This window comes from Helicoverpa zea, chromosome 19 (genome assembly GCF_022581195.2).
Source record: "Helicoverpa zea isolate HzStark_Cry1AcR chromosome 19, ilHelZeax1.1, whole genome shotgun sequence".
Classification (NCBI taxonomy): domain Eukaryota; kingdom Metazoa; phylum Arthropoda; class Insecta; order Lepidoptera; family Noctuidae; genus Helicoverpa; species Helicoverpa zea.
Window position 1 is genome coordinate 9,593,024 of NC_061470.1, and position 288,358 is coordinate 9,881,381.

Sequence of the window (288,358 nt, forward strand, 5' to 3'; positions counted from 1 at the left end):
AACCAGTTCACAAATTTGTAATATAAGTTCATAACAACAGCCTATGTTCGCGTACCTAATCGTCTTACACCAGCATGAACCCTGGTCCATACATAGGCACGATTACATTTACAATACCGCCGAGCAAAATGATAGACCCCAGTGAATCAGCGGCCGCTTATATCATACGTAAGTCAGACAAGATGCATGCAACAAACAAAAATACACCTTATGATGTACAATAAAAAGACACAATTCCAACAAACCAACTCCAATCTACTAAATAACTAACGAATCAAGACGAAGAAGGTCAAAACTGCGACGGAAATTAGAAGAATAGGTCTTTATTGCCAGCGAGAGGAGTATGCAGACGCGTTGCATCGGGGGGTTGAAACAACCCTCCGAGTTCCTCCGAAAATTGTTCAGTCTACGCCAGTCCGGGGGGCAGGACGGACGCTACGCGCGCGCTTACGAATTTCCCGAACTTTACATTCCATATTTGAATCAGTGTTTTTTTATTTTTACTTTTTTATTCGGAGGACAATCGACACCGGCTCTGAGGTAAGTGCAGTTAAATATTCATAATTCCCGAAGGATAAATGTGTTCGGCTAATTAAACGATTCGGTTTTTTGTGTTTTACGATTAAACTTCGGTAGTTAATCCAAAGGTTTTCCGCCGGGAGAGCTTATTAAAAAAGTTGAAGTTTAGGCGGCGTGTTTAAAAAGTCATCGGAGAGTATTTAAAACGTTTTGGGCAGGAGAATTCTTAATTTTATGGTTTTGCTACATTAAACATTCAGGGGATCTAATTTGGCAGTATTGTTTTACGTTTGACTTTCTTTATAATTAATAGCTTTTCATTTGTCTTGTTAGACAAATTAAAAGTTCGTTTCATTAATTTATTTTCTACTTTAACATATAAATGTGCTTAAAGTACATGAAATTTTATATTTCAAACTGTTTGTATTTTAAGCACATTCCCAAAAGGAAGGCATAAAATATTGTTTGTGATTTTTAGTCATGTTGCAATCGGTAGGTAACATTGAAAAAAAAAAACGCAAACTTTAAATTTTAATACAAAGGTTATTACTACTAAAATAAACGTTATAAACTTTATATCGGTAACGTAAATATTACCCCAGCAAATTAAATAACGGGCCTTAAATGGGCACGCGGTAATTGTGTATCGCACCCTAATAACGTGGAAATCTGACGGCACACAGCAGCCTGAAATATTGCCTGCAGATAAGCCTGAAATTAACACCTCTAGCTCACAAACATACGTACATATTATATCTGTTTGAGAACTAAATTGTGGTATCTATAATTAGTTTTGTCTGTACTAAGATGATTTTGTTACTTTGAATACTAGACGTATTCAAAGTATGTATGTAGGTACCAAAGTAATTTTGTCTCATCATCATCATCATCATCTCAGCCATAGGACGTCCACTGCTGAACATAGGCCTCCCCCTTTGATCTCCACAGATACCTGTTGGAAGCGACCTGCATCCAGCGTCCATTTTGTCTCACCTACGTAAAATAATAGTTCATTATTTATGTAGGTATTTGATAGTGTGTACAAGATATTAATGGCAATTAGTAGATACTAGCTGTTGCCCGCAACTTCGTCTGCGTGGGCAATATAGAATCGTCAAAATACTATTTATCCCGTAGGTGCATTCTTTCACGTGACAGTATAATTAGGATTAGCACTTAGCAGTCGCATAGATTCATTGATCAAGGTTGTGTTGTGGATGTGACCATTTATCTAAACAAAAGAAGTAAAGTTTGTGTCGTTGTTCAGCCAATTTGGAAAATTATTACGTATGTTGCGTAAGTAATTTTCACAGGAAACAGCTATAATCTATGTCTACATGCTTTGAGTCTGACAAAGCTGTCATTTGTACATTTTCTGCAGCTGCTGCGACTATTCAGAAGCCAGAAAGTCTGTCAGTCTTACCATAATATGGATATCGTCTTGTGTAGTTGACTGGATTGTAGATAGGTAGTCGCTCCAAGCAAAATATTGGTACTCAAACAGATTCGGTGACTGGAAGCCAACACCAACATAGTTGGGGAATAGCTGGATGGATGATAAAATGAGTCATCATCATCAGCAGGCGCATAGGGTAGGATAGTTTCACTTACTTACTCATGGTAAGGCTGACCCCACATTAGGCGTGCGCGATCCTCGGGCGTGTGAGTAGCGCGGGCGTCGCGAGCGCGCTGCGTGAACGTCGCGTTTTGCTGCCCTGCGGCATGTGTGAAGAGTGCAAGCGACGCGCTCGCGGCGAGCACGCGGCGCTCGAGTTGCGTTCTTACCCCTTCGCCTGCTATCCCCGCCGCCCGCTAAACGCCTTAGCAGTTAAACGTCAAGGAGAGCGGCGCGTGCGCGCCGCGAGCGCACTGCAAATGCCGCAGGGCAGCAAAACGCGACGCTCACGCAACGCGCTCGCGACGCACGCGCTGCGCCCGCGCTACTCACACGCCCGAAGATCGCGCACGCCTAATGTGGGGGAGGCCTAAGCCGGGACTCCAGCGAAATGTTTGCATTAGTTCACGAATAGGCAAAATGTACGTATCTGTGAGAGTCCACTTCATGTGTTCGTACTTGAAACCTGTAGTTTTGCCAAGATTTTCAGAATGTACGCTCGCAATTTGTCATTTCTTGGTGGAGCCAGCAAATCAAAAGAAACATAAGTGTTGTATACTGTGCGTCACTACCGCACACCGGGAAAATTTCGCTCTTGCGGAGGACGTTTATATACCATATTTTGTGTCACACGTAAACAGGACGACAGTAAGTATCCACCGAAACACTTTCAAAGATCTGATGAACGAACAAATCAGACCTGACTTGGTCACCTGGGGCCAATCAGAGCTCTATGAAGCGATAATACGCTTTGGCTCCTACTGTTATTGTGGTTTCTGAAAATTGATTCACCTCATTCAACGATGAATGTAATTCTGATGGTACTATTAAGAACACTTGATTAGCGCAGAAGCTGACGTTGGCAGGTCAACTCTTTTGACTTCTCGAATAGGATACCATTGGTTTTTGTGCAATGCATTCTGGATTAAGATAGGATATAGGTGGATAGGATTTGCAACAGAGAACAATTCTGTCTTTGTGATTAAATGACATCAAACGTAGTTTTATATAAAAGGTGTTTTTTAGGGTTTTTAGACTTGGCTCGGGTCTTACTGAGACTGTTCGTAATCGTGAACAGTGTATTTGCGATCAGAAGTTGAAAGTAAGCATGTCTCTGGTATGCGGCGCGTAATTTGTACGTTTTCAGACGCATAAAGCATTTTACGTGTGTATGGTATTAAATAGAGAGAGCTCCCATTTCTTATCTGCACTTTGTATCTGGGCTTGTTTTTAAAGCTACAGAATCCTACATTACCTTCCTCACGCTTAGCAGCGCTTGCGAGAGATAGATCCTCATTTCTTCTAGGATTAAGTTTACATATTTTGCATCAGAAAAAATAATTAAGGTCTACTTAATACTACTCACTCAAAGTAATTTGTTTTAAGGCCACCACATTAGTGGAAGATAAGCTAAACTATGTTTATGAAAAAATCCTGATATGAACTCCATCTGTAACTTTAAATGATAATTAATTGTTCCACTAAAGTAATCATTTTTGACATAATGTTCAAAAAATAATTTAGATGGCACCGTTTTAAATTTGGCTGAGAACTATTAATTTTCTTTTCATCAAGGTAATAATTATTAGTTGGATTTTGATGTGGCACGGCAAACTGACAAACACTATTGAAATGTCTATTGAAAAATTACACTACGTGTTAAAATATGGTGAATTACGGAAAATACACAACTCCATCTGTTGAAATAATATTCCTTTATAAAGAAAATATTGTCATTTACCACCTCGCTCCTTTGACAAATTGGATGTATTTTATTTACCACAGATGGAGCTACTTTAAGCTTGGCTAAACAAAATTTTCATTTTTTTTTCTTCCGAAGTTACTTATAAAGGTGTGATTTTCTGTGTAAAGATTGATAATAATAGGCCGATCAACTAATATAAGTACAACATTCAAATGTACAGTTTTGACAAATAGATTGCGTGTCGTAATATTTTACATCTTGAATTCACAAAATTAATCATATCTTTTGATAGAGTGAATCGATTTCGATGAAACAAAAACTAAGTAATACCCCAAGTTACGTAGAATTTTTGTATATAAGCATTGTCTGCATTTAATTCGTAGATTTAACGTGAATCCCGAACAAACAAACAGATAAACAGACAAACAGACAAAAATAACAAAAATGATGGAAATGGGTTCTGTTAGTTATCCTTTAACATGCTGGCTATTTTTTTTGTCAATTTCTTCAATGTACAAAAATTACTTTTCTACAGATTTATTATATGTATAGATTAGGTAAGAAAGTTATACTGTCCACCTTGCTGTTATATTTTTTATGTAACAGCTGAATCGATTAGATGAAGTATGGTATACTAATAGATCAAGTTTTTGTGTATTATATCCCAAGTTACTTAAGTAAAAAAAATTGAGTATAGGTACTATAAATGGGTACTATAAAAATACACCTAGATTCTATGCCTTCGTTTTTTATTGTAGAGCAAAAATCAGGTTTAGTCGATCCATTCAAGGCGACTTTGTCATAAAAACTTGATTTTACTATATCCTACTAGTTTGTGACAGCGGATTTACTCAGGTAGATTTCAGGAATTTTATGTCGAAAAAATCGGCATGATTTTCTAAACGGCTCAGGCCTAACTTTATTTGCAAAGAATTGTGAGACCGGCTCGATGATGTCATAGTACTTGTAATGATGACATGCCTTTCAAATATAATGAAAATAATAAGATCAATTGAATAACATAAATTACATTTTGTAGTTTATGTATTGCATTTTACACAGGTTTTTAATCCAAAACAAGTCTATTCTTTCGAATAGTTTTGTATACTTTAAACTATTCAAATCAAAATTTAATATCTTTATTTTCAGGCATCAATGGCCCATAGATAAATACCTTAAAAACTAGCATGATATGTTATATACAAAATCTGTTAGTAAATAAAGAACTAAAACCAACAGGTATCTGTGGAGATCTAAGGGGGAGGTCTATGTTCAGCAGTGGACGTCCTATGGCTGAGATGATGATGATGATGATGATGAAATAAAAAACTTAATCTATGTTAGTAGCACTTCACTATGCACTATGTAACTATTACATAAAGACTCTTAGCTTACCGTAGGTATCATTTTTACCCAAAAACGGTGTTTTTTTAACGCAGTTTTTTTTCAAACATCTGTATGATTCTGCCAGTTAGCCTCACAGCTTCTCATCTGTCAGTCTCAAATGGCGCAAAATACTGTAATTGGTAATTCACGAGTCGCCTGAGGTCGAATCGCTCGGGTCACTGAGTTCGTGTGTGTATCATATGCAAGGAAATTGTAAAGACCGGCAGACATATTATAGGGATATATATATAGGGAGAATAACTTTATGTGAAGGGTTTTGAGAGAAAATGGCTTTGGAAGTACTGAAATGATGGAGTATGTATTTCGAATTAAAAATATGTATAGGAGGTATTTATTTGTATTGTTTAAATTATAGTGAGGTCCTCGTTAGTTCTAATACTTAACACTAACGATAAGAAAGGAAAGTAATGGCTGAAAACAGCTATATCTTTCGATGATAGTAAAACAAATGGTCAGAGAAATTAGGAATTAGCGTATGTATAGGTAAAGTTACATTGCCTTATTTTTTAACACGCTTATATTAGCTTCTCTTGTAATTACCTATATATGTAAGAAAATCTTGGTATCTTAATTTTTAAATGTGTATGTTACCGAATACCTGTTGCAAGAATGTAGCAAATCCGTTTTTGCTCTCACCAAAACATTGATTTTCTTCGTTAGTAGGGGTGCTCTGAATAGAATCAAATGCTATCCCGGTTGCAGAATACTAACGATACGATATGCATACCAAATCGTTCTGGGCTTTAGACATTTTAGATGGAATACGGTAACTGGTACACATGAATTTGCATTTTGCATTATGAAACCCTTGGGGGGCTCCAATGGTATGTATAAGCTTTAATTTGGGATGTGATGAGTATGTATCATAGATACTGTTTGCAGAAAATAGCATATGTGATTAAACACAATAAAAATTATGAACTCATTACTGAATATTTCCACCAATTTTACTAGCATCCTTATTGAACTGCATTAAATCAGACAGAATTATAAGTTTCACGCTGAGTTGCGCCATTAAAAGAACCATGTTCGCTTGTTCGACAGATAAACTATAACTTTTCTTTCGAGTCTCGGATAGCAATGTCCGGCAGAAATTATAAGCAGCCTTTATCTGGTAGATAGCATTAACTTTCATTTAATTAAACCGGATCTTAGTATTCTGTTTTCTCGTAGCAGACAGATTAAATAACGAAATAACAAAGACTTTTACAAGAAAAATCTACAAAACAGCATGTATTACACCTTCAAAGTCAAAAATAGGTCAGACCATCGCTACCTGAGGCAGATCATGAGGGTTATTTAATCGCGGGTAGTCGATCGGACCAAAGGAATCCTTCGCGTGGAAACCCTTAAGGAACAGGTTAATTCCCTTTCTTTTTAACTTAAAGGGTGTGCCTGGTAGATAGATATCGAGATTTTGGCTTTACGATAATTAGGTAACAAAATATAATATTTTTTTTTATTATTATTTGAAACCAAACGTGAACATCATAAATACTAAAAAATATCTAAACTCTAAAATAAGATCATACACTAGCTACCGCCAGCGGTTTTACCGTCATGTTGTGGAATTACTTTCCGTAGATCTCGTTTTCCCTGGATGGGAAAAACTATCCTTCTAGTTCTAAGCTACTTCCTCACCAATTTTCAGCGAAATCGGTTCAGCTGTTCTTGCAATGTAATTATGTAACTAACACGTCTTTTATATTTAAGAACTTGACTCGCAATGTATAACTTTCATATTTAGCTGCGCTCCCTCCTACCTATTATCTAAAGACTAAAGGGTCCAAATTGAACCTACCTACATAAACACACGATACATAAAAGGACATCCCAGTTTATCAGGTGGTCTCTCAGCAAATTGCGAGTGTAGTTATCTGGTGAGCAATTTGTCAATATTCTAGCTCTCGGTGCAGACACACTAGACTTACCGGCCAGTTATCGTAAATAGGGACAGTCGTTTATCGACTGAGTTTATCGATATTAACGTGTCCCATGTCTAGCATGTGGTCTTATTTTGTCATATAAATGATATTTGTAAAATACGAAATAATTATTCGAAGACAACAAACAGACGCGAATTCTAACCTATGTTGCAAAAAGTAGGTAGACAGTCAACTAAGCACTAAATACCAATAGACATAAATAAGGATCTTTGGCGGTTTTTCGTAGCCAGTGGATACTTAAATACACTTTACAATTTATGCATTTTTGGGTAAGAATATTTACGGGCTGAAAAGTAAATTCTCATAGACGAAGTTATACCTACGTATGCCTAATTGACACAGAATTCTAAAGGTAGGTAATTCTAATTCTACACACGATTACGGCTTGGAGAATAAATATAATACATTCAAAAGGTATGGACGCAAATAGAACTCAAACACACCCACCAAACGCAAATTAAAACAACAAACAAACACACAAAATAAACATACCTCATTATATTTAAGGTACATCTGAGGCTGTTGTACTAGGAGCGCAGAAACGTAAGCTAGTCTTTAGCCTTGTCTGTATTCCCTGTCACGCTTGGTGGATATCCCCAAAGGAGGTCTTGTTAGGCGGAGACCAGCTGGCTGTTTATGCGGCCTTTGTAGTGCAATGGTGAGTCATACGTCGCATGTGCATTATTAATGTTGACAATGGTATAATATCTAAAGACTTTAGTATAAAGTGGATAAATAAGTTTTATGAACAATGAATGAATTTTAACTCAAAATACTGGTAAAGAATAAAAATCTTCACATCGACTCTCTAATGTAGTTCAATAGTACGAGTATGTACGGAGCAACTATTTTTAAACAGTCTTCATCCAAAGGGGGGTTCTTATTTTTTTTTTTACCTTTTTAAGATTTTGTTTTGTATAGATAGATATAATACCTTTTTTTTTAACGACGTCAAAAATCATCAAATGTCCCCTCCCGCTGTGGGTTAGCAGCGGTGAGGGAGTGTCAGACTCTTACTGACTAAAAACCGTCGTGTTCCGTCGTAGGCCTTTTATGTACCAGGGCCGCGGTATCTCTTTCGAACAACCCGCAGATATAATACCTTCAGGCAAGACTCTAAAAACTCCTTACTTTTACCTGCTTTCCGCCATCATAAAACTACTTCAGTATCAAAATTCCAATATCACAGGACCAGGCTGATTACACGAAAATCAAGATCTTTCAGGACATTTTTTGCGCCAAAAAGCAAGATATAAGTTAGTTAAGGATGACAGCTAGACAGATAAACCGGTTATCCGCTATTACGCTCTCCCTTCCTCAGATTTACGTGATATTTATGATAAAGACGTTATTCGTGGAACACAGGAATCTAGCTCCTGATTTTGTCAGTAAAAAGTGTCTAATGAACTGACAATGGAATGAGTATTATGTCATTTTTTCGACACGATTTCCGTTAAAAACTATTTCTTTCTATGTTTTATACTTGTATTATCAAAATATTAACTTCTGTCGTAGAAAAGTAAAAACAGTTTTTTTTCTTTTGTAATTTTTTTTTGTCACAAGATTACTTTTATGAATTCTTATCTTCGTACAATATCCTAAGCAATGAAATAATTTTCTTTAAAATTGCTCCATGTATATGTAGTAGGAGAATCAACAACGTATTTGGTATTCACATCAGCACTTTTAGGAACTCCTATAATACGTGATTATAATTAAATAATTATAAATTCAACTTTTATCTATCCTCTATTTTATCCGGAGGTCGGGTAAGCTCCTGAATATTAAACGTGCAACGTTCCGCTTATTAAATACAATATCGATTTAAATTACGTATCTCCATTATGTTTAAAATTAAAGGTACCTAAAAGTTTAGTTGTTTGTTTATAGAGATTTTCTATCTATCTAGAACTGATTTTTTTCGGATTCAAAAGTTCACTACGTCCAAAATTATGTATGTTTAAGTGTGCCTACCTGACAATGTCGGAAGAATGGTTATGTTTTGAACTCAAAAATAAGGGTCCTAAATAAGTTATCTTACGTGTATCACCAAAAAATTACATAATTTGAAGATATCTTGAAAATTGTTTGTCTCTGACCATTTTCTCGAAGGAGCTGGCACCAATTAGCACACGTGTTATTCCGCTCTGAATTGTACGAACTGAGCACCTTCGAGCTAACAAGTTTCATAATTACTATAACTGTTGCACCTGTATTCTGACAAAGAATAGGTGCAATTGTATAGTAAAAAATGCAATGAAATTCTTAACAGCTGGAATTAAGGTTTTTGCCGGGGTAAAAGCAAAAGCTTAAAGAATTTCCAAAACTTTTAAGTAAACAAATAGTTTAAACAGCTTGACAATTTTAATTTATGTCTCACTATATTGTTTTTCACAAGATATAGAACTTTGAATAAACTCTTGAATTCGAGAATAATTATTTAATTTTGGAATAAATTGTAAGAAAATCTTTGCAAACAAAAGTTAAATAGATGGCCACTAAATAAATAAATGATGAAGCAACAATATAACCATAAACCCCCATGTACCAGGGAATCAGAAACAATAGAAGGTATCAGCTGTTTATCTTCCATAGGTCGTAACAATAAGTGATAAGGGTCGGGGCAGACGGGTTGGCAAAACGCCGGTACTTAATGTCTTCGAAGGGAACGATGTATGGAGGTTGGGGATGTTTTCACGTTGTGCAGGAATGTATGGTGGCTAATCAGTGCGGCTGAATAGGGGCTTTAGTCATTAGCGCGTGTGCCGTAAAGGTATTTTGGTTAGGGGTAATGTGTAAACTGTTTTATTGCTAATTTTATTGAACGGATTCGCAAAGATTTGTGTTTAACCTGATTTGTTGTGAAACTTCCACTTCAAGAAGAAAATATGAAAGTGGTATGCCAGACGTTTCACATATAAAGGCTATACTTACATACGAGCATGCGGGTATTTTTTTTAGTTCTATATTCAAATCCAGTATTTCAAATACAAAGTAAGCATTCTATTTGTTCAAAGCCATACGATGTGAATCGAATGCCCACTCGAAAGTTCAACAATTGCCTCTCTGCGTACGTTTGCGCGATTTTTCGTGCATAAAGTCTCTGTAACAAAGGACTGCACTCCCCGTATATAATAGTGTTTTTACCCGACTGCCAAGAAGAGTTTTAATGCTTATGTGAACGACCAGGAAAGCAGAAATAAGTAGGTGTATCGACCATTGTCGAATGATATCATTTTAGGAAAGGGAATGTTATCGGTATCCAATATTTGGTCTAATTGCTTGCAGAGTTATGTTATCCTGGTAGGTAGTGTAAAAAGTACCAGAACAATAAAACATTTATATTCATAGTTTTATGTTAAAAAAGAAAATGATCATGTTACCATTGGTAATAGTTACATCAAACCACGATAGAAAACGACAAGTTTTGATATTTTTTTATAGTCTAGAAAAAAACCTCAATAAATCCAGCCAGACCAACCAAAACTCAACCTTAAAACTACTTTCCTAACACTTAAATTACAACAATTAAAAAACCTCCCAAGTTAAAAGGCATATTTTCTCAGCCACCGTCCTCAGCGTCCAGTCTCGTGGAGACATCATTAACCCGGCTTCATTAATGACTACAATGTCCTGTAGGTGAACAAAGTGTACATTGTACAATGTACCGCTCGTTATCTCATTGCCGTCGGTCATTTGTTCATTACAACGTAGCTGACATCTTGTTCGAGAATCTTTCGCATTTTGAAGGATTTTTTTTGTAAATGTTGCTATAAGTTTTTCTGGTTTCTTGGAAAAACTTTGTGCATTTTATTTATTTGAAGCGCACTAACAGCAATACATAACGTAGCAAAGTTATACAAAAATAAGCTATTAGGTACAATATTAGGTATCTATCAGTATTATGTCCATTAAAGGCCCCATGTACTCTCTCCAATATCGTCAGTTTGATTTTCTGGAAGACTCCTTGCCGTTCCAACAAATTATCTTTACGTCCGATTATATCTTAACTCTTAACGCTTTAAGACAATCTTTTTGGCCATACCATACTAATAGCCCTTGGAGACACAAAATGTAGTCCGATATTTTTTTTAAAAAAAGATACGTTCAATTTATTGTAGATCGCAAGATATGGCGGCCGGATTCACAGCTATATCGAAGATTCGCCGACTCGTTTACCGGGAAGATATCGGCTTCGGTCGTATCAGACACTTTAATAGTCACTTTTATTCAGTGATAAACAGTTATGGACCATTTTAGGGTTTCCCTCGCTTTGAACTACGTGAATTTGAATAATTAGCTCCTTTATACTGCTAAGGTTTATGTTCTCCTGGTACTTCTTGAATTTAATTCAATAAATTAAATGTGTTTTTGATAAACCTAATGCTGTCTCATCATCATCATCATCATCCTCCTGCCCTTATCCCAATTTTATTTGGGGTCAAACCTAATGCTGTCTGTCAAGTGAAAATAAACTAAAGATTATGATTTACGATAGTTTATTAACGGCCAGTTTCTTCATCAAAAGTAAAAGTTAAAGTAATGTCTAAAGTAAAAGTAACAGTCAAATTCGTTTTTTCAAGGCTAAAGTGACAGTAAAACTAATAGAAAAATTGAATTTGACCGTTACTTTTGCTTTGGACATTACTTTGACTTTTACTTTGGCTTTAACTTTTGATGAAGAAACTGGCTGTAAAACACTAAAATTGAGAATACAAAACCAAAGTTGATAATTTATTGGTAAAATATTATTGGCATTATCTGCATAGGCAATTTCATAAGCTGTATTGATTAATTGTTTTCAACGTAAATTGAAATTCGATATACAATTTAATGATTTATTGACAGCTCAGTCCTACAAATTCGCGTATTTTAATAATATAGGACATGGAATATGTTGTATTAAATGAAAGCTTAAACGGAACGCTTAAACTCAAAGCAAATTGCACCCGAGCGTTAAATGGTTCCGTAGCATCGCATTTTCACAAGAAAAATATTTTTTACAAAACGCCCGTCGCAGTTTTTTCTAAAGAATAATCTCTACTAGACGGATACAGATTCTTTTGAATGTTTATTCTTTTATAGTGGCACGAAGTTGAGACTCGTTTCTGTAAAACAAGTTTAACTTACGACTTCGCATGTGCTAGTTCGCAACTGCGATAACGTTACATTATTCTGAAATATCGTGAAAACTCTTTGTTGTAGCTTTTACCCAAAAACTAGATGGATTTCGTGGGCTGCAAATAAAATACAGTATACTATTACCTATGAACATGAGCACAAACAACCCACCAGTAGGGTCAGGAAAAATACGATATTATGTCACATTGAAACCCGAAAACCTTATTTCCCTTCTCGTACGTGTTAACTACAATCTATGTTAGGGATCGCCGAAAATAATATTTTCAAAGCAAACACAATGAGGCTTTTGTACGAGGATGTGGTCTTTGTACGAGGAGTGTATTCGTGGAGATGTTGAGCGAAAATACTTGTGTGGTCGTGCCATGCCCCAATTCCATTAATAGAACGGTCCTATTCTGTTATATGGTCCTGGTACCTGAGCACTGTGATGGATAGGAAGTCTCGCATTTAATTACGTGACACAGCGAGGTAGACTCAGCTGCTTGTAGCCGCGCACCGTTTCTTTAATTGATACCGGTCCCAGGTGTTTGAATAAAACTGAAATGTAATAAATGGATCTGTGTCTAACTGTCTACGTTTGTGTACCAAGTTGTCTCGCTCGAACAATGGTTGAATACGTATTCAGACCGGTATGAAACTCTCATTGTTAGTCAATCCGTACTTTGCTGAATCAATAATGTAGTAAGTTCCGTGGCTCTCAAGTAATTTTGGTTTGCTTGTAGATGACTGAACATTACGCCGTTCAATATAGAAGATGGTTTGAGAACACGAGAGATATTGAAAAAAGTAATCAGTTGTTGTATTTTGTACTTATATGAAAAGTAAAAATAAAGCTAAATTTAATTTCCAACAACACAGGGTTGGATAAACCCAATTTATAAAAAGAATAAAAATGTTTAGAAACTAAACAAATTAATCAGAATACATAATTGGAAATTGTAAAAAAGTGGTTATGAAAAAAGGATCAATCGAAAGTTGATCGACAGCAGTTGTTTCTTTTCTATTAATAAACTGTCAAAATCTATATCTATACATATAATAAAATGATAGGAAAGTCAAAACTGTACACTGAATATTTTTTTAAAAGAATACTTGGGGGTGATCCATAATGGATTCTGAATCCAAATATGTAGTTTTTAGAATTTTTGTCTGTATGTTTGTCCTGAATAAACTCAAAAAGTACTGCATGGATTTAAATCAAATTTTGCATGACTATTACCTGGGGGCCGGTTCAACACATAGGCTATATGTCGTAGCCATATCGTAGAATTGACCACTTCATGAAAAGCTTGAGCATTTCATGAAATGGTTGCGTTTCATGAAATGTTCATGTTAATTTGACCAGATCGTTAAATCGTCAACATTTCTCGATTTTGTCATCCATGTCTGGCCGTATGGTATAATAGGGTATCCATAAAATATTTAATATAAATCCACAATATTTTGGGTAAGGGGGAAACTCGCGTAGCATAGGTAATTCGACCCATTGGAGTTTAATTTCATAAAATCTGGTAGTTGTGAAATTTTTCACAGCTCAAAATTGTCAGGAGGCAAAAACACTTAGGTTTTTTTCATAACTTCGATTGCAAATATAAAGAGTAAGAACTTGTTCCTGTCCTTTAAGTCCGACATACATAATAATTTAAATAAAATAGGAACTTTAGTAACATTTTAGGAATCTTAAAATAGAACACACTTAATCTTAAATGACGTAACCTGTAGGTTCACTGCCTCGTTGGTCTAGCTGTCGCAAGCGCAGCTGTCGAGCACGAGGTCTTGATTCCCGGGTCGAGCCGAAATCGCTTTGTGGGTTTTAGAGACTTTCACGAAACAGCCCGCAGCTTGGAAGTTGGTATTTGTGCATCGGAGAGCACGTAAATGTCGGTCCTGCGCCTGATCTCTCTCCGATCGTGTTGGATTGCCGTCCCATCGGGCTATGGAAGTGAAGGAATAGTGAGTGCAGCTGTGTCTGTGTGTCACCTCGCAAATTCTTGTGCACTATAATATGTCTCGCGCAGTTGGCTAATCTCCTTACATGAGAACAGCCGCCGTAGCCGATAATTGGCTAAGAGGACATTATTGTTGCATACTATGTTGCAGACTATAGGGGTAGACGAGTTTCCCCACCTTACCTAGGTCTGCGCTCAGCTGGCTCGTTTGGGATGCGTTCTGAGAGCGGTGGGTTCTTGTATCTGGTGGATGTTACACTCGCTACTACTCGCAAGAAGTTATAAGGGTTACATCGCTGGTAAATAATTCCATGGGGTTTGGAGTAAGCAAATTAAACAGAAAAGTATGTTCCTGTCATATATATTATTATTAATAACACAATAATAGTCAATAAATAGCTCAATGGGTTTCTTTGGGATATAAACCTATTTTTAATGTATTGAATCATTTTTAGTCGTCCACCTTATCCAACAGTTTTATGAACTTCCTTTAATATTTCAAAATACTTCTCCATCGGAATTATACGCATAGTAGGATCGTCGACGCATTTTTTATTAAATATAAGATATTACTCATCTGCAGTTTCCATAACGTCATATTTTGACAGCCAGTAATAGTCCATGGACGTCTTTGGCGTGGTCACCCTACTGTTCTTGATTTGTTTTATAACCTTATAATTAAAAACGTTGTTATAATTCACCAACGTAGAATTATTTAATATTATTATTATTTTCGTCGTACACTCTTTTGTCACTTTCTTCCTCAAACGAATTATTCAATTTTTCGCTGCGGGAATTTTCAATGCAGTCAACGGCCGCCATCTTCAAACGTAAATAAAGCGCTGGCAGCGCCCCTAGGGGCAATTTACATAACTATTTTACGATGTGATCAATTAATTTTGATAATTTCATGAAGAAGCCGAGCTTTTAGTTGCACATATCGAGAAACGATTTCTCATCATTGATTTGCCCAAGTCACATCATGATGTGGCCAATAAACAGTGAAACATTTCATGAAACGGGACCATTTCATGAAATGGTCGAGTCATTTCATGAAGTGGTCAAGTCTACGATAAGGCCACCACATATATATTATCACGCTATCATCTACGGGGGTTGAGCAATGAACGATTAAATAAACGAAAATTCTATATTGCCCACGCAGACGAAGTCGCGGGCAACAGCTAGTATATTACAAATGCGAAAATACCTCTGTCTGTCTGTCTGTTATGCTTTCACGTCTAAACCACTGAACTGATTTTAATATAATTTGGTACAGAGATAGAGTTGACCTTGAGAAAGAACATATGATAGTTTTTATGACGGACTTGTATATAACCGAACCCTACGCGAGCGAAGCCGCGGGCGGAAGCTAGTGATGAATTAATTAAGTTTGAAGCCTATTTAAAACTGTGAACTTTGATATTCATAGCGTTTTATACCATTACCGAATTTTTGGTGTTCAGGGAATTAAAGTTACTTCCATAAATGCTATGCTTATAAAGAATACGCTTTATATTTGCGATTCTATGTATAATTATCTAGCTAGCGTAATACTCTGGGTTCTAGATTTGGTTAAGGTTTGAATACCAAGACAAATAGGACAGCAAACAAACTTAGACCCTTTTAATATTTCCAAAAGCGTTTCTATACATGTAAATAATTCAAGTGTATCAAATAGAGATGGGCTGGAAGCTATTTGGAATCGCGTGACACCACTATACGGACTAGCGACCACAATCATATGTGATTTATGACTATATCCAATATGTTATACAGATATCAAAGGAAACTTGTCTCGCAAACCATAAATATTCGTAATCAAACGAGTTTGAAATACTATCGTGTTCGCGTGAAAAATAGTTTTATTGGGGATATGATTTTCAAGTTCTAGATTCATATAGTTAGTAGTATAATAAAATAACATGTAAAAGTACGTAGTTTCTTGTATGTTTTTATTCATATCGAATTTGATTAAAAAAATACTTTAAAAATGAGCTAGATTCCGAAGGATTTCGGTTGATTATTCTTATTTTGAGAGATCCTATGAAAACAAAGGAATGTTTTAATTAGACTCATAGAGAGAAAAAGTTCTCGACGTATTCATTACGCAATTATTTCTTTTCGTGTTCGTTTATTCTTTCTAACAATCGACATGAATACAAAAAAGTTTCACCCGTCTCTATCGAGGTACCAGGGAAATATAAGTGAGAAGAGAAAATCCGATAATATCGAGGCGTATTGTCTACCGCTTATTGTCTTTGGGCCCGCATCGAGCCTTCGTTATTCTTCTCTGCAGTTCGCTAAGCTCACTGTAATCAAAATTTGAGGTTTTTCGGATAAAAGTTTAATTTTGATATTTTTTGTTATTAAATTGAATGGTTTAGAACGTAGCTATGTAGAATGTAGCGATTCTTTCTGATTTTTTAAAATGTTGAATATTTTGTAAGTTGTGCTTGCGACTAATTCAACGTAGTATATTTTATGGTTTTGTAATTCATGCTGAAAAACACGATGTAAAATATAATAAAAAAATACCAAAAAAACTGTTGTAGGCGTATAATAAATCTCACAACAGCACGTTTAACACTCTCTGTACTAGGCGCACATGCTTTCAGAGGCATTTTTCATGTAAACGGGTGAGTATTACCCGTATAAAGGTGCCGAGTTGAGTGTTTTTTTGCTCAGGACAATAGTGTAAAAAGATAAAACCCCGCAAACGGCCGGCACATGTTTATTATTATGTTAAAAGGATTTTTTTAATACACCCACGAAAAACTCGTCCACGGATCTACGGCTCGTGTTCATATTTTGTGTTGAATGAGGTTTATGAATGTTCATATTTAATTCTTTGAAATTCGCGTGCCTTTGACCGGGATAACAGCTTCATGAATTATTTTGAATGAATCCTAAATTCTTTCCCTTTTTTTGCTGGCTTCCATATAAAATACGTTACCTACTTTAGTAGGCGTATTTTACCTCCTAGGAGCTTTTCATGCACGAAAATAATAAGTAGGTTCTGACAAAGAAAATCTGTTCGTAGAAACATGCGTAACCCATAGATGTAATATACTAAACAAGATTGCGCACGCTCAAAATATATATTTACGAAAATGAACTCTATTCCAACGCAATAAGGTACTAAATTGGTTGCATAATACACAGAGGCAAATCCGAGCCGAGAGGGATAGTTAGAACGGAGGCCGTTTGTCTCTTTCTAACACCTTGCCAGCATAAAAAAATGTTGTGATCAACAGTTTTGTCTTCCCAAAAAAACAATTGAATCACTTATATTTTTATCTTATTTTAACAATTGTAAGTCAACAAATTAATAACAATCGCATTAATTTATTCGTATTTATTCTTAAAACATAAACAATATAAATTTTTATTTTCCTTTTTTAAATTTTCTAGCGGTAACCCTGAACATTCATGGCGCGTAATCAGCATTTAAAATTTTGTTTATATTTTTTGTATTAAATCAATTTAAACTATTAAAATGGTGAAAAAGTGTTGCGTTTATACTTGAAAACTGAATCCTATGGTGGTTGCAATATATCGTTCCACAGGTTAGCTAATAATAACATTTTCGTAAATCAAACAACTAGGGTGCCCATGAATTCTTGTATTGAGTCAAAATATGGGTGATGGATTTTAAAACTGTTGTACTATTGTTATAGCTTTCCAAAAAATGAAGAAAGGCGACATGAACGGCTCAGCAGTCTATATGTGAAGCAAAAATACAAAAAAAAACAGTCTTCACTTCGAATCTCCCTGCTTTTATACTGCTAATTCCCGCTAATTATTAAAAGCCTATATTAGTATTTTAAGGTTACAAACTGCGTAAGTTAAAATTTCAATACCAATCTGTGTTTGATAATCTTAGCAAATTCGGATTTGTCTGACATAGCTGTACCCCTTCATATCATATTTAATAAATGTATATCGGAGGGCACATTTCCAGAGATATGGAAAAAAGCACATATAACACCTGTTCATAAATCAGGTTCCAAAAGCGACATTGAAAACTACCGTCCTATCTCTATTTTGCCTGCCTTATCGAAGCTTTTTGAAAGGCTTGTCCATAACGAAATCAGTCCAATATTAAATAATGTAATAATAAAACAACAGCACGGATTTGTTAAAAAAAGGTCCACTATAACAAATTTATTGACCTTCACTGATTTCCTGTTTAACAGTATGGACAAACAAATACAAGTTGATGCTGTCTACACAGATTTTCGGAAAGCTTTCGATAAGGTAGATCATGAACTTCTTTTGACAAAGATAGCCTACAATGGAATACGAGGTGACTTGCTTCGCTGGTTCGCATCCTATGTCTCAAACAGAACTCAAAAGGTAGTTATCAAAGGTCATGAGTCGACGTCCATTAGGGTTACCTCCGGCGTGCCCCAGGGATTTATACTGGGTCCCCTCTTGTTCATCTTATTTATTAACGACATAGACGATTGTTTTAAAAATTCTAAATTTCTTCTTTATGCTGATGATCTGAAAATCTTCAAAAACATACAGACTATTGATGACTGCCATAAGTTTCAGGAAGATTTAAACAGATTCTCTATGTACTGCTTAAGAAACAAGATCCAACTCAGTTTTTCAAAATGTTTGGCAGTCACATTCACCAAAAAGAAAAATGTATTTCAGACGACATATAACCTAGACAATGTGCCACTACAAAAGGTAACTTCAGTTAGGGATCTTGGAGTACTACTAGATAGCAAGCTACATCTTGATCAACACATCAATAAAATTATAAGTAACGCATTTCGAATGTTCGGATTTGTTATGAGGTGTATGATTGATTTTAAACGCTGTAATACTTATATTCACTTGTTCAAATCACTCGTAAGATCACAGTTAGAGTATGGTGTACAGATATGGAACCCTTATTACAAAATATATATTGAAAATCTTGAAGCTGTACAACACAAATTTCTTAAAGCTACTCATTATCGGTGCTACCGCAAAATTATGTCCTATGAAAATTTATTAGATTTCTATAAACTTCCTACCCTACAGGCAAGACGTACGTTCCTAGAAACAATACTACTATATGATTTGTGTAACAACAAGTATGATTGCTCAGATATAACTAATCAATTATGTTATATAGTTCCCCGTACCGTCAATAGGCGCGGGGTGCGCGCTCGTCCACTGTTTGCTGTTTCTTCCAGCCGTACTAACGCTGGACAGCGCGCGCCTCTGTGTCGCATGGTAAAAAATTATAATACTACTTTGTCCTCGGATCTGGATTTAGACTTTTCTTTTACACATAGTCAATTTAGAAATGTTCTCACTAAAACTATAAAAAGATAGTGTCAATCATTGCTTTAGATATACATATATACATTTTTTTCTTTTTATGTTTTACTTCGCTTCACTTGTTTAAAATTGTCTGTTTCTCATAGTCTGTAATTTTAGTTTTAACTACTCGTGCATGATGTACATTACTATTTGTTTCAGCTGTGGATAACGTCGTGAGTTGCACACTGATGTATACTACTTAACCATTTTGTTAGATTTTTAATAAGTGTGTAATTGTTTGTTATCCCTAATAAATAAAATAAAATAAAAAAATAAAAATAGCTTAATCTCATAGTCACCCTATTAGAAAGGGACAGACGGCCTCGGTACTAACTGTTTCACTCGGCTCGTTTTTTGGGTAAAGGTGCGCAGTCCTGTTTACTAATATTATGTCTATGGCGTAACCTTAGCGTGACAGCCTAAAAACCAATATTTACGATCGTGATATTTCCAGTGCGGTTGAGTTCTATTCAAAATTATATAATATTCCCAAGTTTCTTAAAGTTACATAAATGCTTAAATATGTAGGTCCTAAGCATTTGCGTGACAAAGCGATACTAGGCACACATAATGTTCAGTAGGTATTCGTTTCTTTAGCATATTCTGCCTTTTTGCAGAATATTCTTGAGATCATTATCTTTCAGTGAAGTATGTTTATTCTTACTAATGCGAACTTTTCTCTGTTATTTCACTTATATTGGTATAAGAATTGAAATGCTGATGGTTAACGATGTCTGTGAGCTACATTTACCGAACTTAGATACTTTATTTATGTAAAATGAGAACTCAATATTTCGGATTTATAAAGTCGTAAAAATCAAGAAATATCTTTAAAATTCAATGGAAAATCAATATATTTAGAACACACACTTAATTTCAGTTTTCAGCCCGTTTTCCCCGTTTTCGGATATCAGCAAATATCTTTTGTCCCTTTTGGTTTTCTTTCTCCTGAATACTGATGCGAGCCGTCAGTTCTGTTTACCCTTTGGATTGTAATCTCCTCGTTCATTATGTTATCCTACTACATTCTATCCGTATATCCGACCCATATGGCCCTTCCGTTTTACTTCTGACCTTTTCTTTAGACCGCGCGTGACGACGCGCATTTTTCTGAGTGCTCGTTTTTCGAACGCGTTAATTTTACTTTTTTTATTACCTCTTGTTTACCCATGTCTGCCTGGTACGGGTAGAGACAGAGATGTTAGGTACTTCGTAAATTCAGATTATAAAAAAAAATGCAGGAACTTTGTTCTTTGGTTCAGATGTTTACAAATTCCGTGGCTGCGAAGAACCTATTTTTACTTCTAATTAGAATTTAGTTGCAAGCCACCATTGTGTTTGGAGCATAGGTTTGGAGTGAACTATACCTTTACAAAGACATGTGTGAGCAAGTGAGCATAAGTAGTAGATATGTACATATATTCAACCAAACCAAAATGCCTCCAAAATACCAAAATCTGATCCAAATACAACATCCAGATTAAACCTCAACAGTCTCGGTAAATCATCACAGCTTACATTGGCTGGATCGAGGTCTACAAACGATGCAAATTACCTCATTGTCACTTATTTACCTGCACACTAAGATAACAATAGTGGCGTGTCGGAGATTCGGTTTCAGCCGAGCGACTGACAAACTGTCGCTCACTAACGATCAGACGTGATTATGTAGTACGTAGCCCAGTCTTTGGCTGCGACTGTGCGTCATAAAAGTGATGTCGGGGTAAAAAGTCGTAGCATTTACAACCAGCCTTAATGTCGCACGGAATATATGGCGTGTTTAATTCGCGCGAACGTATGGCAACGCACGGCTGTTGTAAATGTTCGTTTATGCTGCGTGTTTTATTTTACACTATGAGACATTTTCTAGGTTCCCGGACAAATCTAGGCTTTTAAAGAGGCTAGGCCTTTATATTAATCCATACTTATGGAGGAATTCGTATCGTATAGTTTTATGACAGTTCTTAAAAATAAAAACTGATTGATTCAATTTTCAGTTTAGTAAAATGTTTTCAAAAAAAAAAAAATCCCATATTCTATCCCTGTCTCCCCTAAAATCCAAGCCAGATTATCTACCCAAACTACAATACAATCTAACCAGTTCCAAAAAAGCATCTAAAGCCCTCAAAATAAAGTCCAAAATACAACAAAATAAAACATAACGCGTGCTCAAACAGTGCCACGAATAAACCGCACGAACAAAGTAAAGTCGGTATTCAAAAATGGCGAATAAAAATATAAAGTATATAAGTGCCTACATACATACGCAAGCCAAAGTTTTCCCTTTTCAGCGCATTAAAATTCGCGTAGGTATTCATTTCGTGGTGAGCTGGTGAGCTAAATCGAGCATAAAATTGTTATGCGAATTTATAAGCTATTGCCAACGACATACGGTTCAATTCTTTGATTATATCGCCTATTCTTTGCAAGGCTTTTTATTTGGGGTTGCTGTCAAAATATTTTAGGATTTTTATTCGTCGTTTTTCTTAAGTATCTTGTGAGTCTAGTACATTCACTAACACGTGTAATACATGTGTGAGGAGTGCTTTTTTTAATATGCCATTTTTTATTACACGAGATGGGGTTATTTATTATTCCAAATTTTTGACTACAGCAGAGATTAGCTAACACTACGCAATAGTTTTCCTCGATTAACCTTAGGATGCTGAATATCTTCAAAACCACGAAGGTAGCAATTGGTAGCAACTAATGGTTGCTGGTAGCAATTAAGTAGCAACTCTCTATACATATGCATTTCGAGAGGATTGGTGATTTGTCACGGCGGTCCTGATGCAGACAGTTTGGTACTACATTTCACTTAATAGTTTCTAGTCCATTTAAACCAATCTTATCTTGCCTGTACAGCAAAAAATCAAGAAAAGAAAAACACTTTAACATTTAGAAAGGCCACCATTCTTTTATCTCTAAGAAAAAGATAGGATCTGAACCCTCCAATAAAAATACACCTTGAATACATACAACGAGGTTTATTTAAATAATTTAATCTATCAGAAGAAACTACTTCTCCCTCCAAAACAATCTAGCAGACAAATAGAAACTAATATAAATTCAGCTTCGAAATGTTTCAGGGCGGAACCGTTTCTTAATCCCAAGCCCGAATAACTTTGCCAGTCGGCAGATTTAAGGATTAATAAAAAAGTAAATATACTAGAGTCTGTTTCAATTTTACTAAATTAAGTCTGCGAGATAGAGATCTAGGCTTTACTCTGGCAACACTCGGTGTTGCCAGTACGACTTGTTTAATTATTAAACCTCTTTTAATTAAATGTGGATTGGCAGACTATGATTGCATCTTAATAGTTTTAAATGGCTGGAATATTTATGTAGTTCGACGATGTTTGTTTTGGGAGAGTTGAAATTGTTATGGTAATGCGGTAAGTGGATTGGTTATTAATTTGAGAGAAAGTTTTTTCACTTACAGGGAAGCTGTTTAGGTACTTATTATTATTAAAAAAAGAGCATGGCATCTCTACATATTTTGCATTACCTTAGACAAAATAAAACTTTTCCCATGGTTATCTTAGACAATTTATCTTGCACTTCATTCCCCCATCTCACTACCAGGGCGCCATAGCTAGGTAGGGCGTATGAAGCAAGGTGCATGCAAGCAACAACCTTATAAGCCAAACATGACGTCTAGTCGGAATTTTTGGTCCGAAGAATGAACCTAACTCACACATATCAGTTCTCAATATTCATCGAGTGGTCTGCAATAATATTATCAAATATCTTCGATCGTAGGTCATCAGACGGGGTCAGCCACCGCTGGCCCGACTCCAATTGTTAAGACCCTCAGACTTCTTCTACCAGGGCCCTATACATTGCGCAGAGCATGAAACATTAAGTGTTGTGTGTATGAAGCGAGGACCAAGCCTTACAAAACAAATACGTCTAGTCAGACCAACTCACACATATCAGTTCTCAATATTCATCGAGTGGTCTGCAATAACATTGTCAAATATCTTCGGTCGTCGGTCATCAGACGGGGTCAGAAACCGCTGGCCCGACTCCAATTGTTAAGACCCTCAGACTTCTTTCGTTGTGTGCAGACTTATTACGGCAGTCGCATTAGACGCTGGTTTATTGCGGCATTTTAAACGTCATTTGGCAAGTGAACCGTAGTATTAGGTTTTGTAGTTTTTTAATTGTGCAGAGAAATTGGACTGGAATGGGTGACCGTTTAACAAAACTACAGCATAATGAAGCCAATCATAAAAGAAATTAAAAGACTTATCAGTTGTGTTGTCGAGTTAGTTCTTATTTTTTTACCAAAAATCCAATCGTCTGTTCATCTCATTTTAAAATTATTAAATTCAATACATCTATTAATGTTTGAGCTCGAAACCTTTTCTTAGCTGCGTAGGCGAATGAAAAGTCAAAAGGTTTAGACTTTCTTAAGAAATCTAATAAACACCACAATTTAAATGTTTCAAACGATAAAACTAATCCACTAAATAACACTGTAGCCTAAGTTAATTAAGAAAGTTAATACAAACTTGTTTGTATTGTCCATCAAATTGCCAGACTGTATTTTAAAATAAATTCTCCGAGAATTTTAATAAATTAAAACTACAGTTAACACCGCAGGCTGTATTGCAGAGAGTAATATCATTCTAAAATAAATATTTGTTTAAAACGCAATGCAATATATCACCGTATTACGGCAAATAAAGCTCTGAATAAACAAATCCAATGTCCACAAAATCCTAGTTTAAAATGCAATAGTCATTAATTCGACAAAACTCATAAAATTTGACGCGCAGTTTAATGTTATTCGCTATAAAACAGTTTGGTGTCGTATGCAGTGACGGTACAGGGAATATTGGGAAGAGACACGGCGCTCAATGGTTGGCAGTGGTTCATTATGTCTCAGACATGCAAAAAAAATATTATTTACTTGACTATTTGAAGTTATTTTGAGGTCTTCGCAGGCTCTATTTTACGGCATTTACCATTTTATTACATTTGAATGAATATGGCAATCGTTTATAATAGCGTTTGAATGCTGAAAATGTGGTTGAAAACAATGAATTCATTTGTAATATTGGACTCTAGTCCGTTTATTGTGTTCATGCCTTTCGCTACGAGACTAGATCTTGCTTTGAGTATCACAAGAGCACACTGCAAGCTTTTAGTCCGCCGATAGTTTGTATAGGCTCTTATATCAGTATGAAGATGAAGGTAGTACGCACATTACAAACATCAGTGGCCTTACTACAAAAACTTTAACCCCTGTTTTACACTTGTCTAATAAAATTTTGGCTGCAAAATGAACCGTATGTCAACTTCATAATTTGACATTTTTTTAGACAAGGCATAAACTGACGTTTAAAAGTTTTTGTGGTAAGACGGCAGGTGTTTAGCTGTATCAGACCTATTTAAAACTTTTTTTGGAATCAAGATTTATATAAGTGAAAAATAATGAGACCACAAATAAAGCATAACTATTGTATAGTAGACTAAATAAATTGATTTTCGTGGTAGAATGTTAAAATTACTCCCCTATTTCCGTAATAGTGTAGCACTTACTAACTTTTTTCCTTTTGTTAGAGCGAAGAGTTGGCGCGATGCGGTTCGTGTAATCGTTTTGCACCTCACCATGTTCTCGTTTTATTCTATTCTGCTTTTTCTATTAGATGTGTGCAATTATTTTTACGTTTTTTTTTTTCAGCTTAAAATCTAGTAAGAAAACGTACGTAAATGTGTGAGGTTCACATTAATGTGTAAGGAAACGTAACTCCGAACTACATATAAATGAGGGAAAAAATGGTAAACAATTTACATGGCAGAATCCTCTCCCTCTTTGAGCTTTTCATTCTTAACTTTTCTTTTGTAAAATGAATGTAGTTCTTACAGAATTATTTAAAACAGCAGGAAAACGAAAAAATGAAATTTAAATAATTCCACGAAGAATATCATGATGACTCTTTGACTTTGACTGTATTCACCACCACATTAATACGGGTAACTGTGCACCAGTTACCAGGCGCTCATAGCTCAACGAAGTTTATTATAAACAGAACTTCCCCGTAGCTTCTTAGGAAGCGGATATTGCGCCCTCTAGCGGGTGGCATCCTGTTTGAAACCGGTACACCACTTCCAACCGGTACTTTGTACCCTCACTACCGGGAGATCAGAGATTATGAATTATGCACTTTCTTTGTTTACGGATGTTTTGTGGCTGTAAATGGGAAAAGCATGCTGAAAATGAGTGAGAGTTAAAAAGTTATGAGGTTTCGCTGCTAACTGGGAAAGCATATACATATTTTCGCCATGCTGTCTAAATTTTAAGTCGTCACGGGTAGTCAGATGTCAGTTAAGGGCTTATTACACTTTACTAAATTCAGTCGTCTAAATGATTCAGTCACTAAATTCAGTCAAATGTAATCGCATTTAGGAAGGTAGTTTTCATTAAATCATTTAGAAACCTAATTAGACAAACCTATTTAGACGACTGAATTTAGTCAAATGTAATAAGCCCTTTAGTCTGACAACCAATCTTACAATTACAACTTATTGGGTTCCCCGGGCAAGTCGGTTGAGGAGGTCAGATAGGCAGTCGCTCTTACAGCCAGTTTCTTCATCAAAAGTTAAAGCCAAAGTAAAAGTCAAAGTAATGTCTAAAGTTAAAGTAACGGTCAAATTCAATTTTTCTATTAGTTTTGCTGTCACTTTAGCCTTGAAAAAACGAATTTGACCGTTAATTTTACTTTAGACATTACTTTAACTTTAACTTTTGATGAAGAAACTGGCCGTTAGACTGGTTAGACTGAAAGCCGACCCCAACATACTTAGGAAAAGGCTAGGCAGATGATGTATGTATGTAAAATAAATAACATTAATCACCGTAAAAATAAGGATTACCTAAGTGGAATAGAAAGCGCCTAGCTGATCTACCATCATATTTTATTTTGTTCGCTCATCAAATAAAAAAGCTTTTAAAGTATTAAACATCCATTTTGTGATAAAAGCGCGTATAAGTGAGTTGTCAGCCTATATGATAACCGCTGTTTCGGTTTAGTGGTTGTAATCGCTTGCTGATCGATTGCTCGCGGTGTTCGATTGCTGGTTGATGCATTTGTATTTTTCGTTTTAAAATATAGAAATGGAATATACATAGATTTTCTACGTTATTAATTAATTTAAAGAGGTTAGGTCAATTTGCTAACAATCTTACAAAGGGTTTATTTACTTAAAGACTTACGTAAACAAGTTTTTCGCATACCAGGGAAGCAGTGTACATAAGAGTGTCTCTACGCAACTGAAAGATGACGATAGCTTTTTTTAACTCAATTACTTTCACTTAAATTCGCTAGGAAGGATGTTAATATTGCGATGAATCGCAAAACGTAAATTTTATTATCACTTAGTTCTGTCGTACTGCCATTTATATATTGCTAGCTTCTGCCAGCGGTTTCACCCGCATCCCGTGGAAACCTCTGCACGAACCCGGATAAAAAGTAGCCTATAGCCTTCCTCGATAAATGGGCTATCTAACACTGAAAGATTTTTTCAAATCAGACCAGTAGTTCCTGAGATTAGCGCGTTCAAACAAACAAACTCTTCAGCTTTATAATATTAGTATAGACGACACACACGAATCTCAAAAACAAGAACACATAAACCAGCATCATTTACAAACAAACAACACGAATTACCGAAAATAAAGTACCTACTTGTAACAATAATTTATCAATCTCGTCTTGTAGACGGTATATACTAATAGATGGTCGGGGGCTCAGTCATTCGTCTTCCATGGCTTGACCGATTATTGGGGACTTGTGATCGGCTACGTTAGAGATGGTCAGTGATTTACCGATTTACGTAGGTAATTGATCGTGCGTAATTTTGTTGATTGCGTTTTTTTAGGATGTTGGAGAATTGTGTTACAGTGTGGGTGTGATGCTGGGTGCTTTTTGCGTGTTTTGATTTGGGCAATATTTTTTAGAATTATAAGCATTTCAATATTGGATATGCAACAAATTCCCTAGAGTGGCCAGTGGTTCAAATGCACTAAAACATGTACATATTTTGAAACAAAACATATATCATTGCAAAGCGGACTGTATTCAGTTACTCAAGGCCCAAGTTTATGAATTTTCACGTTCAATTTTCAAAGTTATCAGTTGTTTAAAAAAACACGGCCATTTATAGTGTCGGTAAATTAAGGCATTTGTGTGTATGTATTTAAGGAAACTCTGGTACCTCATTTAAATCGCAACAGAGACTGTAAAGTCTAAAGACAGTATTCCAAACCGACCATGTTCCATGCAGTTGGCACGCAAGCGCAAATCGTGAATCACGCGGTTCCCCAGCGACGGCACATTAGTCCAACACATTACCTTATATTCTTTGCGAGTGCACTTGATAGCTATTATGTGTCCACCCACGACGAATGGTTATTGTTACTAGCGTGATTTGTCAGCCTTCCTCTTGAATTTTATGTTAGCCTGGTAGCGGGGGATTTATTTTTTGGATTTTTCTACGTGTTTTCGAGAATTTTCGCGTCCCAAATAAAAAACGCGTTGATAATTTAGTAATATTGTTTTTTATTTTGTTACTTGCAAGGTAATCAATAAAACTCGCGTAAACCAAGTATAAAATCATGGAAGTAAAATCACGGATTTTGTATAAATAGCGTCTGTTTATTTATGGCTTCTCCTTTTCTTAAAAAATCCGAATATTTACTTAAGTGCTATATTTTTTTTTTTTTCAAAATCCATAATTTTATTTACATAGATATTTACAATAAATATCAAAAACTATCCTAGTAGAACAAACAACTAAAAAGCGTCAAAAAATTCGTCCCCATCGCTGTCAACTGGGAGCGTGCCCAAGAGGCTGGCAGCATTACCTCGTTGGATCGCCATGCTGATTCTTTGTCCGAGGTAATAGTCAGCCTTCTGGTCACGAGAAGCGTCAACCATCCGCCTAGAGAGATCTTTAAATAGAATGTGGGCATTCGGACCTATATACAGTGCTGTATATTATAATCTTTATTACTTTTAGATACCTATGTACAATATGCATAACAAAATACGTTGCAACCGTCTGTATGTCCCAGCCACGTCCCAGTTAATATGGCACTCCGTCCTCCCGAGAGGGTTACCACACTCTAGGGATTAGAGGCGGATAAACAACATCACAGTATTGATCTCACGTTGCTATATCTCATACACGTTATGGGAAACCCATATGTATCTCATAGGTAAGATTATATGGTGAATCCATGCGATACTGTCTCCCTAACTACAATTTAATTGTTCACTGACATGCTAAAATCTCTCACTGCTGATTTAGCTCTATATGTGAATTACAATATGTCATGAAAATCAATTCTTACTCACGTTCCATTACAAAAAAATTACCTACCTACCTAGAAGAGCCGAAATATAGTTAATTTATTGAGCCATATCAAGACTCCGACAACTACAAGTTGAAATTAAAATCTTTAGCTTACTTCCAGGGTGAGAGTGTTCAGAAATTATGAACAAAGTTACAATGAAATCGACAGTTTTTGATACTTAAATAAAATACAAAATTGGTGTAGATGATTTAAAATAGTAAATAGTACAGTTTTCGACTTATAACTCAATTGAAAAGCTAACTACAAATTTTAATCATGGTAATATTCAGCAACCCTAGTGATTAGTATAAAATATTCGTAATTTGACTCAGATTAATGAATGTGTAATGGCATTAGCTAGTGTGGTATGATGCCCTGGTACTATTAATCGGGCAATTATTATTAATGCATTCAACGTGTGGACTCTAAATATTTTGACTGTTTGCATTTCTGATAACATACAGGTAAGCTCTACGGATGGACTCGGTCTAAAAGGTTTTTAGATTAAAACAAAATTATAAAGAAATTCTCATAGAACACGTTCGCTTGAGCAATTTTAATGAGGCATCACTGTGCTAGTATTTGCGTTCTAAAAATGTTTCAATTCTTTTATTGTTTCAAAATACTTCCCAAACAGTCCCATTTATCTTCAAATTCAGGATCTGATGATGAAACTCTGAGAAATCGAGAACAACTGTCAAAAATTATTGGCTCACATCATGTAAAACTTGACATTCAGGTGCGACTTTTGACACCGTTTTATTCGAAATTGGCATAATATTAGGTTATGCGTAAATAAAATTGCTTACACCAGTTTGCGTCGAATCTGATCAAAGCACGTCATTTGAACGTAGCTCGAGGCACCCTTAATGTGTTTATATGAAAGACGAGTTTGTTTTTAAAGGAGAAACAATATTATTGATGAAACGAGTTATTTAGATAGACGTGTTAATATATTGCAAGTAGAGAAGCAAGGTATTCTTCTGTAAGTTGAAAAGTCCGGGTTTTTCCACTTATTTCTTTCTATCTTTTACATATTATTTGTCATAAGAGTACATAAATAGCCTCTCAGGTACTGTGATCAGGTCACAAAAGCGTAAAGTGTACATAGGTACTCTCAGATTTCAACCGTCTTACCACAAAAACTTTTAAACGTCAGTTTATGCCTTGTCTAAAAAAATGTCAAATTATGACGTTGACATACGGTTCATTTTGCAGCCAAATTTTTTTTAGACAAGTGTAAAACAGGGGTTTAAGTTTTTGTAGTAAGGCCACAAACGTTTAAATTAAAAACCGCAGCGGCCACCGACAAAATATAATCCCGTGAAGCGCACTATTCATGAGATTAACCATTTATCTGACCCTGCCCTCAGTCGTTACAAATTATGTATTATTCAATTTGCTATGCGAATTTCAACCTAATTACATCTTAATAAGAGCGGCGGAGGAATTTGGAAAACATTAGATTACGTCTCGTCTTAATCCAATCCTTGTTTACTATTTAAGTTGTATGATGCCCTGGTAGCATTAATTGACGTTTTAACATGGACATGCATGAGCTGGGTTGTGTCAGTAATAAATGTCTTATGAATGAGGGAGATAACATTTATTATGTGTAAGCCTTTGCAGGGTTAAGCTGTACACTGATAGCACGTGACGGGTTGTATTTAATTACGTTTTACATAATGTAATCGCGTTTCAAAATGTTGAGGCTTTTACACGATTAGGCTACGTTAGGTTTAGGTATTTAGGTGTAATTTGTGAAAGGACCTGCCTTCTGTATACCGGCTTAGACAAATTAGGCTTGTTTTTTTTTTAATCTTTACATGATTTATTTCTATGTAATATGTATGTACTGTAACCGTATTGAAAACGTCTCCGGAGAGCGAAGATTAATTAGCTGACATTTAGAACAATTTCTGAAAAATAGAACCTATGGTAAGATATGAAATGGACTGGAACTGAATAGTGCGACTTTTTGCGAACATTCATTTTAATTTAACTTGGTCATCCTCTCAGCTAGACTATGTAAGTAGATATATACATAGTTCTTCTCTTTGTAATTTTTTAACATAAATTCCATTCCAGTTGACGGTACTCTGGGATCGCTTTGTACAAAAAAGGAGGTATTCCTCTAATTAAATTATACACGTTGGCTTTACTTTGGTGACGTTAACGGTGGGTTCCATTAAAAATTGTTTGCGCATTAAAATAGTGCACGGTAAATGAGACTTCGTCGCCACAGTAGGTAATAGCTACAGACCGTTCCTGTTATCCTAGTACCTACTACAAATGGCACTTCAGTCTTATTTAATTATTTCATCGTATCAGGAATAAAGCAAACCTAATTAATATACGTACGGTTTCGAGTAGTAAGTACATTTACAAAAAAAGCATCTTTTCAGTTTATTTGTATACGCGAAATTATTTAACTCAGATTATTAAACAAAAAGTTGATAATAATTTTAGAAAATATCTCATGCCTTGTATTTTCTGACGCCTTTTTATTAAAATAGCTAAAACATTGTTAATTAAATGCGTTATCTTGGGTCGCTCGTTATACATTTTCTTTTACAAAATGTGTTGTTAAATACAAAATAGAATTTAGCGAATACTTTTTTTAATTTAGAAAATAATAATAATACAAAGATCCAAGAAAAACATATACATAGCTTACATAGATTATAAAAAGGCGTTCGATAGTGTCCCGCATTCATGGTTACTAGAAGTATTAAAAATCTATAAAATTCACCCAACTATAATAAATTTTCTTAAGACTACCATGCAAACCTGGAGAACTACGCTTAAATTACAAACAAATACCACAAACATAATTATAGACGAAATAGCAATAAAAAAAGGCATATTCCAAGGTGACTCCTTAAGTCCCTTATGGTTTTGTCTGGCCCTCAATCCACTCTCAAGGTTATTAATTGAATCCAAATTAGGTTTTGATATTAAAATAAATAGATTACAAGTACACCAACTGACACATTTATTATATATGGATGACTTAAAATTATATGCCAACAAAAGCGCAGATTTAAATAGTTTATTATATAAAACAACAACATTTTCTAAAGACATTGGAATGGATTTTGGGCTAGACAAATGCCGTAAACTAAATATAGAAAAGGGTAGGATTGTAGAAGGAAATTATTTAACTAATACAGAAGAAGTAATAGAAGCTATGAAAGATGATGAATTATACAAATACTTAGGTTATAACCAAGCGCGACTTTTAGAACATAAAACTATTAAAGAAAAATTAAAAAAAGAATACTATAGTAGAGTTCATTCCCTATGCAAAATGAGGTTAGCTAGTAAACATTTATTCAAATCCATAAATACATACGCGATTCCTATTTTAACTTACTCATTCGGTGTAATTAAATGGACAAAAACGGAACTGCATGCTCTAGAAGTGAAAACCAGAACCATACTAACACAACATAGATACCACCATCCTAAGTCTGCAATAGAAAGAGTCATTTTATCTAGAAAAGATGGAGGGAGAGGGTTAATTGAAATAAGCTATCTTCACAAACGACAAATTATAAATCTTAAGCAATTCTTCAGACGGAAACAAAACAATAGTACATTACACAAAGCTATAAGCGATTTAGATGAACAATACACACCACTAAATTTAAGCAACGACGATAACATAGAAACAGAAAATAAAACACAACATATAGAAGACATACACAGAAAATGGAAGCAAAAAGAACTACACGGTAGGCACCCGAACGATCTACAGCAGATATTCATAGATAAAGATGCTTCTAATAAATGGTTAGAATTAAGTGGATTGTTCCCAGAAACCGAGGGATTTATGCTGGCGATACAAGACCAGGTTATCAATACGAAAAACTATAGGAAATATATAATCAGAGACAGCACGATGAGAAACGACCTATGCAGAAAATGTCACAGTAAGCCGGAGACCATTCAACATATCACAGGAGCATGTAGCACACTTACACAAAACGATTACACACACAGACACAACCAACTCGTCAATATCATACACCAAAAACTAGCAGACAAACACAAACTCACGCAAGAACCATACGCACCATATTATAAATATTCACCAAAATCGGTTTTAGAGAATCAGCGATATAAGATGTACTACGACCGCACTATCATCACAGATCACACCATATACAATAATAGACCCGATATAACACTTATAGATAAGCAAAGTAAACACACATACATAATAGATATAGCAGTACCAAATACAAACAACATACAAAAAACGATTACAGAGAAGATCAGGAAATACACAGAACTACAAGAAGAAATAACTAGAGTCTGGAAAATGAACCGCGTAACAATAGTCCCAATAGTTATTTCAACTACAGGCGTCATCCCAAAACAAATTTTCAATAGCCTGAATGCCCTCAATCTATCTAAATTTACTTACCTCACATTACAAAAAGCAGCTATATTAAACACATGTCGTATAGTAAGAAAATTTCTACAGCTAGATCTGGACAATAATTTCAGTGCAGTACCAAATTCATCATCTCAAATTATCACATCAATAAATTAGTATCTCACTTTGGCTTAGGCCCGTAAGATACTACAAATACCAGGTTTCAATAAACCTGAGCAAATTAAATTTGAAAAACAAAATAATAATAATAAGTCGTTTATTTCGGAGACTTGCTCCATAGTTTGTTAGTAATACAACTTACGTAACTATGTTAGTAACTTTAATTATAATTATAAAACAAACAAACAAAATAAAAATAAAACCTACAACTAATTCAATTCATGTATTTTCCTGCAGTATCAGACCCGTAGGTATGCATACGGGTCCAATACTCCAGAAAAACACCGTCCAGCCTATCCCCGATCACCCTCAGGATGCCATTGGCACTCCCACGAATCCTGCGTAACAATGATGCCGTTCTTTTCCTCATGATTGCTGAAAAACTATCTGTAGTAGATTCAGCAAACATTGCTGACGCGCTACAGAATCGCGGCAGCCCCAACAGCACCCGGAAGGCGTTGTTGTACTGAACACGAAGAGCGTTGTAGGCCCTCTGCGTATGCCTGACCCATAGGCTGCATGTATAAAATGTTTGAATAATGCGATCGCATCGTCCCTTTTTGAATCTTAATAATGAGGTTTTAGAGATAATAATTTAAAATGATTATAGTGCCGGTTAGTTAGAGTTCTAAGTTGAATAAAAATAATATTCATTTATTTATTTAGAACATATAATTTACATTTTTAAATATTAACTATAAAAATAAAAAACATTTAAAAATATAAAAAATAGGTTGCCACCGATATCGGGCACAGGGTCCAAGGTACCGGTGGTTAGGGTCCCAGAGACAGAAACCTCCTCACAATACGTGCCGTATCAAGGAGTACTGCCTTCTGAATCAGTCCCTTGATCCAGCCGCCCAACGAGAGCCTCCTGAGGTGTTCGTCGAGGCTCTTGGCTATTAAACCATTGGCCGTAACGACAATCGGCACAACAACAGCCGTGTCGACACTCCACATGGCGACAACCTCGTGCGCTAAGTCGAGATACTTTAAATAATATAATATAATATAATATAATATAAAATAATATAAAATAATATAATAATAGTCAGTGAATTTTAAGTAAATGTGAATATAATACATAAATCAACATAAAAATTATCAGGAAATACTTTTCGACGTTAGATCGATTTTGGCTTAGTAATGGCCAACGTAAACTATAAGACCGCTGGTCCTCCGTGTTTACCCGTCCAGATAATCACCTAATCCCACTAAAGCGGCGTTAAACCGCTGACTCTGTGTGAACATGCTACAACTTTCTGCGAACCTGGTAGTTGGCAGGCAAGAATTTTACTTGTCACACCAAAACTTTCACTTCAGGACTCTACCTATCGTCTTACTTAAAATATTTCCTGAGTCGTTCCACTAACTACTTTTTATCAAATTATACTTTTTTCAAAATTAGAGGTATAATAATCTATTTTGGCCCTTTTTTTTAACGACGTCAAAAATCATCAATTTTTTTTTCCTTTTATTTATCATATTTACAGTAAATACATGATTATACATTTAAAACAGCAACCAAAAACCACTAAGGTTTAAACTTGTGCTATCACGAATCCATCTCAAAAGCGAAGTTTTATAAAATGAGGTTTTACAAATATATACTACGTTAATGTCGCTAACAATATAAACAATTTAAGATAAACACATTCATGACTCCCGCTGTGGGTTAGCATCGTTGAGGGAGTGTCAGATTCTTACTGACTAAAAACCGTCGTGTTCCCTCGTAGGCCTTTTATGTACCAGGACCAGAACCAGGACCAGGCCTTTTATGTAACTCTATTTATTTTGGCCCTTGAATAGCACCTCCTGACATAATTGAGTAAGAGCGAAACCGATCAATGTGCAAGTGCGTATTCTTAAACAATTCGTGATCTGATCAAACTCAATTAACCACCAAATCTCTCTGCTACCCTAGTACAAAGTAGAGAACTGCAGCTAGATTGCAACAAAGCTGACAATAACGAGCTCATCATAGGGCAGCATTTACTGCCGGCAGCTCACGCCGGATTAGCTGTTTATCTCACCGGCACTACGCCATTGTCCACTGCGCTTGTCGACCATGCAATTTGTGAACTTATAGCGGGTAAATGCAATAAATAAATGGTAAAATTCGGGTTTCTGTCCATATCTATTTTATAGTCACCAACAAGTAACTTTGCAAAAAATCAACAAACTATACAGACATCCGAATTGAAAACCTCCACCTTTTAGTCGGTTAAAAATAAGTCCTTCCTTTTTGAAATCACTAACCTCCCCACTCAGAGACATTTAATGATTACTTAAGTTACTCCTTAGTGACGGAATTTCATACAAATCCTTCACTCTCCCCACTCAGAGTGGGGAGGTAAGTTCCTAATGTGTTTAACTGTCTACTAAATCCTTGTCAAGTGATTTGCAAGAGACTGTAACCAACTTATTTTTATTTGACGTAATCTCTGATCAAACTCAATTAACCACCTACTCCCTCTGCTACCCTAGTACAAAGTAGAGGAACTGCAGCTAGACTGCAACAAAGCTGACAATAACGAGCTCATCATAGGGCAGCATTACTGCCGGCAGCTCACGCCGGATTAGCTGTTTATCTCACCGGCACTACGCCATTGTCCACTGCGCTCGTCGACCATGAACTTATAGCGGATAAATGCATTTATGTTAAAATTCAGGTCTGTTTCTGTCCATGTCTATTTTATAGTCATCGGTATGAAAACATAAAGTCCGAATGAAGAACCTTCTCTTTTTGGGAAGTCGGTTAAAAAATAAGTCCTTTCTTTTTGGTGTCCCTAATACCATAATGCACGAACTAAGTGATGTGCAAGCAACTGTAACTACTAACGTTTTAAATTGCGAGTTCTACCACATGTATCGAGTGCTTGATTAAATTGGTAAAAAAATAACTACCAAGTACTAAAATCTTCGTCTATTGTTTAGAGTAGACGTTACCGGTGGCATAAACTTAATATTTCACAGACAATAATCGATAGTTAATTAATTTAATTCCAGAACGCCGCCGCTCCTATTTTGCATCCGATGCCAGTCGCCTACAGGGAATCTTAGTTACGGCTGCAATGGCTTTGTAAAATTATACGCGATACTCCATTCATTTGCTCCAGGCTCCACTTTGAGAACATTATGCAACTTAGCCAACTTATTCACCGCTAAATTAACTTAATAACTCTATGAATTATTATTTCCCAACTTTCTAGTGGTAGAGAAATGCAATTTGCAAGCATATTCAAACTTCAAGTCCAAGTGTCATGTAAGTAAACGAAGAAGCAATTACGGAGAATTTTCTTAAATTGTTAAATTAATTATAGGAGGAAAATGCGCAAGGTACAACCACCATCGTTATCCCAAATAATACGTACGAAGCTAAAAATAATTATAATTAAAAAAAATACCCGCCCACCGCCTTCGCGACTACAAAACATCCAATTTGCATTAAAAACAGTTCACGTCCACGAAAAATGTTAACAGGCGACCAAAGACACGGACAACCCTGTCCAACTTTTTTAATTTTTCCGTTTCGAAACGCTAAAATAACTACGATATTTCAAACTTTCGAAATAAAAGTTTTCAGGTCGCTATTTTAAAGGTTGGTTAACTTGTACGGGAGAAATGGGTGTGTTTAAAATATTATAAATATTTGAGCGGTATTGAATAAAGATGGCGGAGTTTAGAAGTCGTTTCGTGCCGCGCAGCGCTTATTGTGAACAATCCATTGTTTAAACCACTCCAGACGTACTCCGTGTGGGTACAGATAGAAGAAAACCTTTGTTACATACATTTGTAATAACGAGTTCGATATAGCACAACACACCTATACAGGTAACAGTTGCCAAATACCTATAAGTTCGGGAAACTCGAAGTTTTAATTACATGTTAATTAAATCGGCTTGTCAAAATTTTACCCACGTGGCCTACTGTTCAGCAGAGTAGGCTAAAGTTAGAAATTCATTAAGGTCGGAGTTACCTACTGTCAATCATTTTAAGGGTTAAGATCAAATAATCGAAAGTTACTGGGAATTTATCAAATAGCCATAATACTTAAGGGAACCTATTGTAGTTGTGTGAAAGTTTCAGATGTCCAACTTTCAACCTACTACTTAGTAGATGATTGCACTAAGTCAATCCTATAATCCACGATAGAAGACTAAGATTTAGTGTCTATAGGTATTAAGGTATTGTGACAGAGTCTGTCTACTAGCATTACGCAGCTTAATCCTATCTGCCACTAAAGAGAATCACAGCGTGACGTTGCACTAATCTGCGCCAGTCCAGTACACAAGGTGGAAGGTATATCCCGCTGTCATTTAAGTCCATTTGCAGGTAATCAGCAACATTAAGTGAGTTAGAGTGCGCCCGTAATTGAGTAAGGCTCTATATGTCTGTTGCCGCGGCCATTAATCGACGCTGCGGTTAGACGCCGCTGTCCGAATCACACAGATTCTATTAAACTTTACATCATTGAAAAGTACCACCGAGGCTCAAAAATAGATTTTAGGTCCATTTTACCTTATCCCAAAATTATTAAGCTAAAGCCACGTTTTCATTTAATTTTCACTGGAACCACAATATTTAGATTGGACAGCGAATTTTTGACCTTAATTAATTTAGTTTCTTTAATTTCATACGCAACCTTTTCGAAATAATTAAATATGATTCTGGCTATCACACCCTTTAAACGTAGCTTGGGACTCGAAAAAGGTTACCATATCGATTTACTCAACTGTGGTACAATGGGTCAATAGCCTGCTGACCTAACTGCATGCAGTTTAGTTATAAACCTACATGGGTTTATGTGGTTTCCAGTGAAGTTCGACCTAGGTTAGTTAGGAATGGAAAGCACCAATAAATTAGTTTGAAAAATACTACAGCATTAAATAAATAATAAGTCGACATTGTATCCACATTAACTGAGTACTAGGAGAGCATAACACAATAGAACGTCTATTGTGTTATTGACTCAGTAAATAAAGGTCTGCTCCAACATTCAATAATTCAAGAACATGATTACTATTGCTTTAGTAAATAACAATGGCAGTACAAAAGCCAATTTGTCCTTAAATAAAAAACTAAATACGCTCGTTGAGGATATACGTGATTTTAGCAGCGCGGCGCAATGGAGCTCACGAGACGCCAATTGTGTCGAGCGGCAAAATCGTCCCCGCCGCCATCTTACCGGCAATTTTACCCTGTTACCGCAAATTCACCTTTTTGTCTCACTCGTTAGTATGCTACTGGTACCTGAAGATTGTTTTATTAATAAGTTTCATAGAAATCTTCGCGAATTGAATGTTTATGAAGCATTTGGAGCCTAATTTTCCTCACATCCTGAGGAAGTACTGGTAGGCAATTTTCCATTTTCAATGCTTCTAAAAAGGTTTTTTTTTCTACCAACGCTACCTGTTTAGTCACCCCATGAATGCATAAGTCGCTGGCATTGTGCCAAGCGTTCCGTATCTCTGATTCGCTAATAGATAAATCGCTACTCCGTCTGTCGGTTGCACTACATACTACATACAACTACAGCTACTGCACTCTCGCGGGAATATCGTTTGTTTACATTTTACTTTCATATTCTCTGCTGTTTTATTAATCGCGTGCTCTTCAGGGGCCATGGTTGCCTGGTACTTTCTAAATCTCACGTACCCGTAGGTAAATTTGAAATCAGTTAAAAATACTGACAACTAATATATTACGTTTATTTGAACTTAATCAGGCTTTAGAAAACCCTATAAAACCACTTTCACGAAATAATATTCAAAAGCAAACTCGAAACGAACCCAAAGTATTCAGGTAAATAAGTTTTATGCTAAATCCAATAACGCCTTATAAAAACTTTTATACTCCCAATCAAAGTCTAGCAAAAGTAACTCTATATTCGTAACAAGGCCAAAGGTTATTTGTTTTTGTTCAAAACTAGAGGGATATCAAACCTCTAAGAAGATTAGGGGCAATACATAATACAGACAGCACGGGCCCGGATTTTACGGAAATAAGCACAACAAAGGGTCACAGGGTCACTGGCTAAGTCTATTTAAATTTTACAAAGCCTTATTTAGATATTAAAATATCTCTATTTCGCTCGTACATTTTATCTTAAATTCCATTTTGACGTTCAAAATACTATTGAGTTAATATGGAGATGGGATGCGGCAAAATGTGTACAAATTATTGGCTGCCTCGAAGCCTCGTTACACGGTTGATTGGAGCCACGTATCATACGTCAAATATTTGAATTTAGAATGTGGTTATCTTGACTGACGTTTATTTCAAATTTGCTGTTGGATATTTCGTATTTAGAATAGATACAAATGATGGCAGGCTTTGTAATTCAATGTTCAATTTTGATATTTATTTAGAGAAGATATTCTGACGTTAGTTATTATAGTAATAGTCTCATCCTAAGATATTATTACCTAAGACATACGCACAGACTGTAGAATATTACCTACCTAAAATATAGCCTATCAAGTTTGCTTTTATCAGGTCCCTCTTTTTAAAATGACTAAAACTCCTTCAACGTACGTAACACCACACCCTGATCATTCCTTTTAAAATATTAGAGCTAAGGAACACTGCACGAATGACGGCGACATAAATCGTACGCGGTATTGACTCTAACAAACGTGTGTAACACCGCCCTTACCTCTTTTTTTACGGTACATTTTATATTCTATTTTCGTAGGTTCGGGCATTTCGAGTTTTAAGTGTGAGGGGAAATATCGACAGGTAGGTGGGTCTTGCTTGTTTTATGTCGAAATGATCGGGTTTCGGGCGCTTTAATGAATAGCAATTAATTAGGCAAGTCAGACTGGGCCGTTATCGATATATGTTAGGAGTCGCGATAGCCTAAATCCCTATATCCTATTTCAAAGGGAATATTTGATGGGTTCTGTGTTGTTCTACGGACGGGTAACGTCCCAAGGGTAGGGAAACTGCTTTTCGATCGATTTCTTGTGTCTTGGACATACTAGTTATCGTTATGAAGCTATTTTGATAGTGAACATACACTTAAGTATACTCTGATGGATAAAAACTACATAAGGGCTTATGTTTCGACTTATTTAATCAATGTTGTAGTTAACTTTACACAAAATTTAGTGTCGTTCTCTGCAAAAATGTTAAGTCTAAAATACTTAGGCATTTCTAATATTACTTACTAAGGGTTTTACAAATAAAATTCCGAAGCAAATATCCATACTTGTGATCCTTTGACCAATCGAATATTTGAAACACTCGATAATGTGGGAGGGCTCTTTAAATTCTCAGGTAAAGTCTTCAAGAGTTGGAGTAGACGGGTGAAGAGACACCAAGTGTTGACGTAAGCGAAGTAGAAAGGTATTTAATACCGCTCAAACCCTTGGCTGTTGGGAATCTAAGTTTGTCAGTCTTTGTACTAAAGGAAAACCTTTTGGAAAGAAACCACGGATAAAAATAGCCTTAGAGACTTGTTGATACTCGTACGTGTAAAAATGTTTCGGCTTTCAGTACTAAAGGGGTACCGAATGTTTTGTGCATAAGACAGCTGTCAATTTTCAAGGAAAAATTGCGTTTTACTGACTGACAGAATAGTCAACTGCACTAAAAAACGGTCAGCCCATTAATATTATGAGATAAACTCACAGAATATGAAAAAAAACAAAAACGCACCGCTCATCTATTTAAATCTGTGGTTAGAACTCATTTTATTTTCACAAACCATTCTACATGAGCTTTGCAAAACAATGTCGGCCTGTCAAGTCATCATCATAAATTCACGGAACAAAATATTTAAACGAGAAGCGAGAATAAAAACATAACTTTTCGCTTGTCAGCCATCAGAACAGTACAACTTTCTTTGTTATATAACAAATAAACGAGTGTGAGAATAATATTTATGATAGTTTCTGTCGCGCCCGCTGACGATTTCGCTGTGAAATTCATATTTAGATTTTTGTTTGCACAATGTATGAACTATTTTGGTATTTTCATTGTATGTGCTGGCTGATACCAAATCAAGTTTTAATCGAATTACCTGGATTATTTTCCAACGTTATAATCCTCCCATAGCGTGTAATAGAATTTAGTAGACTGATATTCTGGCAAAATCACTGATTATGTATTGCAATTTAGTCCAGTTTGATATTTAGTTAAGTACAGAGTCCCAACTAACAAAGTTGTGTTTTAGATAAAAAATCATGGCGAATAATGAATAGGACCTTCCCTACTTCATTAGGAAAGAAAAGATTCCGACTAAGTACTTAAGAACCTCTTTTTGGGAAGTCGGTTAAAAACGATTTTAAACAGCGAATACCTTTAACACTCGTAAAAAACCACGATACTTTAACATTCATAGTACCAGGGGGGCATAAGACCGCTAGAGTTACATCACTAAACGTCAGAGCAGCATGTTGTCCGAACGGAACTGCGTTATCAATATTTATTGCGGCGCGCGCGTGTGACGTCATTAATTGAGAAAAGGTGACACACACGAGCTCGTAAGTCAGGAAACATTCATTGTGTTTAATTCAATTTGTCACACACAAAAAGTAGGTAAAAATAGTTTGTAATAATTTCTGTACCGTGAGACAGTTCCGATGATAGAAACGTAATAGATTCTAACAAATTAAAATTGGTCGCAACCTCTTTGAAACCAATACTCGCATTAATTGCTATTTTAACAAAACATTCCTCTCTTTATGTTAATTTTACAAAAGTTTCGTAATAATAATTTATAACAAACTTGTAACAGCAATGTAGAATTACGGTCACATATAAAAATATTCAATATAAAACGTTAATAAATATTAAATAAATCAACCCGAGCCACATAAAGCAAATAATTATGATCATTACTCGTAACATAATTGCTACGCGATGCGTTGCTACGAATTTCGTAGCAACTCCCGTAGCCGAGCTGTGTTTACGTTCCCATTCACGTTACATTAATGAAGCCTCATAATTCATAATAGATTCTGAGAATCATTTGTATCGCTTTTCAATACACGGATGTATGTAATTTAATTTAATATACCTACTGTAGGAAATGTTGAAATAAAACAAGAATATTTCTTACTCATTTTATAGAAAATCAAAATTGAATAGATGTAAGCCATGCTTATACAAAAAGGTCCGTACGCAATTCCACCAAAATTTTCACCTTTTTGTAAAGCTTTGGTTTTCTAGGAAAGCGGTGCCGTCATATAGCGGCCGTTATACAGCGGTGAATGACGTCACTAGAATGTTGTGGGACTATGTAAACGAAATGGGGCGGTTTCCTAGAGAGCGTTAACTGACACCGTAACTTCAAAAAGCGGTGCCGCCATTTGCATGACGGCCGTCTTGTCGGTGTCAGATGGTTTGGTGAACGTTTTTTTGAAAGCGGTGAAGCTTTTTTAATACGTATTTGTGTTGTTTTTTTTTGAAACAACGTAAAAAATTAGTTCCAACTCTTGGAGCAGCGAGGACGACGAAATTTTTATAGATTTCGTTCGTAACCACGGAGCAATATATAATATAATAAAAAGTAAAGATTATAGAAAAAGTTAACTAAAACAGAATTGGTGTCGTGAAATTTGAGAAATATTAAATAAAACAGGTTAGTAAGTAAATACAACTTACAAAAAGTTTATGACGGTGTGTTAAAACGGCCGTGGAACTTTCCATATGTCATCACCGTAAAGACGACCGTCTATTTGCGTCCGTAATATTACGGCCGCTATATGACGGCACCGCTTTCCTAGGAAACCCAAGCTAGTTATAAAAATTTTGTTCATAAAATAAACTCGAATCATTTTACTGGCGCACCGAACTGCTAGCTAATTTATGAAGCAGTGTGTCACACTAGAAACACATGTGAGCTTAACTAGCCAAACTGTGCGGGCATGTTCCAGCATAATTCATATTCTACCGCTTTACAACTGCGAGTTATCTACAATAGCCTTCCACCTCATTACAGAAGTAGCCATATTTTTCATGAGCACTTTATAGTAAGTTCAACTCAGTCGTGCGCGCGGCCCTATGTGTGGGTAACCCTTGTACATATACAGTGACTTTGTGTGCGTGTCAAGAGGTACAGTCGGGTACAAATACAGTTATTTAGGGGTTGTATACGGCTGTTTAAAGTACAGTTATTACGTAATTTAGTTTATTTATTTATAATGATTCTTTATCGCTACTTGAAAAATCAAATGATGTATTTTCGGATTCGCTACTTTCACCAATGTTAATTATAAATTCTGACTCCATGTCAAAATGTCTATAGTATTCTTCTTTTTTCTTTTGTACATGTCGACAAGTATTACCCAACATCCCTTCATCAATTTGACTTAAACGTTCATTTATGAGTTTCATTATTTCCGTCTTATTTTGGTCGACATTATGCGAAGCAATATAATTTTTAAAATTCCCCACACATTTTGTTTCCATTATTATACTAAATTATAGGTCTTTTACATTCTTAGTCCACACATTTATTTATTGTCCGCGTACCCCGAGCTAGAAAATATGTAAGGAGTATTTAATTCATCTTAGATATTTCACTTCATTTATTTCTTAGATACTGTCAATGTCAATTTGAAAAGCCGTATGAGAAAATAATGATAAACTGTAAAATGTAATAATAAAAAGCTTTGAATGTTGTTTCATTTTTTTGAAACGCTACCTGACTCCTTAAAACATTTTCTCCGTGAAGAACTAGACATTTTCGTAAACGACTGTACCCATAACAAAAAGCGATGAGAACACGTCATGCTCGGACGACGTCACTGTCACACGAATGAAAGTTGTATATTTACAAGCCGACGCACACATAGGGCCGCGCGCAAATCTGAGTTGAACTATCTATAACACGATTTGTTGGCACAGTCGGAAGTTTTTATTCGTAAAATATTTGATAGCAGCGGCGTATATTGTACTAGGATAGCATGAGTTATAAGATATTGTGTTTGAGAGGTCGACAACGCAAACTTACCATTCAGACCACAGGTATTGTCTTTTACATTCAGAACAAAAAGGGGTTAATGCGATCATGAATAGTATAATATTGTGTTGTGAAATGTAGGAATTCCATGTATTTGAGGTGTTTTTAGCATTCTTCAACTTATTATATCACTTGTCTTACAACGGAAATTTAAATTCACGTTCATATTCTTTTCAACTCTTCTTTTGAATATGATTAATTTTAATTAATTAATTTCCAACGTTATTTACTTACCTTCGAGGTATAGTTATTACATAAGATTTACGTAACGAAAACTTACTGATAAGATATGAAAAAAAGAGATTTTCCTGAAAACCAAGATAAGAAATCACTTTAATTCATATACTACACATACCAAGACAGCAGAACAAAGAGGAGCTTCAAGTAATATTTCACACGAGTTCGAAAATTGAAAACGTGTTGAAATTGTATTAATACTGGATGGCGAAATGTATTGTACAATTTCAGGGTTAATTTACGAACGGCGCTCGGGGATTTAAGGCTCGTGTCACGTTTATCCGCGGCTGAGAGTTGGATTAATTGTAATGTTGCTCTGGTAGAGTTTTACTCCTGGTACCGGCTGCGACGAACTGTATCTCAATTTATTAACTTAATTCGTTCCGCGACGTTCGTGATTTTGTCGGCGCCACGTTGTAAATATTTTGAGTTATAAACCCACAACGCAAAATTGTTTGAGGTAGAAGCGACGAAAATACTTTATCAATACCTGTAACCGACCCGAAATTGCTTATTTTAAGATTACATGTGCCACCAAATCCAATATGCTTTATATTTAACCTGTCTGTATTTTTTACAGAGTAATAAAACCAGTCGAGGAGGAACCGTTTCGGAAAGTAATTCCCCTCTTACCTGGGTCGTATAGGCCCCTCTTATTATACTTTATCTTATACTTCCCGGCCACAAAGTTCACGTACAAAAGACCGCGGGTACAAAATATCCCAGGTTATTAATTTTGGAAGTGTAATTACGGGAAAGAATATATTATGAGGCACCTTTTAAGGTGAGATTAAAATTTTATTGTAATATCGTAAATTTAAATTGCTATCAGGAGAATATGAAGTTAAGAAGGTGTTTTGATCCTGTTATTGAGGTGAAGATAAGTAAACTGAATGACTAAGGTTTATTTATAAAGAGTGTGAGGAAGTATAACAAAATTAATAACATTTATTATGCATCTATTATAAAAAACAAAGTTAAATGATAAATGTAAGCCACAAAATTATTTGCTGACGGACGGACGTTGACATATTTGATAATAGTCTGGTATAAATAAACATAATGTCATTAATTTTAATGTATAAAATATTTTGCTTGTATAATACGTCATTTAATATGTTTGATGTGGAAAAAGCTTTCAACCACAAATATTATAATGTGGATTTAAATTACGATTTCAATGGGAGATAAAACAATTCATACTATTAATTAAGTATTTATGCTATCAAAAAAATCTACTTTTCATAACATAACACACACATAACATGTCGCTTACACGGATATACTGGGTTGCTACATAGAAAAATAACTTCAAAAAACTTACATTCTATTTCCGCCATGACGCCACCATTGTTCTTAGAACCAACTGTCATTTATCATTTTTCTAGCCGACTGCGGCTAATTGTAAACAAACACCTGGCTAAAAAGATAAGAAGCCTTCACCACACATAGTTGCAACATGATACATCTTCCTTGGTGTTGCCAGTGCGAATGATGATAAATGTTGCCAGCAACGCGTCGAAATTACCTACGTACGTGGTAAATGCACTTTCAAGATGGCGTCTCATGAAGATTTATGTATGTGTGGTACACAAGGAAGAATATTTTAAGGTTATGGATGGCGGCGACGGTCCTTCGCCATTTTAAATTACGTTGGGCACTTTTTTATTTTTACGAGCGAAGTTTTATTTTTTAAGTTCTATTTTTATCGGGAGAAAAATGGTGTGACGCTTTATTTTTGCTTGAATTGGCTCGTAATGTATGGTGTTCGTTTCTTTGAGCTTTGTTAAGTATTCATTTTATGTAATGTATGACTGTTTTGTGACTTGCTAGGGGCACGAGAAATACTACTAAATAAAGGCAATCCTTTACTCAAATCGTCAATGCAAGCCTCACATTTTGGGAACAGCAACACTTCTTTCGAAAAATCATTCAGCATTCTGTCAGTCTAGCTCTAAAGCGTTATGCCACCCTGGTATGTGCATAAAAGTTGACTCCCGTAAAATGGCGGACGCGATTCAGACAGCCATTGTCCTGTAGTGAATTGTCATTCCTGTCAGTCCGTCTGTCTGTTATAGCATTCCGGACATGTGCGCACAAAAACGACGAAAAAACTAAAAAAAAGTTGTCCTGTCTGTTTGGATACGGACTGTTGAACGTATTTATTTGCGTGAAATACTTTTAGCCTATGTAAATAAAGTGCGGTTTCGGAGCTGGATTTCAATGCCTACATGAATGGTCTATTAAAAAATGCTTATTTATAAATGACCATACTATATAGCAAGAAACTTTGCTAATACCGAATACCGCTTATGATTAATATTTCTAACTAGCTGATCCCGCGAACTTCGTATCGTTCAAACCTTCCCTGGATCTCTACAAACATTTTAAAACCAAAATCAGCTCAATCGGCCCAGCCGTTCTCGAGTTTTAATCAGACTAACGAACAACAATTCATTTTTAGTTATATAGATAGTATCGGAATTACTCAATGACTATCTAACATAGGATGCGATCTCAACATCGGTTTTTCAAGTATGAAAATCTATCAAAGCTTACCGTTATGTAAGAACTTGTTATACCATTTAGACAAAGCTAGCTACTTATTAAATCAACTAACAAGCATTCTATTATAGTCTAACAAAAGCTCTTTTCTACTATATATTAGTTTCTTTGTTCTGCTGTGAAATCAGTGCGGAATTTAAACTACGCTGGTTCGTGTACTATTAAGTACTAGAGAGAGATGGACTTTGCTGGAATGGAGCAAGTTACAAACTCTGTAAGGTCCTTAATTAACGACTTGGAACTTATTGGGTGTGCATCATTCTAGGAGTACCTATGTAGAGGTACCTAGTTATATGCATATGCTGAGAATACTAGGAAAACACTTAACTGAATACACTTAAAAAACTGAGCATTTGTCTATGTAGAAGCAACTACACATTTACTGTCACGGTCACAGCCTTTTTATCGTCCCACTGTTGGGCACAGGCCTCCTCTCACACGGAGAAGGATTGAGCTTTAATCACCACGCTTGCTCAATGCGGGTTGGTGATTTCAGACTATATCGTCCAGGTTTTTTCAAGATATTTTCCTTCACCTTTTTGTCAGCCATTGGTGTCCAAGATATACTTAGAAAGTACATTTATATACATACCCTTTTTTTGCAAAATATTTTTTTCATTCTTTTTTAAATTGTATTTTGACAGTAGCGCCAAAAGTTCCAAATAATCATGGGCGGTTTCACAAAAAGAATATCTTGATGGTTGCCAGTTCGTTTCGTCCCAATTTTCCATTGTGGAAACTTTTTCGTCATGCCTTCGACGTCCGAAATATTTCGTTTGTAATTTTTGCACAGACCTCTCTCGGCCTACCCTTTTAGTTGAGCATGACTCCAAACATTTTTGTGAGTGCCCACAATTCGGCCGTTAATTTCATTTTTATACTCTTTGTGTTACTGTACCTATGTTGAGGTAGTATTGAGTTGTTATTTATTTTTAACTTACCATTGTATATGGTGCTTTCCTACAGATTTATCTCAATTCTCAGTGGACCTTTCATTTATTGTAATTGCAACTGATCAATAAGTTAAACAAAAAATATCAAAATATATAAAAAGCTCAGACAATAATGCTAAAAATCCACCCAGTGGTTTTTTCTTAAACAAAACTTTTTACCTCCAAATTAGTACGTTGCAAATTAGTAGGTACCAGGAATGACAAAACTGTAAGAGGTTTAAAACACCTCATTAGCATTGCCACAGAATAAATTGTTGGGGCATCAAAACGGTTTACCAAGTACCGAAGCGAAATATCCAACGAGCGGTCGAGTTAATCTATTCCTTCGTTTCTATGCCCTCCTAGTACTTTACTACTGAATTTATTTAAATTTTAAAGTTGTCCCCGTTAACTGAGTGTGACTTAATTAAACTTTTATGAATACAAATTGAACTCGGTGATTTTTTGTCACAAAATGTTTCAAAATTTTTCTGTTTTCATCTATGTAGAAATTAAATACCCAATAAAGTAACTTTATTTATATTCTATTCCAATTATATGAATGTGTTATCCTTTTAGACGCTGTAGCGCTAAAGTAATATCTGAAAGTTTGTCTTTATACCGTTGAGTAATCTACCAATAAAAGTAATAAGAAATTTAAAATGTACATTGCAGTTTTAATCCCTATATTGACAAAGTTATTACTAGATACGTTCATCATAAGATTATAATTAGTTTACTAGTGTTTTGGCACATTATGCTGTAAAATGATAACGTAATACATCCAAACACAGTGATAGTAATGGTGTTAATAAAACTCTCTGCATACCAATTAAGTCGTGACGAATTATTTTGTGTTTTTTTAGAATAAAATAGAACACCTTTAAAAATCGTTATTAACTTTATAATGATTAGCAATTACCGACAATTATTATGACCGACTATGCTTTGATAATGCTTAATGGTGTCTACACACCAAAGCCGCTGATGCCGGCGGCACAGCCCGGCGGCCCAAGCCGCCGGCCGTATTTTGTTCAATCATGCCGCATGATTGTACAAAATACGGCCGGCGGGTTGGGCCGCCGGGCTGTGCCGCCGGCATCTGCGGCTTTGGTGTGTAGACACCTTAACATTTTACAAAACAAACAAAAATTATAAATTATCAGCAGTACCTACAAAAAAATATTCCTGTTACGAATAACCTTTAACTTCTTCACCATTATCAATAGTGAAGTTGGCACCAGTGATACTCTTAGCTTTACTACTGGCTAAGAACAGAATCAGGTCAGCTACTTCCTCTGGGTACGCCACTTTCCGTAACGGGCAATCCTTAGCCCATTCCTCAAACAGGTCAGGCATTCCAGCACTTTCCAAGATATCAGTCGGGACTGGTCCAGGACTAACGATGTTCACTCGAACTCCAGAAGGCCCCAATTCCAAAGCAGCTATTTTCGAAAAGTGTTCCAATCCAGCTTTTGATGTGGAATATGCTAGCATCGATGTATCGAATATCGTTGCTGAAGTACTCGAAATATTAACGATGTTGCCTTTGGAACTTACCAGATACGGCACAGCACAGGTGGTGATATTCACAACGGCTCTTAGGTTAACATTCATCACAGCATCATAGGTCTTCATTACTTCTCCTCCAAGTAGCCCACCAGCGACTACAATACCTGCATTGTTGACCAAAACATCCAGTTTAGAATAATGATCAATGGTTTTCTTGACAATATTACTTGCTTCTTCGTCTTTAGCCACATCTGCTTTGATGACGAGGGTTTCGGCTCCATGTTTCAGGCATTCTTCTTTGACTTTGTTTAGTCTGGCTTCATTTCGGCCTACGATGGCTAGTTTTGCACCTTCCTTGGCAAATGCTATTGCAGTGGCTGCACCGATGCCTGAACTCCCGCCGGTCACCACACAACTTTGCTATCGAAACTCATTTGTGAATGGTTCTAAATACAATGTTTCTTCAGTTGTGAAGAGTGGAGTTATTTATACTTGATGTTACATAATAATCTGTTATCAAATGAAGATAACGGAGATGCATTATGACTGTTTTGTTTGATGTGTGTTTAAAAGTATATTGTCCTGTATTTAGATAGCTAGCAGTGTTTGTTGATTATGCACTCCGCGTGGCATCATCAGACGTATCTCTAGGGAAGATTTTGGTTGCATAATCCTTGCTAATAATATTATAAATGTGAGTGTATTTCACACTGTTTTTCTGTCGCACTTTCCCGTCAAAACTATTGAATCGATTAAAATTTTTGGTACACAGATTGGGATGCGGGGAGTATTTCACTGGGAAACCGGGGCGAAAACTAGTTTTATGATAATCTGTTCTTTAAGCAGAAAATAAGGGTCTTCGTTTGCGATTCATTAATATTTTTAAAGCCGTGTAAATTATTGGCTTTGAAGAAACTGAAGTTCACTTCTAACAAAATACAGCTCACAAAAAAATAAAATCTATCTAGAAAAAAGAAAGAATAACGTTTTTAATTAGTGCTCTATCTTATAACTTAAACAGACGTTTTCAAGTGGGAGAGAGGTTTTTCCCCGTTTTTCCTAGTCCAATATAGTCGGAGAGCTCATTATCGGCCAGTATAATAAAGTAGAAGAGTCGAGTGGTGAGGTTTTTTATTAGTCTTCCACGACCAACTCAACTGTACCTCTTTTAGACTGCCCTTGATTACTTTAAGTAAATTAACTGAAAATTCAAATTGTTTTTTATATGTTACGTCATCACTAAGAGTAGTTTTAAAAAGTAATGAATGAAAGTTGTGTATGTATAAGGTTGATCAAAAACAGCATTTTTTATAGTAAAATGTTGAAGATTCTACTATTTTTGAAGTTTACTTTGTTTTCATTAAATTCCAATCGAAAATCGATCGTTGACATTCAGAGCAGCTATGGTGCTCATTTGTTTTTGAATAAAATATTGTCTGACCTGATTTTTTACTGTTGGAAGAATATTCATTAAATAAGAAATGATATAGACAACTTCATTACTCTTTTCTACACAACAACGTCCTACCTAGAATCGAATAGGCGTAATAAACTTTTCAATCGATCAAATAATCGTTTTGAATTCACTCGATATTTGCTGACTGGTAACACGACTGACAAATTAATGGCTAATGGGATTGCTATTGTGATACGGCGGCCATGTTGGCTAAATAAAGGTGAATTCATATTTGAATACTGTTCGATTCAATGACCGTTACTTATTAATTAATTATTTAATGTGGTGTTGCAATTTCGATAAGCGAGTGAATTGTGTTCGGAGTATTGTTTTATGAGTTGTAGGTGCTTATTGTGATATGAAGGCTTGGTTTTAATGCGATTGGTCGTTAAAGATTTGTGGTTAGCTAAAACATCATTTTTGAGTAGTTTTGGTGTCGTCGTTAAAAGGATGCAATTCAGGAATCTTACTTAATCCCTACTAATATTATAAATGCGAAAGTAACTCTGTCTGTCTGTCTGTCTGCTACGCTTTCACGTCTAAACCACTGAACTGTTTTAATAAAATTTGGCAGAGATAGAGTTGAACTTGAGAAAGAACATAGGATATAAAAACTATCCTATGTTCGTTCCCTTACTTTTGAAGAATTCTCTTGGAAACGCGATATAACCGAACTCATACATTTTATTTTCATGTACTTAATCAATTCTTCTATAATATGAGTTCTGAGTTCTCTCAGTAGGTGACTATTGTCTATTTTCTATTCCCGTAATTTAACTCACGTCCTGAAGAAACTACTGCACTCCCCACAAAATTTATTTCTCTTTTTTGGACAATCGTTTAAAAAATAACACATATACAACTTAATAAATAAACACAAATTCCCAATAAATAATATTAGTACCGAAGAAAGCCTACATAAGGTATGAACGTAACCCCTCACAGCTGGATTTATAACTAGACGAGCCATCTGTTCGTGACAGCAAGCAAGGAGACAGACGCTGGCAGGAGACAGACTGGGGGAATTGCACGCCTTTGGATATTGCCAGGATAAGAACATCTAGTGGAGGGGAGAGGGGTGGATACTATAGGTAATGATAATGCTTAGTACTTACGGCAACAAAATATCTTAGTAATTTTTGTAGGTAAAAAAAGAAAGCATATTTTTTTATATTTTTTTAAGATATTTTAGGGTGACTCAGAGGGTCCCAAGTAGTTCATAACTGTAGAAGTCAATTCTAACGGCTTATTTTGAAAGATAATTAATTACAATATTTTGTCACTGTCTTTCATTCACAGGTATCATGTCGTTACTTAAAAGGTAACGGCTATTTCAGTAACAGGCAATTTTGTAGACTTTTATTTGCCACAAACTATATTAGATACTTAACTTACAAACTTTAACTGTCTAGTAAAACACTGTCGTAACTTTGCCATTAAGTTAGTACTGAAAACACGTCTATCCCTTAAAAGCATTTTAAAATAGTTACAGGTTAAATTGTAAACCCTTTTCAAACAGCCTGACATTACTAAATGGTTGAGAAAAGGGATAGAGCCTATTTTTCACGCGTAAACTTGTAAATAGCGAAAACACTAAGTATTTTCTCATTACTAAATATTGGCATTGACATCTAACTTCTGCTTTGAGATTAAAATAGGGTTTGAATACTGGGAAAAAAATATCCTTCCTTCTATCTGATAATACTGTTACTGTTACAGCCTTTTTATCGTCCCACTGCTGGGCACAGGCCTCTCACATGGATCTATCTGATGATGCTTATACAAAAATATCTAAAAGCAAAACTGTAGTCAAACAACTTTTTATTAATAAAATATATCAAAATCACCGTTAAACAGGAATTAACATACTTAAACGTCAATCATTATCTCACAATGTATTCCAGTCTCTTAAAACAGCCCTCCCATTAAACTGAGAACACACAAATTACACAATTAAAACATTCCTCATTCGAACATCAAATTAAACAAAAGACGAGCATATACCTATGGTATGTATGTGTAACAATGGCATTACACGATTCACAAATTACAACTGATTCACCAATATAACCGAAATATTAATTGATATCAAGACGGGCACGAATCACCCACATCGCCAGATTATTGCCAATCAACCGCACTGATTGAAATTTGCATTCGTCATGAATGCAAATGCATATCAAGCAATCTCGTTCTACCTTTATCGGTTTGCCAATTAATATCACTGATATTTGCGGATGAAAAATGTGGCCTATTTTATTTTATACGTTGTTTTGCATATGTCCGAATGTTAATATTTAAAGTGGATGTTTTAATTAGCTGAAAATACTTAACGTATTTTAAAATTAATATTTGGTTGTTAGGCTGTTGTCAGGGCTTTATCAATCTGCATTTAAGAGGTATACCTACATTTTATGATTAAATTAAATTAACTTGGTACTACATAAATTTTATATTAATATAGCTAAGTAACTCTGATAAAGTGCACCAAATTAATATAATGTGAATATAGCAAATGTTTAATAGTCTTTATCAAGATTTTAATTTACCTCCCAAAACCTTCATGTTTAAAAGAAAATTATAAAGTACCTAAACGTTACCATCTATGCTAAAACGTGTACTTATTAATACAAAAACATTACATAAAATCCACAACTTCATCATAACGAAGTCTTATACAAACTTTGCCCACAAATACAAAGTTGTAGATTTTAAATTATTCAAAGACTACGCCGTATGAAACTTTAAAAGACAAGAAGCGTTTCAGAAACACCTAAACTTCGTTGTAATACGACAACAATACGACTAACGGCGTACCCTACAAAACTGTCGTGGTATTTTTACTACCGACTTGCTCGCTTGGTCTGACTTAAAAGTACGAGTCTTGCAATTTGTAAGTCTTGCATAGCTTGTACTTAAAACTTTGTATCTGCATGGTTAAGTTAAATGATAACATGCAAGTTTGACGATGCAGCTGGGGTTTTTAAATTCCTTTTTTCGTAAATATAGCTCTTTCTTTATTCGTATTATTTTGTGTAATAAAATGCTTATCGGTGTCAGCTGAAAATGTGTACGAACATTGTTAATCTGCAAAATAAATCTAAATATCGTTTTGATGATGACGACATTTCTCTCTATAAAATGGATATGTAAATTAATATCCAATAGCTACGGATTGCAAGCTCGCGGATTTTTGATTGATGACATTTTTTCTGATTGATGATAACTTTAGCGAAGTATCGGAATCAGATTTGTTTGATTTGAATGAATATTAAAATCATTAATCTAGAATTCTAGATTTCTGCTACTCTTTTTTATAAAGTAACTTCTTATAATTTCTAACCTCAACTCAGGAGTTATCTGTCTACACGTACTAGGCTGTTAGAAATCAAAGGAGCCACTTCAATTATCCTAAAACAGCTGTCGACAGTAAGAGAAGTGACAATTTAATTACATTGATGACACGCGAATATTTGGACAAATATTTTTGTATTCCCATGTTTGCAGACCCTTTTCGGAACGCGGTCTGTCCAGGTGAGGTTATATTGGTTGGCCAGCACACCTGTGCCAATATATGTTATCCTAGTACCTACTTGGTCGGTTGATTTATTAGCTACGTTTGTGAAATTTTTTGTTATTTGTTTCTGTGACTATGACACAGGCTTAAAATGTTCTCTGAACTTGGGAAAGCTGTTAAAGGGTGTTGAATGCTAGCGTTAACAGAGCACAGGTCTCAAAAGCATTGGGGCTTTGAGTCAAACGTCAATCGGCTGTCAATTAAGTGCACGGGTGGCCTGCTTGCTGAATTCTGCCGGACAGTCTTGTCTAATATGTTAGATGGAACTAGACAATGCTAGCAACTCTACTAGCTTTGATGACGTCACTCGGCTGGCTCTGGCTTGTGATCTGAGAGTATTGAACCTTGGTGCTTCAGTTTAGGAGGACTTCGGAACATTTTTCTGGCAAATTTCAGGCCCACAATACTCTAATATGAATATAGCACTTACCATTACCTTCCAATTTCATAAAATACGGCCATTCTATATCAAAACCTTTTAATTTCCTCATTCAAACATGTACATTACCATACGCAGGGTACAAAAATAACCCGAGGTATAAAGGCATGCGCTCACCGAGCGGTTATCACGCATGAGCGCTGATCAAACGCGATTATCTGCCGGAGCGTAGACGGGACACCTCACCGAGCATACATCGTCATCGCTTTTTAATGTGCACACGCCTTTAGTTAGTGTTTTGTTTTTTTTTGCACGTAGTTTCAAAGACTGCGAAGTTTTTGTTTGAGTTACGTAATTAGCTATTAGAAAATGTATGCTCGGTTTTTCTCCTTTGAGATTTAAGGAGTATCGCTTTTCATGTCAGGAAAAATATTATGATGTGAAGCAAGTTGAATAATAATAAGAACAAAATCAGTTTCTTTACTTATAATTTTCATGGTATAAATGTCGCAGGGATATGATAAAAACGGGGATTTGATCAATTCTCTAAGGGATTTGATCAAATCACGGAGGATGTTAAAATAACAACACGATTTTATCTTTTCCCTAAACAAATCTAGTGAATAGAACAAATCCCTAAATTGGTTTAGTGAAATGACAAAAATAATTTTGCTTTGATATTTTAAAGGTTTATTTGGTAAGATAGACATAATTATGATAATCAGGTGTGTGTAATACAAGGAAATATTGATATAAAAAATCACCATTACTCAGAACAATATATTTTTTTTAAAGAATGAACAAAAATTTCTTTAAAAATTAAAAAAATTTAGTTGCGTATGATATGCCTATTTATAATAATCACTTATTAAAACATGTAGCTGATTTGTGGCATCGTGAATTACATAAAGGAATTTCTTACAGGCGCAAGACAAGAACTGATGTTTTTTGTCATTTCACTGAACCAGTTTAGGGATTTGTTCAATTCACTAGATTTGTTTAGGGAAAAGATAAAATCGTGTTGTTATTTTAACATCCTCCGTGATTTGATCAAATCCCTTAGAGAATTGATCAAATCCCCGTTTTTATCATATCCCTGCGACATAAATACCAATATTGGTCTTCGTAATACTGTGCGAAAGGCTACAAAATAGATCTGGAATTTACTTTATGCAGTCAAAGGTTTTAAAATGATTGCTTTTCGTGCTTAGCGACACTCGGCGACGCAATTTCGAATCTCATCAATTTTACATACTGTGGAGTATCTTGAAAGCAAAATAAAATATGAAGCAGAATCTTTTAAGTTGATTATTAAATATAAATAACTTATTATACATTATGTTAATTTATCCACACTTTTAATGAAACTTAATTTGCTTTATCTTCTTATCTCATTAAATCCGGGACTTTACCTACATTTCAAAAGAGCTGTATTTATGTTTTGCATACCTAGTACAAAATTAAAATTGCTATCGTAAGAAAGAAATCTAAAGCCTCTGTCAGTTCGATATGCTAATGACTTTGTTATCAATATGTGATTAAAATATTTTAAAAATTAGTATATAAATAAATGTGCATGTGATTATGGAAGATAGTGCGTGTAAACAATTGAACTAAGTGATTGTACTGTTTCTCTTGAAGTGAAGATAAATATTTTAAGTGTTCTTCTGGCTCAAAGGTATTTAATAACTTTATGAAATGTGCTGATTTTGGTAATAAGTAAACACTTGCTTACATGCCACTTACTTTTATTTGTATGATTTTTTTGGTTGTTCAATTAATAATTTTCTTAAATGTGTTAGCTGTACCCTATACTGCTTTTTTATATTTAAATGGTTGTAATGTATGTTTATTTCAATTCAATCATAAAATGCTGCCAACAAAGCTAATCTATATAGCATATCGGTAAAAATCACACATTTTTATAAAAAAAACAACGCATGTTTTTATTTTATTGTAATGGTAATTTGTTCAAAATGTACTAGGAGCGCAACAATGTGAAAGCGTGTCCGACCGTTCATGAAATTTATACGTTAGCAATGCAAATGAGTACCAGTCCGTTTTCATGTCACTCTGGTAATTCTATCATTCCGTATTACATGACACATTCTGTTACCTGGATAACAAACAATGAAAATACGACTAATTTACATTAAATTGTGTTAACAATGTTTCTTTGTTTATTCGGTAAATGATTCCTGGAATAATGAAGATTTCATAAACTATTTATAACTGACTATGAACCTATGAAACCAAACCGTTCATATTTTCTGTATGACTAACGAAAAACTTCCTTCAAAAGTTAAATCTAGTAAGCGTAAGAAATTCTCAGTGCATTGCACTTCGTTTTCAGTTGATTCATACTGCCGACCATGGCAAAACTTCACAAAGAAAAACTTTCCTGATGATGGAGCTTCTTCCGTTTTTGAAATATGGTTTTAGTATATTTTTTAAATTAGACACTTTTTTATCTTATTAATCATATTTACATTTCAATGAACAACTAGTCTATTACAAAAAAAAAGACTAAAACTAAAAAGCATGAAAAAATTCGTCCCCATCGCTGTCGACTGGGAGCGTGCCCAAGAGGCTGGCAGCATTACATATTAGATACTTATTTTTATATTATTAGGAACATAGTTTGTTAACTGTTGCAATATCAGTAACATAAAATTCATACTAATATTGTAAATGAGAAAATAAATCTGGCTGTCGCGCTTTAACGCCTACTGAACCAATTGTTTGATACTCAGATAGTTAAGAGAGCCTGAGAAAGGATATTTGTTATTACTCTCCATTCAAACTTAAAAGTGTCAGGTGTTTGAAGAACATTCCTATAAATACCAAGAACATTCCTCTAATGATATTATACATTCCCACTAACATAACAATTTCCGTGAAGTTTCTTACTACAGTCAGAGATACCTTTAAGGCGCGGCTCCACCACAGTGCACGCTGTGCACGGACACGCGGCGCATTTTAGCTGCGTGTATTCATTTGTTTGACAACGTGGGTCTACGTTTCCACTGAAGTACACGAATATGACCCACGACTATGTATAGCGTGGCACGGCGCACGGGTAGACCCACGCTGACATCGTTGAGCTACGTAACCGCTTACAACAACTGCTCTGCGATAACCGAGCTGTACATAGTCGTGGGTCTTATTCGAGTACTCCAGTGGAAACGTAGACCCACGTTGACAGCGTTGAGCTATGTAACCGCCTATTCGAGCAAGCCACGCGTGTATCAATGACGTCAATTCATGCGTAGCCTCTCCGTGGGTTGCAGTGGACACAACCACATACATTTTCTTACAAAGCGAAGCTTAATACACGTGCGTAGCCTCTCCGTGCACCGCGGTGGAGCCGCGCCTTTATTGTGCTAATATGTGCAGATTCAGAATTGCACTCGCTACCGCCTGAGAGCTTACCTATGTAACATGCAACTCAGTTTCCACTCTTCATAATTATGATTTCCTAGTACTTAAGTTTATTTGTGGATCTTGTACGACTGAAACATGTTTTACATATTATGATGTAGCAAGAAATGTTGTTTTAAGTTGATAGATTCTGCTTCTACTAATGTGTTTTTTGTTTTTACAGGTAAGAGGAGATTTAAGCTGTTTTTTGTATTGGTAAGCTGTAAAATTGATACGGCTGGAATTAAAAACTTGATTCTAACCCAAATGTATACTTTCTTCACAATGTAAAGTTTTCAAATAAAAGTCAAAAGTTTATCGTATCGATTGCAGACATTTTAATATGTTCGTCCACATGTTCGTCCACTCCATGCGATCGTCGACGCTTAGAAAGTGCTGACTGAATCTCTACTACGTCCAGCTTATATTCTTATCATGAAGGAAAAATACCAAAATTCCCTACAGTTTGACGATAATGTTGAAGTTATGTTCACAGTACCTTTATCTATTTATTGCGTGGGAGAACTTTTTTCTTTATCTTTTCATTGCAACATTATTGCAATGCAGCAAACTTCTTTGTTCTTAAAATCATTTGTTTTTTGTTAACTCAGTAAACAATTTGATTGGTCGTACAAGTTAGACAGTGCTGCTCCTTGTATGTTGTCAGTCAGACTATCGCTGTAAAGTTATGTCGCCCTGGTATACGACCGCAAATGTACACAGGTGTAATAAAAAAGTACTAAATTACACATTCGGTACAGGTACACTGGATCGAGCTAAAACCATGTATGGACGGAATACTTAAAAATATGTTTTAGGTTTCATGTCGAGTACAAATACCGTATATATTTAACAGAGCGTGCCACCGAATAAATCTGGAGTGTATGGATATTATTTTTTTGGAGAAATATCTGGAGAATAAATAAATCGCTAGCTTTTATGTAGGGTATAAAATACAGCCCGTGCTATGTTGTCCAGTTCCCGATTAAGGCTGGGGAACGGCTAGGGTCGGTAAATCTGTCCTGTACTTATAAAAAATACCTACGTAACAATTTATAGGAATCTTATGCATGTAAGAGATCGAATACGATTTAATATTAATATTAACATTTGGCAGTCGCGTGAAAAACTTTCGTTCTTAACTTTTACCTACTAAAACTAAAAGGCGATCTTCATTAATAGTACTTACGTTGTATGTATGCGCAAGACATACAAGGTACAAATATGTTTTTTTTTTATCAAATAAATATTTTCTTTTACCAAAGTACACATACATTAAACCAGTATACACACAATCAACCGCCTGTCAGTGCTACATCTATTAAATAACCTATCTGCATCTAAAACACTCCCTCACTGCAACCCCCAGTACAGCTCGTGCGTTCCCAGACAGACGCACATACATTTAACATGTAACTACAGACAGACTGGGCCCACTGGGAATCACACTACACGGACGTTGGAGTTTTTATTTATGTATCACTTGATACGGGCCGTGGTTGCACTAGCTTCAAGCAATGTAGGTGCTATGTATTTGACTTCAGATAGAGTATAAAAGAAATGTTGTTCTAACTCCAGATATCCGAATAATGACGTATATTTTAAGAGAAAATCGTTTGGTCTATGTGATATTTATAAACCAAATAAACCTTTACACATCTAAAGTACGTATTGTATTAAAAGATGAAGAAAGAAAACTACATAACTTTATTATGGAATGCCTTACATAAAGTAGGTAAGTACGGATTCAATACCTTCTACACACATCAAAAGTGTCTAGGGATCAACATATATTTTTGCAATAACTTTTCTCCTGATTGATATTAATTAAAATTTTCTTTAAGGATTCATCAAATAAAGTGTTTTCGTTTGTCACAGTAACGATAAACCAAGTCACCTTTGCACTAATAAAGAAATTTGCCATTTTCCTAATAAAGGGATTTTTGACATTTGAAACACTAACACAAAAGTTCGAAAAAAAAGACTGAAATAACAGTTTTCTTTAAAAGTTTATTGGGTAACTTAAACAATTAATAATCCGTGTTTCTACCGCGAACACTAACAACACAAGAACATCGGTTTGGCATACTCAAAATGAGTTCATCCAAATCACGATGTGGAATGGCCGCCCATGTTCGTTGCAACAACAAAAAAAGGTCTTCTTGCGACTGGATACCCTCCATATTCGGCAGAGCTCTTCTCTGTAGCATATCCCATGCATGCTCAATCGGGTTCAAGTCTGGCGACTGAGCAGGCCAGGGCAGGACATTGATGTTAGCTGCCGCGAGAGTCTGTCTTACAACTCTTGCGGTGTGCGGTCGTGCATTATCATGCATTAACTGAAATAAGGGACCGATTTGCACTTGTAGAGGAACGATGACGTCTGATACAATCGTCTCAGCATAAATTTGAGCGTTGAGGTTGCTTCTGATCCAAATCAACTCAGTTCTTCCGCCGATCCAAATACCCGCCCATACCATGATGGTTCCACCACTATAAGGATGGACTTCCTGGCAGGATTTTAATCGCTGTTGGCGTCCAGGGGTTCTCCAGTGTCGTATACGTCTTGTATCCGGTCTCATACCAAAACGAGACTCATCAGAAAAGCACACGAAACGCCATTGTTCTTCTGCCCAATTTCTGTGTTCAAGAGCCCATTGATATCGAATCCTACGATTGTGCATTGCTATAGGTGGTACCCGTAGCGGTCTTCGGGAATGAAGGTTCACTTCATGCAAGCGGTTTCTGACTGTTTGGTCGCTAATTAAGTTCCCTGAAGAGTGATGAAGCCTCACGGCTAACATCATGGCGGTTATTGTTGGAGCTCTTCGAGTTAAGATTTGAATGTATCGGTCTTGTCTCCGTGTGGTGCAGCGATACCGTCCTCCATGGCGCTCAGCTACGGTACCAGTGCTTCGGTAACGTGTCCAAAGTCGACTGATAACACTCTGACTTGTATTCAGAGCTAAAGCCACAGTACGTTGCCGGGAACCAGCTTCTATCATTCCCACGGCTCTGAGCATTTCTTCCCTGCTTAAATGACGTCGCCGCTCCATAATAACGTTGGTTTTAATCAGTAGTAGGGAAACAGTAGCACTAATAATGTCTTCAATGCGTTGTATGTGTTTATAGGGAAAATATTGACAGCTGATTTTCATCTTTTACTCGAATTTGATTCACAGTTCCTGATTCAAATTATGAAATGCACCAAAAAGGATCCATATAAATTTATAAAATCATAAATTTATTACAAAGCCACATCTCAATCTCAAGAAATCCGCATAAAAATGCTTGATCCCTAGACACTTTTGATGTGTGTATATTGGCGCCTCTGGTCTTGTTATATAAAAGTTAAAGTTCAGTAATTTTAATCGCTAATCTACAAGGTGTTGATTTGCATTTGTGCCATACGTCAGGAGGAGGACATGAAATACGTAAATAATCGATTGTAATTACAGTAGACGGGAAATAGCTAATACGCACGGCTTTTTTTGTCATTGTAATGTCGTAGCATTTCAGAAGTAATCCAATTTTATGAATGAAATTTATGAATGATCGTTACGTATGCTTTCTGTTTGGGTTTGTGTGAGGGCGCAGCACGGTTTTAAGGCCAGTAACACACGCGCCAAGTTTAAATACGGCTAGATAACATTGACGGATTTCCGAAAAAAAATTAAAATCAAAAATTTTCCTGCCGATTTTTTTGTTGATTTGGGTTGAGAATCATTAGTATAATTACGTCCTTGACTATGGCACGGATGCAAATCAACAGCTTGTATACATAATAAAGTTTATATATTTTACATTACTTTTACACCGTGACACCGTCCAAAAAATGCAGCCATCAGATAATCTCGATAAGTAGTAGAATTTATCACATTCGGCCACGTTGGCATGGATGCGATTTCCGACTCATTGGCCATAAAACGATAACGTTTTTATTCGCTTTTCATTGGTTTTTCACACATATTTTTTATATCGATTCTTACTGAGTTGATGATTTTTATATCAGTACTGCCATTAAGTCAATCATCGATCTAAATGTCATGGTGTATTTTGAATGAAACTTCAAAATATTAGATATAAAAAATGTACCTATTAGATTTAATGTTCTCATGAACAATTTAGATTAATGAGAAATAAAGTTCTTTAAACCGAAATATTTCATTTAATTATTTTTTTCATTCGCTTTTTTTATTTATTCAATCCCCTTTAAAATTGAATATAAATTATAATTTAATAGTATATTTTATCAACACATATCACTCTTTGCCATCACATATCTCAAGTGCACTGCAATTAATATGGACATAAATGACAATTACAAAATAACGCATCATACGTGCATACGTACAATAATTATCATCAGTAGTCGCAATGCGGACTGTATCGATCACAGTACTGACTGCACTTAACTGGCTAATTAACAATCAAACATGCCCAATTAGGCAAGTCAATACAACGTGCCTACCTTTTGCATTGCATTCGTTTCGTACATACCCTTAAAAATCTGCTGCCCTGGTACCATAACAGTCCAACGTGTCTGCTTGGTAAGTCATCATCACCTGCCTAGCCTTTTCCCAACTATGTTGGGGTCGGCTTCCAGTCTAGCCAGGTGCAGATGAATACCAGTGTTTTACGAGGAGCGACTGCCTATCTGACCACCAGTTACCCGGTCAACCCAATATAACTTGGTAAGATTGGATGTCAGATATACTGGCATCTGATGATCTGACTTCCGGTAACGACTGCTAAAGATATTGTGCCCTCCGAAGCACAGTCATTATAGTTCGGCCATTCAGAGAATGCGTTCCTGACACGTCGCGATTGAACTGACGACGTAACTACATTCATTGATTATTGATATAATAATGTTGTTTTAATGCTCCTCAATTGTTAAAACGGTAAACAACCAGCAAAAATATTTTTATCGTAACTGCAACGCCATTGCAAAGTTACGTCGTCAGTTCAATCGCGACGTGTCAGGAACGCATTCTCTGAATGGCCGAACTATAGTGTCCAAGATTTAATAAGAAAGTACATACAAGCTTAGAATTTTTTCTCTTGGTAAGTATGTTTTTTCATAAAGGGCAATAAGTTTTTCCAAAAATCGTTTTCGTATTGTTCCCTTTTTTCATAAAACCGGGACCCGCATACGCTTTGTAATTAGCGGTGTTTAACGAACAAACAGCAGGCGTAATTAACGGTTTAACAATCATGGGAGAACCTTTTGTATTTTTTTTCTGTTCTTTTTTCCATTTTCTACTCACATTTGTAAAAAGTGCTGGTGAAAAGTAGAATTTGATGATATATTTTTTCATTTTATTTTTGTCAAGTAAATTAAGTCTTTCAATCTTTACTGCACAATGTTTGGAGTAACTTTCTTTTTGTATCACAATTGTGTGATTAATTACGTTGGAAACTAGCTGAATGTATTTATTTAAGAGATTTGGTAGTAGTTATCTGCCTACGTAATTTTATAAGGACTACTGAATAAAATCCCAAAGGCCCCTCTACTACGGAATGTAGCACTGCTTCTTAAGTTAAACAATCATAAACTATGAAAATTATGCTCATTTTGTACTCAAATGTTCGCTGGAAGAAGTGCTTATTCTTTCTTTTATTAAAAAATCTTGAGAGACTTGTGAGTCCATTTATGTACATTTATTAAATTAAAAGTGAAACCTTATGAATAAATACCTAATCTATACATATAAAGCTTGTTAGTAAATACTCTCAAACTTCAATAAAATTAAAAGTCTGTTATCGTTACTCAGAGATATTCACCACTGGTTTTATAGCTTGATTCACATTCCGCCAGACATCAGCCGACAAGAATGATCTCCATAAAATATTATATCCAGATCTTTCGCGTATTCGAACATAAGATATAAATAAAATTGTAGCTTTTCCATCTGGGCTCATTAATCACTCAGAGTGCCTCTCTCAGTGAGCTGACTATAAGACAAATGCATACATTTTTCTCAAGTGGTCATGTTGCCTTAGTACTCAGGCCATTGTTTCCTGTGTTACCATCATAATTAATTCTGCAGTGCCAGTTCAAAGACCGTCTGTCTAATTTGCTCAGAAGTTTGTTTTGCTGTGTTTCCTCAGATTAGTTATATAGTAATGGGTAAAGGTAGGAATCATTTCTAGTGAGTTTATTGTCTTTGGGCAGACTTATGTAGGGTTCACCTTGCCCGTTACCGTAATTTAGACACTCTGTAAGTCAGGTCTACATACGTTTACACTACAGTAACTACCAAGCAAACACGCAGGATTGTCCGTATCGGCTGTTGTTTCGGCTTGGTCAACAAGCCTTATTTATGGCTCGCATGTGCTAGCGTGTATCGAACAATCCACCCGATTACGTTTCTGATTGCCTGGTAGCTGCTAATCCTTGACCGTTATAATAATTTATGGAAATTCATCGTAAAAGAATTTAAAAATAATTTATTCAAAACAAAAAAAAAGCTTAAACGACCCGTAACGAAGCACCATGTTTTTAAACAAAAAAAAGTTAATTCATAACCCTTCCACAGCGTCCGGTAACATGCAAGGTCAATGGAAGTAAAAGCTGAAACCATAAAATATTTTGGGTGTTTGTTGGGCGAATTTTTTCGTCACAAACATAATGAGAGACGAACCGGCACGCTGCTATCTCCGGCATTTCCCAGCGGAAATGAAATCGGCGGCATTGCGCGGTAACGCACCCTTTCGACGGTTAGCCAACGGGTTGGCGAAAAATACTGAGGTTTTGCTTGCTGAATAAAAAGAGTAAGCTTACTGTATATTGCTGTGTATCATGCAAATAAACATTTTAAAAGGATTTCTCCAAGGGTTTTCGAGGTTTGGTGTCAGTATTTCTTAGAAAGTATCTCCTTTACCTACAAACTTTTTAAAACTAGTTTAAGCCAATTAAGAAATATCATATTAATTATGTAGAACGGTTTTAAAAGTACAAAATTACATCAGGAAAGAAGCAAAGAAATCCTCAAAGCTTTTCACTTTTCCAACGAAAACGTTCTGTGGTGAAAATTGACGTCGCTTTCTCGTGAATTCGCCTGCACTCAACTTCGAAGTTCACTATCCCTACTTAACACATACTTGGTTTTATGTCACCCTAGTACTCAATATTACGTGGCCTCATACCCGTTACACACGCAACACTGCTTAACTAGGTAATAGTAGTTTATCAGAGGGCCACTGAGCTATCAAAGTGTACCGTTTAACGTTTACCAGATTAGGTATATGAACTGGAAATCTAGGTCGTGTAGAAAATGGCTTCGGTTCGATGTACATAAAATCCTTTAATCCATTTTTATTATGACGGATTATAAGCTAAAAAAGTAATGAAAATCGTATTTTATTTCAAGTGAGGACCAATTTATTACAATACTCCATTCTTTGTTTTGCTTACGGACGGTAACGTTTGGAACCTTAATTTTGGTTGTAATAAAATTGGCTTTCTATGAGGAAGTTATAATATTTAAATACACGTTAAATTCCTAGAACAATACGAAAACAAAATACATAAATGTCATAAGAAACAAGTTAGCTAAGTACAACCGCCGCAAGAGACATTTCAAGTAATAGCACCAGGCCTGCAGTCGTTTGAGGAAGCAAATGCGAATGTTTCTGAAACACAGTTCAAGCGTCTATATAATTTACTTGCAAGTGTACAAACATTATTGTTGAAATTGGTTTAACTTGCGAACTTTGGATGCCGTATGCAGCCGTATGTGCTTTGTAACGTAAGTTAAACTGTGATTTACTTAGCTTTCTTAACAAATGACTTGACAACGAAAAGGTTAAATGATTTAAATTAAATCTAACATGTAGTGAGGCTTTTATAAGTGGACAAAGTTAAAGGATTTACAATAATTTTACCGCTATGAAGTCCGCCATATGATACCTCTGGCATTTTCAGTGTGAGTTTTCTTCGCTCATTGTCACTCCCGAAACGGAAAGCCATTTGACGAAAACTATTAAAATGAAGCTTGTATTTACAGTTCCTAGACATAATATCAGAACTAATCACTTTTCGATAAGATTCTATCATGGGATTGAAAAATCAATGAGTAGTGGAAAATACCGTATCTTATTGAACGGATATAAATAAGTACGATCCATACCTACATGTAATATTTCAAGAAGAAATAAGATAAATGATGAAAAATATCAAATTAGTGTGGACGTCAGAAGCTGTCAGTGTTCGAACTAGCGAACAATTTATTTTAAAGTAAGATTATTTTCCATCTTGCCATCTATCATGATCAATTTTTTATCAGACTTATTTTTACGTCTGTTTTCTCATAAAACATTAAGTTGGTAGATGGTGGGTATATTCAGAGCTGAAAAATATGTTGAAAACACAAACAAAAAGTTCTTCTTTTATGTACTTTTGTGTAACTTTATTTGAAGCTTTTTAAACATTTTTATCAAAACTACATCCAAATATCACAAACAACACGGCCCCAAAATACCAGGCGAACATAAATGCTAATGCTAGCTGCAGACAATAAATAACAACCAGCCTTTAATTACAATTCCTAGTTATTTAAAAACAGAAGCAATTGAAAAATAAACTATCTGTGGACTGGCTTGCTATGCAGAACAATCGTCCATAAATTTACGAGCATTGCAGTTCTGTGTTGCATCTGTAACATTTTACCGCCATAACGAGGTGTGTTACTTATTGTCAAGAATTCGACAGAAACTCGCTTCGAAGTCAAAGAGGTGGGAATCTTATGACTTTGTAGTAATGAAAGAAGATTTTTGGCACATAATACACCTGCTTACGTAGCAAGTCTATATTATTAGGAGGTATACATTTAAATGAAATATGAAAACCACTGACTTTTATAAACTTTTATAGCAACTTCTACTAGGAAGCTGGGCACAATTGATGCTAGGTGCGTTCCTTATACGCGACTTAAACACATCTGACTTCACGTAGGTGTTCAAAACACCTCTACCGAATCCTCCTTCAGCAAATGGCTGTTAAGTGTTATGTTATAGCTACAAATGAATACGTTGAAAACCGTGCCACGTGTATATTATGCAAATTTTGAAGGAAAATGTTGTGGTGGGGTAACGCTGAAAACTTCACCCTCACGCCTTATGTTATGCAAGCAAATTATATAATTTCGCTGTTTATTTCTGCTGTAGTGCGGATGATGTTTAGAGCCACATTAATATTTTGGTACAAAAAGATCTGTGTAGGTAGGTATTTGTTATTGCAGGTTTATTTCATTATTTATTAAGGTTTTTCTACTGCACTTCATACTTACTTTTCTAGTGGAAACACTAGTCAGAAATGAGTAACATTTTAGAATTTCCTCTTTTCAGCGAGTATTCTCCGAGTCGGCTTACAATGGTAGGCCAACTGAATCTATGTCGAGTGGGCCTCCACTCGTACCGTTCCCCACCGCTCTCGAGCAGCGATACTATTCGAATGGCCGACCAAAGAGTGCGCAGCTTTGTTCCCGCGTTTTTTGCAACCGCCATATTTTTTTGAATTTTAGAACGGAGAACAAGGATGTTTTTAATTTTATATTATTTCAGGCCAGTGACTTGATTTTATGCAAAGAGGTTCCTCTTCGTTTGAGTAAACTAGCGATTTTATCCAAGTTTGAAGCTGTTTTCGTTTATTTTATTTCTCAAAAAGTATCTTAGTGTTACTCTCATATTGATGATTGAATATTACGTGCCGTATATGTAGACTTTTGGTCATGCTAACACTATTCTACCTTAACGTATCAAACTAAATAAACGAACAAATCAAACCTAACATAAAATTTAAAACAACTGCGTGCATCAAACTAAATGCAGAGGGTAGTTTCGTCCGGTCGTCCGGTCATCCGGCCAGCCCGGACATTGCTCTCAGCGGCCCAGTAGACGCTGAAATACTGAAATACACAGACCAACACTACGCCAGGAAATTGCACTTTTGCTATTACTCTGCTGTCTATGGAAAGATCTTTGCACGCTATTGTATTAGGGTTAAAAGAAAATGCATTTTTTTTTTAATGGTGCTATAGTTTATTTGAAATGTGAGAATAAGTTTTAGGACTTTTTAAAATAGTGACTACAAGTAAATAACAGTTTCAATAAATAATTATTTTTTCTAGCATAGATCTGCAGAGAAAACATGGCTCTAAAATCACTTCTAGGAAAAAGGAATTCTTAAAACTTATTTTTGGAATTTTCGTGTCTTAAAATTATAATTAAGTTTTATTTGCTATGTTAATTTCTGCCTAACTACAAATATAACTACAAATATTTTGTATTTAAGCTCGTGTGTAGGTACTAGGATTACATAAGCTTAAGACCAGTCTGGTAGCCTAAGCCCTGTGAACTATGAACAATAGGTACGGTAAATGTGTTGTTTACTGCCAAGCGCTTATTGTTTTATGTTTCTGAATAAAATACGTCAGAATTATTTCCAACATTAATTTGTAGGCCTGTAAATATGTCCAAAATTCTAGTGATAAGTTATTAATGTATACAGCTAAAAATAAACCCCAAGTGCTAAGTAGCTAATTCACTATAAAAGATTTGCTCAAGTTCATTCACAGCAGAAATAAATAGTTTAAATTCCGGACTCCCGTGAAGCATGATCAAGCCCCATTGCTAAGTAAACACTCGACTCAACCGTTGAAGTTTGAGTACTAACCACACACTAGCACACATTCAATAATGTAGGTAGTGTAGAATAACTATTAACTATTCGTTCCCCGAGTACTAGGGCAACATAGTTCGGATAGAGCTTTTTGGTAATATTATACAGAGAATTCGATAAGTTGATTAGCAGTTTGGCGCGTAAACCAACACTTGAATGAGTCTAGACATATATGGCCTTGCTACAAAAACTTTAACCACTGTTTTACACTTGTCTAAAAAAAATGTGGCTCCAAAATGAACCATATGTCAACGTCATAATTTGACATTTTTTTAGACAAGTCTTAAGCTGACATTAAAAAGTTTTTGTGGTAAGACGGTTTACCTTTACTATAGTTCGGCCATTCAGAGAATGCGTTCCTGACACGTCGCGATTGAACTGACGACGTAACTACATTCATTGATTATTGATATAATAATGTTGTTTTAATGCTCCTCAATTGTTAAAACGGTAAACAACCAGCAAAAATATTTTTATCGTAACTGCAACGCCATTGCAAAGTTACGTCGTCAGTTCAATCGCGACGTGTCAGGAACGCATTCTCTGAATGGCCGAACTATATCATTATATTACCTCTATTTACTATATTTTTTATTTACTGGGTAATATAGTAGTTTCGTGTGACCAAGTTAATATGAGATCGCTTTTAGCGATAAGACCGCCCATTGTGTCACCGACTTCAAAATTTTTGTTTGTTCTTGTTGTTTTTTTTAATTGGTGTGCATAATAAAGAATATATCTATCTATGATATTTTTTCGGCCTTTTCAGCCCATTAAGATTTTTCATGCAAGCGTATTTGTCGTCCTCGAAAAAAGGGGCCTATACTTATTCAGAACAATTTTGAACTTCAACTGTCATATTGAAAATCTACTTTTAACTCTACTAATCTACTTTTTACTTAAAACCTTATCAAATAGATAGCCAACATTATCCATATTTGAAGTCTTCACCTCAAATATTTAGTCTAGAAACCAATTCGAGCGTACTTTGGAAAAGACGGGAGGATATTTAACTCTCTGAAGGCATAAATATTAAATAACGTGTCGCAGGCTCGCCCGGGCTAGACGATTTGTGATAGAATATTGATTCTGGTCAGTCATATTTCATTGAGGAAAAGATTATTCTGGTATTTTCTCATCATAATAAATGTTCGAAGCTGTCATTCAATCTAATTTTATTCATGGGTACTAGTTGATTTTATAAGGCTTTGAAGAACATTTTCATAGATAATGTGCCTCAGTTTATTTTTCATGTTGCCTTGACCCGATCAATTGTGGTATGAATAGATTATCGGGTTAGGTATCGATTTTATCTTCATTTAGCGAACGTTAAAATTTTGTTTTTTATTTGCTTGGTACAATTTAAAAAATGCCATTCCAGTTTTTTTTAGACAGGACGTTGATATTATTCAACAAAACTACAGCAAAAGTTTCCACGCATTTCTATCAAAAATACACTAAAACACAAGAAGCATATTTTTAAAACGATCCCAATCTTGCAAAAGTCCCAAAACGCGACCGTTGAAATATTATTTCAGCCTTATTTCTCAAGAAATATCATAGAGTCATGATATTGGTACTAGGAGCACATATTCCCGAGGCGGTTTTAAATATAAACAAGCCAACTTTAGCATGTTAAAGCTCGATATGTTTATTGTACGTGCGACTGAAAATATGCGATAGTTTCATAGACAAGACTTGTTTACTTTATGCAATAATCTTGTAAAAAGTTTGCTTAGGTAAATATGATATTCATCGGTTTAAAGAAAACTATACTTAACCGATATAAAAAAAACTTGTTCAGCAATTAAGAACTTAACCGTCAAATCCGTAGCGGACCCCAATCGGGGTCCGAACATCAATGTCACCGTAAGCTCGGTTTAGACCCCAATCGGGGTCTGCGAATCAGTCATACACTTTCCTAATTATTTACGCTCATATTTATTTTCTTTCTAATCAAACCGCATTTGTGAGACTAAATAAAATAACTAAATAAATTTAAATTATTTTTACGCATTCAAACCTTTCATATTTAGCATCCCGTTAGAAATATACCTTTTTAAAATCCAATCGTAATTACCGGGAATTCTGATCGAACTCGCCATATTTACATTAGTTGTTTTTTTAAATTTGAAGATGCATAGACAAGATGGCGACGGTGACAGAAGTTTTGCATCGATTGATCCGATTCGTTAAAATAAAGAATCGATTTAATAATTTTATATTATTTGATATTATAATATTACTAAATTGCACTTTTGTATACTTACCATAATCTGAAAATAAATTAGGAAAAGTAAAATGACTTCATTTATTTTGAAAAAAATGCTAGAAAATCAGTGGTAGAAAATACGTTGTAGCCGGAATAAAAAAATCTTCGGTTTTTAGGGTTTCTGAAGACGGCAAATGAAGACTTATTTATTTCTTCGGGTGTTTTATGTGCAGAATTCCTGTAGACCTGCCAAACTTAATGGCCGAGCTATTTTACGAGAGCTGAAGTTAGGTGTAGTTATCGCAAAATTTTATGACGATTTTATTGTTTGAAAGGGCAAATAGGTTGTCGGAAGTGCTAATCGCCGCCGACTTATTTTTAACCGACTTCCCAAAAAGCGGAGGTTCTCAATTCGACCGTTTTTTTTTTGTATGTTTGTTATGCGATTACTCAGCCATTTATTTATAGATTTTGGTGATTCTTTTTTTGTTTGATAGCGTATACTTCCGAGGTAGTCCCATTATCATCAGGTCAGGATCTGATGATGGAAACCTTGAGAAATCGAGGGCGACTTTCGAAAGTTGCAGAAGTACATAGGGTGAAATCTTACCACTCAGGTGTTTGCCTGGTAGCACTATTCAACAGTGAAGGTTTTGAGCTGACCTGATGATGGAGACCAGTGAAGGTCGAGGGAACTCGACAACTGAATATGTAAACTTTCTCGTGTTTGGGCTTATATTATTCGTATTTACGAGGCCTCTGCAACAGTGAAGGTTTGGAGCTGACCTGATGATGGAGACCAGAGAAGGTCGAGGGAACTCGACAACCGAACTTCTCTCGTCTCCATCATCAGGTCAGCTCTAAAGCTTTACTGTTTCATAGTGTTATCAGACATACATCTGAGTGTCAAGTTATAACCTTATCTATGCTTACAATTTTCGAGAGTTGCTCTCGATTTCTCAAGGTTTCCATCATCAGATCCTTTACTTAATAACAAATATGGGGAATATAGGGTATTTTATATACCCTTTCGACCAAAAACAAACATCCAAATTGAGAACCACCTCCTTGTTTGGGATTCGGTTAAAAATATTTGGTGACTTTAAAATCAATCAATTATTATTATTGTTTCTCATCATCAAATAAGTACATGACTTTGGTAGTTACAAATTGCATTATATTTCAGAACGCCAGGCTTACCCTCCGCCGAAACAAAAATCTTAAAATTGTTTAGAAATAATATAAGAATAAATTAAAATTTCGTAATAGGTAATAAAAATTCAATTAAAGTTAAAAATTATTACGAATGACGCAACACCAAAATAAATAATACATATAAAAATTTAATGCTAAAAACTTTCATAAAACTTTAATATCTTTTTTCTTAACAACAAAAACAAATTGAACCTATAATTTAAAATTAATAAATAAAGTTGAAATAAGTTGTTATTAAAAAATATATATAAAATTGGTATTCGATTATTTATAATAAATATCCGATTTATTATAAATAATCGGATCTTAAAAAGTCGTGGTGGCCTAGTGGGTAAAGGACCAATCTCTCAAGTATGAGGGCGCGGGTTCGATCCCAGGTCAGGCAAGTACCAATGCAACTTTTCTAAGTCTGTATGTACTTTCTAAGTATATCTTAGACACCATTGGCTGTGTTTCGGATGGCACGTTAAACTGTAGGTCCCGGCTGTCATTGAACATCCTTGGCAGTCGTTACGGGTAGTCAGAAGCCAGTAAGTCTGACACCAGTCTAACCAAGGGGTATCGGGTTGCCCGGGTAACTGGGTTGAGGAGGTCAGATAGGCAGTCGCTTCTTGTAAAGCACTGGTACTCAGCTGAATCCGGTTAGACTGGAAGCCGACCCCAACATGATTGGGAAAAAGGCTCGGAGGATGATCTGATTTAGGTATCGAATGCACACCGCTGATTGAACTGTCTGTTGTCTGTGACTTTGATCTTGTAAATTTGTTAATTTTTATTGTATTTTATATGCTGTTTTTTTAGTTATGAAACATATATGAGTGCACGAAATGTGTTGTAACGGATTGAAAATGTTATAAATATGACGTTTATGTTGTGTTTGAGAAAGTGATGCGATTATTTATTGGTAAGTTTTCACCAAATTTGAAATGCCTTCCAAAACTTTTCGATAGACTTAGAAACACCGTAATTATTATCTATTTCTGAATTAACTGACCCCATTTGACCTTCGCACGTTGTTGTCAAATAAGTGAGCTCTAAAGTTATAGTTAAAATACTTTTGACCAGGCATTACGGACTTATAATTCATGTGTTGAAAGTTAGTACAAATTTTTGACTTCCATGTCGCGATTCAAAGTATCCCGCCGAATCAACGGTAAAGTCATATGTCAAAACCTTGTCGAGCAGAGGGGATGACTTTAAATCGACTCAGCCGATTTTAATGAAGCGTGTAGCTTACAACTATGAATACTGCATCCTAATTGGTTCATTCGTTGAGAGATACAGTGCCAAACAAACAGCCCTCTTTCCGCGTCGGGGGTTAAAAAGGTCATCCCCAAAAGAGTCCCTTCGAATCAAAATACCTTTTCAGTTCCATTTTACGTAAATCAGAACCCAAAATTAAATTAAAGATACCTGTTGTTCAATAACCCAATATAAAAAAAAATCCCCGTCACGACTTTCGTTCCTTATTCAAAACCGTGTTTAGAATTTCGAAAATAATTTCTTTACATGTCCGTCATCGATTTTTCCGCCATTTTAACATCTGAAATTGGAAATTAAATGCGTATAACGGTAATACCACGGAGTAAGGAAAGATGACTGGATATGTTATAACGCAGGTAGGCCAGGTGCCTTCATATAGGACAAATTCGTACGGTGGACATGACCAAAACGATCAGTTACTTGCGAACTGACGAGGCATTCGGGTCTTTGAGACATCTGTCAACGATTTTTGGTATAACAAAAAGTTGGGGTCCAAAGAAGGCGTATAAGAGCGAAAACAGTAACATTCCTCGTCCCCCGCTCATCCGCATTTTTCGCGCAACTTTCTTAGACGATTTTTTGTTATAGCACCTCCGCTAGTGATTTTGTTCTCCATGGATATAACGTATAAAGAGTTTGTTTTTTTTTTGACGTCCTGTTTGTCGAAGGACGTTGATTGATCGGCGCGCGAATGGATTCTTTTATAATCGGTCATGGTGAATTGATTCCTTTTTCGAATTGTCGCCCGTTAAAGAATCTTTTGAACGCATTTTTATTGCTTTCAATTTTCACAGAGTAAATATGTTAGGGATGTTTTTTGGTATTTAATTTATTATTTTTGACCATTCGCTAAAGGACGTTTTTTATAAAGAGATCGAGAGAATCGAAGAGAGATATTTGATGTTTTAACAGATTATGGTTTTGGTTACACGAATTTAATACTTCATCTGGAGTCAAACAGCTGCCAATTAATTACTCAGATAAAAGGACATAAAATGTATTTAGTAATATACTTTGTTACTATGCAAAAATTGAAATAGATACAAGAAAAAGTTATTTCTTGATATCTTTATAAAAACAATATTCTTCAATGTTTATCGATTTGAACAGATCAGTCAACTATGTTAGTTCACTCACGCGGCTGGACCATCGCGATATCACCGCAAAGACAAACACAAAAGTAATGGGAAGCATCCATCACAGTGGACAAATTGAAGGTACTTATAACCATAGATATTACAAGTGTCGCCAATGGAATAGTGTGGTGTTCCAAATTATTGTCAAAATAATCTTAAAAATAACATCATGTACGTGTAACTACCCAAAAAGCAATACCCAAATTTTATTATAGTGCAAAAAACTGAAAAAGTCATACATACAAGACAAAGTTTACGTTCTTCGTGTCTTTATAAAAAAAAAATAGTTTTCCAAGAATTGGATAGATCAGTCAACTATGTTTAGTTTGCGGCTGGACTATCGCGATATCACCGCAAAGACAAACACGCAAGTAATGGGATGTAGGCATCCATCACAGTGGACAGATTGCTATTGTTCCAAATTCAATGTTCAGCCACATGGGCTTAGTTTATTCGTGATGGCATTTTGTTTTTCCCTGATAACCGAGGCTATGGGATTGTTCGAAAGAGTTCCCGCGGCTCTGGTGAATAAAGGGCTTAAGAAGGAACATGGTGGGTTTGAGTCAGTAAGAGTTTTAAACTGCTTCAAGCTGCACCCACAGCGCGAAGGATAATCTGATGATTTCCCACAAGAAAAGCTTTCATACATGTGGCACTAGCGAAAACCTATGAGGAAGAATTAATAAAAATTTACGAGTACCTATGATTGTCGTATTATTAGGGTCGGGCAATTACCAGAATTTTATTTTTATCATAATGGTAGCTTGGGTACCTACATTGCCTCTTTTGCTGTCTAAGCACCAGGTAGGTAATACAAAATCTTCGACAACTTGATTTCCTAGTAAAACATGTGATCGTAAATCAAATGAGCACCCACTTAATACAATATTTCATAAAATATGAAAGAAAATCCACTTAAAAACGTTATTCAAACAAAACATGCAAGTTTCCGAGTTCGTAACAATTGTTTAAGGTAGGTACACACAGGTACGTAACGGGCGACATATAAACTTTTCTTAGGGAACTCCATTAAAAGTTGACTGGCTCACACACCACGGAGAAGAAAATCACTAGCGGAGATGTCATAACGCAAATTCTCCTAAGAAAATAGCGCGCCAAAATGCGGGTGTTCAGGGGACGAGGAACGTTACTAGCTCCGCCCTCACACGCCTTCTTTAGAACTGACTCGTTTTTTTAAACAAAATGACCAATTAATAAAGACAGATTGGTCTTGATTTGACAAGAAACCCGAACGCTTCGATATTTCTAGTAAGTGATCATGCCTACCGTTCATTACTTGACTTACAAGAAGGCACCTGACCTAGCTGCCTCACAGCATCTCTCATCTATCCTTCCTCAATGTCACCACACACGCACACACGTGTATACTTCTTTGTCATTCTTTGAGCTATGTGATAGTGTTTTGTTCACGTGTACATGTGTGTGTAGAATGTAGATGTAGATCCTTTTGCAGGCAACTGGCTTTTCAAGCATCTTAATTCGCTTGAACTTTGTGTGCAAAGCTTGATGGTGATGTAATCATTGCTCGTGCTCTTTGAATGTGTTTGTCTGTAAATGCGTTTACAGTTAAGTTACGTGTAGTTAAAAGGGGTTGCCTAGCTATTAATATCAACATGGTGCAAATGTATAAGCCTTGCCAGCGGTATAAGCAAATGTTAAGCTAACTTTATACACAAGCATTATAAGCATTTTATTGTCCCACTGCTGTCCACAAACCACTTCTCATACAAAGAAGAACTTGCTCAAGGGAAATACAACCCAAAAATCTTTTCGTTTCACAAAAAAAGATTATGAAAACAAATTCTTACCCAGTGCACAATTAACCCCATCTGTCTGTTACACGCCCAAAAGTACATCCCTGATCAGAGGAACGATAGATAAACCCAATAGGTACCTAACTTAAGAACCTGTTCATGAAAATGTATATTTTCCACAGGATGCAAGTGAAACCGCAGGAAACAGCTACTAAACAAAATTTCATTTTCCATCAAACAAACAAGAGAGTGTAAGTTACCATATTATTGATGTGCTAAACTTTTTACGTAGCTCACAAGTTTGTATTCGTTCGGAAAGAAACGATTTGTTTGTTCACGGTCTTGGAGCATTCAACCAATTGGAACTGCCATAACCATAAATCTCTATGCGAAAATGACGCCTAACATATGTAAGTGCGATGAGTGAGGCAACGCAATAAATAGTGATGATAGCTCACTCTTGCATTTTCGATCACACGAAAAATTGACAAACACAAGCATAAACTTGATATACATACGTACTAATGCATGAACATGCTTGTCTAATCTGAAATGACGCGAATATTAAGTGCACCCTGTACCGTAAAAGCTTAGTGTATTTCAGCTTAGGCCACACGAACGATACTTCTGTTACTTTGGAAGACGAAAGCACGGCAATGTCATCTCCGGCAGGTAAGGTGCTCTAAGTTCACGGTATTGAAGTTTTTTATTCACCTTGTTTGTTACAAAGTTGTTTTTATTATGTTTGGTCGATTTCGTGTTCAATGGTTTATGTTAGGAATAAATAAGACGAAACCATACTTTACAATATTCAAAATCATACAGTTGGTTTCCGATTGCGAATCAATAAAATCTACAAGTTTCTTTTTATCATAATTTAAATTAACTAATTAACTAATTAATAATTAACTAATTATTTAAATATTTTTATAATAATTAGTTAATTAGGTACCCATGTACTGTCACACATATCAACATCATTTCGTTCTTCTTGTAGTAACTACATATTATGTACTTAACGCACCCTTATGTAGAGACAGTAACTACAGTCAATAGCCTTCCTCGATTTTAAAAATTGGACCGAATAAGAGCGTTATAAACTATCAAACAAACTCCTGAGATTCAAAACAGTATGTGTATGACAAATGAATTTTAGAGGATCCCTGCCTCAGGTGTCCAAACTCCTTACTACATATCCAGACTATATACCATAGATTAAGAACATGAACCTTGTAGATAAGACACAACGTGAGGTATTAACGTCTCACGTAGAACCGTAAGATAATCTATTTATGAAGTTTCAGGTAAACTAGACCCCGTATTTCTAAGCTATACCTACTTGGAAGTTTGCAGTAAATAGTGAGAGAGGCCAATATGGAAGTTCTTGTCTTAGTAAATAATCGGGTTAACAGTTAATGATATTTATGTAGGTAAATCTATATTATGTTGTGTTAGTTACTCTATGTATTTTTGACACAAGAATCGCTGAACATTCCTGGTGGAAAGAAGCTTGGAATCCCTCTCCTATCTTGACCACATCAAAAATATCCAGCTATAATGCCTAAAATTCATACTCCACACGACCGCAGTAAAATATCCAACTAGCCCAAAATACATAAACAAAAGACAATAGTGTCCACTCTCAGTTGATGACATTTCATTTCGTTTCCCGCCACAATTCGTGAGGTCTCGACATACTGCAATAACAAGATAAAATACGCAAAAAATCTCGCAGGAACCCGCAGGCTTATCTCCAGATATTTTTTGCCTTTTTTGAGATAGAAGCTGTAAAATAACGCCCTTGTTTGCTTATCAAAATTGGTAGACGTAAACACTATGAATATGTAAATACGTATGCATATATAAACGCTTTTTAGAATAACGTTTGCACGAAACAATGAAAAGTGCTATCATAATCTGACAATTGAAAAATATACGTGTTGTATTACTGCACAATATTAGTGACTGTTAATCTTTTTAGCGTGCTATTCATCAATAATACAGCGTAGGTATTAAAAACTCTAGTTTACAATAACATAGAGAAATCCGGAGCCAGATCATAGCTTCCAATTTTCATACAAGCCCGATAATACATTCTCTTTCGTCTCTTTTAAAAACAGAATTTCAAAGAGAACTAATTACTGGACAGCGATACTCATCAAATGAATGCTGGATTCCAAATACAAAAAATCATGACGTCAAACACATAACCAAGGAGTTTTCAAATGAAAAGTCGTGCGGACATGCAACCTTTTTCGATTATTTTCTGTCCGAGCGGGGCGGTCTATTGGACAGGATGCCTTAACAACCCTTTTTGCGCGGGAAATTTTACGACGACAGCAGATAAGCCGGGACATCACTATTCCGCCATATTTGGAACAGGGCTGTGTTATACATTCGTATACGCATGGAATTTTATTTTTGCTGTGGATTTCTGGTTGGGATCAATTTTCTTTCCTACTTTCTTATTCCTTTATTACTACTCTATAATTGAATTCTAATTTAGTATTTGGCCTTCCACGTCGGTTTCAGACTGAAATCTTATACGTACATGAAGGCTGAAAATAAATAGAATTTTAACCCTTAATGTCAAAAGAAACTATAGGCATATTTCTTCTTCTTCTTCTTAATCATAGGCATATTAGGTACCTATAAAAAATGTATTCACTGAAAAATAACAAAATCTATTTGAACGTTCAAATATTACTGAAATAGTAATTTAACTAAAGTAATCTAAAATACGTCTGCGTCCGCTCCAATATTAATATTTTATCAATTTCCCGAAATTCAATCGAGTAGGTACAGACAGCACGAGTAATAGCCTCACTTCCAAGCGATAAATAATTCTTAGATTCACTGATCTAAAGTCGTGCATGTGGCCTAAATATAGTATAAACTTGTACATTTTAATAGATCTATCTGTAAGTTTTTAAGTATTAAATAAAGCTGACGTTTTTTGGTCGTTGAATGCGCTTATCTCAGGAACTGTTGGTCCAATTCGGGAAAATATTTCAGCGTTAGATAGACTATTTATTGAAAAAGCTACTTTATATTCGGGTACGAATTGCTTTCTACCAATTTATTAAATGTAAGCACAAACAAAATTAAAGAGGTTCTATGAAGAATATTTTAGTTTCAGGAAATGTTATCATTATACCAGTTATGCCAAAGAAGTTGAGAATATATATCTCAATTACTTTATGACACAGTCACATAGAGTTCTAGAATATCTTATAAAAATAATATTAAAACAGTACTTATTTTCAAACTTGGTCGGAATAACATGTGTGAAAGCCTTCATAAGCTGAAATACTGTTACTTATTTCAAGTAAAAAATAAAATATGTTGCATAATTTTAATTAGATTTCAACATCTTCACCCATTAAGAAAACAAACTTAAGATCAAACAATTCATTTAGCGCAGTCGGGTAAAAGAAATCTATTTTAAAACTTTCATAATCATTCTAAAATTAACTAAGTAAATATGGAAACACACACTAAACTCCACATTTACTTGAGTAATTTTCCATACCTCTTCAGTGCAGTAAGTAAAATAATTTGAATTGCAAAACAGACTTGTATCTACCAGGAACACATAAGCAATCTGCATACGTATTTTTACTCCTACAGGACGCTGCTACCCTAGTACCTACATGGTCTTTATAATGAGTCACTTGAATTCCCCTAGCGAGGTGCTAGTATGACACACGCGCCGGTTTATTGACCGCCTCGCACCTTGTTTGAGTTACATATTAGGACGTTTAAACTAAAATCTATTTTTAGTACATACCTACATGTATCTAAAGTTCTCGCAAGTAATTTGGTGGTAGGTCGCGATTTCAGATGAAATTAGATGAATAACTATGTTCCGGTTCAGTAGCGTAAAAAAGATAGCATAAATCGATTCATTTGGGTAATTATAATAAAGAAATAATGTCTAAAAAACTTCAACGCTCAATGGGTAAATAATCAACCAGATTATTTTCGAAATTACAAAAGTACTTTTGAAATACTTGTAAGCTTATAAGTACCTAAAACCCATTTTTCTGATTTTAAGCGTCTTTTTTTTTCTTTTTATATAATATTAAAAACTATTTAAAACCAACCATATTCGCACTAGCAACAGTTCCCTGTCATCGTGCAAACATAAAGCTGCGTCCACACGGGAGTAAAAAGCCAATTTTCATTAAAGGTGTCAGCGTCGAAACTCATTGTCGCTAGCTAGGCATTTCCCGCGGGCGTGCCCGCGACGTATTTCCTACGTAATATCAAGCAATACCGCAGAAGTGATACCATGCAAATTCGCACATTACTCATCTCGAGCGAGGGAAAATTTAATTTCATAAAAGCGTTTTAGTATTGATTTAATATTTTGTTAGGTAACATTTGAGTTTATATTTTTTGGAGACAAATTTATAAGGTTTGAGTGGTTTCTTTGGAAGTTGCATACATACCGGCCATTTAATTATTTTTTGACGTTCGAAAAGTGTTGATCTATCAGCTTAATTTGAGTTTGAATATGTGTATATGGTATAGGTAATTGAAAGGGGACAAATATCAGTTTAAAATCGATAAAACAGATCTAGTTTATAGTTAGTCACAGTATGTTAAAACTCATTAAATAAAATGGCCTCTTTTCCACAAGGCAATTGAGGTTTTTATCTAGTCAATGGAAACAGAACCACTTAGCATTCTAATGACGGACTTATTGAGTGCAATCTGACCGATAAAATGGCCGATAGTCCTAGTTATACCGAAAGTCGTAGTTTTTAACGGGTTAAGGGATAAAACTTGCGTTAGGACTATAGGTTGAGGACAATAGGATTTAGATAAGAACAGTTTGTGTTTTGAACAAACCCTTGCGAAATACTTGAAAATATCGGCACATCACATAAATATTATATTTAAATCGTCTCGTGCCAAATCCGTCAGTCAGTGTACCCCAGTCTTAAGTTTAATCACAAAATTCAATCTGTAGTACCACTTCATAAACCTGAACTCCTGGTACATGGTAAAGCTATTTATATTAATTCACGCAACTGTCAAATTGTTTTAGTTATGTGTGCTATTCTCAACTAATAGTTATATTGAGGACGGTCCCTGTTTAGATTAGATTATGATCGTCATATGTGTGTGTATACACATCCGTAACAATTGAATAATTGATTTATATATACTACGTATATAACTTTGCAGTCAGTCGCGCTAAGAATAATTTGATCATTGCAATTTAGATACACTTTGAGTACCTAAGTAGGTCGAAGACCAAAACTATAATCCAAAGAAAAAAGTACAAGTCCCAAGAATTTTGCGACAAAACGAGATAAACGAAGTGGTTGTTTACGGCAGTAAGTTTCTGGGTAAAATATCACATTTTTGAGACTACATAATTAATGATAATTAATTATATTTACAGTCATAAACTATTCTTTCGATAAATAAGAACACAAGTAAATACTGCAATCTTACAACCTCTTTTTACTGGTTTCTTACATTTATTCAGTTTCCCATAGTACTTTCCATACAGGATAAGCGGATTTCCCACACTTTAAAAGGAAATATGGGAAAGAGAGTTTTATATTTTCTTTCATATTACGGATTAGAGGCTCGCCATGAATGTTGCCAACAATGGTAGAAGGCGAGGTAAAAATGTAAATTGTTCCGCGCATTTGAAAGCGCGGTCGACGCAGCTCTAATGCATATTTTACATATCATATCATGTCGATAAGCATATTTGCATGTGTTAACGTCGGGGGAAATCTCTTTATCTTTATGAACGCCTGGTAGAAATTTAACGTTCGGGAAATTAGAAAAGTTATTTCTACACTTTCTTTTGTTTTAGGCGGTTAAATTAGATAAACATGCAATTTAAATAAAATCTCGTGAAATGTTTTCCAGGATTAAATATTGATAAAACAAAAAAAAAATACCTATTCAATCGTACTATGATTTCGAAAAAAGGATGGCTTTTTGAACCGTTTATTCAATAAGCCTAAATATTTAAGTTAAGCTCAACCATCCGCCCAGTGTATAGTCGCTAAGGAAAGTTGTAAATGGTACACATTTTTCATTTTAATAGCCACTTTGAGTGCTATTAGTTTTGATGAAATTCTTCCCTTAAAATCACGTAAATTAACGTTGGAAGTCTAATGGCTAGGCTATGAACTTTTGAGTGCCTGAAACAAAATTCAGGCGACGATGTTTTTAGCTTCTATCTTTACGGCTATTATAATTATTTCACCAAGTTCAAGTCAAGTGACTTGTCATGACCCTTTTATCAAGATTGATTTCAACTGTTTAGTATTGAGCTAATTAAACACAAGCGGGAGTTTTCAGGAAATAAACCACCCAAATTGAAAATTTACAAACTTCGTTAGCACTTCTGATAAAATAGTGTTAGTGAAAAGCCTTCGGGGAAAATTGTAATAATTTAAAACTTATAACTAAATCCCCTTCAATAACCGTCCCTATTACTAGGGTAGCAGACATTTCAAAGGTAACGTCACTAATAAATAATAATACAGGTGAATACCAATCCCCTGATGTAGGAAATCCCTCAGTCCATTCTTGTGACTCGTATCACGGGTAGGGTTGGGCTATTTTTAAATCGGGGACGCCACGGCTTCTTAGCTTCACGATGGATGCACGTAGATTTCGTTACCTTTTGAGCTCTGCTATTTGCTGTGACCCTAGTACTTTGTGACGTGGACGTTTTGAAAAATACATTTACGGTAAACATAATTTTCATACAAACCGAGTAAGTGGTGGTAATTAGACCATGTTAGATCTATTGCTATTGTTCAAAATAATTTCAATTTTACTCCAGTGTAGCCTATAGCGAACTATGTATATAGGTAAAGGGTCCGTAATGCCTCAAGAGGTACTAATAATACCATTATATGCTATCCAAACCTATTTACTACAAAGCCTTAAGATAGAATCTGATGAAATATAAATTCGCAACAGACCTATATGAGCTATTAAATCAACTAACAACATTATATTAATTCTACACTTCGCAGTTCATTATTTTTTACACCGCCAAGCGATGTGTTTGACAAAGCAAAAGTTTGAAAATAATTCAACAATTTTTGTGGCACCAGTGCCAACGTAAGCATTTATTATCCCTACCTCAAAGAGTCGACTAATTTGTACCTTATGAACATTTGGCCTTTATCCTAAAATCCTAAAAATTAACAAAAGCTATCCCAAATCTCGTTGATCTATATTAAATATTATTCTACGTAACATTTGCTACCGTCTTAGCGTGGGTGTTAAGTAATCGCACAATACGTGAATTTACGTGATCCATCTTTTGCAAAGTAACTGAGAAATGAGATCTGAGATTAAGTACAGAATTATACTTTCTGGGTTCACAAAGATTGCTTGTCATAAGAATTAAAAAAAATGGTACATAGCTATTATTACCTACAGTAGATATTTATTGTATTATTTCTTTAGGCCTATGCTTCGCTCTTCTAACAATCGATAAATGAAAAACTTGATTGGTTCAACTATTTTTTTTTATGATGATAGAATCAACTAATTCCGTATCACGTGGCGGATTTTGAATTTGGTGCAAGAACGGCCTTCGATTTTCCTTTGTTATTCATAAAGATCTCAGTACTCACCTTGGCACTATTCAGTCTCATCAGTATTTCGTGGAAATCTGAATAAGTAACATCAACTATTACATTTCTTACCGTGTTTACAAAAAAAGAAATCCGTCTCTTATCTTAGATCTTGTTCGTTCAGGTAAAAAATGTTATTAGAGATGTTATCGAAAATATCTGACTCAACTTCTACCTTACATTATCCACTGTTACATAATTTCCCCCGAGGAAAACGGGGGGAATCGCAAACCAAACTCCAAAACGAAAATGTGAAAAAAAAACACTAAATCGCCTAAGAGCGAGGCCCTTTAGTCGATTTTCCGCGACTTTTAACGCCGAAACGGCCGTCGAGCATAAAATTAAGCGCATAAATATAGCAACACATAGCAAGCACGTAAATGGGTGTTCCAAGCGTTTCACGGACGACTGCGTGGATGCCTCTTCAATTAGCTCAGTAGACGGAAAATTAACTCTCGTCACCTAAATGCACACCTGCGACGCTTATGCGCGACTAACCGAAATAAACAACCTTTGATATACCGACTAATAGAACAAACGAAGCACCTATTTTGTTTCCTCATAAAAAATTTAGCTCACATTTCCGACAAAGTTCTAACGCGCGCTGAAGCTCGGAGAAAATTAAGGAGCTGTCTAAGTTATACGTTAATTGTGTTACGTGAGGATGTTTCTTTTTCCTGTTTCTTAGGTAATGTAATTAGCACCCGGAGGTATTTTCTTGGGGCTCATCAATATGTATTGTTCTTCCGCTTGTCTAAACTTATTCAATTTCATCTATTGTGAAGTTGTCTGGGGATTTGTAAGCAGATGAAGTAATTATTATTTTAAACTAGAGTGTAGACTCATTCTCACTCGACACTTACATACTTTTCTTCCGTACATGTAAAAATATCTACAGTATCAATTCTTCATCTCTGAAGGTACCAGGATCGCAGCACTCCTGAAGAGCTCCATCAATCTTGCGTCAGATCAGACACGGATCGTTGCGCGCCGTAGATAAATTGTCTCAGTTACATACACAAATATTACCGAGGTGTGTTATATGAGCTTCAGCGCTTGAAACAAACGATTTCACTTTGATTCTTGATGTGTTGGGGAAGTATGAACGTTTACTTATGATATTATACGACATTTAAGACATACAAGGTATTGCTTGAAGCCTTGATTTTTAGGGCATGTTACTATAAGGAAATACATTAGGAAACTATTTTGGAACTCTCATTATGCTAAGTAAAACGCCTACGGTACAGGAAAATTCGTAGTGTGTGGGAGAGGATTACGATAATTCCTGTACCAGGATCCTACTACAAATACACATTACCTACAGAGAACAATTATAACCACTCTGAATAAATTATTTTCTAACTCCCCACGCCCCGAGACAACTACTTCCTTAACGCTGATAAAAGTAGCCTATGTCGTTTGTCGTGAGAGCGCAACAAACAGTCAGACGTTAAATCAAACATTAATTAATTTATTTACTTTACTATTTAAGAACTTTGAACTAATCAAAGTCGTTTGAATTTAACCAAATTAAATTAGAAGTAGCAGTGAGATATTTAACTTTGTTGATTGACGTATTACTTTTGTTGCAAGGAATTTAAAGATGAACTATAGCAAATTAGTAAGGCCAGTTCTTTCTAATACCGTAAGTTTAAAATTTCCCCTTGAACCAATAAAGACACAAATCGAAGACCATCCTGTAGGTCTCACATAAGAACAAGTAAATGACGTGCGTGCTCATACATATTCAGCGCTCTCACTTACGCCCGGCGACGCCATCTCAACTTTTATCTTGTTTATTTTCACACATTATATACGTGTGTATATCGTATATTTATAACACATTAATGTCAACGTGTGAATGTGAAGTAATAGGCGGACATGAATTTGTTGGAGGTGGTGTCTTAAAAACGTACGTGAAAACCGTTCTGCTATGTGCTGAAGAAATACAATGCTTCTATTACGTACTAACTTCCCTCGGTGGTTACACCCGCGTCCTGTGAGAACTACTCTGCGCACCCGGATAAAATTTTGCCTATACATATGTTATTCTGATATTACGCTACAATACTGTCAAGTTTCATTTAAAGTTCATCCTAACCTTATACAACATGTAACGTAATTAACGCACACCCTCAAACACCCCAATTTGAATATTATGTTATAATCATAATACATGCACTGAATTTTTAATTTAACATGTATATGCATTGTTATTTACTAAATTAGTTATACCAATTCTTGGAGAACTTTTTGGTCATACTACTACGCACGCAAATATCGCGCCGCGCGCCGCTCGACTCGACACAACATAAGGAAACTACGGAAAAAGCCGACAATACACGAAGTCTTATTACTTTGAGTTACGGTCTATTTGAATTTGTTTTGACTGTACAGGGTTAATATGACAATAATTTCCGTAGTTTTAATTATTTTTGGGATAAAAAATTACCTATATTAAAAATGATATAAATCGATTCAGTAAACGATTCTGAACAAACTAATTTCAAGATGTGCGTTAATTAAGTTACATGTTGTATATAGGTATCTGTATAGATTCTACCAAATTTCGTAATTACTCTTCTCTTTCGATTTGCCATACAAAACTTATTTATCTCGCCACGTTTCGACAAAGACAAGCCGTATTGATTTCATATTATCTTGGTGAAATAAGCTTTCGCGAATAAATCATGCAAGGAAATAACAATTTGTGGAACGTAGGCGGCGCCGGGGAATTTCGCACGGTCATCCGCGCCGCCGTGTTTGTGTTTCTACTTTATGTATCGAGAATCGAGACGGTATCGAGTTGCGATCGATTTTAAATATATTCGTTTAGACTGGAGAATTTTACGGTGAAGTGGAGGAAATGTTAAAAATAAAGGGAGGACAAAAAATAGTAGTATTTTTTTGCTTGCTAGATTAACCTGTTTATTTTAACGACTTCAAAAACAAAGGTGTGTTACGTTTCATCAAACGGATCATACGGTTATCAGCATAGTATTTGTCAGACTTGAAGGGTCTGTCAGAGGGGAAGGTTCAATGTGAAGTCGTTTTTTTATACCTACTTAATGATATACATAAGTGATTTTTTTGTATTTAAAATTTTTTGGTTTTATAAAACTTCATAATTTGGCTAACTAAATGCCAAGATTTGAAAAAGTAACTCCAGTTTCAAAATATACATAGTACAGCATCTGCTAAGCTATTCATTTATACAAGTTATGATTTCATAAAGTTTCTAAATTCAATAACAGCCAGCGAAACGCTAGCTCGGTCAAACCGAGCTGGACTGCCAATGTGAATTCTAATAGATCTATCGGTTTCCTTTGAAAAATCTAGAATTTACACGTGAATTTTGAGAATTTACATGTTAATATTGGAGCGTTTTCATTTACAGAAAGGTGCAAATTTTCACTTATAATACATATCAGGTGTGTCGTACCTAATCACATTAAATTAAATACGTTACGTGTACACACAACATGTACTGTTATGTTCTCTTTTTTACTCTCTTATGTACTCTCTTATGTCCTCTCTTATATACTCTCTTATTATTATTTTTTTTATATCTTTAATTCAGGCAACAAAGGCCCATAGCATATACAATACATAAATAATAGTTAACATTACAATAATTATAAACGTATATGTTACCGTAAGATTACAAACATCGTTAGATTACAATCTATCTCGAGAGATTGTAAACTGTCGAATTATTGTGAACCGTAACATCTGATTGCAATTTAACGCATTATTTTTCGCTATATTATAATCTATCGATGAGAAATTGTCAAATTGTCAACTGTCCGAAAGCTCTCTCTGATTGGTCAGTCTTTTTGTAAGATCGACCAATCACGACCAGCCGTTCTGTTCCCATGGAGTTCCCGTAGAGTTAGGAATGAAATAGAGGTGTCAGTTAAATAAAATAAATGCTCTTCAAAAATTCTTCAAGTATTAAATTTATATAAAAATAACTCTTATAAAAATACAGTTAGGTATTTTGTCTTCAAATACAAACTAATATTTAAAAATAAAATAAAAGGGGTGCTAATTAAACAGGCTTCTTTTTAATATCATTATTCGCCCCCAAAAATGTATGTTGCCTTCTAAATTACTAAGTCAGCCACAATTAATAAAGCGTCGAGCATCTAAATAATACTATCTTAGCCACGAGTTATCTTCCACTCTAAATACAACTCAGCATGATGGTTATTTTTTTGCATCTAAATTTGTAGCATGCATTCTAACAGTAAACTTCTTAAATACTATTAATGACATCATAAAAATATTTATTTACCTTCTAATTTTTTAACTCGTACCTACTGAGTTTTTTGTTTAAAATATAACACATCCCATATTAATTGACCCAGCATGGAAGTAAGCATGCAACATGCAGCAAGCATAACTTCTGTCACGGCTCCGGCGCTGCGGGGCTCCGGCGGTCCCATGCGAGCTTATCGTCGCAGATGGTTTTCACGCTCACCACCGCAGCTTCGGCTTGCTGGCCGGCGGAGCCGGCCAGCCTCAGCCGCGGCGGCGAGCGCTGAAACTACCTGCGCCTCAGCTCGCAGGCCGCCTCGCCCCTCCGCGCCTACGCGGTTTTGAATTGCACTCTAGGGGTAGGGCAGACAAGACTACGTGGAGTCGGTTTTGCAGCGATTCGTTTTCGTCACTAACTTCAATTTTTAATACAATTTTTAATTGTGTGTAATTTGAGTCTTAAAAATTAAGTACAATTTTTGATTTTATAAAAAATTAAACCGTCACTTATTTTTGCACGTCAAAGAGCTGTGACACCGGGAGTTGCAAAGAACATTGTCTTTTTTGACGTTCTACCAATCAGCGCGCAAGATGCATTCCGTTCTACGCCAGTTGACAATTTGACCGCTCTACATCGCTCTCGATCTTACAAAAAGACTGACCAATCAGGGAGAGCTTTCGGACAGTTGACAATTTGACAATTTCTCATCGATAGATTATAATATAGCGAAAAATAATGCGTTAAATTGCAATCAGGTGTTACGGTTTACAATAATTCGACAGTTTACAATCTCTCGAGATAGATTGTAATCTAACGATGTTTGTAATCTTACGGTGACATATACATACAAAAATAAAAAAACAATTAAAATCTAAGTGTTGACACGAGTAGTCGGTGTCGTGTTGCACTGCGTGGTGTCGCGTAACCTCCCGCGGAATCGCCGGAAAACTTATGTACTCTCTTATGTACTCTCTTATATACTCTCTTATGTACTCTCTTATATACTCGCTTATGTACTCTCTTATATACTCTCTTATGTACTCTCTTATGTACTCTCTTATGTACTCTCTTATGTACTCTCTGATATACTCTCTTATGTACTCTCTTATGTACTCTCTTATGTACTCTCTTATATACTCTCTTATGTACTCTCTTATGTACTCTCTTATGTACTCTCTTATATACTCTCTTATGTACTCTCTTATATACTCTCTTATGTACTCTCTTATGTACTCTCTTATGTACTCTCTTATATACTCTCTTATGTACTCTCTTATGTACTCTCTTATATACTCTCTTATGTACTCTCTTATGTACTCTCTTATATACTCTCTTATATACTCTCTTATGTACTCTCTTATGTACTCTCTTATGTACTCTCTTATGTACTCTCTTATGTACTCTCTTATATCGGGTGTGTCGTTCACAATCACATTAAATCATATCGCATATACTTTATGATATTCTATGACGAATTGTAAAAAAATAACCTAATCCATTCAGTGGTTTAACCACAGGAGTCATTTTTCGTTTTTATAATTTACAACATCATGTGTAAAGCAGAGATAAAGTTAGGAGTATCGTATATTTTGATCAGTTGACAGCTGTCAGTTTTCAAGGGAGAATTTCAGTTGTTTGTAATGACTGATTTTTATATGGTGTACTAATTTTTGCACATTTTTATTCCATTTACTTTGTTTGAAAAAAAACATTTTTTTATTTTTACGTATTTTTCTTTTATCTTTGTGTTAATCGACATATATTAACCAGTATATTAACGCATTTCATTTAATGTTATTATGAACGACACACCCGATATACTCTCTTATGTAATTTGTCGACCATCAAAAAGTTATGTACCCATGTTTGAGCAGAATTTTACTTTATATTTTTTTGTTTGTTTTAGTTTCACTTAATTTATTTTTCAGAAGTCTGTGTTCATCTTTTAGTTAATTTCATACATGCGAATTCATTTTACCTTCAGAGGTAAAATTAAAAAAAAATATTTTTAAAATTAAAAACCACTCTAAATATGTAAAAAATAAATATACATTAGTCAAAATAATCCCCCATGTTACGTGTCGGCGGCGTGTTTGTAGATTATGAGAAGCGCTCGTAGTTAAGCTTAAATCTCGTAGCGGCGCGTAGACACGTAGCGCGGCGTAGCAGGTCTACGCTTCTCTCGACATTATGCTGTCTGGGTGTCGAACCCAACACTCATAACTTTGAAATGTGTGTGTTAGACAAAGTGGGTATACTAATTAATATCATAATGTATGTTGGAATTTTGAATGGGAATTAAGTAAATAGTAGCTTACCATACTACTATTTGACTTTTTAAATTCAGTAATATTATAAAAGGTGTTGAATGCGCTAGGTAACATTATGGGCCCTGTTAGGACATAGAAAAATATATCCCTTCTTCACAGTCGGGTAAAAAGATGGCATATTTTTTTGTTACATATTATATTTAATATTTTTCATCACCTCATTTACCCATTCACCTTTAAAATCATCGAAGTGTCTCCGTAGACTGTGTTATCTATCGCTTACAGATTGACAACGTGTCATATCGGGCGACAGTGCTGCCATCTAAAGTGGCTCTCGATACTCCACTCTAAACCTATTTGCGAGTGAAGAACATTAAAGTTCTTGAGCAAAATTTTGCATGGTGTAATTTTTATTTGAAACTGCAGGTTACTTGCTAAGTTTCCCTGCAACCAAGGTAGTGGCCCAGCACCTGCACCCTATATAGTAAAAAGGTCAAATACATAAGTTTTAAGGTAGTTTTTGAGTTTTAACAAACCGAAAAGGTTTCGAAAAATTCGTCTCTATGTTTTATACTTATCCACCAGGCCTCATTAGCCCTAAATGATCAATATAAACGGACAAACACAAAGATTTACTTAGGTTATATTTACTATTTTGGTTGTTGGTTAGACTGGAAGCCGACCCCAACGTAGTTGGGAAAAAGGCTCGGAGGATGGAGGATGATAGTTATATTTGGTTGTTTGGTTAGGTCTACATAATATACATAAGTAAATTGTACCAACATTCTTCTTCTTCTTTCGTGTCGATGACATGTCATATATTGAGACTACACTATGTCAGCCCAATATGCCGCCACAGCGAGAGCACGGCCGGATGCGCTCATTAAGTCCTCCCGCGAGCAAGTTTCAGGGCACAGAGCAAGTCAGAGAGTACCAACATAATAACCGACATAGTCAGTCTGTTAGTAAGTCAATGTTACAAATAGTCATGTAACTTAGTTCATTAAGTTAATGGTGTTTTTCTCGTTGTTACAGATCTCCGCCATGGGCCAGCAATACTTAATAACTTTTTGTGCTCTGATCTTCGTCACTGCGGGCTACTGTCAGACTGGTGAGTGCACTCACTAATTCATTAATATAAGCCAAAGAATTAATTGTATGTTTTTGTGGGTCAGATGTATCGGTCCTGACAATTTGTACATTTCTATTATCAATAAGGTTAAATACTCTAACTCAAAGTAAATATTTTGTGGGTAACACAATGAAACTTCGCATTTGATGATGATTTACCATAACCAACTATAACTTCAATTTAACTACTTTCAATTTAGCCAGATACCCTGAATAAAAGCATATTGCATAGAAAATCTGACTACTGGAACTCCACAATCCTGCTTTTAGCGAATAACATTTTTACAGTTGACATTATGTGTACAGAAACGGAGCCACCAACAACGGTAACAACAAAGGCTCCAACAACAACAACGGCCGTCACCTCAACAACAACAGCCTGGGAGGAGACGCTGAACGAGGGCCAGGCCATCCAAAAGGCGCTGCAGTACCTGCTGCAGCACCGCCAGCCCGACTGGGGCTGGGGCAACGACACGCATCACGTCATGCTGACCCTGCAGGTGAGAGACGGTAGCAGCACGTGGCAGTAGCAGCACCACGCCGTACAGAAGGCGCTGCCGTACCTGCTGCAGCACCCCCAGCCCGACTGGGGCTGGGGCAACGACACGCACCACGTCATGCTGACCCTGCAGGTGAGGGACGGTAGCAGCACGTGGCAGTAGCAGCACCACGCCGTACAGAAGGCGCTGCAGTACCTGCTGCAGCACCGCCAGCCCGACTGGGGCTGGGGCAACGACACGCACCACGTCATGCTGACCCTGCAGGTGAGGGACGGTAGCAGCACGTGGCAGTTATTTTACCAATAAAGCTTCAAAATTATTGATCTACATCGCTGAAGCAACAATGTAAGTACCTCTAGAGTGAAGTAGGTATCACAAACATGATTCAAGTTAGAAACTTGTTAAACTTCAAATGTAATTTCAAACAAAGTAGCATTATCCTAACAAAATTGACTGAACATACACAGTCCAATCCAATCCAATAGGTAAATTAACCTAATCACTATCACACACCTTGAAAGATACAGAAAGAAACATTTATTTGCATAGAACATAGGTGGTACCAGTTTTTACAGAGGTTAAAAGTTCTAACTACCTATATTCTGCCTAACTTAGCATGCAAATATTTTTAATTACATACATAATAATTAAATATTATATCCTTGAGTATACCTGATAATATTTGGCATATAACCAAGTGGGGTGCAATTCTGGCAGGTTACCTGTCAGCGCCATAATTCGATATATCGCAATACGCGTATTGGCACCTCTGTTAATCTTAGGATTACACTGCCAGAACATCGCCTGTCGATATGTTCTACATGGGTGCTTGACTACGGATAATGGACTGCAGATCTGCTAATTAATTATAATGTGAATGACCAATGACCAAAGTATCTCATTAGTTAAATCTGCCTTTCAAATCACAGTTGCTGGGGAGTTTGTTTCGACCACGGAGGAGAAAAGATATTTCCAGCAAAAGCACAAGAAAATTTCAAGGTGGAGTGTGTTAAAAAATACCGTTTGAATAAAATATTTTGGGTATGAGTTCACAGCCTAAACGCAATTTGTAAGAGTAAATAATTTTAAGACGACCCACTGACCACAGACTCGGCACTTTATGTCATGATGATGGCGGCCCTATACCTAGACAAAAAATGGCGTGTATAATAATGTCTTTATTATGCTTACAGTTGGCCAACAACACGGGCAAGGAGATCGAGCAGCAAGGCCTGGAGATGCAGCTGTCTGCCAAACAGATGGAGATAGAGATACTGCTCATGATGTCCAAGTGAGTCCTATTGCTAGTAAATAACAACTGACTAGGGCTATGAAGAAGTTCTTTAGACAGCTCTACAATATTGTCAGAAACGTTGCTTAGAACATCAATACAGACAAGCATGGAAGCTCGACAATACGGAAATATTGACGAACAAAACTACTTACCTATCATTATCGTTGGTGAACTAATGTACTTCACCACTTTATATTTTAACTACAGTGTTATTCAAATTAACCTTTTATACTTTTCTATTAAATAAAAACATACAAATTCCATATATATTTTTTCCTCAGACACCACGAGTCTCCTCCCCCCCTGGGACGCCTGGCCGCGTACACGCTCGCCCTCGGCGCTCTCTGCAAGGACCCTCGCTCCTTCCATGGGCGCGACCTGGTGGCTGCACTCCTGCACCGGGAACCCCCTCATGACCTGGAGTTCGCGTACGCAACCCTGGCTGCCTGCTCCTCGGCTGCTCATGTTAGACGTCGCCATATTAGGAGACTGCTGGATATTGCTAATGCTGCCTCTGATCATAGTCTTGGTAAGCGGATTTCTACTTGTCACCTCTGAAACCCTGGTATTATTTTATACAGTTCCACTGCTAAACAAATTGCGTTACTTCTGAAGTATCTTTGCCATTGCAACGGTATCTACGAATAACAAGTTCAGCTTTGCAGCTTTGAGCTTTAAAATTGAAAAAGATACCGTTCTACTTCATTGCTATAGTGTCAGAATGAAGAACTGCAACTAGATGCTAATGACATCTTGTTACCTGATCCATTTCAAACTCTAAAATATCGGCTAGCATCCTCAATTCGGCGGATTTTTCACTGGGAAAGACCAAACCAAAGTTTGGTGCTTCGGAAAATCCACCAGGGTTAAACGCCAGTAACCCTACTGTACCTATTCCAGACACGATCTCGATGGTGATCCTGGCCCTGCGCTGCGTGGTGCAGGACCACCGGCACCGCAGCCTCATCCACTTCGTACGCCGCCCCATGGCGGGGCTCGCGCGTCAGCAGCACTCCGACGGCAGCTTCGGCACGCTCACCACCACTGCGCTGGCTATACAGGTAGAGATCTTAGGGTTGGATAGAAGGTTCAAGGAAGAGAAACTTACAGAAGGTCATTTTCAAACGAAAGACATAAACAAGAAGGACTTGTAAACAAGAAGATCATTTCATCGGTGAACGGTCGCCTAACAAAATTGTCTCACGCTGCATTGCACTGAGGACATGAAATGTCTCCCACATTCAAACACGGTTAAAATTCACAGTCCTTACTTCATATAATTCTCAGTTATTTAATGTATCTCTGTCTCAATAACCAGATACGTAACGTCCGTTTTGTGATATGTATTTAGAAATAAATCATTAACGTTCATATCCTCAGGCTCTAGAAGACTCAGAGTCAGGTCCCGGCGCGCACCAGCACTGGAGCTTCCCCGCGGCTCGCAAGTGGCTCGTGGCTCGGCAGCGCGCCGACGGGGGCTGGGGCGGAGTGGCTGACACCGCGGCCGCGGTGGCTGCCCTCACACCGGCCTCGTTGGCTGCCGTCAGACCCCCTCACTGCTCCGATAAACTGCTTGATAACCGACATGAGCCTTTAGGTAATAATATTCGTTTATTTTTTCTACACAGTTGGTGCTTTAAAAATACTTTAATAATTAGAAGTATGAATAATAAGTAGAATTTCATTAGATATGGTCGCCTTTTTCGCACGCAGACTGGTCTCGTTCTGGCGTCGATAAGTGTCCTCGAAGCTATGCACTCCTAGTTCTATGACGAATTTAACTGATTTTATACTTGTATCAAACTAGAAATAGAAAAACAAGGTTGGCAGCAAAATTGCCACTTCAAAGTCATACGATCCGATAACTATAACATAGTTACTTATCCTTACTAATCAGTATCCTCACCTTCCAGACAGCAACGGCGGCGACGGCACCCTGAAGCTAGCCTACCAGTCCGGCAGCACCAGCAACGACTCGGAGGCACGTAACGTGTCCTTCACGTACACGCTGTGGGTCGGTACCAACGTCACCGAGAACTACACGCTGCACATGGTCGCTCCGAGGTAAGGATTGGGAAGAAGTAAGACCAGTTAGTGAAACCAAGTAAAAGGGTAAAAGGGAATGGGAAGAAATTACTTCTACCTCCATCTATGTACGAATTTTGCTAGCAATGCGATGTTAGTAGTGTAACGCTTGCGCAAGAGTGACTCAACCATTGATAATGGATATTTCCATCTGGTGACCAAAAACGAAAGGTACATCTAGACTGCTCGCCAAATAAATATGTCAGCATAATCGGATGAATTGTTAGGTACAAAGTTTTCCGAAATTGCAGGATTGTTAGAAAGAGTTATCGTGACCCACACAACGGTCTCATGGATGAATAAGCCACGGCATTTACCAATGTATTTTCTTCACAGGAACGTATCATTCTTCCACGTGATGCAAATCGCAGCGGAAATGCACCCTAAGTTCAAGTTCGAGGCTAGCGAGTGGCCCAACGGTCACTACGTGCACACCATCGCTGGGCACAAGGAAGAGCCCATGGGCTACCACTACTGGCTGCTGTACCGTCTGCCCGAGATCCCCGACCCTGCCAGCCCGCCCGGCAACCAGCTCGTCGCGCCCGTCGGTAAGGAAATATTGCAGATTCTTTTTAAGCGTTTTGGCTATCAGTAGGTACATGGAAACGAACCCACACTCATACTTGAAAGCTTGGATCTTTGTCCAGTAGGCCACCAAGACCTTACATCAAAAACGATAAAAAAACCTTGAAAACAATTACGAAGGTTCTATCACCTCTCTTGCCCATTGCGTGCCTAAGAGTCTGAATGTCGTGCTGTCACTTCAAAACTTCTGAATCGATTTAAACAAAATTTGGTAACCAGCCTCTAGAAAGCATGGCTCTAGAAAGAAACTCATCTAGAAAGGCTACTATGTAGTTTCGTAAAGACATCGGTGGAACCACGAAGAAGTTAATAAGTTCTGATGTCTTCAATCCTTTGTTTCCAGGTGTGGACGACTTACTAGTGGAAGACGGGGAGCATTACCTGTTTTGGTACAAGAAGCTGTAATTCTGACACCATCAGTCACCATCACCGTTACATTTGAATTATATTCCTCCTATCATCCAGTTAATACATTTTCAAAAACCACGACTTTTATTTAAAACCCTATTTTTTCGAAAAACTTAGATATAAGGTTTTTCAGTCATGTTATCGTATGTATTTTAATAGAATTATTAGTGTAGGAACGTATTTATCAAGCAATCGTATAATAGTGAGTTAAAGTTGAATATTTCATCTTTCCTGGCGCATTATGTAGCTGTGATCAATTCTCTCGTTATACTAGAGAAAGTTTTTAACATCACAATTTGTTAGTATCAAAATGTTTGCTGTGAATGATACCAAAGATGAGAAGTTTCCATTCCGCGCTTAAAAGGCGTTTTGATGTAAATATTTATGTTGGTTTAGCATTCAATACCTGTGAACCTAAACATTTGTATCGCATTTGCTAACAATGAATTGCGTTGGTCCAATAATAGACGCCAGAAGAACACCTTTGCGAGAGTTCGTAATTTTTTTCAAAGTGCAAATTTTCAACTTCAAAAACTTGTGAAGGTTATCTATTTGAGCATTTTTTCTGAGTAAATACATAATAATTAAATATTCCGGTACATGTAATTTATCAATAAAGTCGTCAGAATATTGTAAAATCAATCGTCTACTTTCTGTTTCCTTCATATAATATGAATATGACTTTTTATCAGTGATTACCTAGCATGCATTAGTAGGCATGTAAGATAGCATTTAGATCAATGTTAAGATTCGTGTTAACGTAAGCGATTCTCAATTTAAAACCTTTTTAATAAAACATATCGAGTCTATGGAAGATAATGTTCTGGTACTTTCTACAGAAAATGAATATTTCAAAGAGCTGGCTGTTTGGCGGGTATTTTTACCAGTTAGGTTTGACAGGCAAACGGGGTGAGTTTAGAATCAATAACATACGAATTTATCCAGCATGTACAAGACATGTAAACAAGTAAACCAACGAACAAAAGATGTAAAAGTAATTTCTTATAGAAAATACTTGTTACACACAAAATTACTGTTCCCATACCGTATGTTTAAATCACCAGTACAGTACATATAGGTACATTTTGTACTAACCAATATTTCCATAAACTCGACATCTATTGTAATTCTAGTTATTATATACTTACTGTGTAATCTCGGAAACAATAGAGTTTAAAACTAATCATTTTAGACGAGACTGAACGCAGCGTTATCTGATTGAAGCGTTAGACTAACATTTTTATTGTACCTATTGAATGGTTCTTAATAAAGTATGAAAATTCAGTAAATATGATGTTTTATTTATTACTTTGTCCTTATATTTCTTTCGGCAGCGGTAAAATGAGGTATGACTATTGTCATAGAAATAGAATAGTAGATAGATCGGCAATCGAGACATTTTAGCAAAGCCAAAAATGAAATATATTATTCTCATGTAGACTATATTAAATACTGCACCTACCACTGCTATTTCCCCACCACCCAAAGGTAGACTGGGAGAAAACGCCTAAGGCGTTAAGTCCGCCATTGTACTGATTGTGCAAAAAGTATTATAAATAAATAAATAAATAAATACATCAGTTGAAACATTTTTCAAAATATTGCGGATTTAACTGAAATATAATATTGTGAAATAAACGACATAGTTAAGATCCAACATTTATTAAATTTGTACAATTTACATATAACACCAATTAGACACGTCGGCTAGGTATCGCTACCTATACAGTGCACAGAAAGCTACAAAATCTTTCATATATTGCTTACAAAATGGAAAAACAAAGTCTTCATAAAAATAGCATTTGAATATACTTTTATATTTGAAAGTGCTTATCGTAAAAAACCTTACTTTTACATAATAAGTCATTAAATAACTTAAACGCATACAACCTTCATTCACAATAATAATGTTGGAACATAAAATAATAATGCCTTCATTGAACTGAACTGTAAATCAAATCTACACGAACATAAATTCTCTCTTTTCACAGATAACATAAAAATTGAACTATTATCATTAATGATAAAATACTATTCCTAAACCAATATCGTTCGCACGTCACAATAGTGTTTTAAATTCAAATATCTCATGTACATTAATATAAGTGTATCGTCTCAAAAGAGAACGAAAGTAACGTTTTACAAAATGCTTTCTTCTAACTTAAGGTACTTTTTAAATGCCTACTGCCGACCGCACATGCCATGACTGCACTACTGGTTTGTATGTATTGACATGCACCGTTTGGAGCGAAGCGACAGCAGTAAGTGCAGTCGCCCTCAAATATTGACCAGTAGCAGTCGACAGCTAGCATTCAAAACGTACCTTTAGAGCCGATTTTTCAATCGCCGGATAACTTTTATCCGAAGATTATGTTTGACGTTTAGACCGCTTATGTATACAAAATATGTATTCAGTCCTTATATAGAAGTTCACTGATGATTGAAAAATCAGGCCTTGAACGGAATATACCCATTGCTTTTTAATTAAAAGCTAATTAACAAATACCAAAACCTAAATGAGATTTGGATATTTATTTACACGACTTTTAAGAATAATAGTAACAAGCTATTTTTGAAATAATATAAATTATTACTATTATTCCTGTATCCCACATTAAAGAAAATTCAATAACTTCTAATAGAGATAAATAAATGAGCAATATTGATATACGTAATAATTATTTTGTGCATAATTATAAATTATTGTGATAATATAATTCAATAAATGTGTGCAAACAGCTTGTCTAGCAGTTAATGTTGATGGGAACTTACACAAAGAAAGATTGAGTACAAACGCGAAGTAAAAAAGTATACTAAAATCCTGAAAATTTGAGAAAAAAAATATTTGTATTTAATTGAGAATGTTTTGTCAATATATGAGCAGAATAAAAAAGTATTTTAATACACCGGTTTATGGAAAGAATTATAAGAACATGCTACATTGAAAAAATAAATTATATTCACAGTGTAAGTGTTCTTTGTGTAAGTTTTTCAATTATTATTGGATCTAAAACGTTTTTATATAATATAGCTAGACGCTAGATAAGTAGAAAATCTTCAAGTATATGTATAAAGAGCTGTCATACATATCTTTGAATCGATTCTAAACGCATTATGCAATGAAACCACATGTTTTGACGTCAAAAGTAAAAGAAAAGTTCCAAAAACACTTTTTTTTAAATAAGTATTAATTTAAAGATCATTTCCGCATACCAAAGAGTTATGATATGGCCTCAAGGCCCGGGCCTACGGAGGTATGTCCCAAGCATAGAAAATCAATATCGGGAATTCTTATTTATCATGTTTTCAAAACTATTTGGGTACAATTTTAACTGAGGCAAAAAATAAAGGAAAAGTAGGTATTTAGAGGTTATAGTAATAAAATCATTGTTGTTTCAATGCATAACACGATTCAGTCATAAGACATTAATTCGAACATTTTCTAATTGGCAAAAATATTGCATTGTCCAATACAAAGCGGACTATTGCTTATTGAAAATACATATTTATATCAGCTTTCAGCGAATATTATTTACAAGTGGAATAGAACAAATGAAATACTTAATAAATACATATTATTTATATCACATAGTACCGAAGAGGTAATAGTTTCAGGTCAAATCACTTTATAGTTAAGGCTAGAGGGTACTGGGTCGAGGTTGTAAGAATAATCAAAGTTTAAGAATGTTTTTATTATGAAAGTGTTGTTCATTAAAAAAATAATGTTACAGAAATTTTGCAACTAATAAAATGTCTCCGCTTAAGTGGGCGGAGACGAGATGTTTCATTAACGAACTTCTATTGGTGAATCAAATTATTAGTTTAGTTTTGAGAAGACTCGACATTAAGGCATGTTATGTCAATAAAATCTGCAGCTCACTCGATAAGAAGAATACATAATCGGGTTTACCTAATCGTCAGCATTTTTACCAACCCAGTCCTTACATTGAATTCAAAATTACTTACATAAACAAACTGAAAATGTACGCTTTTACATTAAAAAAAAAACATATGAAAAAGCTATGTAATGTAAAAATGTATAAGAAATGCGAATTCAAATGATATAACTGTAATACCTAATATCACGTGAAGGTTAAAAAGAACATAGTTGAGTTACTCGCCTTAACTGCTCGATGACGTAACGGTGGTGACGTCACTAGACGGTGATGGCTATCTTGTTCATGACGGTAGTGTAGGCGAGCCCCAGCGCCCACGATACCTCGTGACCGTGCACTTTCTTGAATAGCTGTTAAAACAAATTGGGGTTATTATTGGGAAGGTGGTAAATGGTTCACTTGATTTAGAAAAGAAGAACAAAGAAACATAATAAAATAAAAAGGCTTCTAAATGTAAGGCCTTAAAGAGATCTGCAAAAAAAAAACAATCTAAGGGGTGTTCCCCTGCAGCAAATATATTTTTACTTTATATTAATGACTGCGCGAGTGTCTTTAATTTTTGGGTTTTTACTGTGACTCGGGCATTGCATGGTATACAAGCTTCCACCAACGGTTTCATCCTTGTTTTGTGGCAATCCCTCCGCGCACCCGGGTAAAAAGTAGCCCAGTCTGTCCTCGATAAATAGGCTATCTTACACTGAAATATTTTTTATACCGAACTTGTATTTCCTGACGTTTCAAACTTTTATTAGCGTGTTCAAACTAACTTCAACTTTATTTTATAAAATAGTCTAATATAAATATTTTTGTTCTCACTACTCACCGAAATAGGCTTATTATCCTCAATCTTATACGCATCCTGTAGTAAGGTGACGATATAGACCAAGTCTATGCACGCGTAAGGCTGGTCGACGTTGGCGGCGCTGCAGGCGCGGAGCGCGGCGCCGCGGTACTCCGCCACCGACACCTCGCCGCCTGACATCACGTCTGGGAAGAGAAGGGATTATTGAATAGTTGTGTAACGGTTTAAGCTATAATTTAGAGGTTGGTTAGTCTAAGAAAATATTATGGATTAAGAGTTAGGCACCCCTTCAGGAAAATATATAATAGGACGAATAAAACCGGGGCGGCTAAAATGTAACGGGACGACTTAAATATAGCGGGATGGCTACAATATTATGGGATGGCTAAAATGTAACGGGATGGCAAAAATATAACAGGACGACTAAAATATAACGGGATGACTAAAATATAACGGGATGACTAAAATATAACGGGATGGCTACAATATTATGGGATGGCTAAAATGTAACGGGATGGCAAAAATATAACAGGACGACTAAAATATAACGGGATGACTAAAATATAACGGGATGACTAAAATATAACGGGATGGCTACAATATTATGGGATGGCTAAAATGTAACGGGATGACTAAAATATAACGGGATGGCTACAATATTATGGGATGGCTAAAATGTAACGGGATGGCAAAAATATAACAGGACGACTAAAATATAACGGGATGACTAAAATATAACGGGATGACTAAAATATAACGGGATGGCTACAATATTATGGGATGGCTAAAATGTAACGGGATGGCAAAAATATAACAGGACGACTAAAATATAACGGGATGACTAAAATATAACGGGATGACTAAAATATAACGGGATGGCTACAATATTATGGGATGGCTAAAATGTAACGGGATGACTAAAATATAACGGGATGGCTACAATATTATGGGATGGCTAAAATGTAACGGGATGGCAAAAATATAACAGGACGACTAAAATATAACGGGATGGCTACAATATTATGGGATGGCTAAAATGTAACGGGATGGCAAAAATATAACAGGACGACTAAAATATAACGGGATGGCTACAATATTATGGGATGGCAAAAATATAACAGGACGACTCAAATATAACGGAATGGCTACAATATTATGGGATGGCTAAAATATAACGGGATGACTAAAATATAACGGGATGGCTACAATATTATGGGATGGCTAAAATGTAACGGGATGACTAAAATATAACGGGATGGCTACAATATTATGGGATGGCTAAAATGTAACGGGATGGCAAAAATATAACAGGACGACTAAAATATAACGGGATGGCTACAATATTATGGGATGGCAAAAATATAACAGGACGACTCAAATATAACGGAATGGCTACAATATTATGGGATGGCTAAAATATAACGGGATGACTAAAATATAACGGGATGACTAAAATATAACGGAATGGCTACAATATTATGGGATGGCTAAAATATAACGGGATGACTAAAATATAACGGGATGACTAAAATATAACGGGATGGCTACAATATTATGGGATGGCTAAAATATAACGGGATGACTAAAATATAACGGGATGGCTACAATATTATGGGATGGCTAAAATATAACGGGATGACTAAAATATAACGGGATGGCTACAATATTATGGGATGGCTAAAATATAACGGGATGACTACAATATTATGGGATGGCTAAAATATAAAGGAACGGCTAACATATAGCGGGATGGCTAAAATATAACGGGACGGCTAAAATATAACGGGATGGCTAAAATATTACGGGGCGGCTAAAATATTACGAGACCGCTGTCAAACTGACATCGCAGTATATCCGATATTGCCTGTAACACTTACCAATAATACCAGCATCAGCAGCCACGTCGTAGAAGTAGCTCATAGCGGCCACGCTGCCGAGCGGCGGCCGCTTCGGCTCCCAGTCCAGCGTCGCCAGCACGTAGCGACGTACTACCGCGTGACATGCCTCGTATGCGGCCGACCGCTTCGTGCCGTGGGCGCGGAACTCGCCACTGGGAATGAAGGGAAATAATACGGTTAATTTTACAAAAAAAAACGCATGTTTATATTTGTCAACATCAAGAAATGGGCGTTCTATGTTTAACATGATAATTTGTTACAAAGATGATTTTTGTCACCCTGTATAATTTTATCACAAAAAGAAGGATTCGTAAGGTTCGCTGACGATCGCAAATACATTAGGCACAGGTTACCAATACCATAAACCATGAGTTCCATCAATTTATATTAACATTTTAAATGCGATACCACAAGTACAACATAATATACGGAAAATAGTACACACTAAAAACCCAAATAAAACAGTTACTTACCTAATAAAATATTCCTTATTAGCGTAAGTCCATGGCTCCCGCTGTATGATAGGGTCTACACACACGGAGCGGAAATCGCGCGTGGTGTTGTCGCTCGCCTCGCTGCGGAACACGCCGTAGCGAGCCGCTAATAGTCCTAGGTTTAAGTAACTGAAACAAAAATTGTTCAGTTAATTATGGAAAAATGTTAAATAGGTAAAACCATATTTATGTGATTATTTCACTGACAGACGGTGATAGAACACTGCAAAACTGCTACGAAACGCTACGAAATTGTGACGATATACTACAAAAATGTCACGGAACGCTGCGAAATTGTGACAAGACCCTACGAAACTGCTACATTTTAATTTTTCTAATTTTTTAAATAAACTTATTTTAGTACAATACCTGTGCGTATATAGTGTGATGTTATCACCAGCGGGCACGACATACTGGTCGGCGGCAGGGTAGGCGGGCTTGTCGCCGTCACTCAGTTGGTACGTGATCTGTGTCGAACCGCCGCCTAAGTCCAGCGCTGCCATTGTGTTGCCTTCTATTAGATCTGGAAATATAATTATTGGTTAGTATAGCTTAGGCTAAATAAATAAAATAATGTTTAGAATTCAGATATAAGTTGCAATTGGACATGGATGGCAAGCCAGAGTTAGAGAAGGCATTCAAATATTTTTTTCAAGATAGAAGAAGATAGAAGTCCAAATGTTTTCGTATATTCATAGTTTATGAAAAGACCAAAATGATGACAACAGGAGGTCTTTCTCTCTGTATTTAATTTGTTGGTAACGTCTTTTTTTTTGCAAATATTCACAGGACATGTTTTTTCCAAAAAGTAGTGTGAACTTACTGTGCAGAAGATTGATGGTGTACCAGATGAAGATACCCTCGTCTGAGCCGTCCATGATCTTCACGCCATCGGAGCCTACATCATACCCTAGTCTGCAAAAAATAATTATTATTAAGTTCAAGTTCCATTCATCAGACCATCTTTCAACTATCTTGTTTATTGTTGTCTGTTTTAGAATATGGAATCCCCTAAGCACACTTCACTTAATTTCTACTTACTAAACTTTTTATATGGCAGCATTTTATGCCTTACGGGATAGAGAGTTATTTGAGCAGAAATTAATTTGTACAATGTCATAACAACTTTCCCAGTTTTCCATAAGAAATGACGTTGAATCACTCTAAAGTCTAGAAATCCCAGATCTCTAGTTGGATAAGATCAACTTACTTGGAGATAGCCTCAGAGACAGCATCTATGAGGCTCAGCGCCTTGTCAGCGGGCAGCAGCCTGAGGCCGGCGGTCGCTCGCACTATGAGCGGCGTCGCCTTGCGCTTCTCCGGCGGCGTTAGGAATTCCGCCTTTTTTATTAGCTGCACTATTGTGTCCGCGCCCTAAGATATACAAAACGATATTTTTGTAACTAGTTCTATATAAAAGTTAAATTAATATTTTAACGATGTATTTGCACCATTTACCTCTAATTATATCGATAACCAAACCGATAGTGAACTTGCAGTCTATTGGCCAAATCGGCGATTTGATAACTGAGAATGGTTCTTGCATCGTTAAAGTTAAATGGTGCAACCCACCCTAAGTCTACATTTAACTTACGAAAAAATAATCATTGATTTTATTCAATCATATATTTCTCACTGTCTTTAATACAAAACTTGTCTGAATCAGAAAATGCAATCTTTTATTTGATAAACTTACCTTCTCAGGGTCATCGGCATACGAAGACAATCCAGGCTTGGATTGCTCAAAATATTCATCTACTAAGTCCAAGTTGGCTTGGCCGAATACTGAAACAATATTATATACTTTATTAATTACATGTTTTATTACTCTTTTCATAGAGCTAGTATATTGGAAGAGTAAAAAAAACAGACCGGAGTTGTGGTATTTATATTAATATTTTAAAGCTAAACAGTTTGTTTATCTGAGACCGATTTGAATCCGGGGCTGCGGGTTGTTCCGGGGCTGCGGGTTGTTCGAAAGACATACCGCGGCCCCGGTACATAAAAGGCCTACGACGGAACACGACGGTTTTTAGTCAGTAAGAGTCTGACACTCCCTCACCGCTGCTAACCCACAGCGGGAGGGGACATTTGATGATTTTTAACGTCGTTAAAAAAAAGAAAAAAAATACCGATTTGAATATTTGTTGCAATATTACCGCTATTTACCGCTGACGGTAGTTACTAGTTAGTATTCAAATATTTATCCTTGCCAAGCACACATGTTATATTGTTGTAACATGTTGTATACATGAACGCATTGCACACAATTAAGATGGCAAGGATAATAGTTATTTGTTATACAAGAGTGCAAAGTTGCTTTTTAACCGCGGGCTCAATTTTGATGACCGAGCAAGCGATGGATTCTAAAATTGACGAGCGTAGCGAGTGTTTCAATAATTAGAATCCTGAGCGATAGCGAGGGAATCAAAAGAGCACAAGGTGAAAAATCTTTGCACTCGAGTGCAACACGTAACTTTTCATCCCACCTCATCGAGGAAATTTCTAAACTCAAAAAACAAAATGGCGCGCACATATGACTATCAATTAAAAAGAAGTAGGTACCTATTAAAGTTCATTTATTTGAAAACTCAGTTTAAAAATGAAACGAGGTTCAAAATCTATGTAAAAACAATAATAAAAATTACTTAATTAATTAATTAATTATTTTAAGCAGTGTTTTATTTGTTTAATATGTATTTGGTTGAAAAGTCTTATCAAGATTGTCACAAATGGAGTATTGAACACGATGTTCTAAATTCAAATCACTTTGCCGCTCTAGAGGATAAAAACGGCTTTTGCGCTCAGATATCAAAGGGTAAAACTACTCTTTCCGAGATGGTGGGATGAAAATATTGTTATTAGTTAACTAGCCCGCATGGCTGTAACTGTTGAGAATGACATGTACCTACCTATATGAATTTCTACCAACGGTTCATGATTGGCCTCTTTAATAGCCCATAGCTGTTGAAATGCTTCACATACAAAGAAGATACGAATCATCACTGATTACATCACTGATTATAAGATTTATTTATTTATTTATTTAAAATACTTTTTGCACATTGTACAACGGCGGACTTAACGCCTTAGGCGTTCTCTGCCAGTCTACCTTAGGGTGGTGGTGAAATAGAAGTGGTAGGTGCAACACAATTTGAGCATCATTGGAAGATAATAAAAATATATATTTATGCATATATAAATATAATATATTGTTAGCTGCCAGTAGTTACAAAGAGGGCAGCAGAGATGAGCGACCATAGACACCTCGCCATTCAGCTGTTCATCTATGCTTGGAGGATTCTTTTTTCGAACGTCATTGTGACAAGACATGATATAGTTTGACAGAATGCGATTTTGCCGCGTTCTTGACTATAGTTCGGCCGTTCAGAGAATGCGTTCCTGACACATCGCGATTGAACTGACGACGTAACTTTGTAATGGCGTTGCAGTTACGATAAAAATTTTTTGCTGATTGTTTACCGTTTTAACAATTGATGAAATAAATTTAAAACAACATTATTATATCAATAATCAATGAATGTTATAATTTTGGTCCAAACTGAGTGTCAAATAACTTGGTCAAATAACTAACTGACAGGTGTCAGGAACGCATTCTCTGAACGGCCGAACTATAATCTTAGTTGATTTTCATGTTAAAACTATTTCTTGTAATTTCCTCGTTAAACAAACCTGCTTCTGGTTTTTAAGATCAGAAGTGGGATAGTCTCACTCCCACTATAAAGTTTTTGATTTCAGTTTAGATTCATTGGCACTTTTACTAAGTACAACGCGGTGTAAGGATATCCGCCATTACCGAAGTTTTTGCCGTTCTATTTTATTTTGTAATGGATTGCAGTGCGTTGCAATCTACGCAACGGTATATTCAAGATGCTTTGAGGTCAGGTGATCTGTTCTATTGTTTTGATTACACATCGGAAGTAATTATGCTCTTAGCTGTATTTAGTGGGAAAATGTGTAATAATGTACCAACCATTGGTATTGTCACCTATGAGTATTCTGTGTAGCAAAAGCTGAAGTGAAGTTAACTACACGTAACTTATCAAACCGCAATGGTAGTTGTGTTTTCAGAGTTGCTGATACATGATTAGTAATAATGATATTTCTGAGACATAGTTTCAAAGTTATGCCTTGAATTTATTTCTTTGAGAGCGAAAAGCTTTCCAGATTTTGATGGTCAGATGTGGCCGAACGAAATGTATATCGTAAGTGCTTGTTCGCAGACTTATACACGAGAATGTGTAACGGCCGTGTCCTGGCCCAAGCGCTTCTGTGCTGGTGCTGCTGATTGCAGCACGAGCGCTGCTCTGCCGGTGCTCTTGATCCTGGCACGAGCGCTGCTGTGCTGCTGCTTCTGCTGGTTCTGTTGGCTTATGCCTTCCGAATAGTCTGAGCCTCTGGCTTATGGCTTCTGTATGGTCTGAGCCCATGGCTTATGGCTTCCGAATAGTCTGAGCCTCTGGCTTATGGCTTCCGTATAGTCTGAGCCTCTGGCTTATGGCTTCCGTATAGTCTGAGCCTCTGGCTTATGGCTTCTGTATAGTCTGAGCCTCTGGCTTATGGCTTCCGTATAGTCTGAGCCTCTGGCTTATGGCTTCCGTATAGTCTGAGCCCCTGGCTTGACTATGACTTGACTATGACTTCCGTATAGTTGAAGTATTTGTTCTTGATAACATCTTTCTTGTTAAGTGCACGCTTGCGCTCACGGTATAACTAATAAGTAAAAGTAATCGTATTTCTTCTTACAACTAATATGTTTCAGCTTTACACTCCAAACCAGGTTAATAATTTACATGATTTCTTTGTATGTTGTGTGTTTATATGTGTACAACTAATATGTTTCAGCCTTACACTCGACACACTTACACTGGGTGGTATACCAGTGTTCTGTTATTAATTTTGTATCTGTTAATTGATTTAAAGTTGACGTTATTTATTTTCGAGTCGCTAGGTGGTATACCAGTGTTCTGTTATTAATTTTGTACTTGTTATTTGATTTAAAGTTGACGTTATTTATTTGCGAGTCGTCACTGGGTGGTATACCAGTGTTCTGTTATTCATTTTGTACTTGTTATTTGATTTAAAGTTGACGTTATTTATTTGCGAGTCGTCACTGGGTGGTATACCAGTGTTCTGTTATTCATTTTGTACTTGTTATTTGATTTAAAGTTGATGTTATTTATTTTTCTTTCTTTAAATGGATTAGTACTTTGTTTGAGGTTTGTAAGTCCTCGAATAATTTTTATTCTGAAAGTGTCATTGTTCAGAAAAACGATGACGAGCACGATAACCAATCGAGATTTAAATATGACGAAATTGAGCCAGGTCCAACTCGCTTATTGCATGTGCAGGTGTTCCGAGACTCAACCAGGCTCACCCAGATCCTGCCGAGAACGTCAGGGTGTCAGGAGAGGCCGTGTTAGCTGCCAGTAGTTACAAAGAGGGCAGCAGTGACGAGCGACCATAGACACCTCGCCATTCAGCTGTTCATCTATGCTTGGAGGATTCTTTTTTCGAACGTCATTGTGACAAGACATGTTATCGTTTGACAGAATGCGATTTTCCCGCGTTCTTGACTAATCTTAGTTGATTTTCATGTTAAAACTATTTCTTGTAATTTCCTCGTTAAACAAACCTGCTTCTGGTTTTTAAGAATATATATATATATATAGTTATAGTTAAGATAAGATTATCCTTGCTCAAACTAGATTAGCGACCTTTTAAGTCCCAATATCCTGACGATGTTTTTTCATTTGTGTCAAAGACCCAAAAGACATGACTTAGCAGCGACCAATATCACATACATATTTAACCCTTAGGCCGACAAAAATCGATGGACACCGGCCTGTATGCCGTGCATTCATCAAATATTGACACGAGTTGCAAAACAAACGAATGTTTGTAGTACTTCTTGTTATAAACTCCTACGTCATCGTGGCATCGTGTAGAGAAAACGTCATTACTTATCCTACCAATATCTTACTAATCCTACTAATATTATAAATGTGAAAGTTTGTGAGAATGTATGGATGTATGTTTGTTATTTTTTCACGCAAAAACGGCTGGACCGATTTGGTTGAGATTTGGCATGTAGACATGTGATACCCTGGATTAACACAAAGGCTACTTTTTATCAACACACCACGCGGGCGAAGCCGTTAGCGGAAGCTAGTATTAAAATAAAATTATGTTGCACTATTAAAAAACATGCGTTAGATACAGAACATTATTTTTATGTTCCCACCCAAAAGGATGAAAATAGAGGGGAATTACTCTTTTTAGATTATATTCAAAGTATTCGTTATGTACGACGCAACCTACTGAGTCATTATCACCAATTTGATAAAAAAACTTGTCCAAATATTCAAATAGGTACTAGACTGAACTTAGAATTCAGTCTTTTTTATAGCCGTTCGATTTAGGCGCACGACTAAATTCATTTAAAAGACATTATCTGCATAGCCTTTTCTAAACTATGTTGGGGTCGGCTTCCAGTTTAACCGGGTGTAGCTGATGTACCAGTAGTTTACGTGGAGTGGCTGTCTATTTGACTTCCTCAACCCAGTTACCCGGGCAATCCAATACCCCTAAAGTAAGACTGGTAGACTTACTGTGTATAAATGTTAAAATAACAGCCGGGACCTACAGTGTATCGTGCTTTCCAAAGAACGGAAGAACTCATTATGACAAGATGGTCACCCATCCACGGACCGATCACGCCAAGCGTTGCTTAACCTTACGATCAATCGATCCGCGCGGCTTTGAATTAGCCACGACCACTTTTATGACTCATACGTTTTTTTGCAATTAAGTTTAGTTACTAACAGGTAAACAATACGTTAACCATAGAGAACATTTGTTGCTACACCAGTAACACGATTTATACCCGTATCGAAGAGGTTATATAACACGGTTTAATAGTTTTCCGCCACGATTGCGGTGGACTGATAAAACTCTGCAGTATAGGAAAAGGTCCGCATACAAATTAGAAATAGTAACAATTTGTCGAGCTCCAATTTTTCAAACTTTCTCGTTGCTAGGCAACAAACAACATTGTTGCTAAACAAATGCTTTTACCTTGCAGGATTTTAGCCAAAATCGTTAGGTCGAGGGAAAGATCTAGTACGTTGAGTTGTCATTTGTTTTCTGTTATGTATTTCTATTTCCCACAATGTTATCAGCAAATATTACATTAAAATAACATTTTGGTTAATCTTATCTCGTGAATATAAAACGTTATCAAAACAGATCGGCTACAACAGTTATTGTAGATACGTTTAAAACGAGTTACTTCCCGATTGACCACGCTCTAACAAAATATGCAGTCCTAGTAACCAGCTAAAATATATATTAGTTAAATTCTGTTAAATCATCATAATCATTATGATAAGCTAAAAATATTCGTGATGACTTTTGACATTTACTTTAAGTTCTCTGTGACTGAAATATTTTCAAATACCTACTGCACTGCAATGTTTTTCGGATCATACCCATGATCTTAATAAGGTCATTCTGAACACCCCTAAGGTTCTTACGTATTTCTATTAGGTAACTTAAATACTACATAAAAACAATGTAAGCAAAAACTCACCTGTAAAAGGTACTCTAAACTTATAAGCAAGCACCCTGGAGCCCGAAGAGCCGGCGTCGATGATCACCGCGTGATGGTACACGCTCTCGTAGCCCAAACTCTTCGCCAGGCCGTCCAGCCACTGCGACTGGCCCGCGAACAACCCTGCCACATAAAACCTCATGCTGAATCTGACGAACACTGACGCTACCCTTGCCAACATGGCTGGCAAGAAAAAAAAAAGAACTGCCAAATCTTCCCGCGCTTTTTACTGTCAAATACTTTTTTTGTGACACAAATGCACGGTAATAGTTGTCACTTGTCAGTCACATGAATAGGGCAGTCTCGAACTAATTAATATTTATGTTTAAACAAAGATATTTCCAGTTAAACGTTAGAGGGGATAAGTTAAACATAGTTTATTATAAGATCTGACCTGGATTGAACTTTGCACAATGAGATACTTCTAGTCTGTGTAGGTATAAACTATGATACGAGTGTAAAAATATAGTATTCTATATTACCTAGATACTGTATATTTATAATACGATTACGTATTTCTGAACTACTAAAAACTTACTAGGTACCTATATACAGGGTGGCCCATCCAAAGGCGCCCAAAAGATTAATTTAGAAGCTCTATGCTGTGGGGTATCCGAATCACCCCCATGTATGTTCAGCGATTTTTTGTAGTTTAGGAGCTAGAATTGTTTTAAATTTTTTTCCGTAATTTTCATTTCAACAGTGTTTTTTCTATTTTATCTTTTTTTTCCTAACGTATACAGATGTTTTTTTGTGTAATTAATCATCGTGATAGTAGCTAACACCTGAAAACAGCAGTTTGGCTAAACATTCTAGACAAAATTTTATCTGAAGTTCAAAAAATAATAAGGGGTTTCTAAGCAGGTTTCTACTGCTTAGAAACCCCTTATTATTTTTTTTAAGCCCTTAACATTTTTGGCTACTGAACTTCAACAGTGATTTTAAACTTTAGATAACATTTTATCTAAGTTCTAGAATGTTTAGCCAAACTGCTTTTTTCAGGTGTTACCTATTATCATGATGATTAATTACAAAAAAAAAACACCTGTAAACGTTAGGAAAAAAAGGTAAAATAGAAAAAACCATGTTTAAATGAAAATTACGGAAAAAAATTAAAAACAACTCTAGCTCCTAAACTACAAAAAAGCGCTGAACATACATGGGGGTGATTCGGATACCCCATAGCATAGAGCTTCTAATTTTTTCTTTTGGACGCCTATGGATGGGCCACCCTGTATATATAAACTGGAACATTTTAAAGTCAAATACTCAAAATTATTGGCTCTTCCTCCCAATATTTTTCACTTTTAGAATTAACCAAATCGAGTACCTATGAAATACATACATAAGTACATATTATGTACCTATTTCTTTTTTAATCACTACGTAATTTCACGATACGTGACATTTTCATTAGCGTTTAATGGGATAACATAAAATTATATCATAAGCGCATAAAAAAAATAGGTAGGTATACATACAAAATAACACCTTGAAAATATTATTATCCATGGCTCCGTTGCTTTATGCTTATAATATTTTATATAAACGATATGAAAACTGTTGAAACGCACGCGCACTAACATCGAAGTTATAAGACTAAAGCTACTTATTATAATATAAATTTTATAATAAGAGCGTGACGACGCACAGTAGATCGACGCCATACAAGCGTTGGGACATAGGATATTTAAATATCCAAATGTCAATTTTTGAAAAACGAGTTATGCCATCGTATTTGTCTTCTTATTAGCTGTTAAAAATGTTACTAGCATTTTCTGATTGGACTCTTACATCGAGAGCTATAGCGCAAAATGTGATTTAAATGTATGGGAAGTGACTTAAAAACTGATGTATCTCGAGATTCCCTTCGCCTTTCGACTTGATTTTTTTATATGGTAATAAGACATATATTTGGCACATTTTCTTCAAACAAACATGGTGCGATAAATGTGCCCGTTTTAAGATACAAGTATAGACCGATTTTTGCAATATCATCTACATATTTATTTATAAGTTTCACATATTTTATCTCTGAATCTCACTTCAGTGGTGACTCACTGATATGGTCAGGCCATAACTCATTGATGCACCGATAATATAATCTCTGGAAATAATTATATACTACTAATGAGATAATTTGTTAATTTTTGGTAATTTGTTATTACCTAAATTTTAATGAGGTGATTAGCTATTTTTTTGAAAAATTAGCTAATTACTTATAAAAGACCTTTTTATTGTTTACAATAAGAACTCGAATCGATTTTTAACATACCTACCCTCATTAGTGCCAATTTTGGAAACCATATAAATAGGTGCATTACTTGAAGAGCATTAGTTGTAATTTCATCCTCATCCGAGTGTTGTCATTATGTCTTTTCACGGTTTCGGTACTTACCTCGACCTTTACATTTCTCTACGTGAAGGTGGTGATATTCGGGACTATAATCAATTATTTACGTCTCTGAAAACCAATAGTGATTTTCAGTTAAGAGACGCAGTTGAAAAAGAACTTAAAGAATGGTGTCGTAGATTTTGTTATCGGATCTATGCTAAATGGATGAAATCTTCAAGAAATCAAGAAGCATTTATGCGGAAGTATTCCTCCTGGTTGCAAGCAGATATCAAATGGCCAGAAAATTGGAAAGAGAATGTTATTATACCCGAAGAAGAAATAGACGAGGCATCTGAAGAACCAACAGCGACAACATCCGATTCTTTCACAAATGTTGTGATGAATCCGGAATGTCGGGTTTCCGACGCATCTACATCTACTTCGATAGAAAGCCGCAAACCTTTTGAAGAATTATCGAACAAACAAAAAAGAAGACGCACAGAATCGAGTTGCAGCTCCTATAGCACGGAAGAAATCGTCTTCTCTGCTCAAACGAGCCTCAAATCATCTGGAAAAAAAGATGTGGCTGAAATCCTGCAGTACCTTTTAGAAAATCCAGAGCAAGTCTCTAAAGTAAAGCAGTTTATTCAATTTGGAGAAATGAAAGAAATATCATCCCAAAAAGCTTTGGCATTATATGTCACTTTAAGACTATCAAAGTTTCGATACATAACACTAAGAGATTTCAGTGAAAAGGAAGGAATTTGTAAATACCCTAGTTATTATAAACTTCAAGAAGAGAAGAAAAAGTGCTACCCTGACAACAGTGCTGTAACAATAACAGAAACTTCTGTTAAGATTAAACTTCAAGCTCTGTTAGATTTAACTGTAAATAGACTTATTCAGTGTTTGGACATAAGTCTTGACAAAGATGAACTCCTGCTAATAAGCAAATGGGGGTTTGATGGAGCCTCAAATCAAAGTGTACATCAACAAAAGTCGGATTGTTCAAATCAAGAACTACAAAGCGTGTTCATGGCGAGTCTTGTGCCATTGAAGCTCACAACTCAAGATGGATGTATTATTTGGCAAAACCAACGGCCTTCATCAACGTCTTTCTGCCGACCCATTATGTGGAAGTTCATGAAAGAAACGGAGTTTAATGTTAAAAACGAAATGACTAATATAGAAACAGAAATAGAAAGTTTAAATCCAACGAAATGTGAAAATGCAACTATCAAGCATAAATTGCTCTTGACAATGATAGATGGAAAAGTGGCATCCTATATCTCTGGCACTTCTACAGCAGTTTGCGATTTGTGTAAGGCGCGTCCGAAGGAAATGAACAATATAGAATTGGTTCAGAAAAAACCAGTGGACGAAGATATGTATAAATATGGATTAAGCAGTCTTCATGCATGGATCCGTGCCATGGAATGTTTGCTTCATATAGCATATAGATTAGACATTAAATCTTGGCAATCAAGAGGAGACGATGCCAAAAAATCTGTAGATGAAAGAAAAAAGAACATTCAAGACAGATTCAGAAAAGAAACTGGTTTATTATTAGACGTTGTAAAACAAGGCAGTGGGACGACAAACAACGGAAACTCAGCTAGAAGGTTCTTTCAAGATCCAGCCAAAACTGCTGATATAACTGGACTAGACGTTGCTTTAGTGCAAAGACTTGGTGTGATCCTACAATGTATTTCTTCTGGTGAAAAAATTATTGTAAACAAATTTAATGAATTATGTATAGATACTGCAAAAATGTTTACCAATCTTTATCCATGGTATTATATGCCTGTGAGTATTCATAAGTTGCTTATTCATGGAGCTCATATAATTGAGCATTTGTCTATAGTGCCAATCGGTTTTTTGTCAGAAGAAGCATCTGAAGCGAGAAACAAAGATTTTCGTAAATTTAGAGAGTCTCACTCGAGAAAAAGTAATAGTATTAATTGTAATGAAGATGTACTTCATAACCTGCTTCTCACTTCAGATCCTTTTTTGACAACCATACGACCAAAATTGGATCGTAACGTAAAGAGAAATATGTTTAAAGAAGTTTATGAAATGATAGTCACAGAAGAAAATCAAGTAGAATTTTGTGACGTTATGAATTTAATATCTGATAGCGATTCTGAAGAATCTGAAATAGAATCTGATGATGATATTTTCTGTGACTAACACTTTCTTTTAGACTATTGATTTTTATGATGCTTTATGATGCTGTTCTTCGTTTTGTTTGTTATATTGAATATTTGTTTTTACTGTTTTTATCATGTCTAAATATTAGTGTCAACCAATTTAAAATTTTGTCCTTACTTTATCATTATGAAATTAGTTATTAGTAAATTGTAGTTAAGTACTTCAATAAATATCTTAGTAATAGAATTGTAGGTATATTTTGATGTTTTTACATATTTTATTATTTGTAATTTATTATTTTTTTAGTAACTAAGCGTGACAATAAAATATTTTTTTGTTTTTCATAAAAAACGACTGCTTTTATTTAATTTAATTTCAGTCAACCATGCGCCTATTTATATGGTTACCAAAATTGGCACTTATGAGGGTAGGTATGTTAAAAATCGATTCGAGTTCTTATTGTAAACAATAAAAAGGTCTTTTATAAGTAATTAGCTAATTTTCCAAAAAAATAGCTAATCACCTCATTAAAATTTAGGTAATAACAAATTACCAAAAATTAACAAATTACCTCATTAGTAGTATATAATTATTTCCAGAGATTATATTATCGGTGCACCAATGAGTTATGGCCTGACCATATCAGTGAGTCACCACTAAAGTGAGATTCAGAGATAAAATATGTGAAACTTATAAATAAATATGTAGATGATATTGCAAAAATCGGTCTATACTTGTATCTTAAAACGGGCACATTTATCGCACCATGTTTGTTTGAAGAAAATGTGCCAAATATATGTCTTATTACCATATAAAAAAATCAAGTCGAAAGGCGAAGGGAATCTCGAGATACATCAGTTTTTAAGTCACTTCCCATACATTTAAATCACATTTTGCGCTATAGCTCTCGATGTAAGAGTCCAATCAGAAAATGCTAGTAACATTTTTAACAGCTAATAAGAAGACAAATACGATGGCATAACTCGTTTTTCAAAAATTGACATTTGGATATTTAAATATCCTGGGTCTTACTACAAAAACTTTAAACCCTGTTTTACACTTGTCTAATAAAATTTTGGCTGCAAAATGAACCATATGTCAACGTCATAATTTGACATTTTTTTAGACAAGGCATAAACTGACGTTTAAAAGTTTTTGTGGTAAGACGGCCTATGTCCCAACGCTTGTATGGCGTCGATCTACTGTGCGACGGTTCGATCTGAATAATTATAATTATTTATTCCGGTAAGAGAATTAAAGATATATTGACCGTATATAATATGCCAACGCCCCATGATGTTATAGGTAATAGAGACTAAAACAAGCCGACCTAACACGTTATGTAAAATTATCAAAATTTTGTTTTTGAATCTCTTAAAGAGGCCTTACAAAAAACTGGTATACCCCGGTCCTTTTTTGGTGCAATTGATAATCCTTTCAGTCAGTACAGAAAGAGGTATTTATCCCCTAAAAATTAACAGATGTCAACTGCACAAAACAACCGGTATATGTGAACTCGACCATAGACTACAACTACTGTTTAAGTTACATAAACTCTCTATTCTAATCTATGAGGTACCTAATATTATTTACTCCTAGATAACGTACTACAACTAAACTGGTTTATTTACTGACTAAACACATTTAACGTTGAATATTATAATTATATATTTAAAACATCATGCTGTCTCGTTCAATCGTTTTAAGTAGACAGTGACAGGACGATGCTTTTGTCATATTAAGGGTGGGTTGCACCATTTAACTATAACGATAACCAACAAGCACGTACCCAGAATTTTTTGTCGGGGGGGGTCCAGGTCCAGGCAAATGATTAAGGTATCGCGTAAATGGATGTGGATGTTGAGGTGCCCCGCCACCACCCGCCCGCCCCGCAGATCAAAACTGAGTCATATTTGGCACTGTACTTACTACTGAGGGATTTATTTTATGGGTTGCATCTATTTTCGGGAGGGGTCCGGACCCCTTGGACCCCCCCCCCCCTGGGTACGTCCTTGATAACCAAACCATAACCGGCCGTGAAATTGTAATATATAGGCACCGATTTTACGGCTGGTAAAGAACCAACCTTTGAAGTATGAGTATGGATTCGATACCAGGTGAGGCTACCAATGCAACTTTTCTAAGTTTCTGTGTTCTTTCCAAGTATATCTAGCACACCAATGACTGATTGAAAGGGGAATGAAAACATCTCGAGGAAATCTGGACTATAAAGTCCGAAATCACCCGCATTAAGCAAGCGGGATGATTAACGCTCAATCCTTCTGTGTGTGAGAGGAGGCCTATCAGCATTTCTATCGTCCCACTGCTGGGAGTGAGACGATAGAAAGGCTGATGATGATGATAGTTAAATGGTGCAACCCACCTCTTTTACGTCAAAAGTGTTTAGTAAATACGAGTAGTTAATAGACATGTAATGAAACCTAAATACGTATTAATAAATGTAAATCTGTACGCACTGATGTTATTATGCCATTCATTAATTTCCATTTTGTGAGGTTCCGCATAGATAGTTGTTATATATCTATCTGTGGAAAACATTAATGGCGGATTTCAGTAAACTATCTTAATATCTCCACAGATACCTGTTGGAAGCGACCTGCATCCAGCGTCTTCCGGCGACGTCTTCTGTGGAGATCAAAGGGGGAGGCCTATGTTCAGCAGTGGACGTCCTATGGCTGAGATGATGATGATGATGATGATCTTAGATAGATAGATAGATAGATAGATTATGCTTTATTGTACACCAAGAAAAAAGAAAATTTACAACACAGGACATCACAATACACAAAGAAGAGTACAAATGGCGGTCTTATCGCTAATCAGCAATTTCTTCCAGACAAACTTTGGATGGAGTTTATCTGGAGAATAGTTTGAAAAAAGGTAGTTTAGGGTGTACATATAATTGATAAATATACAATAAATACTAAAGATATAGAAAATAAATAGTCAATAAACGATAAAATATATAAAATACATGTAATAATAATAGAAAAAAAAAATTAAGATAAAAGAATAACAATACAGCGTCTTAATATATTACATAACCCAGTTTTCATATTACATACATGAACGAAAGGATTTTCCGTAACATGACGTTATTCATAGCATTTGTTACGCAAATTAGAAGGCAGTATCAACAAGAGACTGCATCATTGCTTGTCACGTCATACATATGCAACTTCATGTAATAAGGTCCTATATAAGTACATAGTTTCTACATGTAGGTAGAGCTGCAATCGCAAATTTCGCCAAACCCGGACATTTGGCATAATTCGCATTTTTTCGAAATAATGTGCAAAAAAAAGATGACCCAATTTTCATATTATTTTTTCATTCGACCGAAAAAAAATTAGGCGCTTCCTTGTGCAAAGTGTCCGGGTTTTCCCCTGAAACATCTTCAAACTGACGCCCGGACGGCCTTCAAACTAGGACAAATCCGGGGAACCCCGGACGGAAGGCATTTATGTAATAGGTACAGACGCCAACAGGTCAAGTTACCCGAATCTGTCAAATTTTACCAATTAACCTTCAACTAATATGATAAGGTTGAAAATCTATTGAAGAAATTTGACAGATGGAGGGAGGTTGATGTGCTGTCTTCTGTACCTAATAGACGGACATGTGTTGCTGGGGAGTTTGCTACTCCACTTGTTCCCAGTAAAGACACATGGGAAGTGATGCAGGGTGGGCGTTTAGGGAGCTATCTTTTATTCCGAGCTTCGAAAAGTGGTGTTTAGAGACTATTTTAAATTACTGATAACAAAATACTACCGATTTACTAACGGAAGCTAGATTACTAACAGGAAAAATATGCAAACATTCGTTTATCCATCGGAAGCGGCAGATTTATTTGTAATTTAATTTATCAGTTTTATTCATGTGGGTTTATTTATGTGAATAAATACTTTCTATTTAAGCTTGCTTTAGGAATCAAATAATTAATAAATTGTATCATTAAAAATGTTGGTGGTAAAATAAACACCCGTTTTCCATAATTGCTCGTTTACCTTATCGGTAAAAAAGGGCTCAAAGAGATTTTTCTTTGAGTCACAAAATTGATTGATTGCAATGATGCAACAAAAGCAAAGTCACGGTGAGATGCCACTATCACGATTATCTAAATCTTTGTTTAGATTTTAATTTTCAGTTTTGAATGATAACATTATTTATCCCTCAAGCGATAACGTCTATTTTTAGAGAATGATCCAATTAATGGTGATTAATGCCAATGAGTGGCGATCTGATGACTAAGAAAATATTTTTGACATGCTGGTACCATACCGACACAGCTGAAATAGTCCATATGCCTGTTAAAATATCTACATCCTAAGTTATGTTAAGTTTCTGCACAGATACAGATAGGTAGTATAGTAAGTAGGTCATCAATACCTCGTGGAAAATCATCTGATGACCCCTCCCATTGAGGCTGCCGCGGGAAGGACTACTCTTTCGAACGATCCCATAGACCCAGCATAGATTTCAATTTTAAAAACCTACACTCTTACCGAGTAACATATAGGCTATATTCTATTACGGTACATGCAGTAGTTCCCACGGGACGCGGGTGGACCCATTCTTACAGAATTTCCACAGCTTACATCATTTTTACCGGCTTACATTATTTTTAAGTTAAGCGCTTTCCATACAACGTGTTTCATTTACCCAGTTTTAATTAACGTGAAATGAATGGTTTTTATGTCTTCCAATCACAGATTGTTTAACATAACAACTCAATGTTTGTGTGAACGGGAACGTAACACGAGGTGTACGGTACTGGTATTTACAAGAAAAATTGGAGACCATGCTTAGTTTCCAAATAAAGTTCGCCAAACTTTTTGTCGTCGCGGAAAATTGCGCGGGTCCCTGCGCAGGCACTAATTTCAGGTATCAGCGAGTGCCGGGGCTGCGGGATTGTCCGAAATAATTACCGCGGGTTTTAGTCAGTAAGTCTCGACACTCCCTCACGCTGCTTACCCACAGCGGGAGGAGTCGTTTGATGATTTCCTACAGAAACAAAAAAAAGGTATCAGCTAGTGACGGACGTGGGCAGAATAGTATGGGAAACATGCGCGTGAAGTACTCGGAATTGAGTTTACAAGAACCGCACTACTTGTTTGGTTTGTGAGAAAAACCGTTTGCTTTCCAGAATTACGATTAGGTACTTTTAGAATAATCTCACAGCCCTTAGATTCTAGGTGGACATGACCTTTCTGCGATGAGAGGTCGCACAACGGCAGCCATTTTATTTAAGTCCTAAGTCTGGGTCTCCCAAACGAGGTGTAGTACCTATACCAACTCCTTTGAGAAAAATCGTATTGCGGACGAGAAAGAAAATGCGTTCTACCAATTCGCATCAAATTGATTTTCAAATAGGTATGACCAATTTGGACCCCTTATTAACGTTATTATTGCCTGATTAGATTGTAAATTTTTCATGATGACTAACTTTAAATTATCGATTTGTGGAACGAAAATATGATTATTGATTTAAGTTGTCTCTGTCACGTATAACTGATAAATGTAGAAGAATGAAGTGAGATGGCAATATTTGCTAATGATAAATTATTATAAGTTCAGAAAATTAGCTTAGATCACTGTAATTAATGAGAGTATGATAATTCTTTGATATTACTATAGCAGCAACATATTGAAGGTTGGTTCGTCATACCTCGACAACCCTCAATATTGCGGGGTAAATTATTTTCAACCACGTGACCCCCAATGACCCCATAGTTGGAGTCTTACCCTTTCTTTACCATAGGAGGCAACTTCCGGAATGGGTTACTAGAATCTTTATTTACATTTTTGATTGTAAAGGCCTTAATGAAGTAAAATTATTTAACTTCGACACAAAAAACTATTCCCGAATATGTTTTATGCTTTTGTGTATTATTAACTCAGTTATTAGTAGGTATCCATGCCAACATTGATGTAATAAAACATGACTTTATAGACTCATGCATGCGGTATTAAGGTTTGTCACGAAACTAACGATTATGTAAATTGTGGAGTAAAATTACACTTAAACATACATGCCTGGTAATACTTAAATATTTTACTACAGCTAGTTAAATAAATTATGGAAATGCCATGCCTTCGATGCCGTAAAAAAAAAATTTTTAGAAAAAATCATGAAATAAATACCAAAATATATACTTCTTAAGTTGGTTTAAATTAAATACCTATCATGTATTTCAAGAAATTATTCCCATATTACATTTACATATTAAATTTATACCAATTAAAGAAAATAAGTAAATGAAACAGACAACTTACGTCAAGGGAGTTTTTTTTCTCTGTATTCACAAACCATAGATGTGTATATAAAGTAGCATTGTTCAGATAATACTGTTTACCATTACAGAACAAGAAGTAAATATTTACATTGAGTAAATATGTATTCTTTCCTTGATTATGGAAGAGCGGAGTCTTCTACTACAGGTTCTTATCTGCTTAAAAGAAGGCTCCATTCACGATATTATTGTATGATTTTTTTTTACGAAATAAACATTTTTGTATTTTGTGTTTGTATTTTTGTATTACTTTTGTCTGTTTACTTGTATCTGTGCAGTGAAAAAGTAGTGGTGGCCTAGAACTGATTTTAACATTCTTAGGCCGTTGGAAAGCTACACTATCATTGAAGAACAGGGGCAATATTTTATCCAGGTACAAGCAGGTATCCCTGGGATGCGGGAAAAAGCTAGTTATTTATTCAAGATTACTGTGGATCTTACAAATAAGTACAAATCTTTGAATTCAAGCTTCGTTGTTTTAGGTTCAAGATGAAACTATATTAAACACAATACAATCTCATTATTATATTGTTTATAATAAATGTCACTAACCAAGCCACGTCAAAAGATAATTAAAAATAGAAAAGGGCCACTCAAGGTGACAGAGTACTAAATGAGCTGAGGACCAAAATAACATTTTGGACAGCCCTTCATACCCAATAGATATTGCCTATACAAAACAAACCAGTACTTTTTTGTTTAGAAACTTGTAAACAATTCATGTACATACATATTTAAAAAAACTATTCATATTTTAAAGATATAATGGCTGTTTTTCTATTGTTTTACCTGTGTTTGTGGGATTTCCCGTAACTGGACCATTAATATAGTCTACGCTACTTGGAGATAGTCTAGCTTAACAACAGTGAAACAATTATCCAAATCAGTTCAGTAGTTCTGGAGCCTTTTAAGTACAAAGAAGCAAAAAATGTTTATTATGCTTTATAGACATACTAGCTTCCGCCAGCGGCTTCGGCCGCGTGGTGTGTTGATAAAAAGCCTATGTGTTAATCCAGGGTATCACCTATCTACACACCAAATTTCAATCAAATCGGTCCAGCCGTTTTTGCGTGATTGAATAACAAACATACATCCATACATTCTCACAAACTTTCACATTTATATTATAAGTAGGATAAAATATGCAAGAGTCAATATTTACATTTGTAAAAAGACTTACTCTAATTTGACTTTTGTGTTAAAACAACTGTTAACTATAAATATCACTTTTGTTAGTTGATAAGCATCTTATCTAATTAGTTTTTTTATCATATGATTTTAATCTTTTATGTAATTAGGCTTTAGGTATGTTTGTAATAAAATCCTTTCATTCTACGTACGCCTAAGTTCATTCAGATATTAACGAGATCAAAATTACTAGCGGAGATGTCATAATGCAAAACCTCCAAAGAAGGGGATGACGAATGTTACTAGCTTTGTCCTTACTAATGGTGTCCACGGCAGCTGTTCTCATAAAAGGAGATCAGCCAGCTGCGCAGGACATATTATAGTGCACAAGCATTTGCCCTGCCCTTACAAACGTTGTATGGAACCCGCCAAATATTTTCAAAATAAAATCTAAAATCAATCTAAGAATCTTAGTCAATCTCTGACAGAGTAGCTTTGATTTGACGAGGAATCAGAATGTCTTGTTAGTTCCAGTAACTGATCACACAACTATGTACATTGCTTGACCTACAAGAACGCACCTGACCTTCCTGCCTTATGGCATCTATCTTTCCTTTCTTTGTGCATAGAACCAAAAAGTATCACATTCTGAATGTGACTGATGAAAGATATTAAAAAAAAAAATAGGTGGTCAGTGGGTCGTCTTAGGGGCGGAGTTTTCATAATAATATTAATAAATAAAGTAGGTACTCACCCAAAAAGTATGTAATACATAATGCTAATATGATGAGGAAGATAAATACTTTCTTCAATCTCCTGGGGTGCTTAATGGTCCTACTTCTAACATTGATATGTGGAGCTGAGGTATCATCTTTTAACTGTAAAACAAAACGGACCATTTTACAATACAACCTATGAAAGATGGTAGTCTTCATGTTTTTTTTTTTCCGACAAAACATAATCCTGCCTTGCCTGCCTGTTCTGCATGAAACTATAAAATATAATGAGTTTTCTTAATTAATTACGATTTCTTGTATTACGTTGTTAACTCAAAACAACGCGGAAAATTACGTTTTTTTTACATCATATTTGATGAATAATTCATTGTATTCATCAAATGTCATCATCCTCCGAGCCTTTTCCCAACTATGGGGTTTGGGTCGGCTTCCAGTCTAACCGGATTCAGCTGAGTACCAGTGCTTTACAAGAAGCGACTGCCTATCTGACCTCCTCAACCCAGTTACCCGGGCAACCCGATACCCCTTGGTTAGACTGGTGTCAGACTTACTGGCTTCTGACTACCCGTAACGACTGCCAAGGATGTTCAATGACAGCCGGGACCTACAGTTTAACGTGCCATCCGAAACACAGTCATTGGTGTCTAAGATATACTTAGAAAGTACATACAAACTTAGAAAAGTTGCATTGGTACTTGCCTGACCTGGAATCGAAACCGCGCCCTCATACTCGAGAGGTTGGTTCATCAAATGTATTCCTTGAAAATTATTTACAAATATTTATTTTCATCCAACAGGGAAAATGATTGTGGTATCGTTGAGGAAAATTCGGTTTTTAAGTTTTTCTGTATTTAAAATCTCAGGCCTACATACTACGTATCCAAACTATTATACTCTGTTACAAAAAACCATATCCATTGCCTGTGACTGCAAGTTGTTTCAAGGCAGGTGTTTATTAGCAAAAAACGTCGAATAATAAAAACAAAAACATTAATTGCATTTTTCGACATACGCACCTCTAAGTACCTGTAAGTGCTGAACTTTCCCATGTTGACTTAAAATAAACATCACAACCAATAAATAGGTTATATATTAATTCTAATTGGAATACAACAAGCGGTACGCAGACATTTTTTCAATTTATTTTTGGCGAAATGAATTCGAAACACACAACGTCACTCCACGGCAATATTTTATTTTTGGTTATTAAATTGAATGTCACGTTAATGTCAAAAAAGGCGACAGTCAAATGTCAGTTAGTGACATTGACATATAACTATAGGGACAGGAAATGTCACGAAAAAAACCTGCACACCTACAGTCTCATAGACATAATATAGTAAACAGGACTGCGCACCTTTACCCAAAAAACGAGCCGAGTGAAACAGTTAGTACGGAGGCTGTCTGTCCCTTTCTAATAGGGTGACTATGAGATTAAGCTATGTGAGACAAATCCGAATTTGCTAAGATTATTAAACACAGATTGGTATTGATATTTAAACTTATGCAGTTTTTGACCTTAAAATACTAATATAGGCTTTTAATAATTAGCGGGAATTAGCAGTATAAAAGCAGGAAGATTCGAAGTGAAGACTGTTTTATTTTGTATTTTTGCTTCACACATAGACTGCTGAGCCGTTTATGTCGCCTTTCTTCATTTTTTGGGAAGCTATAACAATAGTACAACAGTTTTAAAATCCATCACCCTTATTTTGACTCATTACAAGAATTCATGGGCACCCTAGTTGTTTGATTTACGAAAATGTTATTATTAGCTAACCTGTAGAACGATATATTGCAACCACCATAGGATTCACTTTTGCAAGTAGAAACGCAACACTTTTTCACCATTTTAATAGTTTAAATTGATTTAATACAAAAAAATATAAACAAAATTTTAAATGCTGATTACGCGCCAAGAATGTTCAGGGTTACCGCTAGAAAATAAAAAAAGCAAAATAAAAATTTATGTTGTTTATGTTTTAATAATAAATACGAATAAATTAATGCGATTGTTATTAATTTGTTGACTTACAATTGTTAAAAAAAGATAAAAATATAAGTGATTCAATTGTTTTTTGGGAAGACAAAACTTTTGATCACAACATTTTTTTATGCTGGCAAGGTGTTAGAAAGAGGCAAACAGCCTCCGTTCGAACTATCCCTCTCGGCTCGGATTTGCCTCTGTGTATTATGCAACCAATTTAGTACCTTATTGCGTTAGAATAGAGTTCATTTTCGTAAATATATATTTTGAGCGTGCGCAATCTTGTTTAGTAATATTATATCTATGTACAGTCTGCAGTAGTAACTAAAATGGCTGCCATTACTAGGGTTGTACCACTACCGGATTCAACAAATATCGATATTGTATTCTAGTTAGAAGTACGTACGAGTCTTACTGGGTGCATAAAAATAACCTAGTATAAATAATTTCTTCGTCATAGAACTAACTATCACATTAACTTCACTGATACTAATAACCTCAACAACATCAACCAAATGGGAGGAGTCATTTCAGTAGGGTGATACCTTTGAAAAAAAAAAAAACACAGGCAAAGTAATTATTTATTATTTCAAATAGCCCTATGAAAGTTCTTTCACGTCAGACTAGTTGCAGGGTGCCAAAGATTCGGTCTTATGAAGAAGAATCCGCAAGAAACGCCATAAGTAGATACTGTCTTAAAAAAAATACAATAATTTACAATCGTTTTCAAGCTATTCAACGACTCCTGGGGGCCTTCTTTGGGTGTCTGAAAAAAAGAATATTCCTTTAATAACGATTGAACGGAGAGATATACTGTACTAATAATGTAATTACATAGGATTTGTCTAACAAAAAAAAAAAAAAAAACTATCTTAAGACTTACCAAAAATAATGTGGGAACAGAGTTGTCACGTAATCTTAAGATATCCAGTGTTCTATTAAAACAACTATCTTCAAAGTGAAGCGAACAGACATACCAATATTTATGTCTGGGATTAATATTTTCCTCACCAATAGCTTCTAACCATTTTGTCCTTAAATCATTTCGTATAGGAAACCTGCAAAAAATGTTTTTTTAATTAAAGAACATCAAAACTTGAACTTATCTATACTTTGATTATTTGTTTGGATTGAATAGGCTCCGAAACAAGTTGACCGATTTGAAAGCTACACTTTACCCGGTGGGCATAGGCTATTACTGTTCGGGTACGGAATTAGATCCATCGGAACGCGAGTAATACCGCGATGAAAAGATAGTACTTAAGTAAATAACAAAATAGAGATGTTCTATTCAACATAATACACAACTCTGAGGGCTCAGTGTCTTAGGAACAGTAACTTCTGTTGTTAAAATTAGTAAAAGCTGAATTATAAAAGTGGATATTATATCGATACAGTTATGACAACTGTACAGTACTGTGCCAATATGACATGTTATTGTAAACAACATTTATTTCTAAATATAGCTTTTTATACAGAAATAAACTTAAATATTAGTACTTTCACCATCAATTCATGTTTCCGTAACATATTTTTTATCCAATGTGAATTAGTTTATGTAGAATCTAGCAAAAACTGGTTACTAACCTGTGTAAAGACAATCCAGCTTGATTTTTGTGCTTACTTGCACCACACTTCACGATACAACACGTAGGCATACTCGTTGATAAATTCACTATTGAAATAGTAGTCTTAAAAGTAAACACGAGTGATTTTCTATAAAATAGCAAAAATAAGTCACGAAGAGCACCTATTTGACAGCACAACTACCATGACATATGTACCAGATATGGCACGCACCTACAAACAGGAGGATATCAAAAGTAAATGTCACCATTTCACGCAACCACAAAAATATTGTTGTCCCTGTTTTCAAATATAATTATCTGCTTAGAAAGAGTGAGAGAGAACTATGTTGCATAGTTTGTTTCATATTTCGCCCATATTTATATAACTATAGATACGTCAATAACAACACGGCGTCTCCTTATAATTCTAAGCTCGATGGTTAGTGATGCTATCATGTGAGTTACACATTACCATCAGTTGTTCCGCGAGTTTAAAAATGGACGTTAGAAATCGACTAAATCTTTACAATGCTTAACGAATTTAACATATTTTTCTATATTTATATATTTTTTATAAATTAAAGCCACTAAATATTTAAGAAATCTTCCGGTATATTATCACAGGCCTATTTTTATGTTCAACCAAAAACATGATCAAAAGTACACAGTCCCGCCCAATCAAAAATGGTTACCGATATATATGTACCTACAAGTTGCAAGTCCCATTTATTAAAATAAGTGCATCTCCATTTGCGTTATTTATTGAATAATTACACGTATTCGAAGTAGGAGATTTTAATTTTACTTTGAATAACTAAAAACATTACATTCCACAGTATTTTTACTGTCTACTAAACAAAACTACGAAATAAAAGGTAATAAGGTAAGTTATTTCTCCAACTTATGTCATAACGCAGTATTTTTCTTGCAATATTGAAGATTAAGCTAATGAGATGTGAAAACATGAAATATTTACACTTGAGAGTTTTTTCCTAACTATAAACATAACCTCTTTGTCACAAAACACTAGAGACCTTTTTTCGGAATAGGTAAATAATGAGTATAGAATAAATAGGTAATTGTGATAAATGATATAGTTAAACACTTACCTTTCTTTGCCGTATTTGCATTTTTATTCTAATATCACTTCCTCAATTAACCACAAAATAAATACCTAACAAATAATTTCAATTTCCGAATCGGTTTCTAAATATTGTTTTCATATAAAAGGCATCTGTTTAATTTAGAAACCTTATTGAATACTTGCCGAACGTAAACTAACTTACATATTACATGTGTCAAGTAATTATCTTGGCCTTGATAATAAATTACGTAGTAGGTAGGTATTTATAATGTATTTATACAAGTATATACCGGAGTTAATAGACGTGCGCTTCAGATAGCACCACAGACTATACAACTAGACAACAAGATTTAAACAACGTTACTATTGAGACTTGTAATGATGACTGAGCATCATTGAGACCATTTTTTATCAGGAACACTTATCGTTGATTTATCGTGACTCCGTATTCTGTTACTGGTTTCGCGGTTACCACGTTGCAGTAGCCGCTTCAGTGACGTTCTGACCATGATAACGATAAGCCGTCCCGGCAGATATATGTATAAACGACTGATTGTAAAATGAATATGACCTTCCGAATCAGTTTGAGACGAATGGTTATGCACTAGGTAATATAGCTCGAATATATTTCTAGATCAGGGGGAGGCTAATAGGAGTTTCGTCATGATAAAATAGGGGCAATATGTATGTATTATAGGTACTTTATCTTTGGTAGTCGTTACGGGTAGTCAGAACATATAAAGTCTGACAACCAGCCTTACGAAGAGGTATTCATTCGGTTGCTCGGGTAACTGGATTAAGACCCCCAGATACCTAGTTGGGAAAAGGCTAGACAGATGATGTAAGTAGAGATATTATTACATCATAAAACAGAATAGGTATATATTTAAATACAGGTGTTTGGTGTAGTTTGTCACCGAATAAAATCCGGTATCTAATCAAATATTTGGCTACGGCTAACGTAACCAGTTGAGTTATAATTAGATGTTTAATTAAGTGGCTATTGAACTGATAAGCCACATCTAGAGTATGTGATCATTATGTTAATTTTCTTAGTATTTACTTTTCACTGTTCATTTTTCTAATTTGATTTCAGTTATTTTGGCTTATACATACTTTTAGGTCAGACAGTTAAGATGTTAAAGCAGTTTCCAAGGCATAATTACCACAATAGTTTACTAACATGGGTAATCAATGCTAATAAATCTTATTTCTATAGCTGATGCAATCCTAACGTTACGTATGTAAAGATATTGTAATCATAGGAGAAAAGTATCGGTACCTACTATTCAAACATTTACTTCAAATCTCAATCTGCAAATGTATATTATTAGATAAATTTCTAAATAAAAATAGTACTTACGTAGCGTTTGATAACAACACAGTCAACGTCTGCTGAAGTTGATGCAACGTTTGCAGCAGTGATTTCCAAAATTTCTAAATCAGCAGATTTCCTTCTAGACAGACCTTACCACTCTCTAAAAACGCAGTCCAACAAAAGAAATCGGAATCCTAATTTCTTCCCCCCTTCTACCCTTAATCGCGTGCAGTATGTTTGCTCACTCGATTAGAAAAAGTTATTGCACCTTATCGTTCCATTCGGTTATCCCATCTAACGGTCGCAGTCGTTAAAAGAGACATCTGGATAAACATTACATTCTTGACAATTATGATACAGTAATAAATAAAGTATTGTTGAAGATTGTTTAAATTACGAAGTACCTACAAGGACACAAAGTTATTATCAAGATAACAAACTCGTTTAAAAATGCTACGAAGTATTCATTTGTTTCTCGATAAAATGTTGTTTTAGTCATCCAGCTTGCTGCTATTCCAGTTTTTATTATACAATTTTAAGATCGTGTAGCGAAAATATCTAAGCATCTATAGAAAATAGAAAATATCAAGTCAAGCGAAACTGTCTTGCATAAGGGTTAGTTAGGTTGTTTTTGACATCGCGTAGATAGTTATTGAATTGCTATTTTACATGAAAATGCTTGATGTCCTCTTTAATATTACTTTTCAGGATGGAGTCCAGCCAAATCCTTGAAAAATTGAAATCTTACGGCGTTGGCCGTCGAAAGCTCGATGACATTCTTTTTATAAATGACAAACCGCCTCCTAGGCTCGGTGTTTACGATTTTGACGAAGAAAATCTCTGCCATGAAGTGTGAGTAATCAGTTAGAAATCCAGCTTTTCAACAAACACATTATTGCTCGTTAAATAGCTTTTAGAATTGTTACATAGATTGGCTTTGATTTCATCAATCAAGATGTTCTAGATAAATCAACTGCCTAGAGAGGTAGAGTAGGATTCAGCTGATTGTTTTCAATTGTTTTAGAATACAATCTACTTGCAACATTCCTGGATGTGATTTTACAACAGAATCTTTGCTAGAATTCGAGAATCACTATAACTCTTCACATAGATACTCCTGTGCACAGTGCAAAAAGGTTCTACCCTCGCCCCATTTGCTAGATTTGCACATTCAAGAAAATCATGACTCGTTCTTCGCAGTTTTAGCAGAAAAGAGGCCCTCGGTAAGATACTTAAACATCAAAAGTGAGTCATTTTTCAAAATACTCTATACTTATGTTTTGCGATGATCTTACAGTACAGCTGCTACATAGAAGAATGCAAACACAAGTTCATGAATGCTAATGACCGACTGCAACACTGTGTAGAGGAACACAACTTACCAAAAGAATTCAGGTTCGAAACGAAACCGAAAAAGTCAAAGAAAAAAACCAAAACCAAACAAAAAACGGATGAGAACGCGATGTGCATGGAACTTGATAACGAAAGCACAAGCGAGGTGAAAAATAAATTAGTCTTAGCTACAAGCAAACAAAAGACATTCGCGAAATACAGCGGCAGAAAATTCACGAAATCTGATGCTAACAAACCCTCTAAAGATGTTAATATGGACGAAGTGATGGCAGATTTGAAGGAGAGTTTACCGGAATAAAAAGAAGAATTTAGAATTTCCAATCAAATTTTATTCTTTATCCTCAAGCTCTCTACATAAATAAACATATTTAAACTCTTGTGGTAACATCTTCAAAGTATGTCTTGGCATACACCCAATAGAAAATCTCTCAGATATAGCAGCTAATTTTGAATATCAATCCAAACATTTTGTAGAGATTCCTTAGCCAACTTTTTGCTGTATACTACATGCTGAACGATATTTCACATTTATACATTACACTTACTTAGATCCTTTACAATAATGTCAACCGTTACAATTTCAACGACTACAATAAAATAAATTCTAGATTTGACTTAATATTTACTTGGCCTTGCCTTGGGAAGCAACGGCTTCCATCGCTTTCTTTACAGTTTCTTCGTCACCAAGGAAGACCATTGAATCGACTGGTTTCATGTCCTCATCTAACTCGTATACGAATGGAATGCCAGTTGGCAGGTTCAGTTCCATGATGGCGCTATCGCTCAGACCTGGAAATATTGGAAACTATTATTTCTATAGTTCCATTTGACCTCAAGTGTCCTTAAGTTTTAGAGAAAACATTACCTCACTGGGAATAGCATTAGCGACAAAGCGCTTAAAATTATTTTTCAAAAGAATTTATAATCGTAATCAAAGTTACGTAAACTATTTGTAATCATGATACATACCATCTAAATGCTTAACAATACCCCGAAGGCTATTGCCGTGGGCAGCGATAATAATCCTCTTTCCAGCTTTAATCTGAAACATAAATATTGTATGTATTAATAACTGCTATACGATGCTATTATCAATATTTGGTAAAATATAAAGTTCTTATCAATTCTTACTTTTATGGCAAACTTGATAAATGGTGAAACTAGTGGCGTCTAATAATTTGAAATGGAAAGGAGCCTACCTTATGAACAAGGATTATAATCATAACATAGAAATCTTTGTACGAAAGATGATATTGTATACTTGGTGAAACTCTTACCTGGGGAACAATAACATTGTTCCAGTAAGGCAGTGTCCTCTCAATAGTGAGCTTCAAGCTCTCGAACATGGGGAACTCTTCAGGTTTTGGGTCGCCAGCATAGCGGGGGTCCTTTACGATGGTTTCGTAATAAGGATGGTCCTTCTCCATCGGTGGGGGAGGAACGTCGAAGCTACGACGCCAGATTTGAACCTGCGGAAATTATTATTTTCTAATAAGCTACAGAACTAAGCAGTAATATGTGAGCCGATAGACAGATAGCGTAAATAGGTAGGTATCTAATCGAGATTACGGAAATCCAGTTAATACACAGGAACTATGTTCTATATTACTATGGAGATTATTATTAGATATTAACGCTCACATCTTTCATATGAAGGTGACTTTGAAAATTTTAAATTAAGATTTCATTCATTCCATTTTTTCAATCAAAATCGAAAAGAACATTTTGTGTGCAATAAATCTATCATACGTAATAGGTAGGTAGCTACAGTATATCTAATGAGGTCAAATAAAGGTCTGCCAAAAAGATCTGTGCTGATAGCTGACTGGAGTTATTTTGGCTTCTGATCAGACATCAGTCAGATTACGGAATGATAGCAATAGTTTATGGTTTCATCATACATAATACTAGCCGTTTTCCCGTGGGAACTACTTCCCGTATCGAGATAAAATATATGCCTATGTTACTCTGGAAAAGTGTAGCTTTTCAACAGTGAAAAAAAATATTCTAATCAGTTCAACAGTCTTAGAGCCTTTAGGTTTACAGAAAAATGTTAACTCTTTATTAATATTAGCATAGGTATTCTTTTCCACTTTAATGCAATTCTTGAATGTTGATTGATACAATAGTAAATTGGACAAAATAAGTATATTAGAAAAGCACGAAATATACATACTTGGGCTTCACCATACTTGGCAGCAGTCTCCGCTTTGTTAAGACCAGTGAGACCACCATAGTGCCTCTCGTTTAGTCGCCAGGTCTTCTCTACGGGCAGGTCAGGTTTCCCAATTTCATTCAAGATGGTGTTCAGGGTGATTTGAGCGCGTTTCAGCACTGAGGTGTGGGCGACGTCGAATTCATATCCTTCGGATTTCAAAGCCTTGCCTGCAGCAACGGCTTCCTCGCGTCCTAGAAGTAAAAAATGATATTATGTGATGACAATTATCGGGAAAGAAACCTACATCTAGCAGGTAGGTATTTTAAAACTTACCTTTATCACTTAGGTCGGCATCAAACCATCCACAGAAAAGGTTTTTCTGGTTCCACTCACTTTCGCCGTGGCGAATCATAACAATCTTGTATTTCGCAGCCATTTTCGTTAATTTTATTTACTCAACCGGCGATATTGAAGCCGATTTCTGTTCAATTTTCCTTTTGACGTAAATAACCTAAGTGACCTCTACTTGTTCTGAAGAACAGATAAATAATCGAATAAGCCATGTAATAATCGATATTTGTACTGTCAAGTTATTGTTTGTTACCAATAATCGACTAAAAATGGAAGTGTTGCCGTAAACACTAGATAATATAGCGCAACACTAAACTTAAAAAATTGAAAGTCTTCCGCGACGAAACGAAAGTGACTTAAAGCAATAACCTTAAGTTTTTGTTTGCGAAAATAAATATATTTTGAATATAAGAAATACATACTTAGATGAAAATTATATTATAATTTAGTCATAATGAATAGTCTTCAGCTCTTTGTCTGAGCGCCTGTTAACCCAATACTTTTGAAAATATTTACCTAAAATGTCGCCAAAGAAAACTGTTCAAAAACCTTCTTTAAAAAGGAAGAATGCTGAGAAGCCGATGCCGAAACAGACTATTAGGAAAAGAACATTGAAGTCAAATCAGCCTGTAAACTTCAAAGTCAGCATACCGCTTGCAGAAACTACAGGTAAGAGTTTTGCAGACTCAGTAAAAATCTTAGGTACCTATTTACTCAGTTCGGATTTCATGAACACAACTGTATTCCGAGAACATGAACGGCTTTTTCTTCAAGGATAATAAAATATTATGTTATACCAAATTCAATAACCATTCAAATAATAAGAAAATGCCAGTAGTAGTTCTCAATATATTATTATTTGTTAAAGGGTCAATCAGTTGACTTGACAAATAGATGACAGTAATTCTCACAACTTCTATGTCAAATATTTTTTTTTCAGCTACCTAAATCTAATAGCCTCAAAAATAGCTACCTCAACACTGGCAGAAGAGTAGTTTCATCCCCATCACATGAGAACTACTTCACATACCTACCCTGATAAACTAGCCTATAGCCTTCCTCAATAAATGGGCTATCTCATACTGAAATAACATTTCAAATTGAACCAGCATTACCCGAGATAAACATGTTCAACCACACAAACTCTTAACTGTGATACTTTGATACTTATAAAAAACATTAATCTATTATCTATTTACAGATGATGGAGTGTTTGTACCAGTTGTGAAAGGCCGTCGTCCTCCACAATTTAAGAAGAACTTAGACGTGAATACTAAGGTTGAACTAGCTAATTCAGGTAATGATTTCGTTATTACGAGATAGACAATTTCTATACAATCTTACCAAGATTGTTTAAGGACCCACACAATTGGGGTATAGTACCTGCACCTTTGCATAAGCAACCTTTCAATGCAACGGGACCCGATATTTTACTGTAAAAGGCTACCAGTCTAACCAGATGCAGCTGAGTACCAGTTTTTTACAAGGAGTGACTGCCTATCTGACCTCAACCTAGTTACCCGGGCAACCCAGGTGTCAGACTTACTGGCTTCTGGTGTCCAAGATATACTTAGAAAGTATATACAAACTTAGAAAAGTTGCATTGGTACTTGTCTGACATGGAGTCGTACCCACTCAGTCATACTTGAGAGGTTGGTTCTTTACCCACTAGGCCACAGGTTATGTGTCCATATATTTACTAAACATTTTTTCCAGTGGCTAGACAGCAGTTGGTAAAAAACGACGTAACTCATCCTGTTTTTGAACCGGATAATGTAGTTTATATTCAAGCTCCTAAAATAAGAAGAAGAACGTTCAAAAATAAGGTTATATCAGATTTCTTTGAAAAACGTATTGTACTGGAAAAAAAATCAGGTTGGTTGTATTTTTTATTTATGAATAAAATATAATGTATTAAAATTAATTATAAAGGACATACTTAACCTATATTCAATATACCTAGAGAAATTTTTGGTTTGTACTGTAAATGCTCCGAAACTACTGTCCGAAAATCTTTCACTTTCACTCTTTGGAAGCTAGACTGTTCCTGAGTAACATAGGGTATATTTCACCTTGGTGTAGCCAGTTGTTCCCATGTGACTCCGATAAAACCATGGGGGAAAGCTAGTTCACGATACAATGCACTACGTTCCTTAATGTTTAGCTAGTACCAACATTTTAACATTGTTGTAATAATTATATCTGTAACAAGCAGTAAATAAGTAAAGTCTTGATGTAATCATCCAATAGACTTGAGCTTTTTTCTTTTAGTTATTTTAGTTTTAGTACATAATATAGTAATGGTTTTTTAACTTACTTTGCAGAAGACACTGTTACTTCTACAGCAACCAAAACACCAGTCCAAGATGCATCAAAAGTTAGTGAAAGACCGAGAAGAATTGGTAAAAACAATAAAAATATTATTACCTTTTACATAACAATCAATAATCTATTAAACATATGAATTTTATTTACAGTTACCAGAAAAAGATTAGCCGATTCGACAGCACAGTTGGATGCGAAGCAACCTAGGGAAGACACTGATACAGAGATGGCACCTTTAAATGTCAACATAAAAGTAGAAAATATTCAAGAGGAAGTAGAACCTAACAGTCACTTTGTTATCCAACCAGCTGATGAAGAACCACTGACTTCAGAGGGAAAGACAGGACCTGTAGCTCACAATAAAAAATGTCCAATAAAGCGACCACGGCCCGCATCTAAAAAACCGCCAGCAACAAAACGCTCAGTAGGCCGTAAGAAGCAAACGCCCCAAGGTAAGCAAGAAACTGTAACAGTTGATAGTAATCCTTCAATAGTCGACCAACTGAGAAAGCCTAAAAAACCTAATGTTGAAATCAAAATAGGACCAAAACCAGACGCATCGGCACGAGTCAATTCTAATAGGTCTTCTGTTAGTAGTAATTCGAATTGGTCATGTACCACAACCTGCGTTACTGTGTCACCCACTGACTTTGTCCATTTGAATAAAAAGGTTCCTGTTCTTGTACTGACCAATATTGATAACGAAGTGAAGAAACGTCAAATAGATGCCCAAAAAAATACTGTATCTAATGATGCCCGGGAAGTTGAAGAGTCTTCAGACTCAACTGATTCTGAATCACAGTCATCTGATTCTGAAGACAGTGATGACATGTCGGAGCAAGAACTTATCAATAGAAACTCCTTAGATCTTAGTGATTCTCCAGAATTTGTTAAGGCAATTGACAAACTTATTGCGTTAATAAAGAAGTTAGACATGGAAATGATAAATTGGATCAACTCGCACAATGGCGACGTTAACTTCAACTTCGTTAAGAGGAATGGTGCAGAGTTCGATTTCTTAAATGACGAATTAGAAATGATATCTGTCTGTCAAGATATGAACGCGGTAATCAATTCAGCTAAAGTCGATGATGATGAATCTCGTGTTGTTGCAACGGTTTCGGATAAAGAAAACAATACAACGGATAATAATGAAATAGTTACAAAAGATACTAACACAGTAACAAATAAAGATAATGACGCCCCAGTTAAAGAAATTACTCAAGAAGAACAACCGGAACCGGAATTTGTGAAACCCCAACCAGTTAGGAGATTATCTAGCAGTTCTAAAGCTTCAAATACGAGCACTAGAGCTTCCAGAGACGATGATAGTTCCGATAACGAGCCCGCAGACGGTGGCGGCAACTCATATTATGATCACCACGATGACGACGACGCCCTTTCTCTCTTCGCTGAAAGTATCTCCGGCTTCGAATCTATTCGTCCGTCCGTAGTTTCGGCCCCAGTTTCACGCCCGGTCGAAGAGTACGTTCCAAGGCCGGTGAACAAAAATATCGTGTTGAACATAGAGAAACCCGTCTACTGTCCAACGAAAATAAGAGAAACTTCAGAAACTGTAACATCTAAAACCATTTGCGAGAAACAAAACGCTGATTCAACTTCCATTTATAAGCAAAGTAACAGTACCGATGGTGCCGAGAGTGACCAAGACTTTGCTGAAAATATTGATTTAGATACAAGACCAGTTGCTCCAGATATGATGAGAACACCGCGTCTAATGGAATCATTCTTTGAAGGCATGCCTAAAGCCCGAAGCGTCGTGTTTGGCAACGTATGTTTTTACAACTTGCTGAACGCTTGCCGTAAAGTATTCTATGGACAGTGTATGTTTATGCATATGATACCCAGCTGTGAACAAATTAAAGCTAAGTTAACGTTACTGGACGAAATGATGTTAATAAAGGAGTATTTGTTGGTGAGGAACTGGGTGGAACTTAGGAGAAGGTACGGCATGTGTTTCGTAGAGGAGTGTGCGCGACGAGGCCTCACTAGGATACTCGTAGAAATGGCTTACGATTTCATCGTGAAAGCGAGGTGCGATTCTGAAGAAGATACGCGATTGAGAGTCAATACGATAGAGATTACTCTGCTGCACTTGAACAATGTGGACCTGAGTATTTGTGAAGATCTGTTGAAACTAGTGGTAGCTTCTGATAAGACGAACAGGACGCTACTGTGTGACGTTTTCATGGCAACCATGTCTATAACGCAGAACTTTTCAAGGTTCAAAATAGTGTTTTTAAATCTCATCTACTTCATGGTGAACAACGACAGGACTTTCAACAAGGACGTTGTCGAACATATTTTGGAGCGAGTGTGTATATTGGCGTTTGAGGAGTCGATAGCGCGGGCCCTCATACAAATGATGCGGCTCACGAACGCTGATATATTCAACAATTCGATGATCAGACTCTTTGAGAAGCAGATATCAGTGAACAAGGATGTTTATGAGGAGTATACCTTGTTGAAGAATCGGTGCGCGTTTACAGCGATGCTCGCTTCGTCGGTAGTGGAAAGCCCTTCTTTGCTAGAGGATCTGGCGCTATCGGGGCGGTCTGACAGGGGTGATGATATGTTAGCCCATACCGATAGAGGCGATGGGCAAGTGTCAGCACTCGATAAGAGTGATGATCAAAGGGCGACACGGGTCGAGAGGGGTGACGGACAGTTTGTGGCGCCGTCTGATTTGGGTGATGGACCGCCATCAGTTCAGTCCGACAATAGTGACGGACAGCCGCCGGCGCCGTCGCCAGACACCACCAATTTGGATAAGATGGTGAGTTTTTGTAATACCGCTGTAGTAATATTGTATGCAAAATATACATTTAAATCTCATTATTTCTCGACTAAATTAAAGTTCTTACACATTTTTTTATTTATTTTACACAACATTCATGGTAGTTGTCATCTTATTTTTCAACCTTATACACCTTCCGTGCATAAGGAAATAATAGCACAGTATTTAAAATTTTGTATCTCATCAGCTTTGAAACGTGATCAATGTCGATCCAAGCCACGGCTTGTCTTGCATTCCGGTACTACTAGCTACCTTTGACTCTTTTGTAAAGTTCTCATAGCTCAAAAATGTAGAACCTAATAACGGTTTGATTTTAACAGAACAAATCACTCGACGAGCCTGCAGCGCCTATAATAACTAGAACTATAGGGATGAACCCCCCAATCGTGTTTAGCCGAGTGTCTACGAGTCCAGGGACCTCGCAAGTTCATGAGGCCTCTGACTCCACGCACGAGAGCCCCTCAAGATCGCATATGTTCACCAGTGACGACACAGTGGCAGTTAACTACGGGACGTGGAGGAACCGGTCCATATTCCCCCGACTGCCACTTCCTAGGGTAGATCAGCCCGTGATGCGAGCCCCCTCTTGGACCCCTATGAGGCCTCGTATGAGACTACCTTTCAGGAGGCCCTTTAATCAACGCCTGGTGACTTTCAGGACCCCTTCTGTATGTATAACTGATTTTGTAACTACAGGATAAATGGGAGACTTCGTTTCTACATAAAGAAAATATGTGTCTTGATAATCTTTAGAAAATTAACGTAATAGCATATTTACCTATTTATTTTTGTATAACATTTATACAGACTGTTCTAATATCTTATGATCTTGGTTCCAATATTTATGTTACTGTCTACTAATACAAATAAATCTGTTTTCAGAACTGCGTTCGGCGGCCGGGGCCAAAATACTGAAGATCTTCAAGAATTTAAGTAAGTTAGTAAGAGGCTTTCACCAAACTATGATTATTCATTTATTTAACTGAATTTCGGTTTCGTCTGCGTACCGAGGGAACTTACTGCACCACTTCAATATTTCTATGGTTCTGCGGGATTGTCCGAAAGAGTTACCGCGGCTCTGGCACAAAAATAACTTCAGAAGAAACATGGTAAGTTTTTACGTGGAAAACCATCAAGTAAACAGTGATGGTTTTCCAAGTAAAAAAGGTGCTACCTATATATGTGCAAAATTTCATCTCAATCGCTTCAGCCGTTTTATCGTGAAAGCGTAACAAACAACTTTTCTAATGGGCAACAGTAATTAAATGTTGGTGAAAGACTTTTAAATTAAACTAGTTAGTAATTGTAAAAATACCTTCAATGTTATAATTGTCGGTAAAAAGTTTAGCTTTACCTTAGTGGTATTATAACTTTATTATAGTTGACCTATATTACATAGTTGTAAAAAATCGGGTCAGTGGCTAAGGTCCCCAATTGCCGAAGCACTCGTGGCCATCGCCCCCGAGTATGCTTTTAGTTCACCGAATTGGGGGCGTCGGCCACAGCTGCTTCGACCACTGGGGGCTTAAGCCAAACTGACCCAAAAAAAAATCTCAGTCTCCTTATTATGTATGTTTCAAACATTTTCTGCAGTTGAACAACGCATTAAAGTTTAAATATTGAAGGTGTTGCTCAACTTCAGAATTTAAAAAGAATTGTTGATATTGTAAAGATTATTAACAAGGCCTTTTGGACTTGTGTGACTGTTCAAATGTTGACAGCTCACATCCAAAACTCATAAGCTTATTTAATTTTCTGTGAAGTGAAATATCCGTCCGTATTTTACACCATAGACTGTAGTAGGTAGGTAGGCAAGTCGGCAGGATTCATAGTACTTTTGTCTCTAAATATACTTTTATTAACACTAAACTATTTCAATTGGTCGCACGCAATCATCAAAGTACGGACCGGTATTGACACTAAGACCCGGTTGTACCATTTAACTATAAGAGCCCTGCCTCATTAGGACGCCAATGGCGACGTCGCCGGCTACGTATCCAAGCAGTTAGTATTGAAATGTATGGAACCTAACTCACTTGGCGACGGTTTGGCAACGTCGCCAAATTGGAGGCGTGGCCACGAGCTACAGCTCCCTACGTGGCTTCTGGCTACCGTGGCAGCTTGGCGACGTGGCCACAGTTGCCAGTATAATGAACACGGTAAAGCGCACCTCCCTCACACAGTCGCCAATGTGGTCGCCAGTCAGCGTGCAATTTCTTCAGCGACGACGTAAAGAATTGACTGTCGAGACGCCCCATGGCCACTCGACTTGGCGACATTTGGATGCCAGAAGTAGCCAGACCTGTGCCGCTGGCGACGTCGCCATGGCGTCCCAGTGAGGTAGAGCTCTAACGATAACCAAACCATAACCAACCGTATACTCGCCACCCATTGGTCAAATCGACAATGGGCGGCAATGACATCGGCGGTTTGACCAATGAGCGACAAATGATTTCAACTGTAAATGGTTCGGTTAACGTTATAGTTACGTACATGAATATATTACGCTCAAAATATTACGATTAGGTATGTCTGCTACTAAAAAAAGCTTCAGAAAGCAAATGCGTACGTAAAACTGGTATAATATAATAAATTATATTTCGTTTGACAAATAAATATACAGTAATTTCAATTTCAATTCAGAACTACTATTTAATGCAAATTTCGAATAAGACAAAAATAAAAGTATCTGTATATTAAATAGATTTCATTTCGTTTGACATATTCATTCAATCAATTGCTTATTAGCAAAAATTCTGTCATTTAAAATCATAATGCATAAAATAGACATGTCTGTCTCGGAACGTAATATGCTTTTAGAGTACCTATTATTTTAATACCTATGATATGGAGCTTTCCAATTTTATCTAAATAGTGACTCCGTAAGTTTTGCAAAGGTGCCTACGTATCTAAATCTTTCTCTAAATCAATCCTATCCCATCCCTTGTTGAAACAGCATGAAAATCCAATCAGTAGTTTGGGAGATTATTGCGTACAGATAGGCGCAGTTTAGGTCTGTTTTAATTCGTTAGACTCTTAGAAAAGCTAGCCAGTTAGTAATTAGTTTTCACAATCAATTTTCTTGATTCTTTATTGAAGTCTTAAAAAAACAATTACCTCGTTATTTTTAACAAATTTCGGAATATGTACAAGCAAAGATCGATCTTAGTTATAAAATGGTGCTGTAGTAAAAGGCAATAGCATTGCATAAGAAACAATAATTTTTTCAACTGGATCTTGAGGGATCTGCGTTGTGTACTTTCATCATTTAGGTATATTTAACTTATGACGAATATTTACTCCATAGGTAATTATGATAGGCTTAGATACTGTTTTTTTTTTCATTTACCATTATACGATGTGCCCACCTAATCGTTTATTTCTTGTTTTGTAAATAATCATAGATTTTGTTTTGATAGATCGGCGATGCGTGATAGATATTGAACTTTATGTGGTAGGTATAAGTCCAAAAACCGGACATTCTTTTAGACTGTAGCGGTTACAAACGCAAATGTTAAACAAAAAACCCTATATATTGGAAAATGTTTTTGACGTTCTATGATCAAACTGAAAAAAAATATAAACTTAATTAAAAACCTATTTTTAAATTGAGGACAGCAGAACATATTCATAAAGTCAGCTCAATAATTGACGTATTTCATTTTTGGCTTCACAAAAAATCACTATTGTCGATTTATCTTCTATTTTGTGTCTATGTAAATAATAATATAAGAACGTATAGAGGTATTATATAATAAAAACAAGCGAGTTTGCTACCATGTGATAAATGGGTTATTATTGTTTTGTTTGTTGTAATCAGAAAATATTATGTTTAATTCATATAGGTAATAAATAAGTTGCACAATTGTTGACTAAAAAACTACATCGTAAGTAGTTAAATAACTTTGTAAACTATGTAAATATGTAGTTTTACTTTGATACCCAGTTGCACATTTAACTATAACGATAACCAAACCATAACCAGCCGTTTACTTGTCGCTCATTGGTCAATTCGGCGATTTGACAACTGAAAGTGGTTCGGTTATCGTTAAAGTTAAATGGTGCAACTGATCGTAAGATTTTTATGTTTTGGCTATGTAGAAAGAAAAATTTACAAATTGTTGAATCAAAGTTAATTAATGGCCGTTTTTTCAATCATCAGTTAACTTCTATCTGAGACTTGTTTTCTTGACATACATATTCTTCAATTAAAAGTTATCTAGCGATTGTAAAAGCCTTAATAGTACAAATCCTAATTAGTCGCTGTAAACTGTAAATTCATATTTGAATAGAATTTTTGAAGATAAAAGAAGACATAAAAAATATTTTTCGTCCGAACCTATGAGTTCAACTAAAAATATATCTATACTAATATTATAAAGAGGAAAACTTTGTTTGTTTGTTTGGTTGTAATGAATAGGCTTAAAAACTACTGGACCGTTTTTAAAAATTCCTTCACCATTCGAAAGCTTCATTATCCACGAGTAACATAGGCTATATTTTATCCCGGTACGGGCAGTAGTTACCACGGGACGCGGGTGAAACCGCGGGAAAACGGCTAGTAAATTGATAAAGAAATTCAAGTTCTTATAAAAGGCAACTTTAGTGTCCACTCTGATTAAAAATAAAACTCTATTTTAATTTTTAACTGATGTTCCTAAACGGAGTATGTTTCCAATAGTTTTTTTTGTGTCATAGATCTTGTAAAGTATATTTTTGTAAGTTCAGTCTAATATTAGACATATCTTGATTAAGCTATGACATAAATACCTACATGTTGACTTGATTGTTAATCAATGTATCTTATAATATGAGAAGTACACTATCCTGTATAGTTTAGTATTACGATAGCTATCTGATTGTTATAAGTTTGAGCTGTGAAGATATTTTTATAATTAAAAAATAATAATAATCTGTGGTTTTCTTTGAAAAGATGATGCCCAAAAATTTAAAAAATGTGTACAGCAAAGTAGACTATAGCTAGAGAGGCTACAACGAACAGGCCTCTCAATTAACCCTGTAAAATTGCGGGAAACACATAGTTTGGTAAAAAAACTCAATTTTGTAGAAAACCAAATTTAATTAAATCGACACTGCAATGCATTACATACAAATGAAAATACATTAAAAATAATACTAGATACCATTGTACTAAAAATAGGTACGTTTGAGCCTCGAATAAGAAACTAAAAGTAATAAAATATACAACTAGAAGACAATCAGTCTTAACAGTACAGCCAACGTCATTAAACACTTGTCAAAAAGTTGCAAACTACTAATACTTTTCATATAATTTTCCAAAAATCACTCTCTTTCGTGACGCTGACTGTATTCGACAATAAATACTACTGAGACGCTTGGAGAAAAAAAACACAGTCTTAATCTAGGTATAAATATAAATAGGCGACTACAATATTGTCTTTGCGAAGCGTGTAAAAAACTTACGTGGTTAGACTCGAAATGGGGTAGCACTGTCCCATGCTCAGCAATGGACTTTTGCAAAACAGTTTCAAAGTAGTCCAGCTAACTATCAAATAACTTCTTTAATATCTAAACTAGTTAGTAATGTAAAGAATATTGATAGTTCTAAGATTTTACATAATGCTTATACATTCAAAGCAATCTTTTTCTGAAGTATACCATTTTACCAAACAAAATCAGGTACAGCGATTTACCCCGAAATACCGAAAAATTACTTAACTTGAAGACTTTCTGCCGTAGTAATAATATAAGTAAGTGACAGAGTGATATTTGAGCAACACTTAAAATTGAGAAAATATCAATAGTGGGCCTAAACTCATACAAAAAAGGCACAATACTATTCTAACCATTTCATTATATATTTTTTAATGCAATTTCTTTCGCACCCATGTTATTTAGTCACTTTGTTTCGCTACCCCATTCGTCCGTTAACCACACGAATTGTACTGTAAGCTATATAATTTGGCATTATAATACTGAATATGCGATAATACTCGTTTCCTAAATACAATTGGGTGTAAGTACATATTAAAATCACCGAATAGTTGCCCTACAACTAAATTCAAATGAATCGTGTAGTGATAAACTCTTAAAAATACCTACATATTTTATTGGGAAAGTTACATACAATTTTAGTTTTTTAGTTGAGTAAGTTTTTTGTTTTATTCTTTTTTTTCTCAGTCGAATTACAAAATATATAAGCCTCAGTATTAAACGAGTTTTATGTACTATTGTCAGTAACTTGCCACGAATACAAGTTATTTCGACGGGTACAAGCCAATCGCGTATGTAATACAATAATAAGAATATACTATGTATATAGCACCAATTGCATACAAAATATCGATAGGCGCCAAGAGATTGTTTAATGCAAAAGTCAATTACAACTTTTATACTTAGATGAGCATCGAAAATAATTTTCTGAATGTGAAAGTTCTTCATGGTAAGTAGTTTGAATATTGTTTCAAAGCTATAGCTTTGAATAGGAGATAGCTGCCCAAGATAAGGACAAATAGATCCTTATTTTAAAGTTCCCCAGATATTTTTATTGTTAGTTACAATATATAGAGCAACTGAGAATCCATTACTTAATTTGCATCACATTAAGCAATCTCCAAGGGCCTTAGAAGCTTGTCTTACATTAAGCGGTGGGATACATTTGTGCGTTGAGTTAATACATGTTATGTAGTAAGATATTTAATGGAAGAGCGCTCGAGGTCTCTTCTTGGCCAAGATATGCCACGAGTGGGTGACGCCCTTGCGCCGCTTCGGTGATAAACTGAAAAGTATTATGTTACAATGTGAATACACATAGTTCTGAAACCACTTGTCTAAACAAAAATTTAATATTTTAATTAAAAATGGCTAATTCTAGTTCTCTGTAATATCTGTGTGTGACTTTCTTGTCTGTTCTTCTCCATAGAAACCGAATTTTAAAATGGACAACTAGAATGAAACCTATTTATATTCTTGACATTCAGTGCTTGTTAAGGCCTGAATAAAATAAATGATATCACTTTGAATATAATAACTTGGAGATAAAAGAGAGATAGGTCAAAATACAAAAGAAAAACATTCTACACTCTCACAAAATTCTTATTCAAAAGTCAAAAAATAGGCTATACTATACTATGTCATTTACTTTTTGCCAAAAAAGTGTTGAATAGTAGAGTGAAGTTTAGGAAATGCTTCGTTTTTTGTGAACTAAATTCAAATCTTGACCCTATTTTACCGTCAGAATCATATAATTTAGTGTAATAATATTAACAAGAGTTATCTTACCCATGGTCCGGTGTGTCAGGCATGTATGGCGACATCCTGAAGTCCCGGCTGTGAGGTGTCTCAATGCCAAACGGGCTGTACAGCTTTGTAGGACTCCTACCTAGTATCTGGAAAGCGACAGAAACAATATTTATCATTAAGTTACTATGTATTTGAAAAAAAAACTAACTTTTTGAATTTATGTTTTAGACTTTAGCCGTCTTACCACAAAAACGTTTAAACGTCAGTTTAACAAAAAAAATGTCAGATTATGACGTTGAAATAAGGTCCATTTTGCAGCCACACTTTTTTTAGACAAGTGTTTGACACATGTTCAAGTTTTCATAGTAAGACCATAGAAGTTTAATCGTATTTGCACATTTATTTGTATGTTCTACATGCTTCTTGGGTAGTTGTGGCAACTAAAATATTGTACAAACTAGTTGAAGATATAAACTATTTTTTTATTTATTTATTATCTTAGTACAGTATTAGTATAAAGTTTACTGTTCCATATTGAAAAATCCTCGCAGTGTTAGATGGCTAATCTTTAAGTTCGGTTATGAGATTATTGCTCATAATCTAAAAGCTCTCACATCCTAAAGTAACTATTTCCTGCACCCAGATAAAGAGTATGCTCTGTTCTAACTTGGACCCTAATCGTGTGATTCAAATGTAAGGTCATTTTGTTTAGCCATTAGAACATGATTAAGGAACAAACATCCAAACTCACAACTCTGGCATTAATATTAGTAGGACTTGAAGTTTACCTGCTTCTTCTTCATGACGGGTGTGGTTGGTGCCCTGCACGGAGACACAGGCTCTGTCAGCCGGTGACGACGTCTGCCTCCCAATCTGAAATGCTAAAGCAAAATATTTTTTAAATCACTATTTTTTATTTTCTGGCAGAATTACTCCCCATGCCTGAACAAAATATAGCCAATGTCACCCAAGGATACTATAGCTTCCCAATACTGAATTTTTTGAGTCAGTTCAGTACTTTAGGACCTTTTGTTTGGTTTACAATAGTACATACTTGAGAAGTTTATTTTAGTGAGTAGCTATTGAATAGCTTAGCTTCTTTCTGGCATTTTTAGAATGTTTTTAATGAAAGAGATTTTCAAAAAAGTGAACACCAAAACCTATTGGTATTTGCAGAAATAAAATAGTGGAGTGCAAAAGGTCATGTTAGGGCATTGACTTGACTAGACATTTATAAAAAAGTGCAATGAAAAGTAAGGATTATTATCACGTAACTGAATTTAACTTAGATTATCATTGAAAATTAACATATATGGACTTAAAAGTAATAGAAATACATATTGATATTACATTGTTTGTTATTTTCTTTAAATATAATGGACCCATTACTAAAACTTAAGTTTTCTCTATATAAAAGAAATTCACTTTTCCTCATTTAAATTAAGGCTGCCCCAAATACAGAACATAGGTATTAGAGAATCTAGAAATTATCGATTTCGGTTGCCATGGCTTTTTTGGCCAAACCTACTGAATTTATTATAGAAGTGATATTTTATACATATTAAGTCGTATTTAATAGTATTATACTTAATTTAGAGACACTTTTCGATACAAAATAGGCTGTTTTGTGTATTTTATATCGCAAAACGTGAGACGGCAAAATTACCTGTGACAGATTCCCGAAGGTGTTTCTTACACTTCGAAATGTTCTTGATATTTTGTCTGCACCAGACTGTAACGCACGTCGAGAGTTCGCGAAAGAACTAGTCTTGAATATATTCTTATTGTAGCAGCCTTCTACATTTCTGAGACTCTCCCTAGCCGGCGAATCGATAACCGAATCCTTAACAAAAGGATCCTTCATGTTGAGTAATGTGTTGGTCGCACTAACAATACAAGTACACTAGAAAACTATTTATTAGAATATCTTCCTAGAAATATATCGAAAACTCACACTTCGATACACATTTTCAGTTAAATATCAATGTAAAAAATCAATCACGCGAAACACGACAAAGACCGTTGCTTTTGTTGTTTTTTTTTAAACGGAAACTTCTCTCTTTTGTTTCTTCGAGTAGCGGTCTTTTGAGACAGCGTTCCAGATACAACGTGCGGCAAGCACTTTTAGCATGCTACTTAGTAACTTTTTATAATATCAATACTTATTTGCAATAATTTTCTAAGCAATTTTATTACACAATTAAATGGATAACTGGCGTAATTGCACCCAGAATATGAGGATAAAAACGGTCCAGAGGCTAATCTCTCGCAAGAAGATTAGACTGCATTCTCGACTGGGCGCATCACGAATCAAACAAGATAAAAATAGGAGATTTCGCCTTTGTCCAGCAGTGGGACAGTATAGGTTAAAGATAAAAAGTTGTCGAGAAGAAATCTGTTATCTAGGAGTAGGTATCTTGCGAGCGATTTACAAAATGAAAAACCTATATAGGTATCTATTTGGTTTATTGCTAACAATTACTAATATAAATTAAATGTTGCAACTCTTTATCAACGTTGATGCATGTAATAATCAATAACTGTCGAAAATGCTGCGAAGCCCGCGGCGCCAAATATACCTGCCCTTAAACCACCTGAAACACACCAAAAAATATTAATTAAAATACATTTTACAAAGAATTCTCTGGTCACTGTTAGCTAGTCCTATAAAATGTACAAGAATTGATTTTCTGTTTCAATTTAAATAAATAAATAAATAAATAATGTCGGGACACCTTTTCACACACGGTTGGTTAGCCCCATGGTAAGTTATTATATAATTAACTTGTGTTATGGGTGCTAACACAACTGATAAACTACATATAGCTACATATATACATATTTATAAATACATATTGTAACACCCAGACCATGACCAACAAGCATGCTCATCACACAAATGTCGATCGAACCGGGAATCGAACCCGGGACCTCAGATTCGGCAGTCCGGCTTGGTGACCTTTGCGCCACAGAGGTCGTCTCAATAAGAAATAGAAGTCGAAATAATTAATGAAAGCACATTATTAGCATATTTAATAAAACAAATCATATTTTTCAACCTACATGTTGATTTGATCAATATTTATTGTCATTTTTCTCAGATTTAAAGCTTAGGAATCACTTCTATTCATACCTCTTAATCCTATTAGGCCACCAGTAACCCCACCGGCATAAGTTCCATTTTTCCAATCCGTTTTTCCTCTCGCAGACTCTATACAGCATTCCACACCGGAGAACACAGCACCGAGGATAGCAAAATTCTTTGCGTAACTTAGCATAGATGTCCTCATTTCTCGTAATATCTCTCGTGCGGATTGTGTCTGCATTGCGTTGGGGTCTGTCACTGACACGTTTGGCATTAGCGAAGATGTGAATAGACCCACTGCTGCGCCGAGACCGTAGCCTGGAATAAATGAATAAAAAGATTGTAAAATTAAGCTTCCTGTAATCATTTTTGTAGAAAGAAATTTGTGAAGAAAATCTAAACTTTATCTCATTTTCTAGAAATCAAGCCTAGTAGACCATCACTATCACAGGACTCAACTGAATGCCAAGTGAATTACAGTTGCAATTGTTTACCGTTTTTGTGGCTTCTGCTATTATATCATTTAATTATTGTCTTTTTGAATATAACTTGTAATTATGACTTGTTTTCATTAAACAATACTTTTTAAGTAACCCACCAGGGCCTACACTCGGATTTTCATTCATTATAAAAAAATAGAATGATAAAACTTACCAATAATGCAACTAGTGATGGATTTAAAGGGGCAGCTTTCGATAGTGGCTTCAATCATCTTTTCCTCATTCGTTTTAATAATCACTGGCCCAAGGATCCTCGGTATTATAATATTCTCGCGAAATCTGTAGTTGTTACCTACAAGGTACTTAGCGAGGGAGTCATAGTCGTTGTTTTCCACAAATTTAGATAAATTCGGGTCTGTCGGCGGTCGAAATATTAAAGACATTGTGAACACTGATTACTCAAGGAACCTTTTACTTGCACAGAAACATAGAACACTTATTTTAGTTGTTTATTGCCAAAAATCAATATTGAATTTTGTAACCTACAAATTATCTGCTCGTATTTATAGTGTACATATGAAGTTTTGTAACTATAAATATTTTAAATTAATAATTCGACCGAAGAAATGTGAGCTCGACATTGATAATTTGAGACTATATCACTATTATAAGTTGACACTTTCATGGCAAGTCGAAGGCGCTGCATGTTGCGACAAATTCGCCTTTTGAGTGTCAAATTCCATACATTTTGATTTAGTCTTAAAGATTTCCGCGGGTCAAGATTAGCTGGACGATCCTAACCTCTCTTGGACATTGACAATGACAACAGCTGACAGGTGATTATTTCAGTTTATGAAATCTGTTTTAAATAAAAATTATGAAATGTAATCAGATAAATCACACAAAAAAAGCAAAAACTATTTATCTCAAACCATCATTTATTTACCAATTATTTAAATCAGTTTATTCCAGAATTACAAAATTAATTCTTATCTTATAGCCGTAGCGATGACAGCATTTATCTTTATAACCCCCTGCAGCTGTCTCTGTGAACAATTATAAACAAATCGTTATCATTTTGAGGTTGCGCTTAATGCAGTAATTACTTACCTATTTTTTATTTACACCAGCATGCCAGATTCTTCGGAAGAAGAGGATCTTTCTCGATTCAGAGAAGTTGTAGACACATCTTTCACTAAACTGATAAACGAATCTCGAGGACAAAAGACAAGTCAAACACATGAGAGCAGTAAGTTTCTGGTATTTCTATGACATTTGTTTTAACTAGGTATAACAAACTTGTATGATAAGAAAAATTGCATCATCTATATTCACAAGCTGTTTCAGATTTAAGCCACAGCTCAATTCTTGTTTGTTTTTATAACTACGTAACCTCACTTTTATGTGGTACTTATTGACTTCGCTCTAAGTCCTTTCGTATCATACTTTATTGGATATAAGCTTGCCTTAATAGCTCAGCATCATTCTCTTTTTCATCTAGGCATTATAAGCATCTACTTAAGATAAACTGAAGTTCAATAAATAAAACACTTAATTGCAAAAAAATCTGCAACCAATTTTCAGAAAAAGAAAAACCGAAATCTGAAAGATATTTAGAGGAAGCGTCCCACTATAATGATGTGAAGGTTCCAGAAGAAATGCAAAAACGTATCGGTGCCAAAGTATCTGCAATTATACAGAAGAAAATTGAATTTGTTGACATGGAAAATCATATAAAGTAAGTCTATAATCTAAAAACCTTAGAAATGTTAAAATCTGCTTTGCCCACTAACATAGCGTAGAAGAAGACCAATTGCTACATATTGTTTGTCTGTCATGTACCTATGACTTTTGTGTGGCAAAATAAATGTTAAAAATAATAAAATAGAATATAATTTTTTTACTTGAAATATGGTTACAATAAGGGTCAATTCCCACTGAAAGAGCAGCGGCCGGCAGCGGCCGTAAGAGCACGGACACTATAACGGCGCGGCGCCGCGCGGCCCGCCACGCTCGCGCTCAATCACTTGCATTTACGGCCGCTGCCGGCCGCTGCTCTTTCAGTGAGGATTGACCCTAATAGGTCTTAATATCTCGCCTCATATTCAGCATGCAAAAAACATTTATTTATCTCCTAAGTAGACTTAAATTGTTCAATCATTGGGAATCAAAGTTGCTAAATTTAATAAATGGCATAGCATGATGAAATCGCGCTTACTAATATAGTGACTATACAATGCAGACTGATAAATAAAATAATGTTGCTTTTTTTAGAAAAAGGAAGATCAAAGGTGGAGTAAAACTATTCAAGGAATCAGAAGGGTTTTTAACATGTGAAGAAGCTAAGGATACCTACACAGAGGGCCACAATGAGAAATCTAAAAAAATCAAAAATAAAAGAAGACAAATTGATGCAGAAGAGAGTATAAATGAAGATGGTGAGGGTTCTTTTATGGTAACAAAGTTTTAAGAATTAAAAAGGCCTAACTTTGGTCAGGGCACGAACAAGTGCAATTTTAAGGCAATACTGCTAATTCAAATAAGCAAAACACAGAAATTGTAGTAAACAATACATTACTGATACTATTATATGCCCTCAAAAAGATTTAATAACACTTTGTTAAATAAAAATACTGGTAATACTAAAATGGATTGCCTGTGTAAAAAATATAAATACCTAATTGCAATTTTTTTTCTAGATAAAGTGAGTGCTGTTGCAGTAAGTGGTGATTATGTTTTGGCTAAAGAAGAAACAAAATTATGGAAATCTAGAAGAAAAGAGAAGCTTTTCAAATATAAAGGACAGAAGAACAGTAAAGTTTTGACAGCTGTGGTATAGTAAAACCAATACTTTTATATACTTGAAGCATTTCTTGTTATATTTTGGATTTATTTCAATAAAAAGGCCAGATTGATACTCCAAAACAGTTATTTGCTTTAATTTTCACTGCATCCTATAACTTTGCATGAAAAGTGCATCTATTGTCGTGACTTAAAAATCGAGGTTCTCAGTTTGACCGGAGTGTATGTTTGTGGGCGATTACCTCACGTTTGGTTGATCCGATTTTTATGCGATTTTCAACATAGTATCTATCATATTTGTCAGACTTAGAAAAAGGTTTTAGGCATATTATAATTACTGAGTAGCTTGTTCTTGTTGAATTTGAGAAAATAAAAACGCATATAAAACATTAAACATTTATTTACAATAATCGCATAACTACGAAATAAATATGTACAAAAGATCATTATCACGTAATAACTGCTTTCATTTTTTTATTTCTGTAGAACAATCAGTGGGTTTTTGAACTAAGAGGGGTTATGATTTGGCGCCAAAATACAGCAAAGTAATTTCACTGTTTTTTTAATCCAGAGACATGTATGTTACTTCGGCTGATCCTGGCGCCAATTTACAAAGTTGTAAGTATTTTTAGATTTCATATTTTTGAAACTTTGGTGTTTTTGTCATACAAACATGATCCTATGTTCTAGAATAAGTTTCCTACCAATGGCTAAGAAAAAAACATTTAATATTGAAAGAAATAAATGCAAATTAACTCAATAGTTCTGTGATTTTTTGTAATTAACTGTCTATTATACAGACAGAGTTTTGAAACAGTAGTTTTAAAATAAATAAAATATACACTTGGCAGCAAAAAATCAGACAAATTAATATCTTAAAGCCAAGTATTTGAAATGAAGAACTGTTTTAAGTAGTTCACATTTGTTGATACCTGCGAAGCTTATGATCCGATTTTTTGCTACCGAGTGTATTCAAATAATGACACTGAGCTTAAACTAAAAACAACTAACACTAAAACTTAACACTCAGACATATCTTATTGGTACTAACAACAATGCATATTATAAAGAATATTAATAGCCTACACATTATCTTACACAATTTGAGATTCTCACAAATACAACACAGTAATGTCATAGAGACAAAATCTATTGAAATCTATGCTTGGTTGGGTATAATCTGTAGACTACTAATTCGGGACGCAAAATCTTGATACTAGCAGGTTTGCAGTCATAAGACTTTTTTAAAACTCTGTAAGTATAAAAAATGGGTCGTTTTCTAACGCTAAAGGAACATGTTTTCGCAAGAGTCATGTTTGGGCTTTTCAATAAAGTTATAAATATTGAAATTGTTTCAAAACACAAGTCACAGCCGCTTATGAATGTTTTTTTTTGCGGTTAGGCGGACTTTTCAAATTGAAAAAATATGAAAAATACCTCCTCAGATATTTTCATAGAAGTATTAACTTAATAATGGGATATTTGATAGATATTTTTCAGGGAATAATTATTAAGAAATAAAAAACATTTTATCCTAATTATTATTAAAAATAATTATCAACTTTGGAAAGAACGCATAATTTGTCATATTTAACTTTTCCATTATCGAGTTGTCGTTAGGCCATTTCGTATCAAATATTGCACACTCATTTGTATTACGGCCTTGCTTTCCAAAAACCACATCTCTGTTATTGTCTTTACATACAAACGCCATTTTCCCATAGAAGACGCATCCTATAGAAAAAAATATTCCATACTCCTTTTGATTCATTCACATTCATAACTTGTTTTACACGCCGTTTTGGGATAAGCACCGGATGTTTGCCACTTACAAATAAAGGAGGTTGAGCTACATCGTTTTAAGCTACCCTTCTCTCACATTAGAATCTATGTAACCTTGCCTTTGCCAGCCAGACTATAGTCTCAGTATGTATATGTACAGTTATAATTGGAAAGGGTTCCAGCAAGATCTTTCTGAAAGACCTCAACTATCAGATCAGATCAGTTGACCTTCTCAGGTGTTTAAATCCCTTTTCACGATCCGTATTTCCACCCCTAAGGTGCTTAGCGCCCTGCGTTTTACCATCCATACTTCACAACATGACCGTATCACCACAGTATTGCTTTTGTAAAATTCGTTTAAAACCTATAAGACCTACAGTCTTTCACTAGCTGCGTTAGACACGGGTCTTGTTCCCCGTCTAGGCGGCAGTTCATCTTGAGTGAACGCTCTGTTGTCCAATCCACTGGGTTTGTTTGAGTCTTCTGTAACTTCTGGCTTCTCAATAGGACCGTCCATCAGGAACATTGTTAGGAAGAACATTATGCTACCTGTGGGAGAAAGGTTTTCGTTTAGTTTAGAAGTTTTTTTTCAAGTTGCTTCTGGCATATTTTAGCCCAGAGAAAAGAAAAGAGACATGATAAAATGAACTATTAGGTACATACATGAGAGACAAGTACTAGTCATTATGCAAAAAAGAAAATACTAGTACCTTCCTAATAGTCGACTTTTGATTATTGAAAAAAATATTGGTCCTAAAGTATCTTCAGGTATATTAAAGAAACTTTCAAATAGGAAATTGACTGAAACTTCGACTTGATATTAATTTTTATTGGTTTCATAAAGACCTCTATAGTCCCTATTTTTTAGTTAATCCACATCTAAATAACATAAAACTTACTGATGCCATAAAATCCTGCGTAAAAGATCATAATAGCCTCCCTGTAGCCAATGATCTTCGACACGGGGTCCACCAGGATGGGCAGGTTTCCTCCAACGTTGTTCATCACGAAGAGGAATACTCCCACAGTTGTTGACCGGACGGACAGTGGCACTATTTCCACTAAGATAGCGAATACGATGCCGAACCACATCTCAGCTGGAAAAAAGATAAATGATAGGGTTATAGTAAGGCACACAAAACGCAAAAGAGTTTGTTTGCAGGATCGTTAATATGTAAGCCTAATTTTTTAATGGCCCCTTGGGATAAAAGGGAAAAAACATGACAATTGTATTACCACGCTTGGTCATTCTTAATTCCTGGTCTCTCACAAAATTTCCTCTCCCCGTTTAGTCAGACCTCCAAAAACAGTTGAATGATGAATTTCATAAAACCACAAAGTGGTTAGTTATATCCAGGTTTCGAACCCTTTCGTATCTACTTAAGACGCTGGACACCTTAACCGATACTATTTTGTTTAAAGACATTGTACTTATACAGAGAATTTAAAAATGATAATAAGTCGTCAGCGTATTGGCTTCGGTTCCACGTTCGCCTTCCAAAAATTAGTGACTTTATAGTCCTGTTGTCTTCTGGACATGCTACATATAAGGCATTAGGTACTAGGTTCACTTACCAAAGAAATAAGAAATAGCAAGAGTGATCATGGCCCACAGAGGCCCGAACACCACTGAGCCGAACGCGGGCAGAGTAGCAATGAGCTGAGATAAAGCCAGCACCAATACGCGGGAACGAACGCCCATCTTCTCTACGTACCTGGGGAAGCAGGAAGGGAACAAAATTACATAATGTTGTTACGTAAGATTAGATTTTGAAATAGGTTAGCTTAGTTTAGCCTTTAAAATATTAATTTGACGACTTCCTAGTGCTTAAGACGATAACCTGGTTATTTACGGACAGACATATGAAAGACAAAAAGCAATGATCGCGACGAATTGAGAACCTCCTCCTTTTTTGGAAGTACATTATGTTAAAAAGAGATCCTATTCGTATTAGTTCGACATGGAACCCTAAAAACGCCAATATTAAAAATATTTAAATTGAATGTTTGTGCTGAAAAATTCATAAAATATGGGCCTTTATTGCATTTTTACGCTCGAACTCCAATTAACGAAGATAAACAAAATTTGCTCCAATTTAGGTTAAACTCACAAAATGAAATAAACACAGAAATAGCAATATTTCTCCATAACCCAGTTCAATGTGTAAACATTTTAAATATCGGAATATTATTTCGTACTTGCCTACATAGGTAGTATCTAAAGGTCTAATATAAAGTTAGAACCATAAAGTCACTATTATTTTTAAAGCATTATTTGGAATAGGTAATTGCAAAAGAACCAACACTTTTTTTTTTTGGGTAATTATCAAATGATCCCTTCTGATGTGGGTACAGTGGGGATGGAGTTTCAGACATTTACTTAACTAAAATTCATCATGTTCCCTCTAGAACCCTTACATAGTTCAAGGCCGCGATAATTCTTTCGAACAATCCCGCATACCCGGCGGGGCCCATAGAAGGAACCAGCCCTTTCAAATAACCAGCTCAACTCTTACTTGTCAGAAATAACTCCTCCAGCCACGACGCCAATGGATCCGATACCGACGGTAACAGCAAACAGCCACCAGCCTAGGTCCACGTCGGGGAAGTAGTCACGGTAGTACAGGTCTGCGTTATAAGCGAAGCACATACCACCTGGAATGTGAAGATGTGTTTGGTTGATCACCTTATATTAGTCTATTGTCCCGTTGAAGGAGCTTTAGGCATAAGGAGAAAGAAGGTGATGAATAATGCTTCTTTTATTGGTGGGCCGTAGGTAAAAAGTTAGTCTGTACGTCGTCTGCATTGTCTCGTAGATAGCAAGCGCGACTGCTGTGCATCGGTTCTCAGGTTAAATTTTCGAGTCGGGACTAAATAGCTTTTTGGGTTTCTTCGAATTTCCACGTATTGTCGGTGGCATGATGTATGCAGAGCTTTGATCAGTTCTACTCTGCATATATATATGACTATGACACTATGTATTTCGAGGAAGTATATCTATATCCTACCGATAATTTAAATCCAAATGATTAAATCAGCCATAACGATCATAACCACGAAGGTCTAACGCAAAGACGCCTATTCAAATAGTAACCATATCAAAGTAAGTCCACCCATTACGACACCAAAATCCAGTATAGTAAGTTCAACTCAGTCTTGCGCGCGGCCTTATGTGTGGGTAACCCTTGTACATACACAGTGACTTTGTGTGCGTGACAAGAGGTACAGTCGGGTACAAATACAGTTATTTAGGGGTTACGGCTGTTTAAAGAAAAACAGTTATTACGTAATTTAATGTTTATTTATTTATAATGATTCTGAATCGCTACTTGAAAAATCAAATGATGAATTTTCGGATTCGCTACTCTCACCGAGGTAAATTATAAATTTTGACTCCATGTCAAAATGTCTATAGTATTTTTCTTTTTTCTTTTGTACATGTCGACAAGTATTACCCAACATCCCTTCATCAATATGACTTAAACGTTCATTTATGAGTTTCATGATTTCCGTCTTATTTTGGTCGACATTATGCGAAGCAATATTATTTTTTAAAATTCCTCACACATTTTGTTTACATTATTATACTAGATTATACGTCTTTTTACATTCTTAGTCCACACTTTTATTTATTGTCCGCGTACCCCGAGATCTAGAAAATATGTAAGGAGTATTTAATTCATCTTAGATATTTCACCTCATTTATTTCTTAGATACTGTCAACGTCAATTTGAAAAAACTTATGAGAAAATAATGAAAAACTGTAAAATGTAATAATAAAAAGCTTTGAATGTTGTTTCATTTTTTGAAACGCTACCTGACTCCTTAAACATTTTCTCCGTGAAGAACTAGACATTTTCGTAAACGACTGTACCCATAACAAAAAGCGATAAGAACACGTCATGCTCGAACGACGTCACTGTCACACGAATGAAAGTTGTATATTTACAAGCCGACGCACACATAGGGCCGCGCGCAAATCTGAGTTGAACTATCTATAAATAGGAATCAACGCAGTACAAAATCCACCCATTTCCACTGCTTAGTAGTAATGGAAAATGGTAGTCGTCTGTATAAAAAAAATGATAGAGATAAGTATTGTAGGTATTCAAACTTCTGGTATTCTTGAAAGCCTTTATTAATAGTTAAAGAAATACAATCACATTTTGTTAGGAATTATAACATTGTTCTCACTGGTTTTTTACATCATGACAATTCACACCACAGTCATTCTTTTTCATAGACTAACAACCCTACATTTTTTAAATGTCATAGACTATAAATTCCTAACACCTTCTCCTATTTTTAATATATGAACATAAATTAAAAATACCTTATAATTACTTCAGAAACACATCAGTTTTCAAAACATTAACTTAAACAAGTTTTCAAAACATTAACTTAAACACTTCTAATTATAACTCTCAATTTACACAACAACTTTATCGCAATGAAATTTAAATTTTTCTTTATATAGTGGTTTCGTCAACATATCCGCTATCTGATAATTTGTAGGACAATATATAACATCTAAATATCCTTTCTTATAATTTTCGTGTATAAAATAAAATCTCACATCTATATGTTTAGATCTCTTGCTGAATGAACCTGTTTTAATCAATTGGATAGCACTCTGGTTATCAATATTCAAACTAATCTTAATACTGCTACCAATTAATTCACTTATAAAAGTCTTTAAGTATAAACACTCTTTAACGCAATCTGCTGCTGCTATATATTCCGCTTCAGTTGACGATAGACTTACTATCGGCTGTCTTTTGGAGCACCAAGCTATAGGTCCACCTGCCAACATTATTATGAACCCTGTTGTACTTCGTCTGGTCTCTGTACAACCTGCATAATCTGAGTCACAATATGCATGCAATCTTGTAATATCTTTCCCAGCATTATACAAAATCCCTTTATCTCTCGTTCCATTCAAGTACTTCAACACCTTCTTTACTGCTAATATGTCTTGCCTTGATGGATTTTCTACCTTTTTACTTGCTTCATTCACAGCTTGACTGATATCTGGTCTTGACCTGGTTGACAAATACAATAATCCACCAACTAGTTCTCTGTATGGGAAATTTGACGTAGCCACCTTAGATTCATTTTCCTTTCCCACAATGCATGGAGTATCTGCAGCTTTGGAATCATACATATTATATTTTCTAAGTAATTTTTCTGTATAATTCTGCTGATGCAACAAGATGCCTTGTTCTGATCTTTTTATTTCAAAACCTATATAGTTTTGAGGTTGTTCATATGTTTTTAAGATAAATTCTTTTTCCAATTGATGCAAGATCTGTAATAACTTTTCCTTGTCTTTTGATATGGCCAAACCGTCATCAACATATATAGCCAATATTATAGTTTTGTCTTCATTAAAAAACACACACTGATCCGACTTTGAAGCTCTCAGTCCAAGTTTCCTTAAAGTTTCTGTAAATCTTTTATTCCATGTCATTGGTGCCTGTTTTAGCCCATATAGTCCTTTCTTTAAATGACAAATTTTATTAGGCTGTCTTTCATATCCTTCAGGAATATACATAAATATGTCTTCCTTTAACTCGCCATACAAAAATGCTGTTTTCACATCAAAAGTTATCATTTCATATTCCTTTGAAGCAGCAATTGCTATTAATGATTTTATTGCTGATTGACTTACTACTGGACTATATATTTCTTGATAGTCAATGCTTTGCTGTTCGAAGCCTCTTGCTACAAGTCTTGCTTTGTAAGTACCATTTTCTTTTATACAAAATACCCATTTACTTGACAATATCTTGTGTCCTTTTGCTCTTCCTACATCAACTATTTCCCATGTATTGTTACTTTCCAATGATTCCTTCTCCGAATTTATGGCCTTCTCCCAATTATTCTTTTCAGCAGACTTCATGACTTCATCATACGTAAGTAATACATAATCTTGCAGGTAAGCTGGTTTTTTCCGTTGTCGTTTTGTATTTATAGTTTCTATAGTTTCTATCTCTGCAGTATTACTTTCTTTATTTTCATCATTTTCTACTTCATCAATAATATCTGGGATGTTATCTTCTATTACATTACTTTGTTGTTCTAACTCTTCTATTTCATAATAACTGTCATCACTTTCTTCTTCTTGATTTATTTCTTCTTCATTATTACCTGGTATTATTTCTGTTATCACCGAACTTCCTGTTTCTTCATATTTTTCTCCAATTTTCTTATTATTATTAATTATAACAATATCCCTTGCTATTTCAATTCTTCTTTCTTCTTTATTCCACAATCTATATCCATTATTAGTATATCCAATCATGATTAACTTTTTGCTTCTTGGATCTAGTTTCTTAATATTCGAATGTAATTGTTTAGCATATACTATTGAACCAAACTTGCATATATTAGATATATTAGGCCTTTTACCATGCCACATCTCATAAGGTGTCTTATTCTTCAAAGATTCACTTGGTAATCTATTTATAATATAAGTAGAACAGTATACAGCTTCACCCCACATTTCTTTATCTAACCCTGAATCAAATAGTAATGCTCTGGTTTTATCTAATAATGTTCGATTTAGTCTTTCTGCTTTACCATTTAGTTGTGGTGAGTATGGTACTGTATAATCTAGTTTTATTCCCTTTTCAGTACACCATTTTTTAAAATCATTGCTTGTGTATTCACCTCCATTATCGCATCTTATGGTAGATACCTTTTCTGTTCTCTCTCTTTCTGTTTCTTCTATATAATGTTTTAAATTTTCTTTAACTTCATTTTTATATTTAAGCAAGTATATTTTTGTAAAATGAGTATAATCATCCATGACGGTTAAAACATAACTATAGCCATCATACGTTTTGTTTTCGAACGGTCCACATACATCAGTATGTAATAATTGAAGTGGTCTACTGGCTCTGTTTCTTACTGTGTTAAATGGAAGTCTTGTTTGTTTAGCTTGTGTACAGATTTCACATTCGTCTATTTGCCTTAATCCATTTATTTTTATTCCATCTGCCACATCTGGTAATATATCTAGTATTTTCTTTCCTGGATGTCCAAGTCTTTGATGCCATTCTAAGGCAGTGCCATTTTCTTTCATTAACAGTGTTTTTTCTTGCATATTATTATCATCCAAATTAATTTTATATAAACCGTTTTCTTTTTTTCCTGTTAATATTAATTCTGACTCCTTATATATTTTTACATTATCTTTGGTAAATATAACCACTCCTTGATTGTTTGTAACTGCATTAACCGATAATAAATTTTGTGATAAGTCAGGAACAAGCAGGGTATTATTAAGAGTACATTTTTTTCCAATGACTTTACCAGTCCCTTTCACCTCTATTGTTTCTTCATTTGCAGTCAAAACAGATGATGGTTTGCATTCAAAAAATTTTAGTATGTCTACATTTTTGGTCATGTGTGCAATACACCCAGAGTCTACAACAAATTCTTTCAGTTTTGGTTCTTGAATTTCACCGTTTGTAAAAAATGCCTTTTCTATTCTTTTGTTACTTTTTTCTTCATTCTCATTCTTATTCTTATTTTTGAAAAAACAATTTTCTTCTCTGTGATTAATTTTTTTACAGATTGAGCACTGTTTATTTTTAAACTTACAGTCTTTATCTTCATGGTTGTCCCTTTTGCAGATACTACAGGCTCTACAGTCTTTCTTCATGTGCCCTGTTTTGTTACATTTGAAACATTTTATTGCATTAAACTTTTTCTTTGATGTAGATGAAGATGTAGCTTGAAATGCTAGCTGCTTGTCACTTTCTTTTGCTTTCAACATTCGATTTTCTTCAGCCAGAAGTCTGTTTGTTAAATTTTGAAGGGTTTTCTTATCGTCTGCCATGCATTCCCAAGAAGTTATAAAATAGTTTAAATTATTTGGTAAACAGCTTAGTATTTTGGATATGACCATTTCATCATCTATTTTTGTTCCTAGCTGACTTATACGAAATTGTAAATTTTCTATTTCACTTATTAATTGGGAAAGCGATTGACTCTCTTGTTTCTTATATGTGAAAAACTCTTGTAATAATGCATCTTTGTTTCTTTGCTCAGAACCTTCGAATATTTCACATAATTTTACGTACATTTCACGTGCACTGTTACAATTAATTATGTGACCTTTTAGTTTCTTATCAATACTGCTTATGATAATTCTTTGCACCTGAGCATCTTTGATACTGAAGTCACTTTTCTTGTCATCTTCTTTTGTTTGTGCAATTGTTTTTGCAAGATTTGCCGCTTTTAAGTGTATATTGAATTCAAATTTCCACAATAAAAATGTTTCCGCATCTTTTAATTTTTCTATCTGTATTATCTCAGGTTTTTCCATTTTTTAGTTTTTCACCGTTTTTTATTTTCTTCCTTGTTATTACTGTTTTTTAGTTTTTTTTTTTCACTTGTTTTTTATGTTGGGTTTTTCATTACCCAATCCCGGTTTTTAATTTTTTCTTCTCGGGCGTTCTGGGCCCATAACCTATTGTAGGTATTCAAACTTCTGGTATTCTTGAAAGCCTTTATTAATAGTTAAAGAAATACAATCACATTTTGTTAGGAATTATAACATTGTTCTCACTGGTTTTTTACATCATGACAATTCACACCACAGTCATTCTTTTTCATAGACTAACAACCCTACATTTTTTAAATGTCATAGACTATAAATTCCTAACAATAAGTTGGCAGTTAATGCCTTTTCCAATGGCTTTATTAAATTAATTTCCTTTTTAGCCTAGATAAGGTCAAAAGGGAGATATAAATGTGTCTGGATTATCTTACACGAGCACGCTTTACTATGAGACGTTGAGACACGGATTGGGAATAAATGGAGTGGTTAATGTGAAGTGTGTAATAAAATTATTTAGTTTGCGCTTATGAAATGGCTTCCATCTGTAAGTACTTAGCACATCCTGACTAAAATTAGCCTACTTGTAGTTTTCCGAATGAGCTGTTATGAGTACTGAACTGCTGTTTTTTTTTTTAAACCAGCAGTTCCTGGTATAAACCCCTCTGCCCCTTATAAGTTTAAATTATATTCATTCGTTCGTTTCGTCATAGGTTTAGACATTATTTATTATGACACACATTATTTAAAGGAAAGATTGTATCGGTCCACAAACGTTTTTAAATAAGAACTTAGGAACTTGTAAAAGATTTCAGTTATTCGATGGGAAAAAAAATACAAATTTTGCCTGCAGATATATAAAATGTTGTCCGAGTAAGTACTCCATTTTGAAATTAGCTTTTTCACGGTCTATCGTCGGCTTAGTATAATATTACTTTATGATTTAGACTCCGATTCGCTCTTGTGTACAAATTGTCCGTAACTCGGGGTAAATCTTGATACAGAAGCGTTTTAATTTGCTTGTGTCAATATTATCTTTTGTAAGTAAACGTACAAAGAGAATAAGAGAATTTCTATTTATTTTTTACCCAATTGCTAAGTACTGATGTATCGTTCGAGTTGTATTTGATGATATTTGATTTCATTTCTCTCTAGCTAAGATAATAGCCCTTTTGCAGACAAATTGAGATTACAACAGGTATTTTTTGGCTTCATTAGGTCATAGCTATGAAAAGTGTGTAAGTAGGTACAAACAATATCTACTTGACCAAGTTCCGTTTAAACGTTCGTTCATAAAACTTAGTAAGTTAGTACTTTTGTTCTCACATTCACATAACATAATTTAATACAATTAATGTACTTTTAACCTCTCACAAAATTGACATCTCAAAAAGCCTGTGCCCTCCACAACACAATTACGATAAAACATCAGCTTCAACGTTAAATAGAGTAACAAACAAAGACATCTTGTAACAACTAACTACAAAGGATTGGATGTGACAGTCTATTATGCGAAGTGGTTCCCTCTCGAGCCTCGTACTTGGATTACTTAACAGACTGGATCTGCCATGAGCACGAATCTCTATGCGAAAAAATCTATTCTATCTGTCAATTGACGCACAGCAACAACTTGTGGTAGTCCAGTTATCGTCTCTTACAGTTACAGTGAAACCACGAAAAATATATTTCTGCTTTTTATTAAAGCTTTTCCAGGAAGATCTCACGAGGAACTCACAGACACTGAACACTCACGAAGTTTTCTCTGTTTCATCACATAGGTATGTGCGTTTACTTACGACAAACATACGCAAGCATTTTGACGCACACGATATGTTCATACTCTCGTAAGTTTAGCAGAAGGGAAGGCACAACATTAGCCTCTCCGGTTGGTTAAATAATCTAAGTTCTAGTCCCTTGATGGGTCGGCCGTCATTTTCTAGAGACAACATTATCGTAATTTCTATTTTGTTTTACTATTTAGCTAAATTTGCTAAGCTTGTTACTGAGGTGATGGGATCGGCTTCTAATCTGACGAGATGTTTTGGAAAACTATTGGTCTTAATAGACTGGCTGGTCAGTTACCAGGTATTTACTCAGTGGCGTAGCGTGGGGGGGGGGGCAGGGGCGGCAAATTCCCCGGGCGGCAGCTTTTAGGGGGCGGCAAAATTTAGCCAATTAAAAAAAAAATTGTTCGCAACTAGTATCAGCGCCGCTACATAAAACTGTCTAACAATAACAAAACATTAAACAAGAAAGTTGAAACTTTTTAAACTTAAAATTAATTATTGTTAAAAGGAGATGGCCAAATTTTCATAGTAAAAGCATTTTAATTGTCACTTTATCCTCATTTGTCTTTGCGATTCTACATGATCTTCGCATGCTTTTACTGTATGTATCAATACATACAAATTGTAATACTATATTATTTTTAAAAAGAGTAACCATGGAGTTTCTTGCCCGTTCTTCTCCATAGGAAGCTACTTTTGGAATGGGCAACTAGAATCAAACTTAGTTATAATTTTGACGTTCATAAGTGCTTGTAAAGGCCTAAATGAAATAAATGATTTGACTTGACTTGACTTGACTTGAAAAAAACCCAGAATCGACAGCAATGAAATGCTTACCAATAGGTTCATTATGATAGACCTTTGATGGTGCCAAAAACTCCAGCCTGAAATCCATGGGGTATAGGAGCTATATCATATTTTCACAAAAATAGGTCGTTGAATTTATATTGATTTTAAAGATCATTTACATCAAGGAACATAAAAAAAAATCTATGTACACTAAGATATACTAGCCAACAGTAATATCCCCATAGTTACTGAGATTGCCTGGTGATTAAAAGGTATTATATTTAACCACTCCAAACACGAAAGCACCGACCTTACATACTTGGAGAGGTTTCGCAGTTATATGCAAACTTCACAACTGGCTATAAAACGTCTTTTTAAAAATTGTCTTTGAAAATCGCGCCATGTGACATTGTCAAATGTAACAAATGACTTATTTAGCGATGCAAAACGGTCCAATCATGAGTCTGCATTCAACTTCTAATGAACATGAAACAGTAAAAGTAAACTTTTCTGTGAACTAAAATCATGATCGAAAAAACGTTATAAAAAAAGAACCCCATGGTTTTTAGATGATATGAAATACTTTTTTTAATCCTTACATTATACTGAATCCAATCGTACATATGAAGTTTCTGTCGACTCTGGGTGTTTTTTTGGCCATCTCCTTTGGTACTTAAACACACGTAACACTACATTTTACGTAATTTTGGTTTTGAGTCTTAAATAAAAAATAATTAAAATTTCGCGCTCGCTTCGCTCGCGTAGTATTCAGAAACTGTATGCGCTAAATTTTACATCTGTCAACAAACAAACGTTAAGTACGTTTGGGCTAAATTTTACGTAATTTTTGTTTTAAATCCGGTAAAAATTTCGCGCTCACTTCGCTCGCGTATTCAAAAACGATATGCCCTTATTTTTGCATCTGTCAACAAACAAAAAGTTAAGTACGTTTGGGCAAAATTTTACGTAATTTTATAGTTTAAAGTATATTTATACAGTTTAAAGTAGCCCCGCTTTTTAAATTATTTCAATTCCATATATACTTATAGGTACCTACTTCGCTAGCCTGCGTTACCGCGGCTCTGGAACATAAAAGGCCTTCGACGGAACACGACGGTTTTTAGTCAGTAAGAGTCTGACACTCCCTCACCGCTGCTAACCCACAGCGGGAAGGGTCATTTGATGATTTTTAACGTCGATACAAAAAAAAAACCCTTTTTTTGAAGTCGGTTAAAAATGACAAACGGCCAGTAACACTTGTTAAAAAAAAACACGGGAAGGGGCGGCAAAATCGACAACTGCCTCGGGCGGCAGATACCCACGCTACGCCACTGTATTTACTTAGCTGTATTCCTCAATTTGGTTACCGGGTCATATGAAGCGTTATCTCTGGTAAGTCTGGTTATTTTTCAGTAGTTTTCTATCATTATCAATGTTAAAATTAAATTAGGTGTGCTAGGTATATCAATTACATTATAGGAAAACAGCAATATCGGAGTTATTTAGGTACCTATCTGCAATTTATCAAAAGCGGTTCAGAAATTGCTACGCACTACAGCGGCGGACTAACTCACACAGTAGAAAACAGCGTGCTCGTCACCTTTGGTAGAAATGCTAAATAGGAAACTTTATTTAATTGTGAAAATTGTGTTTAAGTAAAAGTTTCTTTGCTCTTGATTAATAAATTAAGCTCTCAAAACTTTAGACATTATGGAGGGTAAGAAACTCTTGGGAACAACTGTTAATTTCAATTACATTCATTATGAAACAAACAACAACAATTATGTTATTTTTCCCTTTGAGATACCTGTTTACTTAAAACATGGTAGGTAAAGGGTAAGCCGGTCTTTTAAGTTAGTCACAAGTCTGACCATCTTTCTCAATGCACCTGAGGGGTCATTTGATCACTTCTCACAAAAGTGTGACTTTTCACCACTTCTAAAGTTCATCATTAACATTTCCGATACTATGAGGTCCTATCTTGATATGACTATAGAGGTAGTAGTACCTTATGTGTTCCTTAAAGGCTAGTACTTAATGGGTGGTCAGAAGTCCTAAAATCCCAAGACCATTCTTACCAAGGTGTTACAGGTTGCCCAGACAGGAGATCAGAACCTGCATACTCAGCTGCTCCAATTAGGACTGGAAGTCCTCCCGAACATAGTTTGGGAAAACGCCAAAGCTAGCCGTTTTTTTTTGTAATCATGCTATTATAAGGACGAATTCGCGGAAGAAATAACAGTGACATAATAATAAAGTATATGATCTGTATGTACTTATATAAGCACTTTTAATTCTATTACGACCTTGGATTTTGCGACTTGACAACTCCACAGCCGTGACTGGCAGGATACTGATTACAAACTTACATTTGCGTTTCAAACCTCCTTCGTGATACAAAAACGTAGCAAATTGAACCTTATTGCGAAGAAATAAGGTCTATGAAAAGAGAAGGGATTTTTTAATTTCTTTATAAAGTTGTTAAAAGTTCTTGTCGTGATTAAGGTCCTATGTAGGTAGGTGTACAATAACGTATCAAGAATCTATTTATTAATAATAGTTATTAATATTCAATTAAAAGATTGATTAAATCATTGGATGACGAATAATAGTCGTAAGTACTTATGTATATCTATTGTTATTATTTAATAGACTAAATAATGTTTATTGGTTCAATATAAATAATAGTACAAATTATTACAATAATAGCGCTGTAACGACAGTTATTGTGTTTAAATTGCTGCAATTTATCGCTTAATTTGCATGAACAAATAACTTGAGTTGATTATAAATGGTTAATTTAGTCTTTCTTACCATATTAGATCTGACCATTACTTTTTAGTTTTTGGATATTATATTAAAAAAAACTGTGAGAAAATGAAATAGAAAGGACAACTACGATATGTAGATGCAGAGCTATATTATGTCGTCTTCACTTCTTACATAAATTATTTACTAGAGACACCTATGAAAGAAGCGTTATAATAATTAGGACATTCCAATTAACTAAATTCTATGATCGTATATCTATCGCAAACTAGACTTTTACCTAAACAACGCCATTCAATCACTCCTCTACTTTTACAGTTGAATAATTGAGGTTCTTAAAGTTTTCAACTTTACATTTGATTGAAAACCACCGTATAAATAATTGAAGTAAGTAGTTCATCGCCACGGCTCCTTTATTTTGTAATCAATGTAAACTGCTCTTTGATTGAATGACTATTTAAACCAATTGGCTGCGGCATACCTTCACAGTCCCCGCAAACTGCAAACTTTTAGTCGACCGATAGTTTGTTTGGGCTCATAAATGTGTATGAAGATTAATGGTGGTAGTAAAGATCAGGTATTCAGCTAGAGTCAGACCGACTGAAAACTTTGATTGTTTTTTTTTTATGTGAAGTCATCAAATGACCCCTCCCGCTGTGGGTTAGCAGCGTAAGGGAGTATCAGTCTATTACTGACTAAAACCATCATTTTCCTTCTTAAGCCCGTTAAGTACCACCACCGCGGTAACTCTTTCGAACAATCCTGCAGCCCCGGCAGGTCTTAACTCTTATAGGCCCAGCTGGGGTTTACTGACTGTCCTTGAGGACCGCGTGGAACAACGCCCGCCGTCGAAATTGCTGATCATCGAGTCAACTATTGGCCAACGGTTTAGTCTTCAGTGTGTGGAAGCGCTTAATATATGCCATTAAATGCCCAATGTTGCTGTGTCCTAACAGGACCCAACATAAATTGTCCTTAGCTATAAGCCTACTGTAATATCTTGTCAAAAAATTAGTGGAACGCAAATAAATGATATGAATAATATTAAAGTAATACATACCACAATGTCTGATAGAGGCAGCGAGGCACAGCAGAATGATTCTGGGCTGAGCAATCACGTGCCAGATGGTCACTTGAGGCATTTTCTTGCCGGCTGATTCGAGGGAACTGTCGCCGGCTTTGTTGGTGCCTGAATGAAAACAAATGATTATGTACATGTAAAGATAAAAAGCTTCATTTAAGTGTCTAGTAACATGACCAATGTTGTATGAAAGTACCTATGGGATTGAATTGTTCATCTTGTTACTGCTATGAATCAAAATGAGGAACCAATAATTGGGTTAGCGCCCAAATAAATAGGTAAGATTTCACATTTCTTGATTATCGAGTTTACAGTGCCAATTACAATGATCAAATTAATTTGGAGAACTAAGAAAAATTAAGAAAGGTGTTATACAATGGCGATGGTGAAACTACTATCAAACTTCGTTATTGACTGCAAGTATTACGTGATTGAATAGGTCTTCAACCCTACCTTCTTCTCCAATAGTAGTTCTGGAAGGCTCCCGAAGAGTGAGGAAGGTGAACAGAGTGATGACCAGCCCAACGATACCGGCTCCGTAGTAGCACACTCGCCAGCTCTGTGAAAAAAAATTATCGTCATCATCAGCTAGTGACAGTTCCTAATTCCTAAGCTATGGGAGAGGCATGCCTTTGATGACAATTGGACTAAATAGACTAGGATTGTTTTGGAGTAAATACAGGATATTTTGAGAATTATGATAGAAGTAGATATTTATATTCTTCAGCTTCAGCTGTTATTTTGACAATCTCGAACGGTATTTTTTGGTTCAGATTGTTACAGTATAAACACAGTATCAACTAAAGTCTTTGCCATATTTACATACTTATTTTGGGCCTATTAAAACTGACGACATCCTTAACTAAATTAAACAAAGATGAAAACAGGATAAAACTCACCAATCCCCAAGCATTAACCTCAGGTATATACCTTCCCACAGGGAAAGCAATACCGTAACCCCCGTAAATTCCCCAGTTGAAGATCGAAAGCGCCAAAGCCCTCTGTTTCTCAGGGAACAAGTCTGTTAAGATGCCCGTAGCTAGGGGGTTGCACCCGGACTCTCCTGCAGCCATTATCATACGAAGGACGACGAGGTGCCAGTACTCCTTGACAGTTCCCATAAGCAAGATGGCGATGACGAAGACTAGGGTGCAGAATGATAGGATTCGCGCTCTGTTGAATCTGTAAGGAGATTTTGAATTAGATTCTTCTGTGCCAGCCTTTTTTGTAGCTGATTATAAGGATAATAGGTCTTCTAAGCTAAGTGAATACTTTTACTTTTCAGATTTCTATGGATGGCCTAGTGGTTAAAGTACCGACGTACTTTACACATGCGAGTGTGCGGATTCAATACCAGGTCAGGCAAGTACTTCTTTTAGTTAAGTACCTATATGTAATTTCTAAGTTGGTATAGTGTTGGAGTGTTGGACACAAACGATTGACTAAAGATGAACGGAAACATCTTGTGGAAACTTTCAAGTCTGAAATCTCCAAACTGCCTTGAACAAGCGTAGTGACTAAGGCAACCATTGAGAAGAGGCCTGTACCCAACAGTCGGACATAGCTGATGATCATGATCATCATCTTCCTGCCCTGCCCCTGTCCCATCTTTGCTTGAAAAGCATTTTTTATTTTGCAAAAATTCATATTGAATTTGGGTAATATATATTTAAAACTTACTTGTCAGCGACCACGCCCAGTATAACTCCGACGACAGTGAAGACTGCCATGAAGGCGGGTCCAGCTAACACCTGGTAGTCTATGCCCAGGCCGTTGTAGCCCCACTCGCAGTACCGCGTCCCGTTCAGAGTGAGGGTCTCGCATCTGTTGGAAAAATGAGGTTGTTTATGTTTGCTTATGGTAGTAAAGGTTGAGTGATGGGAGGCAAGGTATTTTTGATGTTGAAGATTGGTTTGGACCGTAGTATTTTTGAGGGGGCTTAAAAAGATTCTTTCAATTATCCTACTTTCTCTCGCTTTTGGAATGGCTCCAGCTAGCCTATTAGATAACTGGTGTTGGTTCGTTTTTGGACTGAAAACATAATTGAGTCCCTTCGCAAATTAAGTATGTGTCAGTGTGTATGTAAGCTTCACAGCAATGATATCAAACTTTAGGTTTACCACCCATGTTTTTCAATTCCACATTCAAAAAGTTGTAAGCCTTATTTTCAGGAGGTATCATTAAGTGCTTTAAAAAAATGAATCTGAATCCTTTGTATTTCTTTTCTACCTTTATATTCACGTTTATTAAATAAAAAAAGAATGAACACAGTCATAAACTGGCTAACAATTCATTCCTTTGTCGTTCCTTTTTTAATTCCAAGTTCCACAGCATGGAAGAATTTATGAACGGGATTATAATACACCTTTTATTCACGCGAGTAAGCAGCTTATAATCTAGGACTTACGATGATTTATGCTCAATATAAACAGCAGTAGGTATATGCCCTTTGATTTACGGGGTCTAATAATGGTAATAATATAAGCAGATAAATTATAGGCGATTTAGTTTCAATAATATAAGACTTGGATATTAGCGAATATGTTGTACTACACGCCTGTGTAGCCAAGTAGGTACTTAACAGCAAAAAATAAACAAGAGTTACAAGATGACTTTTTAAAATAAATTATACACGAAAACTGTAATGGCAGGGAAAGGGGATGACCAAAGTGGCCATGAATGGACTCTGTAAAAGACGATATGGCTGGAAAGAAGTTTACTTATTAGCAGACAAAGGAGTATGGAAGAAGAAGACATGCTGCACCGACGGCAAAATTGACAGGATGATAATGACTAGAATTTAATGAACTGCAAAGGTGCAAAATAATTTTTACTGTTAACATTCTAGGTAAGGAAGATAATTTAGATAGTGAAAAGGGACATTTGAATATCAACGTATAGAATTACAATTAAGCAGTGTCTAAGAAAATGGGAGAACATTGTTAATTCCGCTTAGATGTAAATTATACAATTAATGTTTAGAATTCAATTAGATTTTGATGATTACGGATCAAGTGCCAGGTGTCCAATGTTAAAACGTTTTACTTTGAGATTTTCTCGTAAAATCACTTTATTCAAGGCTGAAATCAGAATAGACTTGGAATCTGCAAAAGCTTTTGCGACGGAGCAATGGAAGCACACGTGGTACAGATTTCACTCAAGTTTCAAACTACATATATATGTTACAGCCAAAGTAATAAGTCTGAATATTATATACATATACTATCTAGCTATTATTTGTAATATCTACTCAATTTGGATAAAGTGATAATTGACACAGAATTAATCACATTAACTAGAAATTTTATATAATATCTCCATAGACTTGGATAATGTAATAAAACAAGTAGGTAAACATTATTATTTCATGTTAACTACGGTTCTGGTTGCTGACCTTAATATAATTTGAAAAAGGCCATTTAGCCCAGTGCAGGGTACGCCATAATAGTAGCGAAAAGTTCTTTGAGGTGTGGCTCGGGCCACTATACGGACGGCCCGGAGGACACGGTGAACCTCACAGTCCTGGTGTAACCTGCCTGGGAAGGGCTACGCCGTGTCCTCGTCGAGGCAATAGGCAGCGGCGACCTCTTGTGCCCGGTCCTGGTTCAAGCCATGGTCCGGGGTGAGAGGTAATAGGATGCCTTCGTCTCATGCAGACGCTAGAGAAGTTAACACCTCTCATCCCAGCTGCTGCCATGGACGTGGAAGGCTCCGGGGCGCCCCGGGTGTCGAGTGATGTCTCCCGGCCATCGCAGGCGTGGGTCAGTGGGCGGCGAGTTTCGGGTGGCTCATCGTCCTTCCGTCTCTTAGAAGACACGGGCCCGTCTCGGCAGCGCGCGTTGTTTCACGCGCTCCTCGAAGAGAATCAGCAAACTCCATTGGGTTTAAGTCACTATATAACAGTCTGACGCTCCTTCACGCTGCTAACCCACAGCGGGAGGAATCATTTGATGATTTAACATAAAAAAGTCGACAATAACTTAAACCGTTTTTAAGAATTAGTCAGTAGTAAGTTGGTTATACCATATTTATTACTTTGGCTAACTTTGACCAGCTATTATGAATAATATCCAGATAAAGTGATTAATTTATCATATTTTCAGGTCAATTTGGGTATTGTACATAATGACCAGTGATTATGAATAATATCGATTTAATCACTATGGCTGTAACATATACTTTGGGTATAACATAGAAGAAAAATATCTTAATTCGATATTTTACAGCCATGTAAGTGTCTAGTTCATTCACCGCAGCTTCTATAATATGAAAGGTACTAAAGTGTTATTCCGACGAACGATTTAATGCGTTCATTTAATGGTTCTGGTAATCCTATGTTTCGTTTCAACTTTTAAGGTAAACGTATTTTTTTTATGAAGAGAAAAGTAGATAGAATAAACACCATTGTACTTATTCAACAATGATACCCCATGGTAAGACTGATTCTCAGACTTTCTGGCTTTTTGACTACTCGAAACGTTCGCCAGATGTTCGAATGGCAACCTGATCCCAACATTTTAATGTGCCTTCCGAAATTCGGAGGAACTTGGCACTGCACTCGTACTTTTGATATATTAAAGACGTAAAACGCTCGTCTGCAACTAACCTTAACTCAAATTTATGGTGCAAGTTATCAAAACAGTATGAATTTAATATGGCGCGGGTGCGGTCTAGCCAACTTGTTAATATAACTAGTTAACTTGTTTAACTTTATTGGCCTCCTGCAATATGCAAGTGCATAGCGGTACGAAGTGCATTCAGTATTTATTTTAAGTTAGCTAGATACAATGTTTTAGGGTTAACACTATGTAGCTTGATAGCTTTTGTCAATGACTTTATCTGCGCTTTCGGCACGTGGATAAATTGTTAATATATTTTCTGAGGCTCTACTGTAGGTATCCAACGTATTTAAAATATAAACTTAAAGGACAGAGACAAAGACAGACACTAAGCAGATAGGTAGATATGTAAGGATTAGTCGGCAATGCCCAGGAAAGACTTTGTAAGTTTGTACCTAATAGCTATTGTTTTGATTTTGAAGAACCACCTTGCTAGCAGTGTCTATATCTTACTTTATCTATCCTATTTAATTGCTTCACAACAAAAACTGACATTAAAAGTGCCCGAGGGTTTTAATTGAAATAAGTGATATGACTTTGACTGTGTTACTATTTTGTGGTCACATTTAATGTAACTAGGTATTTACAAGATAGCACGATACAGATTTTAATGGAGCTCTCGATTCCTATTGAGCTAAAATAATACAGTCTCTTTGCTACGTTTTAGACTTAACATGATTGTAATTAATGTGTGGTTATCGTAGATAAAACTTGGATGTAAGGAAAGATAGGGTATACGACCCGATAGGGTACCAAGTTCCTCAAGCCAAAAGTAAGGAATATATTCTAGTTTTTAAACGGTTTTATTTAGCTTACCCCGTTTGTTTTATTTATTCATTCTTGGGTCAAATTTAGTAATTCAAATTTCACCCTCTTCCTGTCAACCGATTAATCTGAAATTTTGTATACACCTTTAATTCCGATGACAATACAATATAGTAATATCAATAACATTGTAAATCCAATATGGCCGCCGGCACAAAATGGCGGATAACGTAGATTTTATCAATCCCATCAATATGGGTATCAAATGAAAGGGCTCAACAAGCAGAATACAATATACTATAAAAAATTGAAATCCAAGATGGCGGCCGCTACAAAATGGCGGATAACGTAGGTTTTATCAATCCCATCAATATGGTATCAAATGAAAGTTCTCAACCAGTAGAATACAATGTACTATATAAAATTAAAATCCAAGATGGCGGCCTCTACAAAATGGCGGATAACTTAGGTTTTATAAATCCCATCAACATGGGTATCAAATAAAAGGACTCAACAAGTAGAATACAATTTACTATAAAAAATGAAATCCAAGATGGCGGCCGCTACAAAATGGCGGATAACGTAGGTTTTATCAATCTCATCAACATGGGTATCAAATGAAAGGTCTCAACAAGTAGAATACAATTTACTATGCAAAATTGAAATCTAAGATGGCCGCCGCTACCAAATGGCTGATAACAATTTTTTATCAATCCCACCAATACGGGTATCAAATGAAAGGGCTTCACAAGTAGAAAACTGTCAGTAACTCCAGCGGGGCCCAACAGGGCCAAGGCCTGCCTGGGCTGCGAGATTGTTCGAAAGAGTTACCGCGGCCCTGGTACATAAAAGGCCTACGACGGAACAAAACGGTTTCTAGTCAAGAGTCTGACACTCCCTCACCGCTGCTGACCCACAGCAGGAGAGGTCATGTGATGATTTTTGGGGTTGTTAAAAAAAAAAGTATCTGGAAGGGCTATGTATTGAGGAATTAGATTGTAATAAATTGTCAGGTAAGAGACCGTGTAATAATGATACACTAAATGAATTAGATAGAATGAGGAATATTCGGTACGCATTTTCATTAAATACTAAAAACTAGAAAATAAAAAATCGGTAAAAAAACTTTTAAGTTAAACGGTTTTATCTTATGTGCACTGAAAACTAGAAAATAAAAAAATAGTTACTTACCTGTCAACCTACGTAGGTGGTCCCGGTCATATTAAACTAAAATAAAAACGTGGGGCCCCTGTGAAATCCTACCTATGGCAAAGCATATCTTTATACTTTGGTAGATCATGAGCTCGGCGTTCGCTGGTGAAGCCGCTACGGCTGATTATTGATTGTCAAAATCTCCAGTTACGATTATAGTAAGTCGATGCAATCCACACCTATTATACCTCTAGAAGAAAGTACTACAGCAATAGTTAATGGGCCCCACGTTTTTATTTTAGTTTAATATGACCGGGACCACCTACGTAGGTTGACAGGTAAGTAACTATTTTTTTATTTTCTAGTTTTCAGTGCACATAAGATAAAACCGTTTAACTTAAAAGTTTTTTTACCGATTTTTTTCTTCATTAGGTTATCTCCGAGGTTTATAAAATAATGCCATTATTATCTTCTCTATTCTCCAAGATTTTATAAAAAAAACAATAGGTGCCACTCTGATTTAATTTACAATCCAAAAAAATGTATCGCGTGATTGTGTTAGTAAGTATTATCCAACAGATCACAAAAAATGCTGGAATTTATTGAACATACTGCGCGTTTTTGTAGCAATTATTTTGTAATGAGAAAAACTTGTTGTTTCTATGCCCGATTTATTAAATATTAGTTTTGTCATTAAAATCTTATGTGGTACTGCTTCAGGCAGTAGGTTAAAAAAGTACCTGATCACCTTTATTTATTTATATTCACGAATAGCCGTTTTCCGGCAGTTTCACCAGCGTGTCGTGGAAACTTGTTCGCGGTAAGAGCTTTCGGAAAAGAGTTGACTCATAAACTACAAAAGAAAAAAAACTATAGCCTTATTTTGACCTCGCTGACACTACAACTTATTCACGTTTCTTGGATAACAACACACAATTATCAAATACGCAGAAAACTCAATCGTGCAAAATTCGCGAGCCGAATACCTACCACAAAACCAAAAGCCATCTAATTTTGAAAAAAACATTTGCAAAGTCACGATTCACCAATAAAAATGGCGGCAAATCCCAGAAAAAAGGTAACAACAGGAGCAATAGAGTGACAAATAGATCCTGATTGTATATACCATAGTGTTTTGTACGATAACATTTTTTTAATTTCCGCGTAGCAGCAAAAAGTTGCGTAGTGGACTTAATAGTTCCTTTTTATTATTATAATAAGAACCTAGGTAGCCTAGCCTTGTTATTGTGTACTAGTATTATTATGTAGTAGCTAGATTATTTATGTAATGCGAAATTGAAGGTTGTCATTAAAGTTTTCCGGCATGAATGAGTAAAGCTTTCGTTCTTAAGTTGTGCTAGCAAGTTTGTGTCGTGACTTTTTAATTTGTCGAAGTAGGTGTTTGATTTTGATTTCAATATATAGCATTTTTTGTAGTTTTTTTTTTTACTTATTAAAAGAATTTTTTTAATATAAGAATTAAGATACGTTTTTCAAGTTTCAGTTCATTAATATAACAGCTTCGGAATATCATTATTATCTGTACGTTTAGATCATTAATTTTTAATTGTCTATACCTTTTCTGTCCATTTTAATAGCATTTATATTTAACCACGCTTATTTTTAATCATGTGTTAATGTTGCCATTCATAGACAGATAATAACATAATAGGTATATTATTACCAACTAGAAAAAAACTTAAGTACCTATTGTCCACTATCATATTTAATAAAAACAATATACTTGGGTAAATAGGAACTTGTTTAATTAAAATTTATTGCTTAAACGTTTCCTGATTATTAATACTGAGGTAAAATACCTTGGCCTTGGTATAGAGTGACCATAAACTATGGTGGGTGGCTCATGGCTCATATATTATTGGCATTTGTCTATTGGTCTATAATTATGAGTTCCGATTTGCCTATGTAATTGGTTGGTCACTCGGTTATCGTATGATTGTCGTTAATGTATTCGATTTATGTTTATCGATTGTCGATTGGTTGATCGATCGCTTATCTTTGTTTTATTTATGGTGGCGAAAATAATGTATTTTGTACCTATTTGTTAAACTAACTACATATTCATGAAAACTAATTTTAACGGAACTAAGGTACTAGAAACTCATTAAGTACGCTAAAAATTTAAGATGATAAAATTATTTTGTGGCTACAAGTTTATTCTGCATACACCTACATCACATCGTATAAACTAAGTACTGTAGTAGTATGTACGAGTATGTAGTAGTATGTGTAGAGTATGGTGAAAAACTATTATCTGAATCTTTAACACTCTCTCTACTTTCTTTATATTTATATTTTTGTCTCCCATCCAACTATCCTTAAATATGTGTATGTATTGTTTATTTTATACTTGTATATGTTATGGACCAAGTAATAAATTGGGCAGTATACATAATGCCCGGTCATTATGAAAAATGCCCAATATGAGAGTGCAATTTGATAATAATTATTTAAATAATCAAATTGACCGGGCACTATACATATTGCCCGTGACCGTTTGGGCAAAGTAGTACAAACATATTTAATTTCAATTTTTTTTATTGTTATTGCCATTTAATTTAAAATAAACTAAGTATCAAACGCTATGCTAGGACAAGTAGTCCAATTAGGCAGGTCCAACTTTGAGAAAGAGGTCAACCGCCGAATCCAAATCGGCTGGACAGAGTTCGGGAAACTACGCAATGTCTTTTCGTCCGACATGAGGTATGTGCCTCAAGACGAAAGTCTTCAACCAATGTGTGCTACCAGTGATGACTTACGGCACCGAAACGTGGTCTCTCACTATCGGCCTCATCTCAAAGCTCAAAGTCGCTCAACGAGCTATGGAGAGGGCTATGCTCGGTGTTCCTCTACGTGATCGAATCCGAAATGAGGAGATCCGTAGACGAACTAAAGTCACCGATATAGCCCACCGGATTAGCAAGTTGAAGTGGCAATGGGCAGGCCATATTGCTCGCAGAGCAGATGGCCGTTGGGGTCGTAAAGTGAGAGAGTGGAGACCACGGACTAGCAAGCGCAGCGTAGGACGTCCACCAACGAGGTGGACAGACGACCTTATAAAGGTCGCCGGAAGACGGTGGATGCAGGTCGTCTCCAACAGGTATCTGTGGAGATCTAAGGGGGAGGCCTATGTTCAGCAGTGGACGTCCTATGCCTGAGATGATGAAATATCAAACCACTTAAATAATCAGCCTAATGATTTGGATTAATTATGAAGGACTTCTGCCTTAAAAATTTACTAGTTTTTGCATTTAAAAGTTAAGGAAAGTCATATTAAAAATATAACAAAAAATATTATTAAAAAAAACAAAAATTTTACAACAAATCTTTGTTTTATAGAAATTACTTAATATTACAAAACAAAATAAACTAAAGTTTAAGCAATAGACTTATTATTTGGCATAATTAATATCTTCTCTTAATAAAAGTCAAATGAAAATATCACCGCGTAAAATATAGCTTTTTTATCAAATTGCCCAACTGTCATGTAGCAATATAATAATGCCCGTGCAATGTGATAAATAATGAAGTTAAGATAGTTATTAATCATGTGGCCCGATAAAGCTAGACATTATTCATAATGCTCGGGCATTATTTATAATGCCCGAATTAATCACATGGTCCATAACATATATAACTATTTAATCATTATTTGTACGCCTACTACCCTAATCTATCTATTTAAAATCGACTCCATCCAAAGGTTGTCTGTAAGAGATTGCTCTTGAGCGATAAGACCGCCTGTTGTACTCACACGTATTTGTTTGTAATGTCCTTGTCTATGTTTCTTTGGTGTACAATAAAGAATATTCTATTCTATTCTATGTACCTATAACCCACCAAATTCTTAAGTACTTATAATTTGCCTCGAATGAATTAGTATCCAAAATATTGGGTACTTCCATAATTTGCGGCCTACGCTCACTACACCCACAATTACTTAAACCCATTATTTTCAAATAATTGCACAATTAGTGGTATTGGGTTATAATAAAATAAGTTGCATTCATTCTTCGATCAATTCAAAGAAAAGGTTCATGGAAATATTTGCTTGGGATTTCCCTGGAATCTGTTGCCATATAAAACCAAGCTTAAAAACGTGCTCAAGTATTATTTTGTTCTTGTATCTTAAGTGGTTTGTTTTCCTACAGTTTTAGGTACCTACTCATTTAGTTCGCGACGTGTAAGACCTTAAAAAGTACTTAAATAGTTTGTTTTGATTTGAAAAATACAAACATTGGGTGTTTCTTCGACAACGCTGCCATAAAGAAACAACATACATATAGAAATAATAATATACATACAGTTTCCATTGTCAGCTAAAACGAAAAGTATTCAACCTTTTTTTGCTTTCCTTTTTTTCAATAGACTCACTGGTCCTTCGATCCGAGTCATGGTTCTTTAATTACAAACACGGATCGCGATCATATAACAAACATTGTTCTAAAAATACATCAAAAAGGTTTCCCTCTTTTAATGAACACTGTTTGTACTCATAAAAGTATCATATAGAACATATTAAATTAAAAATTTGGTTCATACGTTCGTATAAAACGACGTGTATAGTGAGTAGAGAATTCGCTTGGCTATGGTTTGAAGCTTTTTGCTGGCAGGACTAGCCACGCCTCTGGCTGCCAAATTACAGTCATTTGACTACATTATCCTTTAGTTTATGTGGACTTGTTTCAAAGGATTTATTTTAAAGTTGGTTTTTAGAGTAGGTACTGTAGAGATGTAGTACTGAAGTAGATTAGAAGTAGGTTTTATTAATTGTAATTGATACTGGCCGGACAATGATATAAATAGAAATAGAATAGTTTTTATATATTGAAGTGTGTGACTTCACCCCCGAGTCAGCGAAATAAACGCAAAGTTAAAGTTATTATTGAATGTTTTAATTTAATATCCTGAAGATCCCCGGTTCCTAGCGCACCACGAGCTACAATTTGGTGGAGGCGCCGACACCAAAGCCCCAGTATAATTTTCAGGTCATTACCGCGAAAAAGTCGCGTGGTGACACGACGTCGAAGACGGGAAGGAGAGCCTGGAAGATTAACCCTGGGCACTGATTCTAATGAAATATTGGAATACGGAGAAAAAGAGCTAAGTGGAATTTATTTATTTAATGTAGGAAAATGTCCAAAGATATTCAGTTTTTCTCCGGAGTCGATGACATATCAGTCGACGACTTTCTTTTCGAATTTCGCATCATTGCTGCGATAAATAAATGGAAAGAAAACGATTTTGCACTACTACTAGGTGCATATTTGCAAGGTCCCGCTCTTGCATTTTACAAATATAATTACGTCGATGGGATCGAATATAAGGCCATATGCGACAAATTAAGGGCAGAATTCCCTGATAATGTAAATTATGTAGAAAAATTCTACAACGCTCGACAGGAGCAAGAAGAAGAATTGTTGTCATATTATTATCGTCTGTGTGGCTTACAGACAAAAGCGAATATTGTAGACGACAATATTTTTATAAAAACATATTTAAAAGGGCTTATTTCTAAATACAAAGCCATATTAAGCTCACAGCTCTTTGCATCAAAATATGAGCTGCGTGATACACTTTTCCAAATGAGAGATTTATTTGGAGAAGTACAGAGAAATTTTATCAATTTGCCTGTGGTTCCACCAATGATTGATGATAGGAAATACTCTATGAAATATAAAAGAAGTACTCCGTGTGCACCTAGTAATACACAATTAATTTCTAGCATGACGAAAGAAGTGTAGCCGAGCAAAGACATGAAGATGAGAGAGAAGGAGATGGAACAACACGATGAGGAGCAGAACGTGGAGCCGGTGGAATTCCATGCGATTGGATTGGAAGTAGAACATAAGTCTGGTGAGACCGGTCCATTTATTAATATTCTGATTGCTCAACAGGAGTTCAGGGCGTTAGTGGACACAGGAGCTTCGATTTCTTGTGTATCTGAGGAGTTTGCAACAAAACTCAACATTCAAAGCATCAAAGAGAGCACGAAGCATTCTGCTACTACAGTTTCTGGTGCTGATTTAACAATCTTAGGAGAAGTATCGTTAAATTTATTGATAGATTCTTGTTTATTTAGGCATAAATTTCTAATTATAAAAAATATTCGCCAAAATATAATTTTAGGAAGAGATTTTCTTTCCAAAAATAATTGTATTATAGATTTTTCCAAAAATAATTTAATTTTAAAAACGAGGTTCATTGCAAAATTTATTAAAACTGACATTGTCGGAAAAGATAGATTAGTGTCAAATATGCTGACAGATAAGGGTCACCATGGTGACAAAAATAATGACAAAATGACATTTGACATTGATAACGAAATAAAGAAAATTAATTATATTTATTTTCGAAATAAAATAAAAGCAAAGTATAATCGGAATAAAGCTTTGCGAAAGCGACATAAACGTGTTGTTTCGAAATCTAGGAAGACTTTCACGTCATCAAAGGTATTAAATAATAAGAAGTTAATTGGTGCTTTTTATTGTTATGGGGAAAATGTTAAGAAAAATAATGAATACCATTATTTTTATCCTTCAGGGGGGAGGATAGACACGCAGAACAAAAAACAGATACAACTGCGTAATATGAACAATAATTTAGGGTTTCTAAATAAACAAAATGTAAATAAATTTAAATATAGGAAACGTTGTGATTGATTTATAGTTTTTATAATACGTATTTTATAATTACATGTTACCTGGAACGAGTGGTACGAGCATTGCCGGTGAAGGGATAAGTAGGTAAAGTTCTGATAGGTTTAGGCAGGTAACATTTATATGATTGTCCGCCTAAAGCTGCGCTTTTGAGATAAAGTTCAACTTTATCCTAAGGGCGTAGCTGATGTAGAGATGTAGTACTGAAGTAGATTAGAAGTAGGTTTTATTAATTGTAATTGATACTGGCCGGACAATGATATAAATAGAAATAGAATAGTTTTTATATATTGAAGTGTGTGACTTCACCCCCGAGTCAGCGAAATAAACGCAAAGTTAAAGTTATTATTGAATGTTTTAATTTAATATCCTGAAGATCCCCGGTTCCTAGCGCACCACGAGCTACAGTACCTATAGCAGTCGTTGAGTATTACATAACGTGATACTTTGGGGTCTAAAAAAAGGGACTAGATATAATACGAGAAAGATAGGTTTCAAATCAGATAGGTAACATTAAAATTATTCATCTAGATTTAGAAGACTTTAAAAAAACTGACATAGAGCAAAATATTTCACCACATCCGCTAATTGGCGATTAAAAGTACCAATTACTGCCAATTAAAACTGACTAGCAAATCAATCAATCATTCATAGACATCCTCAACCAATGATTACGAAACGATGAAGTTTTTATTAGATATGTTTTACCATATATTACGAACTCGTTTTGTTTTGTGGCATCATTTGCTACAACACATTATGTCATCGTATTGAAATATTATATCGGAAGACACGAGTTCTAACATATAATATGTAGTTTAGTAATAAAACTCATCGAGTTTTGTAGTACCTACTTATGTATTTGCATTCAATATGTCATAGAATACTTGTGATGTAGATAAGTACTTTATTTAATATGTATTTCTTATTAAAGCAATATGCAATCTTGTTCTTATCGAATTAAATGTTTAATAATGAGCTGAAGTCGGGATTTCTGGCTCTTGTGCTTAGTTTATGTTTTTGCAGAAATTAGGGTGCAATGGGGAATAATGTATTACCATTTAGGAATAAATAAATTATTGTTGGGATTTCCACAGTGACACCGTTAAACTGTAGAACAATATTTTTTAAGTAGTCTTAACCCTAGCCTGCTTTTACGATATAAATCTTCGTGTCGTGGTACTACGTTTAAAAAATCATGCCCATTACTAAAGGTGTATAAATAGAAGTCTAATATCAATGTTAATTGAAATAATTAACTGAAATGCTTGTCACGCTATCTGATACATACTTATCTTAACACAGCTGTGTAATTGAGATCAATTGACTAAAATAAGAACTCTTTATGAGACCGATCGCAGTGAGAGCGTGCTCATACTACAAACTTTTAGTCGGCCGACTGTCAATCCGTTGGTAGGAAAAAAATATTTTTTGTAGAAAATCGTAAATTCAATCAAAGTTTTTAGTCGGTCAGATACCGAACAAATATCTGATCGTTGTTACGTGTGTATTTCCGTTCATCTTCATACTGATTTATGAGCCCAAAGCAACTGTCAGTCGACTAAAAGTTTTTAGTCTGTTTCGCTAAAAGATGATGTAAGCGCATATAATGATCGCATGCGCAATTCTGAATCATAAAATGAAAAAGGAAGATGCATTTAATTGTGCACAATTATTATTGGTATGAATGAGAGGAATGGTTTCTTGAATTGATTGCAAGTCTTTGCAATACTTAGTTGCAATGAAATGTGGACAGTTTTTTAAGGTGTATATTCTTTTGATTGACCTATCTTAAATGGAACCCTTTTCTATTTAATAAGTACCTATAAAGTCAGGTTGGGATAAAGCATATAATATGAACTTAGTGGATCAGTGAACTTGATGATTATGCAGTCCTTGTAAAAGTCCGAATCGACTTCGATAAATTATGGCATCTGTTTCGATAGTAAATATAACCTTTCAGACAATTTACGAATAAACCAGAGGAGGGAACTACATATGTAAGTACCGATCTTCATTTGTCGGACACGATTGATATTTTAAAATGGTTTGAATAATTTAAAACTCGCTTGTCTTGACCTATTTCGTCGATTTAAATATTTAATTTTCAAGTCCGAGTACGCCATTGATTGAATCAAGTTTATCGTATCACGTTTTTTTCTGTGAAATAGTTTAATAATTAGTTATATTGATATGACAGGCACGTATGCAAAAAATATCGTAACTAATGGAATTAATTATCATAATTTAGTTTTTTCCTCAACATGCCAAAGCAAAGTTGATGGAAAATTTAATCTTGAGGTAGGTCCATTTGTAGGATGTTGAAATGATTTTCAAAATACTGTTACTAGTATATTAGACTCTTAAGACTTTATAGAAACAAGATAACTTTTATTGGAATTTAGTGAGGTGTTAAATTTTGAGTATTGGTCGCAGACAAAAGAGTATGGAAGGAAAAGACATACTGCGTCGACGCTAAATAAAATTGGGGAAAGGGCAGAAGCATGATGATGGTCATACTTAATTCAGTAAGTAGTAGCTGATAAAACTGCCAATGGTGGTTATTACTATACTAGGTAAATTAATAAATAACGTAGAAACAAATTACCTAATGAGTTCTAAGATCTTACTCTGATTGTGTATGCAAGTACACAGATGTACTAGTTTCCTGACCACCTGGCCGTAACAGTTTGTCATACTATTAATATTCCGCTCAAAGATCTAATGAGCGACCTTCGTAATTATAACAACATACTTTGTGACTCAAATAATTTAAATTAAATATTATTTAATACGATAATGCACGATGTTCTAGATTTACGACCACTTTTAACTTCCTTAACACTAATTTATAATTTTAAATATTTGTTTTGCAACATAACATTGTAAGTAATTAAATATGAGTCTGGTTTGATTCCAGGTCACGCAAGTACCAATGCAATTTTAAAGTTTGTATGAACTTTCTAAGTAAATCTTCCAATGGCTGATTAGAAGGTGAATCAAAACCATCTCGAGGAAACCTGGACTATATAGTCTGAAATCACCAACCCGCATTGAGCAAGCGTGGTGATTAACGCTCAATCTTTCTCTGTGCGAAAGGAGGCTTGTGCCCAGCAGTGTGACGATAAAAAGGCTGATGATGATGAATCAGATATTTGTAACGCGTTTCCCCTACCTCCCCTTCAAGTATCAATTAAGTTAAAAGTGTAATTAATAGAAGTGATAGACTAGAGGCTCATATATAAAAGGACCAAGAATTGGTATGAAAGGACCAGATACGTTCCTTTTAAGATATATCTCTATTGAGCGCTTTAATTAGCTGGCTTTAATGTCATATTGATAAAAGATATCTGAGTCTCAATCTTGTAGATTATTATCAAAATGAACGTTGAATGCTTGGATTTTCTTGCTGATTTTCTTAACGTATTTGGTAAATTGTTTATACTCTTCTAAGAAATTATGATGCCTTGTTAATGACAATTTAGAGTAACCGCGCAGACTGCAGACTGAAGAGTCGACCGACAGTTGATCCAATGGTTGGCAATTTTTTTTAAAGAAAATCTTTATGCCAATCACACATTTCAGTCAGTCTGATACCGGCTACATACCATTCCTCTCTATACTGATTAATGAACCTAAACAAACTATCCGCCGACTAAAAGTTTGTAGTGTGCGGAAACTCAACTGGACGATTTTTTTTCACGTTGGTGATAATTTTCAGGAGTTTTGTTGTAGTTTTTTTGCATGCCCCTATAATGTGATGTACTTAATAAATAAAAGAAGCCACTTACATTTCACTAGAGTTGACCTTCTCGCAGACAACGGGCAGGTCAACTAGATGGACGTCAGTCAGGTTCAGCATACACGACTTGTCTCCGTAGTGGAGATCGTCTGCTGTCACTTTTGATGTTGTACCTGAGGAAAAGAGGATGTTTAAATTATCTAATAAAAAATGTTGGTTATCGACCTTATCTATAGAATAGTAGATAGATCGCCAATTGTGAAACCAAATATGAAATAATATATGTAGGTCAGTTGAGTGACTTTTCCATGTTGGAGTAAATAGGTATAGTAAGTTCAACTCAGTCTTGCGCGCGGCCTTATGTGTGGGTAACCCTTGTACATATACAGTGACTTTGTGTGCGTGAGAAGAGGTACAGTCGGATACAAATACAGTTATTTAGGGGTACGTTACGGCGGTTTAAAGAAAAACAGTTATTACGTAATTTAATGTTTATTTATTTATACCTAATGATTCTGAATCGCTACTTGAAAAATCATACCTATGATGTATTTTGCATTTTTAGTCCACACTTTTATTTATTGTCCTCGTACCCCGAGCTAGAAAATATGTAAGGAGTATTTAATTCATCTTAGATATTTCACCTCATTTATTTCTTAGATACTGTCAATGTCAATTTGAAAAAACGTATGAGAAAATAATGAAAAACTGTAAAATGTAATAATAAAAAGCTTTGAATGTTGTTTCATTTTTTGAAACGTTACCTGACTCCTTAAACATTTTCTCCGTGAAGAACTAGACATTTTTGTAAACGACTGTACCCAAAACAAAAAGCGATAAGAACACGTCATGCTCGGACGACGTCACTGTCACACGAACGAAAGTTGTATATTTACAAGCCGACGCACACATAGGGCCGCGCGCAAATCTGAGTTGAACTATCTATACCTATGTGCTGCGTGTATATATAATGTGTTTTGTTACTGTTGATCATAAAACATTAAAATATCGCGGGTTGTGTCTTGTTTAATACTCATGGGACACTACAGGCCACTATTGTGTCCGTTTTTTGGATTCATACCATTGTTTAATAGTCGCTGCCTCCGGGCCTCTAGAATGACAGTTTTTTGGGTTCACACACATATGAACGTATTTGTCACGTATGTTCAATTTATCAGACGGTAGTGGGTTTCTAAATCTATGGGTAGTTCAAATATTTCAAAATTCAAACCATCTGTCGATGTTAACTGCATATCACGAAATCATCAAATGATGCGACCATGGATGTTAACGCGTAATATTTTTATATTAGGTACGAATTTACATAAATTAATAAATACATAATTATATCTTCTTTAACTGAATATAATATTATAATCTCGTCGAATCGTGATCATAACATTAATATTCCAGTTTATATGAGTACATAGAGTATCTTCCCACGTTATAATTTACTACAGAGCGCGCATAAATAACTATAATGGGTTTTATTGAGTATCCTTTTCATTGAGATTGTTTATTTCTATTGATTTACATGTTGTATTCTGTAGATTCACTCGAATTTAAAAGGTAGGTTAGGCACATCACGCACATTTTTATTTAGACAGTCGTTTGTTTATTCATTTCTCTTTTTCCAACTAAATTGCGGTCGAGTCTAGTACCCAAAATGTAGATGATTATAAATATATTATACTGATCGACTTCAGGCAGCCTGACCTACTAGTGCTACATTATTTCTATCAGGATAAAAAAATGTGTGTGTCTTTAAAAATATCCTCCACTATTTCTCTATGTATTAATATTGATACGAAAAATATTACCAACTTCTAAATCAAAATGTCCTACTTCCTTTTCAACATGAATTTATGGTTCGAATTCTATTCGAATAAAATCAGAACCATGATACAATTTACCTACTACATATTAACGTATCTGTACATGTAGTACGTACTATTTTATATCACAAAATTGTTATTGGCAGATCAATTGTATCATTAATTAAGCAATGAAGAATGATATCGCTAGTAGGAAGCTCTGTTCGGACGCGCGAGTGAGCGTTCCAGTCCAATTGTGCAATGTCTGAATTGAGAAATCAATGGCTTTGTCAGATAATGGGATAGTAAGAGAGAAGTTGATATGTTAATTTACCCCACATAAAATGAAATAATAATGATGTTTATGTGCTTTGATATTTTAAACGTATGTGCAATTCCAGTGTTCGAATTATTTAATGCAAAATCAGGCATTGATTCGAATCCGCTGCACATCGCTAGTTTATTTCTCGATTATATTTTACGTATGTAAATGTATATACTTAAATACCTATGTACTCTTTGTGAAAAGAAAATCTTTCCGTTTGCATAAATCTTCTGCTTCTTTCGTTCATATATAAAAATGAGGTTTTGTTTAGCAGAAAGAATTATGTCTAAACTGGACTCTTTGGTATTAAATATTGCAGAGGCAAAATAGCAGGTGCTCTTTCTCACGATTTAAGAGAACACGAAACAGCTTTTGATCTATAGCAGGGTTCCGGACTTTCGTGGTACAAAATAAAAGGGAATAAATTATACCATTTTTAACCAATGTTTTTATTTTTATATCCCTTAGTCAGCTAATAATATTTATTTTTTTGATTTCTAAATATGACGGAATTTATTTTTGACCATTTTTTTTATTGAACTTTATTATTTCAGCTTATTTATGGAGATACTTTCTTAGTTCCAATAACTGAATAATGGTGAAGGAAAACATTTTAAGGGTCTTGGAAGTTACTGTCTGGAACTGCCAAAAAAGCGAGACCGGTAATCCTTCTCTATATGAGATGAGGCCTTTGAGACAATAATCTAGCTTTCGTACGATAGAAGCAGCTAGAGGATGTTGCATCAATAAAAATACGAGTAGGGTAAACTGGGTACGGTTGTGCCACGGTAGTGACAGTCGCAATTGTAACGAAACTATACGTAATACGGGGGAGGGTGTGAGGGAGAAAGACGTGGCTCACAAGCCTAAACACGTTCCCCAATATTGCGTTAGCCGGCGCAGGACGTTGACGTAAGCAGGAGCCCACATTGCTTTTCAACAATCAAAAGTAAGTATTTTTGTTCGATTTCTTTTCCTAATTACTGTTATTTTTATACATAAAGATTATCTTGTTATTTTTTTCTTTAAAAGTTGAACATTAACATTTAATTACAAGTGATTTCTTTTTACGTAAAGTATTTGGCAAAATCATGGCGATTTTTTGTTTTCAAAATGATGCGTTGGGTACGGTTGTGACGAATATCTATACATATAATAAATCTCATATTATTATTTTTTGCTTTTAGATGTCCAGAATACGTTTGTGGAAGACCGAAAGAGTCGGGACACCTCGGAACATGTCGGGACACCTTTTCACACACGGTCGGTTAGCCCCATGGTAAGTTATTAATTAACTTGTGTTATGGGTGCTAACACAACTGATAAACTACATATAGCTACATATATACATATTGATAAATACATATTGTAACACCCAGACCACGGCCAACAAGCATGCTCATCACACAAATGTCGACCGAGCCGGGAATCGAACCCGGGACCTCAGGTTCGGCGGTCGGGCATGGTGACCATTGCGCCATCGAGGTCGTCAAAAGTCAAGAGTGCAGTGTGATATCAAAAAATATAAAGATGCCGATGAAGAAGTGAAGCAAGGGATTTCGTATGTGTAGCTCAAGCTACAAGCCTTTCTACAGCTACAAGTTTTAACACAGTAAATGTTTTTTGTTGATTGTTAAAATTATGTTTGTAAGCTTATTATGTTAAACATTTCTACAATAAAAGATATTATAGACCATTTTGATATATGTTTATGCATGTCACAACCGCCCTTGGTATGTGGCCGGTTGTGACACTTTCCCATTTTTTTTAAAATCGATCTTATGGGTAAACCATAGTATTAAGGAGCAATATATTAGTGTTTTTACGTACACAAATGTCTAAATTTCGATACAAGTTCATTTTTTGCGAGCTAATTAGTAAAATAACAAAATTATTGGTGATCAAACGAAAATTGGCACAACTGTACCCAATCTACCCTACCTATAACATTTACACAACTTCCCTCTTGCTTAAATACTTGTTCCATGTGAACTAGGCCGTAGGTTTTGTCAATGACACTGACTTTGGACGGCCTCGATAATGACTTGTCATACAGATAATTAAACTATATTGATCAATTCGCAACGCGATTTTTTGTACACATCGACAAATAAGCATATCTATTAAATTCTTATTTTTAGTAGGTAAGCCTTAAAATGTTTTTTTTTGCTAAGGCAACTATTGCGTAATGTTAGTATGTCGGTTGAAATATTTGGATTGGTGCGATTAAAATGATTTAATGATTGATATATTAAGGCGACGAATTGGTCAACAATAATTCCATAACCGGCACGCGCATCTAAGGCGCCAAAAGGGGTCGGAGCGTCTGAGCGGGGCGAGGATAACAATACGCGCGCTAGCTTATAACTAAAAGTCGTAAGCGACAAAATGGTTTTGTAATTTTATTATTTAGAAATGATAATTTGATAAAAATTCCTTCTACAATTTTAAAGAGTATGCATATACTCAACTACTAAAAAAGTTAAGAGGCTTAAATCAGTCCCGTTTGCCCATAATATGTGAATCTCTTTTTAAAAAGAGGTATGTTTGATATATTTTTCTCTGTTATAAAAGTTACCTAATCATGTTTCTACGTCTAACAAAATAAGGTTTATATCATGAACTTTCAGGTAACCAAGTTGTATTTTGATCCGTTTTGTATTTACTGAGAAAAATTTAGATCCTTGGTGCCAAAAATTCCAATTCGTCCTCTTAAAAGGCTGTGTAGGATTATTTTATTAATAGTGAAGATTTTAAGGATGGTGAACTTTGTATCTATGAACATAATTATTATTGTATGTGCGATTTTTATACGAATAGGTATCTACCTACCACGTGTTTATAGATCTATGTATGCGTTGTGTTCTTATTATGAACACTACTACATCATCATCCTCCGAGACTTTTTCCCAACTATGTTGGGATCGGCTTCCAGTCTAACCGGATGTAGCTGAGTACCAGTGCTTTACGAGGAGCGACTATGAACACTATAGATAATGCGAAAAATCCATATGTTAGCGTTTTCAATATTTTACACATCGGCAAAATTACGTGAGTCTTTCGAGGTTGTTTTATTTATAACTTCGTGAGAATGTATAGATAGAGTTTACTTGATTTTAGAGTTTCTTGAACAAATCACAATTCCATGCACTCATTTGAATGATCGTCCTAAATACAAACAAACTTGTACTCCGCACTGACATTTAAATAAGTGACAGTCTGAAGGCTAGGTCAGTGGGGCACTCACATCAGGTCCAATACAAAGTATTTATAACTGTTCATGAATAAGTAAAGGGACGTCTCTAGTACTTTCAAGTTTGAAACAAAAGTTAAACAATAACATGATGAAGAAACAACAATGAAAGTGTGATAAGATTATGGAAAGTTCTGGAATGCGAAATTCACATATTTGAGTCGCATTGTATATAACGGCCCTTACGAGAAAGTACGAAAAACATGTCGTGGAATGCACTCTCTTTTTACGAACACAAAATCTTTACCCACATAATCAAAATGATGTTTGCTAACCCTTTCTTCGGTTTTATTCCAAGGACTTAGCTCAGGTAATGCAATTTGAGAAACCCACCTCGGTCAAACGGGTTTTTGAGTGGGAACCAAGGCTACATAAACTGTAGGAGTGGAATCCAGAAAGATTGAATGACGTCTTGTGAAACATTGCAGGCATTCGATAAGACTCCTCGAAATTATGATCGCCTAATACCAGTGGACTAAAAAGGACTCATGAAAAAAAACCCCCGACCCAAAAAAAGTACGCAATTATTATGACAAAAGGTTAAAAACGCTAAACCCTATAAAAAGCAAAAAATAACTTTTAACACTTCGTAAGTACCAACTAAAGCATGTCAGACTAAACTAAATTTTGTCGTGTCGGGGGACCGCTCTAATTATTTAATTAAGATTCGTGTTTTTTTATATACGAATGTTGTAATTAGGTAGGTACCTATCATTTGATTTATGTAAGTATTTTTGAAGGTAAAAAGCGGTCCCCCGACACGTCAAAATTTAGTTTAGTCTGACATGCTTTAGTTGGTACTTACGAAGTGTTAAAAGTTATTTTTTGCTTTTTATAGGGTTTAGCGTTTTTAACCTTTTGTCATAATAATTGCGTACTTTTTTTGGGTCGGGGGTTTTTTTAAATTTATAATTTAATTTTATTTCATGCTTTTTGAAGGAGCTACTTAATTTTTCCTTCATTTAATTTATTTTATTTTAAGATGGGGTAGCTATATGTCATCTCGGCCAAAGGAAGCTGTTTAACAATCCTCATGACAAACTGGCTCTGGGAGAATTGCACAGATTGAGAAACAATAAAGATTAACCTTTGGTGATCCAGGGTTATATACCATTCCAGGGTTTCATCCGCCACATCCCATTTCCAGCATCAGGTTCTCGTCAATTAGAAACATGAAGAGAACCAGTCAAGACAAATTCAACGAGCCCAAACTCGATGGGTTTACTAAAAAGCAGTTCAGGGTTACGTCTCCTATCTTCGTGTCCTAACAGCAGACCAGCTTAGTGGTTCCAGAAGACATTAGTATTTCAAATTTCAGATCCCACATATGCTTGCAAGTAAACTGAGCGTGTAACATTCCTATCACACCTAACAAACAAGCTGATGACCTTGAAGACCTGAACCGATTTCCACCAAACATAGCTAAGAACACTCCCGAATGACATTCCTTTCAAACAAAAAAAACCGCATTACAATCGGATCATCCGTTTGGGAGCTACGATGCCACATACACACACACACACACACACACAGACACGTCAAACTTATAACACTCCGTCGTTTTTGCGTCGGGGGTTAAAAAGGATAATTATGATATAGGTACACTAACAAGATCTTGACCTACGACAATAAAGAGAATCTTGAGACCGTCCGTCGCCAATAATACAGCTGATTATAATGTTTCTAAGAATCAATCATCGCTAACACTCTTCGAAGTCATGATAGCCTAGTACTTTTATGAATGAAAGAAGTGATTCTAGTTCCCACGATCGTTATGGCATAGTAATTTTTGTCATTTGATTCAATCAATTGTATTGTTATTATTATGAAATATGGTCGTGCCCATTGTTTTTATTATCGAATTTATTAATTGAAAAACTGATAGGTTTTTCCAGGCTTTTCAAGGATTCGCTTTTTTAGATTCATATGAACTGTTAAATGCAAATACATATAACTAGGTATTTGTGAAGTCTGCTAATAACATGATCATGAAAGTCTAACTGCTAATCCGAACAAGGGGTATCGTGTTACCCAGTAGGTAACTGGGCTATGAAGGTCAGACAGGCAATTTGCTCTTATTAAAATATCTATCTTAAATGATAAAATTTTGATGAAACTCTGTAGTAATGTAGCTTATAACATCGGAACAACTGTGTCTTTCTGCTTGTTCCTTCGAGCCGCGAGTAAAACTATGAGAAACATAGGTATAGTCGATAATACCTCTAATAATATAAATAGAACTTGCTATTATTTGTTGCATAACACGACCAATATCATATGAATACCAGTATTCCCTCTATTTCTATGTATAGAAGTCAATTCAACCGGATCAAAAGGTATCGCTATCGAGTCCCGGGGGAAATAAAATATGTATTCATACATCCCTCATTTGTATGGCTTTGTTTTCCACACAAAAATATGTAAAAGTTATTTATTTCCTTCATTGTTTTTAGGTAACTATATTTTTTTGATATTCAGATATTCATTTATTTACCTACATTACATAGTCATACATATTTTTTTGTATAAAAAATGAGTATTCGTACCAGGCGATCATGACATCAAAGAAGGTTTTCACTCATATCAGTATAATAATCAGCTTCATCGAATGACGAACGTGAGTATCTATAGAACAAGGACCTTAATTTATGTGGCTTCTAGGAAAACTATCATCATCATCTGGCTAGCCGTTTCCCAAACATCCGTAACACTAGAGTTGTAGCAAGTGCGTTGATGGCTTTTCAAAAAGTTTTAGTTACCTACGCTCTTCTCTTGAAATGGGTACCTAAGTAATTTTTAATCTCACTTTAAATTTCATAAGGTTTTTGAGCTTACTATTTGTCAGACTTAAGAGAAGGTTTTTAGGAGATAAGTATTAAGAAGACTTACCAATAAGATAATGTCCGAGTTCTCCTAAGATGTAGCCGATCGACACCAGGCCCAGCACATACCACTTGTAAAAGCCTTGCAGCTTCGTCCAAATGCCTCCGTGAAACATTTTTGATTATTCTGTGAACAAAACAAATTATAATTTAGTACAGTTTAATAACAACAATATCTTGAGCTACATTATTTTGTTACTAAACTTTCATCAAAACCACTTCAGTAGTTTTTTCGTGAAAGACTTACAAACATACGTCCACGATTCTATTCAAACTTATACCTAAACGACTTATGAGTTGCAATTGTTTTAACTGAAAGAAACACCGATAAAGATGATGTACCTAAGAGATCTTTTCGTAATAAAATTCTAGATTTTTTACTTGATAGAGATTACATCAGCTAAATCTTCTGCTGATTTCGCTGTTACTTTATGATGATGGGTTAAATAAATCTTGCATAACGACTGAATATTTTTCAACTTCAGAAACAATTCAGTTTAAATGAAAGTCACTTTCCATTTTTATCATCCCACTGCTTGATACAGGCCTCTTCTCACATAGAGAAGTTTTAAGCGTTAAGTGATTACCACACTTGCTCAATGAGCGTTGGTGATTTCAGACTTTATAGTCCAATTTTCTTTGGGCTGTTTTCCTTCACTTTTAATCAGTCATTGGTGTCTAAGATATACATACAAACTATCTTAAGAGTAGAAGCAAATCTATAAATTTAGTTTATAGGTAAACTTTTTAACAGCATCTTAAACTAGTACCAAGAAAGATAGTCAATACTTCCTTTACTAAATAAACCTTTAAATCCACGCCCAAAACATCACACATATCGTTAATTACTGCTAACAACCGGATGAAATCAATAACATACAAGCAAGTGTAGCGATTTTAATGATCACCATGTGTAAGTGGCCTCAAATTATAATAATTAGACCATATAGGTGTATATGTATCACGTTCATGACATAGTTTGAACTCATTTTGAAAGAAAAACTATAATACGCCCCGGAGATTGTATCTGTTAGGTAGTACGCGTAAGTTCTTGTACATAAAGCGATGGTTATAAGAAGAGCGAGTAGCGGACTAAGGTGTTGAAGAGGACAATAGAAGTACACACTTGTATTGTGATCCATTTTAGTATTCATTCAATTAGCAATGATCAATACATATTTTAACCAACTTCCATAACAGGAGAAGCTTCTCAATTCGTCGGAATGTTTTATTTTTAGATGTCAAAATCTTTTCTCTTAATCTCTTCAATCTTAATCTCATTTAATCCGTTGAATAAGTTTGTTTTTGGTTCTTATTTAAAAGTTTATAGAAGCCGCCAAACAATCATAATTCTTTTCTGCAATTTCAAACCAAATATTTCATACGCTTTTCCTCTTCAAAAAGCCTATAAGCCTACTTTGCTCTCGCACCGTAATCAGTATGACCAAAGCCTCACGCTTTGTGGTGCGGTGTCAGCGGAAACGCTTGAATTATGTGGCATGTGACAAGCTAAGGACCCGGAGAGGCTGACCTTACCACTGTCAGTGTTAATAGTCATTTGTTTTTTAGGTTTCTTACAAGCAAACCTTTATGTGCACTTAAGTATGAGAATATTCTGTTCTAAAGCCAAGTTCATCGACGATATAAATTGTAGTTTTCTTAAAACCATTGTTTAGCTTACTATACATTTTCTAATTCATTTTTTAATTTACTGTAGATTATCAACTAACAATATCTTACCGTGATATAGTTTGACCACAATCAGTGAGCAATTAAACGCAATTACTTTATAAAATGAAGGCAATTAACCCATTAAAGTGTGTGACTTTGTATGGAGATACCATTTGAAGACTTATGACAGTGTAGCATAGATTAGCATTCTTTGATAACTATTGGAATGCGGATTGTATGATTATTCATGGGATTACGGATTATCGTCATGGGGAAAAATAATTAATAAAACGATAAGGTAATAAAGAAAACCTCATAGAAGATAGATATTATAATACCTAGACATATTAAGCGAGAGGTATCGTTCGTAAGAGTTACCGGGGCCTTGGAACACGAAGGGTTCCAGAAGGAACATAGCTGGGTTAAAGGATCATAGGTAATCGAAAAGGTTATTAAATGATTTCCCACCTAAGAAGGGTCGACCAAGAGCCTTAAAAAAACTGCTCTTTTCTCCTCTACAAACACCTTACATAAATTGATATTGTGAAATGGAAAACCCCCATAACATTTTGACAGCCATATCACGAAACCTAACCAAATAATTGGCCATTCTAAAAATAGCAACATACAACAGTAATCACATTTCGGGTGCACCCATTAGGCTGTCAAAGAGACCTATTTTTGGCTAATAAAAACACAACAATGACCCGCTTTGTAACAATGACGTAAATTAAGTGAATTTGACGTCGCGTGTCGCCATTGTGTTGCTGGCTTACAGACTGTTAAATAATGAACTCTTGGAAACTAATTATAGATAATGCTGGGATCTGGCTTTTAGTTCTGTTTGAGATTAAGAGGATTGCTTTTGGTTCTTTGTTTTTATTTGACTGTGGCTGATTGAAAGCGGGTAATAGTGATTTATGTTGAATTGAGATTCCTTCAGAATCTGCTACGACGTATACGAGGTTTGATTTTTCTTCCCTGTTGAAGTATTTCTTGCACCTGGATAAAAAGTAGCCCATATAAAAAGTAGGTCCCGGCTGTCATTAAACATCCTTGGCAGTCGTTACGGGTAGTCAGAAGCCAGAAAGTCTGACACCAGTCTAACCAAGGGGTATCGGGTTGCCCGGGTAACTGGGTTGAGGAGGTCAGATAGGCAGTCGCTTCTTGTAAAGCACTGGTACTCAGCTGAATCCGGTTAGACTGGAAGCCGACCCCAACATAGTTTGGGAAATGGCTCGGAGGATGACTGATAAAAAGTAGCCCATTATGTAATTCTGATCTACCTGAAAGAATATTCGAATTTTGACGTATTTTTTTTTTTGGTGTACCAAATACTTAAACTTAGCAACATGAAACAGCTTGACAATTGATCATTTAATCAAACAATACACACACTACTTAAATCAATGTCGTACCGTTTTAGCTAAGCCTTTTTGTACAAAAAAAACAAACAATTGACGAACGATTTATCTCTCACTTGTTTTTGTTGCCGAATTGAAAGTTAATCTTCTAAGAACGGTCCGTTTGACCTTCAACTATGACCTTGCACTTGAAGAATAAACTTCGCAAATGTTAATTGAAAAAAAGAATATAAATAAACTTCCTCATTTCGCATCAATTTCACGCTGTTTTAAGAATGATTGTATTTTAGCAATGATGAAACTGAATTGTGTTGCAAGTTTTGAATTTTAAACGACAAAAAAGAAATTAGCGGTCGAATTGAGAACCTCCTTTGATGCAGTCAGGTAATATAGTTTTATAAATGTACCCTAAGCAACAGATATCAACATAGGCAATCAGATTGAAGTCATATAAATCATTAAAGATCTTGTAATCACAGGATATGAACATCCGAACGACTTTGTAATCAAATTCACACGACTCTTAGGGCGGGTCGAAATCGTAGGATTACACGAATGACCACATTTCACTTCCCGTGATTAGCATATCCATGGTAACATACCAGTTATGACCGAGGTTACGTATGTACGAGTATGTACACAAATGCACGTGATGCATGATTCAGCATTAATGAAACGAGAGAATCGAGCTGTTTTGGAAAGTGTGCCATCGGTCATGTGATCGTTATGATAATTTTGAGAAATTCGGATTCTGTAGAAATGCCAATTTATTTAAGTATTTTATTGGCTTTTGTTACAATATTTAGGAGTTTCAGAGATTGATGATAATTATGTTAGCTATCTTACAGGTCAAGCTTTTTAAATTCAAATTGGTACAGCGGCTCTTTTAAAAATAACAAACCCCTTAACTTTATGATCATAATAGACGATCATAAACGATTAATGGTTAAATGATGATCATTTCAGCGTTTAAAATAACCTAAAAAAGCCATTTATTTAAGTATTTTCAAAACAACCAATGTAACAAAATAGTCTACACAAACACAAACAGTTGAGAAAGGCAAGCGAGAGCTAGTTTTTACTCGCCTTAATGGAGATGTAACGTGATCCGTCATCTAGCCTTCTGATGTTTTTGCTTTCATTAACTATTACGAGATAATGCACAATCATCAAGGTTTCCACGATGCACCATAATGTTGCATAATGTTCTGCAAGATCATTTGAAAGTTATCTATTAATTTGTTCTTTGAAGCAACAAAAAGTATTGCAAAAAATATTAATGACGTAAATTGAAATCAGTGCTACTTTTTAGCAAAAAGTTTATAAGTTTTAATAATATGTTATAATATTTTTGACCAAATATTTTTTGCTGATATGTTATACATTTTAAAAGTAACAATTTGATTTATTTCTAGGACTTTACACATTTACGTGCAGTTACTTCGAAGACATACTGAAAGTCAGTAGTAATACACGACCCAATGTAATTTCTTCCAAGTGGTACCTGCATGTAAATTTAGGCAATTGATTATTGTCTTGCTTACATTATTATTACATCCAAACTGTTAAGATACGAAATACGAAAGAGATTGCTGTTTTGATATGATGATGAATGCATTTCGACAATGAAACTGGAATGTTTCTAAACCTGATGACTGTGTTAAGTTCACACAGAGTTAAAGTATCAAAAAAAGAAGTTAGGTACACAAAAGATAAGTTGCTAAGGTTTATAGTGTGAGGCCAAAATTCAAAGCGACATCGTTCGCGATAAATAAGATTGCAATTCTAAAGCCATCCACTTAACTCTTTGCGAATTTATCACAACTGTCCGAAGCTGACCACTATTGTCTTCACAATAGATAGGCAAAATAATACTTCCCAAGCATGATGATGATGCTATGCTTAGTTTCATATATTTTTTAATTTTAATTCCAAAAGTAATTCTGAAATTAAGCATTACGTAATTAATATAGCATTACGTATTGTACTCCAAATAAATGAGATTGGGTTCGACCGGTTGGACAGTGCCTAGGTGCCCGGCAACCGACTGTAACTAGCAGTTACTTATAAACAGCATAATCATGAGTTTCCTTCATAACAACTTCATAATAAAAATACCTGAATAAAACACATAGGTAAGCAATTATCATACACAATAATAATTACTCACGTATGCCGTTAAAGTTCCATTTTAATTGATATTGAGTTTTAATTCAGTTTTGTCATAAACTTGTCTAGTTCAAGGTACTACGTGTAATATAGAGGGCGTCTTTGTCCTCATTATAACGGATTAGGTAAGAATTATTATTGTAATTGGCCCAGGTATGTGTTTATTGGTCAGCACGACTTGTATGTGAAGCTTGTGGGTAATATTTTTATGTTAACATTTTATATCTTTGATAAAGCATATGAGATTGTATTGCTATGGTTAGAATGCGAGTTTTGATTTAACGTGATTTTGTGAAATTCTCTACAATGCTATTGTTACTACAGTTATGACTTTTATTTTACGCGGAATTCCTAAGTTTCTTAGGATTTTGTACCAAATTATAAAAAAAAACTAACACTACCGTTTTTTGTACCATTTTTACGATCGTAAGAAGCTCGGCAAGATGAAAAGATTCGTAATGCAATCTTTGTGAAATCTCTCTGGTTTTCTCATTATTATTTTGGTTGGACAGTGGCAAGGACATATCACATTTTCGAAAAATATTACATCATCCAGGTACTTCAATGATTACAAAATAGTATCAAGTGAAGTGACGAAATTTCTGATCACAATGTCGGCCGAATGTCATCAAAGTGATCGCAAAAATACGTTTGAGGAATCTTTAATTAGAATTAGCATTTCGTTTTATGCTGAGCATGTCTTCTAGGTCACCTAGTGCTAATACTGCATTTTTGTGGTAGCTAGGAGGAATCATTCCATAGGAAACTGCCTATCCTTTCTTTTTATATATTCGCTACTGCGTTTTTCCCTTTCATACTTTTTATGATGCAACATAAAACCCACAGTGTTCCTTCTTTAGCCCTTTTTCTACCATGGCCGTGGTAACTCTTTTGAACAATCCCGCAGCCCTGGTAGACTTTGGCCCTAGTGGGCTATGGCCTAGGGGCTAGGGGAGAGCCCTTTGAGGTTAATCTTTCGAACTCAGAGTTGTTTTGACCTTAACATCAAGCTAAGATATTTTCTACACAAATGCTTTATTGCGTAAATTGTGACGAAGATTTAACCAAGGCATTTGATTGCGTTGATCATAACATTTTAATCCTAAAATAGCCTCGCGTATATTTAGAACACTCACAATGTCAAAGTTGAATTCTTTAGGTCAAAAACGCATAATTGAATGCGAAATTCCTTCTGTCCATCGATCGTTACCCACTGAAGTGTTGCATTATCATTTTTTGTTTCTTTTTCGTTACTTTTATCGTTCTCAGTACCATCTACTTGTATCTCCATTGTACTTGTGTGTTCAACCAAATGATTGTCGACCTCAACGTTTTTTACAACAGTCTTCTACGATCCTACAACTGTTTTTATTAGGTACCTGTCCTTTGATTATCGCATGATTAAGTAAAGTGTATCGTTCATAATTTCACGCCTGAAAAAATGTCACGCATTCACAATTAAATGGAGTGTCAAATTGTTGAGTTTTTTGCGAAGATTGTTTTTTGTTATCAAGGTTTTTAGGTTATAATTTTTGGTAGTTAGAGCGTAGCGTTAGGTATTTATAGTATTTGTATTGATGAAGTAGATTTGTCAATGAATTTTGTACTTTTTATAGATTTTGCGTAGGACTTAATAGATCATTCGCTATAGATTAAGAATTAAATTTTTTATCATATTTTCTGTGTAAAACAGCCAAATATTTCATAAGACCTATTTTTCCCTTGAATACAGTATTTCATTCATTACGTTGTAATGTAAATTGATTAATTAAACCTAGCTTGCTCACTGCGTAGTTCGGAGGCGAAATAGGTTTTATAATTAGATCGTCTGCTTTTAGAGGAAATATTTTCACTTAAGAGATTGTTAGTTCATGTTTCTATTAATTTGACCCATTTTTTTCCGACTGAGCAATAATTCTTGCACACAGAGTACAATGGCGGATTTAACACCTTAGGAGTTCTCTAACAGTCTAGTTTTCTACCATATTTTCTAATTTTGCCAAAATAACTTCATCCAAACTCTTTGACATCATCATCATCATCATTGGCTATACGCTCTTAACTTGCAGACTCCCCTGGTTGCACCTCTCAAAGAACACCTTCTATCAAGGATTTTTGCTGATTTTGCTGATTCACGAACAAGGGTGTCACCTTAACCTTCTATTCTGCTTAGTCAGAATTTCGTCAAAATACGTGGTATCTTAAGGTCTAATTACCAAGGCCATGCTCCCACGCCCATTTATTATGCACGTACAATTACCAAGTTTATGCGGAAATAGTGGCGTTTACACATACGGGTATTTTAGATAGTAGATATTCGTCATTATGTAGATTTTGAGAATGTTTGTGTGTAGGACTTTATATTGTGTCCGCGTGCCTGAGCGGGTCGTTGGTTTTTGGTAGTTTAAGGTCACTCTCGACAGTCTCGATGTTCCTTAGTTAATGATTGTGAGATCTTTGTATACACTTTCTTAAATGTTAGTTTCACAAGGTGTCTGGATGGTTTTTGTACGTAGAATCCCAATCTAGGTAATTTTTACTTAAACACAAAACAACATTTTTGTTATTCTTTACGATTGCAAGGTTTGATCTTACCACCCATTTGGCCTATGGGTGGATTCCTATAACTACCACCGGCCATCTGTTGATTTACCTTATAGAAATAGAATTTGACATTAGCTACTTACTCTTAGATAAGTTAAGTATTTCATTGTGTAATCTTAGTACCACTACAGCCATAGCTGTCGTAATTAATTAAAAATTAATTGGATTTCCTCTTAATCCTTCATCAAAATCAAACAAGGCAATTCAATTAGCATTTTCAACTAATTATTCAAAAGAAATTATCAGTTAACAATAGAGAATCTTGAGGACAGTTTTTACAGCTAATTAATATTGAAATTAGCGTGAATAGCCAATAGTCGTAACGAGGAGTAAACTGGCGTGGGTTGTTATTAAGGCTATATAAGGCTGTAGGCTATTAGAAGGGCGGCGATAATTAGACTCCCTACAGGCTATGAAACAACAATGGATGGAATCATACGGGACATAATTTGGAAAGACTTCGTTGGTATTAGTTTTTTTTTTTTACATTTGAATTTAATTCGTAATTTATTTTCAGATACTCGCTTTTTTTCGAAAAAAAAAAAATAGTTAAATGCAATATTTAAAATTAAACTGGATTTAAAATATTACTTCAGTTACTTTCTTTGCAATTACTTTAAATGTTTTTCTTTTTAACCTAGTGGGATATGTCATTCATTTCAATAAAAAAATAACAAAACTTATTGTTTTTTGCTAAGTCAAGCTCTTATGTAGTAAGCTACATAATTTTTGTGCAAACACAGACTGTTACAACTTCCGACAATTATTGCGATTTCCGAAAACTTCGCGGCCGTGATTATGCAAACGCATATTTGACCTTAGCAATTATATGCTAGACTGTAATACAGGTATTTAAAAACAGCTATGCAAAATAAATGATAAGAATTGGCTATGTTTGTTTTGCTTTGAATTATTTAGTTATTAATGTTTTATGTTTTTTTCGTAAGTAAAATATAGTTTGTTTGCAAATAAATTTAAACACACTTATTTACAAGATAATAAAAGCAATGTAAATTCAAATTAAAACTATGATAATTTATAAATTATAATTTAAAAGTAATGTGTTGTTGTAATATAAATAGTATACTGTATGTGTAATTGTAGTAGAATAAATGTTTTTTTTATTTTATTTTTATAAAAGAAATAAAAGAGGGATCTATTTAAATTGAAACTAAGTTCATTAATTACTTTCGTAAATGGTCAAAAAATCAAACCTACGCTTGGTAGTATGTTTGAATTTGATCCAGTTTAAAGACGGTATGAAAGTGGACAGACAGTATCCAAATTTTCAGAGTATATTTTGAATAATGCCAGTAACATATCGAATTGCTGAATTGTTAGAAAAATCTTACAATGAGACTAATAAATCCAAACTAATATTATAAATGCGAAAGTAACTCTGTCTGTCTGTCTGTCTGTCTGTCTGTCTTTTCTTCACGCCTAAACTACTGAACCGATTTGTGTGAAATTTGGTACAGACATAGTTTGAAACTTGAGAAAGGACATAGGATAGTTTTTATTACAAAAAAAAATAAAATTATTCCGGACATATAGCGCCATCTATTGGTCAAATCAAAAATCTGCTGGTAGTCACTATTCCACGCGAACGAAGTTGCGGGCAAAAGCTAGTACCAAATAAATAATAAAACTCTTTTAGTCTCATAGCGTTGTCTTTATAAGCTAACTAACAACTGCTAGTACGTACTTATAAAGCTCTATATTAAATATTGATAAATATATCAAGTTCCCCTTGTCCGTTCGTATCACAAACAATGTCGACTTATGTAAAAATGTGTACTTGTCTTGTAAAGTATTGACCTTGCTCTAGTATCTAGATAGAATATTTTAATATTCTTATATTAGTAAGTAGAATGAGTTCCTTCACGTTCTTTTTATTTCAGATTAAGGTATTTACTTTTATGGTTTAAGGAATTTGTTTTGTGTTTTTTATGGGCATGTACTCGTAAAGATTAAATTAATGTTCAATGGATATTAATCGTAACAAGTTATGTGTGGGTTATGTTATGGGCAAGTTATGTTATTTAACTGCAGTTTCTGCTTAAAACTCTGATTGAAATTTTGTTAAAAAATTAATGAAAACCGACAAAATATCGAATCAGTGCCCTATGGGAGATAATACTTTAAGGAGTGAAACATATACTCTTCTATTTTTTATAACACCCTAAAAAGCACAGTAGCGTGGTTTTACCAATTTCATGAACGTATGTTTTCAAGCAAAGGATCTTGTAAACGTAATATTACTCCAAGAAACATTGTAGTAATGAAACACTTTATTAAAATCTGCGAAAGGGTCATTCTTTTTCTTTTTTAATTAAACAAAAGACGCCACGTGTCTTTAGATTTTCTTTTAAATTAAATTCTCTTGAATTTTGACGCATAGCAACCGTATTAGAGGTAAGCAAGTAACAATCGGTTTGAGTACTTTAATTAATACGAAAACTGCAGTCAAAAGTACTCAGAAATCGATCATAATCACTGATCAATGATTTAGTAGTCCTAAACGTTATTCTGAAGAGCACGATTTTATACTAAACCTACCACAAAATAGAGATAATCAAGGAAATTCCGGGAATGTTTTTCATCATCATCATCTCAGCCTTAAGACGTCCACTGCTGAACATAGGCCTCCGCCTTAGATTTCCACAGATAGCTGTTGGAGGCGCCCTGCATCCAGCGTCTTCCGGCGACCTTTATAAGGTCGTCTGTCCACCTTGTTGGTGGACGTCCTACGAATGAACTTACTTTCCCAAAACTACATCTCCCAAACACCATAGAACACACACCTTGCCCAAATAAACCTGTTACATATAAACATTTTATATGATACAGCTTGTTTTCTCCTCATTAAAGCATCAGGTTACAGTTACCGATACTATTGTTCAACAGTTAAACAAGGTAATGGGTGAGCGAAAACCAAGTAGAACAAAATGACTAGCTGAGGTAAATGGGCTGCGGGATTGTTCGAAAGAGTTACCACGTCCCTGGTACATAAACGTCTTAAGAAGGAACATGATGGGTTTAGCCAGTAAGAGTCTGACACTCCCTCACGCTGCTAACCCACAGCGGGAGGGGTCATTATAATTATGATGATTTCACATAAAAAAGGGGGAAAATTCGGGGGACAAGGAAAGTTACTATTTTCGCTCTCTTTTCTACATTCGTCTTCTTTGTACTCGACCATTTATTGTAATACTAAAAATCGTCGAAGGATGCCTCAACTGTCTCTTAGTTCACTCGTAACTTCTCGAGTTGGTCATGCCCACCGTACGAATATGACCTAGAAGAAGGCGCCTGACCTACCAGCATTATAGGTTCTCTGTTCATCTTTCCTTGCTCCGTGGCGAAAACATACAAACGATGTGTTGGTAATTAACATGATACTTTGTTAATTGTTTGTTATGCTGTTGAGGTCTGATGTTACATTTTAGTGATTCTTTCTGCTTAATGAGGAAGGTTTTATTTGTGGTTAAATAATAATGGGAGCGTTGTATTTGGTGTATTTCTATGGCTGGTGTGTGGCTTATAGAAGGCAGTTGCCCAAGACCGCGGTAAGTCGCGCTCTATATAGCGCGTTATAATAGATTTTGGTGGTTATTTTGATCTGAGTTCTCATATTATTAAAGTCCGAGTAGTGTGGTTTCGTCAAAAGAAGTCTAGGGGTCTCTCGATCATTTCCCAAGAAAAGGTAAAAGATACATATTTGTAATTTTAAGACTGTTCGAAGAACGAAGAGTTTTCAAGGAAACTACGTATGTATTAGAATTTGGACTATACAACGACCATTGCATATAAGTCAGTTTGAAATAAGCACCTAATTTAACCATCCGCAGTTACTATGTGAAGTGACTTAATACGTACTTATTAAAACATTATGTGTAGATTATACGAGCATGTTATATCAACTGAGTCAGAATATATTAATGGAAGTAGGTACATATAATGTATTAGCTACATAATATATTCTTATATAATTGACAGGTGCATGTATAATAAGCTTTGAGTTGAAGGTTTGTAAAGGACACGTTAATAGTTCCGGCTAGTGACCAAGACAGGGGCTCGTGGTAAAGTAATAGCCATATCTGTTGATGAAAAAGTAAATTAGCGAGCACAAATTTTTACGTGTCTCGGAAGGCACGTTAAATGGTATGTCTAAGCTGTCATTCGAATATCTTCAGCATTCGTTACGGCTATTTAGAAGACAGAAAGCCTGACAACCAGTTTTCACAAGGGGAATCGTGTTACCAGGGTAACATGGGTTGAGGAGGTCAGATAGGCCAATCGCTCCATGTAAAATACCTATACTCAGCTGCATCCGTGTAGACTAGAAGCCAATGACGATAGTGACGAAACCATCTCAACTATGCGGATCCTGACATGACAACTACATCTTATAAATAGTGATGTAACGTTGGGAATATCGTTCGTATTATCATTGAGTGAATGAACGAATGAATGTATTCCAGTCACGTCTGTGAAGCGACGAAATATTAAACGTACGATCTGATATGGAGTGAGGAGTATCCGGGAAACTGTAGTGTTTATAAGTTTGAGGTAAATGTGTTGAGAAAATGTTTTGATGTGTCGGTTCATGACGATGAAGGTTCATCTACAGGAACGATAAAAAGCCATATGAGCACGAAAAATGGATTTTTAAATAATTGCGCATTATTTTAGGCATTAAATTAAAGCAGGAAGTACGCAACTTCTAGTTAGTCAGGAGTTTTCATTTTCTACAGTCCATACTGTTGAAAGATTCAGATTCTATCATCCACCGAAGGGGTGATTTTTCGTAAGAAATAATCATTAAAATATTTACGGGGTTTTTGAAAGAAACAAATAAAAAGTTGGGTCATCTTTCTAACATACGTTTTAGCCAAACGACGTCCACTACTGGACAAGGGCTTCACCCAAGATTCACCACATTTGCCATATTTTCATATCCCTAACATACATCCCACTGAAATTGTAATCCCGCAAAAATTCTTAAGAAAAATTCCTAGTACGTGTTTGTCCAAGATTTTTTGCGCTACCCATGGCAAGTAATTTGCGTTTTTTGCCTATTAAGCCTAGAAGTGAAAGTCATCCTGCTGCTCAATGACGAATCAGCCTTGTGTCGGGTTGGAGGCTGTGCTAATTCGTCACACTGACTATCTGAAGCTATTTTTATGTCTCGATCATGGTTTCAGCTTCCTTTGATTTCATTGTTATTTGAGAAGGCGTGAGTTGCAATTTTTTTTTGTTTATTGATTAGGTTTTGAGAAGGTGTTAAGTATGCGTGTAATGATATGTATGTGACAATTTCTTCCTTAAATATACCTAATTTTTTCATTAATTTTTTTAACTACCTATCAGTTATAAGTTATTTAATTTTTCGAATCCTATGTTTTATGAACAGATTTATTTTTAGTCCCCAGTGAGTCTTTAAGTGAGTTCGTTTTTTGTGACTTTCTGTTTTGTGAGAAGCCAGACCGATTAGATCTGTCGCATGCGGAAAATGTGGTACCTAAATATCAATATACTATAAAATAATACTACATTATTTATATTCTAATAATCACTCATTTACCTAGGTAAATTATTTCCACGGAGTGTGACCACTAATGGCTCCTGTAGCGACTTAATGACAAAATATACTATTAAACTTATTTATATAAGCACTAAGTATTAGGTACCTTGACTACCTTGTCATATATGACGGACAATTCATTAGTTTTCTCATTGTAAATTAATTATTAGTAGGAAATTAGTTCCGTGACAACCTCTTGGGTCCTTTTGTAATTGAACCTATCCTATCTTACCAATGTAATACTACATATAATGATTCTTATAAACAAAATGTGACACAATGTACGTTGTAGACATAAAAAAATTATTGAAATCGTATATTGTATTATATTGTAAAGACAGTGAAATCATACTTCTATATTATAAAGCTGAATAGTTTATTTGGACGCGATTATCTCAGGAACTACTAGAACGATTTGAAAAACGTTTTTAGTGTTAGATAGCCCATTTATCTAGAAAGGTTATAGGTTACCTTTTGTGTGGTTGCGCAGAGCACTTCCGGGGGAAACCGCTGGTGGAAACTAAGCTATGAATAATCCTTGTCTCTTATTTATAAATCTCACTTGATATTATTCATTGATGTTTCTCAATGAAGCAATTACATCTAATTATTTTATGTTACAATTCTATTAAACATTATTATAATAGTTTTGTTGCTACATCATTTGTATTGTGGTCAATAAAACATTTAATTGCCTTGTATATTTCCTATATAATACTCTTATTGATTACACATTGTATTTTATTGGAAATTATTATTGAAGAGGAAACGCTTATCATAGTAAATTATTCATTATTCAAGTAATAATATATTAAGCTATTTAAATTGTATAAAAAACCATATCTAAATCAGCCTCGAATTATATTTATTCCTAAAATAAATTAAGTATATGGCTACTACAACACACCTATTTTTTTAAAGACTTTTCCTACATCTAAGTTTTTGAAATATGGCCATAAATTCATTATCTATTACGAAATACACAATTATAATGTTATGTTTATGCATAATTGCCAAATTGCACACGCTAACTTTAACTTAATAAGATTCCTACACAGGTAATCAAACCGCAGCATACACTCGGTGATTCTGTCAGTCAGATCAGTCAAATGATCATCTGAGCAACCTGCACTGATTAGTCGAGTTGAGTGCTCATATCGGTCACTGGGTGCAAGGAATGTGGTCATAATATCAAGTGTATTAACTATGTTATTATCACGCTTCAACACCGATGACTACGTTTATATCACGTTGATATTATTTAATAGGCAATTTTGACTCTGTTTTAACCACCATCGTAACTTATAATATAATGCATTAATTCTATGGAATTTATCTATACTACTTTAATAAAAAGTTATCATTTTTGTATTTATTTGTACTACGGTTTGTGCCCTAAAGGCTTCAAAACTACAGACACCGTTGGGAAGCTACTATCTCCGGCTAGCTATAGGCTGTATTTCAACGAGGTACGTTAAGTAAGTAGTTTCCACGGGACGTACGTGACACCGCGTGAAACAGCCTACTAGACAGAGCACTGCTGTTTTTTTTTTCTTAGCCCTTATTGTCCCACTGCTGGGCAGAGGCCTCCCCATTTTGTCTCCACACCTCTCGATCCTTAGAGTGCTCCCACCAGTCAGGGTTGTAGGCGTCCAGATCGTCACGCCACCTCTTCCGGGGCCTACCACGTCTGCGGTGGCCATCCTGTGGTATCCACTGAGCAACAAAGACACACACACTGTTGTATCACGATTTAATTCAGAGTAAAATGAATTCTGTCCCAAGGACGAGACCAAACTCAGCCAGAACAAGTTTTGACATATAAAACTCGATATGCAAATCGATAAGAAATAAAAACAATTGATAGTATCGAGATGAAATCGATAAAATATTTCTACTATTGTCGTACTTCCGCGTTCGAGTCACGAATTCGTGAGCTGCTGTGAACTTTTTGTGATCGTTTTTTGTTGATCTTTCTATGTTGAAAAAAACTTGGTACGATTTTTCTCGAAGGATCATCGTATGGTAGATTTTACTGCTTGATTCCCAAGATAATCACATTTGTTACTAAATAAAAGTTTAGTAGGTATGTAGGTATATGTAAAGTAACATGAGGAATAACAAAGCAGTGTAACCATACATTCTCATAGGTTTTAAGTTGGAATAACATTACCTACTCCGTCATAAATTAGGAAGGACGTGGGACTGGGAGGGATCGAATATAAACAAAATTTCGAGTAGGTATTCAGTATTCAGGAAAAACATTAAGAAGTAGTCCTTTTTACAGTGCACGATTTTCTTTCATATTTAATAGGCAATACTATACACTACAATAATAAAATGTTTCTTTTATGGAACCTAAAGAAAAACATGAATAACACGGGACTCTAAAAAAACATCTAATTCGTATGCATGTACAAGACCCGCTGAGTACTAAAACCGGATTTATTTTTATGATCGCAATTGGTAAGATTGTCACGAACAGAATGCAGGATATGGATCAAACGGATTATTATTACGGAACTAAGATTATTATCTAACTTACTTATATTAAAATTAGTTTATATCAGACATCCTACTTTGTATAAGTTAAAAACAGGAGCAAAAAATATGTAAGTAAGACCTACCTACTAACGCCTACTTATCTCGCCTCATGTTATGTCCTTGGGCGAGTAAGGCTGAAGGTAAAAAATGATTTATCCGAATAAGAAACAAAACTGGTTAATGAACATTATTTTTTAGCTAATAATTTCAATCAATCAAATTGCTCTAGAGTCCAGTCCACGAGTAAGAGATGCTTAAGAATCAAACAGTTTCAAGTACCGGTCTACCATAGCTATAAAATCTCCAATAATTAAAATCTCTTTGAATATTGAAATCTAAACTAATTAAATTCATTACAAAAACCTTGATAGATTTATCAGAAGTAATTAAACGAGCGAATAATTACTCAGATAGCTAGCGATTCTACAAAATAAAGAAAAAACAAATGAGCATCGCATACCAACCAATTTCTGCGTATAATAGACTAGATGTTTTCCCGCGGTTTCACCCGTGTCCCGTGGGAACTACTGCCTGTACCGGCATAAAGTATAGCCTATGTTACTCGGGAAGAGAGTAGCTTTCCAACAGTGAAAGAATTTGTAAAATCGGTCAAATCGTTTTTGAGTTTATCTATAACAAACAAAAATACAATATTTTCCACTTCATCATATTAGTAATTTGGTATAGAAAAATACCACACATTCCGATATCCATCTTAACACCGATGATTGCTGTGATAACGAGGGTTTACAAGAAAAAGCTATTATTTCATAGTTATTACATAAGGCCTAATAAAACAGTATCATTCTTGCATTATCACGTAACTATGTCGAGGGCGATCCGGCTGATAAGGACCGTGGTACACACATAGTTTGTACCACACTGTACAGTTGTACAGAAGTACAACTTCATGTAGAAAACTAGCACATACATAGAGGGTGGATGATGTCATCTGTCTATACGTTTCAAAATTTTCTACGGTTCCACTCTATTCGGAGACGGCAGCTAGGTTTCAGTTTTTTTATATGAAACGACTGTCTATCTGACTTTTGAAAATTGGCGAGTAGACACTGCACATATATTTACCGATGTAAATCTCTTAAAAAATGGGGGTTTAGCAACTTGTATTACTCTTTGGTCCCTGAGTAACCTGTTGGGTCTAATTTTAAATAATTCGTGAAAACTTTGTATTCTGAACTTGTTAAGTATGCTTAATTAAAGTTTAGCTACTTGGTAGTGAACAAAGAGGTCATAAAGCAACTTTTACTTCTGGTTTGAAGAGAGAGAGTTGGGGCACAAGAATCATTACAAGAAGTTGAGACTTGGCTTGGTTCATTTCTTGGATAGAAAATTACATAGTTAAAAACTGCGACTGATATCTGCCTGACTATATCACCAATAGGGTTATTTGTTTGTTGCCTGCGTTTTCACTTAAGTATTAAGGATGTTTCTGCACTTATCTTTATAAAAAGAAGCCCAGAAATATTTTTGGGACTCGGATCAAATCGATAAGGTAATATTTTTTACTGTCGTCAATTAATTTGATTGTTATCGTCAATAATATGTCATCAATTCTATGTATATTATCAATTATAGTTTTGTAGTAACACAGCAAGCCTTCTACACTATAACTACATTGCGTGAAACCTTCACGGCAGACAATGGATGGGTCTGAAACATTATTAGGTTACGTCCACCGGTGACTGACATAACGGATGAACACACATGCAATATGTTATTACCTACTTATTACTGTTCGTGATCATGGTAACGTTTTGTTCAGGTATGAATATGATTTCGATTTATGCAATTTCTTTCTGCTATCACTTAGTTTAAAGATCCTCTAGCTGAGGATGAGATAAGTATAATTTTAGGGGAGCTGAGTCCCCTCAAAGAGTAGTCACCAAACTCTGCGGGCTCAGAATTGAGAGAGGAGAGAAGGTAAAAGGAAGAACAACCGAACAAAAATTAAGAACGGGGGCACATAAAGGGTTCGAGAAGGAATACAGAGTGGTTTTACTCAGAAGAAGTTTGACAGTTTTCCCGGGTCACCTACAGTGGGAAGATGACTTCCCATTTCAAAAGGGGACCATTAATTCGATAGTGAACTAATGATAAATAGAGCAAGGCTGGACCAAGATCCTCAGGAGGGCGCTGGAAGATATAAGCTCTTTCTAAAAAATGATGAATCAGCATCGGTAATATGTATTTGCGTGTTACAGTCTGGATACGGATGATTGACTATGAGTAACACATCAAGGTCTTGGCATAAGATTAGCACAGTCCTGCTTCTTAAATTAATGTCCGCTGAGAGTATATCTTGAAGAATTTCAATGTTCTTAATCACCTGCTCATTATTATATCGGTCTAATTTATTTCAAGCAAAAAGGCTTACAGTTAATTAAATGTACTGAGATATATTAATTCGTATTATTAACGATAAACAACGCGTGCCAACAAATAGCATTAAATAGAGACATGAAAATGATTTATTTTGAATAGAAATCCGCCCATACACAAGTATCTTGTCACGACTGAGGCTCAAACTTGCCTATCACCACTCACAATCTATGGTGACGTGTGTTCATATTTGGGTGGACTATACACTGCCACAGGACTCGCTCGTGTGCACGAAATGACCGCAGCAACTCAAGTGGATACACAACAGAGCTAGTTCATGGACACATTAGCGTTTGTGTGTAATATAACAATTCACATTTGTAATTAAGTACAAAAAATTAGGAAATTGAAAATGGAAATTATGCATCAGTTTTAAAAATGATGAAGCAATATTTATTGAGCCTGCAGCTCAAAATTTCAATAATAGCCCATTGAAATGTCACTGATTTTTAGCTATGTACATCAAATATTACAAAAGGTATAATAAGGTTCTTATATTGGACACTACGTATAAAGCTAGGCTCTTCATCCTTTACTGTTTACAACATTATCCTACAGGGCCTCAGTCCCTTTCAAAAAGTATGCAGTCTTTCGTGACGTCCCTTGCAATTTCACGCTGCATCCCTGTGGTAGTGTGTGATCCACATTACCTAGGTACCTATAGGTACCGAAGTAGATAGGGCAGTACAGCCGGGGGCTGGTCACGAATGCACTATTTCCTTATTCGAGTGCACGTTGCAATTGTTTCTCTTTTGTTCTGCAGTCGAGCAAGCTTGATCGATCAATTTGAGAGGTGTGGTGGTTTTTAGTCACGGTTTTCATGTTTTGGTTTAGGAGTTGAAGATAGTTTTGGATTTGTTTAAAAAACTTGGGTAATTTCGAAAAAAAAAAAAATTTCAATAGGGAGTTTATGTGATTTACTAGGAGGTCAAAGTGTTAATAAGTTTTAGAGTATATTGTACATTGGCTTCTTGAACTCTTAAGAGGACGAATTGGAATTTTTGGCGCCAAGGATCTCAATTTTTCTCAGTAAATACAAAACGGATCAAAATACAACTTGGTTACCTGAAAGTTCATGATATAAACCTTATTTTGTTAGACGTCAAAACATGATTAGGTAACTTTTATAACAGAGAAAAATATATCAAACATACCTCTTTTTAAAAAGAGATTCACATATTATGGGCAAACGGGACCGATTTACGCCTCTTAACTTTTTTAGTAGTTGAGTATATACATACTCTTTAAAATTGTAGAAGGAATTTTTATCAAATTATCATTTCTAAATAATAAAATTACAAAACCATTTTGTCGCTTACGACTATTAGTTATAAGCTAGCGCGCGTATTGTTATCCTCGCCCCGCTCAGACGCTCCCCCCCCCTTTGACCCCTTTTGGCGCCTTAGATGCGCGTGCCGGTTATGGAATTATTGTTGACCAATTCGTCGCCTTAAGGTTGATACTTCGCAGGCATCTTGGCTTCGACATTATATTTTTTTATGTTTTCACATTTCCTTATTAAATGCGTATTTTAATTACTCCAAGTACAAAACAAAGTCACTCAAGTACACAAGTGTCACTCATATATCTTACAAAAAAAAACAATTAACTTCCTCTTACAAAATAAATCAGGTAGCAATTACGTTCACATTAGATAAATCGATCCCTGTAATAACAATGCAATATATCAGAATCGATCGACTTCCGCACACGACAATCTATCGAGGTCGACAATCGTTCTTGACCGTTTCATTAGTAAGTGCAAAACTATGAACTACTGCAATACTTCAGAACTATGAAGGGGATTTGATACCTACAATTATATCTTGAGACTACTGGTTGGTATTAGTAACACAGAGGAAAATAAAAAGGATCATTCATTTTCTCAAAAAAAAAAAAAAATAGTCTAATTGACCATGACTTCCTTAAGCATGATGTTCATCACCATCATAATCATCACTTCATCAGCCTTTTTATCGTCCCACCGCTGGGCACAGGCCTCCTCTCACACGGAGAAGGATTGAGCGTTAATAACCACGCTTGCTCACTGTGGGCTGGCGATTACAGACTTTATAGTTCCGGTTCATAAGTACCTACTAGGTCTAATTTTAAGCATAATTTATTTGGAAAAAATCTATAAATCTTTAACATGACGACCACCTTTTAGAAATTGGTTCACATCAGCCTTTTAAATTCTCTCTGTATTTTCAAATACAATTTGTCAGCTGTCTCTTTATTTGTTTCAACGTGACTCTGTAAATACGATCATGTCTACAATGAGTATGGTTGAAAGGTTTTAGGCGAAATATAACGTTAGAGAAATACGTATTTGATGGAAATACGTACAAGTACAATATAGTACGTATATTTATAAGCAATTGGTACTTACTTAAACGCGATACCATAAAAGTATGTGTACGAATAGCACAGTTCAAAAACCTTTAAGTAGTATGTTTGGCAAAAATGAAATCGGATCACTTTAACTTATGAAAATAAATCTCTTAAAAATTTAATGAAAATCCGTCCATTTTCATCTGAATTAAATTGCACTGTATACTCTGGTGTAATAAACGCAAGAGCAACCTTTGCAATCAGTGTCAATGACCCTTTAGTAAACAAACATACGATCATCTGCATTATGTAACTCACAATGTAAACTTGTTTATGTATGCTAAAAAAGAAAGCTGTTTTCGACATAGCAACTGCATTCAACTCTTGAGAGTTCATTGTGTTGTTATTGCATAAATACTTGTGACTGAGATCAATATTCGACTTATGGAATCTGCCATCAGAATTTACCAATATATGTAGTTCCTGAAATCAGCAAACTGAATGTATAGTCTTCTAGTGGACCTCTCATTTGGCTATAGGATCGGCGACTTCCAGACATCTAATAAAGTTTACGAGATAAATAAATAAATAAGTTTTGCAATTCTGTAACTATTGCTGAAAATATTCATCAGAGTCCATTTTGCATTAAAAAGAAGAGGCACGACTATCCAGACATCCTATCCTTCCTGAGAAATATATCAATACTTGTACCTTCAAGGACTTTTTATATTATGACAAAAAGAAATCTTTATTCCATTTACACAGGACTACTCCTGAACTTGTTGTTGCGTGAAATATCTAACATGAAACGGGTCAAAGATTATGTGAGGTCTTGTGATAGCCAGGTGTCGATAACAGCGATGGTATAACTTATGGCATGAGTTATTCGAACTGTCATTGAAAGGAAAATACCGAGTGAAGGATGTTACGTGAATAGTAAAATGGTTTATTTGATAGATTTCAGTAGTATGTTTCTGATGTAAGTGCCACGGGACTGTAGAGTCCCACTTTTTTGAAAGGCCTACAAGGATATGAACCCGATTCGCTGAAGCCCTTTTGTATCATTAATGAAGTGGTAAAATTAGTATGTTAATCGCTACAGTTTTTATTGGACACATGTACTTAAACATTCCTCTTCAATCTACCTACTATCTACTGGTCAGAACCACGTGAAGATGTGTGCAGCAGACAGTGATGTGTGCAGCAGATTTTGAAGCTATCGTGAACAGGTAGACTTTGTTTTATAATTCCTTTTTCAAGTGACACAAAATAACAGAAAAAGGCCTATTCATTGGAAAAACAATACAATGCAACATTTAACTATTTATAAGTACCAAACCAGTTTTTACCGGATAGGTGTCTTGCGGTTACCCGATCAAGGACGGAGTGCGTAGGCAAAGTTACACTTAATATGTAAATCCAATCTTAGTTTTATGTTAATTAATCGTTAATAGTGTCACACGATTTGGTAAATCGTTAGTTTTTAGCTTCCGCATTTTTTTTTTACAATAAAATACCTACGCATTGGTTTTTTGGTGATTCATTTAATATGTTAATGCTATGTCAAATACCTACTCATTAAAAAAAAATTTAGGTTATGTTGTCACATGTGCCTCCCGTAAAATGGAGGAACTTGTTAAGCCAAGATAGTATGGTATGCATGGACCGACCACGCGTGCTTAACTTTATGATCGATCTACTTGGTTAATGATTTATTTAAATCTCGTCTTTAGAAAAACCAGCAATTTAAAGTAACCTACTTAAATCTAAAAATAAATAAAGGATCTAAAGCTGGTATTATGGTAATCAATATCATTAGGTTACGGATTTGTCTAGACACGTGCTTTGATTACAGAGGGGAACACGATTGTGCCATCAATTACTAACTGGTGTTGTTCCCTTTTTTATGTCCTTTAGTGTAGGTACACATTGGTTTTCCCTTTTTAATGTCCTTTAGTGTACATTGGTAGTTACGTTTTTTCTGGCCTTTAGTGTATGTGGAATTGATTCAGTTACGTCCTATTTATTTTGTTTTTAAATTAGAACCATCTGTCTATATGCATACTTCGACAATTTGTCATAATCTGTCTTTTTCCAATTATGTAGGGGTTTAGACCACTGGCTTTCTTGCATATTTCGATACTTGATGTTAAAAGAAGAAGATGGCGGGCAGAGGATGGATGAGGGCTGTCCATGACCGGGATAGTTGGGGTTCCTTGGTGTCCACCAACGTTTACCAATGGATGGCAATTGCCTGATGTGATGATGATGATGTTTATCTATAACTAATTGCAAAAAAAAGCAGTTGCTACTGAAATTCCCAACTGATGTTTTCCCAGTAATGACATCAACACCTTTAAATTATAAACAGCAAATCATGCACTAATAGGTACATCACCAATAAGAGCTCTACAAAAATTCCACGAAGGAATAAATTAATTCTCAATTTATTGAACTGAATGAGAAGCTCGGAAGTTTTTGTTGTACCTACTTACAATGCGTCATTTGTCTTGTCATAATACCTAATGCAGACCTCAAGATAAAGTTGCTTATAGGTTTATAAAAAACTAGCTGTTTTCCTGCAGTCTCACCCGCGTCCCTGGGGAATTTGTGCCCGTACCTAGATAAGATATAGCCTATGTCACTCGGGGATAGTGCAGTCTTCCAATAGTGAAAGAATGTTTTAAATCTGTTATGTAGTTTCGGTGCTTTTAGGGTACAAAAAAAGTTATCACTTTATCACGTACCTAAGCATAGATATACATACATTTACATAAAGAATACAAGACCAATAAAACAAAGGCTAACCATGAACTTCGAATGTACAAATTAGTGAAAGGGATGGGTGCTGTTATGCAATAAAGAATAAATATTTTAAAGTATTATTCAATATACTAAATGTAAAAGTCTGTAATTAAGAAAAAAAAACAGTAAAAGTCCATAATCGGAAATTACTTGACCGATTTCTCTACACTTTAAGTTAATAACAAACCGAAATTGAATTGAAAAATGTGTATCTAAGTATTTTATGTAAATGTAAGCAATAGCGCGAATCTATTTAAATAAAATGCGATAATCCTTAATTTCCAAAAATAGCTATCTAAATTTTTGAATTCAAGAAATAAATAGTTAACAAAAAATATAGGTAGTTATGTAAATTGTGCCACAAGAAATGTAGGTTTATTTTTATATCGTAGTTAAAGCATTGTTGAAGGTAAAACTTGGATAATGCAGTCATAACATGTCATGTCTTCATGTTTTTAGGCTAAGGGCGCATAGACGTAATTACTCTAAATAAGGCGAAGGTGATCATTATAAAACCACCTACTTATTAAAATGAATATAACTACCAATTATTGATTATTTTTAATTAAAAAAATATCTTTACAAACAATTAAAAATCATCATTACTTGTAATTCTCCTGATTTTTTACCTATTCTATTGTAATTTTTTGAATCTAGACTTTAATTATTTTAATATAAAATTAATGATTTTAATTGGACGCGCTTTAAAGGTAATTTGCATGCCGGAGGATATTATTTTACATGAAGACTGGAGTTTGAAATATATCTCCCCTGGGAACTGTAGCTGAGAAATAGTTACTTACCTTGGATTATTTACTGTTTAATAGCTCTTAATTTTAGTGCATTTATTTGTCTTTCAACATATTATTTATATTTTTAAATATTAGATTACAAAAAAATAAAAAAAAAACATTTAAAAATATAAAAAATAGATGGCCACCGATATCGGGCACAGGGTCCAAGGTACCAGTGGTTAGGGTCCCAGAGACAGAAACCTCCTCACAATACGCGCCGTATCAAGGAGAACTGCCTTCTGAATCAATCCCTTGATCCAGCCGCCCAACGAGAGCCTCCTGAGGTGTTGGTCGCTAATGGCTCTTAATTAATTATTATAAGTTTAGAATTATGAGTGTTTTGTTTTTTATTTTAAATAAATAATGAATATATCTCACTTACTTTTCTAATCAATATTATACCGATACCTTTGACTTAAATGATTTATTTACAGTAGTGTCTTAAATATTATATTATATAGCTTTTAAAGATTGTTTTATTTTTTATGCCGATGTATTTCTTACTACAATGGATAAGAATTCCAATATTATTAATAACATAATACATATATCATGACTTCAAGTTTTTGCATATATGTATAATATTGTAGTTGATTTATTCAACTTGCATTAATATCAGGTTTATTATTTTTATGATTATTTTTTATGATTATTGTAATTGCAAATTAACGTCACCTTAGAACATATTATTGCATATATTTTTTATAAAAAACTGCATTTTTTTGAAAAAAAACTTAATTTGTCATAATTTATGCAGTTTTCAATGTTTTATAATTAAAATTATCTCATACGGAAACATTTCAATGAAATCTAAAAATAATGTAGTTAGGTATACGCCTATTATTATTTAATTTTGAGACATTCTAGCCGATAATAAAAAGTGCATTATCCTTGAAAAACTTAAAAAAATAACAAAATGCTTTCATATTTTTTAAATAAATTCTTGCTGCGTTATTGCGTAAAGCCGTCCGTTAGAATGACTTTGTTACGGATATTGACCTGCAAGCCTAGCCAGCTGTGTATGGACAACAAGCCTTTTACTATCCCTTATTGGATAGACGGACGGATAAATGTTGTTAATCCTAGCTATAGTTGTGTAAATATCACAATTTTAATGAAAATATTTTTCTTTCTTTTTGCCAGTTTATTTCGCATTTTTGGTATATCAACATATTTTTTTTCGTGGTTATGGTATATCTAATGTTTTGATCTGGATACCTACATGAATGGTCTTATGATAATTTTATAGTTCTCATGATCTCTTGGTTATTAATGTATCCATGATGAAATATTTTATTTTATCAGTGGTCAAGTTTTCTCGAACTCATTTTACATCTAATCCGTCTCATTGTAGGGGTGACCGACATATTACTTTCGTATTTATAACATAACATGCGTAGAAAAAACAATTGCTATCTGACCTTGATGCTTAAACTTTTTTGGTTATTTCTTAGTTACATAATATTACTTAATATTTTATCTAAGCACGCAAGTAATATATAGTTAACGAACGAGCTAAATGGTAATTAAAAAGGTGCTTGGGTCATATTTTACGTTTAAAATATTAAGTATGTTTTAAGCAATATAAAAAATCTTAGGGCTTACACTTATTCGACACATATCGAAGTTTTAAAAAATAAACAATAATATTTATTTTTTGACATTACATATTAACGATAAATATCAAAAACTATCCTAGTAAAACAAACAACTAAAAAGCGTCAAAAAATTCGTCCCCATCGCTGTCAACTGGGAGCGTGCCCAAGAGGCTGGCAGCATTACCTCGTTGGACATTAATTGACAGTTGTTATTATAATTGAATAAAAATAACTTTTTTCATTTCCCTACACAATCTTAGATTAGTTTTTGTGTCTCAGTAGCGAAGAGCCTAAAATCTACGCTACACTATAATAGGCAATTGATCTACATTCATACATACCAAGACTAGCTAAAAGCTACCCAACCCACGTTACTTTAAAAGTTCTTCCTGGTATGCATAAATTACAGTTATTTACGACTTTTGAACAGAATAATATCATCATCATGCTGAAGTAATATGCATAGTTTTGTTACAAAAAGTAAAATAAAAATATATAAATTAAATAAGATACGATTTACTATGTGAATGACCTTATTTTAAAATGAACGAGAAAAATATTGAGCAGAAGTTTTGCTCATAGATCGCAGCTCTATAAAATGACTAGCCCCTTACCGAGGATTTACTTGAATTTTAAATAAATTGATACTTTTTTTATTTTTGGTCTAATCGTATTTATGAAAATAGTATTGATTTTACTGTTATTTTTTTAAGTAGGAATATATTTTTTTAATGTTACTTGATAGCTCAAAAATGAAACGAGAAAATGTACCGTTCCCTCAGGATATATTTTTTATTTCGAATTCCTTGATAATATTTTTTGATTCTTCTTATAAATATTTTTTTTCGTTATGAATATGCGTCAGCAAAGACGTAGACTATAGATAGTTAACTCTAGTTATAAGGCTATAAATTAAAATTAACAACCTCTTAACACAGCCATTGTTTTACGAAGCTAAAAAAATATTAAAAGCTGTTAATTAAGTCTCGTGAGTAATAAGTAAATTAGCCTGTTGTTCTAATCGTACAATTCAATGCCTTTTCTAATATTTGCATACAATATTGCAATTTGTAAGATGCAATTAAAAAATGGTTTATGATGCTGCCGCTAGGTAACAATAAAAGAAAAATATTTTCCATAAAAAAATAACAAGAAAAATATTTTTCTGCACGTTTGCTTCATCAGCTCAACATTTTATCAACTCTTTATTCAAACATGCGCACACGCAAGATATACGTACAAGAAGTCTCTAAGCATGACTTAAAAATATAATATTATGACAGTGTAAGAAATAAAGATTGTAGCCTGTTTTGGCAGATTGACGCTTGTATTATTTTTGATGATCGTGAATATCTTTTAACACCCATTTATATTTAAGATGCACAAAAACTATAATGGCTGTCAGATTACTCATCTCATCTGACATGATGTAACCTAAAACTAAAAAAGATAATTGTATATCTATTATTATAAAAAATAAGAACTTACCAAAGACTGCAAAACACTTGGAAATTGACACTTTTTCAAATAGCAACACTACGAAATACCGCCAAAATAAACGCGCGGAATTCGAAAAAAAAATGACAAACACGTTCGCTTCGAAATTTAAAATCGAACTCGACAGCTTGATTTTTTTTTACTTTTATTTTTTATTTATGATGTTCCTATACAACCTCTATGTTAACCAAATAGGTTGTAGCGGTAACATTGGCGCGTGCGCCGTGGTTTGGTGCGCGTCGACTACTAACAAGGCTGGTTTCCTTACGAACCTTGAAAGCTACTGAAAGCCCCGCCCGCCTAGCATTCTTGGTAACAATTCAATTAATCCAATGTCTTAGTAATATGGTCCTTCGTGCGGCTTTGTTCAGATAGGCAAAAAATAGGGTCGTCAATGTGATTCAGTGATCGGCCATTACAGAATCGATGTCAACTTTGCCAAGGCTGGGTTAGAGGAAAAATGGCGGGTTTTACAGAACTATGTTAAGTTTGAAGTTGTTAATTATAGGTGTTAACTAGAGGTCATTGGCTGATACTAAGTAGTTATATGAGACAATAGGGTGCCATTAATCAGTTCTAAGGTGACCCAGCTACCGGAAACTTGCGTTTAGTTCTGAATTAATTAATCTAGATATTGAACAAAGAACATAGGTATATTTTGTGCCAATTGTAGGTATTAATATTCACGTTTTAAACTTCCTGTACACCGGTATTGATAGTGCATATCGATGCAATCAATTGTGCTTTAAAAGCCTTGTCTTAGATACTTGTTTTGTAAGATAAAATATTGAATTGTAAGTCGCTGGCTGACTGAGTTTATTTACTTTGATATGGTTTTGATACCAAAGTTATAAGCTGGCCAAAGAGTGTCTTTTTAAATAGCTGTTTCCCTACGGTTTCATCCGTGTCCCCGAGGAACTTCTTCTCGGGAATAATCTACCTTCCCAACAGTGAAATAATTTTTAAAAACGCTTTAATAGTTTCGTAGTTTCGGAGCCTTGAAGGTACCTACATACAAACTGAAAAATCCACTTTATTTATTTATTTATTTAATAGTTTGTACACATAAAAACACAAAGAAGAATAAATAATAGAAACAATTGTACAAGGGCACAGCTTATCTCTAAAGAAATTTCTTCCAGCAGGCCCGTTATGGGAGAGTTAGAATAAAAGAGATAGGTACAGATAGACAGTGTTAAAAAGAAAGAAGATATAACCAATATATAATCACTAACATAAACTACTTAAATACATATATATAAATATACATACAATAAATACTATATGCATCTATGACAGAGAGGAAAGATAGTGTTCTTTCAACTTGCGTTTAAACACAGCAACAGTCTGGCAGCTCCTCACCTCAGGCGGCAACTTATTCCACAGCCGTACAGCGTGCACGGTGAAAGAATAGGAGTAGAAGTCAGTGGAGTGGGAAGGGATTTTAAGAAGGGATTTGAGATGTGTCCTGCAGGACGCATCAGGTGAGCGGAGAAAGGAGAAACGTTCCCGCAGATAGGTAGGAGATTTAGGATTGAACAGGATATTAAAAAGAAGACACAAAATGCGAGTGTTCCTGCGAAGACGGATAGGGAGCCACTTGAGTTCCTTGCGAAAATGAGAGACATGATCATACTTTTTAAGATTGAAAACAAAACGTCTACAAAGATTTTGCAAGCGCTCAAGTTTATTTAAAAGCTCCTCAGTGGCATCCAGATAACAGGCATCAGTGTAATCTATGATGGGTTGGATGAGAGTCTGAGCAAGAGATATTTTGGTTTTCAAAGGCAAAAAGTATTGGAGGCATTTCAGCGCATGGAAAGTGCAGTAAACTTTGCGACTAACTTCATTGACTTGAGCTGTCCACGATAAGTTCATATCAAATGTAATACCCAGGTTTTTTGCTGTATTAGCGTAGTCAATCTGAACCCCATTCAAACTTAGAGGTGGTAGCGACGCAACATCTAGCCTGCTACGCATGTATCTGCTGCCAATGATCATAGCCTGAGACTTCCTGGGATTAATTCGCAGCCCAAAGGACTGCGCCCAATCACCAATCGCATCCAGGTCACGATTCATGGCAGCAATGGCAGCTTCTGCATCAGCACAGGGAAAATGTCTGTAAAGCTGCAAGTCGTCTGCATAGAGATGGAAGTGGGAAGAAATGACCTTTGTGACAGAGTCAATGAAAATAGAAAACAGGAGAGAAGAGAGAACGCCACCTTGAGGTACACCCGCAGTGAGATTGCACCAGTTTATTATATTAAAGTATTAAAGTAAGTAAAAGTCATTCAGTGTCAATCTCTACTCCAGATTTGTGCAATTATTAGCAAAACACGTTTTAGTAGAAACTTTAAAAAATACAAAAGCAAGCCAAAAATGGAATATATAAAGGGCAAGAGTGATTGATCGACCCAATTTCCACACTAAAACAATTTAAAGATTCATAGTCTTGTTAACTTTGAGCTTCTTTTCTACTGGCCTACTTTTATAACCTCGATTTTATTTGTGAAAAAGTAAAACGTTAAATTTTTAATAGAAGTTGTGTTCTTCAATTATCAAGTGTTTTTGGTAGGTATATTACCGAGTGACATAGGACCATTCTTTTCTTCTCTTTATTAATACTTATCTTGCAGTGTTTTGTAAGTAAAAAAATGACAGAAAGAATATATATAATTGCATGCCTTTTCAGTTTTTTTCTGTTTGTCCATTAAATAGTTGACTGCATAATATAAACGATGCAAAAAGTATTTCAGCCAAAAAACTTAATCGGATATTTCATGACGGCTCTGTATCGTGTCACGTAACTACCGCGAAAAAATACAATATTTAAGAAAATCTGTACAAACACTTTACTAGGAAGACTCTTCATAACCCTGAAATAAACTAATTTAACTATCACAACGTGAAACATTCTAAACTGTAAAAACTTTCTGACGAAAATTGGGCGACGGCGACGTGCAACTACGCTGTTAAAGCTAAACACTAGTCATATACTACAACTTAAACCACACATAAGTTAAGTACATTTATCATACAAAGGAAATGGTGAAGGGTTATTTTTGGAGTAAGTCAAAATTAACAGAAGTAAGCTACTGTAAAATCCGGGATTCTACTCTAAAATTACTAAATAGATGTACCTACACTATTTTTACTAATTGATTGATTCAAGCGGAAGGTCTTAGGGTATTTCATTTACTTACGTAATTTATAAAATTACAAAAAAAAAAAAAGAAAATGTAAATGTTTCAATATTTATTTTGAACATACTCGTTTTTAACCCCCGACGCAAAAACGACGGGGTGTTATAAGTTTGACATGTCTGTGTGTGTGTGTGTGTGTGTGTGTATGTGGCATCGTAGCTCCCAAACGGATGATCCGATTGTAATGCGATTTTTTTTGTTTAAAAGGTATGTCAGTCGGGATTGTTCTTAGCTATGTTTGGTGGAAATCGGTTCAGGTCTTCAAGGTCATCAGCTCGTTTGCTAAATGTGATAGGAATGTTACACGATCAGTTTACTTGCAAGTATATGTGGGATCTGAAATTTGAAACACTAATGTCTTTTGGAACCACTGAGCCGACACGAAAAAATTTAGTTTACGTAGTGTTAAAAGTTATTTTTTGCTTTTTATAGGGTTTAGCGTTTTTAACCTTTTGTCATAATTATTGCGTACTTTTTGGGTCGGGGTTTTTTTTTGGAAACAAGGAAACTGATCGTGACTTGACAATATTTACTTACTATAGGAATATATTAAAAAACCGGTCAAACCGGTCCGGTATTAAAATACCGGTCATAACATTATTCCGCGACTGATGCATATCTGCATAGCATAATTGATGCTCAGGATTATGTATCTAACAATGTAGTATTCGAATAAATGTATATTTTATAAATATCAGTAATTGTCCGTCTGGCTGTATAAGGAATAATAAACTTACAGCCTCCCCAAAAGTGTGTACCTACATATTTCATTTATCCAGGTTTTCAACTAGTAGCATATAACTTCTGCCTGCAATCGGCAACAGATCATCTCTCCAGCTTATTGAATATCAATCCTATGAAGCATTTTAAAATAAAACTTTACCACAAGGACGTTCAGACTAATTACACGTGAGAGTTCAGCCGTGTAGGACAAATTAATTTGTAGGTACATTGTACAAGTGCACTTGTACAATGTACCTACGAACATGTTCGTGAAGAGTCTCATAGTATCATAAATTAGATATATCTGCAATACAAGTTGACTGGTTATTCCAAATGACATGAAATTCCCACATCTCAGTACAACCGCCTCTCAAGTTTTATAGCTAAAATGATATTGCGACTGAGCGACGCCGGGGCGTGGCATAGTTAACAATAAATAATAAATAAAAACTTCCGATTATACACCTGACAACAATTAAAGTTCTACAATACTTGAATAGTTTATACATGTTTTATTATTACTTAATATTCGCTTTATGTGATCTATGAATTGATCATTTTGTTTTAGTTTTCGCAAAATATGGCAGTCCAGAAATAAAATTCCGAGCACATCTAGGTATATGAATGCGACCCATATATCTCTCTTACTTATAAAACAAACCCAAGTAAGTACCTTTTTTTTTTTCCGACGTCAAAAATCATCAAATGACCCCTCCCGCTGTGGGTTAGCAGCGGTGAGGGAGTGTCAGACTCTTACTGACTAAAAAACCGTCGTGTTCCGTCATAGGCCTTTTATGTACCAGGGCCGCGGTATCTCTTTCGAACAACCCGCAGCCCAAGTAAGTACCTACCTAAAAGATTGGTTTCTCCCAGAAATCGTCATTAAATTCTTCATATTTGTTTTGGTTGCACTTGACTTATCTGCATTCTAAATACCTAGTAGCTATTAGAAGTAGCAACGCTAAATCTTTTCAATTAATATCATCGCATCTACCCCGATAATTTAGATACCTACACAACTTTTCTTACACCCAAAAAACTAGATACATCTTATGGATACTATAAATACACACTTTAAATATTTTCAATTAATATCATCTCATCTATCCTTATTACTTTAAAAATACAAATTTTCTTATTACTTTAAAAAACACTACAGACTACACAATATCAATTTCCATCAGCGTACTCAAGTGTAGCAAAAAACTACATGCGGACTGCGGTATAAATACCGGAACTAACCCGTGCCGATTGTTCGTAAATGTGTCAACCGGCTACACGGTGGCACTCTGACAACTGTGGCATTGGGAAACCCAGGGCTCACCTTGGGCTGGTAATACCTACGTAGATTGTGGCTGGGTTGATTTTAATTTAATGTATGGTGTAGATCCGTGTTTTTATATAAACATTTATAATTAAAAATTTATTAAATAAAAGGAAATATAAAAAAGTAATCATCAAATTGATATTTTTTTTTATTAAATAACTTTAGCGACTGTCTAGGTTTTTTTTGCCCTAAACTTGTTCCTATGATTTACAAAAGAATACATAGGTACGTACTTTTGGGGTACCTACTAAGAATGTCTCTACCCAAACTACATTATCAATTGTTTAATTGTTTTGCATGTAATCATTTTCTAGTGAAATAAAATAGTTTGGTTAGAACTCTAAAATAAAATAAGAAAGAACGAAATAATCATTTTAACTAAACAAACATCGCTAAGTATGTCAATGTCATTTCTAATTTGATGCAAATATAACCCACAAATTAGAAGAAAAATAAACTACAAACTGTGGCCTAATTCCGGCTAATAGAAACATGCATGTTTTATAATATAGGAAAATCCTACGGTTTTACCTCAGCTGTCAGAATCAATCAACGACAGAAAATATTCTTAGAATCAGTGCAACTTGTCAACACTATATTCCGGAATAGACAACGCCCTGTCGGATATAAAACCTGTAGAGTTGCTTTTTTATTTTTTTTTAATTAGAGCAACATCGTAACTAGATAACAGACTCCTAGTACCTATCTGATTTTTATCGATAAGTCATATCTTAAAAACCCATCCCTAGAACCTATAGCATTGGTGCTGAATCAGGATTTTTTATTCCTTTTTAGCACCAATGTTAAAATTATGACTTGTGCCGAAATGGGTATATTTGGAGAAAAGATGTCGCTCTAAAACTTTAGGTTTGGAATCAGGAATACTTCTTGTCTATGAGAAATTATTATAATTATTTGGATACCTCATAAAGAGTGTGATCTTTTATGTGTTATAGAGGCTAGGTAACTTGTTTGTTTTGAACAACTTTATTTTTTGTTACAAGCAAATGAACATAAACATTTATTGTTATAATTGAGGTACATGCGTATTTACGCAAGCCCTACGTCCTTTTAACGCATCGATTAATTCTTTAATCGGTATGACGTCGATCGCGGTTTTACTCAAAATAAAGCAAAACTTGTTATTGTTAACTTGATATTTTTAGATACAAATAATACCTATGACCTACGATGTTTATCTGTAAGCGTGAGTTCTACGTGGAAGGGATGAGGAAAGTTCCAAAGTTATTTACTTTTTTTGAGTTCGTGGCTAAAGCTGAATCCAGATGTTACGAACGGCGCAAAATGAATGTGTCGGGTGTGCGTTTTGACATGCAAGCATCATCAATACATCAACATGTCCCAACGTCTGGGTTTGTCAGGATCCATCTTGGGAAACAACGGGACTTGTCGATCACTCATAAGGTCTAAGCAATGCTTGGCGCGGCGCCAAGCTGAAACTGCATCCAGATAAACTGAAAAGCTGACCCCTAAATAGTTGAAGAAAAGGCTAGTCATATAATGAATACTTTAAAATACAATACTGGCTCAGTTTTTCTTGTTTGCTCCCATAACCCTTATAAGGGACAATGAAATAACTGATAATATGAGTTATTAATTGTCCGATTAAGAACATAACTTATTACAATACCATTACATGTAAGGAATATTGTTGCCTTTGCTGAACAAACGGATATAGGAAATGTTTCATTGCTTCCGATTGTTATCATGATATGATAAATTCAAAATATTTCCGTCAGTCTGTCTAACTGTGCAAAATTAACTTTTGTTTTAAGTTGATTAACTTTAAATAGGGAGACGATTTTAATATGCACTTGGTTACCGGAGGAAGTACTCTCATCACCCAGATAGAAAGTAGCCTATGTTCGTCTCCAGGGTAGCATTTATCTCTAAGCCTCTCATCTCAATCAGTTTAGGAGTTTTAGGGTAACTTCGTAAAACTGTTACTTTCGTAATCTATGATATAAGTAAAAAATGATTGATTAATACGAAACAACTGAATCGAAATAATATTTGGTTTGCAAATACAATTAAAATTATAACATAGTTTTAACCTATTGTAGTATTTTGTTCCTTAAGAATGCATATAAAGTAGGTATATAAAATCATGTCACATTATTTAAATTAAAGTTATGCAGCTAATAAACTAAATTGACAAGTGTTAAATAAAAGGAATTAGAATGAAATAGAGGCCACTAAGTTATCTTAATTATGTGTAGTAACATGAATCAGGCGAGGTCGCCAACTTAGTTAAGTTTATTGCCTCGAACTATTTCGATTATTTTGTAGTGCAATTGTACGGCAACCCTTTTGCTTAGTTTCAATAGAAAGTGTAAATGGGTACTAGTACTTTTGTAGAATAACACAACTGAATTCTAGTCTTCTTATTCATGGCCACTTGATTCTTGGGGTTTCAACCGCGTGCCTGGGGAACTTTTTCCCGTGTCGGGATAAAATCTAGCCCGGGGATAGTGTGTCACCTTAACTGTGTAAACATTTTTCGAATTGGTTTAGTAGTTCCGGTGCCTTTAGGGTAAAACGAAATAACCTCTTTGTAATATTAGTTTAGACGGGTTCCACATATGTACATTTAAGACCGCACCGCGGATTTTTTGATTTTAGATAGCTCCGCCCACTACACTTCCGCGTCTATCGCGTCGCGCAAGCTATACTCTTCACTCAATGTGTAAAATTTGAATTTCGCGCCAATCGCACACGCCGAGGTCAGCGCGGGGTCAGGAGAACCGAACAGGGAAGATAGGGAGCCGCAACTTACCTACATTTTTTATTTTTTGATCGGATTTTTTTTTTGTTGTACTTACAAAAATTATTTGTAATGAAAACTTTTTATGAAGAGTAATATGATAATTTGGACGCGTATGGTTGTGTGTATGTATGTGTGGTGTGTCGTGTATGTGTGTTTGTATATCCAGAACGGATGAATCGATATGTATTTAGGTTTTTTTGTTTGAAATGAAAATTAATCGGGAGTGTTCCTAGCTTTATTTGGTGAATATTGGCCCAAGATGGCCGCCGCCACAAAATGGCGAATAACATATTTTTTTTACAATTCCTTCAGTATGGGTATCAAATGAAAGGGCTTGATTAGTAGAATCATGTATAATATTATTTAAAGTCCAAGATAGCCACCGCCAGAAAATGCTGAATGCATTGTTTTTTTATAGCTCTCTCAATATGGGTATCAAATGAAAGGGTTTGACTAGTGTTAAATAATTTATACTAATGTTATAAAGAGGGAAGATTTGATTGTTTGTTTCTGTGGATTGTATAAGCTCTGAAACTGCTTAACTGATTTGATTTGCTTTCACAATTAGAGATTTACACTATCCTCAGTGAATGTAGGCCATATTTTATCCGGGCACAGGAAGAAGTTCCCCGGGAATGCGGCTAAAATCGCGTTAAACAGCTAGTAAAAATTAGGTGGTTAAGGAATAAAAGCGTCGCAGATCTTGTGTGTTAACCATTTAAAAAATGTATCTAGTGAAGTGTAAGGTATCAAAGAAGTAATGAATCTAAGTAATTCATTTTCAAACATATTTATTTAAACTGATGAAATGTAAATAATAATATAATGTAAAAAAAAGAATTTATAGTATAACACGGTCTCCATAGATTTTTTGTTCTTAGAGTGCTTATGTTTACGTAGTGTAAGTTGAACTCAGTCTTGCGCGCGGCCTTATGTGTGGGGTAACCCTTGTACATATACAGTGACTTTGTGTGCGTGACAAGAGGTACAGTCGGTACAAATACAGTTATTTAGGGGTTACGGCTGTTTAAGGAAAAACAGTTACTACGTAATTTAGGGCCTTACTACAAAAACTTTAAACCCTGTTTTACACTTGTCTAATAAAATTTTGGCTGCAAAATGAACCATATATGTCAACGTCATAATTTGACATTTTTTTAGACAAGGCATAAACTGACGTTTTAAAAGTTTTTGTGGTAAGACGGTTAATGTTTATTTATCTGTGTAAATATCTATTGAAATTATTAAGTTAGTTTTTGATTTGTTTAATACCCAATAAAAATGTTTATTTATTTATAATGATTCTGAATCGCTACTTGAAAAATCAAGTCCACACTTTTATTTATTGTCCTCGAAAATATGTAAGGAGTATTTAATTCATCTTAGATATTTCACCTCATTTATTTCTTAGATACTGTCAATGTTAATTTGAAAAAACTTATGAGATAATAATGAAAAACTGTAAGATGTAATAATAAAAAGCTTTGAATGTTTTTTCATTTTTTGAAACGCTACCTGACTCCTTAAACATTTTCTTCGTGAAGAACTAGACATTTTTGTAAACGACTGTACCCATAACAAAAAGCGATAAGAACACGTCATGCTCGGACGACGTCACTGTCACACGAACGAAAGTTGTATATTTACAAGCCGACACACACATAGGGCCGCGCGCAAATCTGAGTTATCGTCACAAATTATTATACCTACGGCCGGAGCGACAACATGCACAGGTCCAACCTCGACGAGGGCTATCGCCGGACTGGCTCGTCTCCGTACACATTGTGTATCAATCGCTAGAGCACGGACATAAGGTTCAGAATTGCGTAGCGTCTACCATGATCGCTGCCGCTCAAAAAATCCAATATCTTAAAACTTTAATTAAAAATGTTTGGTAATAGTTATGGAAAAATGACTTTGACAGAACGTTAATATTGATGTTAAGAATATATTAGAGTAATTTTGAAACATAAAGATAGTGTAACTTCCTTGTAATTTCAAAAATAGTACTTTTTTAGACGTGTTTTCGGAATTAATTATGATCGAGTAAAATTATCAGTATCGTGTTTTCGTTCTGGCAGAATCTAGATAAAGATATCAATTTACCTATATCAAAATTTCAGATCCATTGGTAAGCTGGTAGTCCTATAATTTGGCATGGCAAACGGCTATCAAAATCACGGTGGCGTCTTAATATTGATCTGTGTTCAAAATTTTATCTCATTGCTTGCTACAGATATATTTCAGATGTGTTTTTCCACAAGTTATTGAACTGAGGTCATCATTTCCTCGATAATATGATCCATTTTGTGACCCTGTATGTAACGGTAATGATGATACCCTAACGTTCATGAACCCGTATAATTTACGTCCGTCCTAAAGTCTATACATAAGATGTTCGTTATTTTTCCACACCGTTAATTTTGTCAGCCATTTCTAGCGCAGTTTTACTGAAAACTTATGGCATTAGGATTTTATGTAATTTACTAGCTTCCGAAAGCGGTTTCATCCGCAGGGAAACGAATTCACATGCTCATCGGGATTTTCCTAACATGGAACAGTTTTGTCAAAGAAGGCAGTACTTAGTTTCTGAGATTATTAATGCTTTCAAACAAACAAACTCTTGAGCTTTATAACACAAGGTGGATTTGAAAAATGATTTCGATATCACGTAGCTCATTTATTGAAGAAAAACATAGGCTACTTTTATGATATTTGGGTGCGTTATGCAGTCCCAACGGTGAAACTGCTAGCGGGAGCTAGTATTATAACTTATAGCAGCGTTTTACCTGAAATAAAACGCATATTAAATACTTACCTTATTTGAAGCTTACTAGTTTGAGATAGGCACCTACGTGTTTTCCGCTTTTATCTCCGTCCTTTTCTACCCCATATCTTGCATCTCTCTCGCACACCGACCAGTTTCACTCCCCACCAGGCAGGAGGCGACGAGTGTTCTCGGCGGCCACAGTTCGTCATTGAGTCGAAAACACCAGGCAGAAATTAAAATGTAAGCTTCAAATAAGGTAAGTATTTAATATGCGTTTTATTTCAGGTAAAACGCTGCTATTAAATTCTTGACCGTTATTTGAAGCTTACTAGTTTGAGACGTGTTTGTTATCGCCTGGTGGAAGTGGACGCCAATGTGAGCAAAAGCACAATGAAATTGTGTATGTAAATAGGTACTTAGGTACACGAGTAATCACATGTAAGTATGTGTATTGCGTCCTGGAATACTAATGTAATCAAAGTTAACTGGTACTGGTACTCAGCTACATCCTGTTAGACTGGAAGCCGACCCCAACATAGTTGGGAAATGGGCTCGAAGGATGAGTAATAAAAATTAAAAGAGAGATGCAAGAACAAAAGCAAAATTGATTTCATTTTCTAATAGTAATTAACAAAAACATTGCGATACTTCTTAATAACAATAGTAACACAAATATAGACATTAATCAGCTGGATTAATTAAATAATCGAGATAACTTGCTACTTCTATTTAGTGGGTATCTTTCCCTTCTGTAAAAATGGGCAAATGTATTGCCTGATCGCCAATTACCCTTTGCTAATATATCGTCCAAAAGTATATTGTCAACACAGATTTTGACGCTACCGCCGAGTGGAAGCTTCCTGGGTTGTAGTTATTCCTGCCTCTTTTAACAATGTCTTAATCCACCCGCATCATCGTTCGGGTGCCTGCCTTTGGTTGGCCTCTAACGGATATAAATAAATTTAAGGAATTAGCCGATGTCCGTCTATCTTCTAACAAGGCTTTAGTCTTTCTGACCCAATACACTGGACTTAGATTTATATTTTCCTGATTATCCATCAAACAACAACCCGACTGCCTATGACTAGAACTGTCGGTCTTAGAGCCAAAGACTGGCCATAAGATTAAATTATCTTTGTTGTTTTTGAAATGTTCTGGGTCTATTGCAAGCAAGGAAAGATCATGGACTCGCCTTTCCGAAACAAGCTAGCAAAAGAAAGAGCAGCAGTGTGCCTGGAAGTTGCAAATGGATTATTCTCGTCTACGTTTACTGCACTTAAGTAGGTTACCAATTGGTCATTATTCCAGATGGACGGCTTCCCGGGGAACAGGTTTGCTCAGCGCTATTGATTTTAAATTGTGTCCGACTAGAACGTGTGAACCTAGCTCTCCAGTGGTTTCTGCATTGCATAGTGTAGCTATAACTGACTTGTGTAATAAAATAGTATTGTATGTTAGTTTATTTACTATGTGTAAGTCTGCTAAAAATTGGGTAAGTATAGGTCCAAATAGGGATTCAAGGATTCATAGGATCCAATTTCATACTTTTCGCCCCAATTTAACCATCGACTCCAAGCTGATTGATAAGTGTTGCGTGTGGATTGAAGAAGACTTCAGTCGGAGAGACTCCTTGTCCCTCCCCCCCCCCCATTTCCCTGACCTTGGCAGGGGGTATCCCCGTTGCTGTGTCTATCGGTTTCTGCTCGAGGTTCATCAGTGTGTAGGGTACTGCTAATGATCGGGACTTCAAATCTGCTCGCCAAAATACCTGGTGCCACCGAAGGAACTACTATGAGATTAACTCCCGTTCCTGAATTGAGATGACTGAGGACCTACGGTATAAGGTAAGGTGGCGGTAATACCCATGCTAGCGGGTAAGTCAAAACTTGAGAAAAAGGCATCGTGGAACCCCGCTTTCGGGTCCTTCAGATCTAGGGGCACGTAGTACACAACTATGTGTCCCTGGGCTCGCTTCGAGGCAAGTAGGTCCACTGCTGATACAAGATGCCACTCCGGTGGAGGTTTGTGTCGGGAGAGATGGTCTGCCTGACTGTTGAATAGGGCTGGTATATGATTCACGACGTGATAGATTTGATACAGCTCAAGATAACTGAATACTCTGTACGTCAAGTTCGGTAGGCTCCTTGATCGGGTGCCACCTTGATTTCTTAGATATGACACCACAGTCCCATTTTTGCATTGAAAAATGGCTGTTGATCTCTTTAGCAACTTGCCGTGATTTTCCAGTTAATACTGCAAGCATCTCTTTCAGATCGCAGTGAAAGCCTTTTTCTCTCTCGTTCCATGAACCCATTACGGGAGTTCCGTTCAGTTGTGCCCCCATCCTACATCGGAGGCGTTAGTGGTTATAAGGTGACAGGGAAGTGGCGAATGAATATCCAAGGTTTGGTGGCAGCTGACCAGCCACCACTTTAGATCTGCTAAGGCATCTGCTGGTAGGTTCAACATTGCTATACTCCATTCACCGAGCCGTGAGCCCACAATGTAACCAAAGAATGACACTTTTTCAAAATGGTGGGTATAACCCGACCGATGACAAAAACGTCACATTTTTATGTAAAATGTTCTTAGTATCGTGGTCTTCAATTAAGTAGGGTTCTATGTATGACAGTCAAGACTTCTAGGTTCATTTTACATGTAAACGATTTACTACATATTTCATTAAAATTAAGAAAATAATTTACGGCATTTATTATACATATTTGATTTCAATTAAGTTTGAAAAGATTGCATAAGTTCCACAGACATCGTTCTAAAATATCATTTCTAATGTTGTCAGTATATTACTTTCGTAGTTATTTTTATAAAATATGATCATTACTTCAATCGTGACTTATAAGAACCCTTTTTATGGTTTGTTCACCGTTTGGCTCACGGTTCCATGAATAGGGTAGGTATAGATTGCTGTTCAACACTGCATTGAGGAAAGTGAGGAGAGCCCGGTAATGCAGTCTGCCGTATGGAACAACGAAAACTTGCGAAGTTTAAAAGTCCTATCAAGCTATGCAGGTCTTCTAAGTTTGTCGTGCTGTTTGTCACGTAGTGCGTTTTGTCATTATCTTGTTGATAATGCTTGCGATTTATTCACTTGCCATCCAAAACGTGGTGCAAATGATCCCAAAGTAGGCAAATATATCTTGGTGAGCCACCAGAAAATCGAGATACACAATTATAAGTAACCCTTGAGTTTTCAAAGTTTGAGCCACCCAAATTGGTCACTGTGGCGAAGGTCTTGGGTGCCGTGCTTAAGCCAAATGGTAGGCACGTAATCTGAAGCAGTCTTCTTCTGTATACTAGTCGAAGAACATGTCTGTGACCTCCGGCTACCGGAAGGTAGAAGTAAGCCTGGGCGAGATCCACTTGCACAGCCATTCGTCTTTCTGAAGAAACTCTAGCACCCGAAAAACATTTATTAAACTGAAGGGTTCCGTAATTATGAACTTGTTGAGAACCTTGAGATTGAGTATTGGACGGTTCTTTCCGTCGCCTTTTGGGCACAAGAAACATATTGGAAAGAAAGCTGGCAGAATTTGCAGCTATCAATAGAACTTTTTGTTTTATCATTTGGGATATGACGACATCCATCTCTTTGGACTCTCTGGTCAAATCTGGCATTATCTATCAAAGGTGGCTCTTGGCCAATGGTATGCGATACCCAGTTATTATTTTTGACAAGAAAGGCGGAGCTCCCATTTCTTTCCATTGGTCTTGATATAATGTTAGGCAACCCGCCTGGAAAGTCATAACTTACGTGCCTTGTTGGACGCATCAAAGTCCGCCTGCGGTCCTGGACGCTTTCTGTTTCCTCTGTTGGACATGGTTCCTATTGTAATTTACTCGTGATATCCCAAGGGAGCTTTTAGAGTTTTGCGTCACACGCCATTCAGCGTGAGTGTGATTACCATTTCCCTTCGAGGGAAGGTTATAATGGCGACTCTTCGAAAGTCGATCCAAAAAGCCACCCTGCGAGGGTAGATTGCAATGATGGTACGACCCGCAACATGCATGATTGGTACCCTGCGAGGGTCCGTGATAATGAGCCGACCCCTGCGGGGGGTGGCTAGTATACTTACTGGTCCCTGCTTTGTAATGATGCTGCGACTCGCAAAATGCAAGATTGGTACCTGCGCGGGTCCGTGATAATGAAACGACCCCTGTGGGGGGTGGCTAGTATACTTACTGGTCCCCACTTTGTAATGATGCTGCGTCTCGCAACATGCAAGATTGGTACCCTGCGCGGGTCCGTGAAAATGAGCCAACCCCTGTGGGGGGTGGCTAACATACTTACTGGCAGTCCTAGGCGGAGCGTACCAAGTCCTTCAAGGCCGAAAAGCATCACACGCCGAGATAATGAGCCGACCCCTACGGGGGGTGGCTAACAGACTTACTGGCAGTCCGAGGGGAGCGTACCAAGTCTTTCAAGGCCGAAAAGCATCACACGCCGAGATAATGAGCCGACCCCTACGGGGGGTGGCTAACAGACTTACTGGCAGTCCGAGGGGAGCGTACCAAGTCTTTCAAGGCCGAAAACCATCACACGCCGTGATAATGAGCCGACCCCCATGGGAGGTGGCTAACAGACTTACTGGTAGTCCGAGGGGAGCGTACCAAGTCTTTCAAGGCCGAAAAGCTTTCTTGACACCATCAGCCCTCTTCAAGTGCGGTAGTGATCAGTCCGAACTAAGGAGATGCTGGTTGGACCGCACCTCACACCATTCTTTTTTGTCAAACCGTTGAACGCCTTGCAGGATTGAACTAGGGCCACAGGTGCCTTAGGAACTTCGGGCTTGCTTTCTTTTCCATAGTCACGTGCACGGGCTGTGGTAGCTTTATTATTTACCGCATCTGTATTTGCTTTATAAGTCACTCATTCTGAAAACAAATTACTGAAAAAAAAGTACACGGAAGAAACTCGTGACAAAAAAGGGGTAGATGTACAAAATATTAACACTTGATTTCGCAAAATCGAATATCGAACGGTAAAACCGTTAACAAATTGTATAAAATATTATAAACTCACCTGTGTTCTGCGAGAGCACTGAGTTTATTTTTCAACGAAATACTACAGCGGTTGGTTAGACAACCTTCTCGGGCGGAAAACAAGACGCCAATGACGAACTGTGGCCGCCGAGAACACTCGTCGCCTCCTGCCTGGTGGGGAGTGAAACTGGTCGGTGTGCGAGAGAGATGCAAGATATGGGGTAGAAAAGGACGGAGATAAAAGCGGAAAACACGTAGGTGCCTATCTCAAACTAGTAAGCTTCAAATAACGGTCAAGAATTTAATAACATATTATAACAGTTTAGGCATCACAGGTCACATAATATCAATATTACACCAGACATATCAATGGTAAAACCGAGTGCATGATATCATGCAGCCTGCCACCTACATACTCCTTCGGCCAAGTCGGTCACGTTTGGCGTCCGGAACTTAACTTGTCACATATCAATGATATTGTATTTATTAGTTTGAGATCCTTATCTGATTGGCTTTGTTGCTGACCTAGAGGTCACGTGGCTTTGATAAGACAATATAGGTGGATTAATTATGTCAGTTATGAGGTAGCAATTGCCATAAATTGTGAAAATATAATAGGCATGATGACAAATTTTTAAATTCCTTTGTATGATGTAGGTATACGTCTATTTTATATAAAAAAATATTAATTTTAAGAAAATGCGAAGATTTTTTATCAAATAATTGCATTTTTTCTCTGTCCACTTTGAATCCGGCGCGAAAACGCTTGTCAGTGTCATGTCGTCACTTGTGACGTCACGACTGAAATTACAAGACGCAAGTAAACAACGCTCGTGCAATAATTACGTTTTTTGTGTTATTAAATATGAATTCGAAAGGGCATAGGTGTTGTGGGGTCACTGGGGGACCAAGTAAGAACACATCCAAAACAACTCCTGATAAGCAAATCTTGCAAGGCGAGATTCAAAAGCAATATTGCCCAGGGTACAACTTTATTTTTGTGAAGATCACTTTGATGTAAGTTATTACGTAGTTCTCTAGATTCTAGCATAGTTTATAATGTAAATAACTATTTCGAGGTTAGGTTTCATCTCTCATTGTTTTTTAATTAAACTAGTATACTTACATGGAAGTTTTAACATTTCTAATTCAGCTGAACAAAAATCTTTATTTGATGCCAAAAACTTTCCCCAGCATTATGATATCAATTCTAGGCAAATTAGCGCTGTTTGCCTTGATAAATCCGGGCTCCATAACTCGTGTTATAAACAATTAATTAATTAAAAACAAAGATCGCAGTGGAAGTTCACAACAACGAAATGTGACGTTCGCGCGCTTTCGCGCGAGTTGTTTTGAGAAATGACGTCACGAGCTCTGATTGGTGTTCAAGATATCATGGCGGATTGCCTTATTTCGTAATTTTATTTTATAAAAATACATATTAATCACATTATTAATAAAGAAAACAATGCGCGTTTTATATTCCAAGCTTCAAGTTTAATTTAATAAATATATTATTTTAATGATTTTTGATTACTGTCATCATGCCTATTGCCTATTTATTATAATTTACACTGTTATGATTACCTACACATAAGTATTTTTTTGTGAATTGTCTAAAATTTAATATTTGATCGAAGGCTGGATGATTAGGTGTCATTAAAAGATAGACTGGGGTAGGATATAGAAAAAAGTTAAAAAAAAGCATTTGTATAGGAGTAGCCGCTCAGAGCAGACTGAACAATCGTCTGAAGCGATGGTTAGCGAAAAAAAAATTTTTTTAAGGATAACTTGATTCCAATCAAAGTTTTCTGTGTGTCTCATACCGGCTAAATTGTTACCGATTTTTGTATCGTGCGTACTACCATTCATCTTCGTACCGATTTTAGAGCCCGACTCGCAAAAATAACGGGTACACTACGAAATAGACCTTAGTAAAGGCACTATAAGTAAGTAACTATGCAGTTGTATTTGTAAACAATTCAAGTTGTTCCACAAGCCAGTTAGTCAGATTAAGTTCCTGTTACGACTAGATTTGAACCTGCATTTGAATTGCACATAAACAATCTAGTATTCTAATCGAGAGTACGAATTTATTAGGATAAGTTCCTTTTGGGCAAAATTGTAGTGACCGGTTAACATTTCAAATATGTACCTACATAATTTAGTAGTATTCCTTACTGGCTGTTCTTTGCAGTTTCACCAAGGTAGGAAAGTTACGTCATGTAGGAATTACTCCGCGCACTCGGTTAAAGGTAGTCTTGGGCCATCCTGAGTTATCTAATACTGAATTTATTATGTCAAATTGGTCCCGGAGTTTCTGAGATTTGCAAGTTCAAACAAAAACAAACGCAAAACTCTTCCGCTTTATACATAACTAGAATAGGAAAACAACAATAGGTATATATGTACCGATAAAGAAAGAAAATATACAAAAACATCCAAATTGAGATTCCTTTTTGGGAAGTCGGCTAAAAACGATTCCGAATGATGCGGCGTAATTATCGAGATCTCAATTAGTAATCTTATGGCATTTTCACTATAGAAAATCATGTGATATTTAGCTCAATTCACGTCCTACCACACAGCGACTATGTACGCAACTCCTTTTGGACTTAAGTATTAAAAATATTTGCTATACTAAGTTACAGCTGTTTAGAACGTAACACAGCTGGGTCGTGACTCGGCACCTGAATGTCGTCCACTTTTACAAAAGGAACAAATCAGAATAGGATTGACCTTTTGTCATATTGTCATAGTTTAGCTATCTATGTCCATTGTCCAGTTCATAGTAACTATGGTAATGAACTCACTGTATTAAGTAAAGAAAGATATCATCCAGAATTTTTAACCCTTAAATTCCTAGTTATACTGGTTTGGACGGGATTTTTGAACTTGAAAATACATCCAAAAGTGTAACATGTATTCGATATTTTAACGACATTAGCGGACTTAATTTTCGCCATCATTGACGACGTTGCTTCATATGAAATTTACTGACAATTTTTTTTTGCTACTAAATCTATTGATAAACATGCACTGGAGTTGTTTATCTCTATAATTGGATAGTTAATTTGTAAAATAACGACAGAAGAAAGATACAGGAACACTCCAATCTTATCAACCCTCATCAATAAATCATTAACAAAACTTTCGTTTCCTTGTCTTGCAAGCCTGACTGACATGCAATTACAAGTCAATATATACCAATGTCAACCAAAACTTATTACTAAGAGTAAGAGTTGTTATTTTCTCTCACAGATTCGCTTTGACCCAGGGATCGGAATAACACGGCGCTCGATAAAATAGGGACGTGACCAGACTATGTATCGATACTCGACCTTTCCCCCACTCTAACAAATCAGTGGGGATATCCGCCCCAAATGGGAATAAAATTATTGGATTCCTTTTTTAAAATAGATGGAATTGCTGGCCAGTGTTCGAAATATAAAATAAATAATGGCATCCCAGATTTAATCTATGTACCCCGCCTTTTTTTATGTAGCCCATGGGTAGGCACCGAACGTAGACAGGTACCGAATATTTTGTGCAGTTGATAGCTGTCAATTTTCAAGGGCATTATATTTTTTTACTGATTGACAGAACTGCCAATTGCACCAAAAGAGTTTCAGACCATACCTAAGGACGTAATATAACCGTGATTTAGATCATGTTTTTGTAAATAAAAAAAACGTCAGAGGAGTTGACAACAAGAGCTATTTATTGTCTTGACTTTTTGAAATGTCTATTATTTTCTAACCAAGATAACACCAATCAATCAACAAATCATCATTTAATACCAAGAAGAGATTCAAAGGTCAGGAAAATTAACACTGGATAGCAACAGATTTGTTCATTGTTACCGGCTGCTAAGGAGCGTCATTTGAAATTTGGTTTCGACTTGCTTTCATTAGGCAAGTTTTGTCAAGTACCTATAGGTATTCGGAACCCATCTTGTCACCGGCAGCATAAGCAACAAAACAATAAATAATTAACCGCAAAATATCTATGGCTATACGCAACAATCAAGTGTCACGTTTCTACAAACCCAAGGTCAAATTATAACGAACTTTCGCTATGTAACACTTCCTGAAGTTTTTGTTTCGATTCTCATTAAGTACAATTAGTTGAAAAAAAATCTTTACGCACGGCAATCAAATAGGTAAATAAATAAATAAATAAAAGTGTGTGGTATTTGAAGGTTAGAAGGTCAGAGAAAGATTTGTCTTTGATTGGGCTTCCGAGTTTCGACCTTGAATTTTAGCAGGGTTAACATCTGGGTTTTTTGTTGGATGATTTTATGAGTCTTGTGGTTTTGGTCACAACCTAAATTGGAGATTTTATTTTGGCATTCGATTTGTTTGGCTAAAAAAACAATAATTTGATGCGGCGAAGCTTGTCACGAGGGAGTGTTTCGTATTTCGTCGTTAGTCCCAAAGAAATTTTAGAATAAAATTCGCATTAGCTAGAATACAATAAATTCTTCAATGTATTATGATTTTTATAATAATAATAGAGGTCAAATTACGACCTCTATCACAAAAACAAAAAAATACGTCCTTTTAAAAACTTTTCCTCAGTAAAACTTCAACTAAAATTACCAAGACTCCTTTCCAAGAAAAATATTGAAGAAAAAATATTTTCTTCTTTCATCAGCACGCCGATAGATAAAAACATTCTTGGTAAACACTAGTTAATATTATTTTCCAAATATTTTTGATGTACCGTGTAAAGGAACTTTGTAATAAATTTTCAGATACTTTTTTTCTTACATTACCATTGTTCAGATATTCAAGAAAACATCTCATTAACCTTATTTTCTTCCGAACGAAGGCAAATTGACCTTTAGCTCAATTTATTCTAGGAAGGGGACCTTATTTGTTTTTTGTTGTTGTTTGTTTTTGGGGCCGATATTGTTTTTTGATTCTGGGTAAAAATAGTATCTGCGGGAACTTTAAAAAAAAATATTGGGATGCCTTGTCAGCGTGGGCTGGTTCCAAGAATATTTCAGTGGTGGACTTAATGCCGTTCACAGAAATAATAGGAATGTGTTCTGATATTCGTAAGTTTTAACTACAGATATAGAATACTTAGTAGATAGACAGGCAATGGAGTGATTTTAGTGACAAGAGAGCCGCGCGCAACATAACGCCACCGTCTCAAGGGATGATTCTGTTCGGGCGACTAATCTTAATCCACATATATGTTATGTGTGCCAAACACTCAAAATTGGGAAATTTTCACAAACATCAATTAGTGCCTACTGTATGGTGTCCAATAAAACTTGGGGTAAACTTTAACTTATTATTTCAATTCTCTTCTTACTATGTGAAAACACCATCCAAGCCAAACAATTTGTTCCCGGCCAGTCACCTACATATCTCAATGGTGTCAAAGCAATGCTATAAAAATTTATACCCAGGCAGAATTACTTACAGATTCATAGAAAATGATATTAGTCTGGTAAATGGGATTGGATATTTATTATCCAGCTGATACTATTATTTTATTGACAGAAATAAATGAACAATCATTATGCAATAATAGTTAACATTTATAGCCGATGGCAAGAATAAATTGTTCAGTGAATAAATTGCTTCGATTAATATTTATCAAGGTTATGATGCACCTATAACCGTACAATTACAGTTACTTGAAGTTCAAACAGATCTTTGTAAGCGTGGCAAGCTGTCTTAGTTGCCTTTTCGCTTTCGTTACTTATTGTAATTGTAACCTGCATCATTAAATTTAGCTTTCGTCAGCCATCACTCAATTTCATTTACATAAATTTATATGTCTTTTGAGGCGATGTGTGTGTGCTTATTAATTTTATTTATTATTATTTTTAGCCCATACTGTCCCACTGCTGAGCAAAGGCCTCCCCATCTTGCTTCCACACTTCTCGATCTTTCGACCGAGCCCACCAGTCTCGACAATAGGCGTCAAGCTCGTCACGCCATCTCTTCCGGGGCCTACCCCGCCTGCGGTGTCCATCCTGAGGTGTCCACTGAGCGACTATAGTGGCCCATCTTTCTGGACGCATTCGGCTGACGTGTCCGGCCCAGTTCCACTTTAATATTGCCGACTTTTGGCCCACATCAGCGACTCCCGTTTTGGAACGTATGTCGGTATTTCGTACACGATCAGTTCGTCTAATACCTAAAAGGCTACGTTCCATCGCTCTTTGGCAAACCTTGAGCCTGGATTTATTTTATATTAATTTTATAAAGCCGAAAATTTGATTGTTTGTTTGAATACGTTAATCTTAGGAACAGCTCATTTATTGAAAACTTTATCTAGGTGTAGAAACTAGTTTCCTCGGAACGCGGCTGGAACCACGAGGAGTAGCTAGTTTATTACAATTTTGGTAAGCAAGATCTATCACGTGTCATACAGTCAACTTAAATATAACTTAAATACGCAATACATCTAATTAAAACATAACTATAATCTTGAAGTTAATTAATTTTAAATGTAAATAACAGAATTAACATAACGACGTAGGTACATAATATTAGGCTGATTAAAACTGGTTTAACCAACATTTTAGATGTGCAAGGATTCGATAAAACCTTCGAAATATTTTAACTATCACTATCCTTGGTTTTAATATGACATTACCATTAAAATCGCATTTCAATAAGCAAGCTATCTGTTGCTAGAGATAGGAGTTTCGTTGTTAAAATTCCATCTCTAGTAATAGATCGATAAGTTATTGAAGTCCGCCGTAAGAGTGTTATTTTTCTTGTGGTCAGACTTAAATTATTTTTCCTTATTTTTCATATTTGATTGAGGCCTTGATATTCAAGCTATAGGAATACGTTTTATTATGTATGGGTTGAGTTGACATAATACATATTTTCACGGTTTACCTGTTATAAAAACTGTATTGCATTAAGGCATTAAGGAGCTTAATGTTTTTGCTAAACTTATTTTGAGCTGGGCGCCTTTTTTTGAGTGACTTTATTTTAGGATTCGAAACAAACAAGGTAACTTTAAAATTAACAAAAAAGTCCTAAAGAGCCAGCAAAGTGGCGAATCTTGGGGGAGACCTATGTGCAGCAGAGGACGCCTTTCGTCTAACAAGGCGGCCACCACCATACGTACTGTAGCCGACCATACACATTCTAACCTATTTAAAATGGTGGGATCTTGACATAGCTGGTCATAAGCTTCTACCAAGGTACTTCTTGAATGAGCTATATTATCTTTATTATTGCTGACTTGTAAGTGAATAAAATGCAAACCAACTCTTCTAGTGTAGCATTTTCTTTTAAACAAACTTGGTGTCGCATTTTATACTTTTCTGTAGGTACAGTCACGAACATAAGTTAGATGTAAGCAGAAATTAAAATTGATGTATATTGGCTAATCACGTGCCGATGAATCTAATTTTACCTTGACCCTAAAATTTGAACTTGATTAAAAATCGACACAAAGGACAATGGGCGATTCCGGTCCAAATGTCCACCACGAACGAGACCTATATGGCTAGATAGCCCGTTAAATATAGAACATTTTTTGTTATGGAAGTAAAAAAAAATATAATGCCAGAAAAAAGTTATAGCAAAATCAAATAAAACATTTTATAGATTTTTTCAATATCATTTTTTTAATTAATTTTCGTGATGTTCGATTTTCGTACTTTCTGTAACTTCTGACAAAATAAAATTGTTCATTATTAGAGAGAAAACACCACCAGTTACATCGAACTTTCTTAGATCCAGGCACCGCTGAGTATATTCAAGCACTTCTGGCGCCTCAGTAGGTTAGTGATTCGTACATCCATTGGGCAAAAAAATATGGGCTGTTTATATGCAAATGTGTTAATCATCTTAGTTTTAGATAAAGGGCGGAAATGGAAATGGAATAAAATAAAAATAATAATAATAACATACTAAAACTACCGAAAATTAAGAATACATTTTTGGCTGTAACTTTTTTTTGGCATTGTTTTTTTTTTACTTTCTTAGTGAAAGTTACTCTAAATTAAGTGGACTATTTAATTATATAGGTCTCGTTCGTGGTGGACATTTGGACCAAACTTCATACATTCTTGCCCAATCTCCTTTATATCTGCAAGTCATCATAGTCAAATGTGACACAATTTTATCATAAAAGACGCCATTTGAGAGAGAATAATAAATGATGGCATAAAAATATTTGAATTTCAAACGTTTTTGTCTGTGACTGTACCACGTTAGAAATAAAGTTACCCTCGGCGCGAACTCAACCCTTTACCGCAGAATACAAATGTTCCTCCCGTTGACAATTTCTGATTTAAACTTTTGATAATTTTCGCAGAAACAGCATCTAGGATAAGTGAAAACCGTCGTAGTCTTAATGATTACAATAAAAGTGTAGGGACCCGCGTAAGAACCTACCTATACTAAACCGAGACAGCTTTTGAAAAATTACGTAAATGTTAATATTTGTGGCCTAAACTCTCCTAATTGTTATATAGAAAAATAAAAAGAGACATGAATTTTCACACTTTTCAGTATACTACATTTTTTTATTTTTTTTTATTTATTCCTTTAATTCAGGCAACTAAGGCCCATAGCACATACAATACATAAACAATAATCTAGACACACGGCAGTGTGTCCGCCAAGTTCGAGAAAAAAAAGCGACACACCGGCCGTGGGTTATATTACACGAACCATTTCGGGCCAAATTCGACCCCCCTGTAACTCAAAATCTATTTTATTTACGCATATCAAATTTCTAGTATCTGTTGAGACCCCCTCACTTATCTAAAATACAAAATTTCATTAATATACCTATTGTAGGTCTTGAGATATTGCCGTCAGAAAATCGCTATTTTTACTATACACTCACTGACTGACTGACTCACTCATCAAAAACCTAGACCACTTCCAATGGTCGTATTGACTTGAAATTTGGCATGGAGGTAGGTCCTTATGTCAAGGTAAAGGGAAAAATCTGAAAATGGCCAAGTGTGAGTCGGTTTCAAAATAATGAAGGTGTTTTATACCCGGTGTAAATGTATACCCCTAAGGAACTAAAACGAACTAAATTTATCTATATTTATATAATATATCTTCGAATGATCGTACCGATCTGAAATTCGTTACAAAGGATTGTATTTAGTCAAAGTAAAGTAAAAATCTGAAAACGGCCAAGTGTGAATCACTTTCGAAAATAACAAATGTGTAACTTTGATCCACGAACATAATATATGATAACATGTCATGTCAGTCAGTGGTAAATCTCCATCCATTTAGTTAATCTAGTTCATTTCTTTGTAAGAAACATAGTGCATATAAAAAAATCTGAAAGATAGTATAAATGAGACATTTCTTTAACTAACTTCATCATAAGAAAAAATAAAATAAACAACCTTACAAAAATAAATGAAATCCCACCCAAAACAAAAATGTGAAAGACTGCCAAGTTCGATAATATGGGAATGCTTCGCCTATAAAAGAAGTGAGATCTGAATAAGTACCAAGTTCCATACACATACCTCAGTTAAAAATAGTTACTTTTTAATGATGTACTTGGCAAGTTTTAATAGAAAATTAAATACTTGATTCATTGCGTTTAGTAGGTTTATAACAAGGAGTGTGAAAACTTGCCAAGTGACATCATTAAAAAGTAACTATTTTTAACTGAGGTATGTGTATGGAACTTGGTACTTATTCAGATCTCACTTCTTTTATAGGCGAAGCATTCCCATATTATCGAACTTGGCAGTCTTTCACATTTTTGTTTTGGGTGGGATTAACATTACAATAATAATAAACTAATACATACAAAAGTAAAAAAAAAAAACAATTAAAATCTAAGTGTTGACACGAATAGGCGGTGACGTGTTGCACTGCGTGGTGTCGCGTAGCCTCCCGCGGAATCTGTTCTGAAAAACTGTTCTTGGAACATGTCGAGATGCTGAGTTGGCACACGCACCAAAAACGATTTAAAATTCGTGTTGTGTCTCGGCTCTAACTTCTCGACTCTCAATGTCCAGTTGGTCTTCACTCGTATATACTCCACGATCTCCTTGACCTTCGTGGAGTGATGCAAACGCGAAACATACATCTGCGTCGTCGGTATTGCGGGACGCAACAGCATGTTCGGACCCGTCAATGCAGTTCCGCATCGGTTTCGACTAGATGGCTTCTTCTTTTTCCTCTCCACCTTGATGAAACCATCTGCATCAGCCGTCCCTTTGCCAGGTTCAAGATGAACCGTGCCTTGGGTTACTTCGGGGAGACTCTGGGCTCCCACAATAGCCTTGGTTCGCCGTTGAACGGGATCTTTCTTTACGGCAGTGGCGACCGGCGACGTGTGCAATTTTGCTGACGTGGCGCTCAGCGGCGATGCATTGACCTGTCCGTGGCGTGTGTTGTAGCTGTTGGCAGGCGCGTGTGACCTACATTCACAGTTTCATAATTCAGCTACTTCACTGCGTAGATCACTGATGGTTGATTGCGATGCTTCCAGCTTCAACTGCAGCTCGACCAGGCTAGACCTCATACTTGTGATGTCTTTCAGGAGCCTGGTGACGTCGGCGTGGTCAAACGTGACCGGGGGCAGCTTACGCAACTCCTTTGCCACGAAAGTTGGTACGTCGTCTGGGTCGGTCTCCTTCAATACTTTAATTATATCTTGGAGACTCCTCTCTCCCTTTTCATCCCTCCTGCGGGCGGCCTGTTACTTAAACAGAATTTAGATTTTTAATTTAATTACCATGAATTTTTAACAATAATAATGGGGTAAAAAAACAAAACCCAAACGATAGCTTCACGTGACATAACATATAGGGCAGGTTTAATGCGACTATCATATAACGTGGTGCATATTAGAATATGACACACACAATCGACCTGCAAGCAACAAATAAATATTGTAATGTTCTCGATGGCAATCTATTTCGCTTCAGGCGAGTTATAAAACATGTAAGTAGTTTATCCATGAAGCCTAGAGGCCTAGGTCGCGGGTCACACGTGCATATGTCACGACCAGAGGTTTACGTCCAAATAGACAGGACAAGTTCGAAAATCGTGGTGGCCTAGTGGGTAAAGAACCAACTTCTCGAGTATGAGTCCGTGGGTCCCGGCTGTCACTTAACATCCTTAGCAGTCGTTACGGATAGCCAGAAGCCAGTAAGTCTGACACCAGTCTTAGGAAACGGTATTGGGCTACCCGGGTAACTGGGTTGAGGTGGTTAGATAGGCTGGCTCCTTGTAAAACACTGGTACTCAGCTACATTCATTGACTGGAAGCCAAACCCAATATAGTTGAATGGCATAAAGGTGGTATAAAGGCTCGGGAGTATGACAAGAGACAGGGCACATTTTGTATTTCGTGTGAGTTACAAAAGCGTTTTAGGGATTTGATCCCGGCAAAAAATATCGTTATTGATATGTAGATGGGTAGGTACCCATGTACCAATATAAAATATTATCATTTTTTGTCTTTTGTTTGATTTCCCGAGGGAACTACGCTCCGCAACGGATGGAAAGTTGGGTATTAGGCGTAGCTCATAGCCCGATGGGACGGCAATCCGACACTACCGGAGAGAGATCAGGCGCAGGACCGATTTCGGCCCGACCCGGGAATCAAACCCGAAACCTCGTGCTCAGCAGCCGCACTTGCGACAGCTGGACCAACGAGGCAGTTAACTTGCACTTGCACTATCTATTTAGTTCGTGAGTCTATGTCACGAACATTTCTCTACCAAGGTCGATACAGTTGTGGTCTAGTTTACAATGTACCACGCCTCGCCTAGACAGCTTTACTAGTAGAAGTTGTTATCAATCAACTCATTGTTACATGGTTAACGTAATAAAAACAATTTGACATTTTACAGCTTATTTATTGACTAGTTTAGTGTAAATTAGTCAAGGTTAACTACTTAAGTAATTATTTAATTTATTTTGGAATTTGGATTTTAAGAACAATAATAGGATCAATTTTATTTCTGTTTAGATAAACAAATAACCCAGTTACCAATTTTAGAATTCAGGTTATATTATACTAGCTTCTGCCAGCGGTTTCACCCGCATCCCGTGGGAACTACTTCCCGTACCGGGATAAAAAGTAGCCTATAGCCTTCCTCGATAAATGGGCTATCTAACAATGAAAGAAATTTTCAAATCGGACCAGTAGTTCCTGAGATTAGCGCGTACAAACAAACAAACAAACTCTTCAGCTTTATATATTAGTACAGATTGTGTCACAATGTCAGGTCGCGTATTCGCGTATCTATTACCCTGTTATTTGAAATTTAAATATTGTTGATTTTTACCAGGTATCTGTGGAGATCAAAGGGGGAGGCCTATGTTCAGCAGTGGACGTCCTATGGCTGAGATGATGATGATGATGATGATTTTTACCACACAAACTGAAAATACGAGCACATACATAGTTTGCTCCCGTATATTTTGTTATCATTTTGATTTATGAAGAAACGTATTTTTTGAAACGTAACAAGACTGCAAAACGATCAAATATGTAAGTAAAAAGAATGATCACCAAAAGGTTTAAAATGCAATTCATTTCTTGGATAGATATAGGTAAGTCTTTCCTCCGATATGTTGTTTGTGAAGGACAATGTAATATAGGTAATTTGCTCAAGATGCGACATGCGTTTAAAAGCGATTTCTTCGTGAAATGTTAGTTTACAGTTTGAGATGAGACCTTTTTTATAATATTGTTATTTTCAAACTATTACTTGGCAGTTACAAAATCTGTGGACTAGCCACAAACAGCAATGGATAGAGAAAGATGAAAGACTTTTGGGGAGGCCTTTGTCCAGGCGTGGGATAGTACAGGCTAATTAAAAAAAAAACTACTTTAATCAATACAACAGGAGAAAATATAGTAAGTTTATTATAAGTATAGTATATTATGATTAGTATAGTAAGTTTGATTACCGGTAGTAACACATATTATGTGCATAGGTTAATGTTGTGAAAGCCGCACGTACGCAAACCGTAAGTTATGTCTGACAGAAAACAGATACCTACGTTTTGTCAAGTTTGTTCGTAGCTTTAGGAATAAGTTTTGATAAAATTATGATAAACGTTACGTGAAATGTACTTGTAATAAAAGTTCCACTGATAAGTGAAAAAGCCAAAAAGTACGATTTCTTCTGGTACTTACAGTTACAGCCTTTTTTATCGTCCCACTGCTGGGCACAGGCCTCCTCTCACACGGAGAAGGATTGAGTATTAATCACCACGCTTGCTCAATGCGGGTTGGTGATTTCAGACTATATAGTCCAGGTTTCCTCAAAATGTTTTCCTTCACCCTTTTATCAGCCATTGGTGTGTAAGATATACTTAGAAAGTACATACAAACTTAGAAAAGTTGCATTGGTACTTGCCTGACCTGGATTCGAACCCGCGCCCTCATACTCGAGAGGTTGGTTCTTTGCCCACTAGGCCACCACGACTACTTCTGGTACTTACCTACTTATAATTCCGTTTCTTGTAAGTACCTACCTATATATGAATTTATGTTAAAACTTTTACTGACGTTTAAATACGACACATACCTATAAGATACGACAAAAAAACAAGGAACCAGGAAAATTAATCTATTATTCCAAATATGGGATATTTAAAGAAATATAATGAATACATGCATTTATTAATTTATACAATTTAAAGTTCACCTAAGACAATTTAGTCCGCACTCCATATAATAAATTATTACAACCATATTAATCGTGGCCATAGATGTGAGAATGACGTAGATTGTATAAAATAACTAAATGACTATCGTACAGGATCTCAGAGCATTGAACTTACCGGAGCTGTTCTGAGCACTAATATCTAAGAAAAACTCTAGCGCGAAAGTAATAGCTAACTCATGTATTTTCAATCGTATATACACACGACAAAATTGACAAACACATTGTAAATGTATATAACCAGGCGCTTAGTGGAGTCCACTCGTGACCAAAAAGATGGCCTATACTTCGGTCGAAGAATATGCATGCCATCCATCGCATGTAACCAGCCTTTTGGGCACGATCCCCGCTGAGTTTATTGACGCTTAGCTTTGTATTTTTGTATAATCATGTAAGCTTGTAATTTTATGATAAAGTATCTATCCGTCACCCAGCGTTGGGACCATGCTGGGTGACACAACATTCCGGCTCGCTACATGCCTACGCCTCGGCGCTCCCACTGCGGCTCCGCATCGCTGTCAGTGCGGCGAATCTGTGGACCGCCTTGGGCACCATGGTCTTTCCTGTAGCAAAAGTGCTGGTCGCATGGCACGACACGCCAGCATAAATGACATTATCCGTCGTGCTTTTGTCACCGCCGGAGTGCCAGCCATTTTAGAACCCAGGGGCTTGGCACGCGACGATGGCAAGAAACCAGACGGGATGTCTATAATGCCTTGGAAGATGGGAAGGTCTTTGGTGTGGGACGCAACCTGCGTCGACACCCTTGCACCTTCCCACCTTCCCAGTATGGCGAGCTGTGTCGGTGCAGCTGCTGCAGCCGCGGAAAACCTCAAACGGCACAAATATGTAAACCTCACCGGCAATTGCATTTTTGAGCCGTTTGGGGTTGAAACCTTGGGACCATGGGGCCCAAGTGCCCACAGACTCTTTCGAGAAATCAGTAAGCGATTAGTGGAGTCCACTCGTGCTCGTGACCAAAGGGCTGGCCTATACTTCGGTCAAAGGATATGCATTGCCATCCAGCGTGGCATTGCAGCCAGCCTTTTGGGCACGATCCCAGCTGACAGCGATGCGGATGAATATTTTGATACTTAGTTTTAATATTTCCCTATCTTAAGATCATTGGTTTTTGATATAAAATAATGTCCAAATATATAATAAATAAATGTAATGTGCCTACCTATGTATCTACATATATATAAAAAAAAAGTACCTATCTATAAACTTATGATAGCACATCTACATATATGTAGATGACTGGTGGGCGATCTCACACCTTTGGCAAAGAAGGCACATCAATGGCGTGTCCAGTTAATCAATGCTCAAAGTACAGGACCATTGGTTTACATATTCAATGGTATTTTTGGTCATAGTTAGTATTCGTAAAATTTTATAGCTTCCTTGAAGCGAATTTAGCTTCTTAATGTATAATTAACTAAAAACTACGTAGTTTTTGAACTTGGCTGCATGACCCACGTCACGTGTAGATGATATTAAATTGCGCAAGAGTTTAATTTTGTTATAAGTACCATGGTCGTTTGATGAATTTGAATTTGACGTTGAAAAGTGGTGGAAAATGTTGGTTGAATTAATACTAATTTAAGCAAAATAATAATAATTTTCTGATATTTAATAAATCGGGCCGGATTTTATCAGTTTTATTAAGCCTTAGCAAGTTATTATTTATTTTAATTCATTTTAATATTGTGTATAAATTATATGTATTATTTGCAAATAAATGCTATTTTAATTAATTTAGATTAGCCCACTAATAAGCTGATCCGTAGGTATAATTTTCATTTATTCATACATTCAAAGATTATTCATGCTAAACTGCAAGAAAGATGTAAAATGCTAATAAACGCATATATCAAAAGAATTCATCTAGTTACTATCGTCATAGGCGGCATTAGATAAATTAAATGAATCAATCAATAAATCATTTATGGTAATCTCAAGGCCATTATATTACACATTTTTTCGTTCATGTTACCTATAAGGTGGACGCACATTTTTCCGATCCAAGCGTGACGAACGAATGTTAGTGTAGGAGGCATCACACACACGTTACTATCGAAATAATCAGCAGTATCTATGGTTGTTATGTTTACATTATCATCCTACACAACTGCTAAACGATCTGTAACGTCATCTGAATTTGTAAAATTTCAAGGGCTCTTCTCATCGTCTGAAAAAGTGCGAGCTTTCGTAAAATTCCATTGAATTCTTCAATTCTTTTGGTTCGGAACATTCGACTTGGATAATCTCGGATAAAATGTGTGTCTACCTTAAAAAAACCATTAGGAAACATGTTGCAAGATGCTCTACTAAGAAAAACATAATATTTAATTGTTTTTTCCTTGAAGCTTCATTCATTTATTTGTTTCAATGCTACTGCAAGGATGGAGTAAGTAGCTTATAAAGGTCAATGACTTCACTGAGAATTTGATTGATTGACCCAGAAATTATATACCAATGTACTATTCTGTGCATTAATTTCTTCAAAGGGAACCCCTATCTGGGCGTCTTAATTCCTATTTCTTGAGATGAAACATACAAGAAATACCACATTTAAATTAAAACAATAAAATCAATTAACACTCAAAAATACCAATGTCCCCAACCTTTATACCAAAAGAGTGTTATGTTATGCATGTTACTTTTTATATTTTATAGCAATGCGAAAGGTAGACTCTTCCACATAAGTATACTTACGTACAAAAAGACCGGAGACACCTGTTTATTTCACACTAGCCGGTTTCCCGCGGTTTCACCCGCACCCCGTGGGAACTACTGCCCGTACCGGGACAAAATATAGCCTAGTTACTCGAGAAGAGTTCAGCTTTCCAACAGTGACAGAATTTTTCAAGTCGGTTCATTACTTTCGGAGCCTTTTGGGTACAGACAAAACAAGCGAAAAAATGTTTCCTCTTTATAATATTAGACTACATTTTATACGAAAGGTAGATTCTTCCACATAAGTATACTTACGTACAAAAAGACCGGAGGCATCTGTTTATTCCACACAAGTACGTACACGTATCGAAGGACCCTTTTCACTAAGTACTTACACAAACAAAGTTGACGAACCCAGCTTAGCCGAGCAGTGATTTATTACTCGCTAACTTTCTACCGCGGTCGCGTTTGTCTAAACTGAAAAGTTTTTGTATGTTTAGACAATTTAGTAGTACCTAACTAGATTGTTTTTGGCTGTATTTATAACCAATTTTCCAAAAAGGAAGGTCATTAATTCTGATGTTTGTGTTTCTTTAGGAATAAATATGGTTTCATTTGACTCCGTTCTTCGTCGCTTCTGCCATTTGTTTCACACTTATTCACTGCGTTTCTCTGTTCGCTTTCACGGCAAAATTAACTTTACTGATTTAACATGAAATTATGAAGGAAAATAAATAAGAGGTGGTTATTGTCTGCTTATTTTCCATATCGTCGAAGTTCGCAACGTTCACGGATATAAACCAAAGAAAGAAGCCTGTTTTACATAAAAGGTGAAATGAAGGAAAACCTTTCTTCTGAAAGTTTCCACACTTAAAGTTGTCCTAAAAGTATTTTCTTTGAAACAATTGATCCTTTATTTCATAAAAAGGGGCAAAAAGGCATTTATTCCAATTTCTCTCAACGAATAGGAAAAAAAAGGTTAAAGTAAGTAGGTACACTTAAGTTTATATTGAGTGAAAGATGTCATAAAAACCATGCCTCAGGGCTATCCCTTAACATTCCTTATTTTTTTAGGATTTTATATCAATGTAGGCTCATACTCCTACTTGAAAGTATGTATGTATGTTCAGTATATTGAACAATAAAAAAAAGTAACTTTCGTTTCGTCGCTGTCTTGAGCTATCCCTTTGTTTGTTAAAGATTTTAATGAAATTGGCACGGACCTTATGTTTCGATTTTAAAACTTACGAAAGGACTGAGACTTATGTTTCAAGTACAATCTACTTCCTTTGGTATGAATGTACATGTAATGAAACATGAAATATCCCAAGATAGGAACACTATTCATTTGTAAAACTATCCACCAAAATCCACAATAGATACAAAAAGTTTGTTTTCGACAAAATCGTTATTATTATGTAAATTAATTTCATTTTAGTAGGTAGGTGTATATAATTTATAATCAGTTCTTGAAATAAACAAATACAAAAAAAACTACTAACTACATAAAAAAGCACCATGAAAACTTCGAAACAATTCAGTTTTCACCGTATCAATTAATTGAATAGTGTAATAGAGTGGCTAGGATAGAGCCACAAATAGCCACGAGCAGGCGAGCGCAGTGGCTCGGAACGGCGCCCAGTGAGCTGAACACCCCACGCGTGTCACCCCACTAGCTACGGTATACAGTGGCTTTCATTCAGCTGAAACTTTCAGATAATTAGCACTCTTTGCATTAAAACTGAATATTTTGCTGTACTTTTTGTTGTGTGTTTAATTTGTTAAATGGAATAGGTTTGTAATAAATGAGTAAATGAATAGTAACAGAAACCTGATCATCTATCGAGCTTATTCCCAACTATGTTTCCAGGCTAATCGGACTCAGCTGAGTCCTAGTGTTTTACAACGAGTGACATCCTATCTGACCTCTTCACGCTTACTGGCTGCCAACAAGCCGTAACTACTGCCAAAGCTGTTAAATGACAGCTGGAACCTACAGTTTAACGTGTCCTCCGAAACACAGTCACAATACATATTAACGTCAAAGTACATAAACACTTTAAAAAATTGCATTGGCACTTGCAATCGAAGCCACACACTCATACTTGAGAGGTTGTTTCTTTACCCACTAGGCCACCACGACTTTTCCCTTAAAATATTGCATGAAACATCTTGATTCGTCAAGGTCAGAGCTCAAAGGTATAATCAACGAGTTGAAGGGAAGTTTGATGACAAGAATTTAGAGTAAACAACTTTTTTTCTGAGAGGTTCATTTGGATAATTCAGTTCTCGCTATATTACATTATTCAGTTTTGTTTATTTAGGACTCGTTCTTTATGATAGCCAACAATTTTAAGGACAGAGTCTTTCGCTTCAGTTTCATCTACTTAAAGTAATATAAGTAATAAAGAGGTAAAATTTTTTTGTTTGCTTATTTGTTCACTAAGGGGTCCAAAATTGCTGAACCGACATGAAAAATTCTTTCACTGTTGGAAAGCTACACTCTTGTAACATAGGCTATATTTTATCTAGGTACGGACAGTAGTTCTCACTGGAAACCAGTGAAACCGCGGGAAAACGGCTTGTTTGACATAATTTACATAAAGCTCATATCAAAATTCAATCTTTAATCGAAAAACAACGACACCAGTCTAACAAAGGGGTATTGGGTTGCCCGGGTTGAGGGGGTCAGATAGGGCAGTCGGTCCTTGTAAAGCACTGGTACTTAGCTACATCCGGTTAGACTGGAAGCTGACCCCAACATAGTTGGGAAAAAGGCTCGGAGGATGATGGATGAATCGAAAAACAACAGATGGATCGGTTAATATAATCCGTAGTTAGCAACTAAATCTTCTATCACCCGTACCATATCTTACAAAAATAATACCATGTTTCACAATATTTTAATCAAAGCCAGTGGTAGTGAACATTTTGCAGAAGGTTCCGTATTCCTCATTACCGCGGGCGGGAGCGACTTTTTATTGTTCCCAAGTTTTTGTTTTGTTTGTTCATTTACAACTTTTTGCATGAATAATGTTGGAGAATGCAGTATTGTGTATAGTGGTTAAATTCGCTGGATAAGTTGGTGCTGTCTTGCGAATGTGTAACAAACTCACTAATCAATTTAACTAAAACCCGTCTATGTAGTAGTACTTAGGTAAAAACAAATAAGTACGAGTTGGATAATTAACGCCTGCTTTGTTTGGTATAGCAAAAAGCCTTCAAGAAATATACGTATAAAATGCCCAAGGATAATATAATAATAACATTATGATTACTGTTTCCGTGAAAAAAACACTTAAGATGAGCAACCTGTTGTTTGTCACAGTTCTAGTGGTTCTAATATGCCTAAGTGCCTCCAGCCAACGGTTTGTAGAATGTATTGTCAGCCTTACCTTCGGCGTTGTTTTGGTACTCTTTGTGGTTTATTTCAAGGCAGTTCTTCAGTACATTTCCTCAAAGCGCAACATATTGCAACCACATTTATTCAAGGCGCTTAATAAAATACGTATACTACCACAAAAATAATAATAAACATGAACTTAAAATGCCTCCAGGTCAGACAGAACGCGAGTCGTGACCCACTTCCGCGCGGCCGGTTGACCTATATCTCCCTTGTATGACATACTGACATTTACGAGGGCTCACCAAATCAATCGCATTTGACGGACCAGTGGACGTGAATTCTTTAATTGTTGGTATTTATTTCTGTAACATGTAGTTAATATTTTTTATGAGAGAACTACTACGGTAAGTGTTCGCATGCCTATTGAAGGCGAAATATGCTAAGCAACTTAAAACTATGTTTACTTACCATTTTATGTTTTTAAAATGTTTCTGCGAATAAAGAATTATTATGATTACTTGTTTCCCGTGGTTCAACCTACACTGTACTGGGAGAACTAATTCCGGCAGTCAAATAAAAAGTAGGTCCTTCTTATACTTTCTCAGTTTCTGTCTATCCGGCCTTCATGACAAGTTTACTGAATCCATATAAATGGTACACAAATAGTCTAGTCTAGAGCCTAGGAAAGGAGACTACTCACTACTGGACTATTTTTAATCCCACTGCGAAGCTAGCAGCCCCGGATCTAGGGGGGGGCAAGCCGGGGCCTGTGCCCCGGGCGGCAAATTCAGGGGGCGGCAAAATCAGGCGGCTGCCAAATTCACACTTCACAGACCAATGGATAACCTGTTGTAGGTTCAGAGTATTAGATAGATGGATAACTCATCATTTATTTAACTTTGACCACGGAATAAAGAATAGCACAAGTACAGCAATTTCATGGTCGTCCAGTGCCATACGCGGTCGAGTACGGACGCGTTTGCGCTGCACTGTATGAATTTTAAATTCGCGAATTGCGCGGCTATAGCCGCTGCCCGGTTTTCGCTATGAGTGCACAAACGCTCATAGCCAACGAAGTGTTGGCATTTATTAAACATGCCATCGACTACATGGACGAGGTTAGCATCTTGCAGATCTGCAAGACCTCGTTCAAGGAAGATGAAATTAGCAGTGCTAAATTGCTGCTTTTCACGACGCTTGGCAAAGTTAGCCAGATGCCGTCTCGTCGAAGGGATGGCACAGAGAAGAGTCTCCAAGACATCGTCACGCTGTTGAAGGAGACCGACCCGGACGACGTGCCCGATTTCGTGGCGAAGGACCTGCACAAGCTTCCTCCCGTCACGTTTGACCACGTAGATGTCACCAGGCTGCTGAAGGACATTACACTCCTGAAGCAAAGCCAGGCCGAGATGCAGCATCAGCTGGAGGTGTCCAACAACACCATCAGTGATCTACGGGCAGAATTAGTAGCATTGCGCAATGCAATTTCTGCAAGTAGGTCACCTACCGACGGCGACAGAAATGTGAACACGCGTCGCGGGGCGCAAAATGCCTCCATCTGCAGTTTCGAGTCGGCGGGCTCGAATGCGTCACCTACTGCCGAGAATGCATGCGTTGCAACGTGTGCCGCCGCCGTCCCTGCCTCGACATCGGTAGAGACGATGACTCGTGTAGGTTCGTCAACCCCCAAACGAGCCTACGCAGCAATTGTAGCCGCTAAGAAGCCTGTTGAGCCACAAAACTCGCAGGTTAAAATAGCGGAAACCACAAAAGGGGGTAAGAAGAGCCGATCGAAACCAAACCAGGTTTTGAGAAGGCAGGGTCCCAAGGTCGACACGTGCGACAAGGATGGTTTCGTCAAGGTCGAGAAGAGGAAGAAAAAGAAACCTCCTTGTCGGAACCAGTGCGGTACTGCGCTGGCGGGGCCCAATATGCTGCTGCGTCCAGCTATTCCGACGACGCAGCTGTACGTGTCCAGGCTGCACCATTCCACGAAGGTTGAGGAGGTCGTGGAATATCTGCGCGTGAAGACCAGCTGGACCTTGAGGGTCGTGAGGTTGGAACCGCGTCACAACACAAATTTTAACTCGTTCGTGGTGCGTGTTCCGACACAAGGTCTCGAGAAGGTCCTCAAGGAAGATTTTTGGCCGAAGGGTGTTCTGTACCGCCGGTTTCGTGGCCGGCTACGTGACACCAGTCAGCGTAACACGACGCCGACACATCGTGTGCATTAGTTTTAAGAATATTTGTTATGTATTTATAGTATGTTTAAGTTTTTATAGATATAGTATTGTATATATATATTGATATGGAGAATTTTTATGTATTAGTTTATAAGTATTGTAATGTACGATATATGTGTATTTGTATTTTTATGGGCCCTAGTTGCCTGAAATAAAGGAATAAATAAATAAAATAAAATATCAACTTGACCGATACCCTGCACCACTGCACGAACATTTATTATTCACGGGGCGAAGTTTTAGCAAACTAAAACTGATTAAAAATTATTTGCGATCATCTATGCGCCAGGAACGCTTATCGCATATATTTATTTTTATTTTAAATCCTACATCACAGATTACTGTAATGGTTAGGTACCTACAGCGCCATCTTAACCTATGGTGCAGGGTGTGCGCATGACCCGGGCGCCTTGCTCGGTCTCAGGGGCGCCACGGAACGCCCCACCACCAGGAAATTTCGATGAAATTACATTTCGATACTGACAAGCAAAGTTTCTAAAAAAGTCGCCTTCGCTTTGTTTGATTGATCATTTTTATTATTTTTTACTTTTAACATCCTCCAACTAAGTGAAAAAATTCTTGCTCGCTACGCTCGCGGTTAAATGACAACGCGGCTGTTTTTCTGATTGTTTATTATTTTTATTGACTCGGTCGTCGGTCATTGATTCAGTCTCTAATCACGTTTTCTTTTTATTTGTACATAATTCCCAGTTTAATTTGTGAGTCTTCAAACAAATAATTTAAAAAAATTCGCGCTCGCTACGCTCGCGGCTACTTGTTGCTTTGCAATGTCCTTTACCAGGTACTTTTGTGTCGCGGGCTCAAAAAATTTCGCGCTCGCTTCGCTCGCGCAATATAATACATGCATTGCCTCAATGACTTCATAAGTCAAGGCCACACTGCCTTAACTTTTATAAGTCAAATGCAGTAGCGGCGTAAGCGGGGGGCGGAGGGGGCGGTCCGCCCCGGGTACCACATCTCGGGGGGTGCCATCTTGGTCGACACATATCTGCATGACCAGGATGGCGCGGGTAGAAGGGACAAATCACATTCTTATCTGCGAAGCTTAGGTTCACTACCATTTACTGTTTCATTTTATTTATATTCAAATTTTAAACAAAACTACGACAGAGCATGCGCGAGACATCGAGGCGGTCACCCCTCTCAGTCCGACTGTCACCCCTCTCTTATATGTTTGCTTTATCTGATTACTTAAATTAATTCCTCAAAGTTAGAAAAAAAAAATCTTCTTAATTTCTATTTTGTTCTGCCCTTGCTTTTTGAGTACTCAATCTAACAAAAATTTAAAGCACCGAAGTAGCAAAAACAACTGACGCTCGCTTCAGTCACGGTTTCTTTTTATTTGTGATTAATTCAGAGTTAAATTACAGTCCTCAAAAGTAACAATTAAAAAAAATCACTTAACAGTGGTTATTTTTAAGTTGTTTAGGCGCTATTTGTAAGCGGAGGTTGAGGACTTTCACTGTACAGTGCTTTTTATCAAACTTGTTTGGGTACTTTTGTGTTAACAAACTCAAAAATTTCGCACTCGCTATGTCCGCGGATTCATTTACCGTTTTTTTTTTTTTTAAATTGGGATCTTTTGTGTCCTACATCTCGAATATTTCTGGGGCTCACTGTAGGTTTTTTTTTACTACGTGATTATATTCTGTCGTTTTTTTGGGGAGGTGGGGGATGCTCGATAAGTAGTCCGTCCCGGGTGCCACCCGATGCTACGCCGCCACTGGTCAAATGTAGTAAAAAAGATATATTTATGGAGTCCTCAAAAACAAAAAAGTTTGCTTGCTGCTTGTTACAGCGCTTTTTTAAACTAATTAACTTTTTGTGTCCCAAATTAAAAAATTTGCGCGCTCACTTCGCTCGCGCTGCTTTTTACAATCGTTCTGTCTCGACTTTCATAACTTAAAGAGCCTACAATGAATTGGACACATTTTTTAAAGTCCTTTACCTACCAAATAGTGCACTTCATTCGAACGTTCTTATTTATATTCCTTGTAACTACTCTAAGTACTTCAATACATAGGTGGCGCTTGGGTGATGATTGCAGCCAGGCGCTACATGAGCTAGAGACGGCCCTGCCTGCCTACATATTGATAGCTAAAATTATATGGATGATAAAAGTGAAAATAAACATAAGAAGTTGGCGGGGCGGCATTTTGCAGATTTTGCCCCGCCTAAAAAAAATTGAAGATCCGGGGCTGGAAGCTAGTGATTTAATATGCCCATGAGAGTATCATATAATATCTGTTGTGTTTTATAAACTTGAAGATATAACTTAGGAAGAGATCAGGTGTGGCTAGACTAAGATAAGCTCGGAACTTCAGAAGTTATCAATAACCTTTTTTTTTTTTTTAGCGACGTAAAATCATCAAATGACCCCTCCCGCTGTGGGTTAGCAGCGGTGAGGGAGTGTCAGAATCTTACTGACTAAAATCGTCGTGTTCCGTCATAGACCTTTTATGTACCAGGGCCGCGGTATCTCTTTCGAACAACCCGCAGCCCCGGCAGGCCTTGGCCCTGCTGGGCCCCGCTGGGGTTGCTGACATCTCTTTGAGGAGCGCGTGGAACAACGCGCGCCGTCGACACGGGTCTGTCGTCTAGAAAGACAGAGGGACGATGAGCCACCCGAACTCACCGCCCACAGACCCACGCCTACGGTGGCCGGGAGTCATCTCGCGACACCCGGCGCCCATGGTGTCTACCTGGTCCAGCGCGGCGGCCGGGATGAGAGGTTCGAACTCTCTGGCATTCCGCCTCCTCCTTCTCGAGCATGACCGCTTCGCAGAAGGAGGCGACGGCATCCCATTCCCTCTCGCCCCGGACCATGGCCTGAACCAGGGCCGGACGCGAGAGGTCGCCGCCGCCCAAAGCCTCGACGAGGACCCGGCGGTGCCCTTCCCAAGCGGGGCACACCTGGACTGTGTGGTCCACCGTGTCCTCGGGGCTGTCCGCACAATGGTGACACCCGGGCGCCTCCTCACGACCGATGCGGTGCAGGTACCTCCCGAAACAACCGTGTCCGGTGAGGACCTGCGTCATGCGGTACGTGAGGGCGCCGTGACTCCTCCCGAGCCACTCCTCAAAGAGGGGACTTATCGCCACGATGGTGGCGTGCCCTGCACTGGGTTGCGACAGTCGCTCCCTCCAGGCCACCATGAGATCGCGCCGGAGCTCCGCCTGCTGCGCGACAACTTGCCGCGGCAACGGGGTTTCTCCCCGGCGCTGAGCCTCCTCGCGCCAGTCGTACAGGCGCAAGAAGACCCTCGTCTCCAGATCCCACGGTGGCAGTCCAGCAAGTAGGCCAGCTGCTTCGCGGGAAATCGTGCGGTACCCCCGGATTAGCCTAATGGCTATCACCCTTTGGGGCACGTTCAGGTAGTGTACAGCCCGCGGCCGTACCGAACGTGCCCATACCGGGGCCCCGTAAAGGGCCATGGACCGCATGACCCCCGCGTAGAGTCTGCGGCAGGGGGCGTTTGGGCCGCCCAGGTTGGGCAGGAGCCGCTTGAATGCAGCACCTGCCCTCTCCAGCTTGGGGCCCAAACGTCGGAAATGCTCGACGAAGTTCCACCGGCCGTCGAGGACGAGTCCCAGGTATTTCATCGCCCTCTCGACGCCGATGGTAACCCCCCCCCACCGTGACCTGGGAGCCTGAAGGTGGCGCGTTCCGAAGCCCATGAAAGCACATGGCCTCGGATTTGTGCAAGGCCACCTCCAGGCCCAGCAGCTGGATCCTCTCGATGACTGTCGCAACCCCGCGCGTCATTATGTCGGCCGCCTCCTGGTGCGACCTCCCTTGTGCCAGAACCAGCGTGTCGTCAGCGTAGCAGACCACGCTGACGCCGCTAGGGAGGTCGGCGCGCAGCACCCAGTCGTAGCCGATGTTCCACAAGAGCGGCCCCAGTACCGACCCCTGCGGAACACCGCACGACATCTCTCGCCGGTTCCATTCCCCGTTGTGACCAGGGTAAATGATGGACCTATCCGACAGATAGGCCTCGACCACGCGACGAAGGTAGGTCGGCACCCGGTGATACCGGAGTGCCTCCCTGATGCAACTCCAGGGAAGGGTGTTGAAGGCGTTGGCGATGTCAAGAGACACCGCCAAGACGACCCCCCCCCGGGACACAGCATCCCCCGTCGTGAGAGCTCTCACGCGCATGATGGCGTCCACCGTTGAGCGCCCCTTGCGGAAACCGAACTGGTGGTCCGCAAGGTCCGGCCCTATCCCCCCAAGGTGCGCGACGAGGCGGTGTGCGACAACTCGCTCAAAGAGCTTGCCCACCTCGTCGAGCAACACGATAGGCCGGTATGCGGACGGAGAGTCCGCAGGGCGCCCCGGCTTCCGTATGAGGACCAGTTTCCCTGTCTTCCAACGAAGTGGGAACTGGCCCCTCTCCAAGCATGCGCTGAGAAGCCCCCTAAGTCGAGGCCCGAGAGCCTCAAGGGCCAGGACCCAGGCCTTGCCAGGCAGGCCATCAGGCCCTGGGGCGGTGTTTTTGGCTTTCAGCCTAGCCACCGCCACTCTCAGGTCCACCCCAGTCACCTCGGGGACATCGTCGTCGTCGGAAGTGTGGTCCGTACTTGACACCGCGGGTTGCAGAGCCATGGGCGGGGGAGAATGTTCCCCGCGCGAAGGGAACAGAGCGCTCACCACCTCCTCCACCAGCTGAGGCCGGAGACTCTGGGTCAGCGGGGGGGCCCATGGGCGGAGCTTGCCCCGCACCATTTTGTACGGGCGCCCCCACGGGTCCCTGTCCAGAGACCCCAGCAGCTCCGCATTGGCCACCTCCTTGGCCTGGATGATGGCCAATTGGAGGGCGGTCTTCGCAGCTCTGTATCCCTCGTACAGCTCCGCTTCCCTGGCTTCTGCATCCGGAGGGCGGATGCGAAGCCTGCGGTGTCTGGTGTACAGGTGCCTCGCAGCGACGCACGCCTCACGAAGGGCGGCGATCTCGCAAGACCACCAGTACACCTGGCGTCGGGCGCGTCCTGGCGGGGCTCGGGGCATGGCCACGTCGCAAATATCGGACATGGTCTCCCGGAACCACTCCGCCTCGTCGTTGATGTCGGCGGGCCTGTCCGGTGATGACACCCAGGCCCGCACGACTGAGGCTTCCAGGAGAAGCTCCCGGTCAAGATGTTTCAGCGCCCAACGTGGACCACTCGGGGTCTGCAGGACCGGCGCGCTAGGGTTCTGGGCGGAGACGTCAAACCGGATGTACCGGTGATCGGAGTAGGTCTCCACCCTCTCCTCCACGCGCCAGTCAAAGACACGCGGCAGCAGAGCGGGGCTGGCGAACGAGATATCCACCACTGACTCGCCCCGCATCCGTACACACGTGGGGGCAGAACCCCGATTGAGGACGACCAGGCCTGCTTCCAGCGCCCAGTCCTCCACCATCCTACCCCGTGCATCTGTGCGTCGGGAACCCCAGGCCAAATTCTTGGCGTTGAAGTCCCCTAACACTAGCACAGGGAGGGAATAACTTCCGACGACGACGGACAACTCCAGGAGGGAGTTGTGGAACTCGGCGAGAGTTCGGCTCGGGGAGAAGTACACCCCCACGACGACTATCTCCCCGAACCGTGCTGCAACGCAACCCCTTCCACTCTTCACCCCTTCGAGGGAAGGAGTACCAGCGGCGGCCGACGATATGATGGTCACTGAGCCGCTAAGGTCCTTAACCCAGTCATCCCTGGGAAGGACAAAGTACGGCTCAGCGACCACGGCGATGTTGATCGACCACTGCGCCATGCTTTGGAGCAACAGATCCTGGGCACGGGCGCAGTGGTTGATGTTCGCCTGGAGGAAGCGTAATGGAGCCAGACTAGCACTCCATCACGTCTTCCTCCTCTTGAGGCCCAAGGACGGGCGCTGCGGCAGCAGCAGCAGCGACGGCGCCATCAGCGGCGGCAGCATTGGAGGCGGCGGAGGCCGCAGGAGCTGCGATCAATAACCTTAGGCAGCAAATGGGTTAGATATAACATCAAGTTTATAAGTATGAAAACTAACTGTAAGCTGGTTGGTGAGGATAAAGTCTCGCCACACTTAGGTACTAAGTAGATACTTATACTTAACAGAGATTTCATCCAGATAGATCTTACGAATTGTAGGTATTATAATCTATCTACACCACGGGAAAATTGTTTTTTGTAAATAACTCTTTTCGCAAAGATGGCTTTCGCAAAAATAATATTTTAACCGTTTATTCGGGAAGTTTTAGTTACTACAAACTTATACAATACATGGCAGATGTCGTACAGGTGTGTGAAACCTTTTTCTACCTGATCAAAATACGAAAGTTTGAAGCATGAAGCCATCAAGCCATAGAGCCAAGATAGTTTAGAGAAGTTTGGAGTATTTCCTACCCCTGTTTGCTTACCAACTTTCAGAGGATCGGGTTTCATTTTCAATATGTTTAGTAAAGTATTTTGTTCAGGTAAATTAAAACTGGTTCAACAAATAGTTCGATAGTAATTTATAAATTGTAACTATTTAATTTTAAAGAAATATGACTATTTAAGTAATTATTTTTCGGAAGTACTCGGGGAAATCCTTTACCTAAACGCGAAAATGCGTATTTATCTATAACGTAGGTAAGTTAAAAATCGATAATATATTTTTAAACAACTGGGTGTTTTTGATATTATTAATTTTGTATTTACTGAACATAATTAAATAGCCAACATAACAACAAGCTTTTTAAAACGATAATCCAAAACATTTCTCTCAACAATTCCCATCTCGCTAACAAAATCGATCGGAATTCCGATACCTACCTAATTATTTCCATTCCATTGTTTGTTTACAAATGCTAAATACTCGATCCCGTAGGTTCAGCTTAATTGGAGCATTCTTTTGTTTTAAAATGCTAATATAAACAATAGATACCTTTGAACTCGCATCCGTGCGCCTCATTGAATTTTTAGAGCAAGCGTTTGAGCGACGCGTCGGAAATTCAACGATTATCAGGCGCTTTGAAAATTGGTAAAGTTTTTTAAAGTTTAATGATGTTTGGGATAATTTTGTGGGGTTTTGTTTAATGTTATTTTTGTGGGAATATTGATGGGTGTTTATGACTTGATATCGTATATTTTTTCTTGAACAACGATGTAGATATTTGTATAGATAGGTAAGCTCAAGTCTGAAAATCACCGCGCCCACAGTGGGACATAGTGTAAGATTTGTACCAACTAATAAACCCGTCTTAAACCGTTGCAACCCCGTAGGGTATTTAAAATATCTACCTTTTATTTGATCTTCTTCATTAAATACTCAACAAAGAATACCTAATCCCGATCCTGTAAATGAGAAACAATCTATGCTATCACTGGATTGGTAGTCTTACCATACAATGAACATCAAAAAACTACTTACTACCCGTAAGCAAAACGAATCATTTCTTGTTTCATCGAACCTTCATCACAGCTCTCCATAAAACCAAACAAAGCAGCATCTACACTGTACCACATTGTTAAGGGTAGTACACAAGCGATGTCATTATCAAAGAACCTGTCGTCTGCTTCCGTTCCGTTCCAGGAAACTTGCTCCTCTGTGGAAATAGCCCGTGTGACGATGAACCACGGTGAATAAAATCTCTAGAGGAGGTGTCATAATGGAAAATCGCCTAAGAATGTACGCTTAACCGTCAAATCCGTAGCGGACCCCGATTGGGGTCTGAACATCAATGTCACCGTAAGCTCGGTTTAGACCCCAATCGGGGTCTGCGAATGAGTCATACACTTTCCTAATTATTTACGCTCATATTTATTTTCTTTCCAATCAAACCGTATTTGTGAGTACTAAATAAAATAACTTAATAAATTTAAACTATTTTGACGCATTCAAACCTTTCATATTTAGCATCCCTTTAGTAATATACCTTTTGAAAATCCAATCGTAATTACCGCGAATTCTGATCGAACTCGCCATGTTTGTTTACATTTGTTGTTTTTTTAAATTTGAAGACGCATAGACAAGATGGCGACGGTGATAGAAGTTTTGCATCGAATGATCCGATTCGTTAAAATAAAGAATCGATTTAATAATTTTATATTATTTGATATTATAATATTACTAAATTGCACTTTTGTATACTATAATCTGAAAATAAATTAGGAAAAGTAAAATGACTTAATTTATTTTGAAAAAATGATAGAAAATCAGTGGTAGAAAATACGTTGTAGCCGGAATATTTTGGTTTTTAGGATTTCTGAAGACCGCAAATTTTGAAGACTTATTTATTTTTTCGGGTGTTTTATGTGCAGAATTCCTGTAGTCCTGCCAAACTTAATGGCGGTTCGTTACTTCCGACTTTTTAACTGAGCGGCAAAGCTATTTGACGAGAGCTGTAGTTAGGTGTAGTTATCGCAAAATTTTATGACGATTTTATTGTTTGAAAGGGCAAATAGGTAGTCGGAACTGCTACTCGCTGTTCATCAAAAGCTGGTCCAAGATGGAAGAAAGATGGCCGCCGCTGACTTATTTTTCTTTTCACAAATCTGTCAATACGGGTATCAAATAAATTGCATTGATTAGTAGAACAAGAAAGATTATTTTTGACCGACAAGCTATAAAGAAGCGCGGGGTCGCTACTCCCCGTCATCCGCCTCAGATCCTCAGAAGTCCTGCGGGATCATTAGGATCAAAAATATTAAGTCGATGCCTAGAGGAATGAAGCAATTATTTTTCGCCACCAAAGGACAATGAGCGTTTTGATCTACCTCTCCTCTAGCATTAAGTAATACATCAATAGAAAGCTTGTGTTATATAGAGTATTTTCTTGTACGGCGGCGATTGTCATTTGTTAGTATTTAGGGAGTTGGACCATGTTTAGTGAAATAATAACTATGTCTAAAATCTACTGTAGCTTCTTAGGTACTGACAATTTGTTAGAGGTATTTAAGTACGAAATGTTCTATTTAAAAAGGCCTTTCCAGTGATATATAATTAATTACTAGAGAAGGAATCTAAGGACTTGAAACTAACTATCGATAAAAAACCTTAAACATGTTCTAACATCTAAAGTACTAAGAATTGGTAAGTAGTATGTAAGTACAAAATGTAACGCTTAAAAAGACCTTTCAAATGATGTATGACTCATTACTAGAGGGGGAGTAGACCAACATTCAAACTCTCGCCCAATGTCCTTTACGCCGCGCAATGGTGGCCGAATCATTGTTGTGACTCACGCACACAAAAACCACGGTCTGCTCCGATAAAACTTTCCTGAAAGACCGTTGATGCTATCCCCGCACCCCGTGCGCCATTCCGGCGCGCCATCTGAATTTTATTCGAAATTTTAAATTCAAAGGACTTATGGGACACCCAGTATTAAGGCGGCCAACTTGCCGAAAACTGAATGCGGGACTTAACCTTTCGTGAAAAGGGGGGGGGGGGGGGTGCATTGAAAAATGATCGGACGGAACTGATAAAATAAAAACCGTAAGCAAAAAGCTATAATTTAACCTATCAATATCGTGTCACAGCGTGCACTAATGTCTTATTTTCAAAATCATTAGGCCTCACGAGTTCAGTAGAAATAAAGAGAACGAGATTATATTATAGGTAATCTGTGTTCCTGCACTGTTGAGCGTGCGCGCAGGTGGGTGTTGTGTAGAAGCGTGGTAGAAAAATAGGGATGCGGGACATGCGGGACGCATACAACGTTTTGCGGGACTATTTTACTAATAATTTCAAAACGGGATTTCGTCAAGCATTGCGGGACGGTCCCGCAGAATGCGGGACGGTTGGCCGCCTTACCCAGTATAAAAATTTTACCTATGCTAAAAACTTTCATAAAACTTTAGTATTTTTTCTTCACAACAAAAACAAATTGAACCTATAATTAAAAATTAAAAAATAAAATTGAAATAAGTTTCTATTAAAAAATATATATAAAATTGGTATTCGATTATTTATAATAAACATCCGACTTAGGTATCGAATGCACACCGCTGATTGAAAAAAAATGTACTCTGTTCCAAACTCTACTTCTTGTCTGTGACTTTGATCTTGTAAATTGTTCATTTTTATTGTGTATTTTATGTGCTGATTTTTTAGTTATGAATCATAAATAAGTGCACGAAATGTATTGCAACGGATTGAAAATGTTATAAATATGACGTTTGTGTTGTGTTTGAGACAGTGATGCGATTATTTATTGGTAAGTTTTCACCAAATTTGAAATGCCTAACTTTTCGTCGACGACCTCGATGACGCAATGGTCACCATGCCGGACTGCCAAACCTGAGGTCCCGGGTTCGATTCCCGGTTCGGTCGACATTTGTGTGATGAGCATGCTTGTTGGCCGTGGTCTGGGTGTTACAATATGTATTCATAAATATGTATATATGTAGCTATATGTAGTTTATCAGTTGTGTTAGCACCCATAACACAAGTTAATAAATAACTTACCATGGGGCTAACCGACCGTGTGTGAAAAGGTGTCCAGACATTATTTATTATTTATTTCGATAGACTTAGAAACACCGTAATTATTATCTATTTCTGAATTAACTGACCCCATTTGACCTTCGCACGTTGTTGTCAAATAAGTGAGCTCTAAAGTTATAGTTAAAATACTTCTGATCAGGCATTACGGACTTAGAATTTATGTGTTGAAAGTTAGTACAAATTTTTGAGTTCCATGTCGCGATTCAAAATATCCCGCCGAATCAACGGTAAAGTCATATGTCAAAACCTTGTCGAGCAGAGGGGTTAAACGTAATGTAAAGTTCGGTTTATGAACAGGGCATAATGATACTTAATATTATGTACTAACACCTCTGTAACCTATGAACACAGAATAGCCTTGACTTTGAAAAAAAGAAAGTAGCACTCAAAAATGCGGGTGAGCGGGAGACGAGGAAAGTTGCTGTTTTCGCTCTTAGACGCCTTCTTTGTACCCGATAATTTTTTTTAATACCAAAAATCGTTGTCTCAAAGAACAAGAACACCTCCTTAGTTCACTCATAACTGATCGTTTGACTAGAAGAAATCTGACCTAGAAGAAGGCGTCTGACCTACCTGCATTATGGCATCTCCGCTATTTTTTTCTCACTCCGTGAGATGTACAGACACTGTGAGCACGTGTGTCTATAGTATGTCCGCAGGTTGTGTAGGGTATTCAATAAGCTTATTGTAGGTAAGTATCTAATGTTTATGCTTCATACAAATTGTGTTATGTACTTTGTAGGTCATTAAATTAGTCTGCAGGTAGCCGTGTTCTGTTGCGAAGTTTGTCTTCTTTTGAGCAATAACATATGAAGTGGTGAAGGAATGTTCAAAATGTACAGTTTTGTGAGATTGAGATTGAGCCTCTTGTTTTGCAATAACTAGGCAGGCTTATAGGGTCAGACAATAATAGCCACAAATGTATAGGTCAGCATTTGAGAGCAACTACAACGACGACTAGATGACGACGAATTTACAACCGTAATTTTTAGGAAGTCGGCTTAAATACGCTAAGTTTGTAAGACCTTATAATGCTACCTACCGTTGTTTGGAAATTATCACGGTTATAAAAGAATGACTATGCCACCATGTAGTAGAAAACTTTGAACCGGAATATTAGTTATCTTTAGAAAAAGACTCCTAAGCAAAAATAGTCAAGCAAGCGTAGTTATCAAACATTGCTCATTGAATTGGATAAAACAAAACTGGAAACCACTCTCCAATGTTCTTGGAAACAAGCGACAAACTTAAACTATCAAAGTTTACAATAATATTGGTCATCAAATAATGTATTTCCTGGTTTAAGTTATCTATCAAAGGGTATCAATTTAATTTTACCTCTAACCAAATAACTCAAGGAAAGTTTTGAACTTCAAAAGCCAATATAATAATCTTACGACCTTTTAGCGAATCAACGTGTTCAGTAAAATAGTTATTTACCTATCAATATTGATTTATCAGATTTTTGACGTGTTAATATCTGGTTCCTTTAGAAAAGCGTCATTTGTGTGTATGAGGTTTTTTTTTCTATTCTTTCTTTCTTTTAAAACTTACCAAATGCACAAAGGCTAACAGGCTCCTCACTGATTTAATAAACATTTTATTTGGTGTAGGCGCAGCATGTTTCCTAAAAAGAAAAACTATATAATTCTTAAATAACACATATGAGTAGGTATATACTTACATAGATGTACCACATAGTACTTTATAAATCTCGTCTAAAACCATCTGCAACTTACAATGCAACCTATTTATACTCAAATTAATAAACTTTCAACCTAACCAAGCCGTCTAAAACTAACACCAATTTCTCACTTTCTGAACAGCCAACTTCAGACAACTTCTACACACTCAACGAGGTTGTACCTGTCATGGCTGACACGTGGCTCCGCAATTGGCTTGGCGTTTATAGTCAAGCAGTTTCTGCTCTCGACCTCTCGACCTAGCAAGAATAGCTTTAGAACTCCAAGGTAGATATCGAGACTAGATGACCTGTCAAAAACTATTTCTTGGACAAGTAGGTATAAACACTACGGTACAGTACGGTTTTATTTACTAACAAGTTTTGTATATAATGTATGTATGTTAGTTTGTAAGTTATGTATCTATGCCATTGGGCCATTGTTGCCTGATTGTAAAGATTAAATAAATAAAATAAAAAAATAAACAACGTGCCACCGAATAAGAGAGAAGTTTGCACTCAAGTGTACTTACTGAAGTTATTTTCAGGACTATAACTTCTTCTTGGTAAAGTTCTTGAGCTCTGATTGTTTTCAGTAGTTTTATAATAGAAGAAGTAAATCTACTATTTGATAACGAGATATCATCTACGCTGTTATTATAAAGAGGTTTTTAGGGTTCCGTAACCAAAGGGTAAAACGGGACCCTATTGTTTTTGCTCCTCTGTGCGTCCGTCCGTCCGTCTGTCACCAGGCTGTATCTCATGAACCGTGATAGTTAGAGAGCTGAAATTTTCACAGATGATGTTGCCGCTATAACAACAAATACTAAAAACTAGAATTAAATAAATATTTTGGGGGGCTCCCATACAACAAACGTTATTTTTTTGTCCATTTTATAAATCGGTACGGAACCCTTCGTGCGCGAGTCCGACTCGCACTTGGCCGGTTTTTTTTTATTGAGGAACACAGACTATATTTTGTCTTTGCAAGAGAAGATCCCCTGAACGATGGTGAAACCGCGGGGAAAGTGCTAGTGTTACACCAACTTACAGCTGGTTTCTTAGCACATGTGGTATTAATTCTATGGAAAAATTAATTAATAAACCACGGTTAAAAGTAGTCAAGGACCGTCTAATGGCCTCTTCTTAAATACTCACCGAAGTACTTATTGATCCTCTTTACTTTACTTACCTCTTTTAGGTATCTAAAAAAAATATTTATTTTAATTGATATACACATTAGTTTAATTGTTATTCAAATTAAATACATATGGAATATGTGTCATAGTAATCTACAATTTACAAAAAAAAAAAACTCTAAATCTGTATCGATATAAAAATACAATACACCGTTATCTTTTCGATAATCGCCACTTGAACGGGTTTTCCCAAACCTAATATTTTTTGGTTTAATCTTATCAAACAGATATATTAAGGTGATAACTATGTAAATATAGTCTAAAAATTATTGTTAAACAATATCGATAAGATTGAGTTATCTGCACTTTATCTATGTTTGTATTACAGACAAATAAAATCATAGTTATCTATATTATCCAATATTACAGCGCTGAAGAGTTTATGTGTTTGGGTGTACATGTTAATCTCAGGAACTACTTATACGATTTTGAAAATTCTTCCAGTATCCACCCACCGAGGAAGGCTACTTTTAACTCATCTTGGTACAATCCTAGTTTCTCGTTCGCGATCCTGCAACTTATTTTTGACTTTTCAGCTCAATAGTTTTTCAGTGGACGGGTTCTTTCATGTAATCTGACTATCTGATTTGAAACAAACAGGTGCATAAAATGTATGATACACACTATCACTTAAGTACATCAAGTACCCAGATGAATGTAAACAAAATACAAAGTAATGCATTTTAACTTATACGTGATACGTGAGACGCGTGAATAAACAGATGACTTTGACTTTGACAATCACAAGTTGTAGTTAATAGTTATTCCCTACTATTATAATAAGCACTACGTTTGAAATTAGTGTAATGACGGCAACAATGATACAATTGCAGAAAATGTCACGTTACTTTGTAAACGGTCTGTTTTTCTTACAATTTTCTTGTATGTAAGTAAGTATTAATATGTGTCTATTTATCAGTTAAATACTGTTTACTGGTTCTTGTGAAATAACTTTGTCAGTGTATATTTTTCACACTAGCGGTTTTCGTCGCGCGTTTTCTTGAAGCGTGATTCATTTTAAGCGGCTTGGCTTGCGGTTTCAGCTGTCATTGTTTGTGTTGTATATTTAGTAAATAACACAGCCTTACTAATATTTATTTATTTCGATTATATAAGAAAAGTGTTCTGGGCATGTGCCCGATTATATTTAACAAAATACCAGATAGCATTAAAAATGAACCCATGTCAATCTTTTAAAAAAAATAACTTCCTACTTATTATCTTCGGCCGTTCAGAGAATGCGTTCCTGACACCTATCAGTTAGTCACGACTAGTGATGGGCACAACATAACACTGAGTTCGTTACCGTTCCTTCAAAATGAACCGCCGCATTATTTTAAGATTATTTTCGTTTTAAATTGGCGGAATCATTTGTTTTATATTTTAGTTATTTAAGTGGAAACCAAAAAAAGGTAATATTCATATAATAAAATTGTTTTATTTATTCTTTGTTACAAGTACATTGAATTGAATGTGCGAACAGAATATTAATCAGACTCCGATTTGCTTGAGGAGGTGGTGTCTTCATCATCATCTTCGCCTACATGTATAATTATATTATTATCAATAACAGAATCAATCCTGATATCTCGGTCTAACAAAAGCCGGGTAATCAAATAAAAACAGATCGAAAACACTTGAAAAACGTGGTCTATGCGCACGAAACGACAACGGACGACTGTTTTAGCGTCACAAAATGGCGGCCCATAACGCCATTTGGGGTTACCATTTTTAATCTAAGTATAAAAATGCGGTTTGGTCATAGTTTTATTTTTATATTTCATAAACGTTATAATTAAGTCTTATAGTCCATTATTTTCCAATTCTTAAAAAGAAAATCAAAACGTATTATTTTATATTATAACTGTATAAGAACAGATTACGATACTTGCCTGTTATTTTTAGCACAGCACTACAAAATATAAACCGCTGACATAACCTTGTAATAGCGCAGTATAGATTTAGAAAAATATTGTTTACCAAGTTATTTGACACTCAGTTTGGCACAAAATTATAACATTCATTGATTATTGATATAATAATGTTGTTTTAATGCTCCTCAATTGTTAAAACGGTAAACAACCAGCAAAAATATTTTTATCGTAACTGCAACGCCATTGCAAAGTTACGTCGTCAGTTCAATCGCGACGTGTCAGGAACGCATTCTCTGAATGGCCGAACTATAAATAAATGTTATTATTCCATCTCTGAATTTATAAATGATCAAATAGACATTTCATAACATCCAATTATAATATTGTAATTAACCTAATGAATAAACGTAATAAACCTATTGTAATTAATCAATGTTTCTATTTTTGCATGCCTAAGTTAAGGTAGAATGTACAAGGATCGCCAATTGCATTTTTGTAACATCTGTATTTATATTGTACCTACATTCCGTTGCAAATAAAATATTATTCTATTAACTGAGAGATCACATCGCAGCACGAATAAACATTTTGGTGTCTATGAAATAAAAAACAAAAGCTTGTCTATGTTCCGTGACAAAGCAAAGTGTGTTTTTTTTTTTTTTTTTTTTTTTCTTTATTTATTAAAGAGGGTTTAATCACGCAGTGATTATGCCACCCTCATCGGGAAACATTTACACCTTACTAGCTAATCTTAATATCGAATATATCTATCTATTAACTATAATTATTTTAGCTAATTTATATAATAATCTTGCTTTTTTGGAGAAAGGAGCGGCTAAGATACTGTTGCACTTACCGACTATAAAATCAGGATATGGGAAAACTTGATCTCTTTCTTGACTGCCTCGGGCACATTCCATTAGAATATGATGGACGTCTTCTACTATACCACACAGTGAGCAATTGGGAGAATCTACTTTTCCCATTAAGTATGCAAAGCTATTCAATGGAATATGTCCTGAGCGAAGCCTTAAAGCCATAACTATTTCAGCTCTGCACATATCGGCTTGATCAATCCATGGAAGTTTATGAATTTTTGGTTGGATTGTTTTATACCAAATACCTTTTGATAAAGACCTTTGATCGAAATATTCTGTCCACATGTTAATACATCGAATCTTAGTATCCAGTAAGAGATCAGTAAAGTAAGGGGAACATTGGTATTCAATTCCATCGGATATGGCTTCTTTCGCCAACTGATCTACCTTCTCATTTTCAATCAAGCCAGTATGGGCAGGTATCCACTGCAGTATCAAGTTCTTGTTCTGCCTGCTTAATTCGTCTAAAGATCTTATAATGTTGTAGGCTATCGGTGTTCCACGACTGCTCGAGGTACATCGAGCCAGATGTTGCAGTGCGCTTTTAGAATCAGTGAGAACAACATAATTACCGCTTTCTAAAGACTTAATATATGACAAAGCTTCTGATATTGCTATCAGTTCCGCGTACATGATATTAACATTGCATTTGATTTTTAGCTTTACATGAGTATTTGAATTAGGATCTAAGAACGCTGCGCCAACCCCACTTTTATCTTTGGAACCATCGGTAAAAATTTTACAATAACTATGGAAATGTTGTTCATTATATTTTTTACACATTTGATTGAGAGTATAAGGGATATAGTGTTTTTTGGCTTTATGTATTAACTCCACATTTACTCTAATTGTTTGCGATAGATCCACATTGCTGACCCAAGTGTTTAACGAGAACATTTCAAATTGTGGACTAATGTAGATATCTTTAGTTTTAAGGCATTCGTGAACCTGTACTAATAGTGGCTTTTTTCGTAGGTTATTATTACATCTCTTTTTATAGATATCCTCTAGTTCATCCAATAAAGGTATGGTTAAATCTCTATCATAAGCCTTTGTCTTAAGCCAATATTTACTTGCCAAATAATATCTACGAATGTACAACGGTTGAAGATGAAGTTCGTTTTCCATGACATGTATAGCCGTAGTTTTGATAAATCCGCCAACTAACCTCATTATCAAGTTCTGTATTTTATCTAATTTACTTAGTTGCGTGTGACTAGCGCTATCATATAAGAAACTTGCATAGTCTAACCTGCTTCTAATAAGTGATATATATAATCGCCTCAAATGAACCGGATGTACACCCCAATTTGGACCTATTAAGCATTTAAAAATATTTGTCTGTCTTAGAACTTTATCTCGCAGCTCATTAATATGCTTTCCCCATCTTAAAGCGCGATCAAGCCATATTCCCAAATATTTAACATTATCTACCACCGGGAGGGAAATGTTATTAATCTTTATTTCCACATATTCCTTCCTATAACCATTTTTAAAGATACAGACTTTGCTTTTCGTTGTAGAAATCTCTAGACCTAAATCAGCAAGTAAGCATGTTATTTTATCTAAAGCTAGTTGTAATTTGTTAATTAATTCAGAAATGTCACTGCCCGTAGTGAATAAAGCAAAGTCATCAGCGTATTGTGATACACTAACCGATGTTATGCGTTTGCATATATACATAGTTGCTATATTAAACAATAGTGGCGACAGTGGGTCACCCTGTGCCAATCCCCGACCCGAAGTACGGCCCATTACTTTGTTGTTTATTTTAATTTTTAGGTTTCTTTCCTTAAGATAATTCCAAATATAAGTACAAATTTTGTCTCCTAATCCTATTCGATCCATAATATTTAATAAAGCAACAATATCTATGTTATTATAGGCGTCATTTATGTCTATGAAGCATCCTAATGTAGACTGTTTTCTTGAGAATCCTGATTGTATTTTTAATATTAATCTGCTAAGGTTATCTACGGTCGAACGAAATTTTCTGAAACCGGTTGTCTCTTCTGATAGAATATTATGTTTTTCTATAAACCACTCTAATCTTTTCATTAGGATGGAATGAAAAACTTTGCATACACAAGAGATCATTGAGATTGGTCTTAGTGATGATGGGCTGTTCGGATCACGACCAGGCTTTGGGATTGGCACAATCATTATGTCGCGCCATTGTTCAGGTACAAAACCAACCGAGAGGAATTGGTTATATAAAGCAACTAATATTTGTTTGCCATTCAGTGGAAGGTTCTTTATCATAGAATAAGAGATGTCGTCATGACCAGGCGAGGTGTCTTTAGAGCGAATTGCTTTTTCTAGTTCCTGATAGGAAATTTTTGCTTCTAACTTCGGGTTCTTTGAACAAAATGATGGTTCTAGGGGTCTAACAAAATCCTGTGCCAAATTATGTAGTAGTTGATTAGCTCTTGTTTGGTCAACATAGTCTTTATTGAATTTACAACCTTTAAGCCACTTCATTTTCCTCCATACATCACTTGGTGAAGACAATTCATCTAATGACGAGCAAAAGGATTGCCATGTACTACTTTTAGCGTTACGCATAATCTTCTGGGAAACAGCTATTTTAGTTTGCAACTTATCTAGATTCTGAGGGGTAGGGTTACGTCTAAAGGATGACAAGGCTAATCGCCGTTCTGCAACACATTTTGACAATTCAGTGTTCCAGTATGGTTTTGGTGCAAATGATGTGCATGGGTTTTCATTAATTTTGAAAATCGGTATACATAGGTCCGCTGCCATATTAATGTTTCCTATAAACTGATCGTAGTTCGCTTGTAAATTGTCTACAAACTTGAAATTATCAAAGAGGTTGGTTAATGTTAGTGTATAAGTCTCCCAGTCTGCTTTTTTAAAGTTTCTACGAATTATATTATCTTGAATTGTCTCAATATATGTAGATAATTTGATTATGTAATGATCACTACCCAGTGTTTCATTAAAAGTTTTCCAATCAAACCTAATTGCTATGTCAGATGATATTAAAGATAAATCCGGAGAAGATTGTTGGAGTGTCCCGTTGACGAATTTTTCACGAGTAGGTGCGCCATTATTTAATATTATAAAGTCATGATCTATTATCGTATCGAAAATTTGCTTGCCCCTACAGTCTGATTTATATGACCAGTTGCTATGGTGTCCGTTAAAATCTCCTAACATAATTGTATTTTTACTGTCAATTGATAACAATTCGTCCCAATCATTTTGTGTTGTAGTAACACCTGGAGGACAGTAAACCGAAACTATATTTTCTACATCTCGACAATTGTGTATTTTGACCCAAATAGTTTCTACCCTAGAATTTTTAAGTTTCATTTTATGTAGCTGGGCTTTTATTGATGAATGTGTAACTATGGCTACACCTCCATATCCATCATTTCTGTCACTACGAAAAATATTGTATCCACTTATCTTAATACAGGTTTCCGGCTCCAACCACGTTTCACTTAAGGCAGCAATGTGTATCTTTTCTTGTAGTAAAAAGTTTTCTAACAATAATACTTTTGGTTGCAGGCTTTGACAATTCCACTGAATAATATTAATCTTACATTGTTTGTTACCTTTAGCCATTAACAAAGTCAAAGATTTTTTTAAGTATAGGCCAATCTGCTATGTTATCTACTACCACTAAAATTACCCACTCAACGCAGGATTTCATAATTCTATAAAATTTCGTTTGATAAGACACATTCTTTAAAAATATTATCTCCTTCAATCTCGATAGTAGCTCAACAAAATTAACGTCTTTTTGTTTGTTTTCTTTCTCATTTTTTGGTGTCTCTAATGTTGTATTGTAACTGTTGTCTTCTATAATATCATGTGTTTCTTTTAGATTTGTCTTTGCTTGTTTTTTCAATACATGGGTAGCTGGGGAGGGCAAGTCTTCCTTGTGAATAACTGCTTTAGTATTTATTTTGACAATATCAGCAAAAGTGGGTGTGCTACCTGCGTAAGAAGGAGAAATGTAATGGGATTTTGGCAAGGGCGATTTTATGTATTCATTTGGTATTATATCGTCTTTTGATGTCTCTGAAGGAATGTCAGGAGGCACGTATATTGATAAGGCTTTACGGTAGGTACAATTGAATTCTGCCATTAAATCTCTGATCTTCTTTTCCTTGAGGAATTCAGGACACGTTTTAGTCAAGGCCATATGGCTTCCTTTGCAATTGACACATTTAAAACTTATAGTCTCACAATTGGCGTGATTTTCTCCACATTTTGGACATACGATTTTATTTGACGTGCATGTTTTCATTGAATGACCGAACTTCCAACACCTAGTACATTGCGTCACTGGGAATATGTATGGATCTACGATTATTCGTAACTCGTCAACATAAATATAGGCTGGAATACTGGGGCCTTTAAAGCAAAGTTGAATTGCCTCACTCTTAAGCCATGTACCCTCATTAGTATTTTTATCTCTATTTCGTTTATTGAGGCGACGTGCTGATACTAGAGGGACTGCATTTGGGCACACAATTCTTTTTAATATTTCCTCGTCAGAGATATCCATATCTACATCTTTTATTACGCCATACGAGTAGTTTTTCTCCATAGCTCTTTGAAATCTCCACCCTTTATCGACAAATGATTTGCATTGTTCTAACTTGAATGCACTTAAATTACTACTAAATTCAATGCGTACTCTGAACTTATTAATATATTTTACTTTGTTTATATCCTTAATACCCTCTTGTTTGAGCAGTTTGGCTAGTGCAAACTGCTTAGGTAGTTCTTCATTCCATGAAATATAAACTTCTACTTTATCGCATTCTTTAAACTTTTTATCCTTTCTTACTTCCTGCCATTCTGTATCGGACCCATCTCTTTCCCTTTTTTCAGGTTTTGCATTGTTACTTATCTCAATTTGCATTGTATCTTCTTCTCGACGTTGATCTACCTCATGTTCGATTAACGAACTATTACTCGATCCTCCATCGTTTGCATCGTCACTCAACTCATGATTCATAATAACTGCACTCGAACAACCGGCGAACCGGTTTCGTCCCAAGTGAATGGGCACGCGGTGTCGCTGCGCGAACTATATCTTCGTTACTACTAATTAGCACAAAGGAGCTCAAACACGCGTCCACCTCGTACGAATACCGTAACGCAACTAGCAAAGTGTGTTTCATTTGAATTTCCCATCATTAAAAGTACCAGTTTGAACCAGTAGTTGTTAATGGTTTTTAGGCCAAGGAAAATCGAGCGTGAACTCAGCCAGTGTGAAAGCGCTGTTAAGTTATTTATTAAGATACCTTGTTTGTTTATTTATCTTTAAAGTAACATCAGCTGTTTTAACAGCGTCCCGGAGGATTTCTGCCTATACCTAGATAAAATATAGCCTATAATTACGCGTGGATAGTGAAGCTTTTACCCAGTGAAATTATTTTAAAAACGCTTCAGTAGTTTCGGAGCTCTTGGGTACAAGCAAACGAAAAAATGTTTCCGCTTTATTATATTAGTCTTTATTATAGTGCAGGGAAAAAATACAATTCTCGTAACAATAAAAATATTCTTTGATATTGTTGAATAGGTAGGTATGCCTACAAAGTACAGGACGGCGCCGTGAAGATAACCCTAATAAAATCACAAAAAGCTAATTTAAATAACTAAATATTCATTAGGAAACCAGTTTTGTATTCAAAATAACTCATACAATTTACTTTTAATGTTTTCAGTACTGATAACCCTGTGACTTCGATCTCTGATTAAGACTTCAGGGAAACTTTGGCGGTAACTAAATGTAGGTACCTAATAAATCGATGAGATATCCAAAAAATGTTGAGCAAAACTGGTAACCAATGCCTTCTCTGCTTATTTAGGAAAGCTGTAGACTATATCCTGTCCTAATTATAAACTTCATATTTTTTAGTCTAATAAGCCCTTGCACCGTAAAAACTACATAGTTTACCAATATCTGTTAAAAAAAAAACAAATTCTATCAATAAATAAGCTATTTAACATTCAAATTACTTTTCAAAACGGACCAAAATAACACCTCGTTCCCGAAACTAGCACTTTCGAACAGACTAATAACTTAGCTAAGTATTATAAACCACTTTTTTCGAAATATTTCCTTATTCTATAAAATATAAGCCTTCTAAAATAATAATAGAACTCCTCGTCTTTGGTTAAAATATCTCATGATATAAACCTCTCCGGACAGGCTGTATTGAGAGTTACAGATCTCCTGTTAACAACCACTCGTGAATCTTTTGATCATTTTAAAGAGTCCTCGATTCACACTTCGGACTGACAGGTTTCAGAAAGTTCTGGTGTTCAGTGTTCCTAAAAATGTGATGTTGTGGAAGTACCTACGATTTATAAATCGTTTTATTTTTCGTATCTTTTTACAATGTTATAAAGATGTATAGTGAAGGAGTAAAGTTGTAAGAGGTAATCTCTGGATCGTCTGAACTGATTTCGAAAAGTATTTTACCAATAGAAAGAAATTATTTGTGATTCTCATCACACTAATATCAGAAAGGCAAACTTGTGTAAGGGGACTTGTGTGTATGTGTGTGTGGGTACGAAATGTGTGTGTGTGTGTGTGTGGGTGTATGTATGTAAAAGGGGCTAGTCCAAAAACGGCTGACTAGAATAAATAAAACGAGGATTTGCTTGTAATTCAATCATTTAATTAAAAATTAAATAAGGAATCAGACAATTTCCGTTGGGCTTGTCCATAACCGTCATTTGAGGAACTTGTCACGAACCTACCAATGTAAGCTTATTTTCATGTAAGCGATTTTCGAATCGGACATCAGGAAAAAAATGAGCGATTAGAAAATCACTTACACGAAAATAAGCTATTCACATTAGAAGGTTCTTGCTAAGTCCCTTAAAAGCAACAGGTTTCTATATGCAATCTATCCTTTATTTGCGATTAAGAATTGAAATACATAATTTACATTGAGCTTACATCAAAATTCAATCTTTAACCGCAAATAAAGGATGGATAGCTTATAAAAACCGCCGTAAATCACAACTAAGACTTTTACAACAAAACAATTTATCTATTAATCAAGATATTTAAGTTTACGCTCGTACATATTTTCTACTTTCCCATCCTTCTCGTTCAATAAACCTTAGATCAATACCCTGGTCTTTGGGCTGCGTGAGGAATGTTCTAGCGTCGAAGACCAAGTCTCTTGGCATGGTGTCTGATAGCTCCATTCTGTATTTCTTTAATATGGTGACGAGGCCAGCCAGTACTTGCATCTTCGCGAATCGGAGTCCTAGGGACAACGGATTTTTTGGTATTAAAACATATATTAATTAGTTGTGCGCGTAGTGTGTTGGTAAAAAGTTATGTGTTAATCCAGGGTATCACCTATCTGCATACCAATTTCAACTGAAATGAAAGATCGTGAAAGAATAACAAACATACATCCATACATTCTCACAAACTTTCACACTTATAATATTAGTAGGAAGTAAGATAAGTAAGTATTAATTGGTATGAACATCTGGTGGTAAATGAAAATAATTACACTTTATCTAAACATTCTAGTAGGTGCACGAACATACCTACACAAATATCATAAAAAGGAAACATTATGGGCCTTACTACAAAAACTTTAAACCCTGTTTTACACTTGTCTAATAAAATGTTGGTTGCAAAATGAACCATATGTCAACGTCATAATTTGACATTTTTATAGACAAGGCATAAACTGACGTTTAAAAGTTTTTGTGGTAAGACGGTGTTTGTTTGTACCTTGAAGGCTCCGAAACAATTGTTCAGATTTGAAAATTCTTTAATCGTTATAATAAAGGCTATATTTTATCTGTGTACCTTCGCGCAATTATTCCAACGGGACGCGGGTGAAACCGCGCGAAACGGCTAGTCTTGCTTTCGGTAGTAGATCTTACAATTTAAGTAGCAATTAAATACATTGTAAGATGTTCTTATCAAAAGTCGTTACTTTTACATAAGATGTTGTACTACCGTTGACCTCTGCGTCTCATGAGTTCATTTGCCCTACACATAGGTATATACAAACGTAACGTGATCTATTGGTTAATATTCCGATAAGACTATAAAAAAAATTGTTGGCATTGAAACTAGTCAAATATCATATCGAAAAAAAACATTAGTGAAGTTTACATTATTGAAGTTATATAAGATTAGGGTGATTTCTTTCACAAACTATGCAGAAACTGGTACAAAATATTTTGTACATTTGAAGCTAGAAATTAGGTTTATTCGATGCCAACGATAGTAGTTTTAACAAAGGTCAGCTTATGATGATTTAGCAAGTCAAAGTTAAGACCGATTCTAATGACACAAACTGGGGAGATATAATAATAATTATTTATTGTTTAAATAAAAGAACACTTACCTAGACATAACCTGGGGCCCGCACCAAAGGGGAAGAATGTGTTTGGCTTGATTTTATCCTTATTTTCTGGCAGAAACCTCTCAGGTTGGAACGAGAATGGGTCTGGGAAGTATTCCGAATTGTGATGGATGTGGTAGATTGGTACATGGATCCTGACTCCTTTGTCGAGCTGTAACCCTGTAGGTAACACATACTGGTCCATGACCTCACGTGTCAAATTGCCTAAGACAGGGTACATGCGAAGAACTTCGTAAACACAAGCTTCAAGGAAAGGCATTTCGTTCACAACATCATAGTTGATTTTGTTGTTATGACGACGAAGGAAAGCGTCAACTTCATCAGCAGCTCGCTTCTGAGCTTCAGGGTTTTTCGCCAGCTCAAATAAAGTGTAGCTCATTGTACCGGCAGATGTCTCGTAACCAGCAGCAAAGAATACAATGCACTGAGCCAATAACAATTCTTCGTCAACCTTCATAGTTATTTTCTTGCTCTCACCAGTCTTCATGTTGCTTATACTATCACCAGTTATGATCTCCTCTTTCTTAAAACCTAGAATTAAGTCAATAAAATCGTTCCTACTCGATGGCTCGTAGTTGCGACTTTCTAACACTCCTTTCAATAGTTTGTTAAAGAATTGGTCTACTGCTGGCGGGAAAAGTTGGTATCCCAGGCGATAGAAAATAGATGGCCAGATAGCTCTGAAGACAATTTTGAATCCCCTTGCGTAGGAAATCTCAAATATTTGATTGCCCATGAATCTGAAGGGGTTGGTATCGTCCCCTTGGATCGGTGCCATGGTGTTGGCTTCCACTCCGAAGGCGCAAGAACATATGCAGTCCATGGTAAATCTGGCACTGAATCGCCTTGCTTCAATTGTTTTGGACATACCAGTTTCGTAGTCAATCATGTCTTCGAACACGTGAGTGCACTTTTCTATCAAGTGGAACATATTCCTCATCTTTGCAGACGTGAAGAGTGGAGTCAGGTTCTGTCGCACAATCTTCCATCTGTCTCCTGCATTGAAGAACACGTTTTGAGTCGTAATCTCACTCCCAGAGTAGTCCGACGACTCCCTGCCGTTTACGTAGTAAAAGTCCTTCGTCAGAACATGTTTGAGCATTTCAGGGCTTGTGACCACGAGGGTAGGTTCTGTTCCATAGTAAGAACCAAAATATGGCTCATCCTTGAATTTATGACAAAGTTTCTGTATTGTATGCCCCGGGTATTCTAATTGCAGAATATATTTTGCGTAGTTGCCTAAAAGAGGCCAAGGTTTGTGGTGAGGCACATTTTTCTTTTTCCAATAATCGAACTTTCGGGTAGTAAGTACGTACAATAAATAGATAATAGTTGACACTAGGACCGCGACGACGAGTAGGGCGTTCATTTTGGTAACCGCGTTGGATACAACTGGCGTTTGTGGGACGAAGCAGTGTCTTTTGTAGATCATTGGTACTACGCACACGTAGCTGCAACATTGTAGCACTCACGCACACATAGATACTGATCACTTAAGAAGGTGTTATTATCAATAGTAGATAGTTCTTTTGGTTTAGATGTGCGGAAAGTCTACCCCCTTTATCTGCGCGACTAATAGATGGTAATATGATTCTTATGTATTTCTGAAATGAGTCGAGTTTCGAAGCGTACTTTGTAAACACAAGTCATTATATTATGTTCATTTTGGATAATTAATTGCGATTAAGTATTTTCAAATGTAGAAAAATGAACTTTTATCCTGAAGTGAAGAAAGGAAAACTAACAACTTTTAATTCTTTTATGCATATATTATTTCCAACCTACCCACTCCATTACGTTTCACGACACCGTCAAACAAAACTTCAAGAACAGTTCTAAAATATTGTTTACATTTGTGTAAACAAGATAGTAGTTGTTTCATGTGGTTTCACCCGCGCTCCGGAGGAATTTCTTTTCGTTTTAATATAGATAGATAGTTTAGCTTTCAGTAGATAGCTGCGGAATATTTAGGGTACATTCAAAGAAAAAAAAGTTTCGCCCCTAAGACGACCCACTGACCCTATGATATTGGTATCTAGACAGGTTGTTGTTCGCGGTTTTCCTCGCGTCCTGAGAGAGCTGTTTAGATCATATGTTGGTATTGGTAGATATAATAAATTACCTATCGTACTAGTTCGTGAAGATACCACAGGCCGCGCGTGAAAGCTTATTTTCTTCATAAATAAGGGGAAATAGGTATTGCCATGGAAACTGCAGAACTGGGTTAAAAGTGTAGATTAAAAGGCAAATACGTTAGTGTCTTAAAAAATGCTGGTCCGATTTAAAACGCGTTGTTCGTAGTTTATTAGGTACTTGTAATTAGTACTTCGTGCTAAGCTTGCATAGAGTTCAGTCTGTAGGTACATAAGTATAAGCTAAACTAACTTAGCTTGACCAAAACCTCATCCCTCTTAAAAGCTATTTTTATCCGGATGCGTTACGTAGTTCCCACGGGACTTGGGCGACCGCAGAAGAACTTAGGTATGGTAGGTACTAACTTATTTATGTGATAATTTCCATATCACATTTCCAAAATTGTGATAATAACCACATGATTCAGGTTTCAATCTTCCTTCGAATTTCACATCTCTTCAGTGGTGTTTGTCTCCTTGTGTACTAAAATCGAATCCATTAGGTAAGTAAAAGTTAAAGCTGAAATAACGTTTAATACATATATTGATCCTGGCCGATTTCGGCCACAGCGACTTGGATCTGCGCTTAATTTTGAGAGCTTCGCTGGTGTGCTCTCCAGTGACTGACAAAGCCAATTTTTGCAGTGAATGTTCGTCCACATTCACTGCAAGTCAGCACTGCTCCGATATAGGTGTATTGGATGGCCGCGGGTGGTCGGGCCTTCAGCTCATCTCGCTTAGCGTCGAGCTGTTCTCTCCGCCGGCTCTCAAACTCGCACACCTTGTCCTTCACATGTTTAATACATACGAGTAATGCGGTATAGTAGTGGAGCGTGACATTTCAGCTATTTTTTTTACGACGTCAAAATTCATCAAATGACCCCCTCCCGCTGTGGGTTAGCAGCGGTGAGGGAGTGTTAGACTCTTACTGACTAGAAACCGTCGTGTTCCGTCGTAGGCCTTTTATGTACCAGGGCTGCGGTAACTCTTTCGAACTATCCCGTAGATAGGCTTAGTTGTCATAGTCCTTTGACATCAAATATTTCGTTCGCTATTAACACTTGACTGTTAAGTTATGTTAATAGCTAAACAAATTATGTTATCAATCAATCGTGCTGGCTTTTAACTCCGGTTCAAACATTTTTTTTTAGTTCTCACCCCTGAAGTTGTGAATCAAAACGTAAACGTTAAAAGTACGGTTGGAAAAAATTACGATTTACCTCAATTTTTTATTAAGTCTTATGTAATAGAACTGCCAAACTATCCCAAAGAAAAACTAGGCACGTAAGCGTAAAAACCTTATTACAAAGAGTTTAAAACAATTATTTTTTTATAGACTGACCTCATCCTAATTATTTTTTGGATTATAAAACATCGGAGGTTACTTACCTACAATGGTCCTTATTTATAATTTTGAATACTTACATACAAAACCGGCCAAGTGCGAGTCGGACTCGCGCACGAAGGGTTCCGTACCAGAGCAAAAATGAGCAAAATAATCACGTTTGTTGTATGGGATCCCCCCAAAATATTTATTTTATTCCAGTTTTCAGTATTTGTTGTTATAGCGGCAACAGAAATACATCATCTGTGAAAGTTTCAACTCTCTAACTATTACGGTTCAAGAGATACAACAGACGGACGGACGGATAGGAGCGAAAACAATAGGGTCGCGTTTTACCCTTTGGGTACGGAACCGTAATAAAACCTATCTATATTGTATGATTTATGATACACATAGTTTGCAAAAGTGCTTTGGCCTTTTAATTTTTTACATTTAAGAAGCTTGAAGAGCATGTTTTCAAAATAATTGTTGAAATTGTCTGAAGAACTTTTGATTTTTGGATTTTCCGCTGTTAGTTCTTCCTGTATCTTAGTTCAAAA

General features: G+C 36.0%; 10 protein-coding genes, 1 long non-coding RNA gene and 2 pseudogenes across 19 annotated transcripts; 5 read left to right on the forward strand and 8 right to left on the reverse strand.

Annotated features, from left to right (window-relative positions):
- The first annotated feature begins 348 nt into the window (after positions 1-348).
- Positions 349-98,331, forward strand: LOC124639328 (uncharacterized protein CG3556). 5 transcript variants are annotated; one of them, XM_047176632.1, is made up of 11 exons: positions 349-540; positions 45,329-45,361; positions 92,075-92,150; positions 92,477-92,670; positions 93,864-93,961; positions 94,246-94,493; positions 94,865-95,025; positions 95,345-95,561; positions 95,878-96,028; positions 96,386-96,597; positions 96,978-98,331. In XM_047176632.1, the coding sequence occupies exons 3-11, from the start codon at positions 92,084-92,086 to the stop codon at positions 97,037-97,039; spliced, it is 1,410 nt and encodes a 469-aa protein (XP_047032588.1). In that variant the 5' UTR covers positions 349-540; positions 45,329-45,361; positions 92,075-92,083; the 3' UTR covers positions 97,040-98,331. The 5 variants fall into 5 exon arrangements, with proteins under 5 accessions (XP_047032588.1, XP_047032589.1, XP_047032590.1 ...); XM_047176633.1 differs by lacking the exon at positions 45,329-45,361; XM_047176634.1 differs by lacking the exons at positions 349-540; positions 45,329-45,361 and adding an exon at positions 56,721-56,847.
- On the reverse strand, positions 49,414-50,191 carry LOC124639332 (annotated as a pseudogene).
- Positions 98,332-98,688: 357 nt separating the features above from the next.
- Positions 98,689-129,456, reverse strand: LOC124639330 (ectonucleoside triphosphate diphosphohydrolase 5). Of its 2 annotated transcripts, none has more exons than XM_047176638.1 (11): positions 129,095-129,456; positions 124,448-124,571; positions 111,745-111,888; positions 105,829-105,917; positions 105,343-105,506; positions 104,956-105,047; positions 104,502-104,655; positions 104,112-104,261; positions 103,618-103,790; positions 101,762-101,925; positions 98,689-101,288 (listed from the first exon to the last, which is right to left on the reverse strand). In XM_047176638.1, exons 1-11 carry the CDS (start codon positions 129,113-129,115, stop codon positions 101,199-101,201), a joined length of 1,365 nt encoding a protein of 454 aa, XP_047032594.1. In that variant the 5' UTR covers positions 129,116-129,456; the 3' UTR covers positions 98,689-101,198. The 2 variants fall into 2 exon arrangements, with proteins under 2 accessions (XP_047032594.1, XP_047032593.1); XM_047176637.1 differs by lacking the exon at positions 129,095-129,456 and adding an exon at positions 125,447-125,643.
- LOC124639334 lies at positions 127,045-127,361 on the reverse strand. Its single transcript, XR_006985459.1, has 2 exons — positions 127,301-127,361; positions 127,045-127,183 (listed from the first exon to the last, which is right to left on the reverse strand). It is a non-coding gene; the product is annotated as an uncharacterized LOC124639334 (long non-coding RNA).
- On the forward strand, positions 128,512-132,354 carry LOC124639333 (zinc finger protein 511). 4 transcript variants are annotated; one of them, XM_047176643.1, is made up of 4 exons: positions 128,512-128,860; positions 131,096-131,239; positions 131,412-131,610; positions 131,685-132,354. In XM_047176643.1, the coding sequence occupies exons 2-4, from the start codon at positions 131,097-131,099 to the stop codon at positions 132,036-132,038; spliced, it is 696 nt and encodes a 231-aa protein (XP_047032599.1). In that variant the 5' UTR covers positions 128,512-128,860; position 131,096; the 3' UTR covers positions 132,039-132,354. The 4 variants fall into 4 exon arrangements, with proteins under 4 accessions (XP_047032599.1, XP_047032598.1, XP_047032600.1 ...); XM_047176642.1 differs by having other exon boundaries at positions 128,514-128,868; XM_047176644.1 differs by lacking the exon at positions 128,512-128,860 and adding an exon at positions 129,656-129,677.
- LOC124639331 (phosphoglycerate mutase 2) lies at positions 132,048-134,429 on the reverse strand. Its single transcript, XM_047176639.1, has 5 exons — positions 134,232-134,429; positions 133,917-134,149; positions 133,018-133,209; positions 132,710-132,782; positions 132,048-132,529 (listed from the first exon to the last, which is right to left on the reverse strand). The coding sequence occupies exons 1-5, from the start codon at positions 134,332-134,334 to the stop codon at positions 132,363-132,365; spliced, it is 768 nt and encodes a 255-aa protein (XP_047032595.1). The 5' UTR covers positions 134,335-134,429; the 3' UTR covers positions 132,048-132,362.
- A 165-nt stretch (positions 134,430-134,594) lies between these two features.
- Positions 134,595-144,304, forward strand: LOC124639327. Its single transcript, XM_047176631.1, has 7 exons — positions 134,595-134,918; positions 135,451-135,546; positions 135,966-136,124; positions 136,574-136,651; positions 136,727-139,371; positions 139,713-140,060; positions 140,275-144,304. The coding sequence occupies exons 1-7, from the start codon at positions 134,771-134,773 to the stop codon at positions 140,305-140,307; spliced, it is 3,507 nt and encodes a 1,168-aa protein (XP_047032587.1). The 5' UTR covers positions 134,595-134,770; the 3' UTR covers positions 140,308-144,304.
- Positions 144,305-144,452: 148 nt separating this feature from the next.
- Positions 144,453-148,665, reverse strand: LOC124639768. The gene is made up of 4 exons (XM_047177234.1): positions 148,283-148,665; positions 147,405-147,497; positions 146,656-146,762; positions 144,453-146,152 (listed from the first exon to the last, which is right to left on the reverse strand). The coding sequence occupies exons 1-4, from the start codon at positions 148,478-148,480 to the stop codon at positions 146,071-146,073; spliced, it is 480 nt and encodes a 159-aa protein (XP_047033190.1). The 5' UTR covers positions 148,481-148,665; the 3' UTR covers positions 144,453-146,070.
- Positions 148,666-149,065: 400 nt separating this feature from the next.
- On the reverse strand, positions 149,066-150,816 carry LOC124639408 (mitochondrial import inner membrane translocase subunit Tim22). The gene is made up of 3 exons (XM_047176755.1): positions 150,356-150,816; positions 149,750-150,019; positions 149,066-149,210 (listed from the first exon to the last, which is right to left on the reverse strand). The coding sequence occupies exons 1-3, from the start codon at positions 150,582-150,584 to the stop codon at positions 149,128-149,130; spliced, it is 582 nt and encodes a 193-aa protein (XP_047032711.1). The 5' UTR covers positions 150,585-150,816; the 3' UTR covers positions 149,066-149,127.
- A 368-nt stretch (positions 150,817-151,184) lies between these two features.
- LOC124639409 lies at positions 151,185-153,066 on the forward strand. The gene is made up of 4 exons (XM_047176757.1): positions 151,185-151,390; positions 151,726-151,879; positions 152,416-152,579; positions 152,841-153,066. Exons 1-4 carry the CDS (start codon positions 151,273-151,275, stop codon positions 152,978-152,980), a joined length of 576 nt encoding a protein of 191 aa, XP_047032713.1. The 5' UTR covers positions 151,185-151,272; the 3' UTR covers positions 152,981-153,066.
- Positions 153,067-153,325: 259 nt separating this feature from the next.
- LOC124639407 (probable glucarate transporter) lies at positions 153,326-222,307 on the reverse strand. Its single transcript, XM_047176754.1, has 11 exons — positions 222,086-222,307; positions 194,738-194,857; positions 186,506-186,629; positions 171,179-171,322; positions 170,398-170,680; positions 169,952-170,057; positions 169,478-169,606; positions 157,242-157,380; positions 156,301-156,440; positions 155,625-155,822; positions 153,326-155,274 (listed from the first exon to the last, which is right to left on the reverse strand). The coding sequence occupies exons 2-11, from the start codon at positions 194,844-194,846 to the stop codon at positions 155,099-155,101; spliced, it is 1,548 nt and encodes a 515-aa protein (XP_047032710.1). The 5' UTR covers positions 194,847-194,857; positions 222,086-222,307; the 3' UTR covers positions 153,326-155,098.
- Positions 222,308-257,795: 35,488 nt separating this feature from the next.
- Positions 257,796-259,804, forward strand: LOC124639648 (annotated as a pseudogene).
- A 22,791-nt stretch (positions 259,805-282,595) lies between these two features.
- LOC124639873 (cytochrome P450 6B5-like) lies at positions 282,596-285,774 on the reverse strand. Its single transcript, XM_047177379.1, has 2 exons — positions 284,325-285,774; positions 282,596-283,217 (listed from the first exon to the last, which is right to left on the reverse strand). The coding sequence occupies exons 1-2, from the start codon at positions 285,772-285,774 to the stop codon at positions 283,018-283,020; spliced, it is 1,650 nt and encodes a 549-aa protein (XP_047033335.1). The 3' UTR covers positions 282,596-283,017.
- Positions 285,775-288,358: the final 2,584 nt, after the last annotated feature.

Coding starts and splice junctions, on each gene's coding strand:
- LOC124639328 (XM_047176632.1), top strand. CDS start 92,084: ATGGGCCAGCAATACTTAATAACTTTTTGTGCTCTGATCTTCGTCACT. Junction 92,151..92,476: donor TGCGGGCTACTGTCAGACTG/GTGAGTGCACTC, acceptor TTATGTGTACAG/AAACGGAGCCACCAACAACG. Junction 94,494..94,864: donor TGCCTCTGATCATAGTCTTG/GTAAGCGGATTT, acceptor TACCTATTCCAG/ACACGATCTCGATGGTGATC.
- LOC124639330 (XM_047176637.1), bottom strand. CDS start 125,479: ATGGGAAAGTTCAGCACTTACAGGTACTTAGAG. Junction 105,507..105,828: donor ATGCCGATGACCCTGAGAAG/GTAAGTTTATCA, acceptor TGTATATCTTAG/GGCGCGGACACAATAGTGCA. Junction 101,289..101,761: donor AGGATAATAAGCCTATTTCG/GTGAGTAGTGAG, acceptor TTGTTTTAACAG/CTATTCAAGAAAGTGCACGG.
- LOC124639333 (XM_047176641.1), top strand. Junction 131,240..131,411: donor GAAAATCTCTGCCATGAAGT/GTGAGTAATCAG, acceptor CAATTGTTTTAG/AATACAATCTACTTGCAACA. Junction 131,611..131,684: donor TAGCAGAAAAGAGGCCCTCG/GTAAGATACTTA, acceptor ATGATCTTACAG/TACAGCTGCTACATAGAAGA.
- LOC124639331 (XM_047176639.1), bottom strand. CDS start 134,334: ATGGCTGCGAAATACAAGATTGTTATGATTCGCCACGGCGAAAGTGAG. Junction 133,210..133,916: donor CCAAGTATGGTGAAGCCCAA/GTATGTATATTT, acceptor TAATTTCCGCAG/GTTCAAATCTGGCGTCGTAG. Junction 132,783..133,017: donor ACAATGTTATTGTTCCCCAG/GTAAGAGTTTCA, acceptor TTTATGTTTCAG/ATTAAAGCTGGAAAGAGGAT.
- LOC124639327 (XM_047176631.1), top strand. CDS start 134,771: ATGTCGCCAAAGAAAACTGTTCAAAAACCTTCTTTAAAAAGGAAGAAT. Junction 134,919..135,450: donor ACCGCTTGCAGAAACTACAG/GTAAGAGTTTTG, acceptor ATCTATTTACAG/ATGATGGAGTGTTTGTACCA. Junction 135,547..135,965: donor GGTTGAACTAGCTAATTCAG/GTAATGATTTCG, acceptor CATTTTTTCCAG/TGGCTAGACAGCAGTTGGTA.
- LOC124639768 (XM_047177234.1), bottom strand. CDS start 148,480: ATGAAGGATCCTTTTGTTAAGGATTCGGTTATCGATTCGCCGGCTAGG. Junction 147,498..148,282: donor CCTTCGGGAATCTGTCACAG/GTAATTTTGCCG, acceptor ATTTTGCTTTAG/CATTTCAGATTGGGAGGCAG. Junction 146,153..146,655: donor CCTGACACACCGGACCATGG/GTAAGATAACTC, acceptor AATACTTTTCAG/TTTATCACCGAAGCGGCGCA.
- LOC124639408 (XM_047176755.1), bottom strand. CDS start 150,584: ATGTCTTTAATATTTCGACCGCCGACAGACCCGAATTTATCTAAATTT. Junction 150,020..150,355: donor CATCACTAGTTGCATTATTG/GTAAGTTTTATC, acceptor CATTTATTCCAG/GCTACGGTCTCGGCGCAGCA. Junction 149,211..149,749: donor TGGCCTAATAGGATTAAGAG/GTATGAATAGAA, acceptor GGTGTGTTTCAG/GTGGTTTAAGGGCAGGTATA.
- LOC124639409 (XM_047176757.1), top strand. CDS start 151,273: ATGCCAGATTCTTCGGAAGAAGAGGATCTTTCTCGATTCAGAGAAGTT. Junction 151,391..151,725: donor AAGTCAAACACATGAGAGCA/GTAAGTTTCTGG, acceptor ACCAATTTTCAG/AAAAAGAAAAACCGAAATCT. Junction 151,880..152,415: donor GACATGGAAAATCATATAAA/GTAAGTCTATAA, acceptor TGCTTTTTTTAG/AAAAAGGAAGATCAAAGGTG.
- LOC124639407 (XM_047176754.1), bottom strand. CDS start 194,846: ATGTTTCACGGAGGCATTTGGACGAAGCTGCAAGGCTTTTACAAGTGG. Junction 170,058..170,397: donor AGGTTAATGCTTGGGGATTG/GTGAGTTTTATC, acceptor TTTTTTTCACAG/AGCTGGCGAGTGTGCTACTA. Junction 156,441..157,241: donor GGAGGAGTTATTTCTGACAA/GTAAGAGTTGAG, acceptor CTGCTTCCCCAG/GTACGTAGAGAAGATGGGCG.
- LOC124639873 (XM_047177379.1), bottom strand. CDS start 285,774: ATGATCTACAAAAGACACTGCTTCGTCCCACAAACGCCAGTTGTATCC. Junction 283,218..284,324: donor GGGCCCCAGGTTATGTCTAG/GTAAGTGTTCTT, acceptor CGTTGTCCCTAG/GACTCCGATTCGCGAAGATG.